The sequence below is a fragment of the Coregonus clupeaformis genome, unplaced genomic scaffold (assembly GCF_020615455.1).
Source record: "Coregonus clupeaformis isolate EN_2021a unplaced genomic scaffold, ASM2061545v1 scaf0107, whole genome shotgun sequence".
Taxonomy (NCBI): domain Eukaryota; kingdom Metazoa; phylum Chordata; class Actinopteri; order Salmoniformes; family Salmonidae; genus Coregonus; species Coregonus clupeaformis.
In genome coordinates, this window is record NW_025533562.1 from 163,702 (window position 1) to 452,059 (window position 288,358).

Sequence of the window (288,358 nt, forward strand, 5' to 3'; positions counted from 1 at the left end):
CAACATTCGGAGAGTACGACCCTGCCTTACACAGGAAGCGGCACAGGTCCTAATCCAGGCACTTGTCATCTCCCGGCTGGACTACTGCAACTCGCTGTTGGCTGGCCTCCCTGCCTGTGCCATTAAACCCCTACAACTCATCCAGAATGCCGCAGCCCGTCTGGTGTTCAACCTTCCCAAGTTCTCTCACGTCACCCCCCTCCTCCGCACACTCCACTGGCTTCCAGTTGAAGCTCGCATCCGCTACAAGACCATGGTGCTTGCCTATGGAGCAGTGAGGGGAACGGCACCTCTGTACCTTCAGGCTCTGATCAGTCCCTACACCCAAACGAGGGCATTGCGTTCATCCACCTCTGGCCTGCTGGCTCCCTTCCTCTGCGGAAGCATAGTTCCCGCTCAGCCCAGTCAAAACTGTTCGCTGCTCTGGCACCCCAATGGTGGAACAAGCTCCCTCACGACGCCAGGACAGCGGAGTCACTCACCACCTTCCGGAGACATTTGAAACCCCACCTCTTTAAGGAATACCTGGGATAGGATAAAGTAATCCTTCTACCCCCCAAATTGTAAAGTGGTTATCCCACTGGCTATAGGGGTGAACGCACCAATTTGTGAGTCGCTCTGGCTAAGAGCGTCTGCTAAATGACGTTAATGTGCCCTTGAGCAAGGCACTTAACCCTAATTGCTCCTGTAAGTCGCTCTGGATAAGAGCGTCTGCTAAATGACTAAAATGTAAATGTAAATGTAATATTTGAGTGAGAATGACTAACAAAATCAGTGGGGCCCCACTGGAGATCAGGGCCCTGGGCACGTGCCCTGCGTCTGGTCAGTATTCAGCCATGATTACTACAAGTTTAGATAGCTGGCTAGACTACCAATCTCAAAATTGTTAGCTGATATGGCAAATTGAGTGATTGTCAGTGACTGACATAACAAGAGAAAAGCTTCCAAATCATGCACAACCAAATTTCTAAATTGCACCTGGTGTATTCAACTATTCTTATGCTCAATAGTAAATTGAGACCCCGACTGAGTTCCTAAAATAATAGGAACTCAAAAATGTTGGGTTGACTGCTGATGTCGCTTATGCCTGGAGCCAGCACTGCCCAAAATATAAAGTTTTTTTACTTAAAAATGTTTGGCTGAAAAACGAATTACAATTGTGACTACTGTGGCTATTGTGGCTGTAGATTGTGACTGATGTACTGGAGTGTTAACATGAACACACTATATTTACAGTGTTTAGCAAATTGAATATGCTTTGCCAGCACACAATTAATGAAAAAAAAGAGCATGTTGAAAAAAAGAGAATATGGCTTTTGTGAGCTAGTCCTCATGATGAAGCCCACACCAGTTTTCTACAGAATGATGGATAGAATGATGGATCTGCATCAGGTGATGGATCTATATCAGGTTTCAGTACAACTGTGTAGAACAGGATAGAGGAATAAGTATTTTATTGTATATTTGGTTAGAAGGGTAATGTATGCCTTTTTCCCAATACCCCCAGACACACACACGTTGAGAGGCCCAGGGTCAGCTGCATTGAATTTTGGGGTGAAGTGCCTTGCTCAAGGGCACAACGTTAGTGGGTTGTACCTGGGATTAGAGATCAGCAGTCCTCCAGCTGCCAGCTCAGTTCCCAGTTCCCATTTTCTATTGATGCCCATCTTCACTTTAATGTACAGTGCCTTCAGAAAGTATTCACACCCCTTTACCTTTTCCACATTTTGTTGTGTTACAGCCTGAATTTAAAATGGATTCAATTAAGATTTTGTGTCACTGATCTACACACAATAGATCCATCACCTGATGCAGATCCATCATTCTATCCATCATTCTGCAGAAAACTGGTGTGGGCTTCATCATGAGGACTATGAAAAGCGATTAGATAGCTCACAAAAGCCGTATTCTCTGGTTTCAACATGCTCTTGAAAAACAAATGTCAAAGTGGAATTTTGATTGTCGAATATTTTAGATTATTATTTATTTTTTTATAGCTGAAATATTTTGAGTCAATAAGAATTCAACCCCTTTGTTATGGCAAGCCTAAATAAGTTCAGTAGTAAAAATGTGCTTAACAAATTGCATAATAAGTTGCATGGACTCATTCCGTGTTCAATGACTACCTCATCTCTGTACCCCACAAATACAATTATCTGTAAGGTCCCTCAATCGAGTAGTGAATTTCAAGCACAGATTCAACCACAAAGACCAGGGAGGTTTTTCATGGCCTCACAAAGAAAGACACCGATTAGTAGATGTGTAAAAATAGAAAAAGCAGATGCTGAATATCCCTTTGAGCATGGTGAAGTTATGATTTACACTTTGGATGGTGTACAGGCGTCCATCCTAACTCAGTTGCCGGAGAGGAAAGAAACTGCTCAGGGATTTCACCATAAGGCCAATGGTGATTTTAAAACAGTTAGAGTTTAACGGTTGTGATATGAGAAAACTGAGGATGGATCAGCAAAATTGAAGTTACTCCACAATACTAATCTAAATGACAGAGTGAAAAGAAGGAAACCTGTAAAGAATACAAATATTCAAAAACATGCATCTTGTTTGCAACAAGGCACTTAAGTAATACTGCAAAATATATGTGGCAAAATAATACACTTTTTGTCCTGAATACAAAGCATTATATTTGGGGCAAATCCAACACAACACATCACTGAGTACCATTCTTCATATTTTCAAGCATGGTGGTGGCTGCTTCATGTTACGGGTATGCTTGTCATTGGCAAGGACTAGGGAGTTTTTAGGATAAAAAGAAACGGAATACAGCCATAAGCACAGGCAAAATACTAGAGGAAAACCAGGTTGTCTGCTTTCCAACAGACACTGGGAGATGAAATCACCTTTCAGCAGGACAATAACCTAAAACACAGGGCCAAATCTACACTGGAGTTGTTTACCAAGGCGACATTGAATGTTCCTGTGTGACCTAGTTACAGTTTTGACTTAAATCGACTTGAAAATCTATGGCAAGACTTGAAAATGGCTGTCTAGCAATGATCAACAATAAACTTGACAGAGCTTGAAGAATTTTAAATAGAATAATGGGCAAATATTGTACAATCCAGGCGTGCAAAGCTCAGCTGTAATCGACACCAAAGGTGCTTCTAGAAGGTATTGACTCAGGGGTGTGAAAACCTACTGTATGTATATGAGATATTTCTGCATTTCATTTTCAATAAATTTGCAAACATTTCTAAAAACATGTTTTCACTTTGTGATTATGGGATATTGTGTATAGATGGGTGAGAGAAAAAAAAATCATTTTTAATCCATTTTGAATTCAGGCTGTAACACAACAACATGTGGAATAAGTCAAGGGGTATGAATACTATCTGATCCTGTATATGACTGCAATGCATTATTGATAAGCATGCACAATGGATGAACAAGATGAGGGCCAGTCAGAATCATGACATACCCTGTCCATCAACAAGCAATGACTGAAATGAGAACATTACAGGTAAACTTTTCACATGTACAATTGTAGTGTAGAAAATTATTTATACTGTAAATATGACTCACAGATTTAATTATCTTTGATAGTTTAATTATCTTCGATAGCCTCAGTGTCTTTAGGGCCTGCAGTCTTACATTAAAACTAGAAATTACACATCTTAAAGGCAAAAAGTGACATCTTTTTTTTCTTCTTTTTTTTCAACATTATTTAACCAGGTGAGCCAGTTGAGAATAAGTTCTCATGTATAACTGCGACCTGGACAAGATAAAGCAAAGCAGTGCAATAAAAACAACAACAACACAGAGTTACACATGGGATAAAACAAAAACATACATATATTTAGTGAACAGAAGGAACATTTTCTAATTCAAGGACAGATATGTTGATGTAGGCTAGACTATGCAATATTTAATTTATGTTTTTAATATAATCCATACCAAATGTACCTTTTTTAAATTGTATTGTAGCCTAGTCTTCAGCGATAGGTTTACTTCACTCTCTATAATCCCCGCCCCTTCGAAATTCAGTGCAGCATTACAATTTTTGGTGGATTGGGGGGCGGCAGTGCGGATTCTCCCAGTCACTCCCAGCTCTTGTTGCCCAGCCTGTCGTTTGCCCGTTGCGGACTCTCAAGGCGGTGAAGTTCGTTGCTTATTATTTGATTGGTAAGTCAAATAAATGTGTTATTTCAAACAGAGAGTTTATCTCATCACATTGCCAGTTGTATTGTAATTAGGGCCGTGGTTAGACAATCTATGTTCCACCGATTGGCTACAAAGCAAATAGGTTACCTAAACTTACTGTGAGATGATGGAAACATTTGAAATTAAGCAAATATGAAATCGTGAATCACGTATATAGGCATATGATTGAAACTATGTTTTGTCGGTCTTTTTTTTAATTCATAGGCCTATGCTATTAATATCATTAGACATGTTGATGTTGTAGGCCTACTGCTCATATCAGCAATACCTTTATTTAAAGGCCTATCTTATACATTATGCGCAATTTGGATGATATTTCATTTGTATAGTGTCTGATATCGTTTTCCATGGTGTTCTGTGACTTCAATTATGGGTGGAATAACGGTACAGTACAATGGACGCAAACAGGCGTGGTCGTGCGGGTCTGTGGCGCTGCGCGGAAGGTAGCCCATGGTGATGCTGCAATGATTTAGCATGTTTGTTTATTCTGTACAGTTCGAAAGACAGGCTAACTGTGGCATTAACAGGATGTGTGAGTTAGGTTGTGCACAATAACAAAAACAAAAAACAAATTATGGTCCTTGGTTTACGTGGTGCGTAGTTGTTGATGATTGATGATTTTGGGTGATTGATGTAGACAACATTACTCATTTTAGGTGAAGTGTATCGGTTGTTGAAATGGCCGCTGTAGGCTAATGTTACATTGGTAGCTACAATATTTCATTGCATGATGCGATGATGATACAGTAACTAGCAATACGCAAGTGGTCGGCTCCTCCTCAAAACATAACTTCAAAGACATGAAGCATCACCTACATGGTTTTCTTTAGTATGTGCCAATGACCAAATACTTTACATGCATCTCATCAACATGTCGTTTGTGTCTCCAAGAGTTTTTATTTGGAGGACTACATGCGGCCTTCTTGTCGTGATGCAGAGGACTCTTCAGCATAAAAACAGTACAGCGTTGCAGCGCTAATGCGACCTGGTCGAGTCGAGTCCTCAATGTCACAGAAGGACTCAAACAACATTTAAAATGCGAGAAATGAGGAGATGAGTAGGTTATTCAAAGGGATTCTGCTGAGAAAAATATTCGGTTCTATAGTAGTGAAGCTATAGGCCTAGGCTACTGCAAGCATCTCTTTTTCAAGCAACCAGTCCACTCCCTATAGCAATGCATTTCAGCATGAGAGTGAAGACAATAACTTCCTAATTCCAGTGGTGGCATGTTAGCATGGCCACACTGTGCTTACCTGGTAGGCCTATCTATCCTACATAATAAAAGTTATGTCAGCCACAGTGGGAACTGAAGTTGTGAAATATCCATTACGAAAAAGAAAGGAAAACATGCACAGGATTTCAAGGATTTTTAATAACTGTAAGACCTGCAATTTAGTTACACAATGGGTATTCTATGGGACTTGATATTACTGAATCAATACTTTTTCTAAACAACAAGGCTTGAGTGATATGTTTGGTTCAAGTTATTTTGAGTTTTAATGGTTCTCTGGAAATGTTTGATCAGGCTTTCCATGGCATAGTGGTATTTAAGTTTAGCACTCTAGTGCATTTTCCTAATAGGTTTTACTTGATGGATCAGGCTCTTTTGTTAGGACCATTTGCTGTATGCTGACCTAGTGTCTGCCTTCCCCACTCAGCCTTGTATGAAAGGGCGGGGTCCCTTTGCAATGGGAAAAACTTCACAGTGTGTGAATGCATAAAGACACAAGCATGCACGCACGCACGCAAGCACACACACAACCTATCCATCTGTCTAATATCACACACATGCATGCGCGCACACACACACAAATACACACACACACACAAACACATTAAAGCATCTTTAAAAACCTTAAAAGTTGTAGTTAGTTTAAAGTTGCACCAACATTTGAATGGGGTTCCAACTTAGCCTTGTACACATACAGTATGCAGTCACATGTGGAATGTTTGTGTCTCACCGAACATATAATAGGAGTGAAGATAGTGTAAAGGCCTTTACTCACTCAGGTTCCTACCAGCGGACACAGAGAAAATATTACATCAAAATATTACATAATATCTGGTCCCCATATTATGTGTGCAGACCTGCAAATTACAAGATGATGATATCATGGCATATCCTAAACCAACATATTTTCCAGTATCTTTAGGTTGGTTTTTTTGTCTTTGTTTTTTTCAATTTGAGTCTCCGTGCAGCTACACCAACCTTGTTGCATTAACAGCCTTTTAGAGCATGACCGCATTAGCCTCTCATGTCAATTTAGTTCACTGTGTAGCAAGTGCATGAAACCAAGGCAGCCCTTTCAATGAGTATCATCTGTTCAGGGAGCAATGGAACAGTTATTTATATGTGTCCTGATGGTTTCACACAATAAAGAAATCAGTTGTGTTAAGGATGAGATTATTTTCAGAATTCTGCCTTGAATTGAATTTCTCTGACCTTCAGGCTCCATTTCCCCTAAACTCTCCTTACATTATCTGCTCATCCAGTCAAATGACTGATAAGCAGAAAACAGTCATGCTCAAACTGCACAGATACTGTATGTCCCCTCCACTGTAAGCAACCGGCCATTTTTCCCACTGGCCCTTTTAAATCTAAACTGCTTTTAAAATCTTCTATTTGTTTGAGATAGATACCTCATATTTTAAAAGTCCTGTCTGAGAGGCATCTTAAAAATCAACTATTAAAAAGACAATGAATGTCATGACATAAACTGATACCTGGTGTGTTTGGGGCTGGTATTTGAAATGGACACAACAGCATGTGTTATAGAGAAACAGGTGGTGGAGAGGGTGGCATCCTGTTTTCTGTCAGGGCAGGCGATGGTCATTAAAAGAGGAGGGAAATAGGGAGAGGGGGGTGGAAGGCTGGGGGACAGCTGCCACCACAGGGGCCCCATGGCCTCACTGTGTGTGTGGGTGCGTGCGTGTAGCCCAGCGGTTAAGAGAGTTGGGCCAGTAACCGAAAGGTCGTTGGTTTGAATCCCTGAGCCGACTAGGTGAAAAATCTGCAAGGCACTTAACCATAATTGCTCCTGTAAGTCGTTCTGGATAAGAGCGTTGACTCAAATGTAAAAAAAAAAAAAATGGTTGGGTGATGGTATGGACATTGTTTAGGGAGTGGTCAGCCAACTTGGACATGCTTGTGCCACCTCCCCTGTAGGACCGTCAACCATCTCAGCCATTGCATGCATGTTTCCACAGCTGTCTTTTAGGCTAAAAGGAATTGACGCTCTTATTTTAGGGACGAAAGTCTGAGAATGCCTAGAGACTGAGCCATTTGTCTTGTAGCCTCCCCAGTGCCCTTTTTTTGTCTAAAATACCAGGCCATTTAAACTGATTGAATTTCTTGAAAATTGAAGTAATAGTTTAGTCATTTTCATTGTGTTGTTCAGTTCCATCTTTTCATCTATTAAGTGATACTATGAGTATTTAGGAAACTACACTGAGTAGATCAAGGAAGAGAGAACATAACATACGCCAGTGTTTGGACTGGGGTATGTTTGGCATACCTGAAGACAAATAGCTGATAGCATACTGTACTCTCTGTTATCTAAGCCCAAACAGAACTAGCGGAAATGACAAAGACCCCTTGGGAGTGGGCGAGGACCATGCGCAGCAGCAGCAGCAGCCCATAATAGTTTGACTCTTTCCCAATTCTCCTCCCCTTGATACTTGATACACATTTGTTTCCATGATTTCCCCCTAAGTGTCCTAACTCAATATCTGTACTGTGAGGTAAAAGCACAGCAGACTGTGTTGGGTTGATGTTTTGTCCTTCCTAACCTCAGTTGGGGCCTATAGCACCTTGGAAAGCATTAGTACTACGGATTGTTTTTGGTGAGGATGAGTTACACAGCAACAAGCTTTTCTTGCGTTGCTGATACGGGATCCCAGTTGTATTTTATTCAGATCACTTACGGTTTCGACACATTAGCCATTTACACAACTGGCTTAGAACCAAGAGAACCAAAGGAATTCAGATGGAGTATCCTGCCCAAGGGTGCACATCTGGGCTGCACACTGGGATTTCACTCCTCTGACTGACCCTGCAGTAAGAAGTTGTCTTCAACATTCGCTGTATGATTAATATACATTATGATATAATGTAATCAATCAATCTCGTTTGGTAGCAGTGCTCATCCAGAACCAAATAGTCAATGATGTGTCTAACTCTCGTTCAACTTTAGCTCATTTGCAATGGATTGTTATTTAGTTATGCAGCTGGGCTAGTCTCTTGGAAATGGAGAAGTGTCTTTTTGTGCTTTAATTTGTGCAACAGCTGTAATGACATTATGCCATCCTTTGTTTGTTGTCCGTGGTCTAGCTCTGGTCCAACGGCATTAGTGCACGTTCTAAGAGCACTAATGCCCGGGACCAGAGCTATCCATGGTCTATCATTCTTGCCTAGAGGGGAAAGTTGTCTCTGGAAAAGATTAGGTAATTCTAAGAGGATGCATTTCACTTGTGTTCCCCCATTTCCCATGTCTCTTGGTGCCATGAAAACAGGAAATCATGACCTGGAGTTCCACTGGTGCAGTTTCCATGTCATGTGGCTTGTAGCTGCTACACAGCTGAAGGACAGCATCCATCTTGGCTCCCTTTACTCTCTCAAACAATTTCAATACCAGCCACTGCAGATATTCATGTATGTACTTCTTGAAATAGTGTGCCCCATTTAGCTTATGATTAATGTGCTGAATAGATAATCCCTGATTCCTTGAAGTGCCTCACACACACACAATTGTACTCTGGCAAAAAAAGGATAGCTAGAGCAATGTGTAAGTAGTTGTCATAGGGGCCTCAAGTTGGCAGAAATTGTGTATGAGGCTTAGATTCGTAAGTATCAGAGAGAGAGAGAGAGAGAGAGAGAGAGAGAGAGAGAGAGAGAGAGAGAGAGAGAGAGAGAGAGAGAGAGAGAGAGAGAGAGAGAGAGAGAGAGAGAGAGAGAGAGAGAGAGAGAGAGAGAGAGGAGAGAGAGAGAGAGAGAGAGAGAGAGAGAGAGAGAGAGAGAGAGAGAGAGAGAGAGAGAGAGAGAGAGAGAGAGGACTCCTGTGTTTTCAACATATGCTAGTGAAATTCAGAGGAAATATAGTGCATTTTATTCTAAAATTGATTAAAGAAAAAAATGTCCTCATCAATCTACACACAATACCTCATAATGACAAAGCGAAAACAGGTTTTCAGAAATACCTTATTTACATAAGTATTCAGACCCTTTGCTATGATACTCAAAATTGAGCTCAGGTGCATCCTGTTTCCATTGATCATCCTTGAGATGTTTCTACAACTTGATTGGAGTCCACCTGTGGTAAATTCAATTGATTGGACATGATTTGGAAAGGCACACACCTGTCTATATAAGGTCCCACAGTTGACAGTGCATGTCAGAGCAAAAACCAAGCCATTAGGTCGAAGGAATTGTCCGTAGAGCTACGAGACAGGATTGTGTCAAGGCACAGATCTGGGGAAGGTTACCAAAACATTTCTGCAGCATTGAAGGTCCCCAAGAACACAGTGGCCTCCATCATTCTTAAATGGAAGAAGTTTGGAACCACCAATACTCTTCCTAGAACTGGCCGCCCGGCCAAACTGAGCATTCGGGGGAGGGCCTTGGTCAGGGAGGTGACCAAGAACCCGATGGTCACTCTGACAGAGCTCCAGAGTTCCTCTGTGGAGATGGGAGAACCTTCCAGAAGGACTACCATCTCTGCAGCACTCCACCAATCAGGCCTTTATGGTAGAGTGGCCAGACAGAAGCCGAACTCCTCAGTAAAAGGCACATGACAGCCTGCTTGGATTTAGTCAAAAGGCATCTAAAGACTCTCAGACCATGAATGTCCTTGACTGGCCCAGCCAGAGCCCGGACTTGAACCTGATCGAACATCTCTGCAGAGACCAGAAAATAGCTGTGCAGCGACGCTCCCCATCCAACCTTGACAGAGTTTGAGAGGATCTGCAGAGAAGAATGGGAGAAACTCCCCAAATACAGGTGTGCCAAGCTTGTAGCGTCATACCCAAGAAGAATTGAGGCTGTTAATTGTTGCCAAAGGTGCTCCAACAAAGTACTGAGTAAAGGGTCTGAATACTTATGTAAATGTGATATTTCAGTTTGTATTTTTTTTATAAATGTGCAAAAAATAATAGAAATCTGTTTTTGCTTTGTCATTATGGGGTATTGTGTGTAGATTGATGAGGGGGGGGAAAACAATTCAATCAATTTTAGAATAAGGCTGTAACGTAACAAAATGTGGAAAAAGTCAAGGGGTCTGAATACTTTCCGAATGCACTGTATGTTCAATCCTCAAACTTTCTGGGCCAGAGAATAGGGTTTGGATGGACCGGCTTTAAGTCTAGTACCATTTTGATTATATGAAAATATTTTTGGGTGTGTTGTAATCTTGAAAGTTCCAAGTGAATTAATGTATGTATTTATGTCTACGGGAGAGACCGGTGAGATTGGGGATTGCCAGTTTGTGTCTTTTTTTTCAGGCTTGACTCAAGCATGTCTTCTATCCCCGTAATGTGGTATCTGCCCCAGGTCAAACCGCTTTTCAGTTGTATAAACACATGATACTTATCCACGGCCTTGTTAGCATAAATGTTTGGATCGCAAGTTATTCATCTGTTTTTCTTGGGAAGACGTCAGACAAACAGGCATGGTTGTGATGATCTGGGGCTGGTTGCATAAACATATATTGCCCTAAAACGTTGACTAAGCCAAACAGGTAGTCACTTATAGAACTTAGATAGATGCTTATTTCCACCTGTTGCATAAAGCTGTCATGGGCCGCGTTCAGGCAGAAATGTTCTACCCTTCAAATACATATTTAGCATATTGTTTTTCTATGGGGGTTGACGGACAACGGAAACGACTGCCGGCTAATTAGATTTTTTTAAACGTAGGTCAGAACTTTTAAATGAGGTTGAAGTTCTAACGGATAGATAACACAAGGCCACAGAGTTGTTCAAATCCAGTTTGGGACCACAATCCAGTTTGGGACCAGATTTGTGTGTAATTTGTGACAATGTATACTTATCGCCTAATCAAAGTATTGATAAGGCCCCAGCCTTAGACCTCTCTCTGGAATGTGGCTATCACCTCCTCTGGCCGATAATACAACCCAGAGGAAGGAGGTGGTGTTGCTCTCTCCCTGGTCTCTTCCCACACCGCTATCTGATCCCAGTGGCTCTCTACTCTTATAGGGATAAGTGGTAAATATTGTTTCATTCCAGTGGCTGATAAAGATATAATTGGTTACACCCAGGAGTGTTTTCTTTTTTAAGTACATCTTTGATCTTTGTTTTTCTTTTCATTTAAGGGGAAATTAACATTTTGGGGTAATACTTTATTTGACAGTTGTATTTCAGCTAGTATTTACATCACAGAAATGGAAAAGTAATAATTAGGCCATTATTAGATAAGTATTATTTAGCAGTGCATTTGTATGTAAATATCAATAACAAGTCAACAGTAAAATTAAGCACAAACCATTATTCTTGTAAATGTTTTCGCCAGTGAGATACAGTGCATTCGGAAAGTATTCAGACACCTTCACTTTTTCCCCAAAAAAATGTACGTTGCAGCCTTATTCTAAAATAGATTAAATCGTTTTTTTCCCTCATCAATCAACACAATACCCCATGTAGTCCCGTGTAGCTCAGTTGGTAGAGCATGGCGTTTGCAACACCAGGGTTGTGGGTTCGATTCCCACCGGGTGCCAGTATGAAAATGTATGCACTCACTAACTGTAAGTCGCTCTGGATAAGAGCGTCTGCTAAATGAGTAAAATGTAAATAATGACAAAGCGAAAACAGGTTTTAGACATTTTTGCAAATGTATTAAAAATACAAAACTGAAATATTACATTTACATAAGTATTCAGACCCTTTACTCAGTTATTTGTTGAAGCACCTTAGGCAGCGATTACAGCCTTGAGTCATCTTGGGTATGACGCTACAAGCTTGGCACACCTGTATTTGGGGAGTTTCTCCCATTCTTCTCTGCAGACCCTCTCAAGCTCTGTCCGGTTGGATGGGGAGCGTCGCTGCACAGCTATTTTCAGGTCTCTCCAGAGATGTTCAATCAGGTTCAAGTCCGGGCTCTGGCTGGGCCGCTCAAGGACATTCAGAGACTTGTCCCGAAGCCACTCCTGCATTGTTTTGGCTGTGTGCTTAGAGTCGTTGTCCTGTTGAAAGGTGAACCTTCGCCCCATTCTGAGTTCCTGAGCACTCTGGAGCAGGTTTTCATCAAGGATCTCTCTGTACTTTGATCCGTTCATCTTTCCCTCGATCCTGACTTGTCTCCCAGTCCCTGCCGCTGAAAAACATCCCCACAGCATGATGCTGCCACCACCATGCTTCACAGTATGGATGGTATTGGCCAGGTGATGAGCGGTGTATGGTTTCCTCCAGACCTGACGCTTGGCATTCAGGCCAAAGAGTTCAATCTGGGTTTCATCAGACCAGAGAATCTTGTTTCTCATGGTCTGAGAGTCCTTTAGTTGCCTTTTGGCAAACTCCAAGCAGGCTGTCATGTGCCTTTTACTGAGGAGTGGCTTCCGTCTGGCCACTCTACCATAAAGGCCTGATTGGTGGAGTGCTGCACAGATGGTAGTCCTTCTGGAAGGTTCTCCCATCTCCACAGAGGAACTTTGGAGCTCTATCAGAGTGACCATCAGGTTTTTGGTCACCTTCCTGACCAAGGCCCTTCTCCCCCGATTGCTCAGTTTGGCCGGGTGGCCAGCTCTAGGAAGAGTCTTGATGGTTCCAAACTTCTTCCATTTAAGAATGATGGAGGCCACTGTGTTCTTGGGGACCTTCAGTGCTGCAGACATTTTTTGGTACCCTTCCCTAGCTCTGTGCCTCGACACAATCCTGTCTCTGAGCTTTACGGACAATTCCTTCGACCTCATGGCTTGGTTTTTGCTCTGACATGCACTGTCAACTGTGGGACCTTATATAGACAGGTGTGTGCCTTTCCAAATCATATCCAATCAATTTAATTTACCACAGGTGGACTCCAATCAAGTTGTAGAAACATCTCAAGGATGATCAATGGAAACAGGATGCACCTGAGCTCAATTTCGAGTCTCATAGCAAAGGGTCTGAATACTTATGTAAATAAGGTATTTCTTTGTCATTATGGGGTATTGTGTGTAGATTAATTAGGATTTTCTTTTTTATCCATTTTAGAATAAAATGTGGAAAAAGTGAAGGGGTCTGAATACTTTCAGAATGCACTGTAGATGGGCCAGAAGGACGTGTTCATTCACGTGATTGAAGACAGTTAGGTTGGGGACATATAAGTCAAATGCTTGAAACTTTAGGCAACAACTACATCTGTATTCTCACTTTGGGGCTCAACTGCATGTGCAGAAAGACACACCCTTATCACAGCGTCTAGGACCAATGGAGAAAACAGCTAACATTTTCCAGAGGTTCTGTCTTCAGGAAATGAAGTCAGAATTGTCTGGCATGTGTGACATTTTAAGCACATGACATTGATGCTTAACAAAAGACAGAGTACTCATTACTGGCTGTCAGAGGCTGGTTTGTCTGATTAGATCACAGTAACGCCCATGTAAGATATTTGCATCTCAATAGTCTACAGTGGCCTCCTCACCTCTTCTCCTCTACTTTATCTGTACCAATCCAAAAGAGGACAGGTGAAGGCAATATGGCTCAGTTGTAGTAGATAATTTGCTTGCATCTTTCCAGTTCTTTCTGATCAGTGCTGGGAGGCAAGCAGCAGAGGATAGTTTTAGACTCTGGAGATGCGTATAGACCAGGGGTGGGCAAATACGTTGTAGAAACATCTCAAGGATGATCAATGTAAACAGGATGCACCTGAGCTCAATTTCGAGTCTAATAGCAAAGGGTCTGAATACTTATGTAAATAAGGTATTTCTGTTTTTTATTTTAAATAAATGTGCAAACATTTAAACAAATCTGTTTTCACTTTGTCATTATGGAGTATTGTGTGTAAATTGCTGAGATTTTTTTTTATATTTAATCCATTTTAGAATAAGGCTGTAACGTAACACAATTTGGAAAAGTCAAAAGGTCTGAATACTTTCCGAAGGCACTGTATATGACTATCAATTGGTGAAATGACTAGATAGGACCTCACTTGTCAGAAGAGACCTAGCCTACGCCCCGGTTGGGACACGTAATAATTTTTTAAACTCTAAAATGGTGATGCACAAAGGTATTTCTCCGTTTAAAAAATAGGTTTGGTTCTCAACCCTGCACAGCTGTTATCCATACTCTTTGTTATCCCACTAGCTTTGTCATTCATCTTGCAAATAGCTGAACATTACATAATAATAAGAGCTTTGGATGTGTGCCTTTACCAACAGTATACTGGCCATTATCAAATTTGAAACTGAAAACTGAACAGCTTGCAGCTGTTGTAGCAAGACATTTCTCAGATTACATGTTATCCCTCAACTCTTTTAACCTAAATTCATTTAATTTATTGGTGTAATATTTAGTGATGCATGTGTCAGTAGAAACTTTGCAGACGAGTACCATTTATAAAAAAAGATCACCCTTTTAAGAATGGATCGTACTTTATTAACGTTCACGTGTCAGCAATTTTCAAAAAAAACTTGAATGTGTGTTTTCTGGACATGGTATGCATCAACAAACACACTTGAGAAAGGGATTAGCATAGTATGCCATTAACTGTAAATATAATCATGTTGGAGGAGGTACAGTCAGCTAAGGGGGCTGAGGGAGGCAGTTGACAAAGATCTGATTGGAAGGCTTGGACCTCTTCCCTCATAATCCTAACTTGTGATGCACACGCTTTCATACATTGATGTCAATAGAATATTTGCACTCCAAAACTTGAGTTACACAGGCGGATATCAAAGTAAATTAGGAGTCACTGTGTTATGGGGACTCCCAAAGCCTCCTGTCAACCAAAGCCCAATATCATCATCTGGAATTCACAAAATAGCAGTGTTTGTGTACAAACCAGAAAGGTACTGAAAGAGCATCATGGGACATCTGCTGTGGGAATTCCCCGACCCTGCCATTGACAGGACTTCCAAAAGTCCAGTGTCCGCCTTGATCTTTTAGAATATCACTTCAGCTACGCCCTCAAAGTTCCATAAAGCCTTCTTCTAGCATGCCCTCCAGTGGCAGAGAGACGCATGTCCCTCAGCGGGTGAGGTGGAGTGCGATGCAGACATTGCAGTTACTGTACGTCATCATTATGTCTCAGTTCTAATGTATATACTGTAGTCGCACATTGTCTTGGTGTTAGAGACTTTTAGCAGTATACAGTCTTTCCATTAGTTAAGTGTTGTTGCCTTGATCTAGGCCTACAGTAGGATATATGGCTGTAATGATGGGCACAGGATGCACAAAGAATGACAATAGTAATACTGTGACTACTAGTCTCACTCTGCACATAAATTGGTTAGTGTACTTAGACTTCACTCAATTTGACTGAAATCCTTTGCAATTGTGCCTTGTTTTGGCACAATTCTACACAATTTAGAAACTATGTCGTTTCAAATCCTACTCTGAGCAATTTGATCTCTTACAGCACATATGCAGTAGAATATAAATGAGTGCCTTCCGTTGGGCCTTGTTCTATGTGTGTCATGCTTAAAAGATGTAGCACAGCTGTAGCAAGCATTGGCGCTAACACACATTCCATGCATGTGTGTCCAGTTAGTAGCAGACCCTCCCAAAATATGATTGGCTGGTATGCTAGTGATGCGTTACAAAAAGCAAGTCATACAGTAATATGCTCAGCTGCAAACTACACGCCTTGCATAGCATACATGTATGAATGCACAAAGACTAAGTGGCATGGTGTCTCTACTGTCGCTTTAAGCAGAGGTAGTGAAGGGGGCTTAACAGTAAACGCAATCCGTATCCATAGCACCAATATGCGATGTTAGGTATAGAGCAGCATCTGTGTGGGTGTCTGGAGACACAGCATCAGATTTGTTGTGTGTGTTTGGGAAGGGGATGTGTGAAGTAACAAGGATTGTCTGGTGGCTCTAGTAGAATGTCCTGCTTGCAAAGTAAATCATGTATTGTGTGATTGCCATGTGGATTTTAAACATGCACGTTTAGAAACACGCAGCACTGTCATGGTGAGCTGATGTAGAATGCATGAAAAAAAACTGAAACAAATGATGATTGACAGTTGCTATATCAGGAAAGTATGGCCATCATTCCCCTCTTTTCCAGACGGCTTTACATGACGGACATTGTAAAGAGTACATGTTAAGTGATAGCTTCAGACTGAACGGGTCCACACAATACAGCCAACTGTTAGATAGCACAAAGGTTGCTGGGTATATAGCGCTACATGGTGATTTGCCAAGCTAGTATCCAAGCTGTTACAATTTCTGCTATTGCTCAGAGTGAGGGGGTGGAAGCAGCCTGGTCTCATAGACTAGACGTAACATAGTAAATGTAAATCCAGGACACTCAAATTAGTTTGGTATGGTTACATAAGACAGAAGGTTACTTAAGGCAAAACCAAAAGTAGGGTGGTTGGGCTTGGATGGATGAGTGGGCGTATATAACGCAAACGTCTAGCAACCCAAATCAAGGACAACTTTAGCTAATTTGCAACTACTTACTACTTTTTAGCTACTTTGCAACTACTTAGCATGTTAGCTTCCCCTTCCCCTAACCCTAACCTTAAAACCCTTTAACCCCCTAAAGTCGATGTCTGTGTCCCCGCGGAAATCTAAGTAGCATAATTTAAAAAATCCCCATCAAAATCCTTCTGTTTAAGGTAGGGATATCATATATTTTTTTATGGGCTGCGTCTCAATCCAATTGCGGCCTTCTGCATCTGTGGTGGAAGGTGGCCGAGCTACAGTGGTGTTTGTCAGACCATGAGAACCAGAAAATCGGTCTGTAGCATCCGATATAGCCAGATTCAAAACGTATTAATTTTTCAATTAAAATTATTATACATAATTCTTGCAACCAATAGAATGTTATTTATATGGGGGATACAATCTTACCAGCTCTGCAGATTTTGCTGCGAAGAGACAGAATCATTAGATCATTTGTTTTGGTACTGTCCATTTGTAGCTTGTTTTTGGTCACAGGTCCAGGAATGGCTGAAGGATTACAATATTTACCTGGCGCTAACCCTGCAGATAGCACTACTGGGTGATCTGAAAAGTCATAGTCAATCGATCAATAATATAATAATACTTTTAGCAAAAATGTTTATTTTCAATTTACAATCTGTAGAAACAATGAGAATAGAAGGGTTCAGAACTTTTGTGAAACATCACAGTACAGTTGAGAAAAATATGGCAAATAGAAATCCAATATGGATGGTGTTAAGAGATAGATGGGAGGGGTTGATTGGAACTGAAAGTTGGGACTAATAACAACTAATAACAACAAAATAACTAATGTAAAACATACTGTGTCCATAATAAGTACAGTGGGGAAAAAAAGTATTTAGTCAGCCACCAATTGTGCAAGTTCTCCCACTTAAAAAGATGAGAGAGGCCTGTAATTTTCATCATAGGTACGTGTCAACTATTCCAGACAAATTGAGAAAAAAAAATCCTGAAAATCACATTGTAGGATTTTTAATGAATTTATTTGCAAATTATGGTGGAAAATAAGTATTTGGTCACCTACAAACAAGCAAGATTTCTGGCTCCCACAGACCTGTAACTTCTTCTTTAAGAGGCTCCTCTGTCCTCCACTCGTTACCTGTATTAATGGCACCTGGTTGAACTTGTTATCAGTATAAAAGACACCTGTCCACAACCTCAAACAGTCACACTCCAAACTCCACTATGGCCAAGACCAAAGAGCTGTCAAAGGACACCAGAAACAAAATTGTAGACCTGCACCAGGCTGGGAAGACTGAATATGCAATAGGTAAGCAGCTTGGTTTGAAGAAATCAACTGTGGGAGCAATTATTAGGAAATGGAAGACATACAAGACCACTGATAATCTCCCTCGATCTGTGGCTCCACGCAAGATCTCACCCGTGGGGTCAAAATGATCACAAGAACGGTGAGCAAAAATCCCAGAACCACACAGGGGGACCTAGTGAATGACCTGCAGAGAGCTGGGACCAAAGTAACAAAGCCTACCATCAGTAACACACTACGCCGCCAGGGACTCAAATCCTGCAGTGCGAGACGTGTCCCTCTGCTTAAGCCAGTACATGTCCAGGCCCATCTGAAGTTTGCTAGAGGTCATTTGGATGATCCAGAAGAGGATTGGGAGAATGTCATATGGTCAGATGAAACCAAAATAGAACTTTTTGGTAAAAACTCAACTCGTCGTGTTTGGAGGACAAAGAATGCTGAGTTGCATCCATAGAACACCATACCTACTGTGAAGCATGGGGGTGGAAACATCATGCTTTGGGGCTGTTTTTCTGCAAAGGGACCAGGACGACTGATCCGTGTAAAGGAAAGAATGAATGGGGCCATGTATCGTGAGATTTTGAGTGAAAACCTCCTTCCATCAGCAAGGGCATTGAAGATGAAACGTGGCTGGGTCTTTCAGCATGACAATGATCCCAAACACACCGCTCGGCAACGAAGGAGTGGCTTCGTAAGAAGCATTTCAAGGTCCTGGAGTGGCCTAGCCAGTCTCCAGATCTCAACCCCATAGAAAATCTTTGGAGGGAGTTGAAAGTCCATGTTGCCCAGCGACAGCCCCAAAACATCACTGCTCTAGAGGAGATCTGCATGGAGGAATGGGCCAAAATACCAGCGACAGTGTGTGAAAACCTTGTGAAGACTTACAGAAAATGTTTGACCTGTGTCATTGCCAACAAAGGGTATATAACAAAGTATTGAGAAACTTTTGTTATTGACCAAATACTTATTTTCCACCATAATTTGCAAATAAATTCATAAAAAATCCTACGATGTGATTTTCTGGATTTTTTTTCTCATTTTGTCTGTCATAGTTGACGTGTACCTATGATGAAAATTACAGGCCTCTCTCATATTTTTAAGTGGGAGAACATGCACAATTGGTGGCTGACTAAATACTTTTTTTCCCCACTGTAGGTTGAGAGCTTTTGTGAAAAAAGAGCACAGTTTGGGGGATATAGCATGTAGAAGCAAACCGGATGGACATCATGAAAATGATCGGAGAGGTTGAAGGTAGAGGAAGTTCCGGAGTAAAAACAAACAAAATAAAATTATTGTAAAATTGACTGTGTCCATAAAATGTATATAGTATGTATAAGCTGGAAGTAGAGGCCTAAGCGTTGTTGTTCACTAGTTTACTCCAATTAGGAGAGGGGTGGTGGAGTTGGAAAGTAATAAAGGAAAATACATTTTAAAAATGGATATGTGTGTATATATATGTATTTATATGTATGTGTATATGTATGTATGTGTATGTACACTAACGTTCAAACGTTTGGGGTCACTTAGAAATGTCCTTTTTGTCAATTAAAATATCATCAAATTGATCAGAAATACAGTGTAGACGTTGTTAATGTTGTAAATGGCTATTGTAGTTGGAAACGGCTGATCTTTAATGGAATATTTACATAGGCGTACAGAGGCCCATTATCAGCAACCATCAGTCCTGTGTTGCAATGGCACGTTGTGTTTGCTAATCCAAGTGTATCATTTGGCTAATTGATCATTAGAAAACCCTTTTGCAATTATGTTAGCACAGCTGAAAACGGTTGTGCTGATTAAAGAAGCAATAAAACTGGCCTTCTTGAGACTAGTTGAGTATCTGGAGCATCAGCAATTGTGGGTTCGATTACAGGCTCATAATGGCCAGAAACAAAGAACTTTCTTCTGAAACTCATCAGTCAATTCTTGTTCTGAGAAATGAAGGCTTTTCCATGTGAGAAATTGCCAGGAAACTGAAGATCTCGTACAACGCTGTGTACTACTCCCTTCACAGAACAGCGCAAACTGGCTCTAACCAGAATAGAAAGAGGAGTGGGAGGCCCCGGTGCACAGCTGAGCAAGACGACAAATACATGAGTTTCTAGTTTGAGAAACAGATGCCTCACAGGTCCTCAACTGGCAGCTTCATTAAATAGTACCCGCAAAACACCAGTCTCAACGTCAACAGTGAAGAGGAGACTCCGGGATGCTGACCTTCTAGGCAGAGTTGCAAAGAAAAAGCCATATCTCAGACTGGCCAATAAAAAGAAAAAAGATTAAGATGGACAAAAGAATACAGACACTGGACAGAGGAAGATTGGAAAAAAGTGTTATGGACAGACGAATCGAAGTTTGAGGTGTTCGGATCACAAAGAAGAACTGGAGGAGTGCTTGATGCCATCTGTCAAGCATGGTGGAGGCAATGTGATGGTCTGGGGGTGCTCTTGAAGAAGGAAGGCTATCACTCCATTTTGCTACGCCATGCCATACCCTGTGGATGGCACTTGATTGGAGCCAATTTCCTCCTACAACAGGACAATGTATGTATCTGTTTTTCCATGTATGAATCTGCTAACCCCTAACCCCTAGCCTAGCTAACGTTAGCCACCTAGCTAACATTAGCGTTAGCCACCTAGCTAACGTTAGCCACAACCAATTGGAATTTGTAACATATCATAACTTTTGCAAACATAACATATTGTACAAATTGCAATTCGTAACATATTGTACGAATTGCAATTCGTAACTTATTATACGCATTGTTATTCATAACATATCATACGAAATAGATGATGGACATCCACAAATTAATACATATGAAACGTAACATATCATTGGAGAGTCCCGGATTTACATTTACTATGTCTACCCCTGAGACTAGGTTGGTGGAAGACACAGATAATGATAGATGACCTCTTAGAAAAGATGGCTAGCTAAACTGTACTAAGAGCCATTTGGATCTGAATAGGGTGTGAATATCATGATACTTTTTCTTAGGGGAGGAGGCAGGTGGGACATTCAGATTCTGAATATACCCCATATCCGCAGTATTTGGAATGTATGTAAATAGTATGTATTCCATCAATGGAGGTGCCATGTAACTGGCATGTATCTCTTGTAGCCTGTTCTCATTCTCTGAAGTAAACATGATGAAAATGAACGAACGTAAGCCTCACTATTTGTAAAAAATCAATCATTAAAATGTTGCCTTTGAAGAGGAAAAATGCTGGTTGATATTCTATGATTGCACCACTGCAGATCAATGTGGATCTCAGATCCCTAGTGGGTGAAGTTGTGGCTGCGAGTGAAATATCATTACATTTATAGTTTAGTCATTTCGCAGATGCTCTTATCCAGAGCGACTTACAGGAGCAGTTAAGGTTTAGTTCCTTACTAAATGGCACATAGACAGATTTTCCACTTAGTCGGCTTGGGGATTCAAACCAGCGACCTTTCAGTTACTAGACCAACGTTCTTAACCACTGAACTGGACTGCTTTGCCATAATTCTTAACCTGGGTGTATTTAATGAGGTGAAATGTTCACACTGTTGCTCATAGGAATGTGATATGTAGAGATGACATGACTCACCTATCCTGAACAAACCCTAGATTTAGTAGGATGAAAGGGCTGTGGGGTGAAGATTCCTCTAGGTACAGACTAGGATACATTTCCTTTACCCAATCCTTATCCACCTGACAAATGATCAGCGTCTAGGGACAACATCACCCTACTCCGGATGAAAGGGCTGTGGGATGAAAAATGATAATATATCGAACAGAAATCCCAGCCGATAGAGATGAGTCTAAAGGCCTGCTTTAAATATCCCATAGGATTGAGCAGCCCTGAGATTGTCGGGAAGGGAGTTCCAAAGGTGTGGTTTTGTAGTGGGAGAGTAGGTCTTACAGCTAGGCGGGTCCAATGCTATTCAGGGTTTTTGTAGGCGATATAGGGATTCTTTTAAAATGGACCATAGCAGAAAAGAAAGGACCCAACAGCTGCATAAAAGCAATGTGTCATAGGGAAGGGGAGAGAAGCGGAGGGGAGAGAAGGAGAGGGAAGGGGGTACTGAGTAAGACTTGATAACTCTAGCAGTTGTGAGAGCCATTGGAAGAAGAGGACACCTAGTGGTGGTATGGTAGGGCTTTGTAGTGTTTCTTAGAGAGAAAGGATGCCTACCCACTGGGCACAGAGGTCAGTTCAACGTCTCTTTTTGATTTACATTTGGTAGAGTTGTCAACTAATGTGAATTCAACGTGAAATCACCAAAACATGTCACCATGTCATTGGATTTAGGTTAAAAGTTGGGTGAAAAAAAGACGAAAATTCCCTTACATTGATGAACATTGATGAGTTTTTGCAAATCCAATCAGTTTTCCACGTTGATTCAACGTCATCACATATATAATTTTTTGTAATGACGTGGAAACAATGTTGGTTCAAACAGTTTTTGCCGAGTGGGTAGTTTCATGTTATTCCTCTAGCAGATGGAAAGGTTTATAGCGAATGTGACGCTATATTGCAGGCAGGGAGTACATATCGACTTGCAGGAAACATCAATACACACACCAAGGAATTTGAGAAACCCAGTCAGTATTTGGCATAAGAAAACAGGATAAATAACAACATTTTACCCACATCATTGGAATTCTTAAGGGATTTCTTACAAGGAAAAAATAGATGAACATGCATCTACTACCTTACCCCCTACAGTCTGGCCTGACCTGACCTGATGAATGACCTTTGACCTAAACTCACCCAGGAAAAAGTATCTAAATATGAACAAAGCATCACTTCAGCATTTTATATTTGCCATACTTTAGGTTTGACGGAAGTCTGTTGTTATATCTTCATGGGATTTTTACACAGGGTTAGGGAGTGTTTGGATGGTTCATGTTACCTGTTCCATTAGAGTTGTTCTAGGCCCAGAGGAATCTTATTAGCCCTTCTTTCCTTTCAGGACAACAACACAAAGGCCATTTGTAGAGGTCCATAACAACCCATATCTCCTCCTCCATTTCCTCGAGGGCTGATATCTCCTCTTACATCCAGTAAATGTTAAGACCACTAATGCATAATTGCTAATTAACCTTTTGCTGAATCCTAGGACTTCTTTTGATGAACAAAATGTATCTCCCCTTGAATCATTCCATCAAAACAGAACATTTATTTTGTATTTAGAATATGGATGGAATCTTTTTATTAAAGAAGACATAATAAATCTATACAGTGCAGTTGAGCAGAAATATTATCAATTATTGCCTTAAAGTGATGCTTTCGCCAGTAGTTTTGAATGTAGTGATCATGTGCCAAAACGGGTCCCTGAAGATTGTGCACAATTGTGTTCTACCTCATCTCTGTCGTATGATATGTTACGTCCTGCATTTTTTATTTTTTATGTGTATGATATGTTAAGAATTCCAATTCGTACAATATGCTACGAATTTGTAAGTGCCTACGATCCCGGACTACATCTTTAAAATGATTTGAATTATTTTTTACAAAACAAAGACTGAGAACTTGAGAATTTTAATGTTCAGATATCTGGTCAAATATAGACATGAGCTGTGTTGTTAACCAGCTAATGAAATTGGCTGAGTTGAATACTCTTTGGCGGTAATGGCTTGGCAGTCCTAGGCGCAGGTTAGCATTTTTTGTCATGAATCTTGTTCTGGAGGCAGCTCTGCAGAGTCATCACTAGCTGGTACATCCACAAAGTCATAAAATCTTATTTTAAACCTAACCTTAACAGAAGACCATAAAGCTAATTTTAGTTTTCATGAATATTTCAGTATAGCCAATTTTGACTTTGCTGCTGGCCTATGTAGCGGAAATAGCTCAGTTCTGCCTCCAGGACAAGACTCATAACAATAAACATCAACCTGCGTCCTAGGTTGCGTCACAAATGGCACTCTATTCCCTTTATAATGCACTACGTTTGACCAGGGCCCATAGGGAACTAAATAGGGAAAAGGCCATTTGGGAGGCATCCCTAGACAGGGGAGGGTTAGAGGGGGATGGATACACAACGTATCGGACGAGGAGGAAATGGCTGAGGCAATCTATAGACAACTACTAATGTTTACAGGAAGAGGAGAGCCCTTTGGTTGCAGGTTCTGTTGATGATCATAAGCACTTAGCCCTGTCTGCTAAGTGGCGAAGTGGGTAAAAGGCAGCTGTAGTCACTGTGGAGGCCTCTGGTTAGGGAAATAAAGTACATAATACAGTACCAGTCAAAAATTTGGACACACATTTTACACATTTTACATTGTAGATATTTAGCAGACGCTCTTATCCAGAGCGATTTACAGACGCTCTTATCCAGAGCGATTTACAGTTAGTGAGTGCATACATTTTCATACTGGCCCCCCGTGGCACACCTACTCATTCATGGGGTTTTATTTATTTGTACTATTTTCTACATTGTAGAACAATAGTGAAGACATCAAAACTATGAAATAACACATATGGAATCATGTAGTAACCAAAAAAGTGTTAAACAAATCAAAATAGATTTTATATTTGAGATTCTTCAAATAGCCACCCTTTGCCTTGATGACAGCTTTGCGCACTCTTGGCATTCTCTCAACCAGCTTCACCTGGAATGCTTTTCCAACAGTGTCGCTGAAGTTCCCACATATGCTTAGCACTTGTTGGATGCTTTTCCTTCACTCTGCCATCCGACTCATCCCAAACCATCTCAATTGGGTTGAGGTCAGGTGATTGTGGAGGCCAGGTCATCTGATGCAGCACTCCATCACTCTTCTTCTTGGTCAAATAGCCCTTACACAGCCTGGAGGTGTGTTGGGCCATTGTCCTGGTGAAAAACAAATGATAGTCCGACTAAGCCCAAACCAGATGGGATGGCGTTTCGCTGCAGAATGCTGTGGTAGCCGTGCTGGTTAAGTGTGCCTTGAATTCTAAATAAATCACAGACAGTGTCACCAGCAAAGCACCCCCACACCATAACACCTCCTCCTCCATGCTTTACGTGGGAACTACACATGCAGAGATCATCCGCTCACCCACACTGCGTCTCACAAAGACACAGCGGTTAGAACCAAAAACTCAAATTTGGACTCCAGACGAAAGGACACATTTCCACCGGTCCAATGTCCATTGCTCGTGTTTCTTGGCCCAAGCAGGTCTCTTCTTCTTATTGGTGTCCTTTAGTAGTGGTTTCTTTGTAGCAATTCCTCTCTGAACAGTTGATGTTGAGATGTGTCTGTGACTTGAACTGTGTGAAGCATTTAATTGGGCTGCAATTTCTGAGGCTGCTAACTCTAATGAACTTATCTTCTGCAGCAGAGGTAACTCTTGGGTCTTCCATTCCTGTGGTGGTCCTCATGAGAGCCAGTTTCATCATAGCGTTTGATGGTTTTTGCGACTGCACTTGAAGAAACCTTCAAAGTTCTTGAAATGTTCCATATTGACTGACCTTCATGTCTTAAAGTAATGATGGACTGTCATTTCTCTTTGCTTATTTGAGCTGTTCTTGCTATAATATGGACTTGGTCTTTTACCAAATAGGGCAATCTTCTGTATACCCCCATACCTTGTCACAACACAACTGATTGGCTCAAACGCATTAAGAAGGAAATAAATTCCACAAATTAGCTTTTAAGAAGGCACACCTGTTAATTGAAATGCATTCCAGGTGACTACCTCATGAAGCTGGTTGAGAGATTGCTAAGAGTGTGCAAAGCTGTCATCAAGGCAAAGGGTGGCTATTTGAAGAATATCAAATATATTTTGATTTGTAAAAAAAAAAAAAATTTACTACATGATTCCATATGTGTTATTTCGTAGTTTTGATGTCTTCACTATTATTCTACAATGTAAAACATTCTTTAAAAAAAAGTAAAACCCTTGAATGAGTAGGTGTGTCCAAACTTTTGACTGGTAGTGTAAATGTACACTGCTGCTTCCATCAACTGTGATGATGATGATGATAATGATGTCTCTCATTTTTTCTTTTATTCTTTATTATTCTTTATTCAAGGGTATGAGGCCTATTTTCGTAAGCATCGGATGGGAGTATTATTAGTTTATGTATGATATACAGTTGAAGTCGGAAGTTTACATACATTTAAACTCAGTTTTTCACAATTCCTGACATTTAATCCTAGTAAAAATTCCCTGTTTTAGGTCAGTTACGATCACCACTTTATTTTAAGAATGTGAAATGTTAGAATAATAGTAGAGAGAATGATTTATTTCAGCTTTTATTTCTTTCATCACATTCCAAGTGGGTCAGAAGTTTACATACACTCAATTAGTATTTGGTAGCATTGCCTTTAAATTGTTTAACTTGGGTCAAACATTTCCGGTAGCCCTCCACAAGCTTCCCACAATAAGTTGGGTGAATTTTGGCCCATTCCTCCTGACAGAGCTGATGTAACTGAGTCAGGTTTGTAGGCCTCCTTGCTCGCACACGCCTTTTCAGTTCTGTTCACACATTTTCTATAGGATTGAGGTCAGGGCTTTGTGATGGCCACTCCAATACCTTGACTTTGTTGTCCTTAAGCCATTTTGCCACAACTTTGGAAGTATGCTTGGGGTCATTGTCCATTTGGAAGACCCATTTGTGACCAAGCTTGAACTTCCTGACTGATGTCTTGAGATGTTGCTTCAATATATCCACATAATTTTCCTTCCTCATGATGCCATCTATTTTGTGAAGTGCACCAGTCCCTCCTGCAGCAAAGCACCCCCACAGCATGATTCTGCCACCCCCGTGCTTCACGGTTGGGATGGTGTTCTTCGGCTTACAAGTTACCCCCTTTTTCCTCCAAACATAACAATGGTCATTATGGCTAAATGTTCTATTTTTGTTTCATCAGACCAGTGGACATTTCTCCAAAAAGTATGATTTATGTCCCCATGTGCAGTTGCAAACCGTAGTCTGGCTTTTTAATGGCGGTTTTGGAGCAGTGGCTTCTTCCTTGCTGAGTGGCCTTTCAGGTTATGTCGACATAGGACTCGTTTTACTGTGGATATAGATACTTTTGTACCTGTTTCCTCCAGCATCTTTAAAAGGTCCTTTGCTGTTGTTCTGTGATTGATTTGCACCCTTTTCGCACCAAAGTACGTTCATCTCTTTGAGACAGAACGCGTCTCCTTCCTGAGCGGTATGACGGCTGCGTGGTCCCATGGTGTTTATACTTGCGTACTATTGTTTGTACAGATGAACGTGGTACCTTCAGGCGTTTGGAAATTGCTCCCAAGGATGAACCAGACTTGTGGAGGTCTACAATTGTTTTCTGAGGTCTTGGCTGATTTCTTTTGATTTTCCCATAATGTCAAGCAAAGGGTTTGAAGGTAGGCCTTGAAATACATCCACAGGTACACCTCCAATTGACTCAAATGATGTTCTAAAGCCATGACATCATTTTCTGGAATTTTCCAAGCTGTTTAAAGGCACAGTCAACTTAGTGTATGTAAACTTCTGACCCACTGGAAATGTGATACAGTGAATTATAAGTGAAATAATCTGGGCCATTCAATGACATTCAGAGAGTTGTCCCAAAGCCATGACTGCGTTGTCTTGGCTGTGTGCTTAGGGTCATTATCCTGATGGAAGGTGAGCGCTCTGGAGAAGGTTTTCATCAAGGGTCTTTCTGTACTTTGCTCCGTTCATCTTTTCCTCGATCCTGACTAGTCTCCCAGTCCCTGCCACTGAAAAATATCCCCACAGCATGATGCTGCCACCACCATGCTTCACCGTAGGGATGGTATTGGCCAGGTGATGAGCAGTGCCTGGTTTCCTCCAGACGTGACGCTTGGCATTCAGGCCAAAGAGTTCAATCTTGGTTTCATCAGACCAGAGAATCTTGTTTCTCATGGTCTGAGAGTTCTTTAGTTGCCTTTTGGCAAACTCCAAGCGGGCTGTTATGTGCCTTTTACTGAGGAGTGGCTTCCGTCTGGCCACTCTACCATAAAGGCCTGATTGGTGGAGTGCTGCAGAGATGGTTGTCCTTCTGGAAGGAACTCTGGAGCTCTGTCAGAGTGACCATCAGGTTCTTGGTCACCTCCCTGACCAAGGCCCTTCTCCCCCGATTGCTCAGTTTGGCCAGGCGGCCAGCTCTAGGAAGAGTCTTGGTGGTTCCAAACTTCTTCCATTTAAGAATGGAGGCCACTGTGTTTTTGAGGACCTTCAATGCTGCAGATCTGTGCCTCGATACAATCCTGTCTCGGAGCTCTACGGACAATTCCTTTCGACCTCATGGCTTGGTTTTTGCACTGACATGCACTGTGTGTGCTTATATAGACAGGTGTGTGCCTTTCCAAATCATGTCCAATCAATTGAATTTACCACAGGTGCTCCAATCAAGTTGTAGAAACATCTCAAGGATGATCAATGGAAACAGGATGCACCTGAGCTCAATTTCGAGTCTCATAGCAAAGGGTCTGAATACTTATGTAAATAAGGTATTTCAGTTTATTTGTAATACATTTGCTAATATTTCTAAAAACCTGTTTTCATTTTGTCATTACGGGGTATTGTGTGTAGATTGATGAGGAAAAGTTTTTATTTAATCCATTTTAGAATAAGGCTGTAACGTAATAAAATGTGGAAAAAGGGAAGGGGTCTGAATACTTTCCGAATGCACTGTTCATACACCACAGTGTTAGTAAAACACATTTTGCACGTCACAGTCTCAGGTTGTAGTTCAGTTGTTAGCTACATAAACGACTCTGTCTAGCCATAGTGCTGACTTACAGGCTTTGAGTGAACAGAACAAACACACACGCACACCCATGCACAACCACACATACACACACACACACAAATGCTTTTGCTGAGCTCATCAAGCCTGGCTTCACTCATGCATTTAAGGGCATTGAGCTGATTTCAATCAAGGGAAGCACACTCTCAACAATCGAGGACTGCAAATCTAGGAGAGGTAAAATACCTGTGGAGGAGGAAGGTTTTTGGGGAATCTGGTATACCAATAACTCGCTTTGTCAAACAGCAGTTCCTCTCCTTATCATCATTAATGATGACTAACATGATACCATCCGGAAGCAATACATTTATTTTCGATAAAGTGCTCAGGACTTTCAGATTAGCTATATTTAAAAATGGAAATATAATATTTTGAATCTAATGCTGCCATCAACTTTATATGCATCACAGAAGACTGAAATATAACAAAACTGTTTGACATAGAAACACTGAATTTTTGTTGTACATTTTAAAAATCTTTATTAATTATGAAATTATGAAAAATATTAATAACATTCCACCCATGAGGGCAAAGAGGGTGCTTTTGGTAATTGACTGCAGGAAAGAGCTACCCTGAATGATTGTGGTATATTTGAAGAAAACAATCTGGTAGATGTGAGTCTCTGGTTTTACCAGAAGATGGCACTGTGTGTCTTGATTAGTTTTGTCCTTAGGCAGCAGCAAAACATTGTTGGCTAATTCACTTTGAGTGGGGAAAGACAACTTTGTAACATTGTTGTCTCCATTTCGCTATAATGTAATTTCTATTATGAAAAAATGTGTCATTGTCATACATTTTCTCACTTTTCACAAATCTGTAATTGTGTTTAAATCCTTGACATATTTGGAAAATGTGATTAAACCAAGAGATAAACATTGTGTCCTATTGCTCTGTTTGTTTACCTATGAACCATGTTTAGGCAGCCAACCGAGAGTATGGCGTGATAAATCAGGCTGAAATCTTACTCAAAATATCCCCATAGTTCTGCCTTATGTAGTTTATAGTTCGGCAGGTAAGGGTGCTTTCGAGCGGCTAGATGTTCTTTACCATTCGGCCATCAGATTTGCCACCAATGCTCCTTATAGAACACATCACTGCACTCTATACTCCTCTGTAAACTGGTCATCTCTGTATACCCATCGCAAGACCCACTGGTTGATGCTTATTTATAAATCCTTCTTAGGCCTCACTCCCCCCTATCTGAGACACCTACTGCAGCCCTCATCCTCCACATACAACACCCGTTTTGCCAGTCACATTCGGTTAAATGTCCCCAAAGCACACACATCCCTGGATCGCTCCTCTTTTCAGTTTGCTGCAGCTAGCGACAGGAACGAGCTGCAAAAAACACTCAAACTGGACAGTTTTATCTCCTTCTCTTATTTCAAAGACTCAATCATGGACACTCTTACTGACAGTTGTGGCTTCTTCGCGTGATGTATTGTTGTCTCTACCTTCTTTCCCTTTGTGCTGTTGTCTGTGCCCAATAATGTTTGTACCATGTTTTGTGCTGCTACCATGTTGTTGTCATGTTGTGTTGCTACCATGCTGTGTTGTCATGTGTTGCTGCCATGCTATGTTGTTGTATTAGGTCTCTCTTTATGTAGTGTTGTGTCTCTCTTGTCATGATGTGTGTTTTGTCCTATATATTTATTTGATATTTTATTTTTAATCCCAGCCCCCGTCCCTGCGGGAGGCCTTTTGCCTTTTGGTAGGCAAATAAGAATTTGTTCTTAACTGACTTGCCTAGTTAAATAAAGATTAAATTACAAATATATATATTTTTAAACGTATACAATGGTTGCGTTCCAGGTCATCCTTTCTGCAGTCGTGCTGCACAGATGATCAGATCTCACAATCACATTAATAGGATACAGCAATCTTCTGAAGTGCACAGCATGACTGCATAAAGACAACTTGGAACGCCATCTACAGTATGTAATTCCACTGCTGGGTGAAGTTTACCTCAGGTACTGAACTAGAATCAGCTTCCCCTGCCCCAACCCTAACCACAAACCATTATAGAGGGGAAAATGCTAAACTGACCCAAGATCAGCATCTAGGGGCAACTTCACCCTACATCTAATACAGCCCTGCTGTCCTAACTGAATGTGGCATGTATTTGAACGTGTCTCTCTCTGTCTCTGTGATTGCAGGGCTTCATCAGAAGCCACTGATGAGGAAGTGTATTCAGTGAAAAGGTCAAAGGTGAAAGGTCAGGATGACGACAGTAGCCGCGGAGTATGACCACATAGAGATCACTCAACAGTACAGCAGCAGCGACACGGTCAACAACCGCTGGGATGACGAGTGGGACAACGAGAACAGCTCGGCCCGCCTGTTCGAGCGCTCGCGCATCAAGGCCCTGGCAGGTGAGTGAGGCGGAGAGGAGAGGAGAGGAGAGAGAGTGCCTAGAAGGATAACCCCTGTTGTTGGCATTGCATTCACTTCAATCTCATAGAATAGCAATGGTCGTATGAGGATGTACACATGGTCTTCGGTTCAGATACTATTCAAAATACTGAAGCTGTGCCTGCCTAATGCAATGAAACCAATAAAGAAAAATACAAAAAAGTGCAAACCCCATCCACCTGGCACTCCAGGCAGGCAAAGCAAATGCTCAAATTAGATGTTTGCAGACTGATACAGGAAGATATGGAAGGAACCTCTTTGAAACTGCCCAGCAACCACATCATTAATTTATATATAGATCAATGTGTGTTGAGAAATTCAACTGAGAAAATGTGAAATTATCATTTGGTGCACATTTGTAAGCCATTATTGTTGGCGGATTGACATGACATTTGGTAATAGTAGAATGGTTGTGACTTTCTATCATTGAGCGGTTTTAAGTTAGAGATTATGTACAAAATCCCCATGGCAAAGTCACCTAGGCTTACTGGAATAGAGAGAGTTTCAATAGGGAAATGCCTGCACAGAACCAGCAGCCAACACTGCAATTGAGCAAAGTGTTTTGACAAGAGAGAAAAAAAAGGATCAAAAATAGAAATGAGAAAGTGTTCCTTGGTGTCTGTTCTTTCTGTCTGGAGACCACAAGCTGTTTTGAGAACTCTAAAAAAAACAGCCCACGGCATTCCGATGAGCATCCTGCTTCTCACATGACTGTGTTTTCTTGCATTCCTGCTCAGCGGAGCATACACCTCTCCCCCACCTCCACTTGCTGCAGTCAAGAGTGTCTTCAATGGCTACATGAACACCTACCTACTAGAGGCCCTTCAAATCCAACCTAGCAGGCTGCACATATAGTAAGGAATTAAATGTATAGAAGCCATGCAAGTAGCCTAAGGGATGTTTTCTTTTGGGGACTTGAGTAGGCCTAAATATGGTAGGCTGCTAGCGTTGTGATGACTGGTCTAATGTATGAATGATGACAGAGAGTTGATATGTCGCATGTGCATATTTTGTATTTTTGCATCTCGGCTAATTTACCATTCTCTTTCTCGGCATATCCTCTCTTCAGTTGTCATATGTTTGAGGGATTATTGGGGAGGGTAGACTATGGCCATCTTTTTTTAAACGCTGATCTGTATAGCCTGTAGACCTACTTGCTGTTTGCAATGGAATGGTAGGAGAACGCGTCGCACGCAGCGAATTTATGGCAACTTTGTGTAAGTAAATAGGCCTACGGTAGGCTACAACAGCACACACACACACACACACACACACACACACTGAGCGTTGATGATTGACCATCCAGATAGCAGAGCAGAGAAGGCCGCAGAGAAAACAGATTTAGACATTGCATATCGCTTAACAGTTCCATTTCACGTCATGCTGTTCATATAAATAATTTATTATAATTCAACGGTTCCTCAACATTATTTATCCCGGGAAACGGGAATGGGTTTGGGCGGGAAATCTCGGTAGCCCGGTTCCCTGCTATTAAACCCTAAGTAAGCCTTGGACAATTAAGCCTTGTCCGAGCCAGAAGTCCATAGGGTAGGATTCTATATCTCCTGTTTCTGTAGCATGAGGCAGCTTGATGTAAAAGTATACCCCCTGGACAGGACGCTAGTCTGTTGCAGGGCCTTACTCCTTAATGCTAAGTGCCAAGCAGAGAGGCATCAGGTCCCATTTTTAGAGTATTTGGTATGGGGATCGAACTTCCTACCTTCCAATTTCAGGGCGGACAAGTTGGTAAGCTGGTAAGCTTAAAACTCACCTCTTATGGCCAATGTCCACTTAGCAAGCATGGCTTCGCCTAGCCACGCTAGCTTCTCCCAGAGTGGCTTACCATTTGGGTGCTAGCAAGCAGACAGCATACTAGGTAGTGCTAGGTATCAACAGCCAATCCAGTAGGGGCTAGAAGCTATAGTGAGCTTTGATTGATCAATCACGCCACCACATCGCCAGACATTTTCATAATATTGAGCTTTCCCCAACTTAAGTCCCACCCTTTTTACACTCTGTTCAACAATCTTTTCTCGCCATGCTAACTTCGGCGTGAGCGGCTTTTTTCCAAAAATGGATGGGCTCCATCATTTTGTCAGAGGCCATCGCCGTAGTGGACATTGCCGGTTATACTCGCTACTCGGGCACGTTTTCCATCCTGTTTGATTAGTGGAGCCAGTAACACTTTACATTGAGTTGCTCTTATATTTATACTGTGTAGTAACACTGTAATTACACCAATAACAACATTGGATCAACGAGTTGTTACAATATACTTAAATAATTGCGTTTTAAATACATAGTAATGGAGTTAAGCAGGGTTTCTTTATTTAATACCGCTCAACTTCATTGCTATGCAATTGCAAAGGGATTACAATATTACACAATTATTTTGTAACAACAATGTTGTGACTGTAGTGATTGCAGGGTTACTACACATGTATAAGATAAACTTAATATCAAGTATTACTGTGACGCTAGATTGGAATCTCCACATCTTAAGTGAGGGTCTTTATTTGAATTATTGATTAGACACGTAGAATAACTGTTGTGCACACATGGGGAAGTATAAAGCAGTGGGTTGTGGGGCAATGGGCTAGTGGCTAAATTATTTGGTACTTGGTATTTTATTAAGATCCCCATTAGCTGTTGCGAAAGCAGCACACACACACACACACACACACACACACGCTATCTTAATTTGACCCTGCTTCTCTGCGACAACAGAGTGATCAAATTAAGATAGCAGATCTGTATGCAGGTCTTCCACATGTACTATTTATATCGAAACTATTCATCTTTGGCTGTACTATTTCAAGGTAAGTCAGCAAAGTAAGGTTTATTTTGGTGCATACATTCTCCACTTACTGCAAATCTGTGGGCTTGGCCATTCTCCATGAATTGTTCTGACCTCATTCTTTGTAGCATCATGTGAAACTTTTGAGAAGAGGCTACTTCATGAGCTCAGCAAAGGCCCTGTTGTTTCACATCCAGCTAAAATAAAAGCCTATCTACATGAACTTTGCCACAAGGAAAAGGAATGGAAGACTGTGTCATTTTTATGAACAACTCAATTCGACAGTTTAAAGAGATTTCACTCTCAATTTTATTGTATTTTCAATGTGTCTGATTAACGTAGAAGTTGACCATCACACAAACCCACCCAGAAACCCACACCCCTATGTCACCTCCCTATTTCCTTTCTCTGTTAAAGAGAAATTCCTATGAGGTGAGTCATGTGGGAGGATGTGTCTATTTTTCTTGACCAAGAATCGGACCGAGCGTTACAAGTCTAGATGAAGAGGCTTGTATAAAGAGGTAATGAAAGAATAGGGAGGCTGTTGAAGAATAGCCCTTAGGCAGGCGATGGCCTTGTGGAGACCTTGTGACCAAACCAAGGAAGACTTTAATGTGTCCTGTGTTTGTGTCATTTACAGTTCATAACTTTATTTTGCTCTGTACAATTAGGAAAGCATATTCATCATGTGTTTTTACCCAGTGTCTATTTTTGTATATGATTTTATACCACTCCCTTATGCTTTATTGTGACACAACAAATATAAAATGATTGAACACATAATAATATCATTTATATTATGGGAATTCTGGGGTCATTATTAGCATGTGTTCCTCAATTAAACTGCCCAAGCACATTAATTAAGACCCCCAAACTACTGTGCATAGGGATCTACATCTAGGGATATACATCTAGGGTTGGACAGACAGACAGACCAACAGGCAGGCAGGCAGACAGCAGAAAGACAGACAGACAGACGGCTTCATTTCTGGCCTTTTCTCATTCCCTGTGTCCATTGTCGAAATGATTCGATTTGTCTTTTCTCACAGTTGCTGGAAAACAAATGAGGACAAGACTCGTGGTACTGAGATGAGCATGAATTCATAGCATCATGAGGAGTAGTTATAAAGTAGCATATCTGTGGCCTCCTCCTTCGCCACAAGGCTTTCTCAAGAACAGGAGGAGGACAAATGGGATATTGTTGATGGTGCTGCTATGTAGCAAAAATACTCTCCCGCAGAGAACTCCTGAGACTGCCATGAATATAAGGCAACATGGAGGAGTGAGTGACTAAATTCAACAGGGAATCATTGTGGAAAACATTTTGTCAGAGCCTAGTCTTGTATGGTATATATGGGGGGGTGTCCAGGTACAATGTAAGAATTCATATGAATTCATATTCAATTCATATCGTATTCACCTGTGGCCTGCCACTTAAAAAAAAAAAAAAAGATACATAAATACAAAGTATTGATCATTATGATCATATTAGAAAGTTAAAAGGTTATAACAAATTTAGTATGTAAAGGAAAAGAAACAAAAAGAAGTGAGCCTCCACCCCCAACCTCCCATCCCATTCCCCCAACCCCACCCTTCCAACATGTCTCCATCCAACGTAAAATGTTTCCTTGGTGTTAAATACAGTCTGTGAACAAACTTAAATGTATAGTATAAATTGATAGTTCGGAAATTGATAGTCCATATTCTGTTCCAGTTAAAGGGTTGTTCAGATTCACTTATATCTGTAGACCACACTTTTTTAATGACTAGCTCAGAATATGAGCTTTCCAAAAGTTGTTTATACACTGAGTATTCCAAACATTAGGAACACATTTTACATTTACGTCATTTAGCAGACGCTCTTATCCAGAGCGACTTACAGTTAGTGAGTGCATACATTATTATTATATATATATTTTTGCATACTGGCCCCCCGTGGGAATCGAACCCACAACCCTGGCGTTGCAAATGCCATGCTCTACCAACTGAGCTACATCCCTGCCGGCCATTCCCTCCCCTACCCTGGACGACGCTGGGCAAATTGTGCGCCGCCCCATGGGTCTCCCGTTCACGGCCGGCTACGACAGAGCCTGGATTCGAACCAGGATCTCTAGTGGCACAGCTAGCACTGCGATGCAGTGCCTTAGACCACTGCGCCACTCGGGAGAGTTGCACCCTCCCCCTCTTTTGCCCTCAGAACAGCCTCAATTCGTCAGGGAATGGACTCTACAAGGTGTCAAAAGCATTCCACAGGGATGCTGGCCCATGTTGATTCCAATGCTTCCCACAGTTGTGTCAAGTTGGCTGGATGTCCTTTGGGTGGTGGACCATTCTTGATACACACGGGCAGCAGTTGAGCGTGAAAAACCCAGCAGCGTTGCAGTTCTTGACACAAACCGGTGCGCCTGGCATCTACTACTGTCACGCCCTGACTCAAGGGACTCGTATATGTTGAGTCAGGGTGTGTATGTTCTATGTTGTATATTTCTAGGTTGATGTTCTAGTATGTCTATTTCTATGTTGGCCGGTGTGGTTCCCAATCAGAGGCAGCTGTCGCTCGTTGTCTCTGATTGGGGACCATACTTAGGCAGCCTTTTGGCACTAGTTAGTTGTGGGATCTTGTTCCGTGTGAGGTATGTTGTTTGTCTACCTTGGACTTCACGTTTCGTTTCATTTGTTGTTTTGACGTGGTGTTTATTCAGTATAAATAAACATGTATGCATATCACGCTGCGCCTTGGTCCGTCCCGTCTATGAACGAACGTGACAACTACCATACCCTGTTCAAAGGCACTTAAATATTTTGTCTTGACCATTCACCCTCTGAATGGCACACATGCACAATCCATGTCTCAATTGTCTCAAGGCTGAAAAATCCTTCTTTAACCTGTCTCCTCCCCTTCATCTACACTGATTGAAGTGGATTTGACAAGTGACATCAATAAAGGACCATAGCTTTAACCTGGATTAATCTGGTCAGTCTATGTCATGGAAAGAGCAGGTGTCCTTAATATTTTGTATACTCAGTGTATATTATAGAGATCAGTTGTTTTGGGAGCCCAGATAATTTCTTTATAAATCCCATCATTGGATGGCTCGGTAGTTGGGTTTCCCAAGGGACTCCATAGGACAGCATAGATACCTTAAGTTGTAAATAGACCTATAGAAAAAAGGAGTTGCCTGGTAATGTGTATGTGTCTTTCAAATCTTGGAATGTTCTCAAATCATTACTGTCCATGAAATCGGGTATGGATTCCACATTTGGACCATTGTTGAGATGCAAAAGGCCGCCCTCCAGATCGCAAAGCATCATTGTGAAATATTTTTAGTATGGGCATGCCATTTTGATTCCCAGTTACAATGTTTATCAATTGTAAAGCATAGTTTACATTGTTTAAGGGATCTATCCGTGAAGACCACCTCTTCTGTACTTTACGATTTATTAGTCATTTTATCATTTAATTAATCTATTTGTCAATCTTCAAATGATACAGTACCATCTTTAGTCTTAACCCAACTCTTATCTGTTGCTATCCTGAGCTCCTACTTTGATAGCCTCAAAGAATCAAACACTGTTATAGAAAGTGTCTCTGCTTTGAGAGAAATATATGTCTGTCCTTGCCGTGGCAGTGTTCGCTGAGGTACCTTGGCCATTTATGTTTGATTTGTAATCAGAATCCTTTTCGCTTCATGATGTTCTGCATAGTGGAAACTGGTTGAGTGTGGTCCTCCTTTGTTTGGGAAGCAACCATTCACGGGCCAATATGCAGACTATTCATCCATTAGGAAGAAAGAGGGGGAGGCTTTCAGTTCATCTCTGAAACTGGATTTTTGTAGGGTCACTTTTTGACAGGACGTTGGTCGCTCACATTATTTCAAACCAGCATTTATAAATTCCTGGAATGGACAGATTTTTCCTCTGTCACTGACTGAACAACAATGCTGGGAAATGGGGGGGTTGTATCCTGGCTAGCTTCCCCCTACCCCCTCCTCTCTTCAGGCTTGGTACGGCCCAACCTCCTCCCTCTTTCTCCCAACTGCTGGGGCCATCATGGAAATGAGGCGGTGACATCATCACTGAGCTCCCAGGCAGTGGCTAGCCACTGATGAAATTACAAACTCCTGTTCCCCTCCCCTCTTTAAACCCATCCCCTTCTCCTCTTTTCCCTCCAGACTTATGAAAGGTGTGCTGTGTGTGAGAAAAACCCTTTCACTCTCTTTTTTATTGGACATTATTATTTATTTTTCCTTCTCCTTCCTTAACTGTCTGCCAGTTGAGGATGAGGTGCAGTGATTTTTTTTTGGGGGGGGGGCAATACCACTCATTAAAAAGTGTGCACTCCTGAGTGGGTGAGCAGCTCACAAGCAGAGGGAGGGGGGCGTGAGAGGGGGTGGGGTGGAGGCTGCTTTTGAATGAGCTGAGAGGGAAGACAGAACAATCAGGAGAGAAGAAGAAGTATGTTGTGCCCCTTATCTGACACAGATCCTGCTTCTCCACTCCTGTTCCTTCAGCGGCTGCTCTGGCAAGAGTAGCGTCCTTGAGAATATTCTCTCCTTTCGTTACTTTTACTGGATTCTTTTTTGGAGCTTGTGGTGTAGCAGCGGGGGTGGTAGGAGGCTAAAAGAGCCCATTGGATCCCTTCTTAACTCCCCACCGTTTTTCGCCTTGCTGTGCTTGTGGTTTTTTCTGAGGGGGAATTTTCTTTCAGCGGGTCCCTGTTTTAGTTTGTAACTATGGAAGTGGACTGGGAGCTGGGTGGGCAAGATGTACAATACACCGACCCGGACCCTGGTTACCCCGCTCAGGTGGCTTTCAACTACAACATGTTAGAAGGGCGCTTTAAACAGCTTCAAGGTAAGTGAATGCTGGAGGCTGCAGGCGCCTTTTGTTTATAGGTGTTGCCATGCTATATGCTCTGTCAGCAGATAGACGGCAGGGTCTAGAGAGAGAATTCTGGATCCTCTGTGTTGAATTTGGCCATTTTTTATCAGGGTAATGTTAGGTGGATGAAGAGCATTATATTTCATCGTTTTACTTCTTAGAAAATAAAACAAATTGGGTGTCTTAATCCTAAAAGAAAGGGTAACTGTTAGTGGTGGATATGACACGTTTAGTATGGCAGCACTATGATCTGGGTAAAGGATGACTTTCAGACTGGATTATAAGGCTGTTCCTTTTTTGGGGGATAGGAATGTAGTGTTGACAATAAAATACTAAATAGCTGTTTTCGAAGGAGGTCCTCTGTCTACAAACACACAATCCACAATCCACAATGCTATCTAAACGGCATGCATGCTAGTTCCTAGTGGGGAGTCAGGACAACAATAGCATGAGAGGGGACAGGGAAGGTGGGAGTGGTTGTTTTGTCCAGCTATCCCATGCAAATACACTTTCAAGGTGTCAAATTCTAGGAAATGATAGCGCTTAACAATATGTTTTTACACAGTTAATGTGGCCTTGCGTGTGTTTTTTATTTTTTATTATTATTGATATTTTTTTACAAAACAGGGATATAGGCTTACTATATGTTACATAGCATCAGTATACGCGATACAGTATGTCATTGTGTTATATTGCGTGATATTGTTTACTATTGTTTAGTACATTTACTGTAAAATTACTTTTTTTCTAAATATATGTTTTACATTCATTTTCATTATGATGAACCCCAGGCTAGACTGCAATAGAACAAAAGGAGAAATGAACATGATAATGTCACCATTATCCTAGTAACATTGTTTTATAGTCCTGCTGTCCTTGATGACATGTAGATGTCTTTTGTTGACATCCTTGTTGGGGGTGTTTCTCTCATCGAAAAGACAATGTGGTCTTTGCCACATGATAATATCAGTAATTAACTCAATCTCTCTATGAATAATTGTATATGAATGCACTATTGTGTTGTTGAATGTGTCTCTTCTATAAATTTTTATATATAAGTTCCCTTTTCATTAATAGATCATTACATTTACAGCAATGGTCAGAATATGTCCAGTTTTGCTCATTTGAATGGTATAAACTGGCCACAATAACTATGTGGATACGACTGGATGAATGTGTGCCATTTGTTAATATGTAGCTTTGGGTAGAGTTTACTACCTGCCGAAACCTTGTCCAATGTTGTAAAGCAGCCGGAATGAAAAGGAAGACAGAGAGATAGACTTGAACTTCCACCCTCTGTTCTAATGGCTTTACTCAGTTATGGATGACTGAATTGACAAAATAACACAGAGTCAATGTTATTGATTACTATTCTTGTGTCATGTAGTGCCAGCTTGAAATAGTTATGCTTCATCATATTTATTTTTCAATTGAGTGAAGATATGACAATGTATGGATTGACCTGGTGTGCTGATAATGGAAACTGTAGAGCAACACTACTACTGTAACAAATGTTGATAGGGTCTCAAAAGTGTAGTCTACAGGATCTAGGAACAGTAATGTTCAACTGAAGATTTCAAACTTACTGTAAGGGGAGTAGGATTACCATTGGTTGTATCCCCGTGACCCTTGATTTTAGCCAAAGTAGTAGCCTTGTTCGAGCCAGAACTGCTCATAGGACAGGAGCCTATCTCCTGTTGCTGTAGCGTGAGGCAGCTTGATGTACAAGTACACCCCCTAGACAGGACACTAGTCTATCGCTGGACCTGATTTTAGGCATAGCTCTCTGGTTCATAGTTCATAAATTTGTCATATTTTCAGCATAACCACGTGGTGTCATTGTGCCAGTGACCTTTTACAAACAGACATGAACTGTGAAAAACATTTTGCAAATCATTTCGTACAGCTGTCCCGTGGCTGTATCAACCAAAAGGAAATTGAAAGTGCATTGTCAGGTCTCATGTATTTTTCTGTTTGATCTAATACATTTAAGGCCGATTTCTCTCAGCCAGATGAAGCTTATTCCTGTACTTAAAAGCACTTTTAATGGAGATTTTCCATTGATCCTTTTCATCCAGGAGTAGGCTTAATCTGGGTCCAGGAAGTGGGGTTTTTAGTTCAATATTTTGCTTTGACAAGCTTGCGCGGGCTTGGTTACACATCCACCATAGTTGCTCAAGCCGTGCTGGAAAGGACAGTGTGAAAAGACTATATCCGATCTAACATTGTATCGTTTGGGTCGGCACGATAGTGTAAAAAAGTTACTAGATGCACTCCAGTCGCTTCTGGACCAGACTGTAGCTACTTGTCCACACCAATGAGCTGGACTACCATCACACAGACTTGAGTGCTGAAGTACTACTTTTGTCTGCAAACAGGCCCCTGCCAACCCGGCTTCCACCACAGTCGGTCTCTAAATGGCCGTCTGTTCAGCTGCTGGCAAGAATATATTTTATGGAGAGACATAAAAGAGGGCAACAGAAAGTCATGGAACTGAAGAAGTCTTTGAATGGGTTGGGGTGGGGAAGGGGGCAAACTTGAGAGAGAGTATTGAAAAAGAGTGTAGTTCTGGCTTTTACAAGTTTGATTTACTCGATTTAGCTACACTGACTGACTATTTGACCTTGCCACCCCATTTGCCGGATACCCCGAAATATAGCATTGAAGGTTAACTTCTGTTATGCCCTCAGTTGTTGAATCATGTTAAGTAAGTACCAGAGAATACCATCTATTTACCTAAACTGGGATTAAATCCAATTGTGCTTGGTCAATAATGCAGTTTTTAAAGGCAATGTTCCCGCCTTTGCGATCGCATTCATGGTAATTGCTGCATATGTTGGCTAAATCGGAAATTATCTTTAAAGGTGCATTGTCGACAAAGCGTGATCGGATTGAATTCCGGCCTTCGTCCTAGTTAATACCAGGTAAATACCAGTGGAAACTGTACTGTAAAATATAGTGCTATTGTGACTTTTGAGAATAGTAAGAATGATCTTGAGGTTTTCAACCACGTCTTTACTGTAAAGTAAGTCCTGATAAAACATGTCAGAGAATTCAAAGAAATAAACAAGAGTGAGTGATACCGAAATGTAGTGAATGTTTTTACTGGGTGTAAATGGACAAAAAGCCATGTCCTGTTTAGTGCTTTGTTTTCCCTTTTGCCAGGCATTGACTGCCAGGGAAATGTTGATGTTGAGTCGTTGATTTGAAACAAATAGCTGTTGGTAGTTGCCTGTGTGATAATCTGAGGCCTTGTTAAAAAACAAACAGTCCATCTGCCATAACACCCTGACTTATCTGACCAGTGATCTGTTTTACTCTACTATCAATGGAGGGACTTTATCCACTTTATGACATGGAGACATATTGTCAAGTAAGGTACCTGGTATTTATGTTTTCCCTGTGTTCCCATGTGTTTTGTCATCATAATGTTATTACATCAACATTGCTGGTTGGTTGGCAAAACATCATTAACACACACAGTTCTTGTTTAATTTCGATCTAGTTTTCAAACAACAATCAACAATAGCATTTCAGGTTTTACATGAAGTAGACTTCGTCTGACAACTCAATCAAATATCAACCAAAGTTGGATGTTGATCTGACAACGCCTTTGTCTGGTGGTTAGTCACCCCTATACATGGCAGTGTGACCTCACCCACTAATCCAGTCCTTACACACAGGAAGTCAGAAGAATTTCGATCTTCTGACCCACCACACGCCACAGGATGTTGATTCAACAGTGAGGGAAGAAGGAAGCAACCTTTGAACTGCTTCGCTAAGATGTCCAGTCTTCCACCTTCGTTTTTCGTCCTTTGATACTGATTTCTAGTCTGTTCATTTGTTAGTTTCCAATATATGAATATTATATCATATAATATGTATATCTAGGCCTAAACAAAATGACTGTTGTTATTGTTGTCCCACTGAATGATTGTTTTCAGTCTCTGCCAATCATTAGACTTCCCTCACAAGAGTGGTTGAAATACAGACTGCAGAATATGAGAGGAGTAAATCTTGTCAATAGGTACAGTGCATTCAAAAGTATTCAGACCTCTTGACTTTTTCCACATTCTGTTACATTACAGACTTATTCTAAAATTGATTAAATTGTTTTTTCCCCCCTCATCAATCTACACACAATACCCCATAATGACAAAGCAAAACAGGTTTTTAGAGTTTTTTGCAAAACTGAAATATGACATTTACATAAGTATTCAGACCCTTTACTCAGCACTTTGTTGAAGCACCTTTGGCAGTGATTACAGCCTTGAGTCTTCTTGGGTATGACGCTACAAGCTTGGCACACATGTGTTTGGGGAGTTTCTCCCATTCTTCTCTGCAGATCCTCTCAAGCTCTGTCAGGTTGTATGGGGAGCGTTGCTGCACAGCTATTTTCAGGTGTCTCCAGAGATCTTAGATTGGGTTCAAGTCCGGGCTCTGGCTGGGCCACTCAAGGACATTCAGAGACTTGTCCCGAAGCCACTCCTGAGTTGTCTTGGCTGTGTGCTTAGGGTCGTTGTCCTGTTGGAAGGTGAACCTTCGCCCCAGTCTGAGGTCCTGAGCGTTCTGGAGCAGGTTTTCATCAAGGATCTCTCTGTACTTTGTTCTGTTAATCTTTTACCTCGATCCTGATTAGTCTCCCAGTCCCTGCCACTGAAAAACCATGCTTCACCATAGGGATGGTGCTAGGTTTCCTCCAGACGTGACGCTTGGCATTCAGGCCAAAGAGTTCAATCTTGGTTTCATCAAAGCACAGCATCTTGTTTTCAGGAAACAGCAGAGGGAGTACCCCCCCATCCACATCGACGGAACAGCAGTGGAGAAGGTGGAAAGTTTTAAGTTCCTCGGCGTAGATATCACTGACAAACTGAAATGGCCCACCCACACAGACAGTGTGGTGAAGAAGACGCAACAGCATCTCTTCAACCTCAAGAGGCTAAAGAGATTTGGCTTGGCACCTAAAACCCTCACAAACTTTTACAGATGCACAATTGAGAGCATCCTGTCGGGCTGTATCACCGCCTGGTACGGCAACTGCACCGCCCACAACCGCAGGGCTCTCCAGAGGGTGGTGCGGTCTGCACAACGCATCACCGGGGGCAGACTACCCGCCTTCCAGGACACCTACAGCACCCGATGTCACAGGAAGGCCAAAAGATAATCAAGGACATCAACCACCCGAGCCACTGCCTGTTCACCCCGCTATCATCCAGAAGGCGAGGTCAGTACAGGTGCATCAAAGCTGGGACAGAGAGACTGAAAAACAGCTTCTAAACAGCCATCACTAGCACAGAGAGGCTGCTGCCTACATACAGACTTGAAAATCACTGGCCACTTTAATAAATGGAACACTAGTCACTTTAACCCTCCCGTTGTCCTAGTGTCAAAATGACCCGCCACTGTGTTGAACCAACTTTATTTAATTTTTATATTTTTGGGATCATTTGTGAGAAGGAGGCAGTGAGACTTTAAAGAAAGTATCACTGCCTCCTTCTCACAAATGATCCCAAAAAATATAAAAATTAAATAAAGTTGGTTCAACACAGTGGCGGGTCATTTTGACCCTAGGACAACGGGAGGGTTAATAATGCCACTTTAATAATGTTTACATATCTTGCATTACCCATCTCATATGTATATACTGTATTCTATGCTATCTTAATAATGTTTACATATTTTGCATTACCCATCTCATATGTATATACTGTATTCTATACTATCTATTGCGTCTTAGCCTATGCCACTCTGATAATGACATTGCTCATCCATATATTTATATATTCTTATTCCTTTCCTTTACTCGCAATAACATCTGCTAACCATGTGTATGTGACCAATACATTTGATTTGATTTGTTTCTCATGGTCTGAGAGTCCTTTAGATGCGTTTTTGCAAACTCCAAGTGGGCTGTCATGTGCCTTTTTACTGAAGAGTGGCCACTCTACCATAAAGGCCTGATTGGTGGAGTGCTGCAGAGATGGTTGTCCACAGAGGACCTCTGGAGCTCTGTAAGAGTGACCATCGGGTTCTTGGTCACCTCCCTGACCAAGGCCCTTCTCCCCCGATTGCTCAGTTTGGCCGGGTGGCCAGCTCTAGGAAGAGTCTTGGTGGTTCCAAACTTCTTCCATTTAAGAATGATGGAGGCCACTGTGTTCTTGGGGACCTTCAATGCTGCAGAAATTTTTTGGTACCCTTCCCCAGATCTGTGCCTCGACACAATCCTGTCTCGGAGCTCTACGGACAATTCCTTTGACCTAATGGCTTGGTTTTTGCTCTGACATGCACTGTCAACTGTGGGACCTTATATAGACAGGTGTGTGCCTTTCCAAATCATGTCCAATCAATTGAATTTACCACGGGTGGACTCCAATCAAGTTGTAGAAACATCTCAAGGATGATCAATGGAAACAGGATGCACCTGAGCTCAATTTCGAGTCTCATAGCAAAGGGTCTTAATACTTATGTAAATAAGGTATTTCTGTTTTTTATATTTAATACATTTGCTAAAATTTCTAAAAACCTGTTTTCGCTTTGTCATTATGGGGTATTGTGTGTAGATTGATGAGGATTTTTAAATGTATTTAATCAATTTTAGACTAAAGCTGAAAAAGTAAAGGGGTCTGAATACTTTACGAATGCACTGTAACTAGCTCTGAACATGAACATTGCTTTAGAGGTGCAGTTACAAAATGGAATCTTTCACCACGTTCAGTATTTCCTGCCAGCTAAGGGTGGGGTAGTGATCCTAATGTCCTAATCAAGATCTCCCTTTCCTGCCAAAACCTGGAGAGAGGAAAAAAGAGACGGAAAAGAAACCAAACTGGAATTTGAATGAATGTGCATCTCTGTTGAGATAAGATGAGAGATTTGCTTTTGGGAACCGGAGAGTTAGCCCCAAGGACAGAGATACAAGGTGCGTCAATAAATCAATAGTTTCTATTCTGTGTCAGTCATGATGACCAGACTGCTCATATCCCAGCTGGTTAGATTTGCTTCTTTGTTCCTGAACTCCAAAGACAATAGAGCTGTGGGTCAAGGTCACAAAGCAATGCTACGGCTTGGGATAATTTTCTCTGGAAGAGGGTGATATCCAACACAATTAGGACTAAAGGACACTATTAGTCAGTGCAATAGTAAGACATTCATGAATAGCCTCTGATGAATGAGTGGGTATACTTGAATACATGGGTTGTTCCACCAATTAGGTGCCTTTTGCATATCCACAGGAAGTAGGGGTGCTGAGGTTGCTGGCACCCCCTGATAAATCACCAAAAATATATATATTAATATAAAAACGTCTTTTTTTTTAAATGAAGAAAAATTAATTCCCACCAAATTAGTGCACTAGGCCTTTATTAGTCCTGTATGAAATGAGAAACATTTCCCTCAGTTGACCTTAAAAAGAGGGACAGGTTTTTTTGTGCATAAAATGAATAATTAATAGCAAGTCTTTATTCATATAAAAAAAATCAGATTTATTGAATTTTCCATGTGGTCCATATTAAAGGGCACTTCAATTAATATAACATACTTTTACAATTCAATATTTGTGCACAATTTCTACTTAAAATATCAAAGGGACGCAAAAGGCACTCATTTCGTGGAATGACCCATATAATATCCATACTTTAATAAAGGAGTGAATTAGCAGTCACAGAAAGAGACAGAAACTAACATAGGACCGATGCATTTTGAAACAAAGTGTATTCCATGTGCTTATACAAATGACATTTGGATTAGAACAGGGTCAAATAGTGGTAAGTACTATGTACAAAGTACAATGAATGTACCTTCCAATGAATGTACCTTCCAATGCAATTACCTTTTGCATGGTTTTTAGTGACACCAGTTTGCCATCCTTCCATTCTATGCTAGTAAAGTACATGTTGTAAAACAAATGTCCAGACAGGCCTGATGGAAACATCAAATTTGTCGCTAAACTTTCCAAATGTTGACTAAATACGCTAGACAGGGTGGGATCTTTTTGTGTCAGTAAAACGTATATTTAAAAAAAACGTAACTAAATAAAACTACGACTCGAGAAACCATGCAGTTTATTAGGCTAAATATGAAATTACTTAGGCTTGATGCTCCTTTCCAATAAATATCGAGGGTCTTATTCTGGTGACATAATGATCGATGCTTGACTGCCGTTTGACAAATACAAATATTTTCACTCATCCATAATAATCTCATAATCTAGACTATTTTACCCGCACTGTATCTGCCAGCTGTTGGCTAGAGCGCACGTGCCAAGACCGGATTAGTCACATCTGCTATTTTATGACAAAACTATCGGTAAAGTTGAAATGCGATGGAATCACATTGAACTTTAGATCATTACGCACTGATTTCTTTCCCGAAAAAATGATGTTTTCCATAAACACACACTGGTGAGATATTTTGCATATTTTCTTTATGCAGATTTTAGAATATTCACATTAAAATCTGTCGCCAATTGGATGGAAACCTAGCTACTTACTATAAAGATTGATACTAAAACCTCTTTATACCAACAGAGCCATTTTATAGCACAAACTAAGAATCTCAGTTGGTGGTACTCAATCAGTGACCCAACCCCCCAAAAAAGATTAGTAGTATTGATTGAATTCTACTTGCTCTATTGCATAAAGGTCCTAAAGCGATCATCTGCTAAAAATGTCATTGAGATGACATTTGAATCATTTTTAAAATATGGGTGTTATTTCACATACAGTTGAAGTCGGAAGTTTACATACACCTTAGCCAAATACATTTAAACTCAATTTTTCACAATTCCTGACATTTAATCCTAGTAAAAATTCCCTGTCTTAGGTCAGTTAGGATCACCACTTTATTTTAAGAATGTGAAATGTCAGAATAATAGTAGAGAGAATTATTTATTTCAGCTTTTATTTATTTCATCACATTCCCAGTGGGTCAGAAGTTTACATACACTCAATTAGTATTTGGTAACATTGCCTTTAAATTGTTTAACTTGGGTCAAACGTTTCGGGTAGCCTTCCACAAGCTTCCCACAATAAGTTGGGTGAATTTTGGCCCATTCCTCCTGACAGAGCTGGTGTAACTGAGTCAGGATGGTAGGCCTCCTTGCTCGCACACACTTTTTCAGTTCTGCCCACAAATTTTCTATAGGATTAAGGTCAGGGCTTTGTGATGGCCACTCCAATACCTTGACTTTGTTGTCCTTAAGCCATTTTGCCACAACTTTGGAAGTATGCTTGGGGTCATTGTCCATTTGGAAGACCCATTTGCGACCAAGCTTTAACTTCCTGACTGATGTCTTGAGATATGGCTTCAATATATCCACATAATTTTCCTTCCTCATGATGCCGTCTATTTTGTGAAGTGCACCAGTCCCTCCTGCAGCAAAGCACCCCCACAGCATGATGCTGCCACCCCTGTGCTTAACGGTTGGGATGGTGTTCTTCGGCTTGCAAGCAACCCCCTTTTTCTTCCAAACATAACGATGGTCATTATGGCCAAACAGTTCAATTTTTGTTTCATCAGACCAGAGGACATTTCTCCAAAAAGTACGATCTTTGTCCCCATGTGCAGTTGCAAACCGTAGTCTGGCTTTTTTTATGGCTGTTTTGGAGCAGTGGCTTCTTCCTTGCTAAAAGGCCTTTCATGTTATGTTGATATAGGACTTGTTTTACTGTGGATATAGATACTTTGGTACCTGTTTCCTCCAGCATCTTCACAAGGTCCTTTGCTGTTGTTCTGGGATTGATTTGCACCAAAGTACGTTAATCTCTAGGAGACAGAAAGCATCTCCTTCCTGAGCGGTATGACGGCTGCGTGGTCCCATGGTGTTTATGCTTGTATACTATTGTTTGTACAGATGAACGTGGTACCTTCAGGCGTTTGGAAATTGCTCCCAAGGATGAACCAGACTTGTGGAGGTCTACAATTTTTTTCCTGAGGTCCTGGCTGATTTCTTTTCATTTTCCCATGATGTCAAGCAAAGAGGCACTGAGTTTGAAGGTAGGCCTTGAAATAGATCCACAGTTACACCTCCAATTGACTAAAATGATGTCAATTAGCCTATCAGAAGCTTCTAAAGCCATGACATCATTTTCTGGAATATTCCAAGCTGTTTAAAGGCACAGTCAACTTAGTAAATATGTAAACTTCTGACCCACTGGAATTGTGATACAGTGAAATAATCTCTGTAAACAATTGTTGGAAAAATTACTTGTGTCATGCAAAAAGTAGATGTCCTAACCGAGTTGCCAAAACTATAGTTTGTTACCAAGAAATGTGTGCAGTGTTTGAAAAACGAGTTTTAATGACTCCAACCTAAGTGTATGTAAACTTCCGACTTCAACTGTAATAGATTATGTATTTCTCTTAACCATTTCCCCCTTCTTGGCCCTTCGAGATACTGTTATAATCTTCCCATCGCCCCAAGGTCTTTGAAAAATGACAAACTGCCTGACACAGCCTTGTTTAAATGAACGACCTAAAATTGTCTTCATAGGCGTCAGTTTTTTTGTTGTTAAACAGCTAAAACTCACTCTTCAAACTGTGTTAATAGTACGGGACCTATGTGTTTACCTAACGATAAGACCAGATGCTAGTGCAACATTCCTCTAGCTAGCCCTCCCCGGAGTTGAGCTAGGGCAGTGGTGGAGGAGAGGAACACTGACTCTATTGTTCTGTCCAGCTATGTCTTGTCCTCCGGTCTCACAGGAGACTCCTTTAAAAAATCCCCACTAGCATGTACCACTATGTGACACTTGTGGTGATGTTACTATGTTGCAATAATGCCACAGAAATGGGTTTGGATGCATAGGAGGTTGGTGGCACCTTAATTGGGGAGGATGGGCTCGTGGTAATGGCTTGAGCGGAATAAGTGGAATGTTACGAAATACATCAAAGACATGGTTTCCATGTGTTTATGCCATTCCATTCACTCCTTTCCAGCCATTATTATGAGCTGTCCTCTCCTCAGCAGCCTCCTGTGATGATAGCTGGTTTTACCCCCGAGGGGTAGGGCAGCAGGCAGGAAGTTGGCTCTGAGTCTAGTTAGTGAAGTCATACACAGTACAATTGTGGTCAGGGTTCAGAATTAAGTGAGCGGTCGATTCCAAATGAATAGTGTTTATAATCAAAGGATACCTTTTTATTGAATATGTTGATATAATGTTTTGTGTGGCGGAGATTGGGGGGATGGGAGGAATAGGTTCGACCTTCTCCAATTGTTATTCTTCGTCAAGATTGTCAAACGTGTCAAATAAATCACTCATAACAAAAAAGTCAAGAGGGCCTTGGAGTTGGAGAGTACATTGCAAGGTGCAGCCGGCCCTGCGTGCGGCGAGGTCATCTCTCTCATTCCGCCGTGTGTCAAACGAACAATCAAATCAGATGCTTACGTCTTTGCAGGGATAAGGAATGCAATAACAGGAAAATTGGGGAGGATTATAAATAAACCTGCCTTGTGTTCATGGATATGAACTCCGAGCCAAAGGGTGGAGCATTGGTCCTGTCTAGGGCCCCGAACATAAACAGGATAGCCCCAGCTCCACTTCCAATTTTGTTAACATGTTGTAGCTATGGCTGCATCTCATTAGTCTACAGTGGCTTTCTCCCCTCGTCTCCTCACTTTCATGCGCACTGTCCTGAGAACCCAGAACAGATGACAGCAATATGGTCGACCCCCTATCAAGCATTTGTGTTCACCTGTCCATTTCCTTCATCTCAGAGGAGATGGAGAGACCAGGAGAGGAAGCCGTAAGAAAGTCTGCAATAGGTCTGAAGAGGGAAGGCCACCAGTCCCAATGCACTCTAGTTGTTTTAATATCTGGATCATGAAAGGTTGATGAGTTGCATATGACAAAGCGGGCCAATCACCCACAGTGACGAAAACCTCTCATATGACACAATTATACAATGAGGATCAGTACTGTTACTGTATACAACAGCAGATGGGTTCCATCATTTGCCACAATACTTGGCTACACAGTATTTTGTTTAGGTAAAAAGTGTTACATCTGAATGGCAGTCTTACAAGCTTATTGATATTTTCAATCTATTCCTTGAGGACCCAGGGAGTACACATTTTAATTATGTTTTAGCCCAGCGCTAAAAAACCTGATTCAGTTGATCATGGGATGATTACAGTAGTTGATTAGGTAGATCACTGCTCTATAGTATTTCAGACTTGAAATGAAAAGACCAGGCTATATAGGGACAGTGTGAGCTGTTATCTACTGTATACTTCAATGTCTTGTTCCAGCATTATTATCTTCCACAGCCTTACTTTACTTAACTAAAGCTACTTTGAAAAAGTAGTTCACTACATCGAAGCTACTTTGGGAAAAATATAATATCTAAATCTTAAATGTCGTAGATTACAAATTGCAAGAACAGATCACTTTCTTAAACACAAAAGCTATGTTTCAAGTGAGAATTAGGAAGGTAAAAAATCTGTCGATGTGCACTTGAGCAAGACACTTGTAAGCTCCCGTAAATCGCTCTGGATAAGCGCGTCTGCTAAAATGCATTTTTATTTTACCCCAACTCTGCTTATCCATCATCAGGAATTCACTTCAATTAATTCAATGATATATCACTTTGACATAGCTTCTCTTTATTACTTGTTTCTTTAATTGTATTAATTGTATATTAATCTTATTTTCTTTCCAGATGAGCGCGAAGCAGTGCAGAAGAAGACCTTCACCAAATGGGTGAACTCTCACCTCTCCCGGGTGTCATGCCGCATCACCGACCTGTACAGGGACCTGAGTGATGGACGCATGCTCATTAAACTGCTGGAGGTGCTGTCTGGGGAGAAACTGGTGAGTACCGTGCTACCCGGGCCTGTATGGATCAGTTTAGCCTTTTTAGATCACAATGAATAAGATTACATGGACAGGGAGGACCTGATCCTAGATCAGCACTTCTATTCTGAGATGCTTGAGGGTCGTTGATATTTTAAGTAGCAGTTTTTCACCAATATTGCATTTTAAAAGCCTGTTATATTAAATGAAGTGCCCTTTAATATAGACCACATGCAGAGTTCAATAAATCTGAATAATTCAATTAATATGAAGAAAGACTTGCTAAAGTGCCAAAATTCTGCATTTTGACATGTCCCTCCGTCAACCCTGTCACTTCTAGGAAGATTTTAACCCACTTAACCCCAACATTTCTCCAAGTTTCACCATCATTGTAAAGCCTTAGTTATTTTGTTGCTTTGACAAAGTAATTTCTGAAGATTATTATTTATTTATTGTGATTACTGATTCATTGACATATGTCCCTCATTTTAAGGTCAACCCTGTTACATGAACTGAACACCCAACATTTTTTCAAAAGAAAAATTGAACATCTAATTGTCAAATGATAGTGGAAAAAACGTGTTGGGGCTAAGTGTTTTGGGGCTAAGTTACACTTTTCAAAAGGCACCGAATTGGTGGAACGACCCTTGATACATACTAACGGTATATCCAAAATGTTTGACGCCAGGGATGCATTACACTGAAATTGTCCAAAAGAAAGGCCATCCCCTTCACCTAAGACTTTTTTAAGACTGTCTTGAGAAAAGGTCATGCATGTGGAAAAAAAACTTGTATCCATGTGATACTTAGGTAAGTACCTTATATAACTGATGCAATTATTTAATGGAACGTTGCCTCTGGGGATGCTCTTGAGCTAAAGGGGGTCACTGGCCTAAATGGACAAAAATATTGTCCAGAAAATACCTAATTTGATGGAAAGGGGCACACTTCCCCACATGGATATATTTTTTGCCTAAGGATTTGTGTGGTTTATGAATATTGGATCATACAGTATATGTACAGTATATGAACCATCCAGCCAACTCTACAAGGTGTCGAAACCTGGCCCATGTTGACTCCAATGCTTCCCACAGTTGTGTCAAGTTGGCTGGATGTCCTATGGGTGGTGGACCATTCTTGATACACACGGGAAACTGTTGAGTGTGAAAAACCCAGCAGCGTTGCAGTTCTTGACACTCAAACTGGTGCGCCTGGCACCTACTACCATGCCCCGTTCAAAGGCACTTAAATATTTTGTCTTTCCCATTCACCCTCTGAATGGCATACATATGCAATCCATGTCTCAATTGTCTCAAGGCTTAAAAATATTTATTTAACCTGTCTCCTCCCCTTCATCTACACTGATTTAAGTGGATTTAACAAGTGACATCAATAAGGGATCATAGCTTTCACCTGAATTCACCTGGTCAGTTTATGATTTGTACACTCAGTGTATATTACTAAAGTGTAATTGGTGAGAGTTGAAGCAGGTGGGCTGCCTGGGATTTATTTTTTGCTGATGTGTCACACTCTGGCTCCAGGACTTGTGTATTTGAGCCAGGGTGTATGTTGTTTTGTTGGGTTTTGGGTGATTTTTTATGTTTGCATGTCTGTCACGTTTATTTCTAGGTTGGGAGTTCTGTGTGTCTATTTCTAGGTTGTTGATTGTTGTAGTGTGTGACTCCCAATCGGAGGTAACGAGTGTCAGCTGTCGGCTCGTTATCTCTGATTGGGAGCCATATTTAAACTGTCTGTGTTCGCATGTGGGTTGTGGGTTTTTGTTCCAGTGTTCCTGTTTAGTTATTGTCACTGTAGGACTTCACTTTCGTCTTTTGTTTTGTATTTACGTGCTTTATCATTAAAGTCATCATGTTCACTCGCAACGCTGCGTATTGGTCCGCTTCTTCAGACGATCGTGACAGAAAAACCCACCACAAAAAGACCAAGCAGCGTGTCAAGCGGCAACAGGACCTACCTACACAGGATTTATGGACTCCCATAAAGGATTCATGGACATGGGAGGAGATTCTGGATGGTAAGGGGCCTTGGGATCAACTGGGAGAATATCGCCGTCCTCGTGAAGAGCGGGAGGCAGCTAGAGCCGAGAGGCGGCGATATGAGGAGGCAGCACGGAGGCAAGGCTGGAAGCCCGAGAGTACTACCCAAGAATTTCTTGGGGAGGAAGCGCCAGGTATGGAGAGAACGCTGGTGGATGTCCTCCTCGGCTGGGGACATATTACGCAGGAGGAGGCCGTCCGGTACCGGAGGGCGATGAAGGGGGAGAACCTGGCAGGAGAGGAGCAACGGCATCAGCAGGGCCATCGTCGGAAGGACGAGAGGCAACCCCCAAAAAAATTTTGGGGGGCACATGGCTTTAGGCGGCTGGGCAGCAGGAGGCTGCCACAGGGAGACGTGGAGAGAAGGCTATCGGATTACGGGAGCCATTGGCGAGTAGAGGAAGGGAAGTTGTTGCGGCACGGCGTGAGAGACTGATGTGTGTTACCAGTCCGGTCCGGCCCGTTCCTGATCCCCCAGTTAAAGCCAGTGGTGTGTGTTCCCAGTACGGACCGGCCTGTTCCTACTCCACGCATCAAGCCCACGGTGTGCGTCGCCAGTCCAGCCCGGCCTGTTCCTGCTCCACGCACAGAACCTACGGTGTGCGTCGCCAGCCCAGCCCGGCCTGGTCCTGCTCCACGCACAGAACCTACGGTGTGCGTCGCCAGCCCAGCCCGGCCTGTTCCTGCTCCACGCACAGAACCTACGGTGTGCGTCGCCAGCCCAGCCCGGCCTGTTCCTGCTCCACGCACAGAACCTACGGTGTGCGTCGCCAGCCCAGCCCGGCCTGTTCCTGCTCCACGCACAGAACCTACGGTGTGCGTCGCCAGCCCAGCCCGGCCTGTTCCTGCTCCACGCACAGAACCTACGGTGTGCGTCGCCAGCCCAGCCCGGCCTGTTCCTGCCACTCGCACCAAACCTACGGTGCGCGTCGCCAGCCCGACCCGGCCTGTTCCTGCCACTCGCACCAAACCTACGGTGCGCGTCGCCAGCCCGGTCCGGCCTGTTCCTTCTCCCCGCACTAGCCCTGAGATGCGTGTCCTCAGCCCAGTACCTCCAGTTCCGGCACCACGCACCAGGCCTACGGTGCGCCTCAGACGGCCAGAGTCTGCCGTCTGCCCAACGGCGCCTGAACTGCCCGTCTGCCCAACGGCGCCTGAACTGCCTGTCTGCCCAACGGGGCCTGAACTGTCCGTCTGCCCAACGCCGTCTGAACTGCCCGTCTGCCCAACGGCGCCTGAACTGCCCGTCTGCCCAACGCCGTCTGAACTGTCCGTCTGCCAAGCGCCGCAGGAACTGCCCGTCTGTACTGAGCCTGCAAAGCCGCCCGTCTGCCATGAGCCTTCAGAGCCGTCCGCCAGACCGGAGCCGCTAGAGCTCTCCGCCAGACAGGATCAGCCAGAGCCTTCCGCCAGACAGGATCAGCCAGAGCCTTCCGCCAGACAGGATCAGCCAGAGCCTTCCGCCAGACAGGATCAGCCAGAGCCTTCCGCCAGACAGGATCAGCCAGAGCCTTCCGCCAGACAGAATCATACACCAGCTATGGAATCAGCAGGAGCCGACGCAGCCCATACTAGACTGGAAGCCCAGGTTCGGGGCCAGCAAGAGCAGCTCCTGCAGATGGGAGCCGCCCTGCTGGAGGTGATGACCGCAATCCGAGGCTGGGGTCCGCCTCCACCGCCAGTCGCCCAGCCAGCACCATCAGCCAGCAATGAGCAGCCAAATCCGTCAACCAGCCATGAGCAGCCAGATCCGTCAGCCAGCCATGAGCAGCCAGATCCGTCAGCCAGCCATGAGCAGCCAGATCCGTCAGCCAGCCGCGAGCAGCCAGATCCGTCAGCCAGCCATGAGCAGCCAGATCCGTCAGCCAGCCATGAGCAGCCAGACCCGTCAGCCAGCCATGAGCAGCCAGATCCGTCAGCCAGCCATGAGCAGCCAGATCCGTCAGCCAGCCATGAGCAGCCAGATCCAGCAGCCAGCCATGAGCAGCCAGATCCGTCAGCCAGCCATGAGCCGTCCAGCCAGGATCCGCCAGAGCCGTCCAGCCAGGATCCGCCAGAGCCGTCCAGCCAGGATCCGCCAGGGCCGTCCAGCCGGGATCCGCCAGAGCCGTCTAGCCAGGATCCGCCAGAGCCGTCCAGCCAGGATCCGCCAGAGCCGTCCAGCCAGGATCCGCCAGGGCCGTCCAGCCGGGATCCGCCAGAGCCGTCCAGCCGGGATCCGCCAGAGCCGTCCAACCGGGATCCGCCAGAGCCGTCCAGCCGGGACCCGCCAGAGCCGTCCAGCCGGGATCCGCCAGAGCCGTCCAGCCGGGATCCGCCAGAGCTGTCCAGCCGGGATCCGCCAGAGCCGTCCAGCCGGGATCCGCCAGAGCCGTCCAGCCGGGATCCGCCAGAGCCGTCCAGCCAGGGATCCGCCAGAGCCAACCAGCCAGGAGCCACCAGAGCCGTCCAGCCAGTATCCGCCATTCAGCCTGGTACTGCCCCTTAGTCCGGTACTGCCCCTTAGTCCGGTACTGCCCCGTAGTCCGGTGCTGCCCCTTAGTCCGGTGCCGCCCCTTAACCCAGTGGGGTGTAGTTGGGGGTGGTAATGTGGAGGAGGCTAGGGAAGCGGGTGGTGACTAAGGTGGGATGGGGACCACGACCAGGGGCAGAACCGCCACCGTGGACAGACGCCCACCCAGACCCTCCCCTAGACTGTATGCTGGTGCGCCCGGAGTTCGCACCTTTAGGGGGGGGTACTGTCACACTCTGGCTCCAGGACTTGTGTATTTGAGCCAGGGTGTATGTTGTTTTGTTGGGTTTTGGGTGATTTTTATGTTTGCATGTCTGTCACGTTTATTTCTAGGTTGGGAGTTCTGTGTGTCTATTTCTAGGTTGTTGATTGTTGTAGTGTGTGACTCCCAATCGGAGGTAACGAGTGTCAGCTGTCGGCTCGTTATCTCTGATTGGGAGCCATATTTAAACTGTCTGTGTTCGCATGTGGGTTGTGGGTTTTTGTTCCAGTGTTCCTGTTTAGTTATTGTCACTGTAGGACTTCACTTTCGTCTTTTGTTTTGTATTTACGTGCTTTATCATTAAAGTCATCATGTTCACTCGCAACGCTGCGTATTGGTCCGCTTCTTCAGACGATCGTGACATGATGTCAGGAAAATATGTCCATATGGTCAGAGCCACGTATCATTAAAGGGTCCGTTGTCCAGGCTTGCAAGGCTCCTGATAAGATATCTCACTCTATTGGCAAATACCCAACAAGGCACATCCCATAATGAAATCTACCAAGGATACTCTATGGCAGGGGTACTCAACTCTTACCCTATGAGGTCCGGAGCCTGCTGGTTTTCTGTTATACCCGATAATTAATTGCACACACCTGGTGTCCCTGGTCTAAATCAGTACCTGATTAGAGGAGAACAATGAAAAAATGCAGTGGAACTGGCTTTGAGGTCCAGAGTTGAGTTTGAGGGCTTTATGGCATGTGGCTGTTGGGGTAATCCATGTGTGCAATTACGAACAGCAGATGATGTTCAAAACTCAAAGGGCTTTCCCTTTTGTATTGTATTGTATTATGGTACTTGGCTGTTGTAATCTCCAACTCCTATTTTTGCATTTCCTCCTGAGAAAAAGGTCTCCTTTACATGAATGAGTTCCTCTGGGCACGTCTTGTGCCAGGTTTCATTTTTCACTTTCCTGGTCAATGTGTAACTCGATTTGAGTTTAGGCACTGCAGGTAACGGCTGTATGCCAGGTAGAGGCATGGGACCAAATAGTATTTGGAATTGTTCAAATACTTAAGCTGTGCTTGACTGAGCTTTCCTGGCGCAATGTAACCAATGGAATAGTCCCAAAGGTGCAAGCCCCACCCATCTGGCACTGCAGGCAGGCTCAAGCAAAATCTCCAGGTATTTGAAAGATTTGAAATACAATTTGAACCCAGGTCTGGTACCATATTAGGTTACAAGGATATTGTGCAACACATAGGAAGATGATCCAACTTGCATAGGTCCCATGCCAGTGTTCTTCTGACCCTGTTATGTGTGTCTTCAGGTGTCATGATATGGGAACTAGTAAATAGATCATACACAGGTCATGTACTAATAAGCACTGAGAAGTATTGGTGTAGTGGAGGTTAAATACACCTAAACGTCATTTACACACCTTTTTTATTTTGGTGCGAGCGTTTACCCACCTACTGTGGAAAAATGCATTGAAAATATAGGGAGTGCTACTTTATTTACAGTGATCAGAGTTTACCCACCTATGTTTTTACCAGTACATCACTGCTCATAAGCGCTGAATATATTTGTGTCAATACCTAGCATTTTTTTGTTATGACATAATTCAAGATGCTATACATACATAATGTGCCTAGCAGGGCAGCAGGTAGCCTAGCGATTAAGAGTGTTGGGCTAGCGATCGAAAGGTCACTGGTTCGAATCCCTGAGCTGACTAGGTGAAAAATGTATCTTTGAGCACGGCACTTATCCCTAGTTGCTCTGGATAAGAACATCTGCTAAAGTGTAGAATACCCAGCTGTGTTTGTACGTACATACATTGCATATAAAATGCAAGCCATGGTCTACCCACATTTTGTACGTCATCTTTCAGCAATGGTGAAGTGAACCTGTACAGACTGTAGGAATGAGGCTTCCTGTACATGATGTCATGGTCTGGTAGAAAAGTGCTTATGTCATTGCTACTTGGCTGGCGCTGCACTCCTGGCTCCGACAGAGTGTAAATCTGCATCTCAAAGAACTGCACCACATGCCAGTGTGTCTGCAGGGGGCTCAGCAGGCAGACACACACACTCAGACGTACATGTACACACACAGAGATACAGACACACACACACACACACACACACATGCCTTAGAGGTCAGCAGTGTATTGTGCTGACTGACTCAGCAATAGGAGTTGAATAGGGATTTTGCTTTGACTCTCACTTGGGTGTCAATCAAATGGTGTTAAGATACAGTAAGTACGTTTTTTTCATTCTTCAATCCAAACCAGTCATCCGTTTTTGAGGATACATTTTCTTCTTTCAACACAGTGAAAAACTAGGCATGTACAGTACTGTATTTTAAATTAATTATGCAGTTATGTTTTTGTTTTACACTGTTGACTCAGTTTTGCTGAGTAGTTGAATCCAAACGTGCCTGCTTCCAGCAAATTATTTATTTACCCAGATGGCGGTTTTGATTGAATAGGGTTGACTTCCCCCTGCCTGCACAAAGGCCTAGTCCCCCCTCTTCTGCTCCTCCAAAACCACACCTCAGTGTAAAGTCTCCACACACATCAGAGGGCTGCTTTATTGCCGGGTTACTCATTCACTTTCAACAGACTGAAATAGTCAGCTACATCCTCTGTGTTTAAGAGAGTGAAGAAGTGGCATGTTGTGTATATAAAACCTTTCTAATCATAAGACCTTGGTCAAATACATATGTCATATACTTAAACTTGATTTAGATTTGAGTTTGCACTTTTAGGACTTTTGTATTGGTTCCATTGTACAGCTCAAAATAAATCAAGCATAGCTTGAAAGTATTTAACATATGTATTTGACCAGGTCTGCTAATCATTGACTGAGAGGGTTACAGAATGTAGCTCAACATACATTGGCAAAAGCAAGATGAACTGAAATGCTAAATGGCATATTAAGGATCTGTTCCTTTTTTAATGTAATCTTTTTTTTTTGTCCGGTTGAATTTGCAAACATGATTGCACTTTTGATTTCATGTAGACGACCAGGCAATTGTAAAAGTGTGATACACTATACAGTATATACAAAAGTATTGTGGACACCCCTTCAAATTAGTGGATTCGGCTATTTCAGCCACACCCGTTGCTGACAGGTGTATAAAATCGAGCACACCGCCATGCAATCTCCATAGACAAACATTGGAAGTAGAATGACCTTACTGAAGAGATCAGTGACTTTCAACGTGGCACCATCATAGGATGCCACCTTTCCAACAAGTCAGTTTGTCAAATTTCTGCCCTGCTAAAGCTGCCCCGGTCAACTCTAAGTGCTTTTATTGTGAAGTGGAAATGTCTAGGAGCAACAACGGCTCAGCCACGAAGTGGTAGGCCACACAAGCTCACAGAACGGGACCGCAGAGTGCTGAAGTGCATACAAATTGTCTGTCCTCGGTTGCAACACTCACTACCGAGTTCCAAACTGCCTCTGAAAGAAACGTCAGCACAAGAACTGTTCGTCGGAAGATTCCTGATATGGGTTTCCATGGCCGAGCAGCCGCACACAAGCCTAAGATCATCATGCGCAATGTCAAGCGTTGGCTGGAGTGGTGTAAAGCTCACCGACATTGGACTCTGGAGCAGTGGAGACGCTTTCTCTGGAGTGATGACTCACACTTCACCATCTGGCAGTCCGACGGACGAATCTGGGTTTGGCGGATGCCAGGAAAACGCTACCTGCCCCAATGCATAGTGTCAACTGTAAAGTTTTGTGGAGGAGTGGTCTGGGGCTGTTTTTCATGGTTCAGGCTAGGCCCCTTAGGTCCACTGAAGGGAAATCTTAACGATACAGCATACAATGACATTCTAGACGATTCTGTGCTTCCAACTTTGTGGCAACAGTTTGGGGAAGGCCTTTCCTGTTTCAGCATGACAATGCCCCCGTGCACAAAGCGAAATGGTTTGTCGAGATCGGTGTGGAAGAACTTGACTGGCCTGCACAGAGCCCTGACGTCAACCCCATCGAACACCTTTGGGATGAATTGAATAGCCGACTGCGAGCCAGGCCTAATCGCCCAACATCAGTGCCCGACCTCACTAATGCTCTTGTGGCTGAATGGAAGCAAGACCCCGGCGCAATGTTCCAACATCTAGTGGAAAGCCTTCACAGAAGAGTGGAGGCTGTTATAGCAGCAAAGCGGGGACCAACTCCATATTAATGCCAATGAGTCGCTCTGGATAAGAGCGTCTGCTAAATGACTAAAATGTCAAATGTAAAAAAAAATATGACAGCAATCAATGCTTTGGTTTAGTTTCCCTGCCACTGTTTCCACATGCCACAAATCCCATTCAAGTCATGGGACCGATATTATCCTCACAATCAATTTGAGATACTTTTGGATGATTTGGACTTGATGTGCGAAAAATGCTAATATCGCTACCATGACTTGAATGGGATTCCTGCCACAAATGCTAAAACATTAGCATGTGGAAACAGTGACAGGGAAACTTAACCAAAGCATGGATGGCTGTCATACCTTGTCCATAGACTGAAAACCAATGTGTAATTTTGTATATTTTTTTAATATGGGTGAACTATCCCTTTAACTTTAAGCCAACAGGTATAATGCATGATGATGGAGTCATGGGCATGTATGATCCTATAATTTTTTGGGGAAGCCTTATAATAAGGCAGCGTAAGAGCTCATACTGTGCATGCTTATAAAAATAAATAAAGTGTCACCAACTTGTTTTTTTAACCTACGGTGACTCTCAACCGAGTTGCTCTGGATATGAGTGTCTGCTAAATGACTAAAATGTAAATAAAAACCTGTGTAAAACTCTTGTGTTCTGTGTCCTGTCCTGTTTCCCCAGCCCAAGCCCACCAGGGGACGGATGCGTATCCACTGCCTGGAGAATGTGGACAAGGCCCTGCAGTTCCTCAAGGAGCAGAGGGTCCACCTGGAAAACATGGGCTCACATGACATCGTTGACGGCAATCACCGCCTCACCCTGGGCCTCATCTGGACCATCATTCTCAGGTTCCAGGTAAGGGAGTCTACAAACGTACAGTGCCTTCGGAAAGTATTCAGCCCCCTTGACTTTTTCCACATTTTGTTAAGTTACTGCCTTATTCTAAAATGGATTAAATAAATAGAAATCCTCATCAATCTACACACAATACCCCATAATGACAAAGTGAGAACAGGTTTTTAGAAATGTTTGCTAATTTATTAAAAAATAAAAAGCAGAAATACCTTATTTCCATAAGTATTCAGACCCTTTGCTATAAAGACTCGAAATTGAGCTCAGGTGCATCCAGTTTCCATTGATCATCCTTGAGATGTTTCTACAACTTGATTGGAGTCCACCTTTGCTAAATTCAATTGATTGGACATGATTTGGAAAGGCACACACCTGTCTATATAAGGTCCCACAGTTGACAGTGCATGTCAGAGCAAAAACCAAGCCATGAGGTCGAAGGAATTGTCTGTTGAGCTCCGAGACAGGATTGGGTCGAGGCACAGATCTGGGGAAAGGTACCAAAAAATGTCTGCAGCATTGAAGGTCCCCAAGAACACAGTGGCCTCTATCATTCTTAAATGGAAGAAGTTTGGAACCACCAAGAGCTTGAGAGGATCTGCAGAGAAGAATGGGAGAAACTCCCTAAATACAGGTGTGCCAAAATTGTAGCGTCATACCCAAGAAGACTCGAGGCTGTAATCGCTGCCAAAGGTTCTTCGACAAGGTGCTGAGTAAAGGGTCTGAATACGTATGTAATAGTTTTTTATTTGTAATAAATCTGCACAAAAAAAATAAAAAAACGATTTTTGGTTTGTCATTTTGGGGTATAGATGAGGGGGAAAAACTATTTAATCCATTTTAGAATAAGGCTGTAACGTAACAAAATGTGGAAAAAGTCAAGGGGTCTGAAAACTTTCCCAAGGAACTGTATGTCTGATGCAGCGGTGGGGAGAAATGATTTGCTAGAAATGCTGTTCTAGTTTTTCAATTGGGGGATGGATAAGTCTTTGCAACATATATAACGGACAGCGCAACACAACCCGAGGGCCTCCCCCAAAGCACTGCTCCCATTGAAAACCATTGAGTTGCTGCGTTTTTTACGAATCAATTGGTCTTGTTTGAACGCTCACTTAGCCAGTGTTTCTTTAATATTACCCTGGAGACCCATTGTGTACAGTAGGGCCTCGATTATCTGTTTCAGGTATGTTATTATTGTTATGTGAGCAACAAACCCAGTTGCTCTCCAGGAGGAGAGTTGGCCAGTATGCTGATTTCAATCCAACTGAGCATCAGTAGCTGATTTACTGCAGGGCCTCATCCTTTATAACAGTGATCCAATAATAACTTTTGTATTTCTCAGCACACATATTACACAGTCAATTGTTTACATAAAGATTATGTTATAACATGAATAAGATATTTAGGCTATGTATGAGAGCACACCGCTTGGTATGGCAACTGCTTGGCATCAGACCGCAAGGCGCTACAGCGGGTAGTGCGTACGGCCCAGGACCTCTATACCAGGCGGTGTCAGAGGAAGTCAAAGACTGTTCTCTTCAGCAAGCGGTACCGGAGCGCCAATTCTGGGACCAAAAAGGCTCCTGAACAGCTTCTACCCCCAAGCCATAAGACTGCAAATGGCTACCCGGACTATTTGCATTGACCCACTTTCTTTGTTGTTGCACTGACTCTCTTGCACTGACTCTATGTACACTCACTGGACTCTACCCACACACTCACACATACTACACTCTCAACATACACATACACACACACTACATACGCTCACACACATTCACATTGTTTCACACTCTTCCCACACGCTACCGCTACTCTGTTTATTATCTAACCCTGATCGCCTAGTCACTTTTACCCCTACTTACATTTACATATTACCTCAATCTTCTCAACTACCTCGTACCCCCAGCACATTGACTCGGTACTAGTACTCCTTGTATATAGCCTTGTTATTGTTATTTTATTGTGTTACTATTTATTTTAAAAAATCACATTTTCTTACTTTTTAACTCTGCATTGTTGGGAAAGGGCTCGTAAGTAAGCATTTTACGGTAAAGTCTACACCTGTTGCATGTGACAAAATTAGATTTTTGATTTGATTTGACACTGTTCACGGTTCTGTTGTATCATTGTCTGTGTGACAGATCCAGGACATCAGTGTTGAGACTGATGGAGACAACAAGGAGAAGAGATCAGCAAAGGATGCCCTGCTCCTCTGGTGCCAGATGAAGACTGCTGGGTGAGTGATTGACTGTCACCATGCGTTCAGGCACGTTTCTTCGAGATTTGAAATACTTAAACTTGGTACATTACAGCTCTCAGTTCTTCCACTTGACTTAAACAATCCTCAAGATAGTTATACATTTATTTAAACAGCAACACCATTGGGGCTTTTCATTTACAGAAAATATGGTGTAGATAGCTAATGATGTTACTGGACTTTTTACTTTCAGAACAAGTCATTAAAGAAATGCCAGAAGCAGATCCACATCTTAAATTATATAGAAATTGCTTAGGGAATGAATTTGAACATTGAACAAATCGTCAAATCTGTTGTTCTTTGTAGATATCCAAACGTGAACATTCACAACTTCAGCACCAGTTGGCGAGACGGCATGGCTTTCAACGCCCTCATCCATAAGCACAGGTAACAAAAGAGTCTGTTTGATCAACTATCCTTCATGCCCTGGTGGGTCACATTTTACAACCTTCCTAACATAATTCAGATAATTTTTCTCATGTAACTCAGACCAATTATCCTTTGTGATTTATGTGACAGTCTGCTATTTACTTAATATGGTCACATGTAATGACCCAATATATACTTTTTTATCCCACCTCCAACCCCCCTCATTTATGACTATTTATTTTCTTATTTACAATAATGTCCAAATAATTACTTTTTGGTGTCTTTGGGATTTATTGATGCACTACTGTACATTATTTGATATAATTGTGTTGAATCGTTGAGATATCAGATCATAACTATTTAATTATAACATTTCAACAGGTAAATTACATCTGTGTATTTACGTTGTGATTCTTTGGTTTCTATACTGTATAACTGGTGCTGTGGTATGATGCTTTGTCTTGTGTATAGGCCAGACCTGATTGACTTTGACAAGCTGAAAAAGTCCAATGCCCACCACAACCTGCAGAATGCCTTCAACCTGGCTGAGCAGCATCTGGGGCTTACCAAGCTCCTGGACCCAGAGGGTGAGTTCTGGACTATGCTCTTCAATGTAGTAGAGGAGAGCATATGGAAAATAGCTACATCTGGTGCAACGCATCATTTCTCAGTGTACTGTGACTTATGTTTTTGTTGTCCATATAAACGTAATAAAATTGTAATAATTCTTAACTGGAATGCATAAAATACTGTAGGTGCCAGAGTCTGGTCTAGGGATAGTGCTGCAGACTCCAGACTACCTATAACCCCTGGCGATGGGGATTTGAGCCCTGTCTGCCACTTTCCACTTTCTATCAGCATATCACCTGCTTTACCTTCCCACTGCCCTGTCATACAAAATAATGAAATACAAAAGGAGATCTCCTTTTAAGATTTTTTTGAAAAGTTCCAAATCATCGTCGCTGTGACTTACAAATTGTATTAATCAATCAGAAATGTAATTTTTGCTTCACAGATATCAGTGTTGACCACCCCGATGAGAAGTCCGTTATCACATACGTGGTGACATACTACCACTACTTCTCCAAAATGAAGGCGCTGAAAGTGGAGGGGAAACGCATTGGGAAGGTGATTCAGCGTTTATTCTCAATTTATTATCTCAAATTCCATGTTTGTTTGTGGGGCTGTTGTCAACAAGTTGCCTCAGTTGTTCGGGGCAGAGTAAGAGCTTTTCAGATTTGGATTCAAATAGTATTAAAAACAACAACTTTCAAGCTGTACTTGATTGTGCTTTTCTGGCGTAATGAAACCAATGGAATAGTACCAAAAGTGCAAACTCGGTCAATCTGGCACTCCAGGAAGGACCCACTAAACACTCTTAAGTGTTTGAAAGAAAACAAATACTGTATGAACCCAGGTCTGGACATTTTTGGCCAGAGCTTGACATGTGTGTCCTCTTTGTTCCGCTAGGTACTGGACAATGCCATTGAGACAGAGAAGATGATTGAGAAGTACGAGTCTCTGGCCTCAGACCTGCTGGAGTGGATCGAGCAGACCATCATCATCCTCAACAATCGCAAGTTTGCCAACTCTTTAAACGGGGTCCAGCAGCAGCTTCAAGCCTTCAACACATACCGCACAGTCGAGAAACCCCCTAAGTGAGTGCACCCCCCAGCACCCAATCCCAAATCAACCCCTATACCCCAATGCACCCTCTATGCATCTATGGAGATCTGACAAGATGGGCAATCTTCAGCTTTAAGACCATCTTAAGAATATTTGTAAATGTCTGTAATATTTACTCAAGGTATAACATTGTCCAGTTATCTTGCCATTCCCTGACCCCTTTTTTGGTTAATGTTCCTGTAACATTCCCTGAACATCACAAATTATTTGTTCCAAACTTCTAAACCAATATGTTAATGAAAAATTCATGTCACTACCTAAAACAAAAATGTAAAGTCCTTATGTTAAATGAATGGCACAATACCTAACATTCTGGGTGCACGCCTCTCTCCTGCTTGTAGTGGAATTTCCTTGAAAATGTTTCGTTCTGCTATGTCCATGAATTGAAGCGATTAATGTATGCATGTTTAGTATGTAACGATGCAGAAATAAGACATGACTGTTGCATTCCAAAAATGCTTTGAAATAAGTGCAACCCTGAGAACTTCAGGTGATGCGATGTGTTAAGACATTAGCTTTTTTGACGCTGTTAAAATATCACTCCCCCAAAACCATTTATCTTTTTATCGATCAGGTTTACTGAGAAGGGCAACCTGGAGGTGCTTCTGTTTACCATCCAGAGCAAGATGAGGGCCAACAACCAGAAAGTCTACATGCCCAGGGAGGGCAAACTCATCTCTGACATTAACAAGGTGATGCCTGTAGTCTCTGACGAACGCTTTAGTGTGAAGTTTCCCTAGGTACAGATGAAGGATCAGTTTCCCTTCCCTCAATCCTAACCTTTACCATAAGTGGCGAAAATGATAAACTGACTCAAGATCAGGGTCTAGGGACAAAGTTATCCTACTCCTTGACCAATGTTTTGTCTTAATGGAACATCAGGTTGTTCACTATCTCTCTCTCCTGTTTGTCTGTGTCAGGGTGTTTGGTAGTCTTTCTTTGGTGTGTGGTAGTATTATTAATAGTAAGTATGAGTTTTACTATGGTATAATTATTACAGTAGGAGTAATTCAGCCAACTCATACATTTTGCATCCGGACATAAAACTGTGAGATTATGAAAGAGTTGAATCCACCATTGGCATATTGTTTATGTGTAAGGGACAAGACAGACTGGTGGCAAATGGTGGCAATTCAACATGTAGAATAGTCTAGAAATAGTCTAGAAATGAACAGAAAAATGACGTCCGACGTTCATGTTGGTCTGTCTTGTCCTTATGATATACCTGACTTAATAATGTGTGGTAGACCTGGGAGAGACTGGAGAAAGCGGAACATGAGCGGGAACTGGCTCTGAGGACGGAGCTGATTCGACAGGAGAAACTGGAGCAGCTGGCTCGCCGCTTTGACCGCAAGGCTGCCATGAGGGAGACCTGGCTGAGTGAGAACCAGCGCCTCGTCTCACAGGTAAAAACAAATGCTTGCGCACAAATACACAAACACACATGCATATGTATGCACATACTCACACAAACACTCAAAGTAGCCATGAGGGACAACTGGCTAAGCGAAATCCAATGGCTTGTCGCGCAGCCATTGACACACACACACACACGCGCGCGCGCGCGCACACACATGCACACAAATAATAATTATAAAAAGCAATTGTGACATTTTACCTCCTATTTACACAAAATACAGTACTTTACCACATCATTGTCAATACAAATGTCTCAGCCTTTTGTTTTCTCACAGTTTTGCACCACTTAGTGGACACACAGATTCAATGGAATGCAAGCTTCACATTCACTGGTACGGCAGCATCTCTGTAGCACATTAAGATGAAGTGCTGCAGATGTAAACGGTGCATCTCATTTGCTGTCCCACTTTTGTCAAACTGAATTCAGGGCCAATCTGCAGTTGAAACAATAACAAAGGGGACGCCCCGCCTCTGTTTTGGTAATAACCTGAGGGATGGGCCGGGAAAATGTAACCACTCTCAAATTCATAGACAGAGCTATGGATGCAAGACTTGACCATTCATAATATCGCAAATGATCGTTTTAACCATGTTTTGAGGCTATACAGTGTTTGTTTACATTTACAATGTTTACAAACATTGGAGCAAAACAAGCTTATATTTTGGGTTCTGATGGGGTGTGACAGTTGAAATAATCTCATGAGGCATTGATCAATTATATTCTTTAAGAATCAATGGGTATATATCATTAATGTATAAATCCAAAAATGGATGTAGCAACAGTGGATTGCCCCTTTGAAGGAAACATAGTATTTTATGTCATTGTCAAATTGTAAAGACGATAACATTACAGGAATAAAGAGTATGTCTTCCATGTATGCCTGTATGTTGCCAACCATACAGTATATCCTAACAGTATTGTATTGTATTTTAATCTATTCCATTCCCATCACATCTCGCAGGACAACTTTGGCTTCGACCTCCCGGCGGTGGACGCGGCCACCAAGAAGCATGAGGCCATCGAGACGGATATTACGGCGTACGAGGAGCGTGTGCAGGCCGTGGTGTCCGTCGCCAAGGAGCTGGAGGCAGAGAAGTACCACGACATCAAACGCATCGCAGCGCGCAAGGACAACGTTATCCGGCTGTGGGAATACCTGCTGGAGCTTCTGAAGGCGAGGCGCCAGCGCCTGGAGATGAACCTGGGTCTGCAGAGGGTCTTCCAGGAGATGCTTTACATCATGGACTGGATGGACGAGATGAAGGTAATATAGGGAGAGGGGACCCTTCTGAAAATGTACTTTTAAAACCGTGTTGGAAAGACAAAATTAATAATTACACATTTTATTTTGATTGTAACACAAATGTAATTGTTCAAAATGCATTCTACCCCATCTACCCTGCTTTCACTAACACCTGAACACATTTTAAATGTATTGGAAACAAATCATTTCAAGTCATTTCACATGTTAGAATTGCAAACGGAATGTATTTATCTTGTGTGAAATTTCCGGTAGGGGGTGTCGTATCAGTCTGTGTTACCTTGTCAGATAATGTTACCTTAATGTCCCGTCCCTCTTCTAAATTATAATTTTAAGCAGTATCAATGGTGAAACTAACTGGACTATGTCAGTCCAATGCTGAATAATTCCAAATCGGCACACCTGAACCTCGGCCCTAGGCACTCCTGTAGATACAAGAGGATCGGGTTGGTACTGTAAGCACTGTCATCTTGCCTATCTGATTGGCTGGGTGGAATTGTCGGCATATTGCTTCCACCTATCGAATCCTCTTAGGTTTACAGGAGTCGCTAGGGAGTTGGCGGTAGAGGTTGATTTGGAATTGATTTAATCGAAATTACAAAAGTTTCAAAAAGTTTCCTCTCCTCACCTTGACATTTCCTCTCCTCACCACCACTCATATTGCGTTTTTAAAGTGCACGAAAGTAAACGATTCATATTGGCAACTGACAAATTTAGGCCAGTGTAATTGAAGGTGCCTGTATGTTGCTCCCACACATGCCTGTATGTCATGCCTCTATGTCTCTGCCACACAGATGATGCTGCTGTCCCAGAACTATGGGAAGCATCTGCTCGGAGTGGAGGATCTCCTGCAGAAACACGCCCTGGTGGAGGCCGACATCGGCATCCAGGCCGACCGAGTCAAAGCTGTCAACAACAATGCTCAGAAGTTCGCCATCGACGGCGACGGTGAGAATGTCCCAAACATTCTGGCTGCTATTATTCTAATTGTGAATCATATTGTTTTCACTTGTGTTTGTATTAATAACTAACGATGATAATACATGTCAATACACAATTGTACGGTTCAGTTGTATAGCATAGCGTTTTGCAAGATATTTCAAGATCTATACAAGCAAATGGAAAAATAAACATGAAAGTAATCGTAGTCAATGGAATTAAATCATCACATGTAAGTCAATCCAGTACAATGTAAATATGTGGGTGCTGCTAGATGCTAACTGGGCCTCTGTTCTGTCTCTCTCCTCTACAGTTTACAAGCCCTGTGACCCTCAGGTAATACGCGACCGCGTGGCCCACATGGAGTTCTGCTACCAGGAGCTGACCCAGCTGGCTGCCGAGCGCCGCGCCCGCCTGGAGGAGTCCCGCCGCCTCTGGAAGTTCTTCTGGGAGATGGCCGAGGAGGAGGGCTGGATACGTGAGAAGGAGCAGATCCTGTCGTCGGACGAGAGCGGCAAGGACCTGACGGCTGCTGTGCGCCTGCTGAGCCAGCACCGCGCCCTGGAGGACGAGATGAGCGGCCGTGCCGGTCACCTGCAGCACACCATCGCCGAGGGCCAGGCCATGACCGACGGCGGCCACTTTGGCGCCGCCAAGATCCGCGAACGCATCGCCGACCTGCGGGCGCAGTGGGCAGCGTTGGAGGAGCTGGCGGCCGCGCGGAAGGCCCATCTGGAGGAGGCTTGCGCCCTGCACCAGTTCCAGGCGGACGCAGATGACGCTGACGCCTGGACCCTGGACGCCCTGCGCATCGTTTCCAGCGGCGAGGTGGGCCATGACGAGTTCTCCACACAGGCCCTGGTGCGCAAGCACAAGGACGCCGCTGCCGAGGTGGCCAGCTATCGGCCGGTGATTGATGCGCTCCATGAGCAGGCGGCCGCCTTGCCTGAGGAGCAGGCCCGGTCGGAAGAGGTCAAGGGCCGCCTGGCAGGCATAGAGGAGCGCTACAAGGAGGTGGCCGAGCTGACCCGGTTGAGAAAGCAGGCACTGCAGGACGCCCTGGCCCTCTACAAGATGTTCAGCGAGGCGGACGCCTGCGAGGTGTGGATCGATGAGAAGGAGCAGTGGCTCAACAGCATGGAGATCCCAGAGAAGCTAGAAGACCTAGAGGTCATTCAGCACAGGTGAGAGAGAGAAGCCATACATATATAAATGCATGCTGAAGCCATAGTCGACCCCTAGCCCCTACCCCTTCAGGCCTGATTTAGCTTAGTGTGCCACTCAAGTATTTTACATATATATTTCACCATAGATTTGACCTAGGTTTTGTTTACAAACAATGGATTAAAACAACTTTAATAATAACCATACTTTTGGTTATTGTGACGAGTACTGAGGATATGAAGAGGCAGGACGCAGACGCAGGAATCAACAATGTAAAGGTTTACTTAACACTGAGCAAGTTAACAACAAAGAGCGAGGACACGACATGACACTAACAAGCACACACAACACAACACTGAACAGTCCAGGGCTATATAGGGGTGGTGATGAGATGATGAGGTGCAGGTGCGCTGGAGGTGATTAGGGTGCGTTGGGTTTCCATTCCGGTGTTGCCGAGGTGGTGCGCTCAGACCGGTGGCTCAGTAGACCGGCGAATCCGAGCGTCGGAGGGGAGCAACGGGAGGAGACGTGACAGTTATGATGGGGTTAGGGTTAGATAGTTATACTATGCACATGAGGCATTTATAGGTTATATTATTCATAAATAAATAGGTATATAGTTTAAATGACAGAAAATATTGCAGATTGTTTCTTGGGTGATGAGTCTGATGTCATCAAGGAATGTCTAACTTCTTCTATGAGGTTATTACATGAAACTCCCGAGATACAGTTTTTCTCAATCACGTGCAAGTAGTTGTGCAGAAGACACAGAACTCTGGCCATTTGCAAAACAGTAAGGGCCCGATTCCGACCCGAGTTAAGCGTGCGTAAATGGAATGCACTTTTCTCTCAATGCGTATTCTAACCTTGAACTTAAGCATGAGAATAGCATGCTATTCACCTGCTATTTGTTTTGGCGAATAAATGAAAGTGTGGCGGAGGTGTGTCTACAGATACGCTGTATTCTGACCTTGACTTAATTTCCTAATAATTCCACCACCTTTACGTGCGAGGAAACCATGAATAAGGTCTAGCAAACCTACCGGTTCCAAGTGGAAAAAGCATCTACTTGATTTTTTCCCTATAGAAATAATACCATTCTCCATGCACTGTAATTTACAACTTGATAAGCGCTATTGATAACAGCTAAGTAATTGAGTAATCCGTTTGGATAAGGTAATTGTAAATATAAATGACACTTGCTTTAGATATATTTTACCTTATAATCGCTGGAGACAAATGTGAAACCAGTCATATGGAAGCAAACTGAAGCATATCCACATATCAACTTTCCCACAGTAAAGTTTATGAAATGCTGTGCCAATACACAGTATTTAAAATTGTACAGCCTTTTAACTTGCACGGATGAGCACTTTCGAATGTCTTAATTATAGGCTAGCCTGACTTTCTCTGTTTCCTATTTCTGTCATGTTAGAAATTAGCCACTATCTGTATTGAATGTCAGTAGGCCTAATAACAACACATATTCAACTGCCAATTGACTGTTAGTTCCCTTCAGTTGGTATAACCTACATTATCATTCCATTTCATTCCATTGTTTCATTTGCTTTGCTTCCTCTGTAAACGCCGTCACGGCCATGTGGTTGTTGCTGAGGATCATTAGTAACAGTTGATAATATAAAAAAAGACATGTAGGCTAATTAAATCATTATGGAGGGGAACGCAGACCAAGCCGTAACCGTTTGAACTCGACACATGGTCGCAATACTTGGCTGTGTCATCACACAGTTCCATGGTTAGTGCAGGCAATAGAGGAGGGTATAGCCTACTATTGTACACTATTCTCCCTATTATAATTCTATGTACACTAATCTTCAAACATTACCATGGTTAAAGAACTGAATGTGGCAATTTTCAGAATCAAACCACCGTTTTCTTTCTTTCGTGCATAAAGGCTCTCCAAACTAGGTTTTTATGATTCATAAATACTTCCCTAACCCTAAATAATCTACAAGGTCAGAGTAGTTTTTAATGTACTCAATTGGTGCGGAAACAGAGACGAATATCCATATATTTAGATGGCTTTCTTTCATTGATCCCTAATATTCTTAACCCGTGTCACGATCGAGGTAATGAGTAGACCAAGGCGCAGCGTGATGAACAAACATGACTTTAATTAGTTAAAGCACGAAACAAAACAAGAAACGACTCGTGACGTCCACGGTATCAATGACCGAACACGGAACAAAAACCCACAACCACAAAGGGAAAACATACAGTTTAAATATGGCTCCCAATCAGAGACAACCAGCCAACAGCTGACATTCGTTGCCTCTGATTGGGAGTCACTCAGGCAAACATAGAATACAACAAACTAGAATGAACACCAACATAGAAATACACACATAGAAATGAACACACCCTGGCTCAACATAATGAGTCCCAGAGCCAGGGTGTGACAACCCGTTCTCGCGATTTACAAAACACTTTCCATGACATAGACTAACCAGGTGAATCCAGGTGAACGCCTTGATCCCTTATTGATGTCACTTGTTAAATCCACTTCAGTCAATGTAGATGAAGGGGAGGAGACCGGTTAAAGAAGGATTTTTAAGCCTTGAGACAATTGAGACATGGATCGTGTATGTGTGCCATTCAGCGGGTGAATGGGCAAGACAAAAGATTGAAGTGCCTTTGAACAGGGTATGGTAGTAGGTGCCAGGTGCACCGGTTTGAGTGTGTCAAGAACTTCAACGCTACTAGGTTTTTCACGCTCAACAGTGTCCCATGTGTATCAAGAATGGTCCACCACCCAAAGGACATCCAGCCAACTTGACACAACTGTGGTGCATTCATCAGGGTACAACATTGTGGAACGTTCAGATAAAAATATGGTATGTAGAACAAACATGCCTCTCTGCGTATGCTATCTTAAAATGTGTTTTGACGGGAAAATAGTTTGTGTGCAGTTTTAACTTGATTGGTCATGACATGGCATGCTCTCTCTTTCCCAGGTTCGAGAGCCTGGAGCCCGAGATGAACAACCAGGCGTCACGCGTCGCTGTCGTGAACCAGATCGCCAGGCAGCTGATGCATAACGGACACCCCGGTGAGAAGGACATCAAAGCCCAGCAAGATAAGCTCAACAACAGGCAAGTTGAGCCATTCACAGCCAGACATCACACTATCTCCTATCATACAGATGCCGTAGCTTAATTTGATCATCCTGTTGTTGCAGGAAATGCAAACTTGTAGTGTATTCAAGGTTTAACAAGGCTTCTAGGGGGCCTCCTAAGTGGCGCAGCGGTCTAAGGCACTGCATTTCAGTGCTGAGGCGCCACTACAGCCTAAGGTTCGATCCCAGGCTGTGTCACAGCTGGCCGTGACCGGGAGCCCCATGGGGCGGCGCACAATTGGCCCAGCGTTGTAAGTGGAGGGTTTGGCCAGGGGGATTTCCTTGGCTCATCGTGCTCTAGTGACTCCTTGTGGCGGGCTGGGTGCCTGCAAGTTAACTTTGGTCGTCAGTTGGACAGCGTTTCCTCCGACACATTGGCGGCTGGCTTCCGGGTTAAGCGAGCAGTGTGTCAAGAAGCAGGTCATGTTTCAGAGGACGCATGGCTCTCGACCTTCGCGTCTCCCGAGTCTGTTGGGGTGTTGAGTCAAGCTCGTAACTACCAATTGGATATCACGAAAAAAGGGCTAAAAAAATATAAATAAAAACAACAAGGCTTCTACAGTTTGTAACTTCCACTAAACATTTTCAGACTTGATTTGCCCTAATTAAAAATATATCAACCCCTTTTGCTGTTGCTGTAGGATAATTTTCCTGCTGTAGCAAACTGGCTCAAATTAAGATCCTACATCTGTAGCTGATATGACCCTTAGTGGTGTGCGGGTCAGCTATTTGTTCACTCTCACCCAGCTGCAATTGCTAATAACCCATCCGCAACGGACCGACTATATGTGATAAAGTGAAAATCTGAGTCCCGCACCCGACCCTAACCCACTAATATAGAAAGTGTTGATATGTTTCTACTTATCATTTCCAACATTTTGGTAGGCTATTTGTTAGTCAACATGTCTATAATTAGATACATACAGCTTCTCTTCTGTCATTATTTGTTGTCCTAGAAGACTAAGTAAACCCTTGCTCACCAGAATAATGTAATAAATCAATAGAATGAATGCTTCAATGTAGTTGACATCAGTGAAGTTTTCTCAGTGATTTTCTTTCTCGGTGCAAAGACGTTTAGGGACCGGGGAGCAAATGCAATAAGTATAAGAAAACGGGAAAGATTTTCTGTGCAAAATGTTCAAATGACGTCAGTTTGACAGGTTGTAAGGAAATAAAAAGCTGTGAAAACGACCCAACATGTTTCTGATAAGATTTCAATTTTATGTGGTTGAAATACTATCAGCTTTTATGATGCTGATAAAGATAGCACCTCTACATTCACATTCTCTCAAGATGCTAAAATAAAGAAATCATATCTCTCCACTATTGTTCTCGAGTAAACATTTTGCCTACATTTGGTGTATAATTTGACTGACAGGAATGCTTAATTCTGCAGGAGTTATTAAGGCTATGTGAGAGGTTATAAACCAACAGTTTCCATTTAACCCATCTGAACAGTAGGCTACAGTTCCCTTGACATGCCATAGGCCTATTTGAGGTCTCCGTCTTGTGAATGTCGAATTTGTATAACGACTCACAATCATCACACATAACACTGCTATCATCCTCTTTTGCCAGAAAATTAATGTTTGGAAAGATTAGGGGAAGTGGTCAAAGAGGATGATAGCAGTGTTACGTGAAATGATTTTGAGGCGTTATACAAATTTGACAGCAGCTTTTCTCTTGTTGAATTAAACTCTGACCTTGGCCTTTTTGCCTCCGTGGATCAACGTTAACTTTTTCTGCCCGTTCCCAAAAGCATTTGGCGATTGGCGTGTAGGCTATTTGGCGCGCGTAGAGTTAGACCCTAAGCTTAGGCTTACACTCTAATGCCAGATAGCCTAAAATAATGAAAGAAAAAACTCAATATAGATATAAATTGCACAAGACTTATAAATGTATGAATTTTCTTTTAAATCTCTATTCGCCACACACCTGCCCTTCATCCACACAATATTTCATGACCCTAAACCTGCCCGCCCCACGGATATAACCACTGGGACTGCGGGTTATGAGTCAACCCGCGCATCACTAATGTCCCTGGTATTCACAACATTTACGGTTGAAGATGGCACTTTCAGGTTCTGATTGAATGCCATTCAATATGATTGGCAACTACCTGATGCCAAATGAAGAAACCAAAAGATGATTAGGTCATTATAATGTAGTTAAGCAGTTACTGTCTGACATTTACTTTGCTCATGGTGAGTTTCTAATACCTATTGACTCAAAATGGTGTTATTGTGTGTTGGATATCACTGTATCATTTGAATTGGGAAATGAGCTGGACATTATTGGTTATCATCAAATTAATTTGCCAATGGTTCAGTCAGTTTTAGCCTTGGTCTGGCAACAATAGGGTTATGTTGGGTTTGATTCCCGCATGGGCCACATATATTGAAATATGTGTCACTGTCTGTCAACTGGATACAAGTGTCTGCTAAATGACCATATTTGTATTTATTAATTTGTTCCACAGATGGAGCCAGTTCCGGGATCTGGCGGACCAGAAGAAAGAGTCTCTAATCTCGGCACTGGGCGTGCAGAACTACCACCTGGACTGCAACGAGACCAAGTCGTGGATCCGCGAGAAAACGAAGGTCATCGAGTCCACCCAGGAGCTAGGCAACGACCTGACGGGTGTCATGGCACTGCAGCGTAAACTCACTGGCATGGAGCGTGACCTGGCTGCCATCGAGGACAAGCTGGGCGACCTGCGCAGCGAGGCCGAGCGGCTGGCCGGCGAGCACCCGGACCAGGCCAAGGCCATCACGGGCCGCCTGGCCGAGATCACCGCCGTGTGGGAGGAGATGAAGGCCACGCTGCGTAACCGCGAGGAGTCCCTTGGCGAGGCCAGCAAGCTGCAGCAGTTCCTGCGCGAGCTGGATGACTTCCAGTCGTGGCTGTCGCGCACACAGACAGCCATTGCCTCGGAGGAGACGCCCAACACGCTGGCCGAGGCCGAGAAGCTGCTAGCGCAGCACGAGGGCATCAAGAACGAGATCCGCAACTACGAGGAAGACTACCAGAAGATGCGCGACATGGGCGAGATGGTGACCCAGGGCCAGATGGATGCCCAGTACATGTTCCTGAGGCAGCGGCTACAGGCCCTGGACACGGGCTGGAACGAGCTGCACAAAATGTGGGAGAACCGGCAGAACCTGCTGGCACAGTCCCACGCCTACCAGTTGTTCCTCAGGGACACCAAGCAGGCCGAGGCCTTCCTCAACAACCAGGTATGTTGATTGGTCGATACCCCTTAAACCAGGGTACTTGATTGGTCGTTTCAATTTCCAAAAATCTTAGCCTAGGAATCCAAAGTGAATGGTTCAGTTTCACTATTATTTCATTTCACTGATTCAGTCTCATTAAAAAATATATTTTCAGTAACAGTTTATTTTAAAGTCCTCTTTTAGCTGATATTACCTAATTTTACTAGGCAGGGATGTGGTAACAATGTGTTGTTTTCCGTGCCCACCTAGAATCAACTCCCTCTACCCAGGACATGCTGCTGTGCAAATCAAATGCGCATATTAAAGTACATTTCAGAAAGCGTCCAATGTGCTTTAGATTGAATTCCAGCAGGGTTGGGTTCTATATTCTGTTTCAATTCAGTCAATTCAAGATTTTCAGTTTACTCCCTGACTGATTTGAAATGGAATTGACCCCAACCTGGATATCCAGTCTCAGTCACAGGATTTTCTAATAATCCCACTGACTCTCTCTTTCTATAATCCTACTCTTAGGAGTACATGCTGGCCCATACAGAGATGCCCACTACGCTTGAGGGGGCCGAAGGAGCCATCAAGAAGCAGGAGGACTTCATGACCACCATGGACGCCAACGAAGAGAAGATAAACGGCGTGGTGGAGGCTGGTAGGCGGCTGGCGAGCGACGGCAACATCAACGCTGACCGCATACAGGAGAGAGCGACGTCTATTGATGACAGGTTAGAAGCCTCTTCTACTATATAGTAACAAATGACACTGGTGGACAGGTCGTCATTTTCGCAGTTACTCTGCTGCGCAGATTAGATCTCACAACACCTGTTGGAGTATTTAATGCCCCAGGAAGCACATTAATACGATAAAGCAATCTCCTGGAAATGGGATACCTAGTCAGTTGCACAACTGAATGCATTCAACCAAAATAAATTTTTTATTTTACCCAACCACTCTGAATCAGAGAGGTGCGGGGGGCTGCCTTAATCGACGTTATCGGCGCCCAGGCAGCAGTTGTTGTTGGGGGTTAACTGCCTTGATCAAGGGCAGAGCAGCAGATTTGTCCACCTTGGGGATTCAAACCAGCAACCTTTCGGTTACTGGCCCAACGCGCTTAACCACTAGGCTACCTGCACAGCTTGACTGCGAAAAAAGACTACTCGGAATACCACCAATGGTTAGATATGTGACCACCCACTTATTAGGTTTACAACTACCACAAATGCCAGTACAACACTTGGAATTGATCTATGCATTTACTTGGTAATACATATTGTGATATAAAAAAATCTGTTGGAAAATCTCCAGAAATGGTACAGACCCAGTTGCAACACAACCAGCAAGTGGCTTTTATTACTATTTGCTGTATGGTACACACAACTGGTAGCTTGTTTGTGGTAGTCACAATTAACAAGGGATCTATTATCCATTATCAAATCTGTTTACCCAACATTTGCACAGGCATAAGAAGAACCGCGAGGCTGCTGTGGAGCTACTGATGAGGCTGAAGGATAACCGGGACCTTCAGAAGTTCCTACAGGATTGCCAAGAGGTCTGCTGCCCAACATGTCTTTCTTGGACCCAGATTAAGCCTACTCCTGGATTAAAAAGCACTTTCAACAGAGATTCTCTTTTTTTTGTCCAGGAATATGCTTAATCTGGATGTGGGAAACCGTCCCTAAGAGTCTAACATTGGTATCAGTCCTGATACTATGAAAATAGGAATACTTACTCTTACTGTTTTACATTTAATACATTTTGTGGCAATGTATGCATAGTGACAGACTACTTTCACAGTCTAAGGCAGTCAAATCCAATGACCTACCTACCTTGTGTGTGTGTGCAGCTGTCCCTGTGGATCAACGAGAAGATGCTCACGGCCCAGGACATGTCGTACGACGAGGCCAGGAACCTCCACAGCAAATGGCTCAAGCATCAGGCCTTCATGGCCGAGCTGCAGTCCAACAAGGAGTGGCTGGACAAGATTGAGAAGGTTAGCAAACCAAAATAAGATTCACACTGTCTTGATGATTTTGCATTGTGTACTAAATGAATGAAGTTAATAAGCGCTTCCAATTAAAAGAAATGAACATGCTCAGTTATCTCTTAAGTATTCCTAAGTGGATGTTGTCATTAAAATTACATTATTTTAAGACAATAAAATACATATTTCACTTGGCGAATAAAGGTGATTCTGATTCTTTCCTCGCCAGGATGGGATGCAGCTGGTGTCGGAGAAGCCTGAGACAGAGTCGGTGGTTAAGGAGAAGCTCTCAGCCCTCCAGAAGATGTGGGAAGAGTTGGAGTCCACCACCCAGGCCAAGGCCCAGGGCCTGTTTGACGCCAACAAGGCTGAGCTGTTCACACAGAGCTGTGCCGACCTGGACAAGTGGCTGGGTGGCCTGGAGGGCCAGATTCAATCGGACGACTACGGCAAAGACCTGACCAGCGTCAACATCCTGCTCAAGAAGCAGCAGGTATTCTACATGGTGGAGCATGTGTCGTTGTAACCAAATTTATAAATAATGTTGGCATTAATAAAATAATAATACAAAATTATAATAATAATTATTTAAATAAGTTGGCTTCAATTGGTTTTAAACAAGAAAAAAATAATGGCATCAATTGGTCTCATCTGAAAATCTTGGTTAAGAAGCCATGGATGTTGACTTAGTGGCCTGGGCCCCGCCTGGAACATCATCTAGGGGAAACACTGTTTTCAAAATGTTCTCCTCCCTCTCCCCGGTGGCCCCTAGATATTGGAGAACCAGGTGGAGGTCCGTCAGAGGGAGGTGGTGGAGCTGCAGAGCCAGGCACTGGTCCTCAGCCAGGAAGGGAAGGACACAGAGGAGGTGGACGGCCAGAGACAGATGGTGGAGCACAAGTTCAAAGAGCTACTGGACCCGCTGAGGAAGAGAAAGAACTTCCTGGTGGCCTCCCGCGAGATCCACCAGTTCAACCGGGACGTGGAGGATGAGATTGTGAGTTGATAGTTGATTGAGCTGCCTCCTGGGGGCGTACTGTGTGTGTGTTTGTGTGTGTGTGTTTTGGTTTTCTGATAGTAAAACAAGGAAAATTCGGACAAGTGGGGACATTTCAGTTTTCAGGGGAAATGGAAAGAGAGCCTGTGATGCAACTTCCGGTTTGGGACGTTAACAAGGCGACACTCCATCTTAACTCCTCCTCCAAATTTACTGGATTGGTTGAACAGTTTGTTTCCTTCTCGTCCAGTATGTAGGGGATCTAGTTTCAGGCGTTTCTTTTACGCCTGCTACGTTAGGGTTAGGGTTAGGTTAGGGGTTAGGGAAAATAAGATTTTGAATGGGAATCAATTGTTTAGTCCCCACAAGGATAGTAAAACAAACCTGTGTGTGTGCTTTATTTGTTCTGGTACTTTCATTCAATGCACTTAATAATCTATTTGGCTTGTCCATTTTAGCTTTGGGTCGAAGAGAGGATGCCAATTGCAACCTCCACAGATCATGGTCACAACCTGCAGACCGTTCAACTGCTTATCAAGAAAAACCAGGTATGTGTATTTTTGTCATCGGTTGAACATGTCACTTTACAAGGAAGTCACACTTAGGCCCAAATTAAGCACCATTATATATTTGTGAATACGTTTATGCACCTATTTATAAGCAAAATTAGCGTTGTTAGTGTCAGTGTTAGTCACATCTCGATTGGCGTTCAGCATTTACCCACTTTTTTATCACTACGTCACTGACAAGGTGTCCGGATAGTGCCTGCATAGGTCTGTTATCTTATTCCTACCAAGTCATTTAAACAAATATATTGAATGGTATCATACCTAGCAAAGAGTTTCACTCTCTTACTGAGTTTTAATTGAGATATGGGAAACGACAGATTGGTGTCCTCTCCAGGGAGTGTACACTACAGAAATAGGGCTCCTGCCCTTTGAGCCGTTCAGGCAAGGCTTACTTACTTACTACTTACTTACTTGAAGTGCATCTACTGTATTGTACTCTATTGGTTTTGTGTATCTAGTATTTCAATGTATTGCTGACATTACAAAATGAATTTCCATGGAAATGGGCAATAAAGGTATTGTATGCCCTTCTCAGACCTTGCAGAAGGAAATCCAGGGACACCAGCCCCGGTTTGACGACATTTTTGAGCGGAGCGAGAGCCTGCTGATGGAGGACAGCCTGGCCGTGGAGGCCATCCGCCAGCGCCTGGCCAACCTGCAACAGCTGTGGGGCCTGATGATTGAGGAGACAGAGAAGCGTCACGCCCGACTGGAGGAGGCCCACAACGCCCAGAAGTACTACTTTGATGCCGCCGAGGCTGAGGCCTGGATGAGCGAGCAGGAGTTGTACATGATGTCTGAGGAGAAGGCCAAGGTACTAGGGTGTTGTTATTGACAGTGTTTTGGTGCTGTACAAATAATATTTTTGCCATGGGTGTTCCCCACTGTGAGGAATATTGACTGTGTGTGTGCCTGTGTGCGTGCATGTGTGCGTGCGTGTGCTGTACTGATAATATTGCTTCTAACATGGAATTCCCAAAAGCGCTTAAAACAGGTGTCTTTCCCTCTTAGGATGAGCAGAGCTCCGTAGCCATGCTGAAGAAGCACCAGATAGTGGAGCAGTCGGTGGAGGACTACGCTGAGACAGTCCATCAGCTCTCCAAGACCAGCAGAGGCCTGACAGCTGCAGGACATCCAGAGAGGTCAGTGAGAGAGCCCAGAGTGAAGCCAGAGAAATAGAATGTCACTTAATATGGCCGCCCGTCAAGGAACGTTGACCTGAATAGGAATGTCCGATCCAGTAATAGCATTTCTATGAGTGAAGCATTCATTAAACCGGAGTGTGTACGCATATTTATGTTTCAGCATAACCATAACAGACCTGATTTCACTAACGAAAGCCTTGACTGCAGACCATGACTAGTTTATTAGTTTGATCAGGGGTGTCAGTATTGGGCTGGAACAAGAACATGTTTCTTAGCAAAAAACAACAAAAAAGATGACTCTTGTTAACCCCGTCCACTGATCATTGAACTCTTTGATTTCTGTTTGTGTGGGCAGTGAGAGGATAGGCATGCGTCAGTCTCAGGTGGACAAGCTCTATGCTGGCATGAAGGACCTGTCTGAGGAGAGGCGGGGCAAACTGGACGAGAGGTTCCGCCTGTTCCAGCTCAACCGCGAGGTTGACGACTTGGAGCAGTGGATCGCCGAGCGGGAGGTGGTGGCCGGATCTCATGAGCTGGGACAGGACTACGAGCATGTCACTGTAAGCTACGTCACCTGACTTCAAAACCCCACCCTCTCACTCCTGGTGCTGTCAGGTGGGGAAAACATAGGCCGCATTCCAGACCATCTGCAAAGCAGCCTTGTTGCACAAATTGACCAATAATTGAATGCCACATCATCTACATTGCAGTTGGGCATCATATCTCAATATCCTATTGATACGGTTGACATGTTTAACACTTATCCAGGTGTTGTGAGCTTTGGTGTGTGACTGCTTTGCAAATGGTCTGTAACGCGGCCATAGACTGATTTCAGTACTGTCCATTTGATACCACCATTACCTTTTAGTAGGCAAGACAAGGCAGTACAGTGTATAATTGTGTTAAAGGTCCTCATTCTCCTCCTCTCCATCCATCTATCCATCCACAGATGCTCCAGGAGCGCTTCCGGGAGTTTGCCCGCGACACAGGCAACATCGGCCAGGAGCGTGTGGATGCCGTCAACCGCCTGGCCGACGAGCTGATTAATGCGGGCCACGCAGATGCCGCCACGGTGGCCGAGTGGAAGGACGGCCTCAACGAGGCCTGGGCTGACCTGCTGGAGCTCATCGACACGCGTACACAGATTCTGGCCGCCTCCTACGAGCTACACAAGTTCTACCACGACGCCAAGGAGATCCTGGGCCGCATCCTGGACAAACACAAGAAGCTTCCCGAGGAGGTGGGACGTGACCAGAACACGGTGGAGACACTGCAGCGGATGCACACCACCTTCGAGCACGACATCCAGGCCCTGGGAACACAGGTAGATAATGTACATAGCTAATATATCCCTGTAGCTCACTGCACTGCCGAATACTCCAAAAATGAAATGTCATGTTATTATTAGTAGTGGGCACCAATATTGATAATTCAATATATTGATATTGATAACCTACACTATGTAAAAGAGGACACATGACTGTTCTTGCAGACACAAAACCCTCTCACAGGCTCTCATCTTAGCATACTTAACTGTCTGCTGATGGGTCACCAATTGGCTTCCCATTGGATTCAAACTGGCCCCCAGATGGCAATCCTAACGGGCAATCAGCAAGCCGTTGTCTGAGCTTCACAAAGCCATGGAAATGAACAGAAAATGAAACAATCACACAGTTGCAATGTTATTCATTAAACCGATATGATATCGGTTCATTTTTTAAAACCAATATCAATATAGATTTTCAATATCAGTGCACATCACTAGTAATTATTAACCTGTTAATTACACATAGCCTGTAATTTAATGTAAATACCAGGCAGTGGAAGGTAGCGTAATTGTAGAATAAAACGCATTAAAGCGACTTGTGCTCGGACCTTCAGGTGAGGCAGCTGCAGGAGGATGCTGTCCGCCTCCAGTCGGCCTACGCCGGCGACAAGGCAGACGACATCCAGCGGAGGGAGAGCGAGGTGCTGGAGGCCTGGAATACCCTGCTGGAGGCCTGCGACGGCCGTAGGGTCCACCTCCTGGACACGGGCGACAAATTCCGCTTCTTCAGCATGGTGCGCGACCTCATGCTGTGGATGGAGGACGTCATCCGTCTCATCGAAGCCCAGGAGAATCCAAGGTAAATTAGTCTTGTGCTTTGCTAGGTTGGGTTCAATTCCATTTCAATTCAGTCAATTCAGGAGGTAAACTGAAATGCCTATTCCAATTTGTATACTGATATCCTGATCTGTGTGTGTGTGTGTGTGTGTGTGTGTGTGTGTGTGTGTGTGTGTGTGTGTGTGTGTGTGTGTGTGTGTGTGTGTGTTCTCCTTTCTCTGGACAGGGATGTGTCCTCGGTGGAGTTGTTGATGAACAACCACCAGGGCATCAAGGCTGAGATCGACGCCCGCAACGACAGCTTCACCGCCTGCATCGAGTTGGGCAAGTCTCTGCTAGCCAGAAAGCACTATGCATCAGAGGAGGTAAGTTCCATAGCCAAACCAATGCTATGCTACTGCAGGGCAGCCCATGAGCCATTTGCAGACCACTGCTCTTTCTCAATTTAAATATGTCCTCGTCTCCTTTCTTTCTTTGCACTGGTCTGAATGAACTGACCAGGTGAAAGCCAGCCTAATGATGAGGTTCCACCATATTGTTTTGCCAGTACTTAAATGGTCCCTTTGGGGAAATTAATTTGACAGCCCTATGTTACTGGGTTGTTCTACTAATTTGGTGCCTTTTGAGATGTGTAACTTGGTGAAAATAAACTTTGGATTTCACGTAATTTTAACATTCTGTCATTAAGAGCTTCCACTTAATAAAAAATATGTTTTTACATCTCAAGAGGTTAAATGAAAAAACGACTATAGTAAGTGCCTATTAAGTGCCAAATAAAGTAACAGGGTTGGCGATTTCATCTTAAATCAGCCATAAATCCCCTTGTGACAGGGGAAATGGAAGCTTGTTATATGCAACAGGGAGTTTCACAAAAAAATATTTAACTGGGTTGACGTGTTATGCTCGACCCACTCAGTTTTCCACCACAAAACACCAGAAAATTGCCAAAAAGAGTAGAACCATCTCACCTGCTTTTACACTATGATTTGAGTATTAGATGTTCAATGTTTCTTTTGATTTTGATATTTTTAAGGAATAGTTTCACCATATTAAAACAAGAGTTCAGTTCACATAACAAGGTTGACATTCAAATGAGGGACAGGTTTTTTTTAAAGCTTAAAATGAATCACTAATCATATAAAATCAATAATAATCTTCAGAAATAACTTTGTCAAAGAAACAAATAACTAGGGCTTTACAATGATGGTGAGAACCTGGAGAAATGTTGGGGTGAAGTGGGTTAAAATCTTCCTGGAAGTCACAGAGGGTGCACAGAGGGATGTCAAAATGCTGAATCTTCGCACTTTAGCAAGTCTTTATTCATATTAAAATATTTATTAAAGGGCACTTCAGGCTTTTAAAATTCAATATTGGTGCATCATTTCTACTTAAAATATCAAAGGCACTCATTTCTTGGAATGACCCTACCGCATTGTAGCCTCTTCAGGTTTTAGTGTATTGCATTGTTTGTATGTGATGATACCCAATGTTAAAAGATAATAATGTGTTGCTCTGTCCTCTGTTTAGATCAAAGATAAGTTACTACAGTTGATGGACAAGAGGAAAGACATGATTGACAAGTGGGAGGACCGACGGGAGTGGTTAAGACTGAGTAAGGATTTTCATTCATACTTTCCCATATGCTATTGGATGGAATCTTGTCACTAGTTGGGCATATCCAGTCCCACTGGACAAATGTGATTTGTCATTGTATTGTGACATGCAATTAATTATATGTATTAACCCCTAGATGACTAACAGGGCACTGTTTTAAAGCCACTGAGCAGACATTTTGGTACTCCTCCTCCCTCCATTTAAAAAAGATTTTGGAAGCTATAGAAATCAATTTTTGTATGTCTACATTTATTTTTGACAAGTATATTCTATTACAGACACCTTAATGCATTCATAAAAATTATGTTTAGTAAACTGAACATGAAAATAAAAAATATAATAACAAAATATAAACATATTCCCTAAAAACATTTTTTGGGGAGAGTACTAATGTTACTGTCCCCACAACAAAGAAGTACTTAAATACATGTAATTTTGCCTTAAACATTTTATTGAAATACAGTATCCATTCATTCCTATGGAGGCCGATGGCTTCAAAGCCTCACGTTGGCCATTAAATAGCAATCGCAATCCGGGGTTTATACACGTCATTGCTTATATCAATACTTATTCCCCTCATTAAAATGCAAATCAATTTATAACATTTTTGACATGCGTTTTTCTGGATTATTTTGTCGTTATTCTGTCTCTCACTGTTCAAATAAACCTACCATTAAAATTATAGACTGATAATTTCTTTGTCAGTGGAAAACGCATAAAATCAGCAGGGGATCAAATACTTCGTCCCTCACTGTATATGTTTAGCAAATTCGTAACATATTGTATGTTTTTGACATTCGTGAACATTTTGTACGAATTGCAATTAGTAACATATTGTACGAATTGCACTGTAAACATATCATACACATTTTAATTTGTAACATATCATACAAAATGGATGATGGACATCGACAAATTAATACATACCATATGAAACGTAACATATCATACTAAATGGAGTGTCTCGGATTTACGTACAGAATGATATGAAATGCTCTGAGACCACGTTGGCTCTGCTGATAACTAATGCTTGTGGGCTAAAGTGGACAGTGAGTGTTTCTGTTTGGGGAGGGGGGGGGATGTTAGTCATGAATGCTCAGGTTACCTGTTCCCCCATGCCAGAGGCCATAAGTTAGCTACAACATTGAAAGGAAACAATTTCAGTTGGGCCTTCTCTCTTCCAATTTTCCCTGCTGACTTTCTTCTCTGTCTCTTTCCCCTGTGTCTTTCCTCTCTTTGCTCTGCATGGTCTAGTTTTGGAAGTTCACCAGTTTGGGAGGGATGCAGGGGTGGCAGAGGCGTGGCTGCTGGGACAGGAACCATACCTGTTCGGCCGTGAGTTGGGGCAGAGCGTGGACGAGGTGGAGAAACTGATCAAGAGGCACGAGGCGTTCGAGAAGTCGGCCGCCACTTGGGAGGAGCGCTTCTCAGCGCTGGAGAGGTTGACTACGGTGAGTGTTTTGGCGGGTTGCAATTCTTCTGTCACATGTGTCACGAATGTTTATGGTAAAACGATTCTTACTGATAGACATTAGTCTTACTCATAGACAGTTACATTTTCAGTCCTATTCCAGTGGGTATTTGTAATGTTCATAAGGTTTCAATAAGAAAACATTGTTTAGTGAACAGCAATCTTGTGCTAGTCAATTATTCAAGTTCACGTACTAACATTGACACCTAGTGTTAACTGCATGTTAACTGCATGTCATTATAGTATTTACCCAGTATTTCATGAAAGATTATGTTGTAATAATATAATCTGGTGCGTTCAAATTATTCAACATAATTGGTAATAATTGGTACAAAGTTTTGCATGTTCCAATGAATTCCAAAGAAACTACAATGTAATCATTAGGTAATTAAATTAGCTACCATTTTTCACGTCTTTATGTCCCAGGTAAATAGCCAACGTTAAAATTGAAGTGTGACCCATCACTCTTTGAAGGTGGTATTGCCAGATTAATTTACTCAGATAAAGGTGGTAAAATGAGACTGAGGTTCCGTTGTGTCTTGTTCTTCCAGTTGGAGTTATTGGAAGTGAGAAGACAGCAAGAGGAAGAAGAGAGAATGCGAAAACCCCTTCGCCGGAGCCTTTACCGGCGGCAGGACTCACCACTGCAGAGGTAAGTGTAGTGGTGTTGGTAAAGAAACAGACCAGGGTGTGTTTCCCAAAGCCATCGTAGCTAATGGTAGTATGTTACTTATCTCAAAGACCCAGATAACAAAGTGCTTCCTTTTACGTATTTCAGTGTTTCCCAAACTCTGTCCTGGGGACCCCAAGGGGTGCATGTTTTGGTTTTTGCCCTAGGATGTAGCTCAGTTGGTAGAGCATGGCGTTTGCAACGCCAGGGTTGTGGGTTCGATTCCCACGGGGGGCCAGTATGGATTTTTTTTTTTACAAAAATAATAACTGTAAGTCGCTCTGGATAAGAGCGTCTGCTAAATGACTAAAATGTAAATGTAAATGTACTACACAGTTGATTTAAATAATCAACTCATCATTAAGCTTAGATTAGTTGAATCAGCTGTGTAGTGCTAGGGCAAAAAACCAACATGTGCACCCTTTGGGTCCCCAGGACCGAGCTTGGGAAACACTGACATATTTTGTTTAGAAGATTGACTGTCAAACAGTTGTGACACTTTCAAGTAAATCAAGTTAGCTACGAAAATCACCACAGGCAAGTTGTTAGGTAGCTCATGCATACTTACTCAACTTCGCTGATTCGCTTCCTGATGATCCCTTTCTACTGTATATTCTCCACAGTGGAGTAGAGAACAGACTGCAGAACGGACTGCCCTCGGACCAGGATTCCCCACAGGTAAGTTACTGCTCCAAAGCTTACCACCAAAAATATGCCAGCTTTTAGGACCAATTTTTTTATTTTATTTTTATTTCACCTTTATTTAACCAGGTAAGCCAGTTGAGAACAAGTTCTCATTTACAACTGCGACCTGGCCAAGATAAAGCAAAGCAGTGCGATAAAAACAACAACACAGAGTTACATATGGGGTAAACAAAACATAAAGTCAAAAATACAACAGAAAATATATATACAGTGTGTGCGAATGTAGTAAGTTAGGGAGGTAAGGTAATAAATAGGCCATAGTGCAAAATAGTTACAATTTCGTATAATACTGGAATGATAGATGTGCAAAAGATGATGTGCAAATAGAGATACTGGGGTGCAAATTAGCAAAATAAATAACAATATGGGGATGAGGTAGTTGGGTGGGCTAATTTCAGAAAGGCTGTGTACAGGTGCAGTGATCGGTAAGCTGCTCTGACAACTGACGCTTAAAGTTAGTGATGGAGATAAGAGTCTCCAGCTTCAGAGATTTTTGCAGTTCGTTCCAGTCATTGGCAGCAGAGAACTGGAAGGAATGGCGGCCAAAGGAGGTGTTGGCTTTGGGGATGACCAATGAGATATACCTGCTGGAGCGCAGACTACGGGTGGGTGTTGCTATGGTGACCAGTGAGCTAAGATAAGATGGGGATTTGCCTAGCAGTGATTTATAGATGACCTGGAGCCAGTGGGTTTGGCGACGAATATGTAGTGAGGGCCAGCCAACAAGAGCGTACAGGTCACAATGGTGGGTAGTATATGGGGCTTTGGTGACAAAACGGATGGCACTGTGATAGACTACATCCAATTTGCTGAGTAGGGTGTTGGAGGCTATTTTGTAAATTACATCGCCGAAGTCAAGGATCAGTAGGATAGTCAGTTTTACGAGGGCATGTTTGGCAGCATGAGTGAAGGAGGCTTTGTTGCGAAATAGGAAGCCGATTCTAGATCTAACTTTTGATTGGAGATACTTAATGTGAGTCTGGAAGGAGAGTTTACAGTCTAACCAGACACCTAGGTATTTGTAGTTGTCCACATACTCTAGGTCAGACCCGCCGAGAGTAGTGATTCTAGTCGGGTGGGCGGGTGCAAGCAGCGTTCGGTTGAAGAGCATGCATTTAGTTTTACTAGTGTTTAAGAGCAGTTGGAGGCTACGGAAGGAGTGTTGTATGGCATTGAAGCTCGTTTGGAGGTTTGTTAACACAGTGTCCAATGAAGGGCCAGATGTATACAAAATGGTGTCGTCCGCATAGAGGTGGATCCGAGCGTCACCAGCAGCAAGAGCGACATCATTGATATACACAGAGAATAGAATCGGCCCGAGAATTGAACCCTGTGGCACGCCCATAGAGACGGCCAGAGGTCCAGACAACAGGCCCTCCGATTTGACACATTGAACTCTATCTGAGAAGTAGTTGGTGAACCAGGCGAGGCAGTCATTAGAGAAACCAAGGCTATTTAGTCTGCCAATAAGAATGCGGTGGTTGACAGAGTCGAAAGCCTTGGCCAGGTCGATGAAGACGGCTGTGCAGTACTGTCTTTTATCGATCGCGTTTATAATATTGTTTAGGACCTTGAGCGTGGCTGAGGTGCACCCATGACCGGATTGCATAGCGGAGAAGGTACGGTGGGATTCTAAATGGTCGGTGATCTGTTTGTTAACTTGGCTTTCAAATACTTTAGAAAGGCAGGGCAGGATGGATATAGGTCTATAACAGTTAGGATCTAGAGTGTCACCCCCTTTGAAGAGGGGGATGACCGCGGCAGCTTTCCAATCTCTGGGGATCTCAGACGTTACGAAAGAGAGGTTGAACAGGCTAGTAATAGGGGTTGCGACAATTTCGGCGGCTAATTTAAGAAAGAAAGGGTCCAGATTGTCTAGCCCAGCTGATTTGTAGGGGGTCCAGATTTTTTAGCTCTTTCAGAACATCAGCTGTCTGAATTTGTGTGAAGGAGAAGCGGAGTGGGCATGGGCAAGTTGCAGCGGAGGGTGCAGAGCTGGTGGCCGGGGTAGTGGTAGCCAGGTGGAAAGCATGGCCAGCCATAGCAAAATGCTTGTTAAAATTCTCAATTATTGTAGATTTATCGGTGGTGACAGTGTTTCCTAGCCTCAGTGCAGTGGGCAGTTGGGAGGAGGTGCTCTTATTTTCCATGGACTTTACAGTGTCCCAAAACTTTTTGGAGTTAGTGCTACAGGATGCACATTTCTGTTTAAAAAAGCTAGCCTTTGCTTTCCTAACTGATTGTGTATATTGGTTCCTGACTTCCCTAAAAAGTTACATATCACGGGGGCTGTTCGATGCTAATGCAGTACGCCACAGGATGTTTTTGTGCTGGTCAAGCGCGGTCAAGTCTGAGGAGAACCAGGGGCTATATCTGTTCTTAGTTCTGAATTTTTTGAATGGGGCATGCTTATTTAAGATTGAGAGGAAAGCACTTTTAAAGAACAACCAGGCATCCTCTACTGACGGAATGAGGTCAATATCCATTCAGGATACACGGGCCAGGTCAATTAGAAAGGCCTGCTCGCTAAAGTGTTTTAGGGAGCGTTTTGACAGTGATGAGGGGTGGTCGTTTGATCGCGGACCCATTACGGACGCAGGCAATAAGGCAGTGATCGCTGAGATCCTGGTTGAAGACAGCGCAGGTGTATTTAGAGGGTAAATTTGTCAGGATGAGATCTATGAGGGTGCCCATGTTTACAGATGTAGGGTTGTACCTGGTAGGTTCGTTGATAATTTGTGTGAGATTGAGGGCATCTAGTTTAGATTGTAGGTTGGCCGGGGTGTTAAGCATATCCCAGTTTAGGTCACCAAGCAGTACGAACTCTGAGGATAGATGGGGGGCAATCAGTTCACATATAGTGTCCAGGGCACAGCTCGGGGCTGAGGGGGGTCTGTAGCAAGCGGCAACAGTGAGAGACTTATTTCTGGAAAGGTGGATTTTTAGCAGTAGAAGCTCAAACTGTTTGGGCACAGACCTGGATAGTACGATAGAGCTCTGCAGGCTATCTCTACAGTAGATTGCAACCCCCACCCCCTTTGGCAGTTCTATCGAGACGGAAAATGTTGTAGTTGGGGATGGACATTTCTGAATTTTGGTGGCCTTCCTAAGCCAGGATTCAGACACTGCTAGAACATCAGGGTTGGCGGAGTGTGCTAGCGCAGTGAATAACTCAAACTTAGGAAGGAGGCTTCGGATATTAACGTGCAAGAATCCAAGGCTTTACGATTACAGAAGTCAACAAATAATAACACCTGGGGAGTAGGAGTGATACTGGGGGCTACAGGGCCTGGGTTAACCTCTACATCACCAGAGGAACAGAGGAGGAATAGAATAAGGATATGGGTAAAGGCTTTATGTACTGGTCTTCTAGTGCGTTGGGTACAGAGAAAAAAAGGGGCAGGTTTCCGGGCGTTGTAGAATAGATTCAGGGCATTATGTACAGAAAAGGATATGGAAGGATAGACTGACTAGGGCCTTACTTCTCAGATCTTTACATTGTTACATCTCACCTAAGGTGCATCGTTTGCATCTGAGCCATTTCCCAGAAAACATCATTGCATTAAAGCTGAATAATGAAATATTAATATTTTGAAAAATGGTATATATGAAATATGAATTACATTATTTTGGTGCCATCCATGTCCCTTCAAATTATAATAATAATTAATGTTGGTGCATGACGCCACTGCTGTCATGGCCACCTCTTGTGTAGGTTCATTCTTACCAGCCCACAATCTGCATTTTGTCCTGCGCTACCCTGTCATCCCAGTAATTCCTGAATCACTACTAACTACAAACTAAGACCCAAGTATATGTAGATCAGTGAAGCAGCAATGTCTGTTAATACTCATTGTTTGATTTATTTAAATGAAATATATTTGATCTGTAAGGCGTTATCAGTGAGAAGTGTAAAGATGCCCCTAAGAGAAAAATGTGTTTGTCTATCGAAATAATTGTTCTTGATTGATATCAAACCTAGTGCATTGGAATGGTATTACAGTGCAGACCTGGGTTCAAATACTATTTAGGGTATTTCAATTACTTTCAAAGACATTTCAAAGTAAATATTTATTTAAAAAATATATTTGAAAAGACAAGTAGTTGATTATTGGAATGTATTTGGAAGTACACTTGGAAAGTATTTGAAAACTCAAATACACTTCCATGCATGTAACCCAGGCATTTGAAAATAGTATTTGAAATAAGTATAATAAGCCACTTAGCAGACGCTTTTATCCAAAGCGACTTACAGTCATGCGTGCATACATTTTTGTGTATGGGTGGTCCCGGGGATCGAACCCACTACCCTGGCGTTACAAGCGCCGTGCTCTACCAGCTGAGCTACAGATAACACAAGTTAACTTCCTTCAAATAATATATTTTATATAAAAATAAACGGCATAATTAAATTACTTCTTCCAAACAATGCTATTTTGATTCTCTCTTTTGATCCAGTTCCCCTTGTTCACCATACCTGCTATTTATTGGAAATTATTTTAAAATACTTTAAAATACTTCCAATAGCAGTAGTTGATTCGGGCCACACTATTTTAAAGTACTCAAATAAACAGAAAATAAGTATTTACATAACAAATAATCAAATACATATGTATTTGAACCCAGGTCTGCTACAGTGTAAGCATAAGAATAGAACAGGATCTCTACCCCCATGTCACACAGCTACTGTGCTTTGATAATTATGCGGAACTTTAAGCTTTAGGTCATTTTTGTCCTTAAAAACACAGACAAAATGCTTGTTGGCCTCAGGTTGACATTATCAACAGGTCCGGCTCCAGGCATAAGCAACATAAGTGGTCGCTCCCGACCCCAAATAATAAAATATATATATACAGTATTTAATTTTTTTTAGGAACTCAGACAGGGTCTCAACTTACTGTTGATAGTTAGAATAGTAGAATACACAAGGTGCAATTTTGAAATTTGGTTGTGCATCAGTAGTTTTTCTCTTGTTATGGCAGTTACTAGCTAGGTTTCCATCCAATTGGCTACAGATTTTCATGCGAATATTCTAAAATCCACATAAAGAAAACATGCGCATTTTCTTACCAGTGGTGTGTTTCCACCAAATTGACTTGTTGTGGATAAAAATCAGTGCGTGATGACATAGTGCACACACAAAAAAAATTAGCTTATGTTTTAATGTACTGAATAAAATAAGGTAAATGTGTTTCCATCGCCTTTTCAACTCTACCTGTAGTTTTGTCACAAAAACTGTTGCTTTAAATAGCAAATGTGCCTACTCTGCTCTTGGCACGTGCGCTCTAGCCAACAGATACAGTGCAGGTAGGCTAGTCTACATGATGAGATTATTATGGATAAGAGCAAGAGTATTTTTACTGGTCAAACGGCAGTCAAGCATTGATCATCATTGTCACCAGAATCAGACCCTCAATATTTATTGGAAAAGGAGCATCAAGATCACCGGGCACTTCACTACCCTGTGAAGTCCATCATAAATTATTTCATCTGTAACCTAGTAAATTGCATTGTTTCCCGAGTCGTAGTGGGAGGACCACACACCATATCATCACAGATAGAACTATGAGACAGATATTTCACCGGATGTATAAATGTGAAGCATCCGCTTGGCGTTTCCACTCATGGCAGGGAGAGGAAGCCAAGTGTCTGGCAGTGGGAGAAGCTGGAACGAGATGAATTTTGGCCGACATTCTGCACATTTTCTCATCGATTAAACATTTGATCTAAATACAGTTTTCTGTTCCCAAAACTAGAATCTGTTACAAACAGAGTGGACTAAGTTTTGTAGACCTTAGCCTTTGCTAATTTTTTTAAAATGTGCATTGTTTAGAAGGAGTGCAAAGGTGAATTGAGTTATTGCACACGCACACTTCACAGCGTAGGCGTTCCCTAACAGAAATATGCAAATGTATGCTACAATGCACCAATAGGATCTCGCTAGCTCGTGCTTGGCTCTGCCCACCTCCTTGCTTGTTCTGCCCACTATGACTAATTTGTACCCATTTGAAATGACGGGCTGTGGTCTATCTTGGTTTAGTTATAAAAATCTAAAAAGCTATCTAAACGTGTAGTAATCATGGTCGAATACCGACCCCAGGTGCCCAGGGGCCCTGACCTCCAGGGGGCCCCCATTGATTTTCTTTAGTCACTCTCACTCAGATATCATTAACATGGCATAAGTCTTGGCAAAATATCTAAGATTGCAGGAAATTGCTATTAAACTACAAAGATTTCTCTCCACCCGATGGCAAATTGTGTAGAATTGCAGAAAGCTTGCTTTAAAACTGAAACATTTTCTTTACTCCCCATGGCAAAATGTGTAGAATTGCAGGAAATTAATTTTAAACTTAAATATTTATCTCCGCCGTCAAGAGGGGGGCACTAAAATGTTTTGCCCACAACCAAATCTCGCTTAGGGGCCCCCCAAAGGCTAGGGGCCGGCACTAATTACCAACAATGATGACAACTCAAAACGACCTATTGCGTAATAACACCTGTCGATTGGTTTAGCAGTACAACAGCCAAGTAGTGCAAAGGATGTTTTGTTGTTGTTGAGACCAGAAGGACCCTTGGTCAAAGATAATGTGTTTTGACAAGAGTGAAGTGGTTATGGAGTGGCAGAATGGAGTTTGCTCATGCCTCTTTAACAGACACATTCTCTACATATATTCTTCTCTATCATTCTCCACCAATGCATCATTATGTGGTGTGTTCTGACAAGCAGTACATAAATTGGCAGCTTTTTAAAGTTTCCCATCCATTCCTTTAGCTTCTCTCTAAGGTTATATTGAGCTCTCCAAACAACACCTTTCAGTGGTTGTACATGATCTCACATCTGATTCATAATCTTCTGTCACGAAGCTTAGTCAATGACAATGCTTTGCTCTCTATATACAGTGGGGGGAAAAAAGTATTTAGTCAGCCACCAATTGTGCAAGTTCTCCCACTTAAAAAGATGAGAGAGGCCTGTAATTTTCATCATAGGTACACGTCAACTATGACAGACAAATTGAGAAAAAATAATCCAGAAAATCACATTGTAGGATTTTTAATGAATTTATTTGCAAATTATGGTGGAAAATAAGTATTTGGTCACCTACAAACAAGCAAGATTTCTGGCTCTCACAGACCTGTAACTTCTTCTTTAAGAGGCTCCTCTGTCCTCCACTCGTTACCTGTATTAATGGCACCTGTTTGAACTTGTTATCAGTATAAAAGACACCTGTCCACAACCTCAAACAGTCACACTCCAAACTCCACTATGGCCAAGACCAAAGAGCTGTCAAAGGACACCAGAAACAAAATTGTAGACCTGCACCAGGCTGGGAAGACTGAATCTGCAATAGGTAAGCAGCTTGGTTTGAAGAAATCAACTGTGGGAGCAATTATTAGGAAATGGAAGACATACAAGACCACTGATAATCTCCCTCGATCTGGGGCTCCACGCAAGATCTCACCCCGTGGGGTCAAAATGATCACAAGAACGGTGAGCAAAAATCCCAGAACCACATGGGGGGGACCTAGTGAATGACCTGCAGAGAGCTGGGACCAAAGTAACAAAGCCTACCATCAGTAACACACTACGCCGCCAGGGACTCAAATCCTGCAGTGCCAGACGTGTCCCCCTGCTTAAGCCAGTACATGTCCAGGCCCGTCTGAAGTTTGCTAGAGTGCATTTGGATGATCTAGAAGAGGATTGGGAGAATGTCATATGGTCAGATGAAACCAAAATATAACTTTTTGGTAAAAACTCAACTCGTCGTGTTTGGAGGACAAAGAATGCTGAGTTGCATCCAAAGAACACCATACCTACTGTGAAGCATGGGGTGGAAACATCATGCTTTGGGGCTGTTTTTCTGCAAAGCGACCAGGACGACTGATCCGTGTAAAGGAAAGAATGAATGGGGCCATGTATCGTGAGATTTTGAGTGAAAACCTCCTTCCATCAGCAAGGGCATTGAAGATGAAACGTGGCTGGGTCTTTCAGCATGACAATGATCCCAAACACACCGCCCGGGCAACGAAGGAGTGGCTTCGTAAGAAGCATTTCAAGGTCCTGGAGTGGCCTAGCCAGTCTCCAGATCTCAACCCCATAGAAAATCTTTGGAGGGAGTTGAAAGTCTGTGTTGCCCAGCAACAGCCCCAAAACATCACTGCTCTAGAGGAGATCTGCATGGAGGAATGTGCCAAAATACCAGCAACAGTGTGTGAAAACCTTGTGAAGACTTACAGAAAACGTTTGACCTGTGTCATTGCCAACAAAGGGTATATAACAAAGTATTGAGAAACTTTTGTTATTGACCAAATACTTATTTTCCACCATAATTTGCAAATAAATTCATAAAAAATCCTACAATGTGATTTTCTGGAATTTGTTTTCTCATTTTGTCTGTCATAGTTGACGTGTACCTATGATGAAAATTACAGGCCTCTCTCATCTTTTTAAGTGGGAGAACTTGCACAATTGGTGGCTGACTAAATACTTTTTTTCCCCACTGTACGTATTTTTTTTACCATTGCAAAGACCTGACAGAAATACTGAATTAACCCAATTGTATTTGTATAACTGTCTTAGAAATAGGTTTGTCACAAAGTGCATACTAGAATGAAAAATACATGTTTAATCTACTCATGGATCAGTACTGTTTCATTTTACATAGTCATCCTTTTAAACATATGTGGACATTCATTTTAGCCTTTTAGTGGTGTTATAGGTCCGAGACCCGGCACCTATGATCCAAATGAGAGCCAGGCAGAGCTGAGACACCTTTCGTTATTTGAATGATCTAATGGAAAATGTGTTGTCCACATTTAATTTTCCACAGCCAACAACACGAGTAAGCGGCAGCAAAATCAGACAACCCCATAGTAGAATAGTTTACCTGTTCAATTGTTCTGCCTGTCGGTCGCATTTAATGCGAGAAAATAATATTCCTCTCGAGGCGCATTGAAATTGCGAGTGCCGCACAGGAAGACAAATATGCATGCCCAGTCATTGTAGCCTACAACATTCTAAATGCAGTCGCGGGAAAACACCTTTGAAAGCAGTTTTGATGGCCACTGTTTAAAGAGGAGGATCACTGAGCTTTCTAATGTTACTAGGCTACACTTATTTCTCAAATCCAAGAAATTAGTCAAATGCACCATTTTAGAACGGGAGTTTTTAGCACCGGCATGGTTTATGCGCATTAGCAGGCGCCAATTGCCATGAATGCAAAAGGGAAGACCGGGGCTAAATGTAACACAGATCAGGTGTAACTGGTAGGCAAACAGTATATTCACTGTAGGCTACATGAGCCTTGGTTGGCTGAGTGCCAGTGGAACATTTTCTTGGGACATTCAAGTCATTAATATGTTGCTGTAACTAGCATCAAGATAGCCGAATGTTTAGACTTTATATTTTTTGATCTAGCTAATGATTAGCCCAATGGGGTAAATGCAGATGGGCAACGCCTCAGCTTATTTATTCATTGCATCAGGTGGGCTACATCAGGTGATAATGCTTATTGCTAAATAGCACACTTGCCTGATAATATGGACCAATATTTTATATTGGGCTCATTTCTGGAGGGGGAAATTATAGTTTAGATGTCAGCATCATTCGAGGCTGCTGTAATGACTTATTACTTATTTAGCTTCTCCGTTCACAGCCGACGAGTAGTCCATGCGCACAGGCTCTCATGGATGTAGACAGAAGCTCATGGCTCAGTGTGTTCCAACACTCCAACAGGTCTAGGGCTCAATCACAGCCCGAGGCAACAAGAGGCCTACTCAGTCAGGATTCTTTGTCCAAAAACCAAAATTAGCTATTAGCGTTTTAAGCATATTATCTCTAGTTTTAAGGCATGATTGGGGAAAATGATGGGGGGCTTCACACCTCTCTCTCTTCTCACTCTCACTCTCACTCTCTCTCACTCTCAGAATGGCGTGGACGGAGTTGAGATCATGAATGGAGTGGCAGAGCAGAACTCAAAGGATCCGAGCCCCATTCCCTCGCCCACAGCCAGCCGGCCGGGGAAAGGGCAGCCTGTCCTCCATGTTGCCGACCCAGAACCCGGATTTGCCTGCAGCTCAGCTGGAGGGCTTCCTGCACCGCAAGCATGAGTGGGAGGGACACAACAAGAAGGCCTCAAGCAGGTATGGTGAACAAGGGGAACTGGATCAAAAGAGAGAATCAAAATAGCATTGTTTGGAAGAAGTAATTTAATTATACCGTTTATTTTTATATAAAATATATTATTTTAAGGAAGTTAACTTGTGTTATACAGTACATCCCAGGCTTACAATGACTCATTGGGGTCTCTTTTTCAGATCCTGGCATAACGTGTACTGCGTTATCAACAATCAGGAAATGGGCTTCTACAAAGACAACAAGGCTGCTGGTCAAGGCGTCCCCTACCACAACGCGATTCCGATCAGTCTAATGGGGGCTGTGTGTGATGTGGCCATGGATTACAAAAAAAAGAAGCATGTCTTCAAACTCAGGTTAAGATAGCGCATGTAAAAAAAATATATATAAATGAGAGTTGTGTTCAAGTTCCCTCTTCCAGAATCACCCCAGAAGTGGATCCTGTCAGTTGCACTTCATTACGCTATCTGCTTCAGTCTAAATCTGATTTCTTAATGCTCTAGTTAATTTTGTTAGAACCAGTTCAGCTTAATGACTGCCATTTCAGAATGAAACATTGTTTAGTAAATGTTGCTATCCATATCTCTTTTGAATCTCAAATATATATGTTTATAAAGTTACCAACATTTCTTTCTTTTTTTTTCAGAGTTACGGATGGAAATGAGTATCTCTTCCAAGCCAAAGATGAAGTACGTCTGTTTCCTTTGTCTAACATTCAGTGTAATCGTGTTAAAGATTGTTTTAGTAGGCCAAAACAAAACAGTGGGTATACTGTGAAACAAATGAGCAACAACTTTTGAATAGAGGCCCTGGTCTTGACTACCCAACCTAATTCTTGGGCTAGTTGTTCTAGAATGAGTTTCCCAAAAATGCCCAAGCTAAAGTGGCATTTTATATCTCATAACGACCCAGACTCAGTCCACTCGTAGAAAATAAAAGTACTTATTTGGCAAATTTCATTCACTTCTAAACATAGATATTTTCAATTGCCATTCTCTCGCTGCTGTGGAGCTGGGTTTTTGAGACAGAGAAAGCGCCACATTAGCTAGAAAGTGTTTAGGAAACTGACCTTTCAATGATTCCTTACAGGAGGAGATGAGCACATGGATCCAGGCCATTCTGAATGCGGGGACACCTGACAAGGTATCGATTACACCCAGCAACCAGAGCACTCCGGCGTCGAACCGAGCCCAGACCCTGCCCGCCACCGTCACCCTCACCACCGAATCCAGCCCAGTCAAGCGGGAGAAAGACAAGGAGAAGGACAAGGAGAAGCGATTCAGCCTCTTCAGCAAGAAAAAACTATAAAGTTTCTCAGCAATGAAGACATTCAGTTTTTTATTAGTGCAGTATTGTTTTTTTTTCTTTCCTTCTGTTTCATTTTTGTCTGCCCAGCCACAATGATATTCCAGCTCAAATACACCACATGCTGTGCCTAATGTTCCTTGAATTGGGTAAAAGGATTGATGAGACTTGAAATACAAATGTAAAATAAACATTTGTACTTTGTTAAGAGTGTCAAGGTGTATGGGGCAGGTTCCATCATGAAATTGATTTGGTAATATCATGAGGACCATTTTATTTTTTTAAAGTTGATTTTTTACTTGTAAAAATTGTTTTGTGTGTTTTTGTGCTTTTCCCTTGTCATTGTGTTTTGTTCAGATGGGTCTGAGTATTTAAACATTTCCTCAATTTTGTGAGGGTGTCTTCAAGAGGCAGGCCTGCATTCTCTTTTGCTGTTGGAAAGGAGACAACAGTGCTTCAAAATAATTAATTTTTTTGTGACTGCACATACACATATTGAATAAAAAATGTAATGAAACTTTCCAACATCATTTACTATGATTCCTACTTGAGTTTAAATTTGAAACAAACAACCTCAAGAAAATATCAGGCTCCAAAAGGGCATAGTTAGCCAGTAATATCAATAAGCGCATGTCTTTTTAGGTCAAGATAAGCCTAATAATACACCTGTAATTGAAACAAGATGAATGTCTTGAAATTATTTCCTCATGGAATAATGTTTTATATGATGGACCAGTAATTTTTTTTTGTACATGTTTTTCCTTTGTTTGTTTACTTTTGTCCCTCTTGAGTTGCATCATAATATATGTTTCCAAATAATTATAGTTGGCTACAGATTATAAAATCAGTATGTATAATAAACACTTTAAAGCATTGATGTTAAATGGAAACGTGAAATTCAGCATTTACTGCAAAAAAGGTAATCCTCAAAAAAAGGTTGCTTGCTTGTTGGCTCTAGCACTGCACATTATCATTTTTGCTAGGTTATCCTTCTATTTGATACATAGTGTGCATTTCTTTGTCACTGTATCTATTGTATTGAAAAAACAACAACATCTTACTGCACAATCAGAAATGATGTAACAGGAATGAATTTCTTTGCAATGCCTGGGTCTTTGGGCATATATAGAACATTGACCCGGCTTTCTGATGTATGAAACTGCACCTGTAGACTTTTGTTTTCTCTCTCTCTCTCTCTCTCTCAAATATGTGCGATGTCATTAAAATGCTTTTAAACATTATAGTCTGTGTGTTATCAATGATTTTGGAAAAGTGGAGCTCGTCTGCTTGAAAATGTTGAACGTTGATGCCATAATGTCTTGCTGTAATCTAATTAGTACTTTAACTCTACTCTGTCTGCTCTGTGCGGTCAATGCAGCCACTGGTCTTGTAACTAAATACACATTCGAAGTTTAAAAGCCCTAGTCTATAACGTCAGCACAGAGCACCTTATACACTTGTGATGTGCGGGTCATATTTTTGTTAACCTGCACCAGCCCGCAATTGCTAATAACCCATCCATAACCGCCCTACTATATGTGATAAAGTGAAAATCTGAGGCCCACACCGCACCCGCAAATACAGAAAATGCAGGAACGATTTTTTTGACAGGGGTGTGCACAATCTTTTTTTTATGCCTAATTTACATAGGCCTATGTTTCTTCTTAGAATTGCCGACATTTTGGTAGGCTATTTGTTCGTCAACTACATGCAGCTTATCTTCTGTCATTCTTGTTGTCTTAGAAGACAAGGGCTTCAGTGCCTTCAGAAAGTGTTTGCAACCTTTGACTTTTTTTGTTGTGTTACAAAGTGGGATTCAAATGGATTTAATTGTCATTTTTTTGTCAACGTCTACACAAAATACTTGAATGTTTATTTTTATCCAAAAAAAACTCCATAGTCCTGGCTGAAGACAAGCATACCCATAACATGATACAGCCACCACCATGCTTGAAAATATGAAGAGTGGTACTCAGTGAGGTGTTGTGTTGGATTTGCCCCAAACATAACACTTTGCATTCAGGACAAAAAGTTAATTTCTTTGCCACGTTTTTGCAGTATTACTTTAGTGCCTTATCGCAAACAAAATGCATGTTTTGGAATAGTTTTATTCTGTACAGGCTTCCTTCTTTTCACTCTGTAATTTATGTTAGTATTGTGGAGTAACTACAATGTTGTCGATCCATCCTCAGTTATCTTCTATCACAGCCATTAAACTCTGTAACTGTTTTAAAATCATATTTGGCCGGGCCTCCCGAGTAGTGCAGCGGTCTACGGCACTACATCGCAGTGCTTGAGGCGTCACTGCAGACCCGGGTTCGATCCCAGGCTGTGTCACAACCGGCCGTGACCGGCAGTGCCATAGGGTGGTGCACAATTGGCCCAGCATCGTCCGGGTTAGTGGAGGGTTTGGCCGGGGGGGGCTTTACTTGGCTCATTGCGCTCTAGCGACTCCTTGTGGCGGGCCGGGCGCCTGCAGGCTGACCTTGGTCGTCAGTTGAGTGGTGTTTCCTCCGACACATTGGTGCGGCTGGCTTCCAGGTTAAGCGGGCGGGTGTTAAGAAGCACGGTTTGGCGGGTCATGTTTCGGAGGAACCAGCCGCACCAATGTGTCGGAGGAAACACCACTCAACTGACGACCAAGGTCAGCCTGCAGGCACCCGGCCCGCCACAATGAGTCGCTAGAGCGCGACTGAGGGACCTTACAGAGATGGGGTAGTCATTTACAAATCATATTAAATACTATCATTGCACACAGAGTGAGTTCATGCAACTCCTATTAACTTCCATGGTAGCGAGAGCAACTTTACGGTGCTACGTCATACCGGACGGATTTCTGCCTGATTGAACGCTAATAACTCAGATACACATGAAAACATGAAATGACCCAGGGAGTCGATAGAACATCACTCAGAGATGCACAAAAACAACATAACATTCAAAATGGGTGAACCTTCCCTTTAAGTGTGTGAATTGGACCATTTTCCTGTCCTGCTAAGCATTCAAAATGTAACGAGTACTTTTGGGTGTCAGGGAAAATGTATAGAGTAAAAAGTACATTATTTTCTTTAGGAATGTAGTGAAATAAAAGTAAAAGTAGTCAAAAATATGAATAGTTAAGTAAAGTATAGAAACCCCCCCAAAACTACATAAGTAGTTATTTAAAGTATTTTGACTTAGGTAGTTTACACCACTGCTGCTAACCTTAGGCCTAAACTTAAATTAAGACCAAAAAGCAATTTTTATTTTCATTAATTTTTATGATAGCCTAGCCAATTTTGACTTTGTGGCTATGCTATCTAGTGGAAACTGTGTCTACTAGGCTAGCTAGATGTAAGAAAAACTATATAACATTGTTATATCATAACAATGGCGGTTGCCACTTTGTGCACGGGGGCATTGTCATGCTGAAACAGGAAAGGGCCTTCCCCAAACTGTTGCCACAAAGATGGAAGCACAGAATCGTCGAGAATGTCATTGTATGCTATAGAGTTAAGATTTCCCCTTCACTGGAACTAAGGGGCCTAGCCCAAACCATGAAAAACAGACCCAGAACATTATTCCTCCTCCACCAAACATTACAGTTGACACTATGCATTGGGGAAGGTAGCGTTCTCCTGGCATCTGCCAAACCCAGATTCGTCCGACTGCCAGATGGTGAAGCGTGCTTCATCACTCCAGAGAACGCATTTCCACTGCTCCAGAGTCCAATGGAGGCGAGCTTTACACCACTCCAGCCGACACTTGGCATTGCGCATAGTGATCTTAGGCTTGTGTGCGGCTGCTCGGCCACAGAAACCCATTTCATGAAGCTCCCAACGATCAGTTATTGTGCTGACGTTGCTTACAGAGGCAGTTTGGAATTTGGTAGTGAGTGTTGCAACCGAGGACAGACGATTTTTTATGCGCTACGCGTTTCAGCACTCAGTGGTCTCCTTCATGTTGCTCCTAGACGTTTCCACTTCACAATAACAGCACTTACAGTTAACTGAGGCAGTTGACCTGGGCAGAAATTTGACAAAACTGACTTGTTGGAAAGATGGCATCCTATGGCGGTGCCACGTTGAAAGTCACTGAGCTCTTCAGTAAGGCCATTCTACTACCAATGTTTGTCTATGGAGATTGTATGGCTGTGTGCTCGATTTTATACACCTGTCAGCAACGTTTGTGGCTGAAATAGCCAAATCCACTAATTTGAAGGGGTGTCCACATACTTTTGCATGGGCTGCGTCTCAATCAACTACATCTGCCTTCAGCATCTGTGGTGGAAGGTGGCCGAGCAACAGTGGTGTTTGTCAGACGATGAGACATCCCGAAAATCGATCTTCTCGCAACAACTTCTGAAACGTCTGAACAGTTTGGCCTACAAAACTAATATGACCACTCTATGGAAAGATGAGATTCTCACGAACATGATGGTGTTCTCCGTTTGCTCTATGACCCCTACAAGTGTCACGGGACTCGTCTGAAGGTAACTGGTATGGAAAAAAATTAATGGAAGTATGGAGGTAGTTTTGTGCCAACTATATATATATATATATATATATATATATATATATATACATATATATATTTCATAGCTTCTTATATCTCCTAGAATTTTGACACCTCAAACCCCAAACCCCGGTCTGGTCTGTTTGGTCTGTTTCGCTAACGTTCCGGGAGGCCCGCGATGTTGCGACTCTGGGTTTAGAAACTCTGTGACACTATCATCTACTACGGACAGCGCTCGAGCACATCCGAAAGATTTCTCTATCAGGTTCCAAGGACAGAGCTCGAGCTTTGTTGGTGCTGGTCGTAGTAGTTGTTTGGAGAGGCCAGTTCCATAAGTGTAATGGTTTTGATGACTGTAGAGAACTTCAAGCTCCAGAATCCATTGCTAAAATGGGAGATTGCCTACGAAGCGTCGTGGTAACCAAGCACCACCGCAGGCGTAAAGGCAACGAGAGCCCTATTCTCAAAATAATTGCGTCGAGAACGCTCCTGAAGAGGATCCTGCATACGTCAGAGTCCTTTATTCCAAGGATATCACCCCCCCACCCCCCAAGAAAAAAAAATAATATAACGATTCCGTGTGTTGTGCCCTTCCTCATCATAATTTGTGCGTTTTTTTCTATATGCTTTCTCATTCCCATCAATTCCAGCTCACCTAGTGTTGACCTAGTGTTGAGCATCATTTGGGATGCGAATAAATGACGGAAACGCGCCGAGAGTATTGGAGCTAATACAATTATTCTGTATTGCATGGGAATCGACGGCGTGTAACTCGGCGTTGTAATCCGTTGATTTCAACTGGAATAAGCACAAGGCAAATGCTTCACGGTCGATGTCAATCGAAATCGTCAAGAGGTTTGTCATGGTTTTATGATTGAACCCGAACGAATACCATTCTGTCAGATATTCATATTTCGCCTGATATCGCACCCAACCGTTTAGGATAGTGTAACCCTTTGACATGCATTTCCACGCTTTCGTTTTGTGAGCCAACATTGAGGACTATTGAGCTGTAATAGCTGAATGAGATGACATAGGATTAGAGTAGTCGGGTTATATTTTAAATGCCTTGAATTGGTAAAAAGGTATACAGTATAATGGCTATTTCGTATCAATGTATGTCATATAGTTCACCCGTTCAACAACGGTTTTATGTAGAATATAAAATGCTAAATAGAAGGCAATTTGAAGAGGCAACAATTTCATTGGTCGTGTTGATTCATGAGGCCATCTGATTGTAACAAGTATAATTAATCCATGATACTGGAATGTAGAGCTACATGTTAATGCAGAACTCCACTGTATAGGCTGTATGTCAAAGGGGATTGGCAACAGACAAGGGAGAAGGGATAGCTCATTATAGTGTGACACACTAGTGGCCATACTCTCTTGACCAGCCTCTATAGGATTTTACTCTGTGTTCATGTTGCTGCATTTTTGGAATAGAGTTGATCTGAGGTTGAGGTTGAATTGCAGTTTAGCCAAATACAATAGTCTAATAGTCTGACAAAGCATGGCTGACAAGACTGCTCCACGTTGCCAACTGAGGTTGGAATGGATTCATGGATACAGGGGGCATCAGTGCCGCAACAACTTGTATTACACTGCTGGGAAGGAGATTGTATATTTCGTCGCTGGAGTTGGCGTGGTTTACAACACCAGAGAACACACTCAGAAGTTCTTTTTGGGACACAATGATGACATTATCAGGTAAGTTACCTCAAAGTTACTCTCCCTATACTGCAGTACTTCCCAACACTCTCCTCTGGGACCACCAGACGTTTCACATATTGGTATTTGTTGTAGCCCTAAACCTGATTCAACTTGTCAAGGCCTTGATGATTAGTTGACTAATTGAATCAGGTGTGCCAGTTCAGGGCGTTGGGAAACCCTGCTATACTGAACCACTCACAGGGAATATTAATTCTCGGTGAAGTTATGCCGGGGTCATGACAGGGTCACACTGACTGCGGTTTGCATTCCTCCGGTCCACCAGAAGTCCAGGCATTTCAAAACAGTGTCCGGCAAGTAACTTTGCATTTGCATTGCTTTCTCCATGCTACATCACAAGCGTCTGATTCTTTTAACTTCTGCATTGCATTTGTCATGCATTGACCCTCCAGAAGTGAATGTTGAAGCTACTTTGTGTCATTTTAACACACCGCAACAACACTGGTAGTGTATCTGGTTGAACATATGAATGTACGAATATACCACGGTTTTCTCACTTGGTAAACCAACGTCTTTAGACAAACTGAAAATTCCCACTTGGACAAAGTGCGACACCGGTTTTAATTTGCAGACAGAGCTACCTTAACACGAAAGTGTGATTCCAAATCACCTCTACTACATTCATCCCCCTTTGACCACCTCCGCTAGAGACCACCCCACGTTAGGCACCAATGTATCTGGTCGGATTCATACTGCGGCCATCTCAATCAGGAAACCAACATCTTAACCATTAGACCAACAGGAAATTCCCACCTGGGCCGAGGGTGACACTGCTCGCGGGCAGGGCTATAGGCCTACCTCATCATAAAAACATAATTCCAAATAACCTCCACTACAGTAACCTCACAATCATGTTAGCTCTCATTCAATGAAGTGATAATGCCAGACAGGCCATATCATTGGAGCTAACCCTAGCCCTAACCATAAACCTCACCCTAAGCCTTACTCTAACCCTAACTGTAACCCCAGGAAGCTGTTGTGTATCAACAAAGTTGCAGCTGATAGTTTGTTGGTAGTTTTAGTGTCATTGAAAAACAAAGTAAAACAAGCATTAATTATTGGACAGGTTCAGGTAGACCTTCCTTGTTTCCATTTTTTCCCCTGCTGTTTGGTGCCTAATGAATACGAGCCAGATGTTAGTTATCATTTTGTTTGAATGAGAAAGTGCCAAGCACCCCAAAACCAAGCAAAGTGTCCTGACCTCTTCATCAGCCACTGCTCCAGCATGTAAGGCCCTAATCCACAGACCTTTTAGATTAGGGTCATTCTGTGTGAAAATGAACCAGAAAAATTAGTGAAATGCAACATTTGAACCTCTGGATTTGCACTTGCATAGATGGGTGTTAACACATTACTTTTGAACAGAGGAGTTAATTGACAGACTATCAGAAGCACTTAAAATGAAATCCATGAACCAGTGTTTCCCCAATCATTGTAAAGGCTGGACAGGCACCCATTTTCCCACTGACTTCAAAGAGACATTACTTGAAAGTTTATGGGAAGATCTCAATTGCATCCTCACTCATCTCTCCTCGTCTCCTTCTCAATACCCATTGGATGAGAAAGCCAGAGGTCCCTCCCCTCTGACCTTCTCATCCAATGGGTTTTGAGAATGAGGCAAGGAGAGGGGATGTGAAGAGTATACAATTGAGATTCTCCCAGCCTACTTAGTTGACACAGCAGACTCAAGACCATTGCTATTGAACATCCTATACTAGTTTGTGCGCGTTACCCATTATGTTAGTCTTTATTCTTGCTACTTGCTAGCATTGGTGTCTGGGAATGCTAAAATAGAAAATCTCTGCATTTGTTTCATTTTCTCTTCGAGTTAATCAATTGACATCACCATGTGAGGTAAATTGAGCCTCATGATTGGGCCAGTGAGGTATCGGTCATCCAATCAGAAAACAACTTGTCCTGAGGATTGCCTGTTTTCGCTTCTTTAATTCATAGCTGTTGAATGGTTGCATTTCCAGACCTTGTGTCAGGTACACATTACTATTATACAGTGGCTTGTCTGTGAAGTATTTGCAGACTTCATAGTTTAATTTATTTCAGCATTCATCTATTCATGCTCAATGGAATGCATTATTAAATGTGGTACCACGGCCCATTGCTAGTTACTGCATGCAGTCATTTTTAAACTTTACAATTCATATTGATATAGCCTATACCTGTAGTATTATAATGAAGACCATTGTTCTACAACACTTAATAAAAAGTAGTCTTATATGCTTGCAAACGTTGGACAGCTGCCTCAAATTATGCTACATGTAGCCTACATTGAAATTGATAAGCATTTCAGTTGACGTGGATAAGCGTATGCTTTGACATATGCACCAGAATTAGCACTCATTTCCCCATACCAATGGACTATATGCTAATGTAGGGAGGGAATCACCAGAAGGGGATTCACCAACCATGAGCAAAAAGGGCTTATGCGATGAACTGCAAACCTATTATATTTATTAAAATGTTTGTTTTACAAGCCTGGGTTCAGTGTATGGTCGCACCAGTGCAGGATATGTTTCCTAGTAAAAATAACTATGAAATTAGGAAAACATACTGCATTCACTTTTCCCTGAGAGGTGAGTTTTATTGGCTTGTGGAATTAAAGCTACATTCTGGGATTCTTTCTTCAGCAAAATGCCACCAGTCTGCTGTCAGATGAAATATTTTTTGCACTTTCATAATGATGCTTTGTAAAGGCCATCTAAACTGGGTAACCCAGCACCAGTAGGTGGCATGAAGTATGGTTGACTTGACCGCTTGACATGATTTTGAAGTGCAATGCTAGTTTTGACTGGGACAGCATCTAGGGATTAAGGATTCATGGAAAATGTATGAGATGATGGGCAAATCATTGAAAATCATGTTTATCTTCGTGTTGTCCTAAATAGGGAACACAGTCACTCATTGTCCGTGAGAATGACATGCAACCTCTGGGCTTGCTTTGAGGAGAATAATTGGAGGAAGCATGTGCCAGTCCGCACAAGGGCTGATGCCCTTGTGCAGATTTAGATGCAAACGTGTCTTATCCTAAGCTGAAAATGTATTTTTATCCAAATCTAAACACTACTTATGTCAAAGCACGGTAAAGCTTCAAATGCCGCTGACTTATGAAGCATCTACAAACTAAAAGTAATACTGAATGAATGAGGCCTGCAAGTCCAAAATTGTACAAATACCTCAACATTATAAATTAGATCTCAATGATCCTTTTGGATACAATGCCAAATATAAATAATATCCTTCCCCCAAAGGACCTTTCTATGGATGAAATTCTAAATATCTTGGTCATTGTTTTTACATTTTCACACGGAATGAAACACTAATCATATTGTCAAGGTATTATATGGATATTATCTGGATTACAATTGATGAAATAAAATGGTGGTACATTTTACGGGATGTTAACTGGGAAATTAAAACTGGAATCCTTAATGGTGAAACTGCCACGTCCGTTTGCAATATTACAACGACAAAGAAGTTACTGGAAACCGCAAATACTTTTATTTTTTCTCGGACATCATTGCACACGTGATAGAACAGCAGAATATGTACTGCATTTGTATTTTTTATTTTATTTTTTACCACGCTCCTCACCTCCGCCGTCAACAAAAGAAAAGCGAGAACAACGGCAGTGGGGCGGACAGTGGTGCTGTTTTCCTTACTGCCGATTCCATCTTTAAACGCATAGTTAAATACATGATAACCAATGTTTATGTATATCAGTATGTTTCATATAAGTTGTGTTTTTTTGTAAAGGATCTATGCTGCTTATAATGGTTATTTGTCTCCGGTCAACCCACACAGTCTTGCTATGCATCCTGACAAAGTTCAAGTGGCCACAGGACAAGTTGGGAAGGAACCTTACATCTGTGTTTGGGACACGTACGCTTTGCAGACTGTGTCCATCCTGCGAGACGTGCACACACATGGGGTGGCGTGTCTGGCGTTTGATGTAGACGGACAGGTGAGGAACACCTTTGAGCTGGTCTCCTTTGATTTGAGAAGGTTTAGCTTAGATTGAGTACTTTGAGCTGTTCTTCTTGGTGTAGGGTGGAGATCTGTACCTAGGGGAAAATTCACCCTGGAGCATCCTTCATTGAAACATTTTTTTAAAGGGTTTTGTCAACACTTAACATCACGTATTTATACAATGTACAGTAGTTACTTTATAACGGAAATGTGATTACTTAGCATTACACAGTAACTGCTGATAAGTAAAATATTACACCACTTTATTTGTCACACCTGTAATACCACATGTAATCCCTATACCTACAGTGGGGGAAAAAAGTATTTAGTCAGCCACCAATTGTGCAAGTTCTCCCACTTAAAAAAGATGAGAGAGGCCTGTAATTTTCATCATAGGTACACGTCAACTATGACAGACAAATTGAGAAAAAAAATCCAGAAAATCCCATTGTAGGATTTTTAATGAATTTATTTGCAAATTATGGTGGAAAATAAGTATTTGGTCACCTACAAACAAGCAAGATTTCTGGCTCTCACAGACCTGTAACTTCTTCTTTAAGAGGCTCCTCTGTCCTCCACTCGTTACCTGTATTAATGGCACCTGTTTGAACTTGTTATCAGTATAAAAGACACCTGTCCACAACCTCAAACAGTCACACTCCAAACTCCACAATGGCCAAGACCAAAGAGCTGTCAAAGGACACCAGAAACAAAATTGTAGACTTGCACCAGGCTGGGAAGACTGAATCTGCAATAGGTAAGCAGCTTGGTTTGAAGAAATCAACTGTGGGAGCAATTATTAGGAAATGGAAGACATACAAGACCACTGATAATCTCCCTCAATCTGGGGCTCCACGCAAGATCTCACCCTGTGGGGTCAAAATGATCACAAGAACGGTGAGCAAAAATTCCAGAACCACACGGGGGGACCTAGTGAATGACCTGCAGAGAGCTGGGACCAAAGTAACAAAGCCTACCATCAGTAACACACTACGCCGCCAGGGACTCAAATCCTGCAGTGCGAGACGTGTCCCCCTGCTTAAGCCAGTACATGTCCAGGCCCATCTGAAGTGCATTTGGATGATCCAGAAGAGGATTGGGAGAATGTCATATGGTCAGATGAAACCAAAATATAACTTTTTGGTAAAAACTCAACTCGTCATGTTTGGAGGACAAAGAATGCTGAGTTGCATCCAAAGAACACCATACCTACTGTGAAGCATGGGGGTGGAAACATCATGCTTTTGGGCTGTTTTTCTGCAAAGGGACCAGGACGACTGATCCGTGTAAAGGAAAGAATGAATGGGGCCATGTATCGTGAGATTTTGAGTGAAAACCTCCTTCCATCAGCAAGGGCATTGAAGATGAAACGTGGCTGGGTCTTTCAGCATGACAATGATCCCAAACACACCGCCCGGGCAACGAAGGAGTGGCTTCGTAAGAAGCATTTCAAGGTCCTGGAGTGGCCTAGCCAGTCTCCAGATCTCAACCCCATAGAAAATCTTTGGAGGGAGTTGAAAGTCTGTGTTGCCCAGCGACAGCCCCAAAACATCACTGCTCTAGAGGAGATCTGCATGGAGGAATGGGCCAAAATACAAGCAACAGTGTGTGAAAACCTTGTGAAGACTTACAGAAAACGTTTGACCTGTGTCATTGCCAACAAAGGGTATATAACAAAGTATTGAGAAACTTTTGTTATTGACCAAATACTTATTTTCCACCATCATTTGCCAATAAATTCATTAAAAATCCTACAATGTGATTTTCTGGAATTTTTTTTCTCATTTTGTCTGTCATAGTTGACGTGTACCTATGATGAAAATTACAGGCCTCTCTCATCTTTTTAAGTGGGAGAACTTGCACAATTGGTGGCTGACTAAATACTTTTTTTCCCCACTGTATATGTAAATATGCAATAAGAACTGTCTATTCACTCATGGGTGCAGGAACTATAATGACACTCTAAGATGGCAAGGTAGCTTGTACAAACCATTTTTATGTTTTCCCATGTTTGAAGAATGTTTCAGAATGGTTTTACGGTGTTCTATAAAATGCCTCCTTAGGACTGCCATTTTTCAGAATGGGTGCTAACCCTAAACATAGAGAGTGGATAAACTTAAGCAGGTTTGATTTGCCACTAATTGGTTTTCTATTGTCCCCTTGTGTAGCGATTAGCCTCTGTTGGGCTGGATGGCAAAAACACAGTGTGTGTCTGGGACTGGAGAAAAGGCAGGGTCCTGGCTACAGCAACTGGACACTCAGACAGGGTATGGTATATTTTTTTGTGAACAACTAACATTTCAAAGGGAAGGGTTAGCACGTGTATGGAATAGTGCTGCTTGTGATTGCAATGCATGGACCTAGTTATTATTTTTTAAATATCTACGCTGTCGACACTAAGGAGTTCATGTCATTTTAATGTCATTTTTGTGTATGTCAGTGCTATGAAGCAGACAGAAAATGTAGCTCTTCAGTGTCGCTGGTGTGTTCCTTAATGTCACAGGTCATAATAACTGCTTTTGCTGCTGTTTCAGATCTTTGATATTGCCTGGGATCCGTTCCAACTTCACAGGCTAGTAAGCTGTGGGGTGAAGCATATCAAGGTGAGGCCTGAGCCCCATAATTGGAGCTACACATAGTGTAACTATGGTAGTGCTTTATTTAACAGCCCATTTTAAGTTTGTACTTACCTGGTGTTTATAAGGTTTTAACTATGAAACTATGGGGTAACAATAGATACTTTCTGGTACTTACCTCAAAGAATTCAACACAATTGATAACTATCTGGTACCAAATGGAAGATGGTGACTTTTGTGTCAAGTGTAATTACAATGCAATTAAGTAATTACATAATAATTAACAACCTGGTTAACAGCGGGCTAAAATAGCGGGTAAAATAAAGCATTACCAGTGCTGATGTTTAACTTAAAAATTGTCAGTTGACCAAAAAAACAAAGCCATCTAAAAAGTGAGCTTTCTCTTTACTCAGTTCTGGACCTTGTGTGGGAATGCCTTGACACCCAAGCGGGGGATCTTTGGGAAGACCGGGGACCTGCAGACCATTCTGTGCCTGGCTACGGCAAAGGAAGAAGTGACATACTCTGGAGCGCTGAATGGGGACATTTATGTCTGGAAGGGGCTGAACCTGGCTCGCACAGTCCAAGCAGCCCATGGAGTGAGTGGAATGCAGCTTCACTAACACATGAAGATTTACGGTCAAATTAATTATCACACTGTATGGTATTGTTTTTCCACATGCACATGCCTTGCGACCTGTAAACTCGAGCGAATGAAATTTTGTTTAGCTTTAATGCCAATGCATATACATTTTGTGAGGCTCACAGTCAACCCATGGTAGACACCCTGTTGGTCACATTGGTGCTGTGACTAGGGGCCTATTCAGACAGAAGAGTTGAAGCAGAGGTATTGCAGCTCAAATTTACTGTAAATATTCCAATAGCCACTAGCCATTGAGCATGTGAAATTAAAATTGAAACCCTCCGTCCTTGAGTTTTGCTGAATATGTCTATTTAACAAACTGACGTTGCTACAATTTCAATATCACAAGAGTTTTTGTTATAAGCAGTTTTAGGAGGACATGTCATTTTTTCCCCCTGCCCTTCCTTCACCCGACAGTTGGCTGCCCATCGGACAATGGTCCATCCAAACTACACCTAAACTATATCGAAATTATTTCACACATCTACTAGATGTAGCCTAAAGGCAAGATTAAATTGACAATAGTCTGATGGGTGACAATATTATAAATTGTCTTGTGAATGAAGAGACTGATGAACAGCGCAGCATGTGTAATTGATTAAGAAGGGAACGGAGCTTACCAAAAAAGTGACTTTTTCAAATCATCCTACTTCAGTTCATGCAGGTCAGATGTTTTGATTTGGAAAAAGCAGATTCTAAGGTTTCTGAAACACCTCCATCTGCCAAAATTGAGCAGATGGGCTCTATTTCAAAATATAACTTTTTTTTGTAGAAGAACCGCAATTCCATGCATTCCACACATGAGCACTCGCGACAACCTAGTTGTGAACATAGCGTGTTAACCAGGTTTTTTCATAACTCATTTAAGGAGGCTACTTGCAAATGTATTTTCTGTATTTTGAAAATACAAATTACATGAATTGTAATGAAATGAATGTTTTGACACTAGTATTTAGTAGTTTAATTTTATACATTGGTCTTTAGGGTATTTTGTACACTGAACAAAAATATAACCGCAACAAGTAAAGTGTTGGTCCCATGTTTCATGCGCTGAAATAAAATATTCCAGAAATCTTCCATATGCACTGTGATGTCACGAGAGGCTGTGTCCTGGAGGGACGTTACATCCCCCTGAGGTGGCTGCAAACCCAGACAGCTATGGCTCCATCTGCTGGTATGGTCGGGAACTCCAACCCTCTATGGCCAATCTTCCCACGCAGCTGAAACAAATGAGGAGCTGATGAGCTGAAGGTTTGGAAGGGAAGAGACACAGTCTCCAACCTGGGCTCTCTGGAGGACAAGAGTGCTGCACGTCCACTTCCATGAGGAATATAAGGATTTGGAGATACTTACCTTTGGGAAATACTCACCTTTGGATCTATGCACCTGTGGAAATACGTGAGAGACATTTGGAAGGACTTTTTGCTGGGTTGGCCACTAGCTGCAACGTGGACTACAGTAAGGCTGGGGAAAAGTTATCTGAGCGAGTGAGAATTATGATTTTGGATGTGGAAGAGACATCCCTGAACTGTTAACCCTTAAAGAGCCACAAGAGAACAGAATTTTGTTATATTTTCGTTAATTTCCCAAGACCTATAATAAAATCCTTGTTTTGTTTGAACCTTGTCTCCTTGCACTACTTGAGCAATCCCGCTGAAAGCTGTGTAGCCTCTCGTGACGTCACAGCACAAAAAGCTTATTTCTTTCTAACTTTGTGCACAAATTTGTTTACATCTCTGTTAGTGAGCATTGCTCCTTTGCCAAAATAATCCATCCACCTGACAGGTATGGCATATTAAGAGGCTGATTAAACAGCATGATCATTACACAGGTGCACCTTGTACTGGGGACAATAAAAGGCCACTCTAAAATGTGCAGTTTTGTCACTCAACACAATGCCACAATTGGCATGCTGACTGCAGGAATGTCCACCAGAGCTGTTGCCAGATAAATGAATGTTCATTTCTCTACCATAAGCTGCTTCCAATGTCATTTTAGAAAATTTGGCAGTACGTCCAACCGGCCTCATAACCGCAGACCACGTGTAACCACGCCAGCCCAGGACCTCCACATCCGGCTTCTTCACCTGCAGGATTGTCTGAGACCAACCAACCGGACAGCTGATGAAACTGTGGGTTTGCACAACCGAAGATTCTTCTGCACTAACTGTCAGAAACCGTCTTAGGGAAGCTCATCTGCATGCTCGTCGTCCTCACCAGGTTCTTGACCTGACTGCAGTTTGGTGTCATAACCGACTTCAGTGGGCAAATGCTCACCTTCGATGGCCACTGGCATGCTGGAGAAGTGTGCTCTTCACGGATTAATCCAGGTTTCAACTGTACTGGGCAGATGGCAGACGGCGTGTATGACGTCGTGTGGACGAGCGGTTTGCTGATGTCAACGTTGTGAACAGAGTATGGACAGGCATAAGCTACAGACAACGAACACAATTGCATTTTATTAATGGCAATTTGAATGCACAGAGATACTGTGACAAGATCCTGAGGCCCATTGTTGTGCCATTCATCCGCCGCCATCACCTCATGTTTCAGCGGCCCCGTGTCGCAAGGATCTGTACACAGTACACAGCTGAAAATGTCCCAGTTCTTCCATGGCCTGCATACTCACCAGACATATCACCCATTGAGCATGTTTGGGATGCTCTGGATTGACGTGTACGACAGCGTGTTCTAGTTCCTGCCAATATCCAGTAACTTCGCACAGCCATTTGAAGAGGAGTGGGACAACATTCCACAGGCCACAATCAACAGCCTGATCAACTCTATGCGAAGGAGATGTGTCTCGCTGCGTGAGGCAAATGGTGGTCACACCAGATACTGACTGATTTAGCTGATCCACGCCCTTATCTTTTTTTAAGGTATCTGACCAACAGATGCATATCTGTATTCCCAGTCATGTGAAATCCATAGATTAGGGCCTAATTTATTTATTTCAATTGACTGATTTCCTTATATGAACTGTAACTCAGTGAAGTCTTTTGCAATTATTGCATGTTGCATTTATATTTTTGTTGAGTGTATTTTGTAACAACATGCATTTTAATGTATATTTGCCCATCAGTCGGTTTCATTTGCACTTTGTTAGATTTCTGACTTGGTGACATTTTAGATCTGTTTTTTCCTGTAACTTCTCCACAGGCAGGGATTTTCAGCATGCATGCCTGTGAGGAAGGGTTTGCTACAGGCGGGCGGGACGGCTGCGTGAGACTGTGGGACGTGGACTTCAAACCCATCACTAAGATCGACCTCCGAGAGACTGAGCAAGGATACAAAAGTAGGTTGCAATTATGACATTCATTTGGTACTCGTTACATTTATTATGCTCAGGCAGAACAGAATTATGGTCCAATTCACGCACCTATCAATATAACGCCTTGTCATCCCTACTGCCTCTGATCTGGCGGACGAACTAAACACACATACTGCATTTGTAAATGATGTTGGAGTGTGCCCATCTTTCCATAAAAATAAATAAGGCCGCTCTAAAATGCAGTTTTGTAACACAATGCCACAGATGTCTCAAGTTTGTGCAATTGGCATGCTGTGTGCAATTGGCATGCTGACTGCATTTTGTTGTGTTACAAAGTGGGATTAAAATGTATTTAATTGTAAAAAAAATGTGTCAATGATCTACAGAAAATATTTAAAATGTAAAAAATTGTAACAAAGATTCATGAAAAGTAAAACACTAATATATCTGGATTTGATAACTATTCAACCCCCTGAGTCGATACATGTTTGAATCACCTTTGGCAGCGATTACAGCTGTGAGTCTTTCTGGGTAAGTATCTAAGAGCTTTGCAAACCTGGATTGTACAATATTTGCCCATTTTATTATTTTAAAAGTTCTTCAAGTACTGTTGAATTGGTTGTTGATTATTGCTGGACAACCATTTTCAGGTCTTGCCATAGATTTTCAAGCAGATTTAAGTCAAAACTGTAACTCGGCCACTCCGGAACATTCACTGTCTTCTTTTTAAACAACTCCAGTGTAGATTTGGCCTAATGTTTTAGGTTATTGTCCTGCTGAAAGGTGAATCTCCCAGTGTCTGGTGGAAAGCAGCAAACTAGTTTTCCTTTAGGATTTTGCCTGTGCTTAGCTCCATTCCGTTCCTTTTTTCTCCTGAAAAACATCCCTCCTTAACGATTACAAGCATACCTATAACATGATGTAGCCACCACTATGCTTGAAAATATGGAGAGTGTGGGACTCAGTAATATGTTGTATTGGATTTGCCCCAAACATAACACTTTGTATTCAGGACAAAAAGTTTATTGCTTTGACACATTTTTTGCAGTATTACTTTAGTGCCTTGTTGCAAGTAGGATATGTGTTTTGGAATATTTTTGTTCTGTACAGGCTTCCTTCTTTTCACTCTGTCAATTAGGTTAGTATTGTGGAGTAACTTCAATGTTGTTGATCCATCGCCAGTTTTCTCCTATCACAGCCATTAAACTCTAATTGTTTTAAAGTCACCATTGGCCTCATGGTGAAATCCCTGAGCAGTTTCCATCCTCTTCGGCAACTGATTTAGGAAGGACGCCTGTATCTTATTTTATTTTATTTTATTTTATTTTATTTATCTACCAATAGGTGCCCTTCTTTGCGATGCATCGGAAAACCTCCCTTGTCTTTGTGCTTGAATCTGTGTTTGAAATTCACTGTTCGAATGAGGGACCTTACAATTATCTATATGTGTGGGGTATGGAGATAAGGTAGTCATTCAAAAATCATGTTAAACACTGTTATTGCACACATAGTGAGTCCATGCAAATTATTATGTGACTTGTTAAGCACATTTCTACTCCTGAACTTGTTTAGGCTTGCCATAGCAAAGGGGTTGAATACTTGTTGACTCAAGACATTTCAGCTTTAAATGTTTTATTCATTAGTAAAAATGTGGAAAAACATAATTCCACTTTGACGATATGGGTTATTGTGTGTAAGCCAGTGACAAAACAAATCTAAGGCATAGAGTAGGGTAGAGTTCCTATCTAGTCAGAAATGCCATCCTGCAACCCACTGCTGGCTTGCCTTAGAAGCTAAGCACTGTTGAGCCTGGTCGGTCCCTGGATGCTGCTGGACGTGGTGTTGGTGGGCCAGTAATCTCTCGTGGACAGACGCACGTAACATAACTGGCATCGTAGCGTCTGGTAACAGACTGTGGGATGTGAAAAATCACAAGGAACTTTGTTCAGTGCAGAGATTTTTCATCACTGATCATTTAGATAAATCACGATTGACCCGGTGCCCTGGCTTAAATGCCCAAGTTGGCCTCATTCCATCATGGCCACTTAATTATCCCCTTATCCCTAATTGGCATAAATAATTCCTAATTTCCACTGCAATAGCTGATGTGTGGTGAGCTTCCTAGCGCAAAAATAGTATTTATTTTTTATTTAACCTTTTCTTTATCTTATCCAGGAATTACCATTAAGGTCAGAAGGCCTCCTTTTAATAAGGGAGACCTGAGTGTATTTGTTCTGTCTCTTCCATTCCTATTTTCCTAGGTCTGTCAATCCGTAGTGTTTGCTGGAAGGCCGACCGGGTCCTGATGGGCACCCAGGACAGTGAAATCTTCGAGGTGATGGTGCGAGACCGGGACAAGCCGCTGCTCCTCATGCAGGGTCACAGTGAGGGCGAACTCTGGGCCCTCGACCTTCACCCCAAGCAGCCGGTGGCCGTAACCGGCAGTGACGACCGGTCAGTAAGGTAAGTGGTATTCCAAAACGCCTTTAATCTGTCCCCCCAAAAAACATATCATCCCAGGACACGGCATGAGGTGACTATCCTAGAAAAAGAAAAGCAAGGGTATTCAGATGGCTGCATAGATTTTGAAATGTATTTTAGGGACGTACAGGTGGCAGTCATTTCAACGTGTCTTGACAGTTAACACCAGGCTGAAGCGTGTCCGGCTCCCCTCCCATGTCATAACAGTATGCAATGCATTACCCATAATCTTTCCCTTGCCTCTTAAAACTTGTTAAAATGGACTAGTTCTCATCTACAGAGGGCCATCTCACGTATTCCACTGTTGTCCAGGTAATTCCACTGTTGTCCCCTTACTATTCCACTGTTGTATCATTTTCCACTGCTGTCCCCTTATTCCATTACTTTCCCTGTTTGACCCTTCACCTTGATGCTCTGTATCTCTGTTACAGGCTCTGGAGTTTATCCGACCACACTCTTATTGCCCGCTGTAACATGGAGGAAGCCGTACGCAGCGTCTCCTTCATCAATGACGGCTCTCAGCTTGCCCTGGGAATGAAGGATGGCTCCTTCACTGTGCTCCGCGTCAGGTGAGTTAACAGAACAAATGCTCCGCACTATTTTTTTTCCAGTTATGCTGGATTTGTAGGATTTTTTTACTATGTTGTATTTTACAGTCTGCTATTTATCTAATTCGTTTTGATAACGATAAAACTGTAATTACACAACTATGTAATGCCATAATAATATTTTAGTTTTTTTATGGGATGTATTGTAACAATGATAAACTGTTTTGGTACCTACTCTGAAATGTTTTGAGTTTGTAATGTAAAAAAAATAAAAATAAACAGGACTGTAAAATAATGTGTTGTCTTTTTATCTCCTCCGTGTCCCCAGGGACATGACGGAGGTGGTGCACATCAAAGACAGGAAGGAAGTCGTCCACGAGCTGAAGTTCTCGCCGGACGGCTCTTACCTGGCGGTTGGCTCCAACGACAGCCTGGTGGACATCTATGCCGTTGCGCAGCGCTACAAGAAGGTGGGTGAGTGCAACCACTCCACCTCTTTCATCACCCACCTGGACTGGTCGGTGGACAGCCGCTTCCTGCAGACCAACGACGGGGCAGGGGAGAGGCTCTTCTACAGAATGCCAGGTAAAACCACTCTTAAATATTATAATAGGATGGCCTGACTGGTCTAATGTCTACCGGGTCGACATAGGTTCGATTCCGGCCTACTGCTCTTTGACATAACCTCTCACTATCTTTTCAATAAAAGAAAAAAAATGCCATTAAAATATCCAAGAATACAATAAAAGGGTACAGTAACACTTCACCTTAAAGGTGCAATATTCAGTTCAATCAACAACAAAGAGGACACCCCGCTACTGTTTTGGTAAACAGTTGATGGATTGGAGAAATGTAACCAGTTGATTTACAGTTGAGTGACATGTCTCTATGCTCTTCTCCCTCTTCTCTATAGCGGGGAAGCTCCTTACCAAAGAGGAGACTAAGGGAATCCATTGGATGACCTGGACAGGCATCATCGGGCCCGAGGTCAACGGGATCTGGCCCAAGTATGCCAACGTCACAGACATAAATTCCGTGGACGCCAACTACAGCAGTGCTGTGCTGGTGACTGGGGATGACTTTGGCCTCGTCAAGCTTTTCAGGTTCCCGTGTATTAAGAAAGGTCAGGCCAAATGTGTTTTCTTACAACATGCAGCGTGCCTATAGCAAATATGTTCTTAGTTTTTTTGTTATAGATGCTCTACAGATGGTGATACTATCTGTTGATAAGCAACTGCTTGTAAGGTTAGGGTTAGGTTTAGAATAAGGGTTAGGGTTAGTAGATAGTTGGAATGTTACTGCTAGTCTAGAGAATCCACAGATGGACTATATGGTTACAGTTTTTTTTCCCACACACAGTACCAGTCAAAAGTTTGGACACCTATTCATTCCAGGGTTTCTTTATTTTTAACTATTTTCTACATTGTGGAATAATAGTGAAGACATCAAAACTATGAAATAACACATGGAATCATGTAGTAACCAAAAAAGTGTTAAACGAATCAAAATATATTTTATATTTGAGATTCTTCAAAGTAGCCACCCTTTGCCTTGATGACAGCTTTGCACACTCTTGGCATTCTCTCAACCAGCTTCATGAGGTAGTCACCTAGAATGCATTTCAATTAACAGGTGTGACTTCTTAAAAGTTAATTTGTGGAATTTATTTCCTTCTTAATGCATTTGAGCCAATCAGTTGTGTTGTGACAAGGTCGGGGTGGTATACAGAAGATAGCCCTATTTGATAAAAGACCAAGTCCATATTATGGCAAGAACAGCTCAAATAAGCAAAGAGAAACGACAGTCCATCATTACTTTAAGACATGAAGGTCAGTCAATCAGGAACATTTCAAGAACTTTTAAAGTTTCTATAAGTGCAATCGCAAAACCATCAAGCGCTATGATGAAACTGGCTCTCATGAGGACCGCCACAGGAAAGGAAGACCCAGAGTTACCTCAGCTGCAGAGGATAAGATCATTAGAGTTAACTGCACCTCAGATTGCAGCCCAAATAAATGCTTCACAGAGTTCAAGTCACAGACACATCTCAACATCAACTGTTCAGACGAGACTGCGTGAATCAGGCCTTCATGGTCTAATTGCTGCAAAGAAACCACTACTAAAGGACACCAATAATAAGAAGAGACTTGCTTGGGCCAAGAAACACGAGCAATGGACATTAGACCGGTGGAAATCTGTCCTTTGGTCTGATGAGTCCAAATTTGAGATTTTTGGTTCCAACCGCCGTGTCTTTGTGAGACGCAGAGTAGGTGAACGGATGATCTCCGAATGTGTGGTTCCCACCGTAAAGCATGGAGGAGGAGGTGTGGGGGTAATTTGCTGGTGACACTGTCTGTGATTTATTTAGAATTCAAGGCACACTTAACCAGCATGGCTACCACAGCATTCTGCAGCGATATGCCATCCCATCTGGTTTGCGCTTAGTGGGACTATCATTTGTTTTTCAACAGGACAATGACCCAAAACACACCTCCAGGTGGTGTAAGGGCTATTTGACCAAGAAGGAGAGTGATTGAGTGCTGCATCAGATGACCTGGCCTCCACAGTCACCCGACCTGAAGATGGTTTGGGATGAGTTGGACCGCGGAGTGAAGGAAAAGCAGCCAAGTGCTCAGCGTATGTGGGAACTCCTTCAAGACTGTTGGAAAAGCTTTCCTCATGAAGCTTGTTGAGAGAATGCCAAGTGTGCAATGCTGTCATCAAGGCAAAGGGTGGCTACTTTGAAGAATCTCAAATATAACACTTTTTTGGTTACTACATGATTCCATATGTGTTATTTCAAAGTTGTGATTTCTTCACTATTATTCTACAATATAGAAAATAGTAAAAATAAAGTAAAACCATTGAATGAGTAGGTGTCCAAACTTTTGACTGGTACTGTGGGTCACCATGATAATCTATAATGATGGAATTCAATCATCTGAAAAAATATACTTTATTGATAGCCATAACGCTACCATTACCAGGCAATGTTATGGCCATCATATCAAGACATATCTTATTTTAAAAAATTTCCCAGCTCAGCTTCCTAATATACTGTATGTTTTATATATGTTATGTCCCACTTGGTTTCCTTAAATGCCTTATTGTGTGGTCTTTGTGAAACAGCGGCTAAATTCAAGAAGTACATTGGCCATTCTGCCCATGTGACAAACGTGCGCTGGTCCCATGATCTCCAGTGGGTATTGAGCACTGGAGGGGCGGACCATGCCTTGTTCCAGTGGAAGTTTCTTCCAGAGGGGGTGATGAATGGCGTCCTGGAACCCCTCCTTCAAGGTGACGATTGCTGGATTACAAATTTACCCCAAGCCCCTACCCTTAAATTTTTGTCAGGAATTTATCTCCAACCCTTACATTTATGTCACCTGGTGAATGTGCTGTCATAGTATTTTGTCTGTTTATCTTCTGTCTGAATGGTATGAAAGAATGTAACTGTAAATGTCAAGTCTGGGTGATGAGTTGTTGGTTTGATCTACCTATTTATTTATCTATATCTATTGAATGGTCTTCATAAAGGTCAAAGGTCATCTATCCTGTGTTTGTGTTTGCATCTCCAGAGGGGTACGCGGATTCAAACAGTGGAGAATCTGACTCGGATGTGTCTGACGTTCCAGAGCTTGACTCTGACATTGAACAGGAGGCCCAGATCAGCTATGAACGACAGGTGGAGTAAAATATGCTGTGGAATAAGCCAATGCACTATTCCCCCCCACACCTATTGAAGCCCTAGTAAAGATATTAAAGTATTTTGGAAAGCATTTTTTCACAGAAGCAAAGCAGGCCTTGCTATTGTCTCTTTTCCCTAGTAAAAGTGATACTGGGATTGGCCACTGTCTTGTAAAGGATTATACACTACATGTCCAAAAGTATGTAGACACCTGCTCGTCGAACATCTCATTCCATACTCATGGGCATTAATATGGAGTTGGTCCTCCCTTTGCTGCTATAACAGCCTCCACTCTTCTGGAAAGGCTTTCCACTAGATGTTGGAACATTGCTGCGGGGACTTGCTTCTGTTCAGCCACAAGAGCATTAGTGAGGTCGGGCACTGATGTTGGGCGATTAGGCCTGGCTCGTGGTCGGCATTCCAATTCATTCCAAAGGCGATAGATGGGGTTGAGGTCAGGGCTCTTTGCAGGCCAGTCAAGTTCTTCCACATCGATCTCGATTAACCATTTCTGTATGGACCTCGCTTTGTGCACGGGGGCATTGTCATGCTTAAACAGGAAAGGGCCTTCCCCAAACTGTTGCCACAAAGTTGGAAGCACAGAATCGTCTAGAATGTCATTGTATGCTGTAGCCTTAAGATTTCCCTTCACTGGAACTAAGGGGTCTAGCCCAAACTATGAAAAACAGCCCAGAACATTATTCCTCCTCCACCAAACTTTACAGTTGGCACTATGCATTGGGGCAGGTAGCGTTCTCCTGGCATCCGTTAAACCCAGATTTGTCCGTCGGACTGCCAGATGGTGAAGCATGACTCATCACTGCAGAGAACGTGTTTCCACTGCTCCAGAGTCCAATGGCGGTGAGCTTTACACCACTCCAGCAGACGCTTGGCATTGCGCATGGTGATCTTAGGCTTGTGTGCGACTGCTCGGCCATGGAAACCCATTTCATGAGGCTCCCAACAAACAGTTATTGTGTTAACGTTGCTTCCAGAGGCAGTTTGGAACTCGGTAGTGAGTGTTGCAACCGAGGACAGACGATTTTTCGCGGTACGCACTTTGTGGTCCCGTTTCTTGAGCTTGTGTGGCCTACCACTTCGCGGCTGATTCGTTGTTGCTCATAGGCGTTTCCACTTCACAATAACAGCACTTACAGATGACCAGGGCAGCACTAGCAGGGCAGAAATTTGACGAACTGACTTGTTGGAAAGGTGGCATCCTATGACAGTCACTGAGCTCTTCAGTAAGGCCAATCTACTGACAATGTTTGTCTATGGAGATTGCATGGCGGTGTGCTCGATTTTATACACCTGTAAGCAACGGGTGTGGCAGAAATAGCCGAATCCACTAATTTGAAGGGGTAACATAATAACATTTGATCTGATCTTAAACTGTCTCCTAGGTTTACAAAGAGGACCTCCCACAGCTGAGGAAGAAGCTAGTGGGCTCACTGAAACGACAGAAGGCACCAGACGAGGGGCTGCGTTTGCAGTTTGTTCACGGGTAAGACACCTCAAGGGTGACTGTAAATGTATGTACTGTCAGGCCACTTCAGATACTTGTGCAGTGTTTATTTAAAAAAAAAACATTTTGCCATGCAGCAGGTATCTATTAAATTCTACACGTGCTTAAAGAATTTCCGCCAGAGTATGTTCTGCTGCGAAGTACCATAAAGTATCCAATAGCCTTGTTTCGACTATCAGGCCAGGTGAGGCCACGCTACTTTTAATCGACCAGTTAACATCAAATTATCCTGTAACTATAGATCTTTTCTGTCATTTCCTCATTGCACAGGTACAGAGGTTGTGACTGCAGGAACAACCTATTCTACACCCAGGCGGGGGAGGTGGTGTATCATGTGGCAGCCGTGGCTGTGGTCTATAACCGTCAGCAGCACGCACAGCGTTTCTACCTGGGTCACGACGACGACATCCTCAGCCTCACCGTCCATCCGCTGAAGGACTACGTTGCCACTGGACAGGTAGACCCCCAACGACATATTCATTTCAGTTTATTTACCCTACCTTTTCTGTCTCTCTCACGCTTTTGTAATAGCCTATACTGCTACAATCCACCACCATGTAATTGCATAGGAGTTCCGAGGCAACTACTACACTTATAGGGGCAACTGAAGTTAGTGTTACCATAATTTTTTAAAATCCTGTTTTCTTAAATTGCCATGGCATATTTAAGAGTGAGTATTTATATTCATGGTATATTTTAAGAGTGAGCATTTATAGTTAAATTGGAAGCTCTGTACCAACTCTGATATTTTAGCAATGTACTGTATTTAGCATCCACTATGCATTTTGCATTTTAAAGTTGAATTTGTCCCCATGCTCAGGTTGGAAGGGACCCAGCCATCCATGTGTGGGACATCCAGACACTGAAGTGCTTGTCCTTGCTGAAGGGCCATCACCAAAGAGGGGTGTGTGCACTGGAGTTCACAGGTAGGCCTGTTCTTATGCTCAATGTTGGGGAGGGACTGTATTTTCCTTAGGTTTACTTTAGATGTGTTCGCTCGCTGGTAACAACACAGATGACAGACAGTAGATTCACAGTTGACTGATGTTTAATAAAGATTAAGTTTGGCACTTGATTAAATGATGTAACATGGGCTAGGCACTTGAGTGGCAATGGCTTTGATTGACAGCTTATTGTTAACCAATAATCTAAATGCACACTTGTCTGCTCTACCTTTGGTAGACTGAAAGGTAGACTCAGCAATATGACAGGTCCTCTTTATATCGCTTTATTAGTGGTACTGTGCTTAGAACATAGCTGTATCATATTCATGTGGTTCCTGAGATGGTAGCCCTTCACACTTGTCCCCATATACGGGTTGAAAATGGCAGATTTGGGCACTAATAAGCGCCTAAATTGGAACGTAGTGGCTGTACAGTAACATGCTATACATGACGTCAGAGCTCTGGCTCTGCGCTTCAAAGCGCTGTATGGGTTTTGACTGACAGCCGTTCTGAACTTGAGCACCGCACGCAACAAGAAGTTGCCCCCCCTCCTGGTAATTGGGCAACCTTTGCACATACAGTGTCAATCTTTATGATCACTTTGTTTGATGTACAGTTACAAGATGACATGTTGTCATACGCTGGGTTGTTCTGAACAGAATGAGCCTATGTTTGTGTCTTTTCAGCACACGCATCTGAATGCACTCATGACTACTTTCTTTGTGCACCAAAATGATGATCTGCTTCTCTGTATTGCCTTGCGAATGCCTAACAATTTAAGATTGTATTTTATAACTTAGCTAGTCATGTTGGCAATAGAACAAGCTTTCAAATCATGCCCACCTGACCCAGATTACGATTTATAATGGACCGTTTTTGCGAAAACAACAACAGTCATTTTGTGATTGCGGGGATGCAGGGTTGTGTTCCGAACGAAACCGCTACAAGTGTGCTTGCTCTAGTTCCTCAACGGCACAGCTAGGAGAGCTAAAAAAGTACCTTATAGTTGAAGACTCTTCTTTGAGTCATAAAAGTGCATTGAAATTGCTTAGGAATTGTGAACACTTTGGAGTGGTGTGTGTGGCGACTTGGAGACACCATTAGTCCTCTCACTCAACCTAGTATTTGTTTGTCTAATGTTGCACCTACCCCACATTTTCCAGGAATCAAATTGTATTTGTCACGTGCCGAATACAACAGGTGTAGCTCTTACCGTGAAATGCTTACTTATCAACCCCTTAACCAAGAATGCAGAGTTTTTTTTTTATAGTAAGAAAATATGTGAAAAAAATAATAATAAAAAACAAGTAACGCAATAACGAGGCTATATACAGGGGGGTACCGGTACCGAGTCAATGTGTGCAGGTACAGGTTAGTCGAGGTAATATGTAAATGTAGGTAGGGGTAAAGTGACTATGCATAGATGATAAACAGATAGTAGTAGTAGCAGCAGCGTAAAAAAGGGGGTCAATGCAAATAGTCCCGGTAGCCATATGATTAACTCTTTAGCAGTCTTATGGCTTGGGGGTAGAAGCTGTCAAGGAGCCTTTTGGACCTAGACTTGGCGCTCTGTTACCGCTTGCCATGCGGTAGCAGAGAGAACTGTCTATGACTTGGCTGGAGTCTTTGATACATTTTAGGTCCTTCCTCTTGGTATAGAGGTCCTGGATAACAGGAAGCTTGGCCCCAGTGCTGTACTGGTCCGTACGGACTACCCTCTGTAGCGCCTTGCGGTCGGATGCCGAGCAGTTGCCATACCAAGCGGTGATGCAACCAGTCAGGATGCTGTCGACGGTGCAGCTGTAGAATTTGAGGATCTGAGGAACCATGCCAAATCTTTTCAGTCTTCTGTGGGGGAATGTGCGTTGTCGTGCCCTCTTCACGACTGTCTTGGTGTGTTTGGACCATGATAGTTTGTTAGTGATGTGGGCTCCAAGGAACATGAAGCTCTCGACCCGCTCCACTACAGGCCCGTCGATGTGAATGGGGAGTGCTCGGCCCTCCTTTTCCTGTAGTCTGCTATCAGCTCCTTTGTCTTGCTCATGTTGAGGGAGAGGTTGTTGTCCTCCTCCCTATAGGCTGTCTCATCATTGTCGGTGATCAGGCCTACCACCGTTGTGTCGTCTGCAAACTTAATGATGGTGTTTGAGTCGTGCGTGGCCACGCAGTCGTGGGTGAACAGGGAGGACAGGAGGGGAGTAAGCACGCACCCCTGAGGGGCCCCCGTGTTGAGGATCAGCGTGGCAGATGTGTTGTTGCCTACCCTTACCATCTGGGGGCGGCCCGTCAGGAAGTCCAGGATCCATTCGCAGAGGGAGGTGTTTAGTCCCAGGGTCCTTAGCTTAGTGATGAGCTTTGAGGGCACTATGGTGTTGAACGCTGAGCTGTAGTCAACAAACAGCATTCTCACGTAGGTGTTCCTATTGTCCAGGTGGGAAAGGGCAGTGTGGAGTGCAGTAGAGATTGCATCATCTGTGGATATGTTGGGGTGTTATGCGAATCGTAGTGGGTCTAGGGTTTCTGGGATGACTGTTGTGAGCCATGACCAGCCTTTGAAAGCACTTCATGGCTACAGACGTGAGTGCTACAGGGCGGTAGTCATTTAGGCAGGTTACCTTGGTGTTCTTGGGCACAGGGACTATGGTGGTCTGCTTGAAACATGTAGGCATTACGGACTCAGTCGGGAGAGCTTGAAAATGTCAGTGCAGGCACTTGCCAGTTGGTCCGCGCATGCTCTGAGTACGCGTCCTGGTAATCCGTCTGGCCCTGCGGTCTTGTGAATATTGACCTGTTTAAAGGTCTTACTCACATCGGCTATGGAGAGCGTTATCACGCAGTCGTCCGGAACAGCTGGTGCTCTCATGCATGGTTCAGTGTTGCTTGCCTCGAAGTGAGCATAGAAGGCAATTAGCTCCTCTGGTAGGCTCGTGTCACTGGGCAGCTCGCTGCTGGGTTTCCCTTTGTAATCCATGATAGTTTGCTAAATGTTTCTGAATGTATCCAGAGTATTTTCAGATTTTGTTATCAACAAATGCAGCGAAAAGTACAGTAAATGTAAAATGCACATAAAATCAACAGTGAAGGAGGAGATCGCAGCAGCGGTGTTCTTTGTGGCTCGGCTGGCAAAGCGCCACGATTTGTTTTAATTACGTATAGAGCTGGTCTTTTTTTTTTTAACAATCTTTATTAAGAGCTGTCATTTTATTGTGAGGAACTGCAGTTTTATCAGATTTTTTTCCTTCAGTTTTTTCCTGTTATGTTAGTGATCTTTAATTCAATACAGCTCAAGTCTGTCAATTTCTGCTCAACCAAATTCAATACAGGATCAATCACATAACAGAGGAAAAAACAGAAAAAGTCTAAAACTGTAGCTCCTCACAATAAAATGACAGCTCTTAATAAAGATTGTTTAATAAAGAAGACCAGCTCTATAAGACATTAAAACAAATCGTTTGGATTCAGGCTTGTCAGGTGAACTTGTGTACTCACCTTTTGGTCTAATCATTTTCCCATTATTTCCAAACTGTTCCCTTTCATGGTTATGCATATGCTTTTCATATTTCTTCTGTAAGAAACATTTCAATTTAACCCTATCCATATAGGCCAATTCCCACAAGTGTAAAGGGTTAAACACTTCTGCAGGCATTGCGAGATCTGATAAGCTGTGCAGCTCGACTGTGATAGACGACCTGGAACAAAGGGATACCAGATTTCTTGATTGCTCCAATAGCTGTCACAAATTAAATTGTGTCCATGTTTCTGGATGTCTAAAAGCTGCTGACTTTTACTGTATGCGGCTGTATGAACACATGAGAGGATGGGATAACAAAGAGGGCATAACAAAATGGCTGTCTCTTCCCTTTGGCCCGCAGTGGATGGGAAGAGTCTTGTTTCTGTGGGCATTGACGAAGGTCATTCCATCGTGTTGTGGGACTGGAAGAAAGGCGAGAAACTGGCAAAAGCAAGGTACAGTATGCATTCAATAATCCAGGACATTCCCATTCAAGGTTATTTACCTCCATCCACAACTGTTCAAGCATTCCTATGGAATAAACACATAAATCAAGATGTAAAGATTGACTAAAAAGGGTGATTGATTGATTGAAAAACATTGATGGAGAACAAGACAGACTGTTGTGTGGGTTTCTCTTTTCATTCCCTAGGGGCCACAAAGATAAGCTTTTTGTGGTGAAATGCAACCCCTTCCGTATGGACAAGCTTGTCACCGTGGGAATTAAGCATATCAAATTCTGGCAACACACAGGTATTCCCCATGATTATTTCCATTCCCAATATCAAGTTAATTTAGCAACAGTTGTTTTTCCTGGGGTTCACACAAAACATGGTGGCACTTTATTTTACGCAACAAAAATTTATTTACTAAGAAATTACACGATAAATGGTAATTATTCTGCAATGTCCATGTAAGAATTGTGATATTTAACAATGGTTTGACAATGCAACTGTTCAGTAAAGTATGAATTACTATGAATTACTTTGTTGCACTCTAACATACAGTGGCTTGCGAAAGTATTCACCCCCCTTGGCATTTTTCCTATTTTGTTGCCTTACAACCCGGAATTAAAATTGATTTTTGGGGGGTTTGTATCATTTGATTTACACAACATGCCTACCACTTTGAAGATGCAAAATAAATTAATAATTGAAACAAACAGAAATAAGACAAAAAAACAGAACCCCCCCTTTGTAGAGTATTTGGACTATTTTGTGTATGTCCATTACATGAAATCCAAATAAAAATCAATTTAAATTACAGGTTGTAATGCAACAAAATAGGAAAAACACCAAGGGGGATGAATACTTTTGCAAGGCACTGTATTATCTAAATGAACACCATACAAACTATTAAAGTGTGGCAGTTCACTTTGGCAACAGTACTGTTTTGTTGTTGTGGCATTGTAAAAAAAAAACGACAAAGTTTAAACTTCGACTCTGAACTCTTTAAGAAATAGCTTTGTATGAAAGACTGCATGTGTTGGACCCAAGGTGGAGGACTCACATTCAAAAGGGGTATCTTTGGAAACCTCGGAAAGCTAGAGACCATGATGTCCGTCTGCTACGGGCGCTCGGAGGACCTGGTTTTCTCAGGTTCCACCACTGGGGATGTATACATCTGGAGAGAGACCACCCTCATGAAGGCCATCAAGGCCCACGACGGTCCAGTGTTCGCCATGTGCTCTCTTGACAAGGTACCTGGTCTCCCCAACCATCACGTAACAGTAAACTCTTTTGACTAGTACTTATTGCCTCACTTTACGAGCCGGTTTCCCAGACACAGATTATCCTTATCCTGGACTAAAAAGTATTTATAATGGAGATTCTCCATTGAAAATTGATTTTTTTTGGTCCAGGACTAGACTTAATCTGGGAAACCAGCCCCAAAACTGTCCTTCTCTAGATTAATTAACAGGATATCTTTACTTGGCAGCTCAGTACTCCATCAGCAGACATAGCACATGCCTACTCTTCTTTACTCATCTATGCATGATCTTGACCTGTAGTTTACTTGTAGACCTAGGTAGAATATAGAATACATATGTCACGTAATGGTTACCTTGGAAACTGCAGCAGAACACAACTTGGATCTAAATGAGTGAAGGCAGTGATTGAACGAAACAAGAGAAAAAGGAATTGGGCGATGATTATTCCCCCCTGGTGACAGTCCCCTCGTTCTCTCACAGGGGTTCGTGACTGGGGGCAAGGATGGCGTGGTGGAGCTATGGGATGACATGTTTGAGAGGTGCCTGAAGACCTACGCCATCAAAAGGTCTTCGCTGTCTGCTTCATCTAAAGGTATGCTGTCTTCACTTTGTTTCTCACTATCCACCATTTCTTCACATCCAAAAGCAGGCTATTATAGACTATTATATAAAATAATGTAAGCCATGTACAGTATCTCACCCCTAAAGCTATTCTCCAGGTAAATTTGTCAAAGAATTCAAGCAGTAATTTACTAATATTGATAAATACTATGATTATGAATAAATGAATGAATACATTATTAATTTATTGAAAAAAATGAATGAATGCCATAGGCAGCAACAACTTCCATCAGTACAAATAATGGTAATTGTTGCCGTTTGCTTGCTGCTATTTTGGAATTTATGTTTGCTCTTTGGCATCACCTCCTGCTTCTTTCCTTAGGATTGCTGCTGGAGGACAACCCATCTATCCGCGCCATCACCCTTGGACATGGACACATCCTTGTGGGGACCAAAAATGGAGAGATTTTGGAAATTGACAAGAGCGGCCCAATGACCTTGTTGGTTCAGGTGCGTGGAGGGGGAGGATGTAATAGTTAGACTTAAGATCAGAATTTATGCAGATTTTCACTCTGTGTATGTCTGTCTTAAAAATCCTAACAAATGGTTTGACAATTACGTGTGTGTGTGTGTGTGTGTGTGTGTGTTTAGGGTCACATGGAGGGTGAGGTGTGGGGTTTGGCTGCTCACCCTCTTCTTGCCATATGTGCCACTGTAAGTGACGACAAAACGCTCAGAATCTGGGAACTCTCTGCCAACCATCGCATGGTAGCAGTCCGCAAACTTAAAAAAGGTACCTGCTATTATTTTGTCTTGTTAAATATATAATTGAAAAAAAAATATTCTAGTACATCTGCAATGTGTATATATATAGAAAAGTGTGTGGTTGTACACACATCCTTAAAAAACTTAGGTGCTGGGCTAATGAAGAATACTTGAAAAGAACAGAAAGGCCCGCACACTGAATATGCTCCCAATTACCACCTTTTATTGAAAACGTTTCAATCAACAAGGATCTTCGTTAGGTCAAAAGATCTGCAATGCATGACATTTAAAACAATAGGGCCTTACAATGATACATTTCAATATGCTCTATATGCAGTAGTGAAAGACACAACCACTGTCCCCCAAAATTAAATATAAAAAACCTTGCTATTCAGTAGCAAGTATCTTCAAAATTATCCTCTCAAAATACAGCATTATGAGAGTGTCTGCAATTTTTCTTTCTACCTCCATGTACAGTACCAGTCAAAAGTGCTCAGTATATGTGGGAACTCCTTCAAGACTGTTGGAAAAGCATTCCAGCTAACTTCCTCATGAAGCTGGTTGAGAGAATGCCAAGAGTGTGCAAAGCTGTCATCAAGGCAAAGGGGTGTCTACTTTGAAGAATATTAAATATAAAATATATTTTGATTTGTTTAACACTTTATTGGTTACTACATGATTCCATATGTGTTATTTCATCGTTTTGTCTTCACTATTATTCTACAATGTAGAAAATAGTAAAAATAAAGAAAAACCCCGGAATGAGTAGGGGTGTCCAAACTTTTGACTGGTACTGTATGTTTAAAATATTTGTTTGTGTGACTGAAATCATCATCATGTATCATAGCTAAGGTTTCTTTTTATTTGAGGCGGTAGATGCTGTGCCTTTTCTCCTGATGGGAAGGCCTTAGCCGTGGGCCTGAATGACGGCAGTTTCCTGGTGGTGAATGCCGACACCTTGGAGGACATGGTGACCTTCCATCACCGCAAAGAGGTCATCTCAGATATCAGGTTCTGCCAAGGTATTTCCAGGATGTGGTCATGTGTTAAATATTCAAATATTTTTGCAGACTAGGGTTTAATCGCGGGAACAGGGTTTCCGAGATTTACAGAGTTTTCCCGACCAAACCCACTCCTGACGACATGGATTGGCCTAGTTACAGTTTTTACTTAAATCGGCTAAAAAAATCTATGGCAAGACTTGAAAATGGCTGTCTAGCAATGATCAACAACCAACTTGACAGAGCTTGAAGAATTTAAAAAAGAATAATGTTCAAATATTGTACAATACAAGTCTGCAAAGCTCTTAAAAACTTACCCAGAAAGACTCACATCTGTAATCACTGCCAAAGGTGATTCTAACATGTATTGACTGAATGGGTTGAATACTTACAGTTGAAGTCGGAAGTTTACATACACTTAGGTTGGCGTTATTAAAACTCATTTTTCAACCACTCCACAAATTTCTTGTTAGCAAACTATAGTTTTGGCAAGTCGGTTAGGACATCTACTTTGTGCATGACACAAGTAATTTTTCCAACAATTGTTTACAGACAGATTATTTCACTTAAAATTCACTGTATCACAATTCCAGTGGGTCAGAAGTTTATATACACTAAGTTGACTGTGCCTTTAAACAGCTTGGAAAATTCCAGAAAATGATGTCATGGCGTTAGAAGATTCTGATAGGCTAATTGACATAATTTGAGTCAATTGGAGGTGTACCTGTGGATGTATTTCAAGGCCTACCTTCAAACTCAGTGCCTCTTTGCTTGACATCATGGGAAAATCTAAAGAAATCAGCCAAGACCTCAGGAAAAAAATTGTAGACCTCCACAAGTTTGGTTCATCCTTGGGAGCAATTTCCAAATGCCTGAAGGTACCACGTTCATCTGTACAAACAACAATACGCAAGTATAAACACCATGGGACCACGCAGCCGTCATACCGCTCAGGAAGGAGACGGGTTCTGTCTCCTAGAGATGAACGTACTTTGGTGTGAAAAGTGCAAATCAATCCCAGAACAACAGCAAAGGACCTTGTGAAGATGCTGGAGGAAACAGGTACAAAAGTATCTACAGTGGGGAGAACAAGTATTTGATACACTGCCGAATTTGCAGGTTTTCCTACTTACAAAGCATGTAGAGGTCTGTCATTTCTATCATAGGTACACTTCAACTGTGAGAGACGGAATCTAAAACAAAAATCCAGAAAATCACATTGTATGATTTTTAAGTAATTAATTTGCATTTTATTGCATGACATAAGTATTTGATACATCAGAAAAGCAGAACTTAATATTTGGTACAGAAACCTTTGTTTGCAATTACGGAGATCATACATTTCCTGTAGGTCTTGACCAGGTTTGCACACACTGCAGCAGGGATTTTGGCCCACTCCTCCATACAGACCTTCTCCAGATCCTTCAGGTTTCGGGGCTGTCGCTGGGCAATACGGACTTTCAGCTCCCTCCAAAGATGTTCTATTGGGTTCAGGTCTGGAGACTGGCTAGGCCACTCCAGGACCTTGAGATGCTTCTTACGGAGCCACTCCTTAGTTGCCCTGGCTGTGTGTTTCGGGTCTTTGTCATGCTGGAAGACCCAGCCATGACCCATCTTCAATGCTCTTACTGAGGGAAGGAGGTTGTTGGCCAAGATCTCGCGATACATGGCCCCATCCATCCTCCCCTCAATACGGTGCAGTCGTCCTGTCCCCTTTGCAGAAAAGCATCCCCAAAGAATGATGTTTCCACCTCCATGCTTCACGGTTAGGATGGTGTTCTTGGGGTTGTACTCATCCTTCTTCTTCCTCCAAACACGGCAAGTGGAGTTTAGACCAAAAAGCTATATTTTTGTCTCATCAGACCACATGACCTTCTCCCATTCCTCCTCTGGATCATCCAGATGGTCATTGGCAAACTTCAGACGGGCCTGGACATGCGCTGGCTTGAGCAGGGGGACCTTGCGTGCGCTGCAGGATTTTAATCCATGACGGCGTAGTGTGTTACTAATGGTTTTCTTTGAGACTGTGGTCCCAGCTCTCTTCAGGTCATTGACCAGGTCCTGCCGTGTAGTTCTGGGCTGATCCCTCACCTTCCTCATGATCATTGATGCCCCACGAGGTGAGATCTTGCATGGAGCCTCAGACCGAGGGTGATTGACCGTCATCTTGAACTTCTTCCATTTTCTAATAATTGCGCCAACAGTTGTTGCCTTCTCACCAAGCTGCTTGCGTATTGTCCTGTAGCCCATCCCAGCCTTGTGCAGGTCTACAATTGTATCCCTGATGTCCTTACACAGCTCTCTGGTCTTGGCCATTGTGGAGAGGTTGGAGTCTGTTTGATTGAGTGTGTGGACAGGTGTCTTTTATACAGGTAACGAGTTCAAACAGGTGCAGTTAATACAGGTAATGAGTGGAGAACAGGAGGGCTTCTTAAAGAAAAACTAACAGGTATGTGAGAGCCGGAATTCTTACTGGTTGGTAGGTGATCAAATACTTATGTCATGCAATAAAATGCAAATTAATTACTTAAAAAATCATACAATGTGATTTTCTGGATTTTTGTTTTAGATTCCGTCTCACACAGTTGAAGTGTACCTATGATAAAAATTACAGACCTCAACATGCTTTGTAAGTAGGAAAACCTGCAAAATCGGCAGTGTATCAAATACTTGTTCTCCCCACTGTATATCCACAGTAAAACGAGTCCTATATAGACATAACCTGAAAGGCCGCTCAGCAAAGAAGAAGCCACTGCTCCAAAACCGCCATAAAAAAGCCAGACTACGGTTTGCAACTGCACATGGGGACAAAGATCGTACTTTTTGGAGAAATGTCCTCTAGTTTGATGAAACAAAAATGGAACTGTTTGGCCATAATGACCATCGTTATATTTGGAGGAAAACGGGGGCAGTTTGCAAGCCGAAGAACACCATCCCAACCGTGAAGCACAGGGGTGGCAGTATCATGCTGTGGGGATGCTTTGCTGCAGGAGGGCCTGGTGCACTTCACAAAATAGATGCCATCATGAGGAAGGAAAATTATGTGGATATATTGAAGCAACATCTCAAGACATCAGTCAGGAAGTTAAAGCTTGGTCGCAAATGGGTCTTCCAAATGGACAATGATCCCAAGCATACTTCCAAAGTTGTGGCAAAAAGTCTTAAGGACAACAATGTCAAGGTATTGGAGTGGCCATCACAAAGCCCTGACCTCAATCTAATTGAAAATGTGTGGGCAGAACTGAAAAAGCGTGTGCGAGCAAGGAGGCCTACAAACCTGACTCAGTTACACCAGCTCTGTCAAGAGGAATGGGCCAAAATTCACCCAACTTATTGTGGGAAGCTTGTGGAAGGCTACACGAAACGTTTGACCCAAGTTAAACAATTTAAAGGCAATGCTACCAAATACTAATTGAGTGTATGTAAACTTCTGACCCACTAGGAATGTGATGAAAGAAATAAAAGCTTAAATAAATCATTCTCTCTACTATTCTGATATTTCACATTCTTAAAATAAAGTGGTGATCCTAACTGACATAAGACAGGGAATTTCTACTAGGATTAAATGTCAGGAATTGTGAAAAACAGAGTTTAAATGTATTTGGCTAAGGTGTATGTAAACTTCCGACTTCAACTGTATCTAATCAAGATATATTAGTGTTTTATTTTTCATGAATTTTTTCAAATGTTAGAATTTCTCTTCCACTTTGACATTATAGATTATTTTGTGTAGATCGTTGACGAAAATGACAAATCAATTTGAATCCCACTTTGTGTCACAATAACGTTTAGAAAAAGTCAAGGGGTGTGAATACTTTCTGAAGGTATATATACAGTACCAGTCAAAAGTTTGGACACACCTACTCATTGAAGGATTTGTCTTTATTTTTACTATTTTTCTACATTGTAGAATAATAGTGAAGACATCAAAACTATGAAATAACACATGTAATCATGTAGTAACCAATAAAGTGATAAACAAATGAAAATATATTTTAGATTTGAGATTCTTCAAACTGCCTATGACAGTTTTGCACACTCTTGGCATTCTCTCAACCAGCTTCACCTGGAATGCTTTTCCAACCGTCTTGAAGGAGTTCCCACATATGCTTAGCACTTGTTGGCTGCTTTTCCTTCACTGCCGTCCGACTCATCCCAAACCATCTCAATTGGGTTGAGGTCGGGGGATTGTGGAGGCCAGCTCATCTGATGCAGTACTCCATCACTCTCCTTCTTGGTAAAATAGCCCTTACACAGCCTGGAGGTGTGTTGGGTCATTGTCCTGTTGAAAAAGAAGGTATAATCCCAAATCAGATGGGATGGCGTATCGCTGCAGAATGCTGTGGTAGCCATGCTGGTTAAGTGTGCCTTGAATTCTAAATAAATCATAGACGTGTCACCAGCAAAGCACTCCCACACCATAACACCTCCTCCTCCATGCTTTACGGTGTGAACTACACATGCGGAGATCATCCGTTCACCCACACTGCTTCTCACAAAGACACAGCGCTTAGAACCAAAAATTGGACTCCAGACCAAAGGACACATTTCCACCGGTCTAATGTCCATTGTTTGTGTTTCTTGGCTCAAGCAAGTCTCTTCTTATTATTGGAGTCCTTTAGTAGTGGTTTCTTAGAAAGATTACTGGAGGTTGTTTAATTTATTTACCCAAGAGAGCATACAGTGAGGGAAAAAAGTATTTGATCCCCTGCTGATTTTGCACGTTTGCCCACTGACAAAGAAACGATCAGTCTATAATTTTAATGGTAGGTTTATTTGAACAGTGAGAGACAGAATAACAACAAAAAAATCCAGAAAAACGCATGTCAAAAATGTTATAAATTAATTTGCATTTTAATGAGGGAAATAAGTATTTGACCCCCTCTCAATCAGAAAGATTTCTGGCTCCCAGGTGTCTTTTATACAGGTAACGAGCTGAAATTAGGAACACACTCTTAAAGGGAGTGCTCCTAATCTCAGCTTGTTACCTGTATAAAAGGCACCTGTCCACAGAAGCAATCAATCAATCATATTCCAAACTCTCCACCATGGCCAAGACCAAAAGCTCTCCAAGGATGTCAGGGACAAGATTGTAGACCTACACAAGGCTGGAATGGGCTACAAGACCATCGCCAAGCAGCTTGGTGAGAAGGTGACAACAGTTGGTGCGATTATTCGCAAATGGAAGAAACACAAAAGAACTGTCAATCTCCCTCGGCCTGGGGCTCCATGCAAGATCTCACCTCGTGGAGTTGCAATGATCATGAGAACGGTGAGGAATCAGCCCAGAACTACACGGGAGGATCTTGTCAATGATCTCAAGGCAGCAGGGACCATAGTCACCAAGAAAAAAATTGGTAACACACTAGGCCATGAAGGACTGAAATCCTGCAGTGCCCGCAAGGTCCCCCTGCTCAAGAAAGCACATATACATGCCCGTCTGAAGTTTGCCAATGAACATCTGAATGATTCAGAGGAGAACTGGGTGAAAGTTTTGTGGTCAGATGAGACCAAAATGGAGCTCTTTGGCATCAACTCAACTCGCCGTGTTTAGATGAGGAGGAATGCTGCCTATGACCCCAAAAACACCATCCCCACCATCAAACATGGAGGTGGAAACATTATGCTTTGGGGGTGTTTTTCTGCTAAGGGGACAGGACAACTTCACCGCATCAAAGGGACGATGGACGGGGCCATGTACTGTCAAATCTTGGGTGAGAACCTCCTTCCCTCAGCCAGGGCATTGGAAATGGGTCGTGGATGGGTATTCCAGCATGACAATGACCCAAAACACACGGCCAAGGCAACAAAGGAGTGGCTCAAGAAGAAGCACATTAAGGTCCTGGAGTGGCCTAGCCAGTCTCCAGACCTTAATCCCATAGAAAATCTGTGGAAGGAGCAGAAGGTTCGAGTTGCCAAACGTCAGCCTCAAAACCTTAATGACTTGGAGAAGATCTGCAAAGAGGAGTGGGACAAAATCCCTCCTTGTTGTTAATCTGTCTCTCACTGTTCAAATAAACCTACCATTAAAATTATAGACTGATCATTTCTTTGTCAGTGGGCAAACATATAAAATCAGCAGGGGATCAAATACTTTTTTCCCTCACTGTATATCTATGGGCTTTTATGTTTTTCTGTCGTAATGTGCAGTAGCCTATATCATACAGTATGTAGCCTATTGGATAACGGCACAATCATTTGGGATTTTTTAGGCTTGGCCTCATAAAATGTATTTAATGTAGAGCTCATCTGGCTCGGATAGCATCAGGCTTGAATTTTCATGCCGATCAAAGCTCTAATCAAATCCAGACGTACTTACTGTATATGCTTTAGAATGACAGTTCCGGTTTTGGTGGGAAATATTAGATTAGCCAGGAGAAAAGTGATTTATTCTCGGGATGGAACATTTTATAAAATACCAGGAAAATATTAAATCCTAGTGCAGAGGTTGGGTGGTAACAATACCAGAGACATTTACCACTTCCCACTGGAGACTGGGATTCAGTCCCTGCATCCACCCTTCTCACGGTTTCTCCCACTTACCTGTCTATCCCTCTGATTTTCTTACTGTGTGAATAAAGTGTAAAAACACTTAAACATTTATATTCATGTTTACAAGTATTTATTGACAAAATATCTTTGGGCCTGTTGTTTTTGCAAACAAAGTTGTATGTTTTCAAGGTCTGTTAACTCTACAGTTTTCACTCTGCCATATCCCCCTCCAGATGCTGGAAAATACCTCGCTGTGGCCTCTCATGACACTTTTGTGGACATTTACAATGTGCTGACCAGCAAGAGAGTGGGCATCTGTAAAGGAGCTTCCAGCTACATCACCCACATTGACTGGGATGCCCGTGGTAAGTGAAAGGAATAGAAATGCCTATACACTTGGCTTGGGAGGTCTAGTGGTTAGTGCCGCTGTCTCCAGTACACATGTATTGTATCGGTGTGGGTTTAAATTCGTCCACTGCCCTTTGACACGTTCTCCTCCTATCTTTTTCTACTATCAATCGTTGTACAACTCAATGACTGTCTGTTTAATAAAAATCTGACAATAAAAAAGAAAAATACCTGGGGGGGGGGGGTAAATAAATACCCATTCTGCACACTGTATACAGTGCCTTCGGAAAGTATTTTTCTACATTCTGTTACATTACAGCTTTATTCTAAAATTGATTAAATAAATAAATAAATACTTAGCAATCTACACACAATACCCCATAATGACAAAGCGAAAACAGGTTTTTAGAAATGTTAGCAAATTTATTAAAGATAACTGAAATATACCTTATTTACATAAGTATTCAGACCCTTTGCTATGAGATTCGAAATTGAGCTCAGGTGCATCCTGTTTCCATTGATCATCCTTGAGATGTTTCTACAACTTGATTGGAGTCCACCTGTGGTAAATTCAATTGATTGGACATGATTTGGAAAGGCACACACCTACAGTGGGGGAAAAAAGTATTTAGTCAGCCACCAATTGTGCAAGTTCTCCAACTTAAAAAGATGAGAGAGGCCTGTAATTTTCATCATAGGTACACGTCAACTATGACAGACAAATTGAGGAAAAAAATCCAGAAAATCACATTATAGGATTTTTTATGAATTTATTTGCAAATTATGGTGGAAAATAAGTATTTGGTCACCTACAAACAAGCAAGATTTCTGGCTCTCACAGACCTGTAACTTCTTCTTTAAGAGGCTCCTCTGTCCTCCACTCATTACCTGTATTAATGGCACCTGTTTGAACTTGTTATCAGTATAAAAGACACCTGTCCACAACCTCAAACAGTCACACTCCAAACTCCACTATGGCCAAGACCAAAGAGCTGTCAAAGGACACCAGAAACAAAATTGTAGACCTGCACCAGGCTGGGAAGACTGAATCTGCAATAGGTAAGCAGCTTGGTTTGAAGAAATCAACTGTGGGAGCAATTATTAGGAAATGGAAGACATACAAGACCACTGATAATCTCCCCTCGATCTGTGGCTCCACGCAAGATCTCACCCCGTGTGGTCAAAATGATCACAAGAACGGTGAGCAAAAATCCCAGAACCACACGGGGGGACCTAGTGAATGACCTGCAGAGAGCTGGGACCAAAGTAACAAAGCCTACCATCAGTAACACACTACGCCGCCAGGGACTCAAATCCTGCAGTGCCAGACATGTCCCCCTGCTTAAGCCAGTACATGTCCAGGCCCGTCTGAAGTTTGCTAGAGTGCATTTGGATGATCCAGAAGAGGTTTGGGAGAATGTCATATGGTCAGATGAAACCAAAATAGAACTTTTTGGTAAAAACTCAACTCGTCGTGTTTGGAGGACAAAGAATGCTGAGTTGCATCCAAAGAACACCATACCTACTGTGAAGAATGGGGGTAGAAACATCATGCTTTGGGGCTGTTTTTCTGCCAAGGGACCAGGACGACTGATCCGTGTAAAGGAAAGAATGAATGGGGCCATGTATCGTGAGATTTTGAGTGAAAACCTCCTTCCATCAGCAAGGGCATTGAAGATGAAACGTGGCTGGGTCTTTCAGCATGACAATGATCCCAAACACACCACCCGGGCAACGAAGGAGTGGCTTCGTAAGAAGCATTTCAAGGTCCTGGAGTGGCCTAGCCAGTCTCCAGATCTCAACCCCATAGAAAATCTTTGGAGGGAGTTGAAAGTCCGTGTTGCCCAGCGACAGCCCCAAAACATCACTGCTCTAGAGGAGATCTAAATGGAGGAATGGGCCAAAATAACAGCAACAGTGTGTGAAAACTTACAGAAAACATTTGACCTGTGTCATTGCCAACAAAGGGTATATAACAAAGTATTGAGAAACGTTTGTTATTGACCAAATACTTATTTTCCACCATAATTTGCAAATAAATTCATTAAAAATCCTACAATGTGATTTTCTGGATTTTTTTTCCTCGTTTTGTCTGTCATAGTTGACTTGTACCTAGGATGAAAATTACAGGCCTCTCTCATTTTTTTAAGTGGGAGAACTTGCACAATTGGTGGCTGACTAAATACTTTTTTCCCCCACTGTATCTATATAAGGTCCCACAGTTGACAGTGCATGTCAGAGCAAAAACCAAGCCATGAGGTCGAAGGAATTGTCCATACAGCTCCGAGACAGCATTGTGTCGAGGCACAGATCTGGGGAAAGGTGCCAAAAAATGTCTGCAGCATTGAAGGTCCCCAAGAACACAGTGACCTCCATCATTCTTAAATGGAAGAAGTTTGGAACTACCAGGACTCTTCCTAGAGCTTGCCGCCTGGCCAAACTGAGCAATCGGGGGAGAAGGGCCTTGGTCAGGGAGGTGACCAAGAACCCGATGGTCACTCTGACAGAGCTCTAGAGTTCTTCTGTGGAGATGGGAGAACCTTGCAGAAGGACAACCATCTCTGCAGCACTCCACCAATCAGGCCTTTTATGATAGAGTGGCCAGACGGAAGGCACTCCTCAGTAAAAGGCACATGACAGCCCGCTTGGAGTTTGCCAAAAGGCACCTAAAGACTCAGACCATGAGAAACAGGTCTGATGAAACCAAGATTGAACTCTTTGGCCTGAATGCCAAGTGTCACGTCTGGAGGAAACCTGGCACCATCACTACGGTGAAGCATGGTGGTGGCAGCATCATGCTGTGGGGATGTTTTTCAGGGACTGGGAGACTAGTCAGGAATGAGGGAAAGATGAACAGTGCAAAGTACAGAGAGATCCTTGATGAAAACCTGCCCCAGAGCGCTCAGGACCTAAGACTAGGGCAAAGGTTCACCTTCCAACAGGACAACGACCCTACACACAACCAAGACAAGTCTCTGAATGTCCTTGAGTGGTCCAGCCAGAGCCCGGACTTGAACCCGATCGAACATCTCTGGAGAGACCTGAAAATAGCTGTGCAGCAACGCTCCCCATCCAACCTGACAGAGCTTGAGAGGATCTGCAGAGAAGAATGTGAGAAACTCCCCAAATACAGGTGTGCCAAGCTTGTAGTGTCATACCCAAGAAGAATCGCTGCTGTACTCGCTGCCAAAGGTGCTTCACAAAGTACTGAGTAAAGGGACTGAATACTTATGTAAATGTAATTTTTAAGTTTTTTAAATGTATTTTATAAATGAGCAAATATTTCTAAAAACCTGTTTTTGCTTTGTCATTATGGGGTATTGTGTTTAGATTGATGAGGGGAAAAAATGAAAATTTTTGAATACGGCTGTAACGTAACAAAGTGGAAAAAGTAAAGGGGTGTTTTTGTATAGTTTATTGCAGTGATTTTCTAGTTAAAGGTCTTTGTCTGGCAGCGAATTTAGACCAATTACAGATTGGGCCTTTAGTAATGTAGTCATTGATTCTAGTTGCAGTCTACTTTGTTGTGATGTTGCTATCCACCCTTCTTCACGTACATGCACTTTTCTCTTACGATTCAGCCCTAAGAGTAATATTTATACTTTTTTCAAGAGCTATTATTGTTTTTAATCCTGAATAAAGGGAAATTGCTACAAGTCAACACTGGTACCAAAGAACAACTATTCTTCGAGGCCCCAAGAGGAAGGAAACAAACTATCAATATTGCGGAGGTTAGAGTATACATTTTTTATTTATTTTGATATGTCCCTTGATTTTGTCATGTGCTCCTGCTATTTATGGAATCACAAATCAAAATTATAGTGTCTGTCGCACAGATGTCAGAGGTGAAAGATTATATGTACATGTACAGTGCCTTACAAAAGTATTCATCCCCCTTTGCGTTTTTCCTATTTTGTTGCATTACAACCTGTAATTTAAATGGATTTTTATTTGGATTTAATGGACATACACAAAATAGTCCAAATTGGTGAAGTGAAATGAAATTTTTTTTTAAATAAAAATAACGGAAAAGTAGTGTGTGCATATGTATTCACCCCCTTTGCTATGAAGCCCCTAAATAAGATCTGGTGCAACCAATTGCCTTCAGAAGTCACATAATTAGTTAAATAAAGTCCACCTGTGTGCAATCTAAGTGTCACATGATCTGTCACATGATCTCAGTATATATACACCTGTTCAGAAAGGCCCCAGAGTCTGCAACACCACTAAGCAAGGGGTACCACCAAGCAAGCGGCACCATGAAGACCAAGGAGCTCTCCAAACAAGTCAGGTTGTGGAGAAGTACAGATCAGGGTTGGGTTATAAAAAAATATCAGAAACTTTGAACATCCCACGGAGCACCATTAAATCCATTATTAAATCATGGAAAGAATATGGCACCACAACAAACCTGCCAAGAGTGGGCTGCCCACCAAAACTCACGGACCAGGCAAGGAGGGCATTAATCAGAGAGGCAACAAAGAGACCAAAGATAACCCTGAAGGAGCTGCAAAGCTCCACAGTGGAGATTGGAGTATTTGTCCGTAGGACCACTTTAAGCCGTACACTCCACAGAGCTGGGCTTTACGGAAGAGTGGCCAGAAAAAAAGCCATTGCTTAAAGAAAAAAATAAGCAAACATGGTTGGTGTTCGCCAAAAGGCATGTGGGAGACTCCCCAAACATATGGAAGAAGGTACTCTGGTCAGATGAGACTAAAATTGATTTTTTTGGCCATCAAGGAAAACGCTATGTCTGGCGCAAACCCAACACCTCTCATCACCCCGAGAACACCATCCTCACAGTGAAGCATGGTGGGGGCAGCATCATGCTGTGGGGATGTTTTTCATCGGCAGGGACTGGGGAACTGGTCAGAATTGAAGGAATGATGGATGGCATTAAATACAGGGAGTGAATAGTTATGCACATTTTTTTGTCTTATTTTTTTGTTTGTTTAACAATAAAAAATGTTTTGCATCTTCAAAGTGGTAGGCATGTTGTATAAATCAAATCATACAATTTTAAGATTGTAAGGCAACAAAATAGAAAAAATGCCAAGGGGGGGGTGAATACTTTCGCAAGCCACTGTATACCGTTTTTCAGAAGTGTGTGTGTGTATACATGCATGCATGCCTGTTTGTGTCTGTCTGTCTGTGTTGCATGTTTCCAGTTTGAAAAGGTGGAATGGGCCACCTGGACCTCAGTGTTGGGACCCACCTGCGAGGGGGTATGGCCCACACTCAGTTTTGTAAATGCTGCCTCTCTCACCAAAGACCGGAAATTGCTGGCCACTGGGGATGACTTTGGCTTCCTAAAGCTATTTGGTTATCCTTCCAAGGTGAGTGAAAAGTCTGAAGTAGAAATACAAAAGCTCCATTTTAGTGCACGCATTCACAACAATCTCAATGCCATTACATTTAGCAGGGCTCTGTTCAAAATTCAACAGTACCTCCCAGTTTCACTCTGTTTTTAAGTTTTCTTCCATTTCGTGTCTACTGAACACAACCCAGGAGTTGACTGTACTGAAACGGACAACTCCTTTGTTTCAGGGCCAGTTTGCCAAGTTTAAGAAGTATGTGGGGCACAGTGCCAATGTGACAAACGTCCGATGGTCCAACGATGACACCATGTTGCTGTCGGTGGGGGGCGCTGACTCTGCGCTCATGATTTGGGCCCGCGAGGCGTCGGGACATAAGGAGAGCAAGGCGGTGGATAGCGAGGAGTCTGACGACGATGCGGAGGAGGATGGAGGTATAGGGTTTTTTCTGCATCAAAAAGGGGCTTAGGTGGTGGGCGTAGCAGGGGGTGCAGTCGGCGCAGATTAATTTTAGAGAAAATATTTAGAGGACCCAATCTTGGTGGTGTAGAGAAACTTTTTTTTTAAATGTAAGCCAATTTCCTGCAATTATACAAATGTCTCCATGGAACTGAGATTTTTAAAAATGCAGTTTTAAAGCTAATTTCCTGCAATTCTACACATTTTGCCATGCAGCTGAGAGAAAAGGTTGCCGTTTTAAAGGAAACTTCCTGCGATTCTACATATTCTTTGATATTTTTCTTATTTTTTACCCCCTTTTTCTCTCAATTTTGTGATATCCAATTGGTAGTTACAATCTTGTCTCATCGCTGCAACTCCCCTACGGACTCGGGAGAGGCAAAGGTCGAGAAAAACGACCCTGCCAAGCCTCACTGCTTCTTGACACATTGCTCGCTTAACCCGGAAGCCAGCCACACCAATGTGTCGGAAGAAACACTGACAACCGAGGTCAGCTTGCAGGCGCCCGGCCCGCCACAAGGAGTCACTAGAGCACGATGAGACAAGGAAATCCCGGCCGGCCAAACCCTACCCTAACCCGAACGACGCTGGGCCAATTGTGCAACGCAGTGCCTTAGACCACTGCGCCACTCGGGAGGCCCGATTCTACATACTCTGCCATGGAGTTGAGAGAAAATGTTGCAGTTTTAAAGCTAATTCCCTGCAATTGTATGCATTTTGCCATGGCTAAGGCTGTGTTCTATTGCTCAAACGTAATAACAAAATCTATACTGCCTAATTCATTGTTTTGGGATTTATCAATTCTCCCTGGCAGTCTATTTTTTATTTTGTTGATTGTTAGTTCTCAAAGTTATAAAAAAAGTTATAGGTCCATTATCTTTTCTACGTACTTTATATCTGTCGTTTAAACTAAAAGCCTTTTTCCATCCCGAAAGTGTGTGTATGTATATATATATATATATATTTATCTAGGCGACCCCCAAAAAAATACTTTGCCGGAAGTAAAATCCCTGAGGTACAGATTATATTAGATCAGGGGACAACCTTTAACATGTCGCGAGCTACACATTTTTCTCTTCTCTCCTCCCCTGCAACTCTTCGCTGCAACTCTTCCCCAGGTCCTTAGTGTACAAGAGAATGTAGTGCACTATGTTTTCTGCTTTTGCTCATTTCATGGCAAAGTTTGCAAATAACAAATAATAATTTGGATACAAATGATATACTTCCTCATTATATCATTCTGCCAGGTAAGCCTACTCTGCAGTTAACATTTAATTGAGAAGGTTCTCTGGAAAATATTTCTGTCAACCCACAAGAGTGTTATCACAACTGGCTACACACAGAGTGATAGACAAACACGCGCACCACACAGACAGACAGACGGGCAATATTGCTGGAAATTAATTGGCAGATTTAGTGTTAGGTTTGGCTTTTTAAACCAATAATGGCTAACCAGGGGTGAAATAATCAAATAAAATCAAATTGAATCTGTCACTTGCGCCGAATACAACAGGTGTAGACCTTACAGTGAAATGCTTATTTACAAGCCCTTAACCAACAATGCAGTTTTTAAGAAAGAATACCACAAAAAATCACAAACAAATACCATATAAAATAATAGAGCAGCTAGGGTGGCTGGAGTCTTTGACAATTTTTAGGGCCTTCCTCTGACACCGCCTGGTATACATTTACATTTCAGTCATTTAGCAGACGCTCTTATCCAGAGCGACCCACAACCCTTTTTTGGTTACTACATGATTCCATATGTGTTATTTCATAGTTTTGATGTCTTCACTATTATTCTACAATGTAGAAAATAGTTAAAATAAAGAAAAACCCTGGAATGAATAGGTGTGTCCAAACTTTTACATTTTAGTCATTTAGCAGACGCTCTTATCCAGAGCAACTTACAGTTAGTGAGTGCAGACATTATTTTTTAATACTAGCCCCCCGTGGAAATCGAACCCACAACCCTGGCGTTGCAAACGCCATGCTCTACCAACTGAGCTACATCCCTGGTATTGACTGGTATTGTATATGAAAGTGCAATACATATTCACTGTACACTTCTATCAACTAGTCAAGAGTCCAATTAGATTATACAGCCTAATGACTGTTGGAATGAAAGAGTCCCTGTATCTGTTCGTCCTGAGCTGCTTTTGAAGATGTCTCCTTCCCCTAGTCAGGCTGAGGCTGCTATGACTGCATTTTGGGTGAAAGGGATATGTACTGTCCTGTAAGATATTGTCTAGTTTTTGGAGGATGAGTTTTGTGTACAGGCTGTTAGCTGATTCTTGCTCTATACCAATGATCGTCTTGATTAATTGCTGTAGCTTGGCTTGGTCTTGCGCTCGCATGTCTTGCGCTCACATGTCTTGCGCTCACTTGGTCTTGCACTCGCATGGTCCGCTTGGAATGTAGCTGACTCTCCGGTTGTGGTTGTCTCTGGTTTATGCTTGTATGTGGTATGGTTGTATTTATAAATGGTTGTATTGTTCAGGCACCAGGAATTTACAGGCTTTTTTTCTCTCTGTAGGGTATGACAGTGATGTTGCACGAGAGAAGGGTACTGATTACATCACCAAGATCTATGCTGTCAGCATCCGGGCCATGGTTGGCACAAAGCCTCACCAGCGAGAGAAAGAAGTGCCCGTGGAGGAAAGGTACCGTATGGCCAACAAAAATGAATTATGTATTTTATAATGACATGGTCAGTTTGTATACTGCTATTGTAAGGAAGTTTTGGTAACGTCTTTTTAGCAACCAGAAAATAATCTGGTTATCTGACCAGATAACAACCAAAATATGATGTCTGTCCCATGAAGTCTTGTTCTAATCATGAAAAATGTCTTTATCTGGTTGTAACAAAGACCAGTTGGTTTATTGTAATCTGGTTATCATTCTGTTCGCAGAAAAGTTTGGTCGTACCGCAATATTAGGAGAACATTTGTCGTATTTCCACCTATCGGGAGGCAGAGCTACTACCATTCAAGTTACTTATACCTCTGCAAATCCTTTCAGATCTACATGAAGTGGCTAGTTGTTTCTGGACATTGCATACTGCTCTGCTCTGCTCTAATAATGATGATAATAATAATCGCAATAATAATCATAATAATACCTTTTACTTGTAACACTTTTCAAAAACCCAAAGTGCTACAAACACAAAAAACAAACATCAAATCAGTAAAAACACAGTACAGCACATAATAAAGACGCAATAGGTCTATAATGGCTAGAGTGAAGTCAGGTAAGACATGTACAGCAGAGTACTGTGCAATTAGGCACTTTAAAAGCCTCACTAATGGCTCATATCGATCATATCAATTCGCCATGTTATAATTTCTTCTGTGCAGGCCTCCCGTCAGTAGAGCTGCCCCCTTACCAGAGAAACTGCTGAAGAACAACTTAACCAAGAAGAAAAAACTTGTTGAGGTTTGTTAGTTGGATCTGTTTTTTCAAGGGGAGGTTGCATAGTTAAAAAGCTAGGCAGGGTCAGGTGGGCCGAGAGATGTTGCCAAAGGAATGGCGTGTTCAGGTCTATAATTTTTATACAAAACATTTGACGGGCAATATCAGCTTGTCCAGTATTTTGCATTTTAAATATTTATGTTCCTGAAAGAAATAACTTCCTGTTGCTTTTTCTCATTTGGGCGTGCTTTTCAGGAGCTGGCCTTGGAACATGTGTTTGGATATCGGGGTTTTGATTGTCGAAACAACCTGCATTACCTCAACGATGGTGCCGACATAATCTTCCACACTGCCGCAGCAGTGGTCATCCAGAACCTCTCTGCTGGTGTGTATGAAGAGATGGACTTGCCATAGGGCAGTTATGGCAAATGCCAGATGGGCTGGTCCATCTTTAGCCCAGTTTGGCCTGTCTAATTGGGGGTTTCACACGGAATTATCAGCATTTGGCTAATAATGGGGCCCTCAGGGGAAAAATGGGTTGGTGTGGGGGCCGGTCTGTTAGAAATGCCAGGGCAAATTTCTGGTCCCAGTCCGTCCCTGCGTGTATGAGCACAGGAACACTGAACACATTACTAACCTGAGCCAACTCAAGCTATACTGCGCTGGCCTGTTTACACCTTCGCCATAGTTTACATTAACATTTTGGTCATTTAGCAGATGCTCTTATCCAGAGTCAGTGGTCCTGAAACTGTGCTGAAAAGGAAAATGTGCAGCACACTTTGGTTTGTGTCGGCACGATAGTGTGAAAAGGGTATTGGGATCTGCTGCTTCTTAAAGGCATCCTACCATCCTTTATGACTATATTTCTTAATGCTATAGTGCTATGCTATCGAGGCCTATCACACAAATGTACATTTACATTTTAGTCATTTAGCAGACGCTCTTATCCAGAGCGACTTACAGTTAAGTGAGTGCATACATTTTTCATACTGGCCCCCCGTGGGAATCGAACCCACAACCCTGGCGTTGCAAGCGCCATGCTCTACCAACTGAGCTACACGGGACACTTATTATATATTTATATATAAATAAATCATGGGCTCTACAAACCCAGGACCCTCTAAAAACGAAAAGGTATAACACTTATATTCAGGGTGTGGGCACAACTAAATGTTGGCCGAACTATTGGGTATTGTCATGCAAATTCTAATCACCAATCAGGATATTACTTTATTCAAAACATATTAATAAGGCAGCAGGTCACACCACCCACACGTGAATGGAGTGTGCTCTGTAATACTGGGGCCGAGAGCTCTGACATACAAAGAATATAAAATATATTTTATAGCAAAGATACCTCTTAGTCTTACATGACAAACAGCAGATGTGTGGAATGGGTCAAAAGGTTAGGATTTGTATGAAATAAATTAATAATTCACAGCAGACAGTATCTGCTGTGAAGACTGTTCTTATTGTATGGAAACCAGGGTTTGGCCCCCAAGACGAGGTTCTTATCAACTATTCATAACAGATCCTATTCATAGGACCATACGTCGGGACTACCGGCCGTGGTGACTCCTTGCTGTCCCCAGTCCGCCTGGCCTTGCTGCTATTCCAGTTTCAACTGTTCTGCCTGCGGTTATGGAACCCCTACCTGTCCCAGACCTGCTGTTTTCAACTCTTAATGATCGGCTATGAAAAGCCAACTGAGATTTATTCCTGATTATTATTTGACCATGCTTGTCACTTATGAACATTTTTGAACATCTTGGCATGGTTCTGTTATAATCTCCACCCGGCACAGCCAGAAGAGGACTGGCCACCCCTCATAGCCTGGTTCCTCTCTAGGTTTCTTCCTAGGCTTTCGCCTTTCTAGGGAGTTTTTCCTAGCCACCGTGCTTCTACACCTGCATTACTAGCTGTTTGGGGTTTTAGGCTGGGTTTCTGTACAGCACTTCGAGATATTAGCTGATGTAAGAAGGGCTATATAAAATAAAATTGATTGATTGATTGATCCTCTGTAGCTCAATTGGTAGAGCATGGTGCTTGTAACGCCAGGGTAGTGGGTTCGATCCCCGGGACCACCCATATGTAAAAATGTATGCACACATGACTGTAAGTCGCTTTGGATAAAAGTGTCTGCTAAATGGCTTTATTATTATTATTATTATTATTATTATTATTATTATTATTATCTTGTCCCTGGTACCTCACACACAGACACCAATTCTGTCTATGAAAATGCAGGCTCAGTCAGACCGGAGACATCTCTCTCTCACACACCACGAATCATAGAATGGAATATGGCTGTTGGTTTTATCACCAAACCATCACTTAATCAGTTGTCAGCTCCAGATACCCTTATCTCGAGTAAAACCCATGTCCTTGACCACACGCCTAGACTAGCTGCAGGGAGCTGGAGTAGAAACCATCCCTTTTACACAAACACAGCATTAGTAGAACAGAAATGTCTTACTGTTTGTTAAGTATATAATTGTTAACTATTAATATTAAACAAAGCAGGTAAACAGGTTACATGTTAATTTTTCTCACACAGTATGCTAGTGATTGTCACAAAAACCTGTAAAGCGCTATATATAGAAATATATATGTATATGTATATATGTATATGTGTGTATATATGTATATGTATTTTTCTCCTCACAGGGACTCAGAGCTTTTACCTCGAGCACACAGATGACATTCTATGTCTCACTGTCAATCAACACCCAAAGTATCTAAACATCATTGCCACAGGACAGATTGGTAAGTGGGAACCCTTTAACCCTTAAATCTATTCTCATGACTTTCACAGAACCCATCCACATTTGTTTTCAACTACGGTTGGCTTTGTTTTATTGGCACTGGTGTTTTGTAAGCACAGTTCTTCCTTTTTTTTTGCTACATTGTATCAGATTTATGTTGAAGATACTTTGTGTCAAAAAGTGAATGCAAATTTTGCTCAATAGACTTTTAATTGGCATTAGTGTGAGTCTTCAATTGTGTTTTTCCACCTAAATCAGAATTTCCCCACTGAAATTGGCTTAAAGCTGTTTGAATGAAAATAAGGAAATGGTTAGCAGAACTCTTGCTCTCCCAGAGGACACACTAAGCACCCCATTTTGATATGAAAATAAGTGGCACTAATGTCAAGCAGTTTTCAATACTTCTCAGTTTTCAATAAGTTAAAAACCTTTTAGCTGTGTCCTTGAGAGCACAGGATTGAATGTGTGTTTCAGGGCGATTCTTGATGCACAATGATGCAGTCACATTTTGTTTTTAAATCTGTGCCACGCCGAGCATTTGAAGTGGTTTATTTTGTCACTTTCATGCAAAATGTCATCCTTACCCATTGCACGTGTTACTTTTGACGCTTCCTCATTTCACCATTGTCCACTCCATAACAGGTGATGTCACCGACCTGCCAGGTAAGATGGTGGCATTTATTCTCCATGTCTTATTTACTTTGGTTTCAATTCACTGTCGTGTTCATTAGGCACCAAACGGAAGAAAACACACTGAAACAGGGAGGGTCTGAAATTGTCCAATAAGAAACGCTAATTTTAAAGCACTTTCTTTTGCTTGCCCTAATGAACATGATCCTGTTTATTTCAGTGTAACTAACACAAACGTGGCTTGTCCATTCAAAGCATAACCCATCCCAAAATGTTTTATTTATAGTTGATGTTTTTGACTTGCAGAAGAGAAATTCTAATATTTTTTTCAAAACTCTGGTATAATTTACTGCTTTTTGTTTAGAGTTGGAAATTGGTGGTGAGTATTGACTTGAGTATTGTAGCTTGTCAACCTGCCAGTGTCAGTGATTATTAATTGATGAATGAAGTCTTACTATGAATGAATCCTTGCTTAGCCCTTCTTGTGAGCATGCAAAGTAGTTAAGCAAGCCTCTCATGGTTCTTGTACTGTATATGGTAAGTCACTTACCAAAACTGCCCCTTGTACTAGTACCAGGTTATGCATGTAGATGCCAGACCGTGACCGACCCTTAGTGAATTAGACGTGACCCGTTATAAAGTGACCTTGTACGACTGGTTTGTCCACCCTTCCCATCCTCCTCCTTAACCCTCAAACCCTGTGTTGTGAGTGAGATGTGACCTCTTGGTGCTTTGAGTACTCAAGGTCATTTTAAAGCTGCGGGACTGCTTTTTAACTGCAGGCCTCGCCCCCTCCATCCACGTGTGGGACGCAATGAGCAAACAGACGCTGTCTGTCTTACGGTGTTCGCACGCCAAGGGGGTGGGCTACGTCAACTTCAGCGCTACGGGCAAGCTGCTGCTGTCGGTAGGGGTGGAGCCTGAGCACACCATCACCGTCTGGCGCTGGCAGGAAGGTAACAAGGCAACTCTATATATTTCTTTATTTTTAAGAATAGATGGATGGATGGGAAGAATTAAACTCTATTGAGTCTAACAACTTTGATCCTGATTTTCTATTCCATAGGCACCAAAGTGACCAGTAAGGGCAGCCATGCCGACAGGATCTTTGTGGTGGAGTTCAGGCCTGACTCGGACACCCAGTTTGTGTCGGTGGGAATCAAGCATATCAAGTTCTGGACCCTAGTGGGAGGTTCCCTCATGTACAAGAAAGGAGTGATCGGCGCAGTGGAAGACGGCAGGATGCAGACCATGTTGTCTGTGGCTTTCGGTGCTGTGAGTACATGGCTAATATATTGATTATCGTATTATGGTGAAGAAAATTAACTATTCATGCTGGGTTGCACGTTTCGTCACAATATTGTTTTGAGCGTTCTCTTGAGGACTGATGCCGGACTGAAGGTTCTGCTCAATGCATTCTCAACGATGAAGATTTAGTCTAAAGTGCATTATAGTGGCTTGGAAACACGATGACATTTAAAAAAGAGGCAAATAATTAGTAGGAAAACCTTTTGTCATCATCGTGATGTCGCCAGATTGCTTTTAGATGCAGTATAACTTTAGCTAGCAAGCTAACATTGAGGGGACAGCACCAAATTTGTGTTAGCTAACGTTAGCGTTCCTAGCTATTTTTGGCTAACTTTGCTAGCTAAGTGCATTCGGAAAGTATTCAGACCCTTTGACTTTTTCCACATTTTATTACGTTACAGCCTTATTCTAAAATTGATTAAATAAAATGTTCCCTCCTCCATCTACACACAATACCCCATAATGACAAAGCGAAAACAGGTTTTTTGAATTTTTTAAAAATGTATTAAAAATAAAAAACAAATCCCTTATTTACATAAAAAAATTATGCACACATGACTGTAAGTCACTTTGGATAAAAGCGTCTGCTAAATGGCATATTATATTATTATTACATAAGTATTCAGACCCTTTTCTATGAGACTCGAAAATGAGCTCCAGTGCATCCTGTTTTCATTGATCATCCTTGAGATGTTTCTACAACTTGATTGGAGTCCACCTGTGATAAATTAAATTGATTGGACATTATTTGGAAAGGCACACACCTGTCTATATAAGGTCCCACAGTTGACAGTGCATGTCAGAGAAAAAACCAAGCCATGAGGTCGAAGGAATTGTCCGTAGAGCTCCGAGACAGGATTGTGTCAAGGCACAGATCTGAGGAAGGGTGCCAAAAAAGTTATGCAGCATTGAAGGTCCCCAAGAACACAGTGGCCTCCATCATCCTTAAATGGAAGAAGTTTGGAACCATCAAAATGCTCATCCAGTGGCCGGAGACTTTAATGCATGGAAACTTAAATCCGTTCTACCTAATTTCTACCAGCATGTTAAATGTGCAACCAAAGGAAATACAACTCTAGACCACCTTTACTCCACACACAGAGACGCGTACAAAGCTCTCCCTACCCTCCATTTGGCAAATCTGACATAATTCTATCCTCCTGATTCCTGCTTATTAGCAAAAACGAAAGCAGGAAGCGCCAGTGACTCGGTTAATAAGGAAGTGGTCAGATGATGCAGATGCTTAGCTACAGGACTGTTTTGCTAGCACAGACTGGAACATGTTCCGGGATTCTTTCGATGGCATTGAGGAGTACACCACATCAGTCACTGGCTTCATCAATAAGTGCATCGATGACGTTGTCCCCACAGTGACCGTACGTACCCCAACCAGAAGCCATGAATTACAGGTAACATCCACACTGAGCTAAAGGGTAGAGCTGCTGCTTTCAAGGAGCGGGACTCTAACCCGGACGCTTATAAGAAATCCCGCTATGCCCTCGACGAACCATCAAACAGGCACAGAGTCAATACAGGACTAAGATTGATTTGTACTACACCGGCTCCGACGCTTGTAGGATGTGGCAGGGCTCGCAAACTATTACAGACTACAAAGGGAAGCACAGCCGCGAGCTGCCCAGTGACACGAGCCTACCAGATGAGCTAAATCACTTCTATGCTCGCTTCGAGGCAAGTAACACTGAAGCATGCATGAGAGCATCAGCTGTTCCAGATGACTGTGTGATCACGCTCTCTGTAGGCGATGTGAGTAAGACTTTTAAGCAGGTCAACATTCACAATGCCGCAGGGCCAGACGGATTACCAGGACGCGTACTCCGAGCATGCGCTGACCAACTGGCAAGTGCCTTCACTGACATTTTCAACATATCCCTGACTGAGTCTGTAATACCAACATGTTTCAAGCAGACCACCATAGTCCCTGTGCCCAAGAATACTAAGAACCTGCCTAAATGTCTACAGACCCGAAACACTCACGTCTGTAGCCATGAAGTGCTTTGAAAGTCATGGCTCACATCAACACCAGTATCCCAGAAACCCTAGACCCACTCCAATTTGCATACCGCTCCAACAGATCCATAAATGATGCAATCTCTATTGCGCTCCACACTACCCTTTCCAACCTGGACAAGAGGAACACCTATGTGAGAATGCTATTCATTGACTACAGCTCAGCGTTCAACACCATAGTGCCCTCAAAGCTCATCACTAATCTAAGGATCCTGGGACTAAACACCTCCCTCTGCAACTGGATCCTGGACTTCCTGACGGGCCGCTCCCAGGTGGTAAGTGTAGGTAACAACACATGCGCCACGCTGATCCTCAACACGGGGGCCTCTCAGGGGTGCGTGCTCAGTCCCCTCCTGTACTCCCTGTTCACCCATGACTGCATGGCCAGGCACGACTCCGATGACACAACAGTGGTAGGCCTGTTCACCGACAATGACGAGACAGCCTATATGGAGGAGGTCAGAGACCTGGCCGTGTGGTGCCAGGACAACAACCTCTCCCTCAACGTGATCAAGACAAAGGAGATGATTGTGGACTACAGGAAAAAGAAGAGGACCGAGCACGCCCCCATTCTCATCGACGGGGCTGTAGTGGAGCAGGTTGAAAGCTTCAAGTTCCTTGGTGTCCACATCACCAACAAACTAACATGGTCCAAGCACACCAAGACAGTCGTGTAGAGGGCACGAGAACCTATTCCCCCTAAGGAGACTGAAAAGATTTGGCATGGGTCCTCAGATCCTCAAAAAGTTATAAAGCTGCACCATCGAGGCATCCTGACTGGTTGCATCACTGCCTGATATGGCAACTGCTGGGCCTCCGACCGCAAGGCACTACAGAGGGTAGTGTGTATGGCCCAGTACATCACTGGTGTCAGAGGAAGTCCCTAAAAATTGTCAAAGACTCCAGCCACCCTAGTCATGAACTGTTCTCTCTGCTACCGCACGGCAAGCGGTATCGGAGCGCCAAGTCTAGGTCCAAGAGGCTTCTAAACAGCTTCTACCCCCAAACCACAAGGCTCCTATCAAATGGCAACCCAGACTATTTGCATTGTGGGAATCGAACCCACAACCCTGGCGTTGCAAGCGCCATGCTCTACCAACTGAGCTACACGGGACTATTCTTAAAACTGCATTGTTGGTTAATTAAGGGCTTGTACAGTGCCTTGCAAAAGTATTCATCCCCCTTGGCGTTTTTCCTATTTTGTTGCATTACAACCTGTAATTTAAATGGAATTTTATTTTGATTTCATGTATTGGACATACACAAAATAGTCAACATTGGTGAAGTGAAATTAAAAAAAGAACTTGTTTAAAAAAATTCTAAAAAATAAATTTACGGAAAAGTGGTGTGTGCATATGTATTCACCCCCTTTGCTATGAAGCCCCTAAATAAGATCTGGTGCAACCAATTACCTCCAGAAGTCACATAATTAGTTAGATTGCACACAGGTGGACTTTATTTAAGTGTCACATGAGCTGTCACATGATCTCAGTGTGTGTGTGTGTGTATATATATATATTGTGATGTCACGAGAGGCTGTGTCCTGGAGGGACGTTACATCCCCCTGAGGTGGCTGCAAACCCAGACAGCTATGGCTCCATCTGCTGGTATGGTCGGGAACTCCACCCCTCTATGGCCAATCTTCCCACGCAGCTGAAACAAATGAGGAGCTGATGAGCTGAAGGTTTGGGAAGGGAAGAGACACACTGAGGGAGTGTGTGGGGGGTGAAGAGACACAGTCTCCAACCTGGGCTCTCTGGAGGACAAGAGTGCTGCACGTCCACTTCCATGAGGAATATAAGGATTTGGAGATACTTACCTTTGGGAAATACTCACCTTTGGATATATGCACCTGTGGAAATACGTGAGAGACATTTGGAAGGACTTTTTGCTGGGTTGGCCACTAGCTGCAACGTGGACTACAGTAAGGCTGGGGAAAAGTTATCTGAGCGAGTGAGAATTATGATTTTGGATGTGGAAGAGACATCCCTGAACTGTTAACCCTTAAAGAGCCACAAGAGAACAGAATTTTGTTATATTTTCGTTAATTTCCCAAGACCTATAATAAAATCCTTGTTTTGTTTGAACCTTGTCTCCTTGCACTACTTGAGCAATCCCGCTGAAAGCTGTGTAGCCTCTCGTGACGTCACAGATGGTGGAGAATACAGGCACGCTCAAGCGTTAATAGTGCATGTCAGAGGAGGATACCGAAGGTTTGATCACCCAGTTTTCCAAGTTGGCCGTAGGCTCCCCGCCCGACTGAAATGGAGGACATATTGAAAGCCCTTGTTGCTGGCCAGCAAGCCCAGATGCAAGCAAACGTGGCTCTCTTGGAGGAGCAAAAGAAAGCCAACCTTCTGAAGGCAGAGGAATTGCAGTTGCAGAGACAGAGGGTGGTCCAAAATACCCGCCCAATAAAGGCAAGTGACTTTATATCTAAGATGGGAGCTACCGATGACATTGAGGCATACCTGCATGCATTTGAGGCCACGGCCACTAGGGAAGCCTGGCCCAAGCAACAGTGGGTTGGTCTGTTAGCCCCCTTTCTAACCGGGGAATCGCTGAATGCTGTCCGGGACCTGGGCCCTGACCAGGTTACTGACTATGATGCCCTGAAGTCTGAGATCCTCAGCAGATATGGACTCACAAAGTTTGGTATGGCCCAGCGCTTTCACAGCTGGACCTTCCAACCAGACCAACCTCCTCGGGCGCAGATGCATGAACTTGTCCGAATCGCAAGGAAATGGCTGGATCCGCAGAGGAATACAGCAGCGGCGGTGGTGGAGGCCGTTGTGGTGGATCGTTACCTACGCGCCCTGCCTTATGAGGCAAAACGGTTAATCAGTCAACAGGCCTTGACCACGGCTGATCTGACCGTGGAAGCTGTGGAAAAGTACCAGGCCACAGCGGAGATGCTGAATGCTTCCCGAAAAAGACCCCAGGAGTGCGGCCCCACCACAAATGGGAAGAACCCGTCCAAAGGACCCCAAGGTCTCGAACCCAGCCACGTCAGGACTTATCCCGGCTCCAGGGGGAGCCAGAAACCAGGCGGGTCCAAGAAGAGTACACCAGGAGGGGGAAACTCGACAGTGTTACCGGTGTGGGGAGATGGGACATATCTCCTGGCAGTGTGGGAAACCAGCCGAGGAACCTATGCCCACTGCGGAGTCCTCCAGCTCAGCACCCACACACCGTTTTGCCTCGCTCTTGGGAGTCGTAGATGGCGGCCCAGATCGACCCCCCACCTGCCCGGTAACTGTGAATCACCATGATGTGGAGGCCTTACTGGATTCTGGTAGCCGGGCCACCCTGGTGCGTAAGGATTTGGTGGGCCCAACGTGTCTGACCCCCGGGGAAAGTCCTCCCAGTTTCCTGTGTCCATGGGGACACCAGAGAATACCCCATTACTGAACTTACAATGACCAGCACACGGGGAACCATACACACGACGGCGGGGGTGGTTGATTCCCTCCCCGTCCCTGTCCTAATTGGACGAGACTGCCCAGCCTTTTACCCACTCTGGAGAGAGTCTCAGGAGAGGATAACCCGAGTACCTCGGAAACGGAGAGGCAAGACTCATCCTGGGAAGGCTCCGGTGCAATCCTCCGAGTTACTCACTCCCGCCCGGGCTCTGAGAGGGATGGCAGGTGCCCAGACCGACACAGAGACGGAGCTACAGAATCTGGACAAAGAACTGTCTGGTCTGAAGGGGACCGCTGAGAGGTATCGTTTGTTAAAGCAACAGTTAGACATGAAGACAGAAGAGTTAGATATCCTCCAGGCTAAACTCCAACAGAGCTCCTTCCCTAAGCAACAGGAGGAGCTGGAGAGGCTGCGCAGGACCATCGAGGAGTGTGAGGAGACCCTGCGCAGTAGTAAGGAGGTCCAGAAGAAGGCAGAGGAGAAGTACAAGGTGTTGGAGAACAAGATGAAGAATGCGGAGGCAGAGAGAGAGAAGGAACTGAAAGCTGCTCAACAGAAGCTAAACTCTGCTAAAACCAAGGCTGATGCGTTCAGTAAGAAACTCAAGGAGAGACAACAGGAGGCTGAGTCCCTGGTCCTAGAGTTGGAGGAGTTGAAGAGAGAGCAGTCTGGCAAGCACCACGGCAATGCGGACGCCCTCTCCCGGCGTGATGCCTTCTTCGCTGCCTTTACCCGACGAGGACGTCGGTCCCGAGGAGGGGGATGTGTGATGTCACGAGAGGCTGTGTCCTGGAGGGACGTTACATCCCCCTGAGGTGGCTGCAAACCCAGACAGCTATGGCTCCATCTGCTGGTATGGTCGGGAACTCCACCCCTCTATGGCCAATCTTCCCACGCAGCTGAAACAAATGAGGAGCTGATGAGCTGAAGGTTTGGGAAGGGAAGAGACACACTGAGGGAGTGTGTGGGGGGTGAAGAGACACAGTCTCCAACCTGGGCTCTCTGGAGGACAAGAGTGCTGCACGTCCACTTCCATGAGGAATATAAGGATTTGGAGATACTTACCTTTGGGAAATACTCACCTTTGGATATATGCACCTGTGGAAATACGTGAGAGACATTTGGAAGGACTTTTTGCTGGGTTGGCCACTAGCTGCAACGTGGACTACAGTAAGGCTGGGGAAAAGTTATCTGAGCGAGTGAGAATTATGATTTTGGATGTGGAAGAGACATCCCTGAACTGTTAACCCTTAAAGAGCCACAAGAGAACAGAATTTTGTTATATTTTCGTTAATTTCCCAAGACCTATAATAAAATCCTTGTTTTGTTTGAACCTTGTCTCCTTGCACTACTTGAGCAATCCCGCTGAAAGCTGTGTAGCCTCTCGTGACGTCACAATATATATATATATATATATACCTGTTCTGAAAGGCTCCAGAGTCTGCATCACCACTAAGCAAGGGGCACCACCATGCAAGCGGCACCATGAAGACCAAGGAGCTCTCCAAACAGGTCAGGGACAAAGTTGTGGAGAAGTACAGATCAGGGTTGGGTTATAAAAAAATATCAGAAACTTTGAACATCCCACGGAGCACCGTTAAATCCATTTTGAAAAATTTAAAGAATATGGCACCACAACAAACATGCCAAGAGAGGGCCATGCACCAAACTCACGGACCAGGCAAGGAGGGCATTAATCAGAGGCAATAAAGAGACCAAAGATGACCCTGAAGGAGCTGCAAAGCTCCACAGCGGAGATTGGAGTATCTGTCCGTAGGACCACTTTAAGCCATACACTCCACAGAGCTGGGCTTTACGGAAAAAAGCCATTGCTTAAAGAAAAAAATAAGCAAACACGTTTGGTGATCACTAAAAGGCATGTGGGAGACTCCCCAAACATATGGAAAAAGGTACTCTGGTCAGATGAGACTCAAATTGAGCTTTTTGGCCATCAAGGAAAACGCTATGTCTGGCGCAAACCCAACACCTCTCATCACCCCGAGAACACCATCCTCACAGTGAAGCATGGTAGTGGCAGCATCATGCTGTGGGGATGTTTTTCATTGGCAGGGACTGGGAAACTGGTCAGAATTGAAGGAATGATGGATGGCACTAAATACAGGGACATTCTTGAGGGAAACCTGTTTCAGTCTTCCAGAGATTTGAGACTGGGACGGAGGTTCACCTTCCAGCAGGACAATGACCCTAAGCATACTGCTAAAGCAACACTTGAGTGGTTTAAGGGGTCTTGGAATCGCCTAGTCAAAGCCCAGACCTCAATTTGTGGTATGACTTAAAGATTATTTATTTTTTATTTTTTTATTTTTTATTTTTAGGGGGGATGGATCAGCTTAATATTGCAGATAGATTGTATCTTCTATCAATGTAATTGTCTGCATCACTTCCAATCCCCCATGACTTAAAGATTGCTGTACACCAGCAGAACCCATCCAACTTGAAGGAGCTGGAGCAGTTTTGCCTTGAAGAATGGGCAAAAATCCCAGTGGCTAGATGTGCCAAGCTTATAGAGACATACCCCAAGAGACTTGCAGCTGTAATTGCTGCAAAAGGTGGCTCTACAAAGTATTGACTTTGGGGGGGGTGAATAGTTATGCGTGCTCAAGTTTTCTGTTTTTTTGTCTTATTTCTTGTTTGTTTCACCCCAAAAAGATTTTGCATCTTCAAAGTGGTAGGCATGTTGTGTAAATCAAATGATACAAACCCCCCCAAAAAAATCATTTTTAATTCCAGGTTGTAAGGCAACAAAATAGGAAAAATGCGAAGGGGGATGAATACTTTCGCAATCCACTGTAAGTTAGCATTTCACTGTAAGGTCTACTACACCTGTTGTATAAGGCGCATTTGACGAATAAAATCTGATTTGATTTGAATGCCAAGCGTCACGTCTGGAGGAAACCTTGGCACCATCCCTATGGTGAAGCATGGTTGGGGCAGCAGCATGCTTTGGGGATGTTTTTCAGCAGCAGGGACTGGGAGACTAGTCAGGATCGAGGGAAAGATTAACGTACAGATAGCATAGTACAGATAGATCCTTGATGAAAACCTGCTCCAGAGCGCTCAGGACCTCAGACTGGGGCGAAGGTTCACCTTCAACAGGACAACGACCCTAAACACACAACCACGACAACGAAGGAGTGGCTTCGCGACAAGTCTCTGATTGTCCTTGAGTGGCCCAGCCAGCGCCCGGATTTGAACCTGATCGAACATATCTGGAGAGACCTGAAAATAGCTGTGCATTGACGCTCCCCATCCATCCAACCTGACAGAGCTTGAGTGGATCTGCGGAGAAGAATGGGAGAAACTCCCCAAATACATGTGTGCCAAGCCTGTAGCGTCATACCCAAGAAGACTCGAGGCTGTAATCGCTGCCAAAGTTGCTTCAACAAAATACTGAGTTAAAGGGTCTGAATACTTACGAAAATGTGCTATTTCAGATACAAATCAGTTTTTGCTTTGTCGTTATGGGGTATTGTGTATGTGTGGATTGATGAGGGGAAAAACTATTTAATAAATTGTAGAATAAGGCTGTGAAAATGTGGAAAAAGTCAAGGTGTTTGAGTTCTTTCCGAATGCATAAGGAGGGCGAATTAACGGCTGCTGCATAGTCAATATGGGATTTATTTATAGTGTGCTCGGTTCAGTTGTGCATAAGAGCTTTTTTAAATTCTAAATGGTTAAAATAGTGAGAGGTGATTATTGTGAAAATCTGAGTTTGCTTCATGTACTATCATCCTAAATTTAAAATATGTAATTATTGTGCCATATTTATGTATGATGATGGTAATATTATTTTATATTACGCTACTAAATCAAATTGGCATAATAAAACAATTCCCATACAAATATGTCTGTTTAAGCTATCTGTTTTTTTATATTGCATGCGTCTCAATCCACCACTATGTCGCACTTCCACATCTGGTGACAGAGCTAGAGCGGTGTTTGTCAGACCATGAGACATCCCGAAAATCTGGTCTTCTCACAAAATTGTCTGTAGCATCCGAATCGTTTGGCATACAAACTACAATGGAAAGATTACTCTCACGAACACGATGGTGTTCTCTGTTTTGCTGTAGGATGCCCACAAGTCGGTAAAGCCGATCTGATATACAGTGGGGAAAAAAAGTATTTAGTCAGCCACCAATTGTGCAAGTTCTCCCACTTAAAAAGATGAGAGAGGCCTGTCATTTTCATCATAGGTACATTTCAACTATGACAGACAAAATGAGAAAGTAAAATCCAGAAAATCACATTGTAGGATTTTTAAGAATTTATTTTCAGATTATGGTGGAAAATAAGTATTTGGTCAATAACAAAAGTTTCTCAATACTTTGCTATATACCCTTTGTTGGCAATGACACAGGTCAAACATTTTCTGTAATTCTTCACAAGGTTTTCACACACTGTTGCTGGTATTTTGTCCCATTCCTCCATGCAGATCTCCTCTAGAGCAGTGATGTTTTGGGGCTGTCGCTGGGCAACATAGACTTTCAACTCCCTCCAAAGATGTTCTATGGGGTTGAGATCTGGAGACTGGCTAGGCCACTCCAGGACCTTGAAATGCTTCTTACGAAGCCACTCCTTCGTTGCCCGGGCGGTGTGTTTGGGATCATTGTCATGCTGAAAGACCCAGCCACGTTTCATCTTCAATGCCCTTGCTGATGGAAGGAGGTTTTCACTCAAAATCTCACGATACATGGCCCCATTCATTCTTTCCTTTACACGGCGTAGTGTGTTACTGATGGTAGGCTTTGTTACTTTGGTCCCAGCTCTCTGCAGGTCATTCACTAGGTCCCCCCGTGTGGTTCTGGGATTTCTGCTCACCGTTCTTGTGATAATTTTGACCCCACGGGGTGAGATCTTGCATGGAGCCCCAGATCGAGGGAGATTATCAGTGGTCTTGTATGTCTTCCATTTCCTAATAATTGCTCCCACAGTTGATTTATTCAAACCAAGCTGCTTACCTATAGCAGATTCAGTCTTCCCAGCCTGGTGCAGGTCTACAATTTTGTTTCTGGTGTCCTTTGACAGCTCTTTGGTCTTGGCCATAGTGGAGTTTGGAGTGTGACTGTTTGAGGTTGTGGACAGGTGTCTTTTATACTGATAACAAGTTCAAACAGGTGCCATTAATACAGGTAACGAGTGGAGGACAGAGGAGCCTCTTAAAGAAGAAGTTACAGGTCTGTGAGAGCCAGAAATCTTGCTTGTTTGTAGGTGACCAAATACTTATTTTCCACCATAATTTGCAAATAAATTCATTAAAATACTACAATGTGATTTTCTGGAAAATAAATTCTCAATTTGTCTGTCATAGTTGACGTGTACCTATGATGAAAATTACAGGCCTCTCTCATCTTTTTAAGTGGGAGAACTTGCACAATTGGTGGCTGACTAAATACTTTTTTCCCCCACTGTATTATTTTATTATTATCTTTTGCACTTTTACCCCTTTTTCTCCCCAATTTCGTGATATCCAATTGGAAGTTAGTCTTGTCCCATCGCTGCAACTTCCCTACGGACCTGGGAGAGGCGAAGGTCGAGAGCCATGCGTCCTCCCGGCACTAGTTGAAAAAATGAATGGAAGTGCAGTATGTATGGAGACTGTTTAGTGCCAAAAATAAGGGGTTAAATACATGTACCAAAAATATATATATTTCCTGATCTTTCTTATATCTCTCAGATATAGGACAGACACTTCAGAACAAACTTATTGTTTTGATTTTTTGGAGGGGACGATCTGTTGTTCCATGTAGTGAATCTCTTATTCAATGTGTTTGTATCGGCTAGTAGCAGTAAGGCCAAATAATATTTTTCATCAAATATTTTTTTTAAATATATTTATTTGATACTTCAAAATCAAATAGGTAAATTATCCTTGGTATGACCATCTTAAAACAATTCCACATAGCTTAGTAGACCCCCACTATAGTGTAATTTAGATGAAGAAGTGTCATTAGCCCACGTTCAGAATGACTGGGCATCAGTCAACTTTTGGGCACCGCTATGGCGGGCGTCTTTTTAGAACAGTCATAACAATGGCATGACGCGACAGAGTGACGAAGGTGCAACTCATTATTATTTAAGGTCTGCCATGTCTTGTGAATGTCATCAAAAGCGACGTTTATGTATTTTAGAGGAGTTACATCTCCTTAGCCCCATCCCTCAGCTATATACCAAAATAAGGTGGTGGGACAGCCTTTTTGTTGTTTTTCTGATCAAAGACTGTACCTTTTTAATGAGAGTTTTGTCATTGTTCTGACAGAATAACCTCACATTTACCGGTGCCATAAATGGTGATGTGTATGTGTGGCGAGAGCACTTTCTGGTGCGGGTGGTGGCCAAAGCACACACGGGGCCCGTTTTCACGATGTACACCACACTCAGGGACGGCCTCATCGTGACTGGAGGGAAGGAGAGGCCGTGAGTACTCGGACTTTGACTTTATTGATTCTTGCTTACAGTTTACAGAAAATGTGAGCAAGACATGAGTTACATGATACAGGATTTAAAATCAAACATGACGTTTTATTTTTTTTACTGTATTGTTTAAAGTTAGAAATGGATTGTTAAAGTACAGTGCAACGATTGATGCATACACAAATAAAGGAGATATGTTCATTTGCTATTCTTCATCTAAAAACATACATAAAGCAAGAATTACTGTGATCATAGAAGTGTGATGCAATGTAAAAGGAATGGATGCACATATGTACATTCATTTTTAAAAAAAAAGCTGTATGCGTGCGTGTTAATTCCATTCAAATTAATTCATTGTTTTTGTAAGATTGTATTTCGTTTTCCCACAATTAATTAAACATTTAGACATGCATAGATCCTCAACTCGACATGACTAGGGAAGGACTTATTCCGCAACAGTCAAAACAGAAAAACAGAAAACTCGACAAACATTAATGACATCACACTTGCTCAGACCCACATGTTGCCACCGTATCAGTACTTATCCATATTTATTCAATGTTTTATTTATTTCTGATATTGTTTCTTATCTATTCTCACAATCAACAGCCATTGGTTTCAGCCATCGGTTTTTCCAATGCTTGCAAGACTCTGCCCCATATGGCTTCAAATTGTGCTAAGTTGTTTCTGTCAGTAACTAGATTTTTTCAATATTTAAATAATAAAGCATTTGATTCTTCCATTCAAATTAATTCAATTCAACAAACTTTACTCCACCCAAAGGGGCAATTATTCATTTTATTCATCCCCGAGTGACAAGTAAACAACAACATGACAACCGGAAGAACATAACACAACATATATCATATTGTACATGACATACTCACACACAGCAACTTATGTGTTCTTAACAGGACTAAGGAGGGCGGAGCAGTTAAGTTGTGGGACCAGGAAATGAAGCGCTGTAGGGCGTTCCAACTGGAGACTGGGCAGGCAGTGGAGAATGTTCGGTCCGTGTGCCGGGGGAAGGTAGGGTTCTGTGTTCTTCCCACTTATACATGAAATATCAATGTCTGCTTTGTGATACTTGAATTCTGAACTGGACCCCTATAAGCTTACCTTAGACACTAAATAGGGGTGAATCCTGACTTCCACTAATTTTCACTTAGTCATGCAATGTCAACGGGAGACTAAGTGAAAATTCTATTTTATTAAGATTTGCCCCGTAGAGATAGATGGATATTATATGGTAATAGCTTAATCTTTCCTTCTAATTGGCTGGGTGGAAATGTCGCAATCTACAGGAGTGGGAAGGAAGTAGGGGCTAGGGATCAATTACCAATTCAGAAGAAGAGTTTCTTTTGTTTCCCTAATGTGGTTTGGGAAGGCTTTTTTATGAAAATATTGTGCACAGAAAAATGTAAACTTTATTTTATCCTGGAACATGCTAGCGTAAATGTATTATATGTACTTTAACATGAATATTCTCTTTTAATATAGTCAGTTTATACTGAGTACCTGTAGGTATTATCATGATTTATTGTACTGTAAATTGAGAAATACTGTATTCCACGTTCATTCAAGGAATAACCCCACGTAAAAAAAATATTTCACCTTTTTAATGTAGGGTAAGATCCTTGTTGGAACTAAAGATGGTGAGATCATTGAGGTGGGTGAAAAGAATGCCGCCTCCAACACCATGATCAATGGACACACTCAGGGGCGAATCTGGGGACTAGCTACTCACCCCTCAAAAGACATGTTCATTTCTGCCAGCGATGACGGCACCATACGCATATGGGACCTGGCAGATAAGGTGAGTGATAAGGATGGTGAACAGTCTGCCTTTTTAGGGTGCGTTCAAACCCAAAAACATGAAATGCATGTCCGACGCAGCGGTGTGTTGGGGTGGGGAGAAATTATTTGTTAACCCAGTCTTTGTCATTGTTGTTCTGAATCCACTGCCCCTCGTCAAGTTTGCCACCCCACACCCCTACCCTGTCTGTTGGTCTGCCCTGTACGGAGCTCACGTGCACCCAGTTATGCCTTTTTCCCAGTCTGCCCTGTACTGAGATTGCACGGGCCTGGTGTCCGAACATGCATGGCTTGAAATGCAGTCACCGGTCTCGTGTGTGTGTGTGTGTCAAGATATACCTAGTTTAAATATCAACAGTACTACCACAGCAGCATAACATTTGATTAACACTTGATTTCCATCATCATCAATATTCGGTCTGGTTGGCTGATAGCCTACACACAGCAGCACTTCATTATGTATTTCCTTATAGAATCATGGCCTCAGGAAGGGTGCTGGAAGTGCTGCAGCAGCCCTGATAAGTTTAAATACATTTGCCAAAGTTATAGAATTACTGCTGTCTGTTCAGAATTAAATTAAATAATTCAGAATAGCCGCCTACACCATGAGTAGGTCGGGAACGCACGGCAAATCTGTCAATGAACAGCTTGCAGACAAAACAGGCCGTTCACAATATTTCAAATACAATCGCGGGAAAACACAGGTTGGAAAGCAAATGGTTCCTGCTGATGAGAAGACTCTGTCTGCTGTAGGCTACCAAAATATTTTATCAACTTCCATAAAGACCTATTGAGCAAAAGTTTTTTTTACAAAGTAAAACAAGAGCGAGGTAGGTTTTCGGCATGAGCGCAACGGCCATCACGGGTGAGTGAGCTGTGTATCATTGGGTGAGTCAGTGAAACAGGAAAGCTTTTTTCGGACAAATTTCCTTCTCATATTGTAAAGTATGTGTCTTTCCACACACCTAGGCCTAGGCTATTGATGGATTCAAGACAAGGTCATTTTTATTGATCTCAGATTCTCAGTTTGTCAGTGCCAAAGTCTGTCATTTCGATAATTTGTGCGGTGTTAAAAAATATTTTGCCAAAGTCTCCAGTCATGTAAAATGACGTAGAATTGCATGAAATGCGTTTAGAAAAGTTTGTTGTATTGGAAAGTTTCTTAGTAGCTAGCTAACCTTTTAGTTTGGATCCTGCGACGCAGTTGGCATCAGTTGCTGGGACTGCTACTCTCTGTCCAGTGATCCTGCCGACCAAGGCCGGGTCTGAGGAGCTATTTGGCGTATATTTTTTTTATCTTGCTTTGTTTGCTCTTTTCCAGATTATGTCTATCTCTGATAAGCTACCCAGGAAAGGACTGAAATATCCCATATTAATATATGTAGCCTTAGAAATAAGGTTAATGAAATATATAACTTGCTAACATGAGATAAAATTAATATATAAGCCATTTCAGAGACTCACTTAGATAATTCATTTGATGAGACAGCAGTAGCAATACAAGGATATAACATATATAGAAGAGACAGAAATGCTTATGGGGAGGTGTTGCAGTATATATTCAGAGCCATATCCCTGTAAATTAGAGAAGATCTTATGTCAAGTGTTATTGAAGTGTTGTGGTTGCAGGTTCACCAAGTGGTAACAGTCAGTATCTAAATAATATGTGTGAAATGCTTGATGGTGTATGTGATGGCCGGGCGCACAATTGGCCCAGCGTCGTCCAGGGTAGGGGAGGGAATGGCCGGCAGGGATGTAGCTCAGTTGGTAGAGCATGGCGTTTGCAACGCCAGGGTTGTGGGTTCGATTCCCATGGGGGACCAGTATGAACAAAAAAACAAAAAAAAAAAAAAAGGTATGCACTAACTGTAAGTCGCTCTGGAAAAGAGCGTCTGCTAAATGACTAAATTGTAAATGTAAATGTAAACAGAGAGGTCTACTTTCTTGGGGACCTGAATATTGACTGGTTTTCATCAAGCTGTCTACTCAAGAAGAAGCTTCTCACTGTAACCAGTGCCTGTAATCTGGTTCAGGTTATTAATCAACCTACCAGGGTGTTTAGAAACATTACAGGAACAAGATCATCCACATGTATTGATCACATTTTTACTAACACTGTAGAACTTTGTTCTAAAGACGTATCCGTACCAATTAGATGCAGTGATCACAATATAGTGGCTATATCCAGGGAAGCCAATGTTCCAAAAACTGGGCCTAAAATAGTGAATAAGAGATCATACAAAATATTTTGCTGTGACTCTTACGTGGATGATGTTAAACATATTTGTTTGTCTGATGTGATTTAGTAAGGAGCATCCAGACGCTGCACTTGATGAATTTATTTATCTTCTATTTATTAATAAACACTGTTAGAACTGTTAAGGCTCCATGGATTGATGACTAATTGAAAAACCGTATGGTTGAAAGAGGTGGGGCAAAAGGAGTGGCTAATAAGTCTGGCTGCACATCTGACTGGCTGACTTACTGCAAATTGAAAAATTATGTGACTAGACTCAACAAAAATAAGAAGAAAATATCAATGATATAAAGAATGATGAAAAAAAAAACTTTGGAGTACTTTAAATGAAATTATGGGCAGAAAGACAAATTCAACTCCATCTTTCATCGAGTCAGATGGCTTATTCATCACAAAACCATTTGAGGTTGCCAATTATTTTAATGATTACTTCATTGGCAAAGTGGGCAAACTTAGTCAGGAAATGCCAACAATGAACAGTGAGTGAGACATCGTATTCATGCGGGGGAAAAAAACTAATAATGAAAGAAAAGCATTGCAAGTTTGAATTTTGTAAAGTTAGTTTCGGAGAGGTGGAAAAAGTATTGTTTTCGATCAATAATGACAAACCTGCCATTGACAACTTAGATGGAAAGCTACTGAGGATGGTAGCTGACTCTATAGCCACTCATATCTGTCATATCTTTAATCTGAGCCTAGAGGAAAGTCTTTGTCCTCAGGCCTGGAGGTAAGCCAAAGTAATTCCGCTACCCAAGAGTGGTAAAGCAGCCTTAACTGGTTCTAACAGCAGACCTATCAGTTTGCTGCCAGCTCTTAGCAAACTGTTGGGAAAAATGGTGTTTGACCAAATACAATGCTATTTCTCTCTATACAAATTAACAACAGACTTTCAGCATGCTTATAGAGAAGGGCACTCAACATGTACTGCACTGACACAAATTACTGATGATTGGTTGAAAGAAATTGATAATAAGAAGATTGTGGAAACTGTACTGTTAGCTTTCAGTGCAGCCTTTGATATTATTGACCATAACCTGTTGTTGAGAAAGCTTATGTGTTATGGCTTTTCGTGGATTCATAGCTATCTATCTAATAGAACTCAAAGGGTTTTCTTTAATGGAAGCTTCTCTAATGTCAAACATATAAAGTGTGGTGTACCGCAGGGCAGCTCTCTAAGCCCTCTACTCTTTTCTATTTTTACCAATGACCTGCCACTGGCATTAAACAAAGCATGTGTGTCCATGTATGCTGATAATTCAACCATATACGCATCAGCAACCACAGCTAATGCAGTCACTGAAACCCTTAACAAAGAGAAAAATCTAATTGTATTTCTCACATGCGCCGAATACAACAGGTGTAGACCTTACTGTGAAATGCTTACTTACAAGCCCTTAACCAACAATGCAGTTTTCAGAAAGTAAAGTTAAGAAAATATTTACTAAATAAACTAAAGTAAACATTTAAAAAAAATAAGTAACAATAAAATAACAATAACGAGGCTATATACAGGGGGTACCGGTAACAAGTCAATGTGCGGGGGTACAGGTTAGTTGAGGTAATTTGTACATGTAGGTAGGGGTAAAGTGACTATGCATAGATAATAAACAGTGAGTAGCAGCAGTGTAAAAACAAAGGGGTGTCAATGCAAATAGTCCGGGTGGCCATTTTGATTAATTGTTCAGCAGTCTTATGGCTTGGGGGTAGAAGCTGTTAAGGAACCTTTTGGACCTAGACTTGGCACTCCGGTACCGCTTGCCGTGCGGTAGCAGAGAGAACAGTCTATGACTTGGGTGACTGGAGTCTTTTAACATTTTATATAGGTCCTGGATGTCAGGAAGCTTGGCCCCAGTGATGTACTGGGCCGTACGCACTACCCTCTGTAGCGCCTTACGGTCGGATGCCGAGCAGTTGCAATACCATGCGGTGATGCAACCGGTCAGGATGCTCTCGATGATGCAGCTGTAGAACCTTTTGAGGATCTGGGGACCCATGCCAAATCTTTTCAGTCTCCTGAGGGGGAAAAGGGGTTGTCGTGCCCTCTTCACGACTGTCTTGTTGTGTTTGGACCATGATAGTTTGTTCGTGATGTGGACACCAAGGAACTTGAAACACTACAGCCCCGTCGATGTGAATGGGGGCGTGTTCGGCCCTCGTTTTCCTGTAGTCCACGATCAGCTCCTTTTGTCTTGCTCACGTTGAGGGAGAGATTGTTGTCCTGGCACCACACTGCCTCCTCCCTATAGGCTGTCTCATCGTTGTCGGTGATCAGGCCTACCACTGTTGTGTCATCAGCAAACTTAATGATGGTGTTGGCCGCATAGTTGTTGGTGAACAGGAGTACAGGAGGGGACTAAGCACGCACCCCTGACGGGCCCCCGTGTTGAGGATAAGCTGGCAGATGTGTTGTTGCCTACCCTTACCACTTGGGGGCGGCCCATCAGGAAGTCCAGGATCCAGTTGCAGAGGGAGGTGTTTAGTCCCAGGGTCCTTAGATTAGTGATGAGTTTTGTGGGCACTATGGTGTTGAACGCTGAGCTGTAGTCAATGAACAGCATTTTCACATAGGTGTTCCTTTTGTCCAGGTGGTAAAGGGCAGTGTGGAGTGTGATTGAGATTGTGTCATCTGTGGATCTGTTGGGCGGATTGCGAATTAGTGGGTCTAGGGTTTCCAGGATGATGGTGTTGATGTGAGCCATGACCAGCCTTTCAAAGCACTTCATGGCTACCAACGTGAGTGCTACAAGGCGGTAGTCATTTAGGCAGGTTACCTTCGTTTTCTTGGGCACAGGGACTATGGTGGTCTGCTTGAAACATGTTGGTATTACAGAATCGGTCAGGGAGAGGTTGACAATGTCAGTGAAGACACTTGCCAGTTGGTCCGCGCATGCTCTAAGTACACGTCCTGGTAATTTGTCTGTCCCTGCAGCCTTGTGAATGTTGTCCTGTTTAAAGGTCTTGCTCACATCGGCTAAGGAGAGTGTGATCACACAGTCGTCCGGAACAGCTGGTGCTCTCATGCATGCTTCAGTATTGCTTGTCCCGAAGAGAGCATAAAAGGCATTTAGCCCGTCTGGTAGGCTCGTGTCACTGGGCAGCTCCCGGCTGGGTTTCCGTAATAGTTTGCAAGCCCTGCCACATCTGACGAGCGTCAGAGCCGGTGTAGTAGGATTCAATCTTAGTCCTGTATTGACGCTTTGCCTGTCTGATGGCTTGTCTGAGGTCATAGCGGATTAGTGTCCCGCTCCTTGAAAGCATCAGCTCTAGCCTTTAGCTCGGTGCGGATGTTGCCTGTAATCCATGGCTTCTGGTTGGGATATGTACGTACGGTCACTGTGGGGACAACGTCGTCGATGCACTTATTGATGAAGCCGGTGACTGAGGTGGTATACTTCTCAATGCCATTGGATGAATCCCGGAACATATTCCAGTCTGTGCTAGCAAAACAGTCCTGTAGCTTAGCATCCGCGTCATCTGACCACTTCCGTATTGAGCAGTGGTGGAAAAAGTACCCAATTGTCATACTTGAGTAAAAGTAAAGATACCTTAATAATGACTCAAGTAAAAGTGAAAGTCACCCAGTAAAATACTACTTGAGTAAAAGTCTAAAGGTATTTGGTTTTAAATATACTTAAGTATCAAAAGTAAATGTAATTGTAGAAATATACACTACCAGTCAAAAGTTTGGACACACCTACTAATTCAAGGGTTTTTCTTTATTTTTACATTTTTTTACATTGTAGAATAATAGAGGAGACATCAAAACTATTACATAACACATATGGAATCATGTAGTAACCAAAAAAGTGTTAAACAAATCAAAATATATTTGAGATTCTTCAATAATAAACTGGTCCTGAACATCTCTTTAAACTAAGATCATTGTATTTGGTACAAATCATTCCCTAAGTTCTAGACCTCAGCTGAATCTGGTAATGAATGGTGTGGCTGTTGAACAAGTTGAGGAGACTAAATTACTTGCTGTTACCTTAGATTGTAAACGGTCATGGTCAAAACATGTAGATTCAATGCTTGTAAAGACGGGGAGAGGTCTGTCCATAATAAAGAGATGCTCTGCTTTTTTGACACCACACTCCAAAAAGCAAGTCTTGCAGGCTCTAGTTTTGTCTTATCTTGATTATTGTCCAGTCGTGTGGTCGAGTGCTGCAAGGAAAGACCTAGTTAAGCTGCAGCTGGCCCAGAACAGAGCGGCACGTCTTGCTCTTCATTGTAATCAGAGGGCTGATATAAATACTATGCATGCCAGTCTCTCTTGGCTAAGAGTTGAAGAGAGACTGACTGCATCACTTCTTCTTTTTATAAGAAATATTAATGTGTTGAAAATCCCAAATTGTTTGCATAGTCAAATTACACACAGCTCTGACACACACACACTTTCCCCACCAGATATGCCACCAGGGGTCTTTTCACAGTCCCCAAATCCAGAACAAATTCTAGAAAGTGTACAGTATTATATAGAGCCATTAGTGCATGGAACTCCATTCCATCTCATATTGCTCAAATGAACAGCAAACCTGGTTTAAAAAAAACAGCACCTCTCCCTTATTTGACCTAGATCATTTGTGTGTATGTATTGATATGTAGGCTACGTGTGCCTTTTTAATTTTAATTGATGTAGTTCTGTTCTTGAGCTGTTCTTGTCTATTAATGTTCTGGATTATGTCATATTTTGTGTGGATCCCAGGAAGAGTAGCTGCTGCTTTTGCAACAGCTAATAGGGATCCTAATAAAATACCAAATACCAAAGGCAAACATTTTTCTGGACCCTAGGCTACTAATAATGGTCCCCATTTATATAACTTCTTTAAGCGCCTCTACTTTACTGCTCTATGCCACTACGCAAATGTGATCATATGCATGCAATACTTTATTATTTTTAATTCTGGTACCTCTGAGCTCCCCAGGTATCCCACCTCCCGATTTACAAATTAAGCACGGAACACAGGTAGTCTAGACTCTAGCTAACCACCATATACTACAATATCCACACAAGCCACTAGCCAGCCAGCCATATATCATGAGTTAGAAGATTATTAATATTAGGCTATATTATAAAGTTATTATTTAAGAGCATTGAAGATAAATCACAATCAGTCAAAAAAATATTGAGCTAGCTAACTAGCAGATTTACATCAATCATCAACATCAATTATGTCAATCATGTCTTTAAGGAGGCACTGTAACTAGTTTGCTTACAATTTGTGATGAGTTAGTGTGTTGCACAAATAAATATGCCTGTGCTAAAAAATTAAATAATAATCACTACAGAGGCAGTTAGTATGTTATGAATTTTGAGATTTGAATGTGTGGGGGAGGGCTTTTTTCATTTTTAGCACCTGCCCCCTGAAAGGACTGCATGGCCCTGCTCCTCGGTACTGTTACTGTCTACCTGTTCTTTCACTCCTAGAAACTTCTAAACAAAGTCAGCTTAGGCCACCCAGCCAAATGCACAGCCTACAGCCCCAATGGAGAGATGGTGTCCATAGGCATGGAGAACGGAGAGTTTATCGTCCTCCTGGTCAACTCCTTAACAGTGTGGGGCAAGAAGAGAGATCGGAGTGTAGCCATCCAAGACATTCGGTGAGCCCACCCTAGCACCCTTATTTTTCAAGGTGGTTGTGGGGATGGATTGTATTTGAGTTATTTTCTTAAAAAAGAAAATCAGGACAGAAACAAGAAGAAACTATGACAAGACAGACATATACACTGAGTGTACAAAACATTAGGAACACCTTCCTAATATTGAGTTACTCCCCCTTTTGCCCTCAGAACAGCCTCAATTTGTCAGCCTCAACATGGACTCTACAAGGTTTCGAAAGCGTTCCACAGGGATGCTGGCCCATGTTGAGTCCAATGCTTCCCACAAGTTGGCTGGATGTCCTTTGGGTGGTGGACCATTCTTGATACATACGGGACACTGTTGAGCGTGAAACCCAGCAGCATTGCAGTTCTTGACACACTCAAACCAGTGTGCCTGGCACCTACTACCATCCCCTGTTCAAAGGCACTTCCATCTTTTGTCTTGCCCATTCACCCTCTGAATGGCACACATACACAATCCATGTCTCAATTGTCTCGAGGCTTAAAAATCTGACTTTAACCTGTCTCCTCCCCATCCTTCATCTACACTGATTTGAAGTGGCTTTAACAAGTCACATCAATAAGGGATCATAGCTTTCACCTGGATTCACCTGTTCAGTCTGTGATGGAAAGAGTAGGTGTTCCTAATGTTTTGTACACTCAGTGTATTTAAATAAAATATAACCATAATAATATTGATACATTTGTCCAAATATTGTGGGGATGGGGTTTAGAAGGTTGCAGGTTAAGGTTATGCTGAAGCCATAGTTTGGTTCTCTATTCACTCTGCTGTTAGTAATTGTCATGTTACCAGTTCAGTTCCATTTATATGAGGCAAATTGTAAACAAATTATGTTTAGCATCAGAATCAAATTAAGAATGTCATTCCTTGAGTACTACAGATATTCACGGGTTGCATGTTTCGTCACAATATTGTTTTGAACGTTTGTGTTGTACTGATGCCCGACTGAGCATTCTACTCAATGCATCGTCAATGAGCACTGATGAAGATTTCATCAAAAGTTCATTACAGTGGCTTGGAAATACAACGACATTCAAAAGGAGGCAAATAATTAGTAGGAAAACATTTAGTCATCATTTTGATGTCGCCAGAGTAGACTTTAGCTAGCTAAGATTGAGGGGAGGCCACCGGATTTTAGCTAGCTAAAATTAGCATTGCTAGCTATTTTTGACTTACTTTGCTAGCTAATGACAACATTGCCATCTGTCAAGTCAATTTGACCACATGATGACACTGGCAAAATTATTTCCTACTAAATATTTGACTACTTTAGCAATGTCATTGTATTTCCAGGCACAATAGTGTAATTTAGACGAAACAGTAGTTAGCCTCCCTCCAGAATGACTGGGCTTATCACCACTTTAGGGTACCCCTATGGCGTAGAGGGCGGCTTGAGAATGTTCATAACAATGGCATGATGTGACGGAGGTGTAACCTAATGAATAAAGTGCCTTCAGAAAGAATTCACACCCCATTACATTTTCCACATGTTCTTACAAAGTGGGATTAAAATGTATTCAATTGTATTTTTGTCAACGATCTACACAAAATACTCTGTAAAGTCAAAGTGGAAGAAATATTATATATTTTTATTTATTAATGGAAAATAAAACACAAATATATTTTGATTAGATAAGTATTCACCCCCCTGACTCAATACATGTTAGATCACCTTTGGCAGCGATTACAGCTGTGAGTCTTTCTGCATAAGTCTCTAAGAGCTTTGCAAACCTGGATTGTACAATATTTTATTATTTTAAAAGTTCTTCAAGCTCTGTTGTTGATCATTGATAGACAGCCATTTTTAAGTCTTGCCATATATTTTAGGTTATTGTCCTGCTGAAAGGTAGATTTGTCTCTGTCTGTTGGAAATCAGACTGAACCAGGTTTTCCTCTAGGACTTTGCCTGTGCTTAGCTCTTATTCCTTTTCTTTTTATCCTAAAAAGCTCCCTTGTCCTTGCTGATGACAAGCATACCCATAAAATGATGCAGCCACCACCATGCTTGAAAATATGAAGTGGTACTCAGAGATTGTGCTGTTGTGCTGGATTTGCCCCAAACATAATGCTTTGTATTCAGGGCAAAAATGTTACTTCTTTGCTACATTTGTTGCAGTATTACTTTAGTGGCTTATTGCAAACAGGATGCATGTTTTGGAGAAAAATTTTTTTATGTACAGGCTTCCTTCTTTTCACTGTCATTTATTGTGGAGTAACTACAATGTTGTTGATCCATCCTTAGTATTCTCCTATCACAGCCATTTTAACTCTGTAACTGGTTTAAATTAACATTGGCCTCATGGTGAAATCCCCGAGTGGTTTCCTTCCTCTCCGTCAACTGATTTAGGAAGGACGCCTGTATCTTTGTAGTGACTAGTTGTATTGATACACCATCCAAAGTGTAATTTAATAACTTCACGATCCTCTAAGGGATATTCAATGTCTGCTTCCCTGATCTTTGTCATTTCAGCTTTACATTTTTTATTAATTTGTACATATTTCTAAAAACAGAATTCCACTTTGACATTATGGGGTATTGTGTGTAGATACATTTTATCAATTTTAAATTCGAATGTAACACAGCAAAATTTGGAAAAGGTCAAAGGGTGTGAATACTTTCTGAAGGCACTGTATCAAAGAAAGCAAGTACTTTTTGCATTTGAAAATGTCGATGGATGCATTTGCTCCATTGTTTGCCTTTTTTGGTGTCCCGCTCTTTAATCTCCCACTCTTGTCCCACTCTTTTGGTGATTTTCCATTGAGCGTTTTGTCCAGGACTAGGCTTAATCTGTGTCCGGGAAACCGGCCCATACATTATGGCATTAAACAGGGCCATTCTTTGTTATAAAGATTCAGCCCGGACAACCGTCTGCTAGCGGTGGGCTCTGTGGACAACGCGGTGGACTTCTACGACCTAACTCTGGGTCCTTCACTCAACCGTATTGGCTACTGCAAGGACATTGCTGGCTTTGTCATCCAGATGGACTTTTCCGCTGACAGCAAGTACATCGAGGTAAGACAGGAGAATATTTTCATGCCTATATTGTTCCCCCCCTCTCTTTGCAGAGAAAAAAAAGAGCGACATAATTGATAAACCTCAAAGAGCCTCAATCTATGTTTCTGTGCACTGGGACCCCTCACATTAGTTTTTGTAAACTGAGAGGTGGCTCTTGGCAAATGTAACTAGCACGGAGTTCATCAAATTAAGTGGTAATAAATGTTTTACTCACCTGAAAAGTTATTACGTTATCCGTTCAACAGTCTTATTATGTTATCTGGCAAGTAATTATTAAAGAGGCAATCTGCTTTTCAAACAACAATAAAGCAGTAATCTGCCACTTTCTTAGTAAACAGCTGAAGGATGGGGCTGGAGAAATGTAACCACTCTCAAATTCATAGACGGAGCAATGGATGCAAGGATGGCCCATCCATGAGATCAAAACGATAGCTATAGCCTTTACTGTGTTTCTTTACAATGACATTGTTTACAGACAGTGGAGTGAAACAAGCTTATATTTTGGGTTGTGATGGAGTACGACTGTTGAACTAAGCTCATGACATTTATATTCTTCAAAAATTAATGGCTAGACGTCATTCATTTTAAAGTCCAAAAATTATGTGTCAATCCCAGATTGCCCCTTTAACCGGTTTAATTTCATTATTAATGAAAAAGTTATGATATTATTGAAAGTTATTACGTTAACCAGTGTTATTATGTTATCCATTGTTACAAACCCTCTTTACCTCACAGTAGCTGAATTGCGTGGGATATCATTACAGGTATCCACAGGTACGTACAGTCGGCAGGTCCATGAGGTTCCATCAGGAAAGATGGTAGCCGAGCAATCTGTCATTGAACGGATCACTTGGGCCACCTGGACAAGGTAAGATGCTTCAAGAACTAAAATATGTAAATGACAGTTGTAATGTGTTCATATTTATGTTCTAAAACAGCTTGCACAGAATGTTCCCGTAACATTCCCTAAAGGTTCTCATTTGGTGATTTGAAAAATAACTTTCCCACAATGTTCAGGGAACTAAAAATGTGTTTACTGAGTGTCATCAGACCCGGCGCCAGGATATTGTGACTAAGGGGGCAGTTGAAATCGGCGTGGGGGCACAGTTTTTGGAGTTTCTTGCATTGGAATTATATAGAATTCTGCTTATATCATGCTATACAACAATAAACAAAGTTCAAATGCTTTTGACCGAGAAGTGACAGGTTGGCGCGAAAGCTCTGCTTCGCTTTATCAGCACCATGGACTGCCCCCTACAAACTCAAGCAAGATTTTGATAATAACCAACCAGCTACATTGTTTCTTACCTCTTCAAAAGAGACACATTTATGTGTCCTTAAAAACAGCCTATAACTAATTACAAAAACACTATTTCTTGTGTTTCGTTATGTAGCATATGAAAAACCTTATTGCCTATTGTTTTAGTGGTTTTTACATTCCTAAAACAATAATTGTCCACCTTACGGTTCAGCTGTCAGAGATTTGAGCACTGAATGCATCAGGGCGTTGCATACATCGGCCTATTGGCTTAGTATTAATATTAAAAAAGCGAATGAGAGGGAGGGAGGTGGCATGCTATGACACCGACATGAATTTCTTTATTCTGGTCGGATAGGCTACTGCGTCTGCTATACAGATATAGGCATACAGAAGGAGGTTAATTCGTACATTTTCTTAGAATATTTTTTATAAAGATAAGCATTAAATTGTTTGATTATAGCAGCAACTCTGGTAGGCCTAAAACATTCTTCCACACCTCAGTTCAACTGTCAGTCATTTAGAGAACCTGTGCCCACTGCATTCATACCATAGGCCTGCTGTATAATAGGCTAATAGCCACACCAACCCTTCGCAAAAGTTTCTAAACTTTATAAGAGTAATATCAAAAGTAAGTCAAGCCATTGTTTCTAGGGAAAATACAAGCAGGATATTATATTGCAGCAAACACAACATTACAGTTGGAACTTAATTTGGCCAAAGAAAAGGGCTCAACAGAATGAAACAAAACACTTGCGAACTGGTTTAAACCTTAACAAAGGTTTTGAACGGGCTATATTGCAGCAATTACCAAGAAAGGCTAGTGCCTTACTGTACCCAACAAATGACAGCAATAGGCTACTTACAGTGGCTTGCGAAAGTATTCACCCCCCTTACAACCTGGAATTAAAATGGATTTTTTGGGGGTTTGTATCATTTGATTTACACAACATGCCTACCACTTTGAAGATGCAAAATATTTTTTCTGGTGAAAAACTAGAGCGTGCATAACTATTCACCCCCCCCCCCCAATACTTTGTAGAGCCACCTTTTGCAGCAATTACAGCTAAAAGTCTCTTGGGGTATGTCTCTCTGGTCCTATGGACAGATACTCCAATCTCTGCTGTGGAGTTTTGCAGCTCCTTCAGGGTTATCTTTGGTCTCTTTGTTGCCTCTCTGATTAATGCCCTCCTTGCATGGTCTGTGAGTTTTGGTGAGCGGCCCTCTCTTGGCAGGTTTGTTGTGGTGCCATATTCTTTCAATTTTTTAATAATGGATTATTGGTGCTCCGTGGGATGTTCAAAGTTTCAGATATTTTTTTATAACCCAAGCATGATCTGTACTTCTACACAACTTTGTCCCTGACCTGTTTGGAGAGCTCCTTGGTCTTCATGGTGCCGCTTGCTTGTTTGTGTTGCAGACTCTGGGGCCTTTCAGAACAGGTGTCTATATATACTGAGATCATGTGACACTTAGATTGCACACAGGTGGACTTTATTTAACTAATTATGTGACTTCTGAAGGTAATTGGTTGCACCAGATCTTATTTAGGGACTTCATAGCAAAGGGGGTGAATACATATGCACGCACCACTTTTACATTGTTTATTTTTTAGAATGTTTTGAAACAAGTTATATTTTTCACTTCACCAATTTTGACTATTTTGTGTATGTCCATTACATGAAATCCAAATAAAAATCAATTTAAATTACAGGTTGCAATGCAACAAAATAGGAAAAACGCCAAGGGGGATGAATACTTTTGCAAGGCACTGTATCTTAAACTAAATACATAGCACACAATTTAAAAGACAGATCAAATGTCTTAACAGAATTAAACAACACGTTTTGCATATAAAAAAAAATGGTTTAGATTATTAAATAGGCCTTTCAATAATAACAATTATATACAATAATGATAAAACGATTATAAATACAAAGCCATTAATAAATTAATAATAATAATAATATGCCATTTAGCAGACGCTTTTATCCAAAGCGACTTACAGTCATGCGTGCATAAATTTTTGTGTATGGGTGGTCCCGGGGATCGAACCCACTACCTTGGCGTTACAAGCGCCGTGCTCTACCAGCTGAGCTACAGAGGACCACAATTAAGTTTTTCAGTTGGTGGTACCAGCCGACGATTTGGTCGCACTAATTTTTTTTCTGCCATCACGCAATAGAAAAACTTAGTAGGCCTATCATCTCCCGAGTGGCGCAGTGGTCTAAGGCACTGCATCGCAGTGCTAGCTGTGCCACTAGAGATCCTGGTTCGAATCCAGGCTCTGTCATAGCCGGCCGCGACCGGGAGACCCATGGGGCGGCGCACAATTGGCCTAGCGTCGTCCAGGGTAGGGGAGGGAATGGCTGGCAGGGATGTAGCTCAGTTGGTAGAGCATGGTGTTTGCAACGCCAGGGTTGTGGGTTTGAAAAATACAAAAAATAATGTATGCACTCACTAACTGTAAGTCGCTCTGGATAAGAGCGTCTGCTAAATGACTAAAATGTAAATGTAATGTAAATGATAAAGTAATTCACAGTGCTTTATAAAAAAATTTAATAGACTGCTGAGATGGTATTGAAAAAATAAGATATTTCATAATTTTGTGATGTTTTGATTCAAAATATTTTAATGTGCAACCTAATCCAGTGATTGTCATGCATTTTTGGTAGACAATTATGCTATTGTTATATATTACTGTTAAAATAGAGCTCCCGAATTATCTTTTATTTTGGGGGGGTGGGGGGGGGGTCAATATCATAGGCAAATTTATATGGGGCTAATTCACCACCGGAAACTCAAAACAAATTAGCTGGATCACTAACTCTAAAGATAATACCACTCATAGTAGCCATGTATTAATCTAACAGTACATTTAATGTCCCAAAAAACGTTGTTTAATTTAAATGAAAAAGGCCTCCTTTCTCTCTCCTCAGCAGCAGGGCAGACCCGGACAGTTTGGCTGGCTACAATTTTATTTATCGGCTTTTCATTTATTTTATCGGCCAAAAAGCCAGCAATTACCAGCTAACGGAAACCCAGCGCCAGTGGTGGAAAAAGTACTAAATTGTCATACTTGAGTAAAAGTAAAGATACCTTAATAGAAAATGAATCAAGTAAAAGTGAAAGTCACCCAGTAAAAGTCTAAAAGTTTTTTTTAAAAATATACTTAAGTATCAAAAGTAAATGGAATTGCTAAAATGTACTTAAGTATCAAAAGTAAAAGTATGAACCATTTCAAATTCCATATATTAAGCAAACCAGACGGCACATTTTTTATTTAATTTTTATTGACGGATAGCCAGCGGCACACTTCAACACTCAGACATAATTTACAAACGAAGCAGTAGGGATGCAGTGAGTCCGCCAGATCAGAGGCAGTAAGGATGACCAGGGATGTTCTCTTGATAAGTGTGTGAATTGGACCATTTTCCTGTCCAAATGTAACGAGTACTTTTGGGTGTCAGGGAAAATGTATCGAGTAAAAAGTACATTATTTTCTTTAGGAATGTAGTAAAGTAAAAGTTGACAAAAATGTGAATAGTAAAACTACTTAAGTAGTACTTTAGTACTTTACACCACTGCACAGTGCCCCAGTGGCTTTCCATAGCCCCCCTACACACACCGCGGCGTGCTCTGTTCATTGTGCTGACAGTGCAGCGGAAATACAGATTTTGCGCCAACCTGTCACTCAATCATTTGAACTGTTTTGCTATTTTTATATAGGGACATAAAACTAAAACTGAGGGGGCACAAATTTCAACTGAGGGGGCTAAGCTTCCTTTTGCCCCCTCGTGGAGCCGTGTACGAGTTTCTTGCTAGCTGCTTGACACTCTAAAACTGAACCATTTTTACTGCTGTATTTTATTAGTCTCTCATGATGACTGTTAACATTTAGCTGACCAGCGCACATGAGATTTGGTTCTGGGTCTGATATGTATTATATTGATTTGGGCCCAAAGTCATTAACAGTTAAGTACACTGATGATGTACATTATTCCATTTGATGACTCAACTTCGATCATTATAATAAATGTATAAAATGACAGTATTCAACATGTACATACCACCCCTAATATAATGGCATTTATTTTTTTCAATTCAAACTTTACGTTTTTTAACAGTAAACTTGCTTGCTTTCACAGTGTACTAGGAGATGAGGTGCTGGGGGTGTGGCCGCGAAACGCTGAAAAGGCTGACGTCAATTGTGCTTGCGTCTCTCATGCCGGCCTCAATGTAGTCACCGGGGATGACTTTGGCCTTGTCAAGCTCTTTGACTTTCCATGCATTGAAAAATTTGTAAGTATTTTCCACGTGACTACCAATTTACACCCATTTTTTTTATATCAACATTTAGTGATTTTATTGATATTATAAAAACTTACCTCATAGTCTTAGATTTGAGAATGTGAATTTCTATATTTTCTGCAGTTGAAATAATAATTATTCTACTTATAATAATATAACTATTCTACATCTATCTTTTCATAGGCCAAACACAAGCGCTACTTTGGCCACTCGGCTCATGTGACAAATATACGTTTCTCCTACGATGACAAATATGTGATCAGTGCAGGCGGCAATGACTGCAGGTAAGTAAAAGGATATGTCTGTCACCATGGTTTCCTGAGGGAGGGGAATGAGACACAAAACATTTAGTATGAGATATCCCACAGTCAGATGTAACAAAAAGTATGTTTCCCAAGGGAGATAAGGACATGGCACCTTAAGTTTTGACTCTCCATAACGAGCAATAAGGACAGAGCTATGATAGTGGAACTATCTGGGTCGTGTTCATTAGGCACCAATTTTCTGTTGTTAAACTTCCCTAACGAACTCGACCCTGGTGTTATGTTCCATTCCCCTCCTTCAGGGAACCAATATTACACACTAAAATTGATGGCATAACTATTTACTCTGTTATGCCGATTGAACCGAATAAAAGGAATGTAATAATATATTACTTTTGTTTCTCGCACACAGTTTGCTTGTATGGAAATGCCTGTGATTAAGTGTCACCAATTGTCACTGGAGCACTTCAGATGCGAAGAAAGGATCCGGATGCCTCAATCTGAACTGCTGCATGCCTGAAATGCTGCATTTACACACTGTGGACTGATAATGACCTTGACCAATGCAAATTATAGGGTAGAACTAGAACACAAAGCTCTAACCTGGAATCAAGAAAATAACATTGCTATTGTGATAGAACATACAGTTCTCTAAAAGCTGACTGACTGATTGTCATCAGGCGGTACATGGCAATGTCTCAGGGGATACTTAATATGTTATGAATATAATTCAGTTTGTGAATTCCTGTGTTACACTTGAAGTTTTGGGAATAATTAATTGTAATTGTGACAATTGATTTATTTGTTTGTGCAAATAAGTATAGGGTATTGATAATGATAATAATTAGTGTAAATACTTTTTTTTACAGAGACAAATCTCAGTGATATTGAAGGGAGTGTCAGCTATAGAGCAAGTTTCAGAAATGTGATGAGAATCTATTTCATCGACAGTGTGATATTTTGGAAGTGGAAAATATAGGTTACAGTATACTGTAAAACATATTAGGCGTATTCACTGAGAGTAATGTAGGGCACAACATTCAAGAGGACATGTTTCAGAGGGTCAAATGGTGTTGTACCACCCTAATCCTTGTAAAATGATTTTTTTCTCATGCTTAACACATGAAATGGCAAGAACGATAGTTACCGGAGTGTAACTCCAGTTCTATGAGTGGAGCGGAGCCCCATAGGGGAGCTCTGCTCCTATTGGTTTACCCACTGCCCTAAGGCAGCATCAGCCTGAGACAAAATTATGCACACACCTGCAGCCAATAGGAGTACAGGTGTCCCTATAAGAGGGGATGCCTCCCCTCAATCAGCCTCCCGAGATATTTATCTTCAGCGAGACTAGAGCGGGTCGGCAGGGCCTTAAGTCCTATGGGGCTCCGCTCCACTCATAGAACTGGAGTTACAATCCGGTAACTATCGTTCTATATCGCGGCGCTCCGCCCCATAGGGGAGCTCTGCTCCTATTGGTTTAAGGCGGAGTGCAACGCTCCAAAATGTACTCCCTGCCGAGCCCAACACTTCCCATCGAAATGAAAAGGTCAGGCCCAGCAATGGCTGCGAACAAGTCCCGCAGTACTGTAACACACTGTGTCACAATACATGGTGTCACAATATACTGCGTCATCGGTCCAAATCCACCCCACCTAGTCCAATGGCAACACCAATGTCTAGTGGGCAGATCACCAGAATACGGGCCATACTAATCTGTACTAGCAGATAGATGGTACCTCAATATCCTGTTACAACAATACCGACCACTAATGGAATGACACAAAGTGTCACTCTACATTGTGTTCACGGTAGCCCGCCCCACTCAATCAATGGAACCCCAAAGATTAGTGGGCAGATCCCAGAACATGATTCATACTAATCTGAACAAGCAGATAGATGACGTCACATTCCGTCAAAATTGTCATGACCGGTCTAATAGTACCGTAACCAAGGTTACTACTATTATCCCTCATCATTCCGCCTCAACCCAGTTATTCACTGGTGGGCAGATCAATACATGCCTTCTACTGTACTGACCATGTCAGTCAGGAGTCATGCTATAATATGTCCTTCTATCAGAAGCGGACCTGAAAGAGACCGGTCTCTTCGGTCCTGCATTCCTCTCTCCTAGCTCAAGTCCTCCCCTCAGCCACGCTGAGTACAGACTGAGCCAAAGAGTTAGAAGACATATCCAAGAGATAGAAGCGGATAAATGGAGACGGTGATGACCACGACGCCGCTGCACAGATATCCTCTACCCCTGTTCCTCTGAAAAGGACAGTAGAAGCCGCTACTCCACGAGTGGAGTGGGCTCTTATACAGTGAGGGGAAAAAGTATTTGATCCCCTGCTGATTTTGTAAGTTTTCCCACTGACAAAGACATGATAGGTCTATATTTTTAATGGTAGGTTTATTTGAACAGTGAGAGACAGAATATCAACAACAAAATCCAGAAAAACGCATGTCAAAAATGTTATAAATTGATTTGCATTTTAATGAGGGAAATAAGTATTTGACCCCTCTGCAAAACATGACTTAGTACTTGGTGGCAAAACCCTTGTTGGCAATCACAGAGGTCAGACGTTCCTTGTAGTTGGCCACCAGGTTTGCACACATCTCAGGAGGGATTTTGTTCCACTCCTCTTTGCAGATCTTCTCCAAGTCATTAAGGTTTCGAGGCTGACGTTTGGCAACTCGAACCTTCAGCTCCCTCCACAGATTTTCTATGGGATTAAGGTCTGGAGACTGGCTAGGCCACTCCAGGACCTTAATGTGTCTCTTCTTGAGCCACTCCTTTGTTGCCTTGGCCGTGTGTTTTGGGTCATTGTCATGTTGGAATACCCATCCACGACCCATTTTCAATGCCCTGGCTGAGGGAAGGAGGTTCTCACCCAAGATTTGACGGTACATGGCCCCGTCCATCGTCACTGTGATGCGGTGAAGTTGTCCTGTCCCCTTAGCAGAAAAACACCCCCAAAGCATAATGTTTCCACCTCCATGTTTGATCGTGGGAATGGTGTTCTTGGGGTCATAGGCAGCATTCCTCCTCCTCCAAACACGGTGAGTTGAGTTGATGCCAAAGAGCTCGATTTTGGTCTCATCTGACCACAACACTTTCACCCAGTTCTCCTCTGAATCATTCAGATGTTCATTGGAAAACTTCAGACGGCCCTGTATATGTGCTTTCTTGAGCAGGGGGACCTTGCGGGCGCTGCAGGATTTCAGTCCTTCACGGCGTAGTGTGTTACCAATTGTTTTCTTGGTGACTATGGTCCCAGCTGCCTTGAGATCATTGACAAGATCCTCCCGTGTAGTTCTGGGCTGATTCCTCACCGTTCTCATGATCATTGCAACTCCACGAGGTGAGATCTTGCATGGAGCCCCAGGCAGAGGGAGATTGACAGTTATTTTGTGTTTCTTCCATTTGCGAATAATCGCACCAACTGTTGTCACCTTCTCACCAAGCTGCTTGACGATGGTCTTGTAGCCCATTCCAGCCTTGTGTAGGTCTACAATCTTGTCGCTGACATCCTTGGAGAACTCTTTGGTCTTGGCCATGGTGGAGAGTTTGGAATCTGATTGATTGATTGCTTCTGTGGACAGGTGTCTTTTATACAGGTAACAAACTGAGATTATGAGCACTCCCTTTAAGAGTGTGCTCCTAATCTCAGCTCGTTACCTGTATAAAAGACACCTGGGAGCCAGAAATCTTTCTGATTGAGAGGGGGTCATACTTATTTCCCTCATTAAAATGCAAATCAATTTATAACATTTTTGACGTGCGTTTTTCTGGATTTTTTTGTTGTTATTCTGTCTCTCACTGTTCAAATAAACCTACAATTAAAATTATAGACTGATAATTTCTTTGTCAGTGGGCAAACGTACAAAATCAGCAGGGGATCAAATACTTTTTTCCCTCACTGTACCCGGAGGCAATTGTCGTCCCACTGCCTCATAAGCTGTCTCAATGCCTTCACAAAGCCAATGAGACAGACGCTGTTTTGAAAGTGGTCTACCTAGTGCAGCCGCACCGTGACACACAAACAGCTGAGGCGATGACCTAATCGCTGCTGTGCGCTCAACATAACACGCCAAAGCGCGCACTGGGCACAGGCAATGGAGCCTTTCCTCTCTCCTCTGCCCATGAGGAGGGGGAGAAAAATCCCACAGCTCCACGGTCTGTGATCTGTATGAGCTCTTAATAACCTTCGGCACAAATGCCGGGTTAGGACGTAACACCGCTCTGCTCAAATCGCCATTAATGGCAAGGCAGTCGGGTCTCGTCGAAAGAGCACACAAATCACTGACACGCTTAGCAGTAGTCAAAGCGAGCAACAGTGCTGTCTTCATAGACAGCATCTTGAGGGGTATTTGATTCAATGGCTCGAACGGCGACTCACAGAGCGCTTCGAGTACCAAAGCCAAATCCCACTGAGGAAGCGTGACTCTAGGCATTGGCCTAAGCCGCCGCGTTCCTAATAAGGAACGTTTCACTAGAGGGTGGCTGAAGACAGTGTCTCTGCCAAACCCCTTGTGACAAGCTGAAATCGCCGCTGCAAACACCTTAATGGTGGCGGGCGATCGCTGCTTATCAAACATAAACTGTAGAAAGGAGAAAACACTCTCAACCTGACAGTTCATGGGGTCTACACCCTGTGTGACACACCATTGTGAAAAAACTTTCCATTTACTGGCATACACCCTGGAAGTGGAACTGGCACGTGAACCCTGTATGGTCCTGATCACTGCATCAGATAACCCACGGCGCTCTAGCCTGTCCCTCTTAGGAGCCAAGCCTTCAGTGGTTGGCCGATTATGGGCAATCGCCCTATTGAGCCTCCCGCCTGATACAACGCGTCCCGTCGATGTGGAATTGGCCAAGGTGGTGCAATCAACATCTGACTCATCTCCGCGAACCATGGAGCCCCTGGGCGATCGGGGGCTACCAATATTATTGACAGCCCGCCTGATCTCACCCTGGCTAACAGTGGAAGAATGCAGGACAGCGGAGGGAATGCATACAGGAGAACTCTCGGCCACGGTTGGTGCGCAAATGCGTCCCTTTCCAGTGGCGGTTCGTCCTGTTCCCTCAGAGAGAACCAAAGGGCACAATGCGCGTTCACGCGTGACGCGAATAAGTCCACCTCGGCTCTCCCTAACTGTTCCCAAATTTGGAGAACAATGTCCGGATGCAGACGCAACTCGTCGTCTCGAGGACCCCCTCGAGACATGAGGTCTGCTCCTACGTTCAAGTAGCCCGGAATGTGTGCTGCTCTCAATGAGCGAAGGTGCTCGTGAGCCCACAGCCACAATTCCTCCGCCGACCGGTGGAGAGCAGGAGACCTGACTCCTCCCTGGCGATTTATGTAGGCTACTGTGGTCCGGTTGTCTGACCAGACCAGCACATCACGACCCCGAAGGGTAGACGCGAAGTGGGTCAGAACCAGTCGAACCGTTTCCAACTCCAAGAGGTTGATGTGGCGACTCGAAAGAGGCCACACCCCTCCTATCGCTTGGGTCTGACATGTCCCTCCCCATCCAGTCAGAGAGGCATCTGTAAACACTGGAATGTAGGAGGACACTTTGCCTATCGGGTCTCCATGCGTGAGAACGTGCGGGTCTCTCCAATAGTTCAGATCTGCACTGAGCGAGAGAGGAACCACCACCAACCGATGACGTTGACGCACTGGGTCTAGTCTTAGTTGGGCAAACCATCGCTGCATCCTGCACATGCGCAGGAGTCCCAGCGGAACCACGAAATGGGCTGACGACATGAGACCCAAGAGTGACATGACTGACAGCGCCGTTACCGTGTGATTCGGACGACACTTCTTCAGGGCTAGCAACAGGGCTACCCTTCGAGGGTCCGAAATTCGAGCCCTCATCATTACAGTGTCTAGCTGTATCCCCTGGTAGACAATCTGATGACTGGGCCAGGGCGCGCTCTTTTTCCAATTCACAGCGAACCCCAGACGCGTGAGATGAATCACTGTCTGTGTCGTGTGAGTGAACGCCAGCTCTGCTGACGGGGCGAGAACCAGTAGGTCGTCTAGGTAGGCTAGTAGCCTTATTCCCTGATGACGCAACGGTTCCAATGCCGCCTCCACACACTTGGAAAACGTGCCAGGTGCCAGGGCATACCCGAATGGCATCCTCGTGTATTCGTACGCCACCCCTTGAAAGGCGAATCGCAGAAACTTTCTGTGACGCGGCTGCACTGGCACATGAAAGTACGCGTCCCTCAGGTCTATGCTTGTACAAAAGTCTCCTTTCTGGACACATTCCAGTAGACGTTTTGTCGTGAGCATTCGGAAGGGCCGTTTGGTTACGCTCTCGTTGAGAATGCGTAAATGCAATATTGGCCTCATTCCCCCCGTCTTCTTGGGCACCAGGAAGTAGGGCGAATATAGCCCTTTGTTCCTTTGCTCCTGGGGAACTACTGTGACCGCCTCCTTCGCCAAAAGTTCCGTAATCTCTGACAACAGAGCGGCCACTTTCGGGCGTTTTCATCACCGTCTCCACCACTCCCCGGAATGGGGGAGGGGTCCGATGGAATTGGATGGCATAGCCCTTCTGCAGCGTCTGGTCTAGCCAGCGTGAGAGGGTACAGCTTCGCCGCCACTCCCAGCAATGCAGAGAAAGCGGGCGAGCGCGAAGCTGTGGTACATTCAGTAGGAAGGACCTGTATTCCTCGATGGCCCTTGCCGCCGCTATTCCCTAGCACTGAGATGGAGGAACAGCACAAGGCGGGCCTCCTGTGAAAGGGAGAGGAAACATCAGCGCATTCTGAGAGAAACGGGGCCGCCAATACGTTGGTTAAACCCGTAACCGTAGTATTCCGGCCCTCCGTGAACGCAGCACGGGTCTGAACTGCACTGACTGAGGCGTTAGCCTGCGACAGAGCACCATCCCCAGAAAGCGATTGCGTCATCATTCCAATACCTGGCTGTGACTGCAGTCTGCTATGAGAGCCCTTCACTGCAGTACTCCTAGGAGTCTGTAATGTGAGGTCTCTATGAGGTAACACGGCGACGCCTTGATACCTTTTTAACATTCACCTCCTGTGTGTGCTCAGCTACGCACCCTTGGTGAGCTGAGCTACACTCAGTGTGGTGAACATCAGCGCGTTCTGAGAGAAACGGGGGCGCCAATACGTTGGCTAACTCATAACCGTAGTATTCCGGCCCTCCGTGAACGCAGCACGGGTCTGAACTGCACTGACTGAGGCCTTAGCCTGAGACAGCGCGCCATCCCCAAATAGCGGTTGCGTCATCCTGCCATTATCTGACTGAGACTGCAGCCTGCTATGTGAGACACTCACTACAGCACTCCTAGGAGTCTGTAAGGTGAGGTCTTTATGAGGTAATACAAGGCGGTGCCTTGATACCTTTTTTATACCTACCTTATGTGTGCGCTCAGCAATGCACCCATGGTGGGCTGAGCGGCACTCAGAGTGGTGGGAGAGAGAGAGAGGGAGTGAGGGAGGTGGAACGCTCTCGGATGTATTATGGAAAAGGGGCTCTTTTTTGACAAAGTCAGGTGGAGCCAACTCTTTATTGCGCATATCATCAACAAAAACATTCTCCTCCATCCCCTCAACCGAAGGGTGGGGGGGAATAGCGGGCACATTCAAATCTGTCGCTGCGCCATCTTCTATTCTCTCCCCCGCGTCCTGTCATGTGCGCCGTCTCTTCTGGCTGCCCTTAGGCTGCCAGGTCGACGCTCTGATGACTTCCCTCGCCAGCTGCGTCATTGGGGCCACAGTAATTGCTGGGGGGGGGGGCCGCCATCCGCCATCTGGCGCCGGGCACGACGCCTCGCAGTAGGGCCTGCTCTACTCGGGGCGGTGGAGGTGGACGGCTTCTGGGTCACGTGGCCTAACCTCCCTGCCAGTGACAAGTGTCTGGCCAGCTGCTTCCTCTCCTCGTCAAGTTTGGTGAAACGCTCCGTCGCCTCCTTGACGGCGACTCCGAAGAGTCTGTCGTCAGATAGGGGGGCATTCAAGAGCGACGCTCTGTCTGCTTCCTTCATGGTTGTCAGTGACAACCACAGGTGTCGTTCCGCGACCACAGAAGTGGCCATGGACCTCCCCGCGCAGACAGCCGACACCTGAGTTAGGTGGGGAATAGTGCCAGAAATCCTGGACGCCTCTTCCACCTCCTCCCTGTCTAGCTCCGTCTTACCCGTGGTTAAACGGGACAGAGAGGCCGCTAGGAAGGCAATGTTATTTGCTGCTGCTACAGCTTGGGCTCCCAACGTAAAGGACTTCTCTACCAGCTGCGCTGTGAGGCGGTCCTTTTGTGTCAGCAAGGTGGCCTTTTTGGAAGAGGGCCAGGGACTCGAACCCGGTACGTGATACGTAGCCAGGGCGCTCTCTAGCCTGGGGATTCCTCTAGCGAAGCCCTGATGCCTTCCCTTCACTCTGGTGAATGGGAGGTACACCTTGGCCGGCGAACGCGCCGCCAGAGGCGCCTCCCATGAGCCCTCGACGTACTTTGCCAGCGAGGGCATTGCTGGAGCCAGAGGCTCTGCCGCCCTCCTTGGCCGAGAATAGGGGCAGCGCTATCTCTAAGCGTCGAGCAGCCCTCTCAATGAGTCCAGGAAAATCAGAACGCAGAGAGGCTGCAGCAAAGGACAGGGCTACTGATCTCTCAGAGCCCGTGTCGTCATCGCCCAGGGAATTACAAGACCTCTCACTTTCCAAAGGAAAGGGGTTCTTGAACGTCTGGGTCAGAGGGTCGGATTGTTCCATGGGAATATCCGTCTCCTCCCCATAATCCCTGTCTTCTCCGGAGTCGGCGCCATCTGATGATGCCTCTGAAGCAGAGGCTAGCACCGATAGCACATCCTCCAGAGGAATATCCTCCCTAAAAAACGCCCAGCGCTGCTTCCTCTCCTTCAATGAAAGGAGGGTGCAGCTGGTGCAATTAGGGGGATCGCCGACGCCCTCCTTGACGTGCTGTGAACCCAAACACACAAAATATAAGTTGTGGGAGTCCACAGCCGTCATGGAGGGGCAGCGGCATTGAGCTCTGAAAAGAGCTTTTGGGGGTGGAAAATGTCCTGGTGTGCTCATTCTAGGACGACGTCGATGACTGGAAAAATCGACGGCGTATCTTGTCCTGAGTCTTCTCTTCGTCTCTTCTTGGCTTCTTCAGTCTAGTCCAGTCGCTGAAGAGGGGAAGCATCCCCTCTTATAGGGACACCTATACTCCTATTGGTTGCAGGTGTGTGCATAATTTTGTCTCAGGCTGTTGCTGCCTTAGGGCAGTGGGTAAACCAATAGGAGCAGAGCTCCCCTATGGGGCGGAGCTCCACGATATAGAACCACGGTCAAGTCAATTTGTTATACAAACACGTTCTTCAGCCATTAATGCATGATGTTTAAGTGCCTTTAAGAAATTATTCACTTGACATTTTTTATACAGTTCTGGTGCTATAGAACATGTAGTAATAGGGCTTTTATGGAGTTAGTCGTATTGATATGTTATGTATGTTTTTTTTCTCTTATTATTGTTGTACATTGACCAAAACATATTATACTCTTACTTGCAGCTTTTCCTCTTAAAATATATCAAAATGCATGGAACTCAGGAGCCATACAAGGCATTAAAGGGGAACTTTAACTAAAAGTCATGACTTGACATTGTGCCCCCTAAAGATACCATTAAGTGGCCATTCCTGCCAGTCAACGTGTTCCTATATCCATGGTGAATTGTCCAAAATAACCATACCATTTTAAATAAACAGCATTTAATCCAAAACAAGTTAGTAATAGGTTCTTGCAGTTCACATCTGCATTAATCATTCATGCAGATTCAAAAGGTAACCACGTAACACAATGTAATCATGAGCTGTACCCCAAAGCCGTAGTGGATTAAGTACCATCCCTACTTTTTAAAATGACTTCATCAAAGGATTTGTTACACAATTATCCAACTATACATTTTAGTTGAAATTTCCCTTTTAATACTGTGATAAAGTTTATTGTACAATTTTCAATGTGCACTTTTTATTTTATTTTATTATATCGACTTTGGCCGGGATTCAATTTAAGGTGTGTCATAGAGCAACAAACTCTTTAGCCGACATCGGCAGTGTTTACCATGCGCTCTCAGCAAAAGACTGGGACATTGCCTTTAAAAGGTGCGTTGTCGGCTGCACTGCCCTATAATGCGCATGGGATTGAATGCCATCCTTTATTTCTTAAGAATATGTTTAGTATGCAATATGCCGATCAGAAAAGCAGTCAGTGGGCCTCAATCATCACATGTGGATAGAAATGTTGTGTATTTGTTGTTTAAAAAACTAATTTGTAAAACCCATGTTTATCAAACATGCATAAATACCTTGTAAAAAAGCTATTTTAAGGGAGAATGTGAGTTAAGAACAAGCATCATTGAAAAACAGCAAGTGAATAATTTGATTATGAGATGACGCGATTTTTCAATTAAAGACAGATTTGAATTATTACTGTCCAAATGCATACAGTATACTGTCAGTAAAATGTTGTAATTTATTCTGGTCTACTTCACAACTAGTTATTGTTCTCTGAAAAGGCCATTGCGGGAAAAAATGTGAACACGTGAAGTGTTCCAAAAACACGTTTTCACGTGATCTTATGTGAAGTTAATGTGATAACATGAAGCTACACGTGAAAACGTGATCATGTGACGTGTTCCAAAAACATATGATTTCACAATCGTGATTTCCACATGTGAAATCGTGTGATTTTTCTGTAAGGGGGGTATTTGTTTGCACCAAAAAACAAACTGAGCATAAAAAATGTTTCTGTAAACGGTGAAATGTTCGTGAAACAATATACATTATTAGCCTACACACACATTTGTGCTGCACTCGATTGATAAATGAGGCCCACTGTGTGAAAATGAGTATGGGATCCTACCTCTTCTGCTTTTCTGTCTTCCTTCATTTTTATGTCCATGCCGTTCTTGCTGACATACACACTGGCCTGACACAACTTTGAGCTGGATCGTGTTCATGAGGAAACACCGCTATGCAACGGAAAACAAAAAATACTATTTTTTATTGGACCAGTCCAGGTAGTCACTCCCAAGTTTCAGTTTGGTGCTGAAAGAACACAACCCTGATGTTCTTTACAAGTGTTGGCCATAGAATTGATTAGAAAATGATTTGGCTATCAATGTGAAATTGTCATGTGTGTGTGTGTGTGTGAGATTAACTTTGGTACATTGGTCTGCATTGTAGAGCATAGTTTTTGTAATATGTCCAGGTTATTCAATATTTATATAGTAATGTAAAAAGCATGAATTTATTCAGACATTCCAAATCTATGTGGTGACAAGTAAAACATTTATGACAAAAGTGCGAAAGTATGTTTTGAAAATTCAATAGAACAAGTAAGTGATGGGGGGTGTAGTGTGCCAAGATGTCCCCACAAAGTGGTTTATTTTCATAGAACTGTGCAACCAAATAATCTGTTCTAATTATACCTGTACATCGTCTGAAGTTGCTACCCTCCAGGCAAAATTTGATTGAGTCAACATAGTTTTGTCATTACTCAACTTGTCTAGTTGGTTAAATTTGCTAATTCAAATTTTTTTTATGAGTTTTGGTCTCATTGAAACACACATTTCTCTTGTACCAAAACCGTATGTTGAACAGACATTTTTGCCTGGCAGGTAGCTTTACTTGCCAACTGATTTAACAATCATTCATCCAGTTTTGTCTAAGGGCTGGATTCAATCCTGAAGTATCACGGAAGATCTGCGTTAAAATGTAAAGGTAATTTCTGATTGAGCCGAAATATGCAGCGCTTACTGTGAATGCGGCATCCACGAACACGGCAACATTGCCTTTCAATTTCAATCAAGCTATAACTCGGATCTTCTGTGATACTTATTTAATATTTAAATTTAATACTTACAGATTTAATCTAGCCCTAACTTGGTTTTGGAAAAAGAAGGTCAAACGAACATGTGGGAGTGTTTGACAGGTGTTGCCACTTGTTATTCCATCACTGTAACTAGAGGCGTCATGAAGACACCCAAATATCTGAGGGGGCACAAAGTACGTGAGGATGGCTGGGGGGTGGAGAATTTGAGAAGTTGGAGAATGTTGTATTTTTCAAACACCTGAAACAGCTTTTTCCTGCAATCTAAAACCATAATCATTATGCTTAATTCTATATCAAAAATGTTTATTTTTCTGCATATCTAAGCATACCTCTTGAGCTGTCTGTATCCTCCTGACTGCTGTTTTTTTTTTTAAGAAATGTAATATGCTTCTCTGCATAAATCTGGGTAAAAGATTGAAAGGAATGTTTAGTAATTGCTTGCTTTTCTAATGTCTACCAACCTTGCCAGGAGGCATGCCAGCTAAGATAGTTAGACAAGCTAGCTACTCTAACTTGATTGATAGCCCGACATGGTTAGGTTCCCAATCTCCCAACCTCATAACTATCTGGGCTAGCTAAAGCGTGGTGTCTGGTAGTATTACAGAGAAACAACAACAAAAAAGTATTTTATATATATATATATATATATATATATATATATATATATATATATATATATATATATATATATATACACACACTACCGTTCAAAAGTTTGTGGTCACTTAGAAATGTCCTTGTTTTCGAAAGAAAAGCAAAAAAAATTTGTCCATTTAAAATAACATCAAATTGATCAGAAATACAGTGTAGACATTGTTAATGTTGTAAATGGCTATTGTAGTTGGAAACGGCTGATTTTTAATGGAATATCTACATAGGCTTCATTAAATAGTACCCAGCAAAACACCAGTCTCAATGTCAACAGTGAAGAGGCGACTCCGGGATGCTGACCTTCTAGGCAGAGTCGCAAAGAAAAAGCCATCTTAATATTTTATTTTTATTGGCAAGTCTGAGATATGGCTTTTTCTTTGCAACTCTGCCTAGAAGGTCAGCATCCCAGAGTCGCCTCTTCACTGTTGACGTTGAGACTGGTGTTTAGCAGGTACTATTTAAAGAAGCTGCCAGTTGAGGACCTGTGAGGCGTCTGTTTCTCAAACTAGACACTAATGTATTTGTCCTCTTGCTCAGTTGTGCACCAGGGCCTCCCACTCCTCTTTCTATTCTGGTTAGAGCCAGTTTGCGCTGTTCTGTGAAGGGAGTACTACACAGCGTTGTACGAGATCTTCAGTTTCTTGGCAATTTCTCACATGGAATAGCCTTCATTTCTCAGAACAAGAACAGACTGGCAAGTTTCAGAAGAAAGTTATTTGTTTCTGGCCATTTTGAGCCTGTAATCGAACCCACAATTGCTGATGCTCCAGATACTCAACTAGTCTCAAGAAGGCCAGTTGTATTGCTTCTTTAATCAGCACAACAGTTTTCAGCTGTGCTAACATAATTGCAAAATGGTTTTCTAATGATCAATTAGCCTTTGAAAATGATAAACATGGATTAGCAAACACAACGTGCCATTGCAACACAGGACTGATGGTTGCTGATAATGGGCCTCTGTACGCCTATGTAGATATTCCATAAAAAAATCAGCCGTTTCCAGCTACAATAGCCATTTACAACATTAACAATGTCTACACTGTCTTCTGATCAATTTGATGTTAATTTAATGGACAAAAAAAATTGCTTTTCTTTCGAAAACAAGGACATTTCTAAGTGACCCCAAACTTTTGAATGGTAGTGTGTGAGTATACAGTGGGGAAAAAAAGTATTTAGTCAGCCACCAATTGTGCAAGTTCTCCCACTTAAAAAGATGAGAGAGGCCTGTAATTTTCATCATAGGTACACGTCAACTATGACAGACAAATTGAGAAAAGAAAATCCAGAAAATCACATTGTAGGATTTTTAATGAATTTATTTGCAAATTATGGTGGAAAATAAGTATTTGGTCACCTACAAACAAGCAAGATTTCTGTCTCTCACAGACCTGTAACTTCTTCTTTAAGAGGCTCCTCTGTCCTCCACTCATTACCTGTATTAATGGCACCTGTTTGAACTTGTTATCAGTATAAAAGACACCTGTCCACAACCTCAAACAGTCACACTCCAAACTCCACTATGGCCAAGACCAAAGAGCTGTCAAAGGACACCAGAAACAAAATTGTAGACCTGCACCAGGCTGGGAAGACTGAATCTGCAATAGGTAAGCAGCTTGGTTTGAAGAAATCAACTGTGGGAGCAATTATTAGGAAATGGAAGACATACAAGACCACTGATAATCTCCCTCGATCTGGGGCTCCACGCAAGATCTCACCCCGTGGGGTCAAAATGATCACAAGAACGGTGAGCAAAAATCCCAGAACCACACGGGGGGACCTAGTGAATGACCTGCAGAGAGCTGGGACCAAAGTAACAAAGCCTACCATCAGTAACACACTACGCCGCCAGGGACTCAAATCCTACAGTGCTAGACGTGTCCCCCTGCTTAAGCCAGTACATGTCCAGGCCCGTCTGAAGTTTGCTAGAGTGCATCCAGAAGAGGATTGGGAGAATGTCATATGGTCAGATGAAACCAAAATATAACTTTTTGGTAAAAACTCAACTCGTCGTGTTTGGAGGACAAAGAATGCTGAGTTGCATCCAAAGAACACCATACCTACTGTGAAGCATGGGAATGAAAACATCATACTTTGGGGCTGTTTTTTCTGCAAAGGGACCAGGACGACTGATCCGTGTAAAGGAAAGAATGAATGGGGCCATGTATCGTGAGATTTTGAGTGAAAACCTCCTTCCATCAGCAAGGGCATTGAAGATGAAACGTGGCTGGGTCTTTCAGCATGACAATGATCCCAAACACACCGCCCGGGGCAACGAAGGAGTGGCTTCGTAAGAAGCATTTCAAGGTCCTGGAGTCTCCAGATCTCAACCCCATAGAAAATCTTTGGAGGGAGTTGAAAGTCCGTGTTGCTCAGCGATAGCCCCAAAACATCACTGCTCTAGAGGAGATCTGCATGGAGGAATGGGCCAAAATACCAGCAACAGTGTGTGAAAACCTTGTGAAGACTTACAGAAAACGTTTGACCTGTGTCATTGCCAACAAAGGGTATATAACAAAGTATTGAGAAACTTTTGTTATTGACCAAATACTTATTTTCCACCATAATTTGCAAATAAATTCATTAAAAATCCTACAATGTGATTTTCTGGATTTTTTTCCTCATTTTGTCTGTCATAGTTGACGTGTACCTATGATGAAAATTACAGGCGTCTCTCATCGTTTTAAGTGGGAGAACTTGCACAATTGGTGGCTGACTAAATACTTTTTTTCCCCACTGTATCTATCTATCTGAGGGCATGACGCCTCTGACTGTAACAAGCTGTTATTTAAAACACATCCACTCCCTATTGACTGATCAGAATCAAGTATTCAACAAAGCCATGGTGAATATGATATCATCAATGTATGAAAAAAAAATTAAAAAAAATAATGGTTTAAAAAAGTGAATTAAATGAGGTATTGAGTGATTATCTTTGTCTTTCTATTTGTCTTTGTCTACCAATATCATTTTTCAGACAGCTACATACAAAAGTTTTTCTAAGACTTCACCTTTTTTAGGCTGAATTAAAAAAGATACCACACAATCACTGTTTAGTGTTATTATAACAGTCCTATGCCATTTTTTGTGAGACTGCTTAAAGGTCCGGAAGTCATTCTGAGCAGTGTGGCAGTAAAATCATCTCAAGCAAATTTGGTGATACACAAAGCCAAACAAACAACATAAAAATTGCATCAATGATATATATATATATATTTTTATATATCTCCCATTTGGCATGCCTCTTGTGATGCGGTTCATATCAGGATTTGTTGACTTGACAACTGCATCTGTGTTTTGAATGACTCTTCCACCCCTTTTTTTCCAAGCTGGCTGAAGACCTAACTAGCCACTATCTAGCTAACACCAGACACAGATGAAAGGGGAAATGCATAAGTATCTTTGCCATAGATGAATAGGGTAATCTTTTAATGATATTTGCCAACACCCTACAGTCAAATTTGGGAACCAGTAGAGTGGATATCTAGCTATATAAACCATGCCACTTTGCAAACACGCCTTCTCCGATGTTGGTACTTATTTAAATTAGGTAAGAGAATATCATGTTACCACTGAAGTATTAAAATGAGCGTTAAGGTGACGTCTCCTTAATAATGAATCCAAGTATTTGACATGACGGAGGGGACCAGTAACCTTATGATCAAACTTTATCAATGGAGAAGCCAACACTCATTTTTCATACCTTGGTCATCATACTTTGATCTGGTTTCCTTCAAATATCATCAAATTTCAAGAAAAAACATGATTTTGACTGTTCATGACATTTTAATGCTTGATATTGTATATCTGAAATCCCAGTAACTTCCATTTTGTATTTAAATGAATTGTGTAAAATAAAATAAGCCTTAAATATACAGTTGAAGTCGGAAGTTTACATACACCTTAGCCAAATACATTTAAACTCCATTTTTCACCATTCCTGACATTTAATCCTAGTAAAAATTCCCTGTCTTAGGTCAGTTAGGATCACCACTTTATTTTCAGAATGTGAAATGTCAGAATAATAGTAGAGAGAATGATTTATTTCAGGTTTTATTTATTTCATCACATTCCCAGTGGGTCAGAAGTTTACATACACTCAATTAGTATTTGGTAGCATTGCCTTTAAATTGTTTAACTTGGGTCAAACATTTCAGGTAGCCTTCCACAAGCTTCCCACAATAAGTTGGGTGAATTTTGGCCCTTTCCTCCTGACAGAGCTGGTGTAACTGAGTCAGGTTTGTAGGCCTCCTTGCTCGCACACACTTTTTCAGTTCTGCCCACAAATGTTCTATAGGTTTGAGGTTAGGGCTTTGTGATGTCCACTTCAATACCTTGACTTTACTTTCCTTAAGCCCTGCTCCACGCACCAAGCCTACGGTGTGCGTCGTCAGCCTGGTAAGGCCCGTTCCTCCTCCACGCACCAAGCCAGGGGTGCGCGTCGTCAGTCCAGCACAACCCGTGCCTGGGTCGTGTCCGGAGCCGGATCCGCCGCCGAGGCGAGTGCCTACCCGGTCCCTCCCCTGTTGTGGTTGTTTGGCGCGGTCGGAGTCCGCGCCTTTGGGGGTACTGTCACGCCCTGGCTCTGGGGACTATGTTATGTTGAGCCAGGGTATGTAAGTCTATGTGTGTATATCTATGTGGGCCTGAGTGACTCCCAATCAGAGGCAACGAGTGTCAGCTGGTTGTCTCTGATTGGGAGCCATATTTAACTATCGGTCTTTTCACTTTGTGTTGTGGTTTCTTGTTCCGTTAAGGTTTGTTCGTGTTGTAACCTTAGACGTCACGCATCGTTGGTTATTGTTTTGATCGTGTTGATCAGTTAATAAATATATATTATGTTCACCTTCAACGCTGCGCATTGGTCCTCTCTCGTAGACGAGCGTGACATCTAGGAGACAGAACGCGTCTCCTTCCTGAGCGGTATGACGGCTGCATGGTCCCATGGTGTTTATACTTGCGTACTATTGTTTGTACAGATGAACGTGGTACCTTCAGGCGTTTGGAAATTGCTCCCAAGGATGAACCAGACTTGTGGAGGTCTACAAAATTGTTTTTCTGAGGTCTTGGATGATTTCTTTTGATTTTCCCATGATGCCAAGCAAAGAGGCACTGAGTTTGAAGGTAGGCCTTGAAATACATCCACAGGTACACCTCCAATTGACTCAAATGATGTCAATTAGCCTATCAGAAGTTTCTAAAGCCATGACATCTGTCATGAGCACTCTCTCTCCCTGGTAGCAACATTAATTGCATTCAATTATCTTCCACTCTGCTCACCTCCCTCTCTCTACTCAGCCTAACTAGCTCCACCTGCCCTGCTCTGCTCTTGTTACCTGGCCAGCTGCACTGCATTTCCCACTCACCATCCTCACCTTGCCTCACTCTGTTCTAATTACTCTGCCAGCTGAACTGCATTTCCCCACTACCTCTCCCAGTATATCAAGCCCTGTTTTTCAGCCAAGCCCTGTCAGATCGTCTTCAAACCCGGACCAGTAACCTGCCTGTCTGCGCTCTGACTCCCTGTTTGTGATACCGATCCTTTCTTGACTGCCTCCTTGGTCTACTGCCCCGTCTATCCCAACCTGCCTTCTGGACCTCGTCTACTCTCCGATCTTCAGCCCCTCCGGTAACTCGTTTCTGCCTTCTGTCTCTCACCACGATATTTGCCCAGCCCTGATCTGTACTTCTGCCTGCCATTCATATTGCTGTTGTGTGTGTGTGTTTCCCCAGGTCTCCGACCACCAGATGAGCGTGCCCAGACGTTTCACCACCCTCAGCCCGATACGCCGCTCCATCACTGGGGAACACACACACTAAGCACTTGGACTGGACACCCCCGGACATTTGGTGACCCCCGGAGCACAGGTACCCACAGGAGGACCCTGAAAGACCCCTGACACCCCTGGGACTCCTCTTCCCGCCTGTAACCTTGAATAAAGAACTCTGAATTTGAACTTGCGCTCTTGGGTCCTCTTCTGTTCGTGACAGAACGATCTGACCACGATGGAGGAAGAGCCAGAGAGGACTGCCCTACAGCGACTGGAACGCTCTGAGGGAGACATAAGTCGGATGGCTGGCGACATTGCTTCCCTTCTCCAGCTATTCAACCAGCAGCAACAACAGTTCCAACTGCAGCAACAACAGCTAGCCCAAGCCCTGCAACTACTCTCAAGCCCGGCTACTCCACCTGCACCCCCTGGTCCTTTTGTTCCTGTACCACCGATACTCCTTCATCCCTCCGCTGGAGGTCCCAATGCTGCAGGCCCGGCAGTGCTGCCACCAGATCCCCACGCTCCTGAACCAAGGATTGGGAACCCGGAAGCGTTTTGATGGCAACCAGAAGCAAGTAAGACCATTCTTGAGCAGCTGCCGAATCCAGTTTGCACTACAGCCCAGGACTTTCTCAACAGAGGGAGCCAAGGTGGGGTATGTCATCACACATCTCACCGGTCGAGCTCGGTTGTGGGGAACGGCGGAATTCGACCGGCAAACCCCAGCCTGTGCCTCCTTCAGTGCCTTTGAGGAGGAGATGTTAAAGGTCTTTGACCTAGGCTCGCCAACAGCCGAAGCGTCACAAGCTCTGCTCACCATCCGTCAGGGCAATCGGACAGTGGCAGACTTCTCCATTGACTTTCGTACCTGGCCAGTCAAAGCTCGTTTAACCCAGAGGCACTGGTGCAAGCCTTCCTCCATAGCCTGGCGGACTATATCAAGGACGAGCTTGTTTCCCATGACCCGCCCTCAACGCTTGATGCCGCCATTGACCTTGCCGTTCGCATTGACCGCCGTATACAGACCCGGAGGAGGGAGAAGGGCCGTCTCAGTCAACCTGCCATCCGTACTCGGGTCGAATACCGCTTCTGTCCAGCCCCTGCCTGTCAAGTCCCATAGCCAACTCAATCAGCCTGAGCCCATGGAGATTGGCCGTGCCTCTCTGACTCCCGAGGAGCGTCGGCGCCGTCTAAGCTCCAACCTTTGCCTCTACTGTGGTGGCGAGAATCACTGTGTCGCTACTTGTCCGGCAAAAGCCGCAGCTCACCAGGTGTAGGGGAGATCCGGGTGAGCTCAACAAGCCTTCAGTCTCCCTCCATCCGAAAGACCCTGCTTCATCTCCGCCTTCAGCTTTCTGACAAGACTCATACATTGGCCGCCCTTGTGGATTCCGGAGCCGAAGCAAACATCATGGACCCTGAGCTTGCACAGCAACTGGGCGTGAACCATCATCAACTGACACAACCCATTCCTGCACGAGCCCTGGATGGGCATCATCTTGGCACTGTCACTCATATCTCCGCCCCTGTGACAATCCTGCTGTCAGGAAACCACCAGGAGTCCATCCAGTTTCACCTCCTACACTCACCTGGCCAACCACTCATTCTTGGATACCCGTGGCTCCGTCAGCACAACCCCCACATCGACTGGGAGACAGGAACAGTCCGTGAGTGGGGAAGGAGTTGTCACCAGACCTGTTTAAGGGGGGCCACCCTGCCCGTTCACCGGGAAGGATCTAGCGCTACCTCCGACATATCCAATGTTCCGGCCTGTTACCACAGCCTGAAAGAGGTGTTCAACAAATCCAAGGCGACATCTCTACCCCCACACAGACCCTATGACTGCGCGATTGATCTCCTGCCTGGCACAGCACCTCCCAAAGGGTCGTCTGTATTCACTGTCAGCCCCGGAAAGAAAGGCCATGGAGGACTACATTAATGACTCTCTTGCCTCCGGGGATAATTAGACCGTCGTCTTCCCCGCAGGAGCCGGATTCTTCTTTGTCGGCAAGAAGGACGGTTCTCTTCGTCCATGCATAGATTACCGGGGTCTGAACGACATCACGGTTAAGAATCGCTACCCACTGCCCTTACTTTCGTCTGCCTTCGAACTGCTGCAGGGAGCCACTGTATTCACTAAGCTGGACCTTCGCAATGCCTACCATCTGGTGCGGATGAGGGAGGGAGACGAATGGAAGACAGCGTTCAACACACCAACCGGCCACTATGAATATCTCGTCATGCCCTTCGGCCTCACCAATGCCCCAGCAGTTTTTCAAGCCCTAGTGAATGATATCCTCAGGGACATGCTAAATACGTTCGTATTTGTGTACCTTGACGATATTTTAATATTCTCAAAGACTCTGTCAGAACACACGCACCACGTCCGGTTGGTCCTGCGCCGCCTGCTGGAGAACTCTCTTTTCGTGAAGGCAGAGAAGTGCGAGTTCCATGCCAAGACCGTTTCATTCCTGGGGTATGTGGTGACCGAGGGCAGCATTCAGATGGATCTCACGAAGGTGTCGGCTGTCACTTCCTGGCCAGTTCCTGAGTCTCGGAAGAAGTTGCAACAGTTCCTGGGCTTTGCCAACTTTTTATAGGGAGATTCATCAGAAACTATAGCACAGTGGCTGCACCCCTCACGGCGCTAACCAGCACTAAACAACCGTACCAATGGACATCAGCTGCTGATAAGGCCTTCAATATCCTCAAGACATGTTTCACTTCTGCTCCCATCCTCCAGATGCCAGATGCAGCAAGGCAGTTTGTGGTGGAGGTAGATGCTTCGGACGTGGGAGTGGGTGCAGTGCTTTCTCAAAGAGCAGCTGAGGATGGCAAGATGCACCCCTGTGCCTTCTACTCCCGTCGGCTAACCCCTGCCGAATGCAACTACGACATTGGGAACCGCGAGCTGTTGGCTGTCAAGCTCGCCCTTGAAGAATGGCGGCACTGGTTAGAGGGGTCAAAGGAACCATTCGTAGTGTGGACAGACCACAAGAACCTGGAGTATATCCAAACAGCCAGGAGGCTGAACTCCCGTCAACAGCGGTGGTCTCTGTTCTTTACGCGCTTCAATTTCACGCTCTCCTACCGCCCGGGATCTCGCAACATCAAACCTGATGCTCTTTCCCGGATGTTTCAGAAGGACGAGACCACCGCCATGACAGCTCCCATTCTTCCCAGCCACTTGGTCGTAGCGGCCCTCACCTGGGAGATCGAGAAGCAGGTCATGGAGGCTCTTCGGGACCAGCCAGGTCCAAGCACCAGCGCCCCCAACCGTCTGTTTGTTCCAGCAAATCTTAGGTCACCTGTGATTCAGTGGGGGCACGAATCCCCGTCTGGCCTGTCATCCCGGCATCACTCGCACCCTTCATCTGGTCCTGGCCAGCGGTTCTGGTGGCGGGGGATGAGACGGGATGTCCGAGAATTCATCCGAGCTTGTCCCACTTGTAACCGAAACAAGACTCCCAACCAGCCTCCTGCTGGGTTGCTGCAACCCCTACTCATACCCAAGAGGCCCTGGTCCCACGTTTCACTGGACTTTGTTACGGGCCTTCCGCCCTCTGACGGACACACAGTCATCCTTACCATTGTTGACCGCTTTAGTAAGATGACCCACTTCGTGCCCCTTCCCAAACTACCCTCTGCTAAAGAGACCTCCCCAGGTGGTCCTGGAACATGTGTTTCGTATCCATGGCCTACCCCAGGATATAGTGTCAGACCGGGGCCCGCAATTCTCAGCAACCTTTTTGGAAGGAGTTCTGTCATCTCCTTGGGGCCACCGCCAGCCTATCGTCTGGATTCCACCCGCAGTCAAACGGCCAGACTGAACGCATGAACCAGGAGCTGGAGAAGGCACTGAGGTGTGTGGCTTCCCAAAATCCCCGGGCCTGGGCTCAACACCTGCTCTGGGTGGAATATGCCCATAATTCACTCACCAGTTCCTCCACCGGGCTCTCCCCCTTTCAGTGTGTCTACGGGTATCAACCTCCACTGTTTGCCAGCCAGGAGGCGGATGCCACCTGTCCGTCTGCTCTTGCGTATGCCCGCCGCTGCCGCCGCACTTGGGCCCAGGCTCGCACTGTGCTCCTGAAGTCTGGAACCAGCTACGCCGTCGGTGCCAACCGACGGAGGACCCCAGCACCTACTTACCGGGTTGGTCAGAAGGTCTGGCTGTCTGCCCGGGATCTGCCGCTGCGGGTTGTATCACGAAAGCTGGCCCCCTCGCTTCATTGGTCCTTTTCCTGTGCAGAAAGTCATCAGTCCAACGGCGGTCCGACTTCAGTTGCCCGCTTCCATGCGGGTCCACCCCACCTTCCACGTCTCCAAGGTCAAGCCGGTCCATGAAAGTCCCCTGGTCCCTGCAGCTCCGGCGCCACCTCCTCCGCGCCTCGTAGATGGCGGTCCTGTCTTCACCGTCCGGCGGCTGCTCCGCTCTAGGCGAAGGGGTAGGGGTCTCCAGTACCTCGTTGATTGGGAGGGATATGGTCCAGAGGAGAGGACCTGGATCCCGGCCAGGAGGATAGTGGACCGGACCCTTATCACTGACTTCCACCGACTACATCCTGATCAGCCTGCAATCCGTAGGGGGCCGTCCAAGAGGGGTTCCTAGCCGTCCGGCCCGCCCTGCTCCTGTCTCAGTGCCTGTCCTGTCTCCCGACCGTGACCCTCCAGCTCCTTCTGAGGATGAGGAGATTCACTCGGACCGCTCGGAGGAGTTCTGACCCGCCGCCTGCTCCCCTCCACCCTCCCGGCATGATGTTGTTCTTGGGACTTCTGGGGCCGTCCCTTGGAGGGGGTCCTGTCATGAGCACTCTCTCTCCCTGGTAGCAACATTAATTGCATTCAATTATCTTCCACTCTGCTCACCTCCCTCTCTCTACTCAGCCTAACTAGCTCCACCTGCCCTGCTCTGCTCTTGTTACCTGGCCAGCTGCACTGCATTTCCCACTCACCATCCTCACCTTGCCTCACTCTGTTCTAATTACTCTGCCAGCTGAACTGCATTTCCCCACTACCTCTCCCAGTATATCAAGCCCTGTTTTTCAGCCAAGCCCTGTCAGATCGTCTTCAAACCCGGACCAGTAACCTGCCTGTCTGCGCTCTGACTCCTGTTTGTGATACCGATCCTTTCTTGACTGCCTCCTTGGTCTACTGCCCCGTCTATCCCAACCTGCCTTCTGGACCTCGTCTACTCTCCGATCTTCAGCCCCTCCGGTAACTCGTTTCTGCCTTCTGTCTCTCACCACGATATTTGCCCAGCCCTGATCTGTACTTCTGCCTGCCATTCATATTGCTGTTGTGTGTGTGTGTTTCCCCAGGTCTCCGACCACCAGATGAGCGTGCCCAGACGTTTCACCACCCTCAGCCCGATACGCCGCTCCATCACTGGGGAACACACACACTAAGCACTTGGACTGGACACCCCCGGACATTTGGTGACCCCGAGCACAGGTACCCACAGGAGGACCCTGAAAGACCCCTGACACCCCTGGGACTCCTCTTCCCGCCTGTAACCTTGAATAAAGAACTCTGAATTTGAACTTGCGCTCTTGGGTCCTCTTCTGTTCGTGACAGACATCATTTTCTGGAATTTTCCAAGCTGTTTAAAGGCACAGTCAACTTAGTGTATGTAAACTTCTGACCCACTGGAATTGTGATAGTGAAATAATCTGTCTGTAAACAATTGTTGGAAAAATTTGTGTCATGCACAAAGTAGATGTCCTAACTGACTTGCCAAAACTATAGTTTGTTAACAAGAAGTTTGTGGATTGGTTGAAAAACGAGTTTTAATGACTCCAACCTAAGTGTATGTAAACTTCCGACTTCAACTGTATATTGCTTGCCATACCAGGTTGCACTTTGGGAGGTTACGGCTCCACATTCTGTAAAACTACTTGGTGACAATGTCTTTGAAAAAAAGCGCACAAATGTAGCCTGCTGGTAATTGAGTGTTGAAAGACAAGGTCGTAGTGAACACCTTTGTCGCTATTTCTTCAGCCGGTTAGGGGGGGGGGGTGAAGCTCACACTGTTCTCGCCGTATTATTCCTTCCATCGGTAGTCCCTATCGCCATAACTTAGAGAGAGGACAGACCAAAACAACAGTTTAAGGCATTTCTGATTCAGAAAATCCAATCCACTATTTACCGTATGACAAAATATTATCTTGTCTTAATGCAAAATTCCTAAGACAAATGTCAAAGAGCATACCAACACCCTGTTGAAGCTATTTTCCAAATTGGCTTATACTCCCTTATCATACTGGTGACCTCACTACAGAGTTACCGGGTCAAGGAGTTAGAGGGCTAACCCTTAGGGAGAAATCCCGACCATACAGAAGACCCAATCTGGTGAAATTTTTATTGAAACAAAGACAAAAACAAAACAGTGAAAACCAACAACAGCAATACACTTCTTCATATTATACTTAAATCTCACCCAGTGTCTCTATCATTTCTAGTGAGGTTGATCAGGCCTCACCAGAAAGTCAGGACAAAGGTAATTCAACACCATTAAGTATTTTCTTTCTCTTTTCTTTCCCTGTACTTTAGAAACCATTTAAAAACATTTCAAACATTTCCATCATTCTGCGTAACCAGTTTACAAACAAATTAAAAAGCCCCCACACAATAAATCAAACACGGTATTAAAACCACTAACAAATATTCATAACCGGTGAGTTGTGTGTGTGTGGTAAAACGTAGGGCAAAAACAAACAAACTATGGCCAGGCCTTACTTATCTGGGAGCTGCCTCTACGGCTGGATCCAGATACCTTTATACTTGATAAAACTGCAGAATTTCACTAACTGCTCTCCCAAGACAACAGTCTCGGGAAACATTTCAAAGAGAGAGAAGAGAAAGTGTACATCTCGTTAGTATTCACTATGCTACATCTTAATCAGCAACACAAATGTTCTAATTACAAACAAAACATGATAATGATAAGTCCACTGTCTTCCCTCCATCCATTAATCATTTGTTTTAATCCATCCCAACGTTTATGTACCCTTATATAGCCTGTGCTACCCTTAGGCATGGCGGCATTTCTCTCGCCACCGAGTCTAACGATTTACTCTCGTATATGACTGGTCTCTCTTTTCCCCCATGATTTACGTAACCACCATGCCCTTCATGTTCATTAACAAAAATTGTAAAAGGTCATTTTAGGTTTGGTAACCCCAATGCTGTCGCTTGATGGAATTGCTTTTTCAAAACTCTATTAACAATTTTTCACAATATTAACTCCACTCTAATTTCTCGTGACCCCTCCTCCCTTTCGTCAATTCTATCAATCTATTTCAGAATAAGACTAAATAAAATGTCTCACGAGATTTAAAAAAAATAAAAATAAAAATCTGAGTATGCAATTTTAACTTTTTACCTTCTAGAATACATTCCCCTGGCATTTCACATAGGTTCTTCATACTTTTTCCTGTCACAAATTTTGCCAGTTTGACGACCAAACAGAGGCAAAATCCGCCTATGCGTTACTCCCAACTCCGGCCGCTTTCATGATTGCTTGCTGTTGCTCACTAGTCAGTGAAGAAAATGTCTACACAGCCGCACTTACCCCGAAATGATACGGTACAGAGGGCTCAGGCACCCCTGTGCAGTCTCTCACCCAATGGCCAAATGCGCCGCATTGGTGACAAGGTTCGGTGGCTTTTCGCTGCCGAATGTATTTGTTGTCATATTTACATCTGTTTTATTTTATTTTTCTCACTCTTCAATCCATTACCGGTACTTGGGGTATGTTGAGCAGCGACTACGCGCACTGCAAAGTGTGCGGAATTAGATTCCACTCTCAATGCGACTTTAACTATCTCTGCCCATGTGGAGTGTTGGTCCACCACGCCTGCAATAGCAGTTTTGACAGTGGTTTTCAACCCTGCCATCAAAGCAGAGGTACAAATTCCTGCATTTTCATTTAAATGATCTGCTAGTGCCAGATAAGTGCACAACGCGTCTTCCATCCTATCAACGTACTCACGTACCGCCTCATTTTGACCCTGAGTGCATTTACTAATTTTGTTAATGTCAGGGCTGAACAAAATATTTCCAGTAGCTGTCACAAATATTTCAATTTGTTCCTGAGAAGTTGCTGGGTCAGATGCCTCTCGAGAGGACGACCAGGCGGAAGTACGATAGTTTCCTACTAATTGTGCCAACATTGCTCTTGGCAATAGGGAACGGACAACATTATCATAATCGCCAGCGTGGAATCCAAAAATAAGGCCCTGTTTCCTCAGGAAACTGCCCCTCATGTTATAGTTTGGCCATCTGACAGAATGGGGTTCCCTCCCTCTGGGAGTCTCTGCCCGGGATAATAAGTCATCGCAACTGCATGAGTATGAAACGGGCGCACCTCTCTATGGTTTCCGGGATCCCTCAGATAATCCAGTCCGGGACTACTATGTCTGGACTGGTGATACATCCCTCTGCTGCCTCTCTCAGCCCGTAACGCTCTTTTTCCTCTATATGAGAGGGATATAGTGGAGACCTGACCTGTTTAGCCTGGGATACATGATATCCCAGTGCCAAGACACCACCCTACAGGTGTTCTGATACTGCTGGAGGACAGCCATAAATTGTTGGACTTTGTTTAGATTATTTTCCAGAGCCCTCGCAAGGTCCTGGTTCTTTTCATCTAATTCATGAGCCTGCACATCTGCTATTTCAAATTTGTTCCCTCATACTTGTCAGTCGCCTGGACAAGATGACCCTGCATATCTTTAATTTGAGCTTTATCGGTTATACACCGACATCAAAACGCTTGTATATTGAGCTGCCGATTTCTCATTCATGTCATTGTGCCGTACCACAACAGCATCTCTGAGTTCTTTATTTGATTGGAATTTTCCCTCAGCAGGGAAATGCTGAACAATTTTATCCACTTTGCTCAATTTCTTCCATATTCGAGATGAACACGGTTGACCTAATGTCTTATTCCAGTGTTACACCTCCAATATCCCTGTTGTTGACAACACACATTACCAAAACCCCTAATCTAACCTATTAAGGTGGCTAATTCCCTCCTGAACACGCTGTGCCCGCAGTGCTCCAGTCTAAACTATTAGGGGGCTAAACCCTCCTGAACACGCTGTGCCTGCAGTGCTCCAGTCTAACCTATTAGGGGGGTAATTCCAACCAGGCATGCAGTGCCTGCCGTGCCTAGTCCTACCGGTAGTATTTACAGTGGGCCTACTAAATAAACTCAGGCTTTTCTTGATCCGTATCCTATACTTGTTTAGCCTAAGATTCTCATCTCCCCAAGATGTCAGAATGAGTGACAACAGGTGACAACAGGTGTAGGAACCTTGTTATTTTTTATTTTTTGGTGTGCCGGCTCCTGCTCCACTGATTCGGACTCTCCAGTTCGACTGTGAATCGTGCTGAACCCTGCTTGCAGTGCCAACTGTTAGGTTCTAAATAAACAGAGTATAAACTAACGGACAACTAGTAAAAGCTCAAACCAAGTTTATTCACCCACTGGGTCTAACAGCTGCAAAGACAAAGACATGTTTACACAAGTAGATATATTTATACCCTCTATTGGGCGGAGTCAACTCCTTGCAAATCTAGACAGCCAATACATCTCTGTTGCTAGGCAGGAAATTAAGTGATGTGGGCAATAAACTGTTCCTTCTCCCTTCATCTGACCTGACCTCGGCTCACATTCCTCATTAATCCACAGCTATCCACCCTTATCAGTGACCGCAACCACGTGATTGCCTTTTCCCTTACTTAGTAACGTTCCAGGCCCATGGCTCTTATCCAACCTCCATTGACCCCACCATATACATTCCTCATACATGTAACCATTAACTTCTAGTATAGCAAGTATTTCAAACTAGAACCCAACAGCATTAATCATCTGGTCATGATTAATGACCATCCGATAGAATGGGGTGCAACTCTGAAGCGTTACAGAATGTGCGATCGAAAAGTAAATTCAGATTGAGCCGACATATGCAGCATTTACCGTGAATCCAGTCTCCGCTAACACGGGAACTTTGCCTTTAAATTTCAATCACGCGATTAAATCGAGCTCTGAATTTAATTGAATTATATGTACTTTATGGCGCAACTAATTTAAAGCTATCCATATGACTGGATTCATGTGTCTCTAGCGATCATAAGGTAAATAGATCTAAAACAATTGTCATTTATATTTACATCGGGATAATATTAAATAGTCGTTTTTCCACTTGGAACCGACAGGTTGCTCAACCTTATTAATCGTTTCCTTGTGCATAAAGGTGGTGTAAAAATGAGGGAATTAAGACAAGGTCAGAATATGGCGTATCTGTAGACACACCTACGCCACACCTCCATTTGTTTGATCTCCACCCTAAACGTGTCCCTTGCTGGCACTGGCTTTTTCCACATGTGTAAATTCAAGTTCAGAATTCACGTAGAGAGAAAAGTGCATAAAAAGGGAATAAAGTTCAATTTACGTGCGAGTAACTCGGTTCTGAATTCCCCCCTTGGAGCAGAACACCATACATTAACTCATCAGCGACCTTCTCTTATAGACATTTGTTGCAATTGTTTGTTTTCAAATCACTTTTGTTGACAATTTAGAACAAGTAAAACGAAAAACAAGTGAACAGTTATTTTATCAAGTGAGGAAACTTTAGCCTAGTTGCAGTCTCTGTTCAGCTATTACATTCCATTCCTTGCCACTCCTGTCTTTGGCAAATGACAGGAGTGGCAAGGAGTGGAATGTTAGCTAAAAAGACTGGTACCCAGACTAGGGAAACTTATTTCCTCAACAAAATTATGCCTAGATCATATGGACAAGTTGGACAATGTCTTTTCACTGTGAGTTTGTCATACCTTTCTTTCTTTCGTAATCTAGTTCTAATCAATTTATACATTTTGATGAGTATTTATCTTCAGTAAACCAATTTACTGACGAATTAGGAGCAGATAGGCAATTGCCATTACCGTTATCATAGTAAGATATCACCAGTCCATTCAATTAAAGAAAAGACAACTGCGATTCAGACTTCTAGTGAAATAGAATGTATATATTCCCTCAGACCAGGCAATTTATTTGTGTTGTACCTCCATTCTATGAATTATACTGTATTTCTATGGAACACTGGGAAAAGCACATCATTCTGAGGTGGCACATTAGAACTCTGCTTTTTTCAGTGGTCTACTCATGCAACAATGGAAATTAACATGCAAATAAGCATTTTTTGATTGAACAATTCATTGTGCGTTCTTTTTTAAGCCTACATTTCCAAATGTTATTGCAAAAATGACGGTTTGTCCACTCACCAGGAAACTTGAAAGAAAGTATGTTCTAGAAATTCTAAGACCTTGCAAAGGGCAATAATTTGTGGCCCATTTGTGTTTGTGCATGCGTATTTGTGTGTATGACAGGATGCCGTGGTTAGTGGAACCAGGAGCTCACCGGCCAAGCTGATGGAGGAGACAGCAGTCCCACAGAGGCAGCTCACACCACCCAACAACTAAAGATGAGCAAAATAGCCAGGGATGGAAAATTGAGATGGAGAAAGAAATGGAGAGGGTCAAGCAGAGCGTAGCTGCGGTCCTGCAGAGATGAATAATGAGATCTTTAATATTTTTTAATATAATAATATTTTTTAATATAACCATCTTTAAAGACCTAAAGGATGGAGAAAGATGAGCTAGAACAGAAGAGAAGAGATTTGGAAATGAGAAAGAAAGTGTTTGTGCACAGGAAGTAGATGAAGAGAGCGAAAGAGGAAGGATAAAGTAAAGAAGAAAGAAAAGGAGATGGTGAAGGAGGAGAGACAGAGGTTGTGGAAAAGGGATAAAGACTTGGAGAAGAAGATGGAGGAAGTGGAGAAGAAAGACTTCAGCCTTGAGAAGGAGAAAGAGATGCTGGAGAAAAACAGGGAAAAGCTGGAAATGAAGGAAAAGCTTTTGGACAAAGAGAGCGAGAAGTTTAGCAGAGAGCTAAAATTAAGAACTAAGACACAATTTAAGTTTATTGGCACATACAGTGGGGAAAAAATGTTTTTAGTCAGCCACCAATTGTGAAAGTTCTCCCACTTAAAAAGATGAGAGAGGCCTGTAATTTTCATCATAGGTACACGTCAACTATGACAGACAAATTGAGATTTTTTTTCTCCAGAAAATCACATTGTACGATTTTTAATGAATTTATTTGCAAAATATGGTGGAAAATAAGTATTTGGTCACCTACAAACAAGCAAGATTTCTGGCTCTCACAGACCTGTAACTTCTTCTTTAAGAGGCTCCTCTGTCCTCCACTCGTTACCTGTATTAATGGCACCTGTTTGAACTTGTTATCAGTATAAAAGACACCTGTCCACAACCTCAAACAGTCACACTCCAAACTCCACTATGGCCAAGACCAAAGAGCTGTCAAAGGACACCAGAAACAAAATTGTAGACCTGCACCAGGCTGAGAAGACTGAATCTGCAATAGGTAAGCAGCTTGGTTTGAAGAAATCAACTGTGGGAGCAATTATTAGGAAATGGAAGACATACAAGACCACTGATAATCTCCCTCTATCTGGGGCTCCACGCAAGATCTCACCCCGTGGGGTCAAAATGATCACAAGAACGGTGAGCAAAAATCCCAGAACCACACGGGGGGACCTAGTGAATGACCTGCAGAGAGCTGGGACCAAAGTAACAAAGCCTACCATCAGTAACACACTACGCCGCCAGGGACTCAAATCCTGCAGTGCCAGACGTGTCCCCCTGCTTAAGCCAGTACATGTCCAGGCCCGTCTGAAGTTTGCTAGAGTGCATTTGGATGATCCAGAAGAGGATTGGGAGAATGTCATATGGTCAGATGAAACCAAAATAGAACTTTTTGGTAAAAACTCAACTCAGTCGTGTTTGGAGGACAAAGAATGCTGAGTTGCATCCAAAGAACACCATACCTAATGTGAAGCATGGGGGTGGAAACATCATGCTTTGGGGCTGTTTTTCTGCAAAGGGACCAGGACGACTGATCCGTGTAAAGGAAAGAATGAATGGGGCCATGTATCGTGAGATTTTGAGTGAAAACCTCCTTCCATCAGAAAGGGCATTGAAGATGAAACGTGGCTGGGTCTTTCAGCATGACAATGATCCCAAACACACCGCCCGGGCAACGAAGGAGTGGCTTCGTAAGAAGCATTTCAAGGTCCTGGAGTGGCCTAGCCAGTCTCCAGATCTCAACCCCATAGAAAATCTTTGGAGGGAGTTGAAAGTCTGTGTTGCCCAGCGACAGCCCCAAAACATCACTGCTCTAGAGGAGATCTGCATGGAGGAATGAGCCAAAATACCAGCAACAGTGTGTGAAAACCTTGTGAAGACTTACAGAAAACATTTGACCTGTGTCATTGCCAACAAAGGGTATATAACAAAGTATTGAGAAACTTTTGTTATTGACCAAATACTTATTTTCCACCATAATTTGCAAATAAATTCATTAAAAATCCTACAATGTGATTTCTGGATTCTTTTCTCATTTTGTCTGTCATTGTTGACGTGTACCTATGATGAAAATGACAGGCCTCTCTCATCTTTTTAAGTGGGAGAACTTGCACAATTGGTGGCTGACTAAATACTTTTTTCCCCACTGTACTTAACTAGTAGATGTTTTCTGATAAATGCAATTTATATAACTGCCCTTGTGGGTGGTAAATCATTGTGGGTGGTAAATCATTGCACATAATTTTATTAAATGCAATTCCCCCCTCCTGCAAATCCAGAATGTGGTTATCTGTTCAGTTTCTGGTCTGGATATACCAATGCTCTCAACTCCAAAACATAAAGAAATCTCCCATAGGCCTATTTCCCGTGGGATCATGCATTCTCTATAAAATGCAATGTTGTGAGAGGCCTACCATGAACCCTTGTTATCCATATCCATATTTTGTTGCATAACTGTGGGATTTAAGTGAATTTAATTATGTTTTTGTCATTTATCTACACAAAATACTCCATAATGTCAAACTGAAAAGTAAATTCTACAAATGTTAACAAATTAATAAAAATCAAATAACTAAAATATAGTTGTTACAAAAGTATTCACCCCTTTTATTTAGGCAAGTACATTAGTTCTGGGGTAAAATGTGGCTTAACAAATCACATAAGTGACATGGACTCACTCCATGGACTCACTCCATAAAATAATAGGGGTTGACATAATTTTTTTATGATTACCCCTTCCTCTGTCCCCCATATAGTGGCTTGCGAAAGTATTCACCCCCCTTTGCATTTTTCCTATTTTGTTGCATTACAATCTGGAATTAAAATTGATTTTTGGGGGGTTTGTATAATTTGATTTACACAACATGCCTACCACTTTGAAGATGCAAAATCTTTTTTTATTGTGAAACAAACAAGAAATAAGACAAAAAAACAGGACACTTGAGCGTGCATAACTATTCACCCCCCCCAAAGTCAATACCTTGTAGAGCCACCTTTTGCAGCAATTACAGCTGCAAGTCTCTTGGGGTATGTCTCTATAAGCTTGACACATCAAGCCACTGGGATCTTTGCCCATTCTTCAAGACAAAACTGCTCCAGCTCCTTCAAGTTGGATGGGTTCTGATGGCGTACAGCAATCTTTAAGTCATACCACAGATTCTCTATTGGATTGAGGTCTGGGCTTTGACTAGGCCATTCCAAGACATTTAAATGTTTCCCCTTAAACCACTCAAGTGTTGCTTTAGCAGTATGCTTAGGGTCATTGTCCTGCTGGAAGGTGAACCTCTGTCCCAGTCTCAAATCTCAGGAAGACTGAAACAAGAATTTCCCTGTACTTAGCGCCATCCATCATTCCTTCAATTCTGACCAGTTTCCCAGTCCCTGCCGATGAAAAACATCCCCACAGCATGATGCTGCAACCATCATGCTTCACTGTGGGGATGGTGTTCTCGGGGTGATGAGAGGTGTTGGGTTTGTGCCAGACATAGCATTTTCCTTGATGGCCAACAATCTCAATTTTAGTCTCATCTGACCAGAGTACCTTCTTCCATGTGTTTGGGGAGTCTCCCTACATGCCTTTTGGCGAACACCAAACGTGTTTGCTTATTTTTTTCTTTAAGCAATGGCTTTTTCTGGCCACTCTTCCGTAAAGCCCAGCTCTGTGGAGTGTACGGCTTAAAGTGGTCCTATGGACAAATACTCCAATCTCTGCGGTGGAGCTTTGCAGCTCCTTCAGGGTTATCTTTGGTCTCTTTGTTGCCTCTCTGATTAATGCCCTCCTTGCCTGGTCCGTGAGTTTTGGTGGGCGGCCCTCTCTTGGCATTACAGGTTGTAATGCAACAAAATAGGAAGGCACAATATCTGTAAGGTCCCTCAGTCAACTATTGAATTTCAAGCATAGATTCTACAAAGATCAGGGAGCTTTTTGAAAGCCTCATAAAGAAGGGCAGTGGTTGGTAAATGGGTAGCAATAAAAAGTCAGACATTGTATATCTCTTTAAGCATGGTCAAGTTCATTATTATGCTGTGGATTATGTATTAAACCACCCAGACACAACAAAGATACAGTCGTCCTTCTGAACTGAGCTGCAGGACAGGAAGGAAACTGCTCATGTACGTCACCATGAGGCCATTGGTGATTTTAAAACAGCTACAGAATTAAATTGCTGTGAAGGGAGAAAACTTTGGATGGATCAACAACATTGTAGTTACTCCACAATAATGACCTAAATTAAAATATTTTCAAGGCACTATCGTAATACTGGAAAAAACACTGCAAAGGAATACACTTTTTGGCCTAAATGCAAAGCCTTATGTTTGGGGAAAATCCATCACAACACATCACTGATTAACTGCCTCATTATTTTCAAGCATGGTGGTGGCGACATGGTATGGTGTGCTATCATCAAAGACTGGGGAGTTTCAGGATAAAAAAAAACGGGATGGAGCTAAGCACAGGCAAAATCCTACAGGAAAACCTGCTTCAGTCTGCTTTACACCAGACACTGGGAGAGGAATTCACCTTTCAGCAAAACAATAACCTACAACACAAGGCCTACAGTGGAGTTGCTTACTAAGAAGACTGTGAATGTTCCTGAGTGGCCAAGTTACAGTTTTGACTTAAATCTGCTTGACAATCTATGGCAATACTTGAAACTTGCTGTATAGCCATGATCCCAACATCTTGACAGAGTTTGAAGAATTTAGAAAATAATAATTAGCAAATATTATACAATCCAGGCGTGCAAAGCTCTTATAGACTTACCCAAGAAGACTCACAGCTGTAATCGATGCCAAAGATGTTTCTAACATGTATTGATTCAGGGAGCTGAATACTTATGCAACAACTATATTTTAGTTTTTTAATTTGTATTAATCTTTGAAACATGTTAGAATTTTTCTTCCACTTTGATATTACAGAGTATTTTTTTTTACTTGAGTAGATGCTTAGATAAAAAAAAGATATATCTCTGGAAATGCTATTCTGCTGTTATATCCAGTAAGCTAACATATGGAATTATTTTAAGATGGTCATACCAAGAAACATTTAGCTATTTGACATTGAATTTTAGGACCCCTTCAGGTATAAAAAAATATATATAACAAAAATATTTGATGAAACATTGAATTTGGCCTTACTGCTACAGTATATTCATAGGAACACATTGAATAACAGATTCATACATAGAAAACAGTCAAAAAAATTAATCAAAAGGAAGTTTGTTTTAAAGTGTCAGTTGAAGTCGGAAGTTTACATACACTTAGGTTGGAGTCATTAAAACTTATTTTTCAACCACTCCACAAATTTCTTGTTAACAAACTATAGTTTTGACAAGTCGGTTAGGGCATCTACTTTGTGCATGACACAAGTAATTTTTCCAACAATTGTTTACAGACAGATTATTTCACTTATAATTCACTCTATCACAATTCCAGTGGTCAGACGTTTACATACACTAAGTTGACTGTGCCTTTAAACAGCTTGGAAAATTCCAGAAAATGATGTCATGGCTTTAGAAGCTTCTGATAGGCTAATTGACATCATTTGAGTCAATTGGAGGTGTACCTGTGGATGTATTTCAAGGCCTACCTTCAAACTCAGTGGCTCTTTGCTTGACATCATGGGAAAATCATAATTGTAGACCTCCACAAGTTTGGTTCATCCTTGGGAGCAATTTCCAAACGCCTGAAGGTACCACGTTCATCTGTAGAAATAATAGTACGCAAGTATAAACACCATGGGACCATGCAGCCATAATTTAGTATTTTATGCATATCTATGTTCACATTGGCGCTAAGAAATAAGCAAACAGCTTAACTCAGGAATATTATAAATAGCGCAATAACATTTAATTTAATTAATTAATTTAATTATTTTTAATCCGTCAATATATCTCTCATTTATCAATTCAATCAAATAGTTTCATAGTTAAACAACAGCCGATTCAACAAACAGAATACTTTAATCGTATGTAAGTCTCCATCTCCCTCTCTACTCTGTCTGCATGTCACAGCAGCTCAGTGCAGGCAGGGGAGTGGCATATTTGCTCTACGTAACTCTATACTCATAAAATCCCACGCGTGCGTAGTTCATTCACCAGTGCGATTTCAGAGTGGAAGGAGCGCTCAAGCAGCTCTCTCCCAGCCTAAACAACAGAGTAGACAGAGCAGCCGTCTCTCCACCTCCAACACAGACAAACAGTAACACTTAACAAAACTCACAAACCAACACAGAACACAAATCCTACTTCGAAGTTTCTTATCTTCAATTATTCTAATCTGCAGATTTATAGTTATTTTCTTATCCATTACAAAACATCTCTATACACTCTTTAAAAAAAAAAGTCCGCCCTGTAGGCTCATGATATTCTAATAGTTAGTAAACATTCTCTGTTTATAGAGACTCATAAGATCTTTAACCTTAACGTCCTTCCAGGGGGCTCATATATAGTTAACAATTATTAACGTTCTCACCAACGGAGACTCATAAGATTTTTTAACCTTAACTTACATATTTCCTTATGAAAACAAAAAAAACCTGTTCTCAACCAAAACATATATATGTATATATCTCTAACATAAATCTTAGCCTAACATGAGTCGACACACAGTTTAAACACAACAGAGATGTCTTTTTTTGATTATTTTTCTCTCTCCCACACACACACAGACAAAGGCTCTCCTCTCACACACACACACGCATACACAGTTTAAACAAGAATGCATCCGTTCATACAATACACTAAGCATGCTACCGTCGCTCCTTATTTCTCATTGTTCCTTCCTAAATTTGTGCTACCTCGAGTTGCAGATTATTCAATGAGAGGTTACTTCAAACATATAATTCGTCAACTATAAGTTGAGCGGTAACTTGCAATCGAATGTATATACCACAACCCACAGTCCCCGGGACTGACCTAAATTCACCTAATGCGCTTTTAGGATTTTCGGCCCATCCTAATGATCGCCTCGTTTGAGGGCTTCCTTAATCAGCAACGTCCTAAAAGTATACTTTTTCCTTATTTCCTGGCCTTATTCCTTCATGCTTTTCCTGGACACTCCTTTTAATTATTATTATTATTATTATTATTATTATTATTTTTAAGCCAAGTATGTGTGCCCAGTGTTAATAATTCCTATAGACATTCCCCCCTGTTTGCGTTGTTCCCAACGCAAACAAATTTAGAACGGATTCTCATCACACAGCAAATAACAGCAAAGCGCACAAGTCCTTTGACGGTACATCTGAATGCACACACACACAAGCACACGAACCGACCAGCGCCCAAAACTGTGAGAAATCTCACCTTATCTGCCGGCGTCTTGAGCGGGAGTCACTTCGCAGCCCATGAATGGAATGCTGAGAAAAGACGTAATTCGTCCCAAAGGTTCCTCGTCGCCATTTATGTGGTGCCCGAGACTACGATGCTGATCTATGCTGTGATGATAAGAATTCCGTACTTTGATTATAAAGATGTATTATTTCAAAATATTCCAGCGTCAATTTACAGACATCTGCAGATATCTGGAGAATAACCGGACCCAAATCTCTGATATGTTATTCCTCCCCGTCCTTTGTTCAAAACATGGTATTTATATCCTATGTAACATAAGATGGGTGGTTTTTGACAGACCAATCCCCGGGTTCCACATATCTCCAAATGTCCTCTATTCCATGAAACCTATGTAGTAATGCTTTCCAGATGTTTCAGCAAAGCAGAGTAGAGTTCATCCATTACACCATTTGCAAATGTCAGCAAAATCATAGACCCTCAGACACTACACTAGCAAGTGTGTTTGCAGTTTAGTTGTGCCTAAGAGTTCTGTGATTATTAGCATGGTCAGTTTACCATTAGCTTGCACTGTTTGGACCTGATGGAGGGGGTGAATCTAGACACATGTTTATAGTGACCATAAATAGCTAGACAGAGTAAGGTATGATCACAGTAGAGCATCATAAAGCGAACGGGAAAGCTGCTATCAAAAAGTCAACTCAATGAATTTGATGTTTTACTTGAGGGATTACTGTAACTCCCGCTATGTGAATAAGTAGAGAGTACATTTTTCCACATACTGCAATCCCAGATTCTAAATATGACCTACTAAACAGTACGCAGTATGTGCTTTAAGTAGACAGGACACAGTATGGCTATTCAGACACAGCCATTAGAACAAGTTGGCCAATCAACATTGAGTATAGCAGAAACTGTAACTTCATCATTCAAATTAAATCCCCCCACTGCCTCCCGTGTTCTTATCCAAACCAAAACAATTGTGTGATTCTATATAAAATGAATACAGCATACTATAGTCTTCCATCTCATCATATAAAATCAAAGTGACGCTTACTGAACAAGAAGTTGTTTAGTGTTTTTGAATTGTTGGCTCCTTTACTGAACAAGAAGTTGTTAAGTGTTTTTGAATTGTTGGCTCCTTGTTCAGTAAGCGTCACTTTGATTTAGAACTTTTATTTTGGGCTACCTGGTTGGCTGAACGCTGTGCACCACTTCTGGAAGTAGCATGACGCACTTCGAAAGTTGTGTTTTATTAAGACAGTAGGCATTTATTCTCATGTATTTTTCAACTCCACACTTTTAATGTTAGTGAAGAGAAAACGATGATTACACTGCATCGGTCTTGGGATGAACACTGACATAATGATTCACATCCCCAACTTCACCTGGGCAGGAAGGGACTCTTTACATTTACATTACATTTTAGTCATTTAGCAGACGCTCTTATCCAGAGCGACTTACAGTTAGCGCATACATTATTTTATCGAACCCACAACCCACTTTCACTCCATTCACCACACGATACATCTAACGTGTATCAACCACTACAGGAATATTTTTTCGTTTGTTCAACATCGACGTCCCACGAGACACCAGATATTACCCCCTTTACAGGTGCACTGCTACGAAGAGCAACGCACAACACAGCATATTTCTCTAAATGGGTGAGACTCACCATGCGCTCCTTCTGTTCCTGGGATTTATAAAAAAATCAATACAAGCCCACTTCTCGTGATACTCACAGCCTTTACTTTACCAACTATCTCTTCCACCAGTTTGGATATCTGAAACGGGTTTCTCAAGTTTGGTAATTCATCCAGGTGCTCATCTTTAAAAAAAAACGCATTCCTACAAGATAAGTGGGGACTCCATCAGAGCTCGATGTTTTGTTCACCAACACAACTTTGCTACGTTTCCCATTATTTTGGACAACAGTCCAGTCTTCCTCGATTCGGCTTCCACCGCCATTAGACTCAAGAGTTAAAAGTTCCTCTGCGTATATATCACTGACAAACTGAAATGCTCCACCCACACAGACAGTGTGGTGAAGAAGGCGCAACAGCGTCTCTAAAACCCTCACAAACTTTTATAGATGCACAATTGAGAGCATCTTATCGGGCTGTATCACCGCCTGGTACGGCAACTGCACCGCCCACAGCCACAGGGCTCTCCAGAGGGTGGTGCGGTCTGCACAACGCATCACCGGGGGCAAACTACCTGCCCTCCAGGAGACCTACAGCACCCGATGTCACAGGAAGGCCAAAAAGATCATCAAGTACAACTACCACCCGAGCCACTGCCTGTTCACCCCTCTATCATCCAGAAGGCGAGGTCAGTACACGTGTATCAAAGCTGGGACCGAGAGACTGAAAAACAGCTTCTATCTCAAGGCCATCAGACTGTTAAATAGCCATCTCTAGCACAGAGAGGTTGCTGCCTACATACAGACTTGAAAATAACTGGCCACTTTAATAAATGGAACACTAGTCACTTTAATAATGCCACTTTAATAATGTTTACATACCTTGCATTACCCATCTCATATGTACAGTGAGGGAAAAAAGTATTTGATCCCCTGCTGATTTTGTACGTTTGCCCACTGACAAAGAAATTATCAGTCTATAATTTTAATGGTAGGTTTATTTGAACAGTGAGAGACAGAATAACAACAAAAAAATCCAGAAAAACACATGTCAAAAATGTTATAAATTGATTTGCATTTTAATGAGGGAAATAAGTATTTGACCCCTCTGCAAAACATGACTTAGTACTTGGTGGCAAAACCCTTGTTGGCAATCACAGAGGTCAGACGTTTCTTGTAGTTGGCCACCAGGTTTGCACACATCTCAGGAGGGATTTTGTCCCACTCCTCTTTGCAGATCTTCTCCAAGTCATTAAAGTTTCGAGGCTGACGTTTGGCAACTCGAACCTTCAGCTCCCTCCACAGATTTTCTATGGGATTAAGGTCTGGAGACTTGCTAGGCCACTCCAGGACCTTAATGTGCTTATTCTTGAGCCACTCCTTTGTTGCTGTATATGTGCTTTCTTGAGCAGGGGGACCTTGCGGGCTGCAGGATTTCAGTCCTTCACGGCGTAGTGTGTTACCAATTGTTTTCTTGGTGACTATGGTCCCAGCTGCCTTGAGATCATTGACAAGATCCTCCCGTGTAGTTCTGGGCTGATTCCTCACCGTTCTCATAATCATTGCAACTCCACGAGGTGAGATCTTGCATGGAGCCGCAGGCAGAGGGAGATTGACAGTTATTTTGTGTTTCTTCCATTTGCGAATAATCACACCAACTCTTGTCACCTTCTCACCGAGCTGCTTGGCGATGGTCTTGTAGCCCATTCCAGCCTTGTGTAGGTCTACAATCTTGTCCCTGACATCCTTGGAGAGCTCTTTGGTCTTAGCCATGGTGGAGAGTTTGGAATCTGATTGATTGATTGCTTCTGTGGACAGGTGTCTTTTATACAGGTAACAAGCTGAGATTAGGAGCACTCCCTTTAAGAGTGTGCTCCTAATCTCAGCTCGTTACCTGTATAAAAGACACCTGGGAGCCAGAAATCTTTCTGATTGAGAGGGGGTCAAATACTTATTTATCTCATTAAAATGCAAATCAATTTATAACATTTTTGACATGCGTTTCTCTGGATTTTTTTGTTGTTATTCTGTCTCTCACTGTTCAAATAAACCTACCATTAAAATTATAGACTGATAATTTCTTTGTCAGTGGGCAAACGTACAAAATCAGCAGGGGATCAAATACTTTTTTCCCTCACTGTATATACTGTATTCTATACTATCTTAATAATGTTTATATCTTACATTACCCATCTCATATTTTTCTATTGAATCTTAGCCTATGCCACTCTGATAATGACATTGCTCATCCATATATTTAAATGTTCTTATTCCATTCCTTTACTTAGATTTGTGTGTATTAGGTATTTGTTGTGGAACTGTTAGATATTACTTGCTAGATTTTGCTGCACTGTCAGAACTAGAAGCACAAGCATTTCGCTACTCGCAAAAACATCTGCTAACCATGTGTATGTGAGCAATACATTTGATTTTATTTGATCCACATCTGCTTCTGCTACCGCCATAACTCAGCCTGTCCACTGACTGTCTGTAATCAGCCTCCTCATTTGTCTTTCAAGCCACCCCATGGGTTTGTATCTTTGTGAAAACCAATAAGGAGATGGGAGAGGCGGGACTTGCAGCCTGTCGTGCATCTCTAATAGAACCAAGTTCTGTTTTAGCATTCGGCAAAGCAGACGCTCTTTGACACATGCAACGTGGCCGGTATAGCCAGGGTGTTATTCTATTACTGTCAATGATTGCAACACCAATTTGTAGCTATAACTAAGCAGGCTACAAATGTACACTTTTATTCTAGCGTGCTACAGTTGCTACAGCGTAACTAAGTAAAGTTTCCTTGGGAGTTAATCTAATCTACTCACCTGATTCACTGAGAAATCACAGGTGTTTTCAAGCGTCTCCGACCGTTTTTTCCTATGAATAAATACTACAATATTCTCTACTTTAAAGAGAGTTAGCAAAATAGTCTTACAATGCAATTAAATCTGCTGTCAAATCTCTAATTTGTGTGGCAGTAGTGAGGTTGCAGTGGTTACTGTGGTGTCGAGAAAACGTTGCTAATTATGCTGTGAAAACAAGGAAATCCGCTGACGCTGTACTTTGATTATAAAGGTTTATTTATATCAAAGGGTTCCAGCATCAATTTACAGATATCTGCAGATATTTGGAGAACAACGACCCAAATCTGTAATATGTTGTTTCTCCCCGTCCTTTGTTCAGAACATGGTATTTATATCCTATGTAACATAATATGGTGTGATTTTAATAGACCAATCCTCGGCCTCTACATAGCAGACTCTCCTCTATTCCAAGAAACCTATGTAGTAATGCTTTCCAGATGTTTCAGCAAAGCAGAGTAGAGTTCATCCATTACACCATTTGCAAATGTCAGCAAAATCATAGACCCTCAGACACTACATATTTCCCCCCTTCGAGACTAATTAAGTTTCGAAAACAAAAAGAATAAGATTATGACAAATATTTTTTTTTGTTCTTGAGTAACTTCAGCAATAAACCAAAATGTATGGAGAGTAAACACATGTTTATATAGACACATTTTTGTATGGAGTGTAAATAAATTGTTATGGAATGTAAATAAATTGTTATGGAGTGTAAGAGCGAAAAACCTGTCTGGCAGCTTTCATTCCAAATATCCATCAATCAATCAAGACAGGAACATTCTCTCACGGCCCCTCTGCCCCAGGCGACCACCTAAGTACTCCAGATCAATTTATAAATCTTTATCAATGCATTTTAAGCCATGATGCAATTGAAAACACATGAAAACCCCAGTAAACAAAATACAATCAAAAATGTCCACATTCAGGCTGGTCGACCCATCGGACCCTCCTGTGGATTCTCTCTGTCTCTGCCTAGACCCAATATCCCTAAGCTTCAACGAAATAAACAAAAACATCTGAGGTCCCCACATGTACCCAACAACAGAAAACATAATTCTTCAAAACATTAATACAGAAAGAATATAACACAAATTATGTATTACACATGCAAATATGTCTATATATCATTGCAGACACTGGAATGTAGTCCACTACACTTAATCTCCTCAGCAGTGTCGACTTCCAACGAAACGTTGATGATGGAATCTGAACATTTCCACACCTTCCTTGTTCCACTTCCTCCAGTCCATTCATATTGTCCATGTTTGAGTAGTTGAATCCCCTCTACACATTCCCCCATTTGCTTCTGGAAGAAAAGAAAAGACCAAACAGTATATTTTGCAAAACAACACATTCGAATTAAAACATCAATATCAACTAAAAATGATATATAAAATGAATCACACACCATTTCCTCCCTTTGATTCATCACAAAATACTAAACTTACCATAATATTTAAAAACATTTGAAAAATTCAAAATTGATATCTATCCATCAATACTCCTTTGAGTCTTGACAGAAGGTTAAACCCTCTTATCATTTCATTTGCAAAACCCTTCAAAGTATAGGTAATATTATCTATGTTATCTTCCCAAAATCTTACACCATACCATGGAAAAATTCCCCACTTCTCTCCTAGACTTATCCTCCAATGGTAGGCTTCCAGACTTTAAACCTCTCTTTCAGAACCAGATCTCTCTCTTTCCCCTTGCTTCCCCTCTTTTAATTTTAAAAACCTCATATGGAAGCTTCAACATCTACATGTAACAACTTCCTGTCCATCCATAGGGTAAGAATATATTCTTTCTCACCACAAACCCCAGATGTTTCTCTAAAATCCCCAATAGTCACATTGGTGGGCCCAGAGGCTTTAACTTTTCCAACTGACTCTGAGGTAGACATTCCCTGCAGTGTGGGGCTCTTATCCTGTCCAGATAAGGGGTTTCTACTGATTGAGGCCACAGAAGAAGACACGTTGCCCGGGGGGTTGTTAGTTCAGCCAAGAGTTACTGAAGTGGAGGACCAGAGTGACAGCGTGCTGTCTATCAGAGTATGTAATGCTACCAAGAAATAAATAGTACTGGCAAAGAGACAGTTTTGGCCAATGTGTTAACCGTTGAACTTCTGCCCTCCTCCACACCTCCATCCTCAGTGTCTCAGCCTGCCGTGAACCCCATGAAATTTGATTTTGGGGATTCCCCTATAACTAGCCAAGGATGTGATCCATAGCGTCCGGCTTTCAGACTCCAGGCCTTTCAGAGAGCGATCTCAAAGGTTTGCACTAGCGAACATTGAGGATGTGAGAAGGCACCTGAAGGAGCTGTTGGTGACTGGAATCATTTCTGTCACGAAGTCCCTATGCCTCTCCTATTGTGGTGGCCAGAAAGAAAAATGGTGCCATAAGGGTGTTCGTGAACTACCTTGTACAAACGGACCATCCCCGATCAATACACCGTTCCAAGGATTGACTATGCTGAGTCTGAGAAGCGGTATTCGGTTCATTGGTTGGAATTTCTGGCTCTGAAGTGGGCGGTGGCAGGAGCGGACTGGATATCCGCCATTTTGGCAAATGCCAGATGGGCTGTCCAACTTGTTTTGTTTTTACTCAAAATGATCATTATCTGGCTAAATGGGTGCCTTGAGGAAAATAATTGACTGGTGTGGAGGCCTCAAGGGAAAAAATTGGTTGGTGTGTTAGAAATGCCAGGGCCAATTTCTGTTCCCAGTCCGCCACTGGGCGTTGGTGGACAAGTTCCATGTTCTGGGGCCAGTTTTGTTGCGTGTACTGACAACAATCCCCTCACCTACGTTTTGACCACAGCCAAACTCAATGCCACTGGGCACAGGTGGTTGGCCAGCCTAGCCAACTACAACTTCAGTCTCCAGTACTGCCCTGGCAAGATCAACATTGACGCTGATGCCCTTTCAAAGAGAACCAATTCCCTATCCAGCCATGAAGACAAGGTGTCAGTACCGGCCAAGGAAGTAACCAGAGTTTGTCAGAAGTTGCATGAGGAAGACCTGGCAGCACGTATGGCAAACTTACTTGGGGTACCGCCAAACTCCATTCCCGGTTCCTGGGTGCCCTGGAAGGAAGCAGACCTCATTCAAGCACAACACAGTGACCCTGGATTTCAGACAGTGTGGGAGGCACTCCTCCACCAAGCACCCAACAGCTCAGTACAGAGGAACCTCCATGATCTCCCTCTGTACTTGAAGGAATGGGACCGATATGAACTGAAAGGGAAAGTAGAGTACTGGGTTACTGGGTGCTACCTGAAAAATACCTTACCCTGGTCCTGCCAGCACTGCCTGATGAAATGGGGCACATGGGCATTGAGAGAACAACAACTCTGGTGAGAGATGGGATCTACTGGCCAGAGATGAACCAAGAAATCGGAAACTACGTTGAAACTTGTGTACGGTGCGTTCGTCAAAAAACCATGCTGAAGAATGCTGATCCTCTCCATGCCATGACAAGTAATAGCCCCTGGGACCTGATATGTATCAATTTCCTTTTGCTAGATCCTGATCAAAGAGGCATTGGGAACCTGTTAGTGGTGACTGACCACTTCTCAAGATACGCCCAGATCTTCCACAAGAGACCAGAAGGCTACCACTGTGGCCAAAGTCCTCTGTGAGTTGTTTGTGGATCCTTATGGATATCCGTCCAGGGTTCACTCTAACCAAGGCTGAGACTTCGAGAGAAGACTCATCAAAGAGTTGCTGAGCATACTGGAAATCAAGATTCCCTGAACTGGTTCCAACCCCTGGTTGTTACAGCCTGAATTCAAAATGGATTACATAAAACATTTTCCTTACCTATCTACACACAAAACCCCATACTGACAGTGAAAATATGTTTTTAAATTTATTGAAAATGTAATACAGAAGTATCTAAGAGCTTTGCACACCTGGATTGTACAATATTTCCATAATATTCTTTTTTAATTTCTTCGAGCTCTGTCAAGTTGATTGTTGATCATTGCTAGACAATCATTTTCGAGTCTTGCCATAGCTTTTCAAGCCGATTTAAGTCAAAACTGTAACTAGGCCACTCAAGAGGAACATTCAATGTCGTCTTGGTAAGCAACTCCAGTTTATAATTGGCCTTGTGTTTTAGGTTATTGTCCTGCTGAAAGGTGAATTTGTCTCCCAGTGTATGTTGGAAAGCAGACTGAACCAGGTTTTCCTCTAGGATTTTGCCTGTGCTTAGCTCTATTCCATTTGTTGTTATCCTAAAAAACTCCCTAGTCCTTGCCGATGACAAGCATATCCATAACATGATGCAGCCACCACCATGCTTGAAAATATGAAGAGTGGTACTCAGTGATGTGTTGTGTTGGATATGCCCCAAACATAATGCTTTGTATTCAGGACATAAAGTTAATTTATGTGCCAAATGTTTTGCAGTTTTACTTTATTGCCTTATTGCAAACAGGATGCATGTTTTGGAATATTTTTATGCTGTACAGGCTTTTTTATTTTCACTCTGTCATTTAAGTTAATATTGTAGAGTAACTACCACCATCGGCCTTAAGGTGAAATCCCTGAGCGGTTTCCTTCCTCTCCGTCAACTGATTTATGAAGGATGCCTGTATTTATTATTATTATTATTATTATTATTATTATTATTATTTTATTTTTTTAATGGGGAATGGATCAGCTTAATATTGCAGATAGATTGTATCTTCTATCAATGTAATTGTCTGCGTCACTTCCAATCCCCCATGTTTTTTTTGTTTTTTTTGTTTCATATACATACTCCCCTTTATTACTTTTCAACCCCACCATCCTTTCCCTACTTGGAGTAAATTAGTGAACAACAATGCCCAGGCCTCTACTTCCGGTCTATACTTACTATCTACACCTTATGGACAGAGTTAATTTTACAATAATCCTATTATATATTTTTTTATTTATTTAATTTTTTATTGCTCCTGAACTTCTTCTACTCTCAACCTCTCCGATCATTTTCATGATGTCCATCCGGTTTGCTTCTATATGCCATATCTTTCTAACTGTGATCTTTCCCAAAAGCTCCCAACATACAACCTATATACTTATTATGGACACAGTATGCTTACATTATTAGCTATCTTTGTTATTATTTGTTGTTATTTGTTATTAGTCCCATCCTTCAACTCTATTCAATACCTCCCATCTATCTCTTAACACCATCCATATAGGATTTCTATTTGCCATATATATTTCAACCGTACTGTGATGTTTTACAAAAGTTCTGAACCTTTCTATTCTCATTGCTTCTACAGATTGTGAATTAAAAATAAACATTTTTGCTAAAAGTATTATTATATTATTGATTGATTGACTATGACTTTTCAGATCACCCAGTAATGCTATCTGCAAGGTTAGTTCCGGGTAAATATTGCAATCCTTTAGCCATTCCTGGACCTGTGTCCAAAAACAAGCTACAAATGGACAGAACCAAAACAAATGATCTAATGATGCCTGTATCTTTGTAGTGACTGGGTGTATTGATACACCATCCAAAGTATAATTAATAACTTCACCATGCTCAAAGAGATATTCAATGTCTGCTTTTTACCTCTCTACCAATAGGTGCCCTTCTTTGACAGGCATTGGAAAACCTCCCTGGTCTTTGTGGTTGAATCTGTGTTGACTGAGGGACATAATATAATAATAATATGCCATTTAGCAGACGCTTTTATCCAAAGCGACTTACAGTCATGCGTGCATACATTTTTTTTGTGTATGGGTGGTCCCGGGGATCGAACCCACTACCTTGGCGTTACAAGCGCCGTGCTCTACCAGCTGAGCTACAGAGGACCACATATAATTGTATGGGCTACAGAGATGAGGTAGTCATTCAAAAATCATGTTAAACAATATTATTGCGCACAGAGTCCATGCAACTTATGTGATTTGTTAAGCACATTTTTACTCCTGAATTTATTAATGCTTGCCATAACGAAGGGGTTGAATACTTATTGACTCAAGACGTTTCAGCTTTTTATTTGTAATTAATTTGTATACATTTCTAAAAACATAATTCCACTTTGACATTATGGGACATTTTTAGACTCCCGAGTGGCGCAGTGGTCTAAGGCACTGCATCGCAGTGCTAGCTGTGCCACTAGAGATCCTGGTTCGAATCCAGGCTCTGTCGTAGCCGGCCGCGACCGGGAGACCCATGGGGCGGCACGCACAATTTGTCCAGGGTAGGGGAGGGAATGGCCGGCAGGGGATATAGCTCAGTTGGTAGAGCCAGGGTTGTGGGTTCGATAAAATAATGTATGCACTAACTGTAAGTCGCTCTGGATAAGAGCGTCTGCTAAATGACTTAAATGTAATGTATTATGTGTAGGCCAGTGACACCAAATCTAAATTTAAACCATTTCAAATTCAGCCTGTAACACAGCAAAATGTGGAAAAAGTCAAGGGGTGTAAATACTTTTTGAAGACACTATATAGTGACTTTTATCGTGTTTATCTTTACTTTTTTTTTTACAGAAAGTTCATACTATTATCACATATGACCGCCAAGCATTTCTGGAGATCAGATCGATAGTTACTAACCTCAATTTCAAATACGACTTCAACTCCGACTCAGCTGTTCCACTGTTCATACCTTATTCCTTTGTTCCATGGGCTACCAAAACGTCGAAGGCGTAGACGCTGGAGATGACGTGGCGTCCTGGTGATATTGAGGCGAAGAAAAAACCGAACGTCGCTCCCCTCCGTTCTATTGGCAAATGTCCAGTCATTCGAGAATAAGATGGATGAGCTTCGTTCGAGAGTCTCCTATCAGAGAGACTTGAAAAGCTGCAATATTATATGTCTTGCTGAAATGTGGCTGGATGATGACGCTATGCATGTAGTATGCGGTGGATTCTCCATGCAGTGGCAGGATCGTACAGCAACTTTGGAGAAGTCAAAAGGAGGTGGAGTGTGTTTTATCATAAACAACAACTGGTGTGCGGCTTCAAGTGTGAAGGAAATCTCAAGCTTTTGTTCACCTGATATATACTGAACCAAAATATAAACACAACATGCTCAAATTTCAACAATTTTACTGAGTTACAGTTCATATAAGGAAATCAGTCATTTGAAATACATTCATTAGGCCCTAATCTATGGATTTCACATGACTAGCCATGGGTGAGCCTGGCCCAACCAATCAGAATGAGTTTTTCCCCATAAAAGGGCTTTATTACAGACAGAAATACTCCTCAGTTTCATCAGCTGTCCGGGTGGCTGGTCTCAGATGATCCCGTAGGTGAAGAAGCCGGGTCTGTGGTCTGCGGTTGTGAGGCCGGTTGGACATACTGCCAAATTCTCTAAAACGACGTTGGAGGTGGCTTATGGTAGAGAAATGAACATTTGGCAATTCCTGCAGTCAGCATACCAAATGCGCGTTCCCTCAAAATGTAGACATCTGTGGCAAAATTGCACATTTAAGAGTGGCCTTTTATTGTACATTTACGTCATTTAGCAGACGCTCTTATCCAGAGCGACTTACAGTAAGTAGTGAGTTATACATTTTTGTACTGGTCCCCTGTGGGAATCGAACCCACAACCCTGGTGTTGCAAGCGCCATGCTCTACCAACTGAGCCACACGGGACCCAGCATAAGGTGCACCTGTGTAATGATCATTCTGTTTAATCAGCTTCTTGATATGCCACACCTGTCAGGTGGATGGATTGTCTTGGCAAAAGAGAAATGCTCACTAACAGGGATGTAAACAAATTTGTGCACAACATTTGAGAGAAATAAGCTTTTTGTGCAGAACATTTCTGGGATCTTTTATTTCAACTCATGAAACATGGGACCAACACTTTACATGTTGCATTTATATTTTGGTTCAGTGTTGAATACCTCATGGTAAGATGCAGACCCTTTTATCTACCAAGAAAGTTCTCATCCATAATTATCACGGCTGTCTACATCCCGCCCCAAGCCAACACCACACACAACAAACTTTATGGGGCCATAAACAAACAAGAAACCACTCACCCAGAGGCAGCGTTTTCTGGTGGGCGGAGACTTTAACTCAGGGAGACTTAAAACCATCCTACCTCACTTCTAACAACACGTCTCCTGCGCCACTATGTGCGCAAAAACTTTAGACCACTTTTATTCCACCCACAGAAATGCATACAATGCCCTCCTTCGTCCTCCATTCAGCATATCTGACCATGACTCCATTCTCCTGCTTCCTGTTTACAAAGATGCGCTCAATACGGAAGTGGTCGGATGAAGCAGACGCAAAGCTACAAGACTGTTTTTCTAGTACAGACTGGGATATGTTGCGGGATTCATCCGATTGCATTTAGGAGTTTACCACAACAGTCACAGGCTTCATCAATAAGTGCATAGACAATGTCGTCCCCACAGTGACTATAAGAATGTATCCAAACCAAAAACCATAGATTACAGGAAATATCCGTGCTGGGCTAAAGGCTAGAGCTACCGCTTAAAAGGAACGGGACACGGACATGAACTCATACAAGAAAGCCCGCTACGACCTCCAATGAGACATCAAACATGCAGAAGGACAATATAGTGGAACACAGTGGACTCCATCATTCTTAAATGGAAAAAGTTTGGAACCACCAAGACTCATCCTAGAGCTGGCCGCCTGGCCAAACTGAGCAATCGGGGGAGAAGGGCCTTGGTCTGGGAGGTGACCAAAAACCTGATGGTCACTCTGACAGAGCTCTAGAGTTCCTCTGTGGAGATGGGAGAACCTTCCAGAAGGACAACCATCTCTGCAGCACTCCACCAATCAGTCCTTTATGGTAGAGTGGCCAGACGAAAGCCACTCCAGTAAAAGGCATATGACAGCCCGCTGGGAGTTTGCCAAAAGGCACCTAAAGGACATTCAGACCATGAGAAACAAGTTTCTCTGGTCTGATGAAACCAAGACTGAACTCTTTGGCCTGAATGCCAAGCATCCCGTCTGGAGGAAACCTGGCACCATCCCTACGGTGTCTAAAAACCAGTGTTTGCTTTGTCCCCTTATGGGGTATTGTGTATAGATTGATGAGGATTTTTTATTTATTTAATCAATTTTAGAATAAGGCTGTAACGTAACAAAATGTGGAAAAGTCAAGGGGTCTGAATACTTTCCGAATGCACTGTATATGCACTGTAGCTTTACTTTTGTTACTACTTTTATTATGGCGTAATGTATTGAGGCACTGTTATTTTGTTCCCTGGGGACTTTTATTTTGAAAGCAATAGCATTCCCAGGGGCATCTGCATGTGTCTGGAGAGGGCCAAAAAAAATGAAATTAAAACGCAGAGTGAATCTTTCTGACTGCTTGGCTGCATCTCTTGGTCCAGGAGAAATTAAACCACAAGTAATAGTTTTCCATTGTAACCCGTGTTTTATTTGCTTCTGTTGAACCCAGAAGTCCACCGGTGGAGATGTTGTAGGTATTTAACACTAAAAAATAAGGGTTACAGCACTACTGTAAGATTTATACACATATTGATGTTTTTTTTTAAGCTTCTGTTCGTAAGGGAGCTTCATGAAATGGGTTTCCATGGCCGAGCAGCCGCGCACAAGGCTAAGATCACCATGCGCAATGCAAGTGTCAGCTGAAGTGGTGTAAAGCTCGCAGCCATTGGACTCCCGAGCAGTGGAAACGCGTTCTCTGGAGTGATGAATCACGCTTCACCATCTTGCAGTCTGACGGACGAATGTGGGTTTGGCGGATGCCAGGACAACGCTACCTGCCCCAATGCATAGTGCCAACTGTAAAGTTTGGTGGAGGAGGAATAATGGTCTGGGGCTGTTTTTCATGGTTCAGGCTAGGCCCCTTAGTTCCAGTGAAGGGAAATCTTAATGCATACAATGACATTCTAGACGATTCTGTGCTTCCAACTTTGTGGCAACAGTTTGGGGAAGGACTTTTCCTGTTTCAGCATGACAATGCCCCCATGCACAAAGCGAAGTCCATACAGAAATGCTTTGTCGAGATCGGTGTGGAAGAACTTGACTGGTCTGCACAGAGCCCTGACCTCAACCCCATCGAACTCCTTTGGGATAAATTGGAACGCCGACTGCGAGCCAGGCCTAATCGCCCAACATCAGTGCCCGACCTCACTAATGCTCTTCTGGCTGAATGGAAGTCCCCTCAGCAATGTTCCAACATCTAGTGGGAAGCCTTCCCAGAAGAGTGGAGGCTGTTATAGCAGCAAAGGGGGGACCAACTCCATATTAATGCCCATGATTTTGGAACGAGACGTTCGACGAGCAGGTGTCCACATACTTTGGTCATGTAGTGTACCCTTTGTATAACTCAATCAGTTCGCACGCTGTCAAGGATATTGAGTTGCACCCCCTTTTTCCGTCAAAACAGCCTCAATTTGTCGGGGCATGGACTCAACAATGTGTCAAGCATTCCACAGGGTTGCTGGCCCATGTTGACTTCAGTGCTTCCCACAGTTGTATCAAGTTGGCGGGATGTCCTTTGAGTGGTGGATCATTCTTGATACACATGGGAAACTGTTGAGCGTGAAAAACCCAGCAGCGTTGCAGTTCTTGACACACTCAAACCGGTGCGCCTGGCACCTACTACCATACCCTGTTCAAGTATTTTGTCTTGCCCATTCACCCTCTGAATGGCACACAAACACAATCCATGTCTCAAGGCTTAAAAATACTTATTTAACCTGTCTCCTCCCCTTTATCTACACTGATTAAAGTGGATTTAACAAGTGACATCAATAAGGGATCATAGCTTTCACCTGGATTCACCTGGTCAGTCTATGTCATGGAAAGAGCAGGTGTTCCTAATGTTTTGTACACTGTGTACAGCCTGAAACATTTGAGTGCAAAAAGCCAGAATGTTGAATAAAATTACACTTGAACTTACTCTACTGGTTGTCTGTGCGGTTTGTCCTTTTTTTGGGACAAATATCCACAGGAAAGTATTATTTACTTTTTAGAGAGCTAGTAGGTATATGGTTCAGTTCGGCACTAAGGTAAAGTTTGTTTTGTATTGGATATTCGGTTATCTACATTTACATTTACATTTTAGTCATTTAGCAGACGCTCTTATCCAGAGCGACTTACAGTTAGTGAATACAGTTTTTTTTATTTTTATACTGGCCCCCCGTGGGAATCAAACCCACAACCCTGGCGTTGCAAACGCCATGCTCTATCAACTGAGCTACATCCCTGCCGGCCATTCCCTCCCCTACCCTGGGCCAATTGTGCGCCGCCCATGAGTCTCCCGGTCGCGGCCAGCTGCGACAGAGACTGGATTCGAACCAGGATCTCTAGTGGCACAGTTAGCACTGCGATGCAGTGCCTTAGACCACTGCGCCACTCATCTATTCTGCGCCACTCATCTATATCTATTGTCAATAGCTATTGAACCAAGCACGCCATGACATGAAAAATGGTATATTCTGAATCAGGGGAGAATGTAGAATAATACACACGTTTTTTGTGTGAACTTCTCTTATTTTTATTCGGATTAAAAATATACAGTACCAGTCAAAAGTTTGGACACACCTACTCATTCAAGGGTTTTTCTTTATTTTTACTATTTTCTTCCATGTAGAATAATAGTGAAGACATCAAAACTATGAAATAACATATGGAATTATGTAGTAACCAAAAAAGTGTTAAACAAATCTAAATATATTTTATATTTGAGATTCTTCAAAGTAGCCACCCTTTGCCTTGATGACAGCTTTGCACACTCTTGGCATTCTCTCAACCATCTTCACCTGGAATGCTTTTCCAACAGTCTTGAAGGAGTTCCCACATATGCTGAGCACTTGTTGGCTGCTTTTCCTTTACTCTGCTGTCCGACTCATCCCAAACCATCTCAATTTGGTTGAGGTCGGGGGATTGTGGAGGCCAGGTCATCTGATGCAGCACTCCATCACTCTCTTTTTTGGCAAAATAGCCTTTACACAGCCTGGAGGTGTGTTGGGTCATTGTCCTGTTATAAAAACAAATGATGGTCCCACTAAGCCCAAACCAGATGGGATGGCGTGTCGCTGCAGAATGCTGTGGTAGCCATGCTGGTTAAGTGTGCCTTGAATTCTAAATAAATCACAGACAGTGTCACCAGCAAAGCAACCCCACACCATAACACCTCCTTCTCCATGCTTTACGGTGGGAAATACACATGCGGAGATCATTCATTCACCCACACCGTGTCTCACAAAGACACGGCGGTTGGAACCAAAAATCTCAAATTTGGACTCCAGACCAAAGGACAAATTTCCACCGGTCTAACGTCCATTTTTGCGACTGCACTTAAAGAAACTTTCAAAGTTCTTGTTGACTGACCTTCATGTCTTAAAGTAATGATGGACCGTCGTTTCTCTTTGCTTATTTGAGCTGTTCTTGCCATAATATGGACTTGGTCGTTTACCAAATAGGGCTATCTTCTGTATACCATGTAGAAAATAGTAAAAATAAAGACAAATCCTTGAATGAGTAGGTGTTCTAAAACTTTTGACCGGTAGTGTATGTTGACCTCGCTCCCAGGAAGGATAGAGTTGCTGGTATACTCACTATCAGAAGCACTTGACACATGTGCATTCTTTGGCTTGATGGTCAGCAAGGTTGCGGGGGAAGCAGCGCAGGACCTGTCCGGGCTAGAGAATCCTTCCACTGTAGAAGCCCAACGCGATTGTGTTCGGCACCTCTAACAGCTCTCCCGTCCTTCCCCTCTTCAACTTCACTCTGTACTTTCTCACTCCGTACCAGATACGTGCTCAACATCTTCATCAGCTACCCTTCCCGTCCAGAACTTTACCACAAGTTTCTTCTCATCGATGTTCATTGCAGATTCCACGTGCCAGTACTTCCACTTCTCTTCCTGTGACTTGGTTGCATAGACTTCCAGGAAGTGGAGCAAAGGCATCTGTTTTGAAAACAAGTTTGTGTTCATTCCTATTAGGTAAGACTATGAAACTATAGAAGTCACTGTCATTAATCTAATTAGACTAAAATAAAAGGTTATCTACTATATAGTCTCTGTTAGGGGCCTCACCTTCCCCCACATATCTCAGCCGGGCCCAGTACTGGCCAAAAAGGCCAGAAATGGGAGCCATGATGGTAAGGGTTGGCTGATCACTGTGGGAGATAAGGGAGGTGGACCACGGCTTACTGGCCACATCCTGACATTGTGTGTTCACTAGTTGAGTTCAAGAGAATTAATAGCCATCCCCAGCCTCTTTGTAGGCTCTGTGGTAACGTACTCCTCAAACATTGTGTAGCACCCACCTGGGTGATGCCGGATAGGGCGCCAAAGGGTCCCTGCACATCAGTTACAGGAAAAGTCAACCTTGGAGTAACCACTCGGGAGATCCTCTCCATTTCAACAAGCTTTTGCCATCTCCAAGCCAATTCTTCTGTTTTTGTTAAAATAAAAACAATAGCTAACTAGCTAGTGTGGTGTCCAAGTCAACGTTGCTAATTATGCTGTGATGATAAGAAGTCCGCTTACACTGTTCTTTGATTATAAAGATTTATTGTATCAAAGTTCACAGTATTAATTTACAGATATCTGCAGTTATATCTGGAGAGAAACGACCAATCTGTTGATCTCATATGTTGTCTCTCCCTCCGTCCTTTGTTTAAGACAGGGTATTTATAACCTATGTGACATAGTATGGCGTGATTTTAATAAACCAATCCCTGGCTTTTCACATATCTTCCCATTTCCTATTTTCCAGGAATTTAGTAATGCTTTCCAGATGTTTCAGCAAGCAGAGCCAAGTTTCCTCTAACACACTTTTTGCAAACCTCAGCAAAATCATAGACCCTCAGACACTATACTAGTTAAGTAGCCTCTCAGTTGTCTTAGCAAACCAACTGACAAGCCAGTCCATGATATGTTATGATAACCACTGTTTACCTGCATTTAATTAGTTATCATTTCCCTTTACTACTGGTCTGGCTGCTTTGTACATTAGTAAACCACATCCAACTGGCGGCGCATTTCCGGGTTCGCAGGCCGCTGTTAAACACAAAAGAAGAAGAAAAACACTCAAGTAGAATTAGTTTAGAAGAAGAGAATGGCGAAGGAGCAAAATGTTTTAACTGCCCTTACAAAAAAAGTCCTACAGGAATCCTGCAGGGGAAACCTGCAGAATATATATCCTGCAGGAATTGGAAGTCAGGATTTTTTCCCGGATGGACTACCTGCAGGAATTGGCCCCAAAATACCATGGGATATCTTGTAGGTAAGATTCCTGCAGGTAATTCCACAAGATTTTCAGGGCCATTTTCCTCCAGGACAACCTGCAGGATCCCTTCCTCATCCTTCAGATAGAATTTCCTGTATGATAATCCACTTTCTTTCAAAAGAATGGACAGAAAGCACAAGATATCAGATTGCATGGCAATTTTATTATTCAAAGCAGCAACAGCGGACGTGTTTGATTATCCATTTCACTTGCGCTGCATAAAAGATGAGCTTTTGAATAAATATGTCAGGTCCCAGAGCCTGAGCAGGGTATTTGAGTTTTCGAATGACTGAAGGAGTGGGAATGTATATATTTTTTGTTAATACTTTTTTTGTAGTTTGTGTGGATTAATCTGAAATGTTCCCTTCCCCTATGGAATTTACTTTTATTTTGTAAATGTTTTCACCCCCGTCCAGTTGGTGGCGAAAATACACCCTTTGCGTGTAGTTCGCCATGAAACCCAAAGAAGAAGAAAAAGGAAGCAGAATTAGAGACTAGTTTGTTTTGGTTATGAACAATCCTTGCGGACTGAAGACCCACTGACTGAACAAAATAGGCCGGCTACCCACCGCAGTCGAAAATGTCTAAACTACAGTCGTTTCGTCTGTTTTTAAATGAGCGTTTAACGGCAGCTGCCCTGGAGATTTTCTCAGCAGTTGAGAAAACGGTGGCAGAGTACCAGGAGGAGAATGATCGGCTACGGAGACTGCTGCGGATCACCCCGAAGATAAAACTATGTAGAATTGGTTCGTATGTAGCTAGCTGGGGGAGATAGGGTTACGTAATTATGTAAGGGTTAAACGCAGACAATGTTTCCAACGTAATGTATAGAACTCAGGCCTTTATCCTGCTTACAGTGAGGGAAAAAAGTATTTGATCCCCTGCTGATTTTGTACGTTTGCCCACTGACAAAGAAATGATCAGTCTATAATTTTAATGGTAGGTTTATTTGAACAGTGAGAGACAGAATAACAACAACAAAATCCAGAAAAACGCATGTCAAAAATGTTATAAATCGATTTGGTGGTCCTCTGCAGCTCAATTGGTAGAGCATGGCGCTTGTAACGCCAGGGTAGTGGGTTCGATCCCCGGGACCACCCATACGTAAAAATGTATGCACACATGACTGTAAGTCGCTTTGGATAAAAGCGTCTGCTAAATGGCATATTATTATTTATATTATTATTTGCATTTTAATGAGAGAAATAAGTATTTGACCCCCCCTCAATCAGAAAGATTTCTGGCTCCCAGGTGTCTTTTATACAGGTAACGAGCTGAGATTAGGAGCACACTCTTAAAGGGAGTGCTCCTAATCTCAGTTTGTTACCTGTATAAAAGACACCTGTCCACAGAAGCAAGCAATCAATCAATCAGATTCCAAACTCTCCACCATGGCCAAGACCAAAGAGCTCTCCAAGGATGTCAGGGACAAGATTGTAGACCTACACAAGGCTGGAATGGGCTACAAGACCATCGCCAAGCAGCTTGGTGAGAAGGTGACAACAGTTGGTGTGATTATTCGCAAATGGAAGAAACACAAAATAACTGTCAATCTCCCTCTGCCTGGGGCTCCATGCAAGATCTCACCTCGTGGAGTTGCAATGATCATGAGAACGGTGAGGAATCAGCCCAGAACTACACGGGAGGATCTTGTCAATGATCTCAAGGCAGCTGGGACCATAGTCACCAAGAAAACAATTGGTAACACACTACGCCGTGAAGGACTGAAATCCTGCAGCGCCCGCAAGGTCCCCCTGCTCAAGAAAGCACATAAACAGGCCCGTCTGAAGTTTGCCAATGAACATCTGAATGATTCAGAGGAGAACTGGGTGAAAGTGTTGTGGTCAGATGAGACCAAAATCGAGCTCTTTGGCATCAACTCAACTCACCGTGTTTGGAGGAGGAGGAATGCTGCCTATGACCCCAAGAACACCATCCCCACCATCAAACATGGAGGTGGAAACATTATGCTTTGGGGGTGTTTTTCTGCTAAGGGGACAGGACAACTTCACCACATCAAAGGGACGATGGACGGGGCCATGTACCGTCAAATCTTGGGTGAGAACGTCCTTCCCTCAGCCAGGGCATTGAAAATGGGTCGTGGATGGGTATTCCAGCATGACAATGACCCAAAACACACGGCCAAGGCAACAAAGGAGTGGCTCAAGAAGAAGCACATTAAGGTCCTGGAGTGGCCTAGCAAGTCTCCAGACCTTAATCCCATAGAAAATCTGTGGAGGGAGCTGAAGGTTCGAGTTGCCAAACGTCAGCCTCGAAACCTTAATGACTTGGAGAAGATCTGCAAAGAGGAGTGGGACAAAATCCCTCCTGAGATGTGTGCAAACCTGGTAGCCAACTACAAGAAACGTCTGACCTCTGTGATTGCCAACAAGGGTTTTGCCACCAAGTACTAAGTCATGTTTAGCAGAGGGGTCAAATACTTATTTCCCTCATTAAAATGCAAATCAATTTATAACATTTTTGACATGCTTTTTTCTGGATTTTTTTGTTGTTATTTGGTCTCTCACTGTTCAAATAAACCTACCATTAAAATTATAGACTGATCATGTCTTTGTCAGTGGGCAAACGTACAAAATCAGCAGGGGATCAAATACTTTTTTCCCTCACTGTATACCACAGTTGCCAAATATTAAAGTACACTTACCGGTTTAAAAAAACCAAAAAACAAATCTTTTTTATAAGATAATTAATACTTTCTCATCTTTTAGTTGCTAGACGCGACCCAGTCGTTCGTTCGATTAGTTCAATATTTATGGACGCTGCCCAATTGTTCGTTCTATAGCAATGTTCCATGGTCGCTGGCAACGTTCTTGCCCCTTGCTTGCTTCTGGCTCTGCAGCCAGAATAACAGCAACGTATCTACATTTGCGTTTGTTTAAGCTGCTTTCTATTGACATTCATTTGGATAAATCCATAACGAGCGGATGATGCCCGATTTTGCCTGGCATAGCTAGAAAAGTTTGCTTTGTCAGAGCTGCCAACTTTTGAAAAAAACTTGTAGTGAGATTTGCTATGTGAATTTCATTGCCCCCTGGCACAACCCCTAGGTGGGGGACTGGGGGTCCTCCCCTAGGAATATGTAACTTTTTTAAAGCTAATTTCCTACAATTCTACGTATTCTGACATAGCTTTTTACCAGGACTGCCCAACCCTGTTCCTGGAGAGCTACCGTCCTGTAGGTCTTTGCTCCAACCCTAATCTAGCACACCTGATTCTAATAATTAACAGGTTGATAAGATGAATCAGGTTAGTAACACCTGGGGTTGGAGCGAAAACCTACAGGAGGGTAGCTCTCCAGGAACAGGGTTGGGCAACCCTGGCTTAGGCCTAATAAAAAACACAGGTCAGGTGTATTCAGTATGCTTTGAACATAAAATGAACACAAAAAATTTGACGACTTTGTTACTTGGAGATTTTGGGGGGATGAAATTGACACTTTTAGGTTCACAATCTGTTTGACAAAATGATTTTCATAGTTACAGCCTAAATGACAATCACCAAACGAGGGGACTAATGTGATTAAATCGACTTTAGTACATGCTGTCAAAAGGCTCCATTCTGCAATAGGGAAGAGAGTAACAGCAACCTAATTTTGTTGACAACATTGTACATAGAACAGCGCTACCGTGCTGCTCTTTTTAGTTTAATAAACTCAGCGGAGAACGTTCTCTCTCCATTCAGCTCCACTCTAATCTTGAGGTGTGTTTCTTTAAAACATGCATCCAATCCTGTTGATCCCTTACATAACTAGACCAATCAATGTGCCGCAGTTCACAGTGCTGTGGCAAGACAGGACAATGATAGAGGTTTCGCTCGTGATGTTAAATTGCAGATGTTCTGATTTCAAAACGATTTGGAGCACAGTTGAAAAATGTACGTGCGTGAGAGTTGGCAGCTCTGCTTTGTCGTCAGGACACGTGACACTGTTCATTATGAGGAGATCGCATTGCATATCAAACACTAAGCTAGAAGCTAGCTAAATAAACTACATATACAAAAGTATGTGGATACCCCTTCAAATTAGTGGATTCGGCTATTTCAGTCACACCCGTTGCTGACAGGTGTATAAAATCGAGCACACAGCCATGCAATCTCCATAGACAAACATTGGAAGTAGAATGGCCTTACTGAAGAGCACAGTGACTTTCAACGTGGCACCGTCATAGGATGCCACCTTTCCAACAAGTCAGTTCGTCAAATTGCTGCCCTGCTAGAGCTGCTCCGGTTAACTGTAAGTGCTGTTATTGTGAAGTGGAAATGTCTAGGTGCAACAACGGCTCAGCCGCGAAGTGGTAGGCCACACAAGCTCACAGAACGGGATCACCGAGTGCTGAAGCGCATAAAAATCGTCTGTCCTCGGTTGCAACACTCACCACCGAGTTCCAAACTCCCTCTGGAGCAACGTCAGCACAATAACTGTTCGTCTGAAGCTTCATGAAATGGGTTTCCATAGCTGAGTAGCCGCACACAAGCGATGTGATGAATCACTCTTCACCATCTGGCAGTCCGACGGACAAATCTGGTTTTGGCGGATGCCAGGAGAACGCTACCTGCCCCAATGCATAGTGCCAACTGTAAAGTTTGGTGGATGAGGAATTATGGTCTGTTTTTTATGGTTCGGGCTAGGCCCCTTAGTTCGAGTGAAAGGAAAACTTAACACTGCAGCATACAATGACATTCTAGACGATTCTGTGCTTCCAACTTTGTGGCAACAGTTTGGGGAAAGCCCTTACCTGTTTCAGCATGACAATGCGCCCGTGCACAAAGCGAGGTCCATACAGAAATGCTTTGTCGAGATCGGTGTGGAAGAACTTGACTGGCCTGCACAGAGCCCTGACCTCAACCCCATCGAACACCTTTGGGATGAATTGGAACGCCGACTGCGAACCAGGCCTAATAGCCCAACATCAGTGCCCGACCTCACTAATGCTATTGTGGCTGAATGGAAGCAAGTCCCCGCAGCAATGTTCCAACATCTAGTGAAAAGCCTTCCCAGAAGAGTGGAGGCTGTTATAGCCGTTATATAATTCAAAGGGGGGACCAACTCCATATTAATGCCCATGATTTCATTCCAAAATGAGATGACACACTGGTCTCCACATACTTTTGGTCATGTAGTGTAGTTTGTTGCTAGCAAATCTGCCAATATGACAACCGAATTCAAAACTACCAGCTTAATCAAATACAACCACTGACTGTTTGCTCCTTGCTGTTGCTCTAAGATGGCAACTCAGCGCTAAAGCACATGTGCCAATTGATTCAACAGTCGGTGGTTGTATTTGATTAACCTTTATTGAAAAAGTATGTATTTAAGCAAAGAAAGGCACACAACTACAGAGGACAAACATAAGTACAAGGTAGGTGTTTCATAATTATAACATTTTGAAGTATTGACCTTGGGCGAATTGATGTAGTCCGAGTTAGATTCCACAAAGCCTGGTCTCTGCTCCACTCTGTTGGTGGAGTCATCTGAAACTTCCTTACCCCTTTGAGTGGAGTTTAGTCTGTCCGCTATGTAGGCCTAATTATGTGCACAAGCACAAATCGCCACATCCGTAATTCAAGTCCCGTCGGAATCTGCCATGTCGGTTATTTTTACATAGCAGGAGCATAATAATTCCAGCCGAAGAAACATACTGTTTTCGACTTCTCCAAGGTCCAAGTCCCGTGCGAATCGACATCCCTGTGTTTCTAGGTCAACGTCTGAGTTTGACAGGTGTTGCAATACAAGAAAACAATAACTAATTCGATAAAGTGCTGTGCCTATATGAAGGGCCTACATGTATCAACTTTCACAGTGAATGCTTTTGTTTAAACATTTTGTGCCAATGAAATGAACATTGGCAAATGCTTCAGTAAAAAAAATGGCATCTATTTAATGCAACCCTTGCTGTTAATAGATCGCAAAGCAGCATTCCAACTGAGCTAAACTTTTGGAAATGACAAGTTCACTTTCTCATACAAAGGGGAAGGCAACTAGATCCAGCCGCGGGACGATTTCTGTCGGAGCGAATATTCAGGGGGATGGAAAAATTATGAATTTGTACACTGCAAATTGACCAACTAAGCCCAAAAAGAGATTGTATTTAAAAATAACAATAATTTCATACCATGATTACATTGAGACACGATCTCAAATGTGAGAATGCTGCCGGAGGGGATGGCCGCCGTTTTACGGGCTCCTGACCAATTTTGATATATATAAAAAAAAGTACATAATGTTTCTGCCATCGTTTTCTATGACCAGAAGCTATTTTCGGCCATAAGAGACGGTAGCAGAAACATTATGTACAAAATAAGTTACAAACAATGCGAAAAAACACACAAAATAGCACAATTGGTTAGGAGCCTGTAAAACGGCAGCCATTCCCTCTGCTGCCATGATATTACAATGGAGCATTTTGATTTTGATCACCTCATTTTTTGTTTTGTTTTTTGTGGGTAGACGTTTTAGCTCAATTCCTGGGGATTTTACAGTCTCAAGTCTCAACTCAAATCCTATATATATTTTTCAAACCCTGGCCTAAAACCATCTCATGTGCAAGTGCGCTGTTTAGCTCTCATCTGCAGGCTGGGGGGAAATTTGAAGACGTCTACTGTCGGTTCGCTAAAATAATGATTATGATCACGCTTCCTCAATTCAAATATTATGGTGAGACTATACCAAAGATGGTTTGGTATGGCTTAGAAACTTGGGAGCCAAGCTCGAGTTATCAGTGTAGCTTGTTATCGCCTGGACATGTTGAAATATCTTAACGCCTAGAATAAAAACCTCCAGGCTTCTGCATAATGATCAATTTATTGGATAATATTTTTTTTACAGGGGCCAGTTTTTAACAAACTAATCCCGTCCAAATCGTCCTCTGGAATAACGGACATTCTGGGGTAATAGTTGCATAACCAACGTTCTCTAGTAATACTACTCCCGTGCAAATAGGGCTTAAGTGATCCCCATATTATTATTATTATTATTATTATTATTATTTTTATCTATCTCTGATCCAGGGCATTCCATTGAGGGCTCTATTAATTTACTTCGACCATTTGCCTTTTTTTGAAGGTTTTCGTCATATGAAAACGCAATCGAAATCTTCATAAAAGGCATTTGGTAGAAGTGCATTTCAAAGATGATGGAACAGAAAAACAAAAAAAATTGTAGAAACATATGAAGGATGATCAATGGAAACAGGATGCACCTGAGCTCAATTTCGAGTCTCATAGCAAAGGGTCTGAATACTTATGTAAGTAAGGTATTTCTGTTTTTTATTTGTAAGAAATTTGCAAAAACTTCTAAAAACCTGTTTTCGCTTTGTCATTATGGGGTATTGTGTATAGATTGATGAGGAAAAACATTAATTTAATCAATTTTAGAATAAGGCTGTAATGTAACAAAATGTGGAAAAAGTGAAGGGGTCTGAATACTTTCCGAATACAAGTATCTTGTGACTTTTGAAGTTGTGTTGAGCGGAGATTTGGTGGTACGTGTATGACTAAGAAGAGATGCAAAGAATCCAGCTTTTTTCTAAAGTTTATTGAGAAGGAATTGAAAATGGATTCAAGTTTTATTTGTATTTTTATTGGAATTTCTGTATACTTCCTGAATTGACTGACTTCAATTAGAATTGACCTCAACCCTGATGTCTAAAGGCTGTGTAGATAATATCTGCTCCTTTCTCCTTCCCTCCAGACTCCCTGCAGCTCTCTCTCGCTGTCTCTGAAGAGGATGTTCCCTTTGACCAGCAGCACTGTGAGCAGGAGTGGAGCACCAGTCTGGGGCCGGAGGATCCAGAGCCCACACAGATTAAAGAGGAACAGGAGGAACTCTGGACCAGTCAGGAGAAAGAGAAGCTTCAAGGGATGGAGGCTGATATCATAGAGTTCAAATTCTCTCCTCCTTGTGTGAAAAGTGAATGTGATCAGGAGGACCCACTTCAGTCCTTGACTCTTCTCGAAACCCAGACTGTGGAGAACAGAGAGAGTGACTCTAAACCAGTGGATCTCAAACCTTTTGGCAATGTGACCCACCTAAATAATCAAAACAATGACTCCAGCCACACCACTTCTAAAAAAACGAAACGCTGCCGTGACTGTGGTGAAACATTTGCTCTGAAAGCTGACCTGCAGAGGCATTTGACTCTCACCAAGATGAGACCCAGGGAATGTCGAGTCTGCAAAAAACACTACAATTCCACCTGTAAACTGAAGGCCCATGTCCGACTCTGTCACGTGGAGAAACCCTGCCCCATTTGTGGCAAGACCTTCAAATACAAAGGGGTTCTGTCCCGGCACATAAGGACTCACACAGGAGAGAAACCATTTAGCTGTGGTGACTGTGGGAAGAGCTTCAAACGAAAGCAGCACCTAACCAACCATGTACGGACTCACACAGGAGAAAAACCATTTAGCTGTGGAGACTGCGGGAAAAGCTTCATTCAGAAGGGACATCTAACCGAACATATTCGAACCCACACAGGAGAGAAACCATTTAGTTGTGTTGACTGTGGGAAAAAAAGCTTTAATCAGAAGTGGCTCCTAACCGAACATATACGGACTCACACAGGAGAGAAACCATTTAACTGTAGTGACTGCGGGAAAAGCTTTAGTTACAAGGGGGACCTAAGGAGGCATATACTGACTCACACAGGAGAGAAACCATTTAGCTGTGGTGACTGCGGGAGATGCTTCAATCATAAGGGGCACCTAAGGAAGCATATATTGACTCACACAGGAGTGAAACCATTTAGCTGTGGTGACTGTGGGAAAAGCTTCAATCAGAAGGCAGCCCTAAAGACACATATACTGACTCACACAGGAGTGAAACCATTTAGCTGTGGTGACTGCGGGAAAAGCTTCTATCAGAAGGGACACCTAAATGAACATATTCGGACTCACACAGGAGAGAAACAACATGTCTGCTCAGTATGTGGTAAAGGATTCACTCAGAAGGCTCATTTGGTGAGGCATGTAAATAACGTCCACAAAGACAAAACTGGATGAAAAATGAGAAATAAGAAAGAAAATTCTGTCAGAAGATGGGAATAAACAGGCAGGATGTGAACAGGACAAAATAAGTGTGGGTCATTCATTCTGTAGGTTTCAGATAAATACAGTGGCTTGCGAAAGTATTCACTCCCCTTGGCATTTTTCCTATTTTGTTGCCTTACAACCTGGAATTAAAATGGATTTTTTGGGGGGGGGGTTTGTATAATTTGATTTACAGAACATGCCTACCACCCCAACAGGGTGAGACTTTTAAAAACAGAACGGACGTTTATTACTTGCCACATCAGGCTTGTTGTTTGGGGGGTTACAGTAGGTCTCCAAATTCTGTAAAATTACTATGTGACAATGTCTTTTTTTTTTATGTAGCCTGCCATGTAGCCTGCCAGTAATTGCATTGAATCGAATTAGTCAGATCCATGATTAGTTGAGTCCAGGGTTCAAAGTAATAACTCAAAATGTACCTATTAATTTATCTAAGGGAACATTGGATGGTCAGTTATCATGGTCAAGTCATAAAGATATGTTCTGTGTTTTTGACACAAAGATCAACTGTACTAGATGTTCAGGCTCTGATCTTGTCCCATCTTCATTACTGTCTGGTAATATGGTCAGGTGCAGCAAAGAAAGACCCAGCGAAGCTGCAGCTGGCTCAAAACCAAGCAGCACACCTTGCCCTTGACTGCACACACAGAACTAACATCAACAACATGCATGATAGTCTTTCATGGTTGAGGAGAAATTGACTACTTCTCTTTTAGTCTTTTTAGTTCTAACCACTTGTATAATCTTCAAACAGACATACATACCCCACCAGACATGCCCCTATGGGTTTCTTCACTGTACCCAAACCAAAAACAGATTTAATGCGTCGCTGAGTTATCGTGAAATGGTCTGCCACCAGAGGTTACTCAGGCAAAAAGCAAGTTCAGCTTTAAAAAATGTGTTTTTTAAACATATTGTGTCAAAGCGCCTCTCCTCTTTCTAATGATCTAATTTAACTGTATTGTATATAAGAATGTGTACATGAAGTGTGTAAATAGTATTTTTGTTGTCTCTTGGTGTCTTTCCTATATATAACTCTTATTTTAATTTTGTATTTTGAATTTAAATGTAATGTCTTATTTTGTTCTTATCTATTACTGTTCTGTACTTTGTCATGTATTTGTATGTTTTATGTGGACCCCGGGAAGAGTACTGCATGTGCAGTAGCTAATGGGAATCCTAATAAACTAAACTAAACCCCTGCTTGTGTGTGAATGTGCAGTAAAAAGGTTGGTCCATTGTCATGACGATGGCACTATAATGCCTCAGTTCTAAATGGCAAGGCATCATCATTCCGAAAATTCTGTCATCCTGTTGCATCATAGTGCCATTGTCAAGACATCAGACCAACAATCTCATTGTTGCAGAAATGAATTGTCTCTCAGTCTGTTGGACACTTTGAGCAGAGCAACAGAAATGTACTCATCAGCAACCTTTTCTGCAGTTTTGTTTTCACATTACTTTTTGTTGACAATTTATTCAATAGATATTATTTATTTTATATTCCCCTCAAGTGGGGATTTTGTTTTTCACAAGATCAACCCTGAATCATTTAGACAAGTTGGACTATGTCTTTACTCTGTGAGTTTGCCATATGTTTCGTTCTATCGTGAAGCTGTAATCATTTGATTCATTTTGCTAACGTTAAATCTGTTTTGGAATTCCGCTGAGCAATGGGTGTAACACCTCAAATGTGTAGACAGTCCATGTCATCCATGACATGTTTTAACATATTTGGAAGCTATACATTCTTGTTTGGAAGCATGTATAAGTAGGGCACTGTGTTTTGGTTAAGCATCTCACATTACCTTTTCCGGAAATGGGAATTAGACCAAAAATGTAAGCAATTGTCTGAGGATGGTGCTGGACCATCTGACTTAAAAAGAAAAGGAGACAGTTTGATGAAAAAGCTTTAAATAAAGGTAAAAATCTGGGTCATGTGACATGATTAACCGAAACAGGGCCCTATATACAATCACCGGCCAGTTAATTAGGTACACCACCCGGTTCATGAAAGTGGATCGCTCCTACTGACAGTGAGTCACGTGGCTGTGGCTTGTTATATAAAGCAGGTGTAGTATCTGAACAGTTTATAATTTTGGCTGATGTTTGCAAATGGTGTGTTAGATGAACTTTACTTTGCCTTGCTGAAACATCTGGAAAGCAATATTATAGGGGCCCCCTGAAACAGAGGAGACTTGGATATGTGGAAGCCAGGGATTGGTCTATTCAAAACACCCATATTATGTTACATAGGATAAATACCATGTTTGAACAAAGGACTGTGAGAAGAATCATTTTTAGATTGGGTTAGTTGTTCTCCGGATTTCTGCAGAAATCTGTAAATTGATGCTGGAACCTTTTATATAATAAACCTTTATAATCAAGTACAGTGTCAGCGGATTCCTTGTCTACACAGCATATCAGCATCAGCATCGTTGTCTCTACACCACACAGGCATCAAGGGATTCAGTTACTTTTCGATTGAACGTTAGAATGGGCAAAACGAGTGACCTAAACGTTGTGCCAGGCGTGCTGGATCCAGTATCTCAGAAACAGCCGCCCTCCTGGGCTTTTCACGCACGGCAGTATCTAGGGTTTACGGAGACTGGTACGACAAACAAAAAACATCCAGTTAACTGCAGTCCTGTGGGTGAAAGCAGCTAGTTGATGAGAGAGGTCGAAGGAGAATGGCAAGAATTGTTCAACCAAACAGGGGGGTCACAAACAAACAAATAACGGCGCAGTACAACAGGGGTGTGCAGAACGGCATCTCGGAACGCACAACTCGTAGATTCTTGTCACGGATGGACTATTGCAGCAGACGACCACACCGGGTTCCACTCCTATCAGCTAAAAACAAGAAGAAGCGGCTCAAGTGGGCACGCGTGATCATCAACACTGGACAATTGAGGAGTGGAAAAACATTGCATTGAACATGACAACGAGTTCAGTTTACTTGAGTGGCCTGCACAGTCCCCAGACCTCAACCCAATAGAGCATCTTTGGGATGAGATGGAACTGGCTGTTCACAGCATGAATGTACCGCCGTCCAATCTGCAGCAACTGAGTAATGCCATCGTGTCAGCATGGACTAACATCCCTGTGGAATGTTTCCGACACCTTGTAGAATGCCCCGAATAATTCAGGCTGTTCTGGAGGCAAAGGGAGTCCGACCCAGTACTAGATGGGTTTTCGTAATGAACTGGCCTGTGAGTGTATGTTATTGTCACGTTCGTTTAATGACGGGTCAGACCAAGGCGCAGCGTGATATACGTACATGTTTATTTAACTTAATAACACAATGACAAAACAATAAATGAAACTAAACGTGAAGTCCTAAGGTAGAATACACAACTAACCTTAACCGGAACAAGATCCCACAATTACACAGTGCCAATAGGCTGCCTAAGTATGGTCCCCAATCAGAGACAACGAGCGACAGCTGCCTCTGATTGGGAACCACACCGGTGAACATAGAAATACACATTCTAGATAATACAACATAGAACATACACAACAAAGAATATACACACCCTGACTCAACATATAAGAGTCCCGTGAGTCAGGGCGTGACAGTTATATTATTCAAGAATCAATCGGTTGGCCTATTTCAATAATTGAAATGGTCATTTTACATAGTCCCATATCCCAGACTCTAGATTTAATCTTTAGTCAACCAAATTACTGATAAATCAGGAGCAGATAGCCAATTAACCCTTCACCAAACCCGACCTGAACAGCGATTGTTCAATCGTGTACTTCAGCAACCGTTACTAACCCTCAAGGCCTCGGTCAAGACTCTTACAAATGCCTGGACAAAATGACTTGGTGCGAATGGGAAGCATGCAAAAATGGAAATGACTATAATTTGATTGAACATTCCATTTTATGTTGTATGTTGTTAATAAAGCTTTATTGCTCATGGTACGATTAATGGTTACCCGTGGCGTGTGCAAACAGAGTGATAGCAGGTCGGGTGACAGAGGCTTCAAGATTCTCTGGTTACAAAGACATCCGCTGTCACACATGCAGCTAACAAAAATATATACTCTATCCAAAATTACAACCGACTGATTGCAGCATTACCACAAAAATGGAAGAGGCAAGTGGAAGGGGGAGAAGGTAAGGAGCTTGTCTGTCGGCCCTACCTTAAAGACCAAAACTGGTTAAAGAAAATGGTGATGAATAAAAAAGTATACCAGTTTCATTTAAGGATAAAATAATTGACAGTTACGCCACACAGGTTGCAACATAGTTGGGAAGAGATTTTCGATGTGCTGATTTCATGGCACATGGTTTATAAACTGATACACAAAACAACGACGGATTCAAAACTTTTCTATTTAAATTATTATACAAAATTCTTGCAACCAATATAATGTTATGTATATGTGGGATACAACCATCCCAGCTCTGCAGATTTTGCTGCGACGACAGAATCATTAGATCACTTACTTGTTTTGGTACTGCCCATATGTAGCTTGTTTTTGGTCGCAGGTTCAGGAATGGCTGAAGAATTGCAACATTAATCTGGAGCTAACTCTGCAAATAGCACTACTGGGTGACTTGAAAAGCCATAGTCAATCAATCAATAATATAATAATACTTAATTTACAACCTGTAGAAACTATGAGAATAGAAAGGTTCTGAACTTTTGTTAAACATTACAAGACGGTTAAAAAATATATGGCAATTAGAAATCAAAACTGGGTGGTTTTCAGATATAGAAGGGAAGGTTTGTGGGTAGCTGAAGGGTGGGACTAAAAACAAATGAAAAAAGATAACTAATGTAAAAAATACTGTGTCCGTAAAATGTATATAGGCCAATTGTGCGCCGTCCTATGGGACTCCCGGCCACGGCCGATTGTGGCACAGCCCGGGAATGAACCCAGTTCTGTAGTAACGCCTCTAGCACTGCGATGCAGTGCCTTAGACAGCTGTGCCACTCGAGAGGCCCAGTGGGCCTAATCTGATATTGTGTGTGTGTAATTTGAACTGTGTGTGTGTGTGTGTGTGTGTGTGTGTGTGTGTGTGTGTGTGTGTGTGTGTGTGTGTGTGTGTGTGTGTGTGTGTGTGACAGGATGTCCTTGTTACTGGAGTCAAGATCAGGAAGATGAGCAGAATAGATAGATAGATGGATAGAGTGGAAAGAGAAAGTAAGGCAGAGAGAGAAGACATGGAGAGAGAGAGGAAAGCAGAGAGAGATGGATGGAAGAGAGAGATGGAGAGAGCGATAGAGAGAGCCAAGAAGAGTGTAGCTGCAGAGGTGAAGAATAAAACCTGCAAGATGTGATGAGGTAGAACAGAAGATAAATCATTTGGAAATGAGAGAGAAAGAGTTGGAGGAGAGAGAAATGGTGCACAGAAACAAGATGAAGGCTGCAAACGAGACATTGTGTAATAGGAAGGAGGAGGTAGAGAGGAAAGAGGAGGTGGTGCGGGGGAGAGAGAAGGTGGAGGAGGAGAGAGATTGAGAAGAAAAAAAAGAAGGGCCTTCTATGCCATCAAAAGGAACATTAAATTCGACATACCAATTAGGATCTGGCTAAAAATACTTGAATCAGTTATAGAACTCATTGCCCTTTATGGTTGTGAGGTCTGGGGTCCGCTCACCAACCAAGAATTCATAAAAAGGACAAACACCAAATTGAGACTGCATGCAAAAATATCCTCAGTGTACAACAAAAAATACCAAATAATGCATGCAGAGCAGAATTAGGCCGATACCCGCTAATGATCAAAATCCAGAAAAGAGACGTTAAATTCTATAAACACTTAAAAGGAAGCGATTCCCAAACCTTCCATAACAAAGCCATCACCTACAGAGAGATGAACTTGGAGAAGAGTCCCCTAAGTAAGCTGGTCCTGGGGCTCTGTTCACAAACACAAACAGACCCCACAGAGCCCCAGGACAACAACAACAACACAATTAGACCCAACCAAATCATGAGAAAACAAAAAGAGAATTACTTGACACATTGGAAAGAATTAACAAAAAAACTGAGCAAACTAGAATGCTATTTGGCCCTAAACAGAGAGTACACAGTAGCAGAATACCTGACCACTGTGACTGACCCAAACTTAAGGAAAGCTTTGACTATGTACAGATTCAGTGAGCATAGCCTTGCTATTGAGAAAGGCCGCCGTAGCCAGACCTGTCTCTCAAGAGAAGACAGGCTATGTGCGCACTGCCCACAATATGAGGTGGAAACTGAGCTGCACTTCCTAACCTCCTGCCAAATGTTTCCCTCAGATTACAGAGATCCACAAAGAATTCGAATACAAACACAATTTTAATAAACTCCCTTATCTACTGGGTGAAATACCACAGTGTGCCATCACAGCAGCAAGATTTGTGACCTGTTGCCACAAGAAAAGGGCAACCAGTGAAGAACAAACACCATTGTAAATACAGTGGGGGAAAAAAGTATTTAGTCAGCCACCAATTGTGCAAGTTCTCCCACTTAAAATGATGAGAGAGGCCTGTAATTTTCATCATAGGTACATGTCAACTATGACAGACAAAATGAGCATTTTTTTTCCAGAAAATCACATTGTAGGATTTTTAATGAATTTATTTGCAAATTATGGTGGAAAATAAGTATTTGGTCAATAACAAAAGTTTCTCAATACTTTGTTATATACCCTTTGTTGGCAATGACACAGGTCAAACGTTTTCTGTAAGTCTTCACAAGGTTTTCACACACTGTTGCTGGTATTTTGGCCCATTCCTCCATGCAGATCTCCTCTAGAGCAGTGATGTTTTGGGGCTGTCGCTGGGCAACACGGACTTTCAACTCCCTCCAAAGATTTTCTTTGGGGTTGAGATCTGGAGACTGGCTAGGCCACTCCAGGACCTTGAAATGCTTCTTACGAAGCCACTCCTTCGTTGCCCGGGCGGTGTGTTTGGGATCATTGTCATGCTAAAAGACCCAGCCACGTTTCATCTTCAATGCCCTTGCTGATGGAAGGAGGTTTTCACTCAAAATCTCACGATACATGGCCCCATTCATTCTTTCCTTTACACGGATCAGTCGTCCTGGTCCCTTTGCAGAAAAACAGCCCCAAAGCATGACGTTTTCACCCCCATGCTTCACAGTAGGTATGGTGTTCTTTGGATGCAACTCAGCATTCTTTGTCCTCCAAACACGATGAGTTGAGTTTTTACCAAAAAGTTCTATTTTGGTTTCATCTGACCATATGACATTCTCCCAAACTTCAGACGGGCCTGGACATGTACTGGCTTAAGCAGGGGGACACGTCTGGCAATGCAGGATTTGAGTCCCTGGCGGAGTAGTGTGTTACTGATGGTAGGCTTTGTTACTTTGGTCCCAGCTCTCTGCAGGTCATTCACTAGGTCCCCCCGTGTGGTTCTGGGATTTTGCTCACCGTTCTTGTGATCATTTTGACCCCACGGGGTGAGATCTTGCGTGGAGCCCCAGATCGAGGGAGATTATCAGTGGTCTTGTATGTCTTCCATTTCCTAATAATTGCTCCCACAGTTGATTTCTTCAAACCAAGCTGCTTACCTATTGCAGATTCAGTCTTCCCAGCCTGGTGCAGGTCTACAATTTTGTTTCTGGTGTCCTTTGACAGCTCTTTGGTCTTGACCATAGTGGAGTTTGGAGTGTGACTGTTTGAGGTTGTGGACAGGTGTCTTTTATACTGATAACAAGTTCAAACAGGTGCCATTAATACAGGTAACGAGTGGAGGACAGATGAGCCTCTTAAAGAAGAAGTTACAGGTCTGTGAGAGCCAGAAATCTTGCTTGTTTGTAGGTGACCAAATACTTATTTTCCACCATAATTTGCAAATAAATTCATAAAAAATCCTACAATGTGATTTTCTGGAAAAAAAATTCTCAATTTGTCTGTCATAGTTGACGTGTACCTATGATGAAAATGACAGGCCTCTCTCATCTTTTTAAATGGGAGAACTTGCACAATTGGTGGCTGACTAAATACATTTTTTCCCCACTGTACAACCCATATTTATGTTCATTTATTTTCCCATTTTTACTTTAACTATTTTCACATTGTTACAACACCGTATATATACATAATATGACATTTGAAATGTCTTTATTCTTTTGGAACTTCTGAGTGTAATGTTTACTGTTAATATTTATTGTTAATTTGACTTTTGTTTACTATCTACTTCACTTGCTTTGGCAATGTTAACATACGTTTCCCATGCAAATAAAGCCCTTAAATTGAAATTGAATTGAATTGAATAGAAAGAGAGAGGAAGACAGAAAGAGAGGAGTGGAAAAGAGAGATGGAGAGAGAGTCAAAGACAACATAACTGCAGAGATGGAGGACAAACACGTGAAGACTCAAGAGGGAGAAAGGGAATTTTACATCAACGGAAAGAGAGGTTGTATTTTCTTTCTCTGTACTTTAATTTATTTTTCTACAGTAATTGTAATTATTTATCACATTTGTCTGACAGCGTTTTGATTGGTCTGTGGTTGACCAACTACAGGGTTCTCAAACCTCTCCTCAGGGACCCCCAGCCGTTCCATGTATTTGATCTATTCTAGAGCTGATTCAACTTGTCAACTAATTATCAAGCCCTTGATTAGGTGAATCAGGTGAGCTAGTTCAGGGCTACAGCAAAATTGTGAAACGTCTGGGGGTCCCCGAGGAGGAGTTTGAGAACCACTGATCAGGAGCAAAAGCCTATCATCATTCATGGTATCTTGGTATATTTAGTATGAGACTTGTGAGCAAAGTGATAGCAAGTAAGAAAGTGAACCTTGCAGTGGGCCTTTTCTGAAGAGAGAGAGAGAGAGAGAGAGAGAGAGAGAGAGAGAGAGGGTGTGTGTGTAGTGTATGTGCATGTCCATTGTAACTCTGTGTCCACAGGAGATGAAGATGGCGAACAAGGAATTGGATAAGAAGGAGGAGCTAGATAAGAAAGAGAAGGAGGTGGTGAGGGAGAGAGAGAGAGGTGGATAAGGAAAGGTTTGAACAAAAGGATAGTTGAACAAGAAGATAGAGGCAGTGGAGATAAAAACAACAGCCTTCAGAAAGAGATGCTGGAGAAGAAGAGGGATAATTTGGACATAAAGGAGAAAGAGTTGGAGGAGAGGAGAGGAAAATGGTGGTCAGAAAGGAGATGAAGACGGCGAACCAGGAATTGGATGAGAGAAAGGAGGAAATGGACAGGAAAAAAAAGGAGGTGAGTGAGAAAATGGAGGAGGAGAGACAAAGGTTAGGGGAAAAGGATAAAGAGTTGGAGAAGAGGATAGTCAGTGGAGTAGAAAAACAACAGTCTTGAGAAAGAGATGCTGGAGAAGAAGAGGGATCCTTTTGGAAAAAAGAGAGAAAGATGAGGAAAAGAAGATGGAGAGGAATATGGATGTCTCTCTCTTTAAAATATTCTGACGTCAGAACAAATACAGGGCGTACATCCCTGACCTGAGAAAGAAAGAGGATGAGTAAAGTGTGGGATAGAGAAGAAATGAGTCCCATCATTCAACAGTAAATGCAATCAAAGGCAAACTTGTTGTTTACTGGACCTTGGTGTTTTGTTGTCCCTGATGGTGGTATAACACTAGTGGATGTTGCAATGCACTGAGGGGGGTGCTATTACACAAATATTCTGATAACCATTCAACATACTGTACTTGTGCTAGCTATGGGTTTGTACCGTACTTGTGTTACCTATGGGGTTTCCTCTGCAATGCTTTTGTACATTTCTATGTAAAATGTGTATCGTCTTCAAATGGTTAAGGTTGTGTTTGGGGCTGAAATGTAGACTTTAATGCTGAATAAGTAAATAAGTAGAATATGCTGGGGATTACCAATCAGTTTCCCAAATCTCAACATAGAGGCATCACTAAGGCCAACTGGAGGCCAAGAGCCTCTGATTATTCTCATGACTAGGGTTGCAAAATTCTGGTAGCTTTCCCAAAATTCTCAGGTTTTCAAAAAATCCTGGTTGGAGGATTTCCTGCTTATTTCCTCCTGATTGCTCTGGGAATCTTCCACATTTTGGGAAGGTCACTGTAATTTTATGACCCTACTCATGACAGATGACTCTGATGAGGAAGTAGTGGATGTAGGCTAACAGCACCAGATTGCCCCTTTCAATGTCACTTACAGTAGGTCTTATTCTGCCTCCTCAACCCTCCTCTCCTCCCTTTCTGCATCCTTTGACTCCCTGTGTCCCCTATCCTCCCGGCCGGCTCGGTCCTCCCCTCCAGCTCTGTGGCTTGATTGATGACTCATTGCGAGCTCACAGAACAGAGCTCCGGGCAGCTGAGCGGAAATGGAAGAAAACTAAACTCCCTGCCGACCTGGCATCTTTTCACTCCCTCCTCTCTACATTTTCTTCATCTGTTTCTGCTGCTAAGGCCACTTTCTACCACTCTAAATTCCAAGCATCTGCCTCTAACCCTAGGAAGCTCTTTGCCACATTCTCCTCACTGCTGAATCCCCCCCCCCCCCTCCCTCTCTGTGGATGACTTTGTCAACCACTTTGAAAAGAAGGTTGACGACATCCGATCCTCGTTTGTTAAGTCTAATGACACTGCTGGTCCTGCTCACACTGCCCTACCCTATGCTTTGTCTTCTTTCTCCCCTCTCTCTCCAGATAAAATCTTGCAACTAGTGACTGCAGGCCGCCCAACAACCTGCCCGCTTGACCCCATCCCCTCCTCTCTTCTCCAGACCATCTCCGGTGACCTTCTCCCCTACCTCACCTCGCTGATCAACTCATCCTTGACCGCTGGCCATGTCCCTTCCGTCTTCAAGAGAGCGAGAGTTGCACCCCTTCTCAAAAAAACCAACACTCGATCCCACTGATGTCAACAACTACAGACCAGTATCCCTTCTTTCTTTTCTTTCCAAAACTATTGAGCGTGCCGTCTTTAGCCAACTCTCTTGCTATCTCTCTCAGAATGACCTTCTTGATCCAAACCAGTCAGGTTTCAGGACTGGTCATTCAACTGAGACTGCTCTTCTCTGTGTCACGGAGGCTCTCCGCACTGCTAAAGCTAACTCTCTCTCCTCTGCTCTTGTCCTTCTAGACCTGTCTGCTGCCTTTGATACAGTGAACCATCAGATCCTCCTCTTCACCCTCTCCGAGCTGGGCATCTCCGGCGCGGCTCACTCCTGGATTGCGTCCTACCTGACCGGTCGCTCCTACCAAGTGGCGTGGCGAGAAGCTGTCTCCGCACCACGTGCTCTCACCACTGGTGTCCCCCAGGGCTCAGTTCTAGGCCCTCTCCTTTTCTCCCTATACACCAAGTCACTTGGCTCTGTCATATCCTCACATGGCCTCTCCTATCATTGCTACGCTGACGATACACAACTAATCTTCTCCTTTCCCCCTTCTGATAACCAGGTGGCGAATCGCATCTCTGCATGTCTGGCCGACATATCAGTATGGATGACGGATCACCACCTCAAGCTGAACCCTGGCAAGACGGAGCTGCTCTTCCTCCCGGGGAAGGACTGCCCGTTCCATGATCTCGCCATCACGGTTGACAACTCCGTTGTGTCCTCCTCCCAGAGTGCGAAGAGCCTTGGCGTGACCCTGGACAACACCCTGTCGTTCTCCGCCAACATCAAGGCGGTGACCCGATCCTGCAGGTTCATGCTCTACAACATTCGGAGAGTACGACCCTGCCTTACACAGGAAGCGGCACAGGTCCTAATCCAGGCACTTGTCATCTCCCCGTCTGGATTACTGCAACTCGCTGTTGGCTGGGCTCCCTGCCTGTGCCATTAAACCCCTACAACTCATCCAGAATGCCGCAGCCCGTCTGGTGTTCAACCTTCCCAAGTTCTCTCACGTCACCCCCCTCCTCCGCACACTCCACTGGCTTCCAGTTGAAGCTCGCATCCGTTACAAGACCATGGTGCTTGCCTATGGAGCAGTGAGGGGAACGGCACCTCCGTACCTTCAGGCTCTGATCAGTCCCTACACCCAGGCGAGGGCATTGCGTTCATCCACCTCTGGCCTGCTGGCTCCCCTTCCTCTGCGGAAGCATAGTTCCCGCTCAGCCCAGTCAAAGCTGTTCGCTGCTCTGGCACCCCAATGGTGGAACAAGCTCCCTCACGACGCCAGGACAGCGGAGTCACTCACCACCTTCCGGAGACATTTGAAACCCCACCTCTTTAAGGAACACCTGGGATAGGATAAAGTAATCCTTCTACCCCCAAAAAAACCAAAAAAAAAAAAAAAAAGTATAATTGTAAAGTGGTTATCCCACTGGCTATAGGGTGAATGCACCAATTTGTAGTCGCTCTGGATAAGAGCGTCTGCTAAATGACGTAAATGTGCCCTTGAGCAAGGCACTTAACCCTAATTGCTCCTGTAAGTCGCTCTGGATAAGAGCGTCTGCTAAATGACTAAAATGAAAATGTAAATGTAAATGTCTTTGCGCTGACAATTTTGACTTATGAGTCACTTGACTGACATTTACAATTGTAATTGTAAACATGGTATTTGCTTAATTTAAAAAAAATCTGAAAATATGTCTATATATAAAATGTACAAACACTCAAATATACTTTTCTGACATGTTGCAGACTGTAGTTGTAATAACACATCTGTAAAAAGTTGTCTTTTTTCCCGAAGTTATCTCAGAGATTGACAGCTCAACTGAAGAAAAAAAAGACGAATTGCAGACCCTTCCCATTGGAAAACAAACATTGACCTGACACTACCGAGAAGAGCGATACCAAAGATGATCTAAGTATTTATATATTGATAAGATATTGGACTGTCTGCTCTAACAATGGGAATAAATGTCCGCAAAGGCAGAAGGCAGAAGGGAACCTTCTAGCCAATGAGAGGGCATATATGCATGTGAACAATAGGCACACATTTTTCTCCAAGTTGGCGGGATGCCACTTATATCTGTACATTCGTAACAACCTGAACATTACGAAACTTCTTTCGATCAAATACGCCTCATATAGAAAATTAGCAATTACATTTTATATTGACCAAGTTCGACACTATACAAAAAATCCCACTTGGTCTGCTTCTAGCGCGGAAAGATTTAGGGGCGGAGTCAGCCCTCTTGCTTCGCTCATTCCGCTCGTCGATACCATAGAGAATTATAGAGGCCTCTAGTGTCCAAAATGCTATTTTAGCATGGGCGGCCACCTTGCTCCCGCCATTTTAAAGTAGTAAAAAAGTAGTCAACTGGGTGGGAATTCCTATGGGTTGTAGGCTCAATGGCGCTGCCCATGTTGTCAAAGACACTATAATAGCACAGATATAACGGTAAGTCCTCTATCGATCTCTATGGTCAATACACTGTCGAAATGCTTGCTGGGATACCTGTCATGGCCGCGGCCTATGAGGGGTTGAAATTGATGTTTGATATAGCTGAACGTGTCATGCTTATAGCACTGAAAACTACATTCACAATGAGGTGAAACGGGGTTGCTTAAATCACAAGGTGAGTTCCTCGGATTTTTTGTGATATTGCTAGTAGGTAGCTAGCTACACAAGAGCATGGCATCTAGCTAGCTAGCTAACTCCCCCCAAATGACTCCAGTTAGGGTTAACTAATTTACCATGAAGTCGAGTGCAGTGAACTGTAGTGTATTGGATACTGTCGCCACAAGTTTGACAACCATCTTTGCCGTCTCTGTTGGACACAATAACTGCAGTGTAACAGCACAATTTTGTAAAAGCGAGGCCGATGGGGCGTCAATCAAGGTTTGATTTGCCAGATAACCCGGTCCAAGTTTCCCATTTCCATCCTCTTTGAAGTGGGTGCAACAACACAACCTGTGCTAAGGTCAACCACGTCTTGCGTTCCAGGTTGTCTTTTTTTCTGGTGTCTTCAGGCGTTCTGATAATCTCTGTAGCCTGACTGTAATAAAGATAACCTGGAACTCGATTTTATAATCCTAACTCTACATTTTTTAATATGTTATTTATTCCTTAAACTAAATGTGCTAATGAGTTTCCCAGAAGATACCGACCCTACCGTTACACTTGTTTACACTGAGCTGAACCCAATCATGGTTACATTAAAGATAGTGGAGGCAGTGCGAGATATGGGTCGGGAAACATACCTCAATGCAGGGATGGGATATGCCACTATACTTCAAATTTGACCTTTATCAACACTGCTCCATCGAAGTTTGAAATACTGCAAATTTTCCCGGAAAACTGCCCCTTTCGTCCTCATGTTAGCTAACAGTAGCCACTGCTGCCATTATGGAATGGCAGTGTCAGCCTGTATGCCCAGTTGATGTTCATGTAATAATAAAATTCCCTTTGACAACAAGTTGGGGAAAAACAAACATTATTTCCAATTATAAACTGGGTAGTTCGAGCCCTGAATGCTGATTGGCTGAATGGCAAAACATGTATTTTTTTTTTTTTTTTACTGCTCTAATTATGTTGGTAACCAGTTTATAATAGCAATAAGGCACCTCAGGGGTTCGTGGTATATGGCTAAGGGCTGTATCCCGGCACTCCGCATTGCGTCGTGCATAAGAACAGCCCTTAGTCGTGGTATATTGGCCATATACCACACCCCCTCGGGCCTTATTGCTTAAATCACCCCCATTGTAAAATAACCAACTTCGTGTTGATTTTTATCTTATACAGAAATAACAAAACATGCCCAAAAAATGCTGTGTTTTTCAATGTACATGTAACCAGGTAAAAAGTCCCGACCTACGGTTTCCCACTTGGGAAATGGAGGCTGCGAGAAGAGCCCTGTGGCTTCAGGCTATTCGGTGTGGGAAATGTGGGGACCCTCATGCCCCTTTTCATGACATTGCTAGCAAACCGCATAGCAAACGGTGGTCGCAGAGCCCCATAGTCAACATACTGTACAGCACGAATGCAGATGCCAATGTGAAATGAAATGAACACTTCTTTTTTTTTTTTTAGCACTGAGATGAATCGGGCGACGTCCCTGGTAAGGAGGTTGAGACTGATAACCCATACCGACCCTACACTGGTTGCCAATTACCTCCCTTTCCCCATATTTGCTTCAGCTTGCACTCCTGCACCTCCACTGACCTGCCACCATGCCAGATGCCTTGCTACTAAGCAGGTAAGATGCAGGGGCATGCTTTGAGTTTAAGAAAAACAAAAAGTATTCAGACCCCTTGACTTTTTCCACATTGTGTTACGTTAAAGCCTTATTCTAAAATGGATTAAATAAATAAAACATCTTCATCAATCTACACACAATACCCCATAATGACAAAGTGAAAACAGGTTTTTTGCAAATGTATTAAAATTACCTTATTTACATAAGCATTCAGACCCTTTGCTATGAGACTCGAAATAGAGCTCAGGTGCATCATGTTTCCATTGGTCATCCTTGAGATGTTTCTACAACTTGATTGGAGTCCACCTATAGTCAATTAAATTGCTTGGACATGATTTTGGAAGGCACACACCTGTCTATATACGGTCCCACAGTTGCATGTTGGAGCAAAACCAAGCCTTGAGGTCGAAGGAATTGTCCGTAGCGCTCCAAGACAGGATTGTGTTGAGGCATAGATCTGAGGAAGGGTACCAAAAAATTTCTGCAGCATTGAAGGTCCCCAAGAACACAGTGGCCTGCATCATTCTTAAATGGAAGAAGTTTGGAACCACCAAGACTCTTCCTAGAGCTGGCTGCCCAGCCAAACTGAGCAATCGTGGGAGAAGGGTCTTGGTCAGGGAGGTGACCAAGAACCCAATGGTCACTCTGACTGAGCTCCAGAGTTCCTCTGTGGAGATGGGAGAACCTTCCAGAAGGACAACCATCTCTGCAGCACTCAACCAATCAGGCCTTTGGTAGAGTGGCCAGACGGAAGCCACTCCTCAGTAAAAGGCATATGGCAGCCCACTTGGAGTTTGCCAAAAGTTACATAAAGGACTCTCAAACCATGAGAAACAAGATTCTCTGGTCTGATGAAACCAAGATTGAACTCTTTGGCCTGAATGCCAAGCGTCACGTCTGGAGGAAACCTGGCACCATCCCTACGGTGAAGCATGGTGGTGGCAGCATCGTGCTGTGGGGATGTTTTTTAGCGGCAGGGAGACTAGTCCGGATCAATGGAAAGATGAACGGAGCAAAATACAGAGAGATCCTTGATGAAAACCCGCTCCAGAGCACTCAGGACCTCAGACTGGGGGCGAAGGTTCACCTTCCAACAGGACCACAACCCTAAGCACACAGCCAAGACAAGACAGGAGTGGCTTCGGGACAAGTCTCTGAATGTCCTTGAGTGGCCCAGCCAGAACCCAGACTTGAACCCAATTGAACATCTCTGGAGAGACCTGAAAATAGCTGTGCAGCGACACTCCCCATCCAACCTGACAGAGCTCGAGAGGATCTGCAGAAAATGGGAGAAACACCCCAAATACAGGTGTGCCAAGCTTGTAGCGTCATACCCAAGAAGACTTGAGGCTGCCACAGGGTCTGAATACTTATGTAAATGTAATATTTAAGTTTTATTTTTAATACATTTGCAAAATTTTCTAAAAACCTGTTTTTGCTTTGTCATTATGGGGTATTGTGTGTAGAATATAATTCATTTTAGAATAAGGCTGTAACGTAACAACATTTGGAAAAAGTCAAGGGGTCTGAATACTTTTCGAATGCACTGTAAATGCAAATTTAAAAAAATGGAATAGGCCTTGACCTTAATTGAAAATAGAGATCATGTGGCCTGCGGTGGTTTAGTGGTCTTTGCTTTTAGATCGATTTAAGGTTTTCTTAATCGTGTCTTTTTTTTCTAGGGTAAAGGCCCTGGTAAAGTTCAGAAAGTCAAACCGAAGCAGGAGAAACAGGAAGTAGAAATAATGCAGAGGATGACGGTGTCTGCACTGGCTCAAGCCATGAACAAAGACTTTGGTAAGGCTGATTCATTTAATGTAGAATCATTCCATATTCTTTAAAGTCGTTATTTATTTGACTGAATTATGGTATGAAGTATTGAGTGTGTTCCAAGATGATTCAACTTGTCCAATAAGAAATGCTTGTTTTCGTTTTCCATTCCAAAACGTTTCGCTACGTTGTGCACACTAATGAATACAACCCAGGTCTGATGTGTAGTACTGATTTGAACAGCGTACCATTTATTCCATAGATCATGTTTTTGAGGCTCTGCTCAACACCTCAGTGGACCTGGATTCCATAGAGCCCCACTCTGTTCTGGAGGAGCAGTGGATCAAGGAGGTTGTGAAGAGGTCTGGGATGAAGTACAAGTGGGCCAAGCTGGTGGAGTCCAAAGAGCGTGTGAACAAAGACACTCAGAGAAGGTAGAGGACCTCTTCGCTTGTCTTGTCACCTGACTGTTAGACTTTGAAATTACACCAGTAAAAAAAAAAGTGTGGTTAATAAAGTATTTTGGTTGACAGAGGCCCCGACGCCATCTGCAAAATGTTGGACATTTCAAAACAAAACCCCTTTAAAATTGGTTTGTGGCCCTCTGTAGGCGTTAGGTATTGACATTCCCATTTAAGCTCAAACTCAAACCCAAGTTATACCACCTGAATATGAACTTTAAAAATATATATATTTATAGTTTTTTCTTTTCACATTAATGAACATACAAAAAAGAAACAGAAGTTGAATCTGAATGTAAATCAATGTTTATTCTAGAGCTCCACCAGATCCGGCTGTCCTGGTGTCTCGTCCTCCTGTCGTCACCATTATGGGCCACGTAGATCACGGGAAGACCACTCTGCTGGACAGCCTTAGGAAGAGCCAGGTGGCTGCAGGGGAAGCAGGGGGAATCACCCAGCACATTGGGGCCTTCCTGGGTAGGGAAACACAGACTTCACAAGAAGTGTTGTTTTGTCATCCACGCAAATTTGCTTGAGGTTTGATTAAACGTTTTATGGAACTGCACATTTTAGTGAAATGTTTGGTGATCGTAAAACTAGCTGCTAGCAGTAGTGAATCTTACAGAGTCTAGCTGAATGAATCATATTAATATTGTATGAAAACGTTGATTAACACCGGCAGCTCCCCTCAGACCTGTCCCCATATCCACTTTGCTTGAGGCCTGAGACCACCTGTCGATGCAGATCATTAAAGGCTGGACCTACATTATCAGCTTTATACCAGTGCTATGATCGAGAAATCATTTGAACATTGTTAATGGGTATCTTCTCACGTCCTAAGTGTCCTGTTTCTATTTTACATAAAAGTATTCAGACCCCTTGACTTTTTCCAAATGCCATGATGCCCCATAGCAATACATATTTTGAATACACCAAATTTCTCAGTGTGGTTCGATTTAGCTTCACAGATTTCAACAGGTTCCATCCTGATTTCTCTCCTCAGTTCAACTTCCTTCGGGGGAAAAGATCACGTTCTTGGACACCCCAGGGCACGCAGCCTTCTCCGCCATGAGGGCCCGTGGAGCTTTGGCCACAGACATTGTCATCCTGGTTGTTGCTGCAGATGACGGGGTCATGAAGCAGACGATTGAATCCATCCTACATGCCAAAAAAGCCCAAGGTACTGTCATATTTCATGTTGGCATTTCTCTGCGGCTATAACACATTTTGGGTGACATCTTTGAGGGACATGCCCTCGCAGTGCACAATATGTTTTTATAGATTAAATAATCCTAACTGTAACTTGATGGCATTCAATCCAAACTGCAGCTGGCGATAGCATCATGGACAACACATTTTCCCGCTGTTCACTTTAAATCTATATACACTGAACAAAAATATAACTGCAACATGTTAAGTTTGTCCCATGTTTCATGAGCTGAAATAAAAGATCCCAGAACTTTTCCATACACACAAAAAACATATTTCGCTCAGATTTTGTGCACAAATTTGTTTACATCCCTGTTAGTGAGCATTTCTTCTTTGCCAAGATAATCCAACCACCTGACAGGTGTGGCATATCAAGAAGCTGATTAAACAGCATGTTCATTACACAGGTGCACCTTGTGCTGGGGACAATAAAAGGCTACTCTAAAATGTGCCATTTTGTCACACAACACAATGTCACAGATGTCTCAAGTTTTGAGGGAGCGTGCAATTGGCATGCTGACTGCAGGGATGTCCATCAGAGCTGTTAAAAGATAATTGAATGTGCATTTCTCTACCATAAGCTGCCTCCAACATCGTTTTAGAGAATTTGGAAGTACTTCCGACCGGCCTCACAAGCGCAGACCACGTGTATGGGGTCGTGTGGGCGAGCGGATTGCTGATGTCAATGTTGTGAATAGAGTGTCCCATGGTGGCAGTGGGGTTATGGTATGGGCAGGCATAAGCTACGGACAATGAACACAATTGCATTTTATCGATACCATAACGAGATCCTGAGGCCCATTGTCGTCCCATTCATCCGCCACCATTACCTCATGTTTCAGTATGATGATGCACATCCCCATGTCGCAAGGATCTGTACACAATTCCTAGAAGCTGAAAATGTCCCAGTTCTTCCATGGCCTGCATACTCACCAGATATGTCACCCATTGAGCATGTTTGGGATGCTCTTGATCGACGTGTACGACAGCGTGTTCCAGTTCCCGCCAATATCCAGCAACTTCACACAGCCATTGAAGAGGAGTGGGACAATATTCCACACGCCACAATCAACAGCCTGATCAACTCTATGTGAAGGAGATGTTGCGCTGCATGAGGCAAATGGTGGTCACACCAGATACTGAATGGTTTTCTGATCCACACCCCTACCTTTTTTTAAAGGTATCTGTGACCAACAGCTGCATATCTTTATTTCCAGTCATGTACAATCCATAGATTAGGGCATAATGAATTCATTTCAATTGTCTGATTTCCTTATATGAACTGTAACTCAATGAAATCTTTGAAGTTGTTGCATATTGCGATTTTGTATTTGATATTGAATAGGAAAATTGTGGGGGGGGTTTTGGTGTATCTGCAGTGCCAATCATTGTGGCAGTGAACAAGTGTGACAAGCATCAAGCTGACCCAGCGCGTGTGAAACAGGAACTACTATCCCATGATGTGGTATGTGAGGACTATGGAGGAGAGGTTCAGGCTATACACGTGTCTGCCCTGAAGGTGAGTTCCTCATCCATAGGAAGGAGGTTTACTTTTTAATATATTATGACATCATCAATATGTCATAGAGTATATACAATTTTGACTCATTTCCATTGTTGTCCTCATTTATTACCAGGTGGGAAACAAAATGTCAGACATTTAGCAAGCCTAATATATGTATATATTTTGTTTGTTAATTGCATTCCTCCCCTTGTTTAAACTTGGTGGTTGGGATAGTCCCACAAATATGGTCCAGCCTTAATACAACAACTACTGCCCACTTAAGTCGTTCCTGTAATGTGCATATTATGCATTTGTCACTGTCTGTTTTTGTCCATCAGTAGTTGTCTAAAGTTGGTAAATGAGGATTAAAACTGGCAGATCAAAACTCTCTGGCCCCGGCCTAATTCATCTATTTGTGCAAGTCGCTGTAGGCAAGTGCAAGTCAGGGCAGCATGCCAAAGCCTTGAAATTAAACACAACAACAATATGATTCCATAGGGGGACAATCTGCTGGAGCTGGCAGAGGCCACGGTGACCCTGGCGGAGGTGATGGAGCTAAAGGGCGACCCGACAGGCCTAGTGGAAGGCACCATTATCGAGAGCCGTTCCGATAAGGGCAAGGGGTGGGTCTCCCCATGGCACAGCCACGGATGAGAGCACGATCTTAGCATTTGGTTGTAGGAATGGTGGCACCAAGCCTTCTAGCTTGATTTAATTGGGTTACAAAACTGCCAAGATTCACACAAAATCACAATCTAAAAGCATTATATTGTCAAATGTAAATAGTCCATTAGAATATGAGTGAAATTATTGGACAAACAGAAATGAAAAATAGCCTTGGTAAACATTTTTAAACTCTTTAAATGAATTTCAGTTCAATAAGATGCTGCTTACAAATTTGTTTTTACAAATGATGTCCTGTTTTGCAGGCCAGTTACGACAGCAATTGTCCAGCGAGGCACGCTAAAAAAGGGCTGCACTCTGGTGGCAGGGAAGACATGGGCCAAGGTGCGCTTCTTGTTTGACGAGAACAACTGCACAGTGAAGGAAGCTGGGCCGAGCACTGCTGTGGAGATAGTGGGGTGGAAGGAGCTCCCCTCTGCCGGTGAGGAGATCCTGGAAGTCGAGTCTGAGGTAATCTCTCGTGGACAGACATAAAATAAATGTAACGTCTGTCCCAGGACTGTGAGGTGTGAGGGATAATGAGATACAATTGTTCCGGTGTACCTCTCCCCCAGAACCTTATCCAGTAGCCAGCGTTTCGGCAAGATTTTGGATATAGGTTGCCGAGATTAAGTCTGAGGTGACATATATATTACATTATTACAAGACTGCAGGAATTCTAAAGTCTGTATGTGATTCAGCCAACTTCGAGTTTGGTAGTCATACAACCCAGCCTCAAAGCAATATCTGGACGTTTTATTTATTAGAGTAGGAATAGGCCTTATCGGATTCATTAATTGCCTTCTGCCACGATCCAATATCATGCATTGTTGACATGTCACGTATGCAGCTAGCCAAATCAATCCTTGTGTTGACTACTCACACTTCAATTTGCAGTGAAGATTGTTTAATAACGCTAATGTCAGTTATAAAAGTGCTTGTTTGGATGCTGATTGGACAAGCAGCGTTCCAAACCGTGCTGTATTGGCAGTCACAGGTGCACTATAGATACACACGGCGTGGCTTAGCGTGACCATGCCCCAGAGTAGAGTACAGACGTAGTGTTCTCCCATGTAATTAGCCTAAGCAAACTACTGACACTTTTTGGTCGTTTCAATAAACGGTTTCATCAATTTCACGCGTTGTTATTAACATACTTCGCTGTCACAACAACAAGTGATTTGCATGATTTGTTTACCCCTAGTTTTTTCGCCGGTAAACTGACGTTAGCCGACTGGCTAGGGAGATAAATTAATCTCAATCTAATTCGCTAGTTTTAGATATGCCGCATAACTGCTTTTTCTTTCTGCCTTAGTTAGTGCATTCAACTAAGTTTAGTTTATCACCGTGTAATGTTGATGTTTCCTCTGCACACAGTAGAATAAAACATAAGACTAGCCATCATACTCTGATACAACATTGTCTTTCCTTACTGATGACTGGTAATGCCCAAATTTAGACATCATTAATTGATTTACAAGTTTTGCACGCATATCTCGGCCCATAGTCACTGTTGGGCTCTGAGTTACACTATCAGTCAAAAGTTTGGACACACCCACTCATTCAAAGGTTTTTCTTTATTTTTACTATTTTTTACATTGTAGAATAATACATTTACATTTTATTTACATTTTAGTCATTTAGCAGACGCTCTTATCCAGAGCGACTTACAGTTAGTGAATACATATTTTTTTATACTGGCCCCCCGTGGGAATTGAACCCACAACCCTGGCGTTGCAAACGCCATGCTCTATCAACTGAGCTACATCCCTGCCGGCCATTCCCTCCCCTACCCTGGACGACGCTGGGCCAATTGTGCGCCGCCCATGAGTCTCCCGGTCGCGGCCGGCTGCGACAGAGCCTGGATTCGAACCAGGATCTCTAGTGGCACAGTTAGCACTGCGATGCAGTGCCTTAGACCACTGCGCCACTCAGGAGTGGTGAAGACATCACAACTATGAAATAACACAGATGGAATAATGTAGTAACCAAAAAAGTGTTAAACAAATCAAAATATATTTTATATTTGAGATTCTTCAAATAGCCACCCTTTGCCTTGACAGCATTCTCTCAACCAGCTTCATGAGGTAGTCACCTGGAATGCATTTCAATTAACAGGTGTGCCTTCTTAAAAGTTAATTTGTGGAATTTATTTCCTTCTTAGTGCGTTTGAGCCAATCAGTTGTGTTGTGACAAGGTAGGGTTGCTATACAGAATATGGCCCTATTTGGTAAAAGACCATGTCCATATTATGGCAAGAACAGCTCAAATAAGCAAAGAGAAACGACAGTCCATCATTACTTTAAGACATGAAGGTCAGTCAATACGGAACATTTCAAGAACTTCAAGAAGTTTCTTCAAGTACAATCGCAAAAACCATCAAGCGCTATGATGAAACTGACTCTCATGAGGACCGCCACAGGAATGGAAGACCCATAGTTACCTCTGCTGCAGAGGATAAGTTCATTAGAGTTACCAGCCTCAGGGATTGCAGCCCAAATAAACGCTTCACAGAGTTCAAGTAACAGACACATCTCAACATCAACTGTTCAGAGGAGACTGTGTGAATCAGGCCTTCATGGTCGAATTGCTGCAAAGAAACCACTACTAAAGGACTTGCTTGGGCCAAGAAACACGAGCAATGGACATTAGACCAGTGGAAAATTGTCCTTTGGTCTGGAGTCCAAATTTGAGATTTTTGGTTCCAACCGCCGTGGCTTTGTGAGACGCGGTGTGGGTGAACGGATGATCTCTGCATGTGTATTTCCCACCATAAAGCATGGAGGAGTTGTTATTGTGTGGGGGTGCTTTGCTGGTGACACTGTCTGTGATTTATTTAGAATTCAAGGCACACTTAACCAGCATGGCTACCACGGCATTCTGCAGCGATACGTCATCCCATCTGGTTTGGGCTTAGTGGGACTATCATTTGTTTGTCAACAGGACAATGACCCAATACACCTCCAGGCTGTGTAAGGGCTATTTTACCAAGAAGGAGAGTGATGGAGTGCTGCATCAGATGACCTGGCCTCCACAATTTGAGATGGTTTGGGATGAGTCGGACCGCAGAGTGAAGGAAAAGCAGCCAACAAGTGCTCAGCATATGTGGGAACTCCTTCAAGACTGTTGGAAAAGCATTCCAGGTGAAGCTGGTTGAGAGAATGCCAAGAGTGTGCAAAGCAAAGGGTGGCTATTTAAAGAATAGCACTTTTTTGGTTACTACATGATTCCACATGTGTTATTTCATAGTTTGGATGTCTTCACTACTATTCTACAATGTAAAAAATAAAGAAAAACCCTGGAATGAGTAGGTGTGTCCAACCTTTTGATTTGTACTGTGTATTTTTGTCTTGTCTGTTTACTTGTTTCTGTTGTGTAACACCATATTACCCCATTCTATCTGTCTTTATCCACTCAACTATAGAAAAGAGCAAGGGAGGTGGTGGACTGGCGGTGCTACCAGGAGGAACAGGACAAACTGAAGGAGGACATGCAAGCCATTGAGGTAAAGCAACGGGAGCACCAAGAGAGCTACAAGAAGGAGCGAGAGCCCCTGGCCCACCTCAGCTGGAGGCAAAGGAAGTCTGCTCTGTACAAGGCCAACAAAAAGCTCATGGCCATGCGCCCCAGCGAGAAGTTGGAGTCCCAAGAGCTCTCCCTACCTCTCATTGTCAAAGGTGGAGTACCACAGACTAATAGATAAATGAATAGGGAAATGAATGAATACATCTGAATAACTCAATGACATGGCTAGACAATTCAATTACAGAATAGTTTGATCTTGAAATAAATACTCCTAATTAAATTAATATTTTAATATTTATGTTCATGAAATAACTAAATGTATCAACAAAAAAAAAAGCAAAATAATGCCATGAATATATGCCATTTCATGCCGACTTGTCTGTTGTCATTGCAGGTGATGTGGATGGCTCTGTCGAGGCCATCCTGAACATCTTGGAGAGCTACGATGCGCATGACCAGTGCCAGATGGAGGTGGTCCACTTTGGCATCGGAGATGTCTCCGAGAACGATCTCAACCTGGCCGAGACCTTCTCAGGTGCATCCTCTACACATCACACCATGTCACTGAAAAGGGAGATGTTTGGTCTCAATAGAGGAATACAATGCTAGCATCAATGCGATAGTAGTATGCCCCATGAGTACATTCTAACTAAGCATTATTATCATCAACTTTTTCCAATACTCAAAACTTAAAACACATCTGGTTTACTTTCACTTCAGCGAACTTTCTTTGTAATGATTTTAACCCTTTACACTTGTGGGAATTAGCCTATATGGATAGGGCTAAATTGAAGTGTTTCTTATAGAATACATATGAATGGTATAAGCATGGTAGCAATTGAAAGGGAACAGTTTGGCGATTATGGGGAAATTATTAGACCAAAGTTGAGGACATAACAGTTCACCTGACCAAAGACTGAATCCAAACATTACACTGTTGATTGTATGTGTATTTTACATTTACTGTACTTTTCACAGCATTTGCCAATAACGAAAGCAGAAACTACTCAGGATACATTCAGTAACATAATAAGAATATTCATTGAAATTGTGGAGTAGGTGCAACATTAGACAATAAAATGACAAAGGTTAGAGTGAGAGGTCTAACTGGTGTTTCCAAGTGGCCACACACTTCTCCAAAGTGTGCAGAGTTCCTAAGTAATTTCAATGCACTTTCATGAGTATTCAGCTAGAAGGTGCTTTATTTTTTTTGCTCTTCTAGCTGTGCCATTGAAGAACTAGAGCAAGCATACTTGTTGTTTTGTTTGGAACACAACCCTGCATCCCTGCCGTCACACAATTACTTTTTACACAATCCAATTTTTAAAAAAAATGTAATCGCCGAAATCAAACCTGACTAGCTAAGTTATAAAATACGATCTTAGTGTTAGGCTTTCACAAGGCAATTCAGAGAAACAGATCCTAATTTTGGTGCGCATAGATAGGAGTCATGCGTGCATTCAGGTGTGGGTTACGCAGCAAATTTTCTTCACAATAAACAAACCGGCTCATTCTGTTCAGAACAACCCAGGGTATGACGCCATGTAAACTTGTAACTGTACATCAAACATAGTGATCATAAATATATATGATATGGAAATGTGAAGTGCGCATTTGGACTCACGGGTGTTTGGCTTGCTTGTATGACATCAGTGGTAATATTTGTTTTCCAAAAGTTGCCCAATTAGCGGGAGGGATGGGAAAACAACTGGTGCAGTGCTCATGTTCAGAATGGCTGTCAGTCAAAACCAATACAGCGCTGTGAAGCGGAACCTGAGCTCTGACGTCATTTATCATATTTTACTATACAGCCACTACGTTCCAATTTAGGCGCTTATCAGTGCCCAGATGTGCCATTTTCAACCCGTCTACGGCTACAAGTGTAAAGGGCTATATTTTAACCAGTTAAATATAATCTAAATATAATTTCCCTCAAGTTTCCTCACGTTGTTCCATTGTTTAATGCTCTTGTATCCCCTTGATCTGTCTGCTTTACTGTTATTTTACTGTTTTATTATATCCCCTATTTACACTTTTGAAAATGAAAATAAGTCTTACCATTATTATTAGTAAACTAATGTTTTATGACATTTTTTTTTTTTGATGTTGACAAATGTTTTGTTTATCGTTATAGTAACACTTGCTATTTCTTCCAATGACCAGGCATCATATACGGCTTCAATGTGGGTGTCGATAAGTCCATTCAGCAGATGGCCACTAAGAAAGGCATTATACTAAAGATGCACAAAGTTATCTACAAACTCATCGATGACCTAAAGGACGAGCTGAGCAGGAAACTCCCTCCTTCTGTAAAGGAGAATGTGATCGGTGTGTGTGGTATTTTCATTGAATTCATTTAATAAATCAGGATAGTCCACTCGGTAACAATTGGCTGTGTTTTCTTGGGAGTCCTGGGATACGTCGAAACAATAAACGTACACACGACATAGTAATTGTCAAAAATGACATGCAGTTGTGGTCAAATATATTGGCACTTTTGCAATGGAGCAGAATGTTCAGTTTTCTCTTTCAAAACGTGTTAAATGGCTATTTTTACCGTGTAGGCACCTGCGACTTACACAGGTGAGGTAAATTATACAGTTAACAAGAATCACTTGCCTCCAACCAGATTAATTTAATTCTGAATAATTCAGTTCAGGACATTTTTATTTTGTTCTTATGAATTGAAAAATCTAATTTTCTGTTATTTTTGGGATCCTGTGCAGTTGTAAACCGAACATAGTTCTTCCCATTTCAACTTATTTTAGAAGAAATAGTGAATCATGCAAGGATGTCTATTTGACCGCAATCAGTTGGAAAATGAATACCTTTATATCGGTGGTGTTAGTTGCTTTGTTTTCTGGTTTGCATGCTGTTTAAAAACAAACTGGATAAATGTCTTATTTTCACAAAAACTGGGAATAGACTGTGCAAGAAACCCTAATGTATTGTTTGCATCTCACACTGTTTGGGTTACTGTTTTGAATCCCAATGCTGACGGGAGGAAAGAAAATCTGGTGGTAGTGATCTCAGGTGCCTTCCTTGAGCAAAGAACTTAACCCCCTAAACTGCTCATTGGGCACTGCATTGTGGCTGGCCTCTGCATTGTGGCTGGCCTCTGCTCCAGCCTCTCCAACCTAATGTGTGTTTGTGTATTGGAGGGTTTAGGTACAGCAGAAGACCAATTTCTGTCTCGTATGGATTAATAAAGTATTCTTCTTCGTCTTCTCTTTCCAGGAGAGGCGTCTGTCCTGGCCATGTTTGACGTGACTGTGGGGAAGAAGAAGGTGTCCGTTGCCGGCTGTAGAGTTCAGAAGGGTCAGCTAGATAGAAAGATGAAGTTCCGACTGGTCCGAGGCGGAGACGTCATCTGGGAGGGTAAGCCAGATAGTGTGAAGACCTACTACCATGCCAAATAGCTAAAGGGCATGTCACTCATCAGGGATTCTTACTGAGGTTCAAGATTTAGCTGATACTTTTGAATACATAAAATGTAGCCTAGGTAGAGAGCTCTGTAAATATTGTACATATTTGTATTATTTTAAAGTGTTTTTCTGTTGCATTTTGTTGTCTTTTGGGGGGTTTTGGCTGCTCTAGGGTTTGATCACTATATCCTGTGGACTCTCAGACTTGCAGGATCGTGATGAAAAGTCAATATTTGGGCTTGTTAGGTGTAATACTTCCAAACAGATGAAACAAAAAGCCACATTATTGGAATCCAAACAGTTTGGATTCCAATAATGTGGCTTTTTGTTTAATCTGTTTGGAGGTATTACACCAAGGATTGCATGCTGTGTCCAGAGGTAGCTGAGGAAGTTCAGGGACTTTCAGTCTCATTTCTATTTCTAGTTTTTAGATTTGAGATTTTTTGAAAAGCGCTATACAAGTTCCAAAATGTATTATTTATTATTAGATCTGTAACCCAAGTATGCCTAGTAGGCTAGGTCTACTGTGTAGCCTATGTTATGTTTGTAAATTTTTTTAGCCATTTAAGAGGACAACGATGGTAATACGTTTAGCAAAATTGTTTTGTCATCCTCAATGATTTTAAAAGCATTATCCACATGTGTGGTTGTATTGTGTTTTAAATGATCAAATACATCTAACTATCTAACCTTTTCATTTATGAAATAGGATTTTACCTAAATGAGCACCTCATTCCATAGAAGCCTTTTAGGCGCATCAGCATATCTAAACTATACTTTCAAATAAAAAAAATATGTAAGTATGTGAAATGCTATATTTACAATCAATACCGCGTACTGGTAATTGGTCAAACCGGTCGCTTAGTGTATACAGATAATGTAATGTGATAAACCTGTGGCTTATTTTGTATGTACTCTGACGACGGGTCACCCTTATTCTTGAGTCGGTCACAAATACCTTTGGTGAAAGTTGGTATCTTATTCTTGATTCAGTGAAAAATATGTTCCGTATGGTGAAGTGATGTCTTGTATTTCCTGCAGGCTCCTTGACAGCACTGAAGCACCACAAAGATGATGTCCAGGTGGTGAAGACAGGGATGGAGTGTGGCCTCTCTGTGGATCAGGACATAGAGTTCAGACCGGGAGATGAAATGGTGTGCTACGAAGACACTGAGACTCGGCAAACAATTTCCTGGGATCCAGGATTTTAGGACATGTTATGGATATTGGTCTCATCAGGTGAAAAATCCATGATCTGAATTTAAAGAGTATTATTTATACTAGAGCCGGTTGAGCATTCCAAGACTTTGTATTTACATGTAAAATTGTGAATGACATGACTAATTGAATGTGAGGTATTGTACTGCTCTACTGGATGTAATAAAATTGTTTCCAGGAAGATTTTTTTGTTCAAGTGATATGAGAGTACAGTACTCATATCTATTCCTGCAGCGGCTTTATATGTGTTCTACAATTTTACAGATTTTCTTTGTTTTGGGCTCACTGATTTTGAGCTAATATTCTATTAGAGGAACAGGAGCTCAAGCAGTAGAAAATGTGAGGTGATGGTACTCCGCTCCAGTGAGCTCCTGCCCAAGTCAAGCACTGCATATAGAGCACATCATTTTATATTCCAAGAGACAAGTGTAATGCTGTATTACAATCAGTTTTGTATTAATAATTATGTGCATATCATTTTCAAGCTAATAAATATGCTGTTTCGTCAAACAGTTATGCACACACTACCTGGAGTAGGGCCTCACTCCAATCACATCTCTCACCCATCTGTGCATTGCCCTGATGCCTTTAGTTTCTGGCCAGTTTTTTAGCTCCTAAAAGAAATACACAACTGTGGAGTCAACATGGGCCAGCATCCCTGTGGAACGCTTTCGACATCTTGTAGAGTCCATGCCCTGACAAATTGAGGCTGTTCTGAGGGCAAAAGGGTACGATTCAATATTAGGAAGGTGTTCCTAATGTTTGGTATACTCAGTATATGTACACGTTTTAAATGAGAAATGTTTCTGATTTGTGTACTGCACTTATGACCTGTACTCAAGATTATGTTAGGAATCCAATATGCCCACTATATACACTCAACCTTTGTCTGGTTACATAAAAAGGCAGCAGAATACTTGGCATGGCAACACGAAGTATTCCAAGTCACAAGCCTCTTTGATTTGATTTATTAGGATCCCCATTAGCCAACGCCTTTTTTATATTTGTTATTATTTTTATTGAACCTTTATTTAACTAGGCAAGTCAGTTAAGAACCAATTCTTATTTACAATGACGGCCTACCAAAAGGCAAAAGGCCTCCTGCAGGAACGGGGGCTGGGATTAAAAATAAAATACAAATATAGGACAAAACACACATGACAAGACAACATAGCATGGCAGCAACATGACAACAACATGGTAGCAATACAACATGGCAGCAGCACAACATGGTACAAACATTACTAGACACAGACAACAGCACAAAGGGCAAGAAGGTAGAGACAATACATCACGCGAAGCAGCCACAACTGTCAGTAAGAATGTCCATGATTGAGTCTTTGAATGAAGAGATGGAGATAAAACTGTCCAGTTTGAGTGTTTTTTGCAGCTCGTTCCAGTCGCTAGCTGCAGCGAACTGAAAAGAGGAGCGACCCAGGGATGTGTGTGCTTTGGGGACCTTTACCAGAATGTGACTGGCAGAACGGGTGTTGTATGTGGATGATGAGGGCTGCAGTAGGTATCTCAGATAGGGGGGAGTGAGGCCTAAGAGGGTTTTATAAATAAGCATCAATCAGTGGGTCTTGCAACGGGTATACAGAGATTACCAGTTTACAGAGGAGTATAGAGTGCAGTGATGTGTCCTATAAGGAGCATTGGTGGCAAATCTGATGGCCGAATGGTAAAGAACATCTAGCCGCTCGAGAGCACCCTTACTTGCCTATAAATTACGTCTCCGTAATCTAGCATGGGTAGGATGGTCATCTGAATCAGGGTTAGTTTGGCAGCTGGGGTGAAAGAGGAACGATTACGATAGAGGAAACCAAGTCTAGATTTAACCATAGCCTGCAGCTTTGATATGTGCTGAGAGAAGGACAGTGTACCGTTTAGCCACACACCCAAGTACTTGTATGAGGTGACTACCTCAAGCTCCAAACCCTCAGAGGTAGTAAATACACCGGTGGGGAGAGGGGCATTCTTACCAAACCACATTACCTTTGTTTTGGAGGTGTTCAGAACAAGATTAAGGGCAGAGAAAGCTTGTTGGACATTAAGAAAGCTTTTGTTGTAGAGCGTTTAACACAAAATCCAGGGAGGGGCCAGCTGAGTATAGGACTATCATCTGCATATAAATGGATGAGAGAGCTTCCTACTGCCTGAGCTATGTTGTTGATGTAAATTGAGAAGAGCGTGGGGCCTAGGATCAAGCCTTGGGGTACTCCCTTGGTGACAGGCAGTGGCTGAGACAGCAGATGTTCTGACTTTATACACTGCACTCTTTGAGAGAGGTAGTTAGCAAACCAGGCCAAAGACCCCTCAGAGACACCAATACTCCTTAGCCGGCACACAAGAATGGAATGGTCTACCGTATCAAAAGTTTTTGCAAAGTCAATAAAAATAGCAGCACAACATTGCTTAGAATCAAGGGCAATGGTGACATTATTTAGGATCTTTAAGGTTGCAGTGACATCCATAACCTGAGCGGAAACCAGATTGCATACCAGAGAGAATACTATAGACATCAAGAAAGCCAGTCAGTTGATTATTGACAAGTTTTTCCAACACTTTTGATTAACAGGGCAAAATAGAAATTGGCCTATAACAGGATCAGCTTGATCTCCACACACCGTGGGTGCCTTCCAAGCAATGGGAACCTCCCCAGAGAGGAGAGACAGGGTAAAAAGGTCAGATAGGCTTGGCAATGATAGGGGCAGCAACCTTAAAGAAGAAAGGGTCCAAACAATCTGAACCAGATGGTTTTTTGGGGTCAAGTTTAAGGAGCTCCTTTAGCACCTCGGACTCAGTGACCGCTTGTAGGGAGAAACTTTGTAGCCGGGCAGGGGAAAAAGAGGGAGGCGCATCGGGGCTAGTCGCATTAGAAGGGGTGGGAGATGAGGAAATGTTGGACGTCAAGGAGGCATGGCTGAGTCAAATAGGAATCCTGACTTAATGAAGTGGTGATTAAAGAGCTCAGCCGTGTGCTCCTTGTCAGTAACACTTCATCAACATTAAGGTACATGGACAGCTGTGAGGAGGAGGGTTTATTCTCCAGGTCTTTAACCGTTTTCCAGAACTTCTTGGGGTTAGACCCACAGAGAGAGAACTGCTCCTTAAAGTAACTAACTTTGGACTTCCGGATAGCCTGAGTGCACTTATTTCTCATTTGCCTGAACGAGAGCCAGTCAGCCTGAGTATGCGTGTGCCAATTATTTCGCCAAATGGAATTCTTGAGGTGGAGTAACTCTGCCAGATCACGGTCGAACCAGGGGCTGAACCTGTTTTTAATTCTCATTTTCTGGGCTGCAAGTCTATGCCTGCTCCTGCGTGTTTGTTAACATTTACATTACATTTACGTCATTTAGCAGACGCTCTTATCCAGAGCGACTTACAAATTGGTGCATTCACCCTATAGCCAGTGGGATAACCACTTTACAATTATTATTATTTTATTTTTTATTTTTTTAGGGGGGGGGTAGAAGGATTACTTTATCCTATCCCAGGTATTCCTTAAAGAGGTGGGGTTTCAAATGTCTCCGGAAGGTGGTGAGTGACTCCGCTGTCCTGGCGTCGTGAGGGAGCTTGTTCCACCATTGGGGTGCCAGAGCAGCGAACAGTTTTGACTGGGCTGAGCGGGAACTATGCTTCCGCAGAGGAAGGGGAGCCAGCAGGCCAGAGGTGGATGAACGCAATGCCCTCGTTTGGGTGTAGGGACTGATCAGAGCCTGAAGGTACAGAGGTGCCGTTCCCCTCACAGCTCCATAGGCAAGCACCATGGTCTTGTAACAGATGCGAGCTTCAACTGGAAGCCAGTGGAGTGTGCGGAGGAGCGGGGTGACGTGAGAGAACTTGGGAAGGTTGAACACCAGACGGGCTGCGGCATTCTGGATGAGTTGTAGGGGTTTAATGGCACAGGCAGGGAGCCCAGCCAACAGCGATAATAATATAAAAAAAGAAGGTCCAAGCGTCTTCGACAGAGGGGATCAAGCTGATTCTATACCAATTTACAGAGGCCAGGTCATGAAGGAAGGCTTGCTCATTAAAGTTTTTTAGCAAGTGTCTGACAAATCAGGACAGGTCATTTCACTAAGCAGCCATTACTGTAAAACAGTGATCACTAAGGTCATTGCAGAAAATGGCGACAGCTAGTCTTACTGGGGTCTGACACATTACGAAAAAGACATTACAGACAAAATGCTTTACAATTTACAGTGGGGAAAAAAAGTATTTAGTCAGCCACCAATTGTGCAAGTTCTCCCACTTAAAAAGATGAGAGAGGCCTGTAATTTTCATCATAGGTACACGTCAACTATGACAGACAAATTGAGAGAAAAAAATCCAGAAAATCACATTGTAGGATTTTTAATGAATTTTTTGCAAATTATGGTGGAAGATAAGTATTTGGTCACCTACAAACAAGCAAGATTTCTGGCTCTCACAGACCTGTAACTTCTTCTTTAAGAGGCTCCTCTGTCCTCCACTCGTTACCTGTATTAATGGCACCTGTTTGAACTTGTTATCAGTATAAAAGACACCTGTCCACAACCTCAAACAGTCACACTCCAAACTCCACTATGGCCAAGACCAAAGAGCTGTCAAAGGACACCAGAAACAAAATTGTAGACCTGCACCAGGCTGGGAAGACTGAATCTGCAATAGGTAAGCAGCTTGGTTTGAAGAAATCAACTGTGGGAGCAATTATTAGGAAATGGAAGACATACAAGACCACTGATAATCTCCCTCGATCTGGGGCTCCACGCAAGATCTCACCCTGTGGGGTCAAAATGATCACAAGAACGGTGAGCAAAAATCCCAGAACCACACGGGGGACCTAGTGAATGACCTGCAGAGAGCTGGGACCAAAGTAACAAAGCCTACCATCAGTAACACACTACGCCGCCAGGGACTCAAATCCTGCAGTGCCAGACGTGTCCCCTGCTTAAGCCAGTACATGTCCAGGCCCGTCTGAAGTTTGCTAGAGTGCATTTGGATGATCCAGAAGAGGATTGGGAGAATGTCATATGGTCAGATGAAACCAAAATAGAACTTTTTGGTAAAAACTCAACTCGTCGTGTTTGGAGGACAAAGAATGCTGAGTTGCATCCAAAGAACACCATACCTACTGTGAAGCATGGGGGTGGAAACATCATGCTTTGGGGCTGTTTTTCTGCAAAGGGACCAGGACGACTGATCCGTGTAAAGGAAAGAATGAATGGGGCCATGTATCGTGAGATTTTGAGTGAAAACCTCCTTCCATCAGCAAGGGCATTGAAGATGAAACGTGGCTGGGTCTTTCAGCATGACAATGATCCCAAACACACCGCCCGGGCAACGAAGGAGTGGCTTCGTAAGAAGCATTTCAAGGTCCTGGAGTGGCCTAGCCAGTCTCCAGATCTCAACCCCATAGAAAATCTTTGGAGGGAGTTGAAAGTCCGTGTTGCCCAGCGACAGCCCCAAAACATCACTGCTCTAGAGGAGATCTGCATGGAGGAATGGGCCAAAATACCAGCAACAGTGTGTGAAAACCTTGTGAAGACTTACAGAAAACGTTTGACCTGTGTCATTGCCAACAAAGGGTATATAACAAAGTATTGAGAAACTTTTGTTATTGACCAAATACTTATTTTCCACCATAATTTGCAAATAAATTCATAAAAAATCCTACAATGTGATTTTCTGGAGAAAAAAAATCTCATTTTGTCTGTCATAGTTGACGTGTACCTATGATGAAAATTACAGGCCTCGCTCATCTTTTTAAGTGGGAGAACTTGCACAATTGGTGGCTGACTAAATACTTTTTTCCCCCACTGTACATACATTTAAAAAAAACATGTATTTCAGGGTGTTTTGGGTTTGATTAATGTTGCAGTTTTACATTGAAGGCATTGGCATCAGTACTTTTATTTATTTATCAGTTACACATACATGTCAGTACATACACACAACAAGTAGGTCACATGGGGGAGAGTCGTGCTGTGAGGTGTTGCTTTATTTGTTTTTTTAAACCAGGTTTGCTGTTTACTTAAGCTATATGAGATGGAAGGGAGTTCCATGCACTCATGGCTCTGTATAATACTGTATGTTTCCTTGAATTTGTGTTGGACCTGGGAACTGTGAAAAGAAGAAGTGATGCAGTCTGTCTTTCCTCAACTCTTAGCCAAGAGAGACTGGTATGCATAGTATGAATATTAGCCCTCTGATTACAATGAAGAGCAAGACGTACCGCTTTGTTCTGGGCCAGCTGCAGCTTAACTAGGTCTTTCTTTGCAGCACTTGACCAAATGACTGGACAATAATCAAGATACAATTAAATTAGAGCCTGTAGGACTTGCTTTGAGGATCAATGAGGCATCTGGGAGGCTCCAACAAAGGAAACATAATCCAACCCTGGGTTTTGACACCCTCTCCCAAGCTTTACAACTTGCCCCTACTGTGGTATAACTTGCCCCTCCACGATTGGGATCTTAAGTCACCTCCTTATCATTAGACCACTGCGCCATTACTCCCGAGTGGCGCAGTGGTCTAAGGCACTGCATCGCAGTGCTAGCTGTGCCACTAGAGATCCTGGTTCGAATCCAGGCTCTGTCGTAGCCGGCCGCAACCGGGAGACCCATGGGGCGGCGCACAATTGGCCCAGCGTCGTCTAGTGTAGGGGAGGGAATGGCCGGCAGGGGATGTAGCTCAGTTCGTAGAGCATGGCGTTTGCAACGCCAGGGTTGTGGGTTCGTTTCCCACGGGGGGTATAAAAAATAATAAAAAATAAAGTAATGTATGCACTAACTGTAAGTCGCTCTGGATAAGAGCGTCTGCTAAATGACTAAAATGTAATTAAGAAGTGAGCTTTGATTCATTGCTAGTCCAATACGTCTGCGTGAATCCAACATGACCTTCCACTGGCTCACTGCATTTGTGATGCACATTGGGATGTTCCGGTTCACTCTTATCCTGTTCGGGTTGAGCTGGCACATTGCTTCTTCCAGACAAACATGCCCACAATCCTGGCTGTCTGGCCTGGAGTTGCCGTATATGTTATCCTGGTGACAGTATGGAAAGGATGCAACCACACATGACAAGCACATAAGGCAGGTGTTCACTACAATGAACCAACACAACCTGACAAGAAATGCCATCAACTTAGTGGGCCTTCACATGTCATTCGAATTGCATCTCTCCAATGTACTCCTGAGTGGCGCAGTGGTCTAAGGCAGTGCTAACTGTGCCACTAGAGATCCTGGTTCGAATCCAGGCTCTGTCGCAGCCGGCCGCGACCGGGAGACTCATGGGCGGCGCACAATTGGCCCAGCGTCGTCCAGGGTAGGGGAGGGAATGGCCGGCAGGGATGTAGCTCAGTTGATAGAGCATGGCGTTTGCAACGCCAGGGTTGTGGGTTCGATTCCCACGGGGGGCCAGTATAAAAAATAAAAATAAATAAAAATGTATTCACTAACTGTAAGTCGCTCTGGATAAGAGCGTCTGCTAAATGACTAAAATGTAAATGTAATGTCAATGCCTTCCTGAATCTCCTAGAACTGTCCTTGATAAGCTCACTTCACCATCAGGCAGTTACTAGAAACAGAGACACCATGGAACTGGACTGCCACATGTCAGGAGGCCTGATCCTAGATGCCACCAAGATGTCATCCATATAATGCAAACATGTACTGACTATCCTTCTGCACTCAAACAGAGAAAAACACACTACAGAGATCTACTACAGAAAATAATTCTGTCTCTGGGTGAACTGATGACAGGGTAGTAACTGGGTTGGGTACCACGGAATAAACTGGGATTATCACATAATTTACAGCTCTCAGGTCCTGAACCAGGCACCACTCATTTCTCTCCGGTTTCTTAACAGGATAAATGGGTGCATTGCAAACAGTTTGCCCACTGCCAGTAGTGATTGAATAATCGGTCTGTTGCCTCTGGCTTAATAGGAGTTTCTTCTTGGGATCAACATTGATTACAACTGGGCTGGCACTATCAGTCCATTGTCATTGGAATGTTCTGTCCATAAGGTTTCTGGCACCTGAGACAGAATAGACTGGGAGGCTGTGTCAGAACCTCACTCCTGGGGAAGTGGTTCAATTTGCCTATTTACACATTGGTTCAAGACCTCATCATTTGGGATGTCAATGAAAACTCCATCAGCGGTACAATAAATTGTAGCATTAAGTTTAGTCAACAAGTCTCTACCTAACAAGTTAAACGGTTGAGTAGGTGAATACAGAAAATCATGTTCAACATTCAGTGGTCCTATTGAACAGGGCATGGGTTTTGTTTCAAAATGTATTACCAGAGTGGAGGAAATACTATAAGCATTTCTAGTTTTATTAGTTAGTCCGGGTAGCCATGATTAGCTGTTCAGGAGTCTTATGGCTTGGGGGAAGAAGCTGTTAAGAAGCCTTTTGGACCTAGACTTGGCGCTCCGGTAGCAGAGAGAACAGTCTATGATTAGGGTGGCTGGAGTCTTTGACAATTTTTAGGGCCTTCCTCTGACACCACCTGGTATAGAGGTCCTGGATGGCAGGAAGCTTGGCCCAAATGATGTACTGGACTGTACGCACCACCCTCTGTAGTGCCTTGCGGTCGGACGCCGAGCAGTTGCCATACCAGGCGGTGATGCAACCAGTCAGGATGCTCTCGATGGTGCAGCTGTAGAACTTTTTGAGGATCTGAGGACCCATGCCAAAACTTTTCAGTCTCCTGAGGGGGAATAGGCTTTATCGTGCCCTCTTCACAAATGTGTTGGTGTGTTTGGACCATGATAGTTTGTTGGTGATGTAGACACCAAGGAACTTGAAGCTCTCAACCTGTTCCACTACAGCCCCGTCGATGAGAATGGGGGCGTGCTCAGTCCTGTTTTTTTCCTGTAGTCCACAATCATCTCCTTTGTCATGAGCACGTTGAGGGAGAGGTTGTTATCCTGGCACCACACGGCCAGGTCTCTGACCTCCTCCCTATAGGCTGTCTCATCGTTGTCGGTGATCAGGCCTACCACTGTTGTGTCGTCGGCAAACTTAATGATGGTGTTGGAGTCGTGCCTGGCCATGCAGTCATGGGTGAACAGGGAGTACAGGAGGGGACTGAGCACGCACCCCTGAGGGGCCCCCGTGTTGAGGATCAGCGTGGCAGATGTGTTATTACCTACCCTTACCACCTGGGGATGGCCCGTCAGGAAGTCCAGGATCCAGTTGCAGAGGGAGGTGTTTAGTCCCAACTGGAAGCCAGTGGAGTGGGGGGAGGTAAGTCTTCACAAGGGAGGACACTTTTTCATGAGGATGGCCTTCTTTCTATTACAGCATATTGGATGACTGTCATTCATATTCCATTCTTCCAGTTCAATGTAACAGCAATAGGTTTAGGCTACTACATGATACTCATGAGGTTGCTACAACCTAGCCTAAGAATGATAGTTTACAACGTAGGTACACACAGGTCGAGAGAAACATTTGAGGTGATAGACAGTGAGACATGGACAGACAATGAAATAAAATGACAGTCTCTCTCTCTCTCTTGCTTCTCTTTCATTTTGTAATAAATTAATTTGTTTAAAACTGTTCAACTATTGTCTTTCTCTTTGAGTCAACTACTCACCACATGTTATGCACTGCAGTGCTAGCTAGCTGTAGCTTGTGCTTTCAGTACTTGATTAGGTGGACAACATGTCAGTTCATGCTGCAAGAGCTCTGATAGGTTGGAGGATGTCCTCCAGAAGTTGTCATAATTACTCTGTAAGTCTATGGAAAGGAGTAAGAACCATAAGCCTCCTAGGTTTTGTATTGAAATCAAGGTACCCTGAGGAGGACGGAAGCTAGCTGCGCTCCGGTTACACCATGGTGCTACCCTACAGAGTGCTGTTGAGGCTACTGTAGACCATTGCAAAACAGTGTTTCCCCTTCCTCCTCTGAGGAGCCTCCACTGTATGAAACAACAATCACCAAGATTACTTTCTTGCTAATAAGTCGATAATTTGTGTCCCTACCCTAACATTGTCATGTTCATGTGTTATTCAAAAGCTAACTTCGTGCATGATGCGAGCTAAACAGTTAGCTAGCTAGCTACACTGGGCATGAACGTTTACTGTACACCACCGTGTTTAGCTAATTTTAGCTAGCCAGGGTTCAGTTTTTGCCAGTGATACGTTTTGGTTTAAACAACAAACATCTCACATGATATAAGTGACAAATTAGTTAACTATCTACTAGCCAATATTGCTTCTCTTATGTACAGCAAACTTTCACGCTTGGTGTCTGACATACAGTTGAAGTCGGAAGTTTACATACACCTTAGCCAAATACATATAAACTCTGTTTTTCACAATTCCTGACATTTAATCCTGGTAAAAATTCCCTGTCTTAGTTCAGTTAGGATCACCACTTTATTTTATTTCCAGAAGCTTCCCACAATAAGTTGGGTGAATTTTGGCCCATTCCTCCTGACAGAGCTGGTGTAACTGAGTGAGGTTTGTAGGCCTCCTTGCTCGCACACGCTTTTTCAGTTCT

At 42.8% G+C, this 288,358-nt stretch overlaps 3 protein-coding genes and 1 pseudogene across 4 annotated transcripts; all 4 read left to right on the plus strand.

The window, feature by feature from the left end:
• The first annotated feature begins 4,034 nt into the window (after positions 1-4,034).
• On the plus strand, positions 4,035-99,800 carry LOC121572334 (annotated as a pseudogene).
• Positions 99,801-104,785: 4,985 nt separating this feature from the next.
• Positions 104,786-185,382, plus strand: LOC123483394 (echinoderm microtubule-associated protein-like 6). Of its 2 annotated transcripts, XM_045213365.1 has the most exons (42): positions 104,786-105,823; positions 109,661-109,820; positions 111,994-112,092; positions 112,360-112,428; positions 112,815-113,000; positions 116,203-116,338; positions 118,576-118,777; positions 119,227-119,364; positions 119,672-119,928; positions 120,257-120,466; positions 122,473-122,640; positions 122,922-123,028; positions 124,435-124,535; positions 124,827-125,013; positions 125,377-125,482; positions 129,373-129,466; positions 129,664-129,764; positions 130,508-130,710; positions 131,203-131,314; positions 131,666-131,793; positions 131,935-132,076; positions 132,918-133,070; positions 139,775-139,906; positions 143,532-143,620; positions 145,058-145,225; positions 145,437-145,638; positions 148,200-148,326; positions 149,020-149,098; positions 149,330-149,459; positions 151,742-151,840; positions 152,482-152,502; positions 153,252-153,425; positions 153,536-153,744; positions 165,509-165,666; positions 166,578-166,692; positions 167,291-167,479; positions 175,164-175,336; positions 178,209-178,371; positions 179,139-179,242; positions 183,781-183,934; positions 184,127-184,227; positions 184,619-185,382. In XM_045213365.1, the coding sequence occupies exons 1-42, from the start codon at positions 105,627-105,629 to the stop codon at positions 184,641-184,643; spliced, it is 5,868 nt and encodes a 1,955-aa protein (XP_045069300.1). In that variant the 5' UTR covers positions 104,786-105,626; the 3' UTR covers positions 184,644-185,382. The 2 variants fall into 2 exon arrangements, with proteins under 2 accessions (XP_045069300.1, XP_045069301.1); XM_045213366.1 differs by lacking the exon at positions 152,482-152,502.
• Positions 185,383-240,456: 55,074 nt separating this feature from the next.
• LOC123483396 (zinc finger protein OZF-like) lies at positions 240,457-249,538 on the plus strand. The gene is made up of 2 exons (XM_045213375.1): positions 240,457-240,714; positions 247,677-249,538. Exons 1-2 carry the CDS (start codon positions 240,549-240,551, stop codon positions 248,984-248,986), a joined length of 1,476 nt encoding a protein of 491 aa, XP_045069310.1. The 5' UTR covers positions 240,457-240,548; the 3' UTR covers positions 248,987-249,538.
• A 12,777-nt stretch (positions 249,539-262,315) lies between these two features.
• LOC121572338 (translation initiation factor IF-2, mitochondrial) lies at positions 262,316-278,039 on the plus strand. Its single transcript, XM_045213373.1, has 14 exons — positions 262,316-262,461; positions 263,916-264,081; positions 265,764-265,878; positions 266,114-266,285; positions 266,629-266,789; positions 267,316-267,492; positions 268,901-269,040; positions 269,524-269,648; positions 269,955-270,159; positions 273,113-273,365; positions 273,608-273,748; positions 275,377-275,541; positions 276,451-276,591; positions 277,680-278,039. The coding sequence occupies exons 2-14, from the start codon at positions 263,923-263,925 to the stop codon at positions 277,847-277,849; spliced, it is 2,124 nt and encodes a 707-aa protein (XP_045069308.1). The 5' UTR covers positions 262,316-262,461; positions 263,916-263,922; the 3' UTR covers positions 277,850-278,039.
• The last annotated feature ends 10,319 nt before the right edge of the window (positions 278,040-288,358 follow it).

What these genes read in the sequence shown, in the direction of transcription:
- LOC123483394 (XM_045213365.1), top strand. Translation starts at nt 105,627, where the DNA reads ATGGCTGACAAGACTGCTCCACGTTGCCAACTGAGGTTGGAATGGATT. An exon ending in CAAATTCTGGCAACACACAG is followed by an intron (nt 129,765 to 130,507) that starts GTATTCCCCATG and finishes GTTGGACCCAAG; the next exon opens with GTGGAGGACTCACATTCAAA. An exon ending in AGAAGAAAAAACTTGTTGAG is followed by an intron (nt 149,099 to 149,329) that starts GTTTGTTAGTTG and finishes CGTGCTTTTCAG; the next exon opens with GAGCTGGCCTTGGAACATGT.
- LOC121572338 (XM_045213373.1), top strand. Translation starts at nt 263,923, where the DNA reads ATGAATCGGGCGACGTCCCTGGTAAGGAGGTTGAGACTGATAACCCAT. An exon ending in GATGCCTTGCTACTAAGCAG is followed by an intron (nt 264,082 to 265,763) that starts GTAAGATGCAGG and finishes TTTTTTTTCTAG; the next exon opens with GGTAAAGGCCCTGGTAAAGT. An exon ending in CGTTCCGATAAGGGCAAGGG is followed by an intron (nt 269,649 to 269,954) that starts GTGGGTCTCCCC and finishes CCTGTTTTGCAG; the next exon opens with GCCAGTTACGACAGCAATTG.
- LOC123483396 (XM_045213375.1), top strand. Translation starts at nt 240,549, where the DNA reads ATGTCTAAACTACAGTCGTTTCGTCTGTTTTTAAATGAGCGTTTAACG. An exon ending in GATAAAACTATGTAGAATTG is followed by an intron (nt 240,715 to 247,676) that starts GTTCGTATGTAG and finishes CCTTCCCTCCAG; the next exon opens with ACTCCCTGCAGCTCTCTCTC.